Source organism: Pongo pygmaeus, chromosome X, assembly GCF_028885625.2.
Source record: "Pongo pygmaeus isolate AG05252 chromosome X, NHGRI_mPonPyg2-v2.0_pri, whole genome shotgun sequence".
NCBI classification, from domain to species: Eukaryota; Metazoa; Chordata; class Mammalia; order Primates; family Hominidae; genus Pongo; species Pongo pygmaeus.
This window is the reverse complement of record NC_072396.2, coordinates 140565036-140807731: the sequence shown is the minus strand read 5'-3', so window position 1 is coordinate 140807731 and position 242696 is coordinate 140565036. Positions and strand designations below refer to the sequence as shown.

At 42.3% G+C, this 242696-nt stretch overlaps 2 protein-coding genes, 1 non-coding gene and 1 pseudogene across 15 annotated transcripts; 2 read left to right on the top strand and 2 right to left on the bottom strand.

Annotated features, from left to right (window-relative positions):
• Positions 1–45261: 45261 nt before the first annotated feature.
• MAP7D3 (MAP7 domain containing 3) lies at positions 45262–80213 on the top strand. 2 transcript variants are annotated; one of them, XM_054471942.2, is made up of 19 exons: positions 45262–45581; positions 50521–50619; positions 50711–50794; positions 52064–52227; positions 55575–55692; positions 56365–56469; positions 60531–60626; positions 64628–65376; positions 65944–66071; positions 66317–66525; positions 68249–68384; positions 69582–69729; positions 70998–71102; positions 72127–72180; positions 74549–74642; positions 76070–76268; positions 77353–77431; positions 77527–77624; positions 78534–80213. In XM_054471942.2, exons 1-18 carry the CDS (start codon positions 45512–45514, stop codon positions 77590–77592), a joined length of 2703 nt encoding a protein of 900 aa, XP_054327917.1. In that variant the 5' UTR covers positions 45262–45511; the 3' UTR covers positions 77593–77624; positions 78534–80213. The 2 variants fall into 2 exon arrangements, with proteins under 2 accessions (XP_054327917.1, XP_054327918.1); XM_054471943.2 differs by having other exon boundaries at positions 45306–45581; positions 66320–66525.
• Positions 80214–85660: 5447 nt separating this feature from the next.
• On the bottom strand, positions 85661–152248 carry FHL1 (four and a half LIM domains 1). Of its 12 annotated transcripts, none has more exons than XM_054471293.2 (8): positions 152086–152248; positions 127365–127438; positions 90436–90617; positions 89834–90008; positions 89062–89231; positions 88382–88568; positions 87573–87772; positions 85661–87143 (listed from the first exon to the last, which is right to left on the bottom strand). In XM_054471293.2, the coding sequence occupies exons 3-8, from the start codon at positions 90589–90591 to the stop codon at positions 87060–87062; spliced, it is 972 nt and encodes a 323-aa protein (XP_054327268.1). In that variant the 5' UTR covers positions 90592–90617; positions 127365–127438; positions 152086–152248; the 3' UTR covers positions 85661–87059. The 12 variants fall into 12 exon arrangements, with proteins under 12 accessions (XP_054327268.1, XP_054327273.1, XP_054327269.1 ...); XM_054471298.2 differs by lacking the exon at positions 152086–152248 and adding an exon at positions 151841–151859; XM_054471294.2 differs by lacking the exon at positions 152086–152248 and adding an exon at positions 132643–132733.
• A 13543-nt stretch (positions 152249–165791) lies between these two features.
• Positions 165792–165895, top strand: LOC129025574 (small nucleolar RNA U13). Its single transcript, XR_008497319.1, has one exon. It is a non-coding gene; the product is annotated as a small nucleolar RNA U13 (small nucleolar RNA).
• Positions 165896–221650: 55755 nt separating this feature from the next.
• LOC129024221 (glyceraldehyde-3-phosphate dehydrogenase-like) lies at positions 221651–222201 on the bottom strand (annotated as a pseudogene).
• Positions 222202–242696: the final 20495 nt, after the last annotated feature.

Here is a 242696-nt window from a genome sequence, read left to right as displayed (position 1 = left end):
CTCAGGCTCTGGCCTGCCTGGCCGCCCGAGGGCTGCGCGTGGCCCGCGAGCCTCCCGGCTCCCGCGGATCCCTGACCCGGCCGTCCTGTCCCAGGAAGTGGACGTCCTGAGCGTCACGGCTCACTCCCTGTGCAGTCGGGCCTGCCCGGCATGCAGAACCTAAAGGCAGATCCAGAAAGGTTTTTTTTTGTTTTTGTTTTTTTTCCCTCTCCCTTCAGGTGCACTAAGATAGGGAAGCTAAAAGCAGACTTGGGGTGTATGCTTGCAGCTGCAAAAAAATATGTATGGGAACAAACACACAACTCTCCCTCCCAAATAAACACAACAAAGAAACACAGAAGCAGTCCAAGCCTCTAATAAACTCTCCTACCCTGAATCCTTAAAAACTCTTAGTCTGTAAAAAAGTGTGCCTCTAACCTAACTCAGCCAAAAGGCTCCTCTCGGGTTTGTTTTCTTTAAAATAAACCTGTCTTAACTGGCAAGCCACCTTTCATATTTCTTTCCTCTTTCTTTAATTCTTGCAGTAATGACCAAAATACATGAATTTTTCTTTCATGTATTCTTGTTATTACCTAGAGGAATATATATTCAATAAATGAAATTTAAAACTCTCTTCAAAAGGTTGTATCAATACTTTCTTAATTATTTCAAGGAAGAGCCCTAAAATATATATATATAACCATAGTTATATTATGAATTCTGCTTTGTGGTGTTTTTTCTTTTTTGTTTTTTATTATTATACTTTAAGTTTTAGGGTACATGTGCACAATGTGCAGGTTTGTTACATATGTATACATGTGCCATGTTGGTGTGCTGCACCCATTAACTTGTTATTTACATTAGGTATATCTCCTAATGCTATCCCTCCCCCCTCCCACCACCCCACAACAGACCCCGGTGTGTGATGTTCCCCTTCCTGTGTCCAAGCGTTCTCCTTGTTCAATTCCCACCTATGAGTGAGAACATGCAGTGTTTGGTTTTACATCCCTGCGATAGTTTGCTGAGAGTGATGGTTTCCAGCTTCATCCATGTCCCTGCAAAGGACATGAACTCATCATTTTTTATGGCTGCATAGTATTCCATGGTGTATATGTGCCACATTTTCTTAATTCAGTCTATCATTGATGGACATTTGGGTTGGTTGCAAGTCTTTGCTATTGTGAATAGTGCCGCAATAAGGCACTCCCAAAGAGAATAAGGCCTCCCAAAGAGGCCTTTCTCTCAGTGTTTATCTACAATTTTTTCTCCTCTGTTTGCAGAGTTGAAGAAGAGCCAGGCGTGCGGAGGGAACTTGGGGTCCACTGAAGAGCTGCGAGGGGCCATCTACCCGGTGGAGGAGGTGTGCCCCGGCTTCTCCGACACCATGGTGACCCAGCTCGTGCAGCGGCTCCACAAATATTCTCTAAGTGGTGGAGAAACCACCCCACTGAAATTCCTTTGGCATTTGGGGTTTTGTTTTTCCTTTTTTTCTTCTTCATCCTCCTCCTTTTTAAAAGTCAGCAAGAGCCTTCGCTGACTCCACTGAAGAGGTGCGCCACCGGGGGCCACCCCAATGCCGGTCGCCTGTCCAGGTACACACACAGTCCTCGCTGTGCCGCAGCCAGATGAAGTCTTCCAGATGGGTGGGGAGGGTCAGTTCCTTCCAGCGATAGTTTTATTTTATTACTTTTGTTTTTAATTTTAACCATAGTGCACATATTCAAGGAAAGTGTCTTTAAAAACTAAAACAAACCCTGAAATGTATATTTGGGATCATGATAAGGCAACTAAAGACATGAAACCTCAGGTATCCTGCTTTAAGTTGATAACTCCCTCTGGGAGCTGGGGAGTTGCTCTGGAGGATGGGTGTACAGATTTGTATATAGTGTCATTTTTGCAGAGACCCTTTCAGTGTGCATAAGGAATCACTGTGTAAAAACTGGCCAAGTGCTTCTGTAGATAATGTCAGTGGAGTAAATATTTGACAGGCCAAAAAAAAAAAAAAATGTAAAGAAAAGTCTCTAACAGTTTTGGGGTTTTTCTGTTTCTATTTGGTTTTGGTTCATAAAATTAAAATTAATTAACTAACCAATTTTTAGAAATTATGTTCTACTGGATGTAGACAGACAATAAACAAACAAAAAAAAGATAAAGCATATAACATATTAGAAGGTGAAAAAAAGCCACAGAGGAAAGCAAAGTGGGAAAGGGATATAGAGATTTCTGGAAGGAGGGTGGGGAATGCAATTTTATATTTATTTTCGATCTGTGGCCCAGGCTGGAGTGCAGCAGCATGATCTCGGCTCGTTGCAACCTCTGCCTCCTGAGTTCAAGTGATTTTCCTGCCTCAGCCTCCCGAGTAGCTGGGATTACAGGCATGCACCACCACATCTGGCTAATTTTTGTATTTTTAATAGAGATGGGGTTTCACCATGTTGGCCTTGCTGGTCTTGAACTCCTGACCTCAGGTGATCCACCCATCTCATCCTCCCAAGGTGCTGGGATTACAGGCATGAGCCACTGCGTCCAGCCGGGAATGCAACTTTAAATAGGGTGATCCATGATGTCCTCACTGAAAAGTGACGTTTGAACAAAGACCTGAAGGAAATGAGGGAATCAGCCATGGGGATACTTGAAGAAAGAGTGTTCTGGGCAGGAGGATATAACCTGAGCACTTCAGGGTGCTTGGAGCCTTTCTAAGGGCAGTATTGAGGTCAATGTGCCAGAAGCAGAGCAAGCTAAGGGGAAAACGGTGAGCGAAGATGTGAGAGAGGTGATAAAAAGCCAAATCACACAGGGGCTTGCAGGCTGTTTTAAGAATTTTGGTTTTACTCTGGAGAACAGGGAGCCATTGCAGGGTTTTAAAAAACTTATTTTGAAATAGCATCAAACTTACAGAAGTGTTGTAAGAATAGTACAAAGAACTCTCATTTATCCTTCGTCCAGATTCTGCAAATTGTTAACATTTTGCCACATTTGCCTTATTTCTCCTTACATATATTTTTGAAGCATTTGAGTGTAACTTGGAGACATCCCGTCCCTTCATTCCAAACACTTTAGCAGGCATTTTCCTGAGAACAAGAGTAGTTTCTTAAATAACAACTATCAAAATAAGGAAATTTACATTAATGCATTACTACTTCATATACAGTCCACATTCATATTTAGACAGCTGTCTCACTAATGTCCTTTATTGAATGTTCCCTTCTGATCCAGGATCTAATGTAGATCCTGCTTTTAGTTGTCACGGTATTTCAGTCTCCTTTAATCTAGAAATGTTCCTCAGCCTTTCTTTGACTTAAATAACATTGACATTTTTGAAGCATACAGGCTGGCTATTTTATAGAATATCCCTCAATTTGGGTTTCTCTAAGGTTTCCTCGTCACTCAGGTTATACTTTTTTGGCAACACAGAAGTGATGCTGCATCATTCTCAGTGCATCACATCAGCACATGCACAATGTCACTTTGTCCCATCATTGAGGATATTAACTTTGATTACTTGGTTAAGGTAATGTTCACCACATTTCTCCACTCTAAAGTTATCATTTTCCCATTTGCAATTTATAAGTGACGTGTAAGTGATTTGTGGAGAAATGCTTTGAGCCTGTGTAAATATCCTGTTCCTCCTCAAAACTTCAACCTGCTGGGCACAGTGGCTCACACCTACAATCCCAGCACTTTGGGAGGCTAAGATGGGTGGATCGCTTGAGCTCGGGAGTTTGAAACCAGCCTAAGCAACATCATGAAACCCCATCTCTAGAAAAAATGAGCCAAGTGTGGTGGCACACGCCTGTGGCCCAGCTACTTGGGAGGTGAGGTGGGAGGATTGCTTGACCCAGGAGGTCAAGGCTGCAGTGAGCCAAGATCACGCCACTGCACTTCAGTGAGGCTCTGTCTCAAAAAAAAAAAAAAAAAAAAAAACTTCAACCAACTGTTTTACTATTCATTGTTAATTTTTACCTGATGGTTGTCAAATGGTGGTTTTCTACTTCCACCATTTTTCTACATGTATTCGTCAGCTTTCTACTGAAAGGGAGAGTTTTTCCTTCTCTCATATTTATTCATTCATTTATATCAGTATGGACTCATGTATTTCTATTTTAATTAGTGAGTTACAGTCTACTACTATTATTATGTTGATGTTGAATTTGTTCCAGATTTGTTTAATGGGAGCCCTTTCAAACTGGCTTCTGTGTCCTTTTGACATATATATACCTATGATTTTCTGAGCACTTTCTTACACTCTTGCACAAGATGTTCCATGTTGAATCTTGCATTTTTCTTTGCCTCATACCTAGAATCCACCATTTATCTAAGGACTCTGGTTCCTTTTAGAAGAAAATCGTGTCTAGAAACCAAGATTTGAGTAAAGCCAGAGTTTTGAGCAAAAGAATAACATGATAAGACATGTTTTAAAAAGATCACTTAGGCTGCTGTGCTAAAAACTGACTCTAAGGTGACAAAGGAAAAAGCAGGAAGATGTATCTGTGTCAAAATAGTAGATTTCTTTCTCTGCAATGCAAATCTGACCATGTGGCTTTTCCGCCAAAATTATTTGACAGATGAGACCACTTATAAAGTTAAAACCCTGTGGCATTGCAAGAAAAGCTCTTCTGTGATCTGGTCCCTTTTGGACTTCTCCACCTTATTTTTCTTTTTCTTTCTTTCTTTCTTTTTTTTTTTTTTTTTTTTGAGATTGAGTCTCACTCTGTCACCCAGGCTGGAGTGCAGTAGTACCATCTCGGCTCACTGCAACCTCCGCCTCCCAGGCTCAAGTGATTCTTTGCAAATGCTGCTCCTTTTGCCTGCCCCCCAACCCCTTGACCATCTCATCCTTCATGACAACACAATACTCTTTTTCCTTTGTAAAGCCTTCCTCGAGCAATTCCCTCCAGTTGCATCCCACCCCAGGTATAAATTATTATTCAGGTCATTGTGTTATCACACATTTCATCATGGAAACATACTGCCTCTCCTTCAGTCACCTTTCTGGAATACCAGGAGAGAAAAAATCACCTTCTGAGGTTCTTTTTATCCTGATATATCAAGGATGATTGGTTCTGTTGGCATGAGGCCAAAGGAAGTTCTGATTCACTACAGCCTCGCCCCATAACACAAGTGAAGCCCCAAGGCTGGAGGGCTGGAGTCCTTGACACAAAACAGGAGTAGTAGGGCTTCCAGGAGGGCAGAGGCCTGCTCAGATAACCCTGGAGACATGGGTAGGCCAGACTTCAAAGGCACCTGGGACAGAGGGAAGAGAGAGGCAGGCTTGTCTAACTAGAAGACATAACTCAGTTGAGTTTTGAGACTTCTATAAGAATATTCGCCTTCCCTGGCTGGGTGCAGTGGCTCACGTCTGTAATCCCATCACTTTGGGAGGCTGAGGCAGGCGGATCACCTGAGGTCGGGAGTTCGAGACCAGCCTGGCCAACACTCTGTCTCTACGAAAAATAGAAAAAAAATTAGCTGGGCATAGTAGCAGGCGCCTGTATTCCCAGCTGCTAGGGAGGCTGAGGCAGGAGAATCACTTTAACCCAGAAGGCAGAGGTTACAGTGAGCCAAGATCATGCCACTGCACTCCAGCCTGGGCTACAGAGCAAGACTCCGTCTCAACAAAACAAAACAAACAAACAAAAAAGAACATTATCCTTCCCTTAGTGAACTCCAAATCTTATCAAAACCCAACAGTAGACTTCTTCCTCTTGTTATCTGCCAGTGAGCTAAGGTCATCCAAGTAGGTCACACCCTTCAAGCCAGCTAGAAAACTGTAAGGTGTCTTAAGTTAGTCCTCTTGAAGAGGTCTGGCTTTCCGAAACATTTCCTTCAGTGTCTTGGAGATGAATCTGATTAGCAGCCCTTGGCACCCATCAGAGTTCTCTAGTGTCATTGCCCTCCAGCCAAAGACTACCAGGAACACACCTGTAGTTGAACAAGTTGAGCTTATTACTTGTTGCAACAGGGCAAAACACACACCATGGGGCACCTCAGTAAGAGGGAGTTAGAAAAGACATATTACAGGATTTGGGCTTTGGTTGAGTGATTCAGGAGGGTTTAAAGAAGCAAGGGTTCTGGCTAGGTGCAGTGGCTCATGCCTGTAATTCCAGCACTTTGGGAGTCCAAAGCCGGTGGATCACAAGGTCAAGAGTTCTAGACAAGCCTGGCCAACAAGGTGAAACCATGTTTCTACTAAAGATACAAAAATTAGCCAGGCATGGTGGTGCGTGCCTGTAGTCCCAGCTACTCGGGAGGCTGAGGCAGGAGAATCGCTTGAACCCAGGAGGCAGAGGTTGTGGTGAGCCGAGATGATGCCACTGCACTCCAGCCTGGGAAATAGAATGAGATTCTGCCTAAAAAAAAAAAAAAAAAGAAGAAGAAGAAGAAGCAAGGGTTCGCTGTAGATTTGTAGATTCAGTGCTATCAGAAAGTGAGGACAAGTTTATCATTGGGTATATCAGAAAATCCTATCTCTAGGGAGGACAAACTGAGCAAGACTGAAGCAGTAATTGGAAAGAAAGCAGCAGTCATTCATCTTATCCAGGAGAAGGAGATGTTTGGCATTTTGTGGGCTGCACAGTGATCTTGTTTTTGTCTGTGCTTAGACTTAATTATGAAATGGCCTTGTTTTGTCTTACTTTATCATGATCTTAGAGTCAACTTATCTGGCACTGATATTCTGTAAGATCCTTAATATCCAATAGGAGAATAACTTGGTCTAGCTGTAAGTGCCAGGCCAGCTGGTACCAATGCTGAGGCCTAGCTGTGAGCATCTCACTAGTTCCCAGATGTGAGGGACTGTTTCTTTCTGCTTCTTTTGGTCAAAGGCAGACAAAGTCAGGCTGCTGGATGTTACTCCATGATACCCAGATTTCCCCATTGCTGATCAGGAGCTGGCTTAGAGAATGTAGTCTGTACTTGGACTGAGGTTAGTCCCTCCAGCTTGCTGCATCTGATATGAAAATGGCTGTATGGTAAAAAATTCAATATAAAAGAACTCTGGGAAGATAGCATCAGCAATCTTAATTGTAATTAACAAAAGCAGTTATCAGAAATGGATATCATGGCCAGCCGTGGTGGTTCACACCTGTAACCCTGGAACTTTGGGAGGCCGAGGCAGGCCAATCACTTGAGGTCAGGAGTTTGAGACAAGCCTGGCCAACATGGCAAGACCCTGTCTCCACTAAAAATACAAAAAAAAAAAAAAATTAGCCAGGTGTGTTGGCAGGCTCCTATAATCCCAGCTATTAGAGAGACTGAAGTAGGAGAATTGCTTGAACCCGGGAAGTGGAGGTGGCAGTGAGCCGAGATGGCACCACTGCACTCCAGTCTGGGCAACAGAGGGGGAGTCCATCAAAAAAAAAAAAAAAGGAAAAAGAAACAAATATCAGTAAAAGGTCTCAAAGTCTCAAAGTTATGGACCTAGATTATGAAACCCAGGCAATGAAAATATATCCCAGAATGCAACCAGGTATATCTGAGACAACCAGGTGGCTTTTTCTTTTAGCATACTCACAAACGGTTCTGCTTTCCCTGTAGTACTTACATAGGTGAAACGAGTAATACTTGCTACAACACAAATTCCCTCTTGGCTGGAAGAGGAAATTAAGGGCTATGTGATTGCCCATGACAACTCTAGTTAATGAATTCTGAGTAGTTTCTTGGGCTTTCAGAGCAGGAGTGTGTCATTTATGACTTTTACTAGTGTCAGAGACAAGTTTCAGACCACTGTTCTAGTTGTATTACACCCACTATGGGATTTGCAGTTTCCAGCACAAGCATAAAGAGGGAATCCAGGCTAGGAGCAGTGGTTCATGCTTGTCATTCCAGCCCTTTGGGAGACTGAGGCGGGTGGACCACCTGAGGTCGGGAGGTCTAGATCAGCCTGGCCAACATGGCGAAACCCTGTCTCTACTAAAAATACAAAAATTAGCCAGGTGTGGTGGCTCACGCCTGTAATCCCAGCTACTCGGGAGGCTGAGGCAGGAGAATTGCTTGAACCGAGGAAGCAGAGGTTGCAGTGAGTTGAGATCACACCACTGCACTCCAGCCTGGGTGATAGAGTGAGACTCAGTCCCCCCGCCCCCCACCAAAAAAAAAAAAAGGGAATCCATTATCCCGCTTGCTTGGAAATTCTCTTGAATAACCTGTGTTTGCCTCAGTTTGGAGGCTTCTGCGTCTTCTCTGGGACACATAGTCACAGAAAGGATGGTAGTTTTAAATCTGTAACAATTACCCTAAAAACATAGGATAAGGTGGTGTGTGGCAGGAGGTATAAGGTCTTCTTATATTAAAAAGGTATATAAGGAGATATATAAGCAGTAAGACCTGAGTGGAGCACAGATTATATTTAGAGTATAACTATCATTTACTGCAAAAGGAGTGAGCCAATTTGTGGCTTCTGTGATAGACAAGTCCCTTTAGTATAATTTTAGTATAATTAAACAGCTCCTCCAATGAAGGTTGAAGAGAACAAACTGATCATTGCACCCAGATATTCCCAATGTTAGTGTCCTCTCCTGATTGACTACACCTTGCTGATAGGATTATAATGACTTCAGCAGAAGCATTTTGTTGATGTGAGGTCAGGTCCAATTTTTACAAAACTAAAGATTGGGATTAATGCTGTGAGGGAAACAAGTACCAGAAGAGACCTATAAAAGGGAATCTACCTCCTGAAGTGTTTAAAGGAAGAGCTATTATATTTTTGTCAGCAGGGTTAGGCAGGAGTAGGGGTGACATAGGTAGCAATCAGTTAACTTCAGAGCCATGGTTATGGGAAAAAATTAGGTGGTGGGAGACCATAAGGAGACAAAAATAATAGGATGCAGCCTGGGCAACAAAGTGAGACCCCATTTCTACAAATAATTTTTTAAAAATTAGCTGGGTGTGATGGCACACACCTGTGGTCCCATCTACTCAGGAGGCTGAGGTGGGAGGATTGCTTGAGCCCAGGAGGTCGAGGTGGCAATGAGCCATGACCGCACCACTGCACTTCAGCCTGGGTGACACAGCAAGATCCCATCTCAAAATAATAACAACAGTAATAATAATAAGATGAATAAGGGATCATTGCATTACTGTTCTAGAAGACATCTAAGTAGAATAATAAGCTAAGTTAGTAGAAGAGTAAAGGAACTGAAAAGGGGGATGAAGAATCATAAAATTAATCTTGTTCTGTCATATTGGGTGGGAGCTATTCACCCTCTGAAGCCAGCAATTTCTGGAGGATTTTAATTTTTTTTTATTTTATTTTTTGAGACGGAGTCTTGCTCTGTCACCCAGGCTGGAGTGCAGTGGTGAGATCTAGGCTCACTGCAACCTCTGCCTCCCGGGTTCAAGCAATTCCCTGCCTCAGCCTCCTGAGTAGCTGGGATTACAGGTGCCTGCCACAACACCCAGCTAATTTTTGTATTTTTAGTAGAGATGGCGTTTCATCATCTTGGCTAGGCTGGTCTTGAACTCCTGACCTGATGATCCACCCACCTCAGCCTCCAAGCATCATCAGCTGATGATCCCTCAGCCTCCAAGCATAAGCTGCCACACCCAGCCAATTTCTGGAAGATTTCTAAGAATCCAAAGTTTAAGGTCTCCAGATGGAAGGGATGTCCAGTAATCAGGATGAGACTATGCATATCCTTTTCACTGGGAAACATGAATTCAAGCACCAACATCTTGGAGTTTTACTGCTGTGTCAATTGTTAACAGTACCTTATAAGGTCCTCACCTTCAAGGTTCAAGAGCAGTTTTTCTCCAGTGTCTTCTCCAGAAGATTAAACCTCCAGGTTGCAGATCATGCAGAGGCTTGGTAATAGAGCCGGAGTTATGGTATGGCTCACTTACGTTAATTGATCATGTCTACTTACAATAAAACAGACTCTAAGACTGAGGGTGAAATTACCAAATACATAGGGTGGCCTATTATTAATTCATTAGATAACTTGTGTGTCCCAGACAGGGGTGATCTTGTAGACATTAAAGTTAATCTAATACTTTAGGCCAAGCTTGTCCAGCCTCTGGTCTGTGGGTTACATGTGGCCCAGGACAGCTTTGAATGCAGCTGATGTGGTTTGGCTGTGTCCCCACCCAGATCTCATCTTGAATTCCCACGTGTTGTGGGAGGGACCCAGTGGGAGGTAACTGAATCATGGGGGCAGGTCTTTCCCATGCTGTTCTCGTGATAGTGAATAAGTTTCATGAGATCTGATGGTTTTATAAGGGGGATTTCCCTGCACACATGCTCTCTCTTTGCCTGCTGCCATCCATGTAAGACGTGACTGCTCCTCCTTGCCTTCCCCATGATTGTGAGGCCACCCCAGTCACATGGAACTGTAAGTCCATTAAACCTCTTTCTTTTGCAAATTGCCCAGTCTTGGGTATGTTTTTATCAGCAGCATGAAAACGGACTAATACAGAGGTCTAACACAAATTCATAAACTTTCTTAAAATATTATGAGTTTTTTTGTGATTTTTTTTAACTTATCAGCTATCATTGGTGTTAGTGTATTTTATGTGTGGCCCTAGAGAGTTCTTCTTCCAATGTGGCCCAGGGAAGCCAAAAGGTTGGACACCCCTGCTTTAGGCCATGGAAGTTGTAGGATTTCTGAGAGCTTTGCTAGTTTTAGTTTTAGTTTTAGAATTGCATTAGCTCTATTCTTTTTATGAGGCCTGTAGACAATAAGAACAGTGCTGTTTCTGGGTAAAAGACAGAACTTTACAGAGTTCCTTAATCACAGTCCCAGTAAAAATTGAGTTTCCTGTCACTAAAGAGAGAAGATGGAATTCCCCAAGTTGGAAAAATGAGATCAAGATTTCATTTTTTGCTATGGCAATGGCCTGTTATGGGTTGAATTGCATCCCGTCAGAATTTATATGTTGAAACCTAATCCCAGTACCTGAGAATGTGACCTTATTTGGAGTTATGATCTTTGTAGAGGTAATTAGTTAAAATGAGGTCATTAGGGTGGCCCCTAATTCTTATAAAAAGAGGAAATTTGGGCACAAAGACAGGCACACATAAAGGGAAATTGATATGAAGAAACGCAGAGGACAGCCGTCTACAAGCCCAGGGTAGAGGGGCCTAGAACAGAAAGAACCAACCCTGCCAACACCTTGATTTCAGACTTCTATGCTCCAGAACCGTGAGGCAATCGATCTCTGTTGTTTAAACAAGTTCTCTTGAATAATCTGTGTTTGTGTCATTTTGGACACTTCTGAGCATCCTTCTCAAGGAGACATGAGCCACTTAAAGGATGGTAGTTTTATTTTATTTTATTTTATTTTATTTTATTTTTTGAGACGGAGTCTCACTCTGTCACCCAGGCTGGAGTGCAGTGGCATGATCTCGGGTCACTGCAACCTCCCATCCTTAGTTCAAGCAATTCTCCTGGCTCAGCCTTGGGAGTAGCTGGGATTACAGGCGTCCACCACCATGCCTGGCCAAGGATGGTAGTTTTAAATCTTCCCCCTCCCACCCTCCAGTTTTTGGTGCTAGATTCTGGCACCCCTAGCAAACAAATACAGGACCATGGCTCTCTGACAGAAAAAGTTTAAACCCATTCTGAAAATAAACAATAACCAGGCATATGTATCAGCCCATTGAGGAGGCATTTGTATGAAGTCCATCTGGAGGTGTTCAAAGGGCCCTCAAGTCTTTGGTTCCTCTCTGTGCCCCATCTTTACAGGTTAAGCAGGACCATGTTGTTAGCAGGTAGGACATGTTTTGGAAACACCTTTGACAATACCCCTGAAATTACCCCACCAATATCAGTTTAATATTGTGGCCAACTTATCAACTTACCTCTCCTATTCTGGATAATGCCATGAAGAATTTTTGCTGAATTCCATTTTTTTTTTTTTTTTTTTTTTTTTTTTTTGAGACGGAGTCTCACTCTGTCACCAGGTGATCTCGGGTCACTGCAACCTCCACCTCCAGGTTCAAGCGATTCTCCTGCCTCAGCCTCCTGAGTAGCTGGGACTACAGGTGTGTGCCACCACGCCCGGCTAATGAATTCCATTTTTAATAGATTTGGTGCTACCAGTTAGCCATCTTAAGATCTTCAATATTATTTTTGTACAATGAGTCTTTAAAGTTTTTTCCAAACTCTTTGTTTTCAAAAAGAGGCCAATCTCTGACAGTTAACAACAATCTCATTGAATTATTCTAAAGAGTCTTTTTTCTGAGTGGTTACAGGGCTAATTTTCTTGGTGAAAACTGCTTATTTAGCTTAGTAGTCAGCTAAGGTTTTATCACAAGCTTTTGGATCCTTGTGCTTTGAACGATGCCCCACTTTTACTACAGCAATTAAGTTAACAGCATCTGAAAACATCCAAGACTTCTTCAATTTGTCAATTTTTATAGGTGTTTCTGTCAAGGTCAGAAAACCTCTTGGCTTCAAGGCATTTTGAAGTCAGACTAACCTAAAACCATGTACTTAGTATCAGCATAAGTATTTATTCTTTTACTTTTTGCCAGTTAATAAGTCTATGTAATCAATTAAACCATCTAAACTGATTTAATTTCTGTGAGAAGTTTTCCTTTTAAGAGTAATTTTTTTTCTTTTGAGATGGAGTCTCGCTCTGTCACTTAGGCTAGAGTGCAGTGGCGCGATCTCAGCTCACTGCAACCTCCGCCTCCCAGGTTCAAGCAATTCTCCTGCCTCAGCCTCCCAAGTAGCTGGAACTACAGGCACAGGCCAGCACGCCCGGTTAATTTTTGTATTTTTAGTAGAGACGGGGTTTCACCATGTTGGCCAGGTTGGTGTGGAACTCCTGACCTCAAGTGATCCACCCGCCTCAGCCTCCCAAAGTCCTGGGATTACAGGCGTGGGCCACCACGCCCAACCTTAAGAGTAAATTTAGGAGCGTGATAGCATATCCTGTTTGACAATTTTTGGTCTTGCTCTTTATGTCTGAATAATTAACAAACAAAATAAAATTAGCATTACCCAAGGGAGTCTCTAGAAGGTCTGGATCCTTTTATTTTTTTAAGAGGTAAGCAATTAAAGGGTTTTCCTTTTGCAGGTAAAGGAAAAAAGGCTGGGTTTATAGTGTTGCAGCAATGGGCAGTGATGTGTGAAAGAGAAAGCAACAATGCTCTATAGGTTAGGTAAGGAGGTAAAAAGTGGTGGGTGTTGGCTAGGTGCAATGGCTCATGCCCGTAATCCCAGCGCTTTGACAGGCCAAGGTAGAAGGATCGCTTGAGGTCAGGAGTTTGAGACCAGCCTGGGCAATATAGTGAGATGCTGTCTCTACATAAAACTAAAAATAATAGCCATGAATGGTGGCGTGTGCCTAGAGTCCTAGCTACTCTGGAGGCTGAGGCAGGAGGATCGCTTGTGCCCAGGAGTTTGAGGTTGCAGTGAGCTATGCACCACTGCACTCCAGCCTGGGTGACAGAGAAAGACTCTGCCTCTAAAAAAGAAATAAAAAATAAAAGTTGTGAGTGTTTTTAAAAAAAAATACAAGAGTTTTCACAGCATGGAGAAACATCAACTTTAGTCAGAAATTAAACTAACTGAAGTCTTCACACGTTTTTCTATTGCTGTTACACCTCTTAAATAAGAGTGATATGTGTTGGCCACTGGGCCTAATGAAAGACCGAAATAAACAATAGGCCTCTAATGATTTCATGAAACAGAGGCAGTATTCCCTAGTGCCTGTTCAGACCTTTTATGAACAAAAGGGTAAGTGAGCTTGTGAATCTAAAATCCTGGAAAAATTTTGTGGTGAACAATTATTGTATCAGTTTTTGTGCTTATACATGAACATGCTTCTTCTACTTTGTAAAGTATTCAATGACTGAAATATATTCATATACAACCTAGCTGTGCTCCACTTAATGTCATAGTTCAGACCAGGTCATAGTAGGTCGAGTAGGACACAATATTGCAGTGCAGACGGGACCACGGAATAAATGCAAACTCACTCCCTGGGACAGCTCAGGTACTGAAGAAGAGTCTGATGAAAACATCAGAATCCCACATTTGTAGTGAGGCTCATTCCAGAAGATTACCACCCACTGACCAGGCAAGCAGCTACATCTCATGTCGATCAAGGCCCATAAGAAGCAGCAGGAAGAGAACAAGGTGATGGGAGATGCAGTCAATGGGGCACATAGGAAAAGCAGCTGGGTAGAGTCACCAAGCTAGGGCTTAGGGGTAGAACTCTCCAAGAAAGATGATTTCTTTACTATTGATTGTTTTTCCTCCAAAGAGAATTGGAGATGGCTTCCAAGGATTCGTCCAATCCAGACAAATTTTAAATAAAGTAAAAAAAAGAAAAAAGGCAAAAGATAAAGTTACTAAGCAAGTAACCTAGTCCAGCAGTAAGACAAAGATCCAGCTTTGCCTCAGGGTCTCAATTCAGATTAGCAGCAAAAGGGATCATTTAAACTAGGGCATCATTTAAACTAGCAGGATCCTGCCTGCTCCTGTCTGGCCAGGTCTACCACTCACCCCATCCCTCTTTTCCAGGTCCCTGACCCTCCAGATTGCCTGGTGATCTATTGTGTTTCCTTTTGTGTTTCTTTTTCTGTTTTGTTTTGTTTCTTTGAGACGGAGTCTCGCTCTGTCACCAAGGCTGGAGTGCAGTGGCTCCATCTCGGCTCACTGCAACTTCCACCTCCTGGATTTAAGCGATTCTCCTGCCTCAGCCTCCTGAGTAGCTGGGACTACAGATGCGTGCCACCATGCCCATCTAATTTTTGGTATTTTTTAGTAGAGACGGGGTTTCAGCAAGTTGGTCTGGCTGGTCTCGAACTCCTGACCTCAGGTGATTTGCCTACCTCGGCTTCCCAAAGTGCTGGGATTACAGGCGTGAGTCACTGCACCCAGGCTTCTTTTTCTGTTTTGAGTGTCTTTCTTTGCAGGTTTCTGTAGCCAGAAGATCTCCATTCCACTCCCAGGGACTCCAGTGTAAATTCCCCTTCCCCCTGGGGAAATGCACTAGGTTGTTTTGGTGGGCTTAGGTGTGGATTTTGTTTTTCAGTTTGTTGTTGTTGTTGTTTTGTTCCTTTGCCTTTTTTTCACTTTTATTTGGAGGGAATGGGAGAAAGTGGGAACAGGGAAGTGGGAGGTGGATTTTGTTCATTTTTTTAGCTCATTTCCAGGGGGTGGGAATTTCTTTTAATATGTGTCATGAATAAAGTTGTTTTTGAAAATAAAAAAAAAACTAGGGGGTGAAAAAAGGCTTCAAAAATGATAATGGACCCAAATTTGAAAGGTAAGTGGCATTTGTCTGGGTGGAGATGAAGGAATCAACACCTCCAGTAGAGGAAGAACTGTAGTTCCTCCACTGAGGCCTGAGTAAAGTGCCTGGAGCTGAAATGATGGGAAGGAGCCATGGTAGGTGAATGAGACTGGAGGGGAACAAGTGACAAATCTTACAAGGTCCTGAATGCCTGCTAAGGAGCTGGGCTGGGCTCCTTTGCAATCACTCAGCACTTCTCAAAAGTTCTGAAGAATGGAAAACTCAATCAGAGATATGCCTTAGAAAAATATGCAGGATAATAGGGTAAATGATGTGTCTCAAGGTGAATACTCATGAATGTCTAGGTCTGGGAACAGGGGCAAGGATGAGTGTTTAACAAAAGTTACCAGGTTAATGTGATGTGAGGAGTCTGTGACACCACAAGACTAGGTTGGGACAGTTGGGAATGAGAGAGAGAAAATGGGATCAAGAGAGACTTTAGGGAACTCATGGTGAAAACAGCCTTCTGTAGGGACACTTCTGCCCGAAGGGAAGCTGTTCAGAGAGAGGCACACATTTCCTGACATTACTACTCACATGTTATCACAAGATTCTCTCTAACTGGCTGAAGACACCCATGTGGCCCTAGAAGCTACTACTCCCCCAGTGACATCTCTCTCTCCACACAGTGCACCATGCCCTGCAGGAAGGTCCTGAGATGATTGCAGAAGCCATTACTTATATTACTACTACATTGCTATTCACATTTCAGCTCTCTAACTGGCTGAAGGGACCTATAGGAGGGAGAAGACATGGTGCCTCCACTGTGGGGCATCTAATTAAGGTTTCTCATTGGTGGAAGGTGGCCCAATGGCTGACTTCCTTCTTAATGACATCCTCTGTAACAGCAGTCAATGTGCTGGCTTATCACCCAGCACCTCATATGATAGGGTCAAGTCTTTTTTTTTTTTTTTTTAACGAGGTAGCCCTAAAAGTAATTCTTTTTCCGTGACACCTTGACCTATACACACAGCATTGTACCCAGGAAAAGGACATCAGAGGGTTTCAGAAGTCATCCCTGACATTACTAATTACTTGTCTGCACAATGTGCTCTCTGTGTGACTGAAGGGATCGTCTGTGAGCCATGATGCCCCCACTGTGAGGCATTGATGTCCTCTTTACTGAGGTTTCCCATTAGTGGAAGCTGGCCAATAGCCATCCTCCTGCTTAACCAAGGTTTTTTTCTGACTAGCCAATGTGCTTGATTTTCACCACAGAACTCTAGGTCACAGGGCAAGACCAGTAAAGGTAGAGGAGTGGCCTTACATGACATCTGCACCTCCACCCACTGCACCCACCTGAGAAAAGTACTTGAGAGAGTTGCAAAAGTGATCACTTCTATTACTAACACAATACTATTCACATTTCAGCACAATATTATCAATGAAAGGCTAAGGGGACCCACCAGAGGGAGGAGCCACAATGCCTCCATTGTGAGGCATTGATGTCCCCTTTATTACGATATTATATGGGGAGCACCATATTTTAAGGCCATCTCAATACTTTTTAGCGACCTGACCCTATGACTTGGGGTTCTGGGGTGGGAATTGAGCACATTGGCTGCTGACACAGATGCCTTGGTTAAGTGGAAGTGCAGATACTGGACAGCTCTCACTAATGGGGAAACCTTAGTAGAGAGGATACCAACGCCTCACAATGGAGGCAGCATAGTTCTTCCCTCCTAAGAGTGCCTTCAGCTACTCAGAGAGCACCTTGTGCAGATGTGTGAATTGTCATGTTAGGAATGAGTTCTGCAACCCTCTGATCTCCTTCCCCTAGGGTAGAGTGCAGGGTATGAATGTGGAGGTGTCATAGGGAAAGAATTGCATTCTAGGGTCACCTCTATTCCTCTTAATGGCTCTATCCTGATTTGGGGTCCTAGGGTGGTAACACAAGCACACTGGCTGCTGAAACAGAAGCTGTGATTAAGTAGGAGGGCTGCCATTGGCCAGCTTCCACCAATGGGAATCCTTAGTAGAGAGAACATCAATGCCTCACAATAGAGGCATCATGGCTCCTCCCTCCCAAGGGTGTCTTCAGCCACTCAAAAAGTACTTTGTGATGATATTTGAATAGTAATATATTGGTGCTGTAGTAGTGATAGTATTAGTAATAGAAATGATAAACTCTGCAACACTTTCAAGTCCTTCCCCTAGGAAGGACTTTGCAATGTTTTGCCATGCAGATATCATACAGAGAGTACTACTTTCTGGGGCCACCCCACACCCTTGAATGGTCCAACCCTATGATTTGGAGTTCTGGGAGGGAGAAGTCAAGCACATTGTCTGCTCATACAGTGGCCTTGGTAAAGTAGGAAAGCGACAATTGGCCAGCTTTCACCAATGGGAAATCTTAGTAGAGAGGACATCAATACCTCATAATGGAGACATCATGGTTCCCCCCTCCAGGCTCCCTTCAGCCACTCAGAGATCACCTTGTGCAGATATTCTAGTAATAATGCCAAGGATGAGTTCTGCAACCCTCTGATCTCCTCCTCCTGGGTAGAGTGCAGTGTATGAATGTAGAGGTGTCATGGGGGGAGCACTACTTTATAGGGCCAACCCTATTGTTTTTAATGACCTGACACTATGATTTGGGGTTCTGGGGTGTTAAAGAAGCACACTGGCTACTGGTACAGAGGATGTCATTAAGAAGGAGGGCAGCCATTAGCCCACCTTCCACCAATGGGAAGCTTTAGCTAGAGGGGACATTACACCTCACAATAGAGACATAATGGCTCCTCCCTTCTTTGGGTCCCCTCAGCCTCTGAGAGAAACTTCTGCTGAAATGTAAATAATAATGTATTAGTAATACTACTAGTAATAGAAGTGATGACTTCTAGAGCTCTCTCAAGTTCTTCTCCTAAGGACATTTCAGCACATGTTTCTCTCAGAGGCTGAGGGGACCCAAGGAAGGGAAAAGCCATGATGTCTCCATTGTGAGCCATAATATCCTGTCTAGATAAAGCTTCCCATTGGTGGAAGGTGGGCCGATGGCTGCCATCCTTCTTAATGACATCCTCTGTAACAGCACAAAGTGCTTAACACCTCAGATTCTGAAATAAAGGGTTGAACCATTAAAAGAAACATGGGTGGCCCTAGAAATTAGTGTTCTCTCCCTCCCATGATTTCTCCACATCCATACACTGCACCCTTCCTAGGGGAAGGAGGTCAAGGGGTTGCAAAACTCATCCCTGACATTACTATTGACACATCTGCAGAACCTGTTCTCTGAGTAGTTGAAGGGCCCCTTCAGAAGAAGGAGCCACGATACCTCCATCATGAGGTCCTGACGTCCTCTCTACTAAGGTTGCCCATTAATGGAAGCTGTCCAGTGGCTGCACTCCTATTTAATCAAAGCCACTGTATGACTAGCCAATGCGTTTGACTCCTAGAACCCCAAATCATATGGTTGGACCTTTCAAAAATATCAGGGGTAGCCCAGAAGTTAGTGCTCCCCCTATTATATCTGCACTTCCACACATAGTACCCTCCCTAAGGGAAGGACTTTAGAGGGTTGCAGAGGCCATCACTTCTATTACCAATACTATTATTAATACATTACTTATATATTACTATTCACATTTCAGTGCAAGATTCTCTCTAATCAGTTGAAGGGATTCATGAGAGGTTTCCTATTGGTAGAAGATAACCAATGGCAGCCCCCCTACTTAATCACAGTTTCTGTGTCAGCAATCAGTGTACTTGTTCACACCCCAGGACCCCAAATCATTACAGTAGAGCCATTAAGAGGAACAGGGTTGTTCCTAGAAAGTAAAGCTCCCCGCATGACACCTCCATATCCATACCCTGCCCTCTACCCAGGGGAAGGAGATCAGAGGGTTGCAGAACTAATTCCTAACATTACTATTCACATGTCTGCAGAAAGTGCTCTCTGAGTGGCTAAAGGGACCTTTGGGAGGGAGGAGCCATGATGCCTCCATTGCAAGGCATTGATGTCCTCGCTACTAAAGTTTCCCACTGGTGAAACCTGGTTAATGGCTGCCCTCCTACTTAATCAGAGCCTCTATGTCAGCAGCCAGCATGCTTGAATTTCATCAAAGTACCTCATGTCATAGATTAAGGGCATTAGAAGCAATAAGGGTCACCCTGGAAGATCTGTGCTTCCTCATACCACTTCCACTTTAACCCAATGCATCCTGCCCTAGGGAAGGAGTTCAGTGGGTTGCAGAAGTCACCCCTGACTGCACTATTCACATGTCTGACCAAAGTCCTCTCTAATGGCTGAATGGGCCCATGGGTGGGAAGAGCCATGGTGCTTGTATGGTGTTGACTGACCTCTCAATCTACAGATTCTCATTGGTGGCAGCTGGGCCAATGGCTAGCCTCCTACTTAATAGTAGTCTTCTCTCTCTGCCAACCACAGGTGGGGTCTGTGTCAGATCTAAAGGTAAAAAGGTCTCTCTCCCATTACCACTCTCCAGAGTATACAAAAAGCATATATGGGTTTTTATGAAGAGATTATTTAAAAGCTCATAGTCTTGAGACATTAAGTGATGAATGTCACTGAGAGTTTGTGGAATAGGATAGACTATTTTACACAAAGTGGGAAAGATATTTTAAAATCTCTCAATCTGATTATATGTAAATGTATATAATATCTGGTCTATATTATTTATATACTACATAAATATATAATATTGATCAATTAATTAATAATGATATTGTCAGTCAGCAAAAGTATGGGCCTTTTCCTGACCCCAGTTGAATCTTTTGAAACTGATTTTAATTTGCTTTTGGGATATATATATGAATTGGGCCATGGTTGCTATGGAGATCTCAAAGATCATCCAAACTTCTCTGTGGTTATGTCTGAAATGATGTCTTTGGGGAGATTCAAATTATGAGGATGAGGACTGTGGGTGTCTGCCTCTCAAGATGCCACTTGTTATCAGCTACCATCATCTACTAAACCAGAAAGACTCATAGATTCCCTATCTTAATAGATGATTACATTTCATAGTAGATCTTTTATCCTGTCAACCATCCTGAATAACATACCAAATTAATTTGGGGCATAAATGGATGTGCTTTTTAGGAGAATTTGGCTCTATTTTCAGCTGTGAATTATGCATTAGTAAGAATTATTTGGACAGCATTCATCATCGTTTCCGAAGTTAATGAAATTCCATTACACTTCAGTACATTTTCATTTTACCCAGTGGTAAATTAATTCTCCTTCCCTCTTTCTCTCTGTCTCTATCTCTCATTCCTCTTTTGCATCGTTTACAGTAGTTACAGAGGGGGAAACATGGAGAGGCTTCATAACTAGAACAGGTTAAATAAGGGCCAGGAAAGACAGATGTTACTGATTCTGTCTATAATAATGATGTGCTCTGTAACTCAATGTCAAGATGAGCAAGAAAGGCTGCTTGTTTTCATAACTGCCACTACTGTTTCCACTGCTCAAGAATTGAGGGCGGGATTGGCACTGGGGGGCTTAGCTGGGCTATAACTTAGAAGCCTGGTCCCTCATCTTCTTGACAGACTGCTCACACCTCTGAGGTTCTAGCAGGAGCAGCAGCACATACCACCCAGCCACGCTGCAGAATAGACTGCTTGACTTGGGGAGGCTCCTTCGGCAGATGAGAAAGCCAGCAGCTTTGCAAAGTTCAGCTTTGCCCCATTGAGGAGAAGCAAGCCTGGAGCTCTCCTCGGTGCTAGCTGTTTGTGTTCATTATTGGCCTGGTCCCACCCTGTGTGTCTAGCCCTAGTCACAGCCCAAGCTAATCCTGCTCCCACAGGTCTCCTGCCCAATAGGTAAACAAATCTTCTCTCCAGTTCCCTAGGAACAGACCAAAGTGCATCCTGGAAGCTACTTTGGCCCTGATCCCTCACAGGTGGCTGTGTATGTTTCTAGACTCTTCTTCCAGCTAATAGTGTAGTGGTTAAAAGGGAGTTCTCACTCTGAACACAGAGAAAGCAGGGTTTGAGTGCCTTGTACTACTGTGGGAACATTGTCAAGTTCTGTACCAACTTGAGCCCTGGTTTCCACAGCATAAAATGGAGATAACATCTCTCTCACAGGCATATTATGGGGAGGAAATCAGATAACGTATGGGAAAGTACTGAGCACATGGGCTGAAACTTAGTGAGTGGCAGTTATTACAAATGTTTCTAGTTCATTCTAATGCTATTTACTGACTATTTTCTGATTCCCTCCTCCTTTTCTCTTCTATTTGCAGTTATGTGCAGCCTCCTGCCCACCCTCTTCAAGGTTCAGAGGGGTCATGGTAGCCACGAAAGTGTGGCTAGCCTTAAACACTCATTCTAATACCCTGGACTTCACAGTCTCAGCCAGTCTAAGCATGCTGTTTGCTTCATTTCCCATTCTTCCAGTCACATAAGCATGCTCAGACATTTATGTTTACATTGATTATTTAGAAGTTGGCACTGTGCCTATAGAAAATTTGGGAAGGGTAGGACTTTTTTACTCTCTTTAACTGTTTCATTCACCCCAGCAATGAGTCCCATCAGGTACTGTGCTAGGCCAAAAAAAATGAGCACCTGCTCCATTTCAGGTAGATTTCAGGGTCCCTCATTTGAATAGGCCCCTGTAAGTGCTGGAAGTCACAGAATGTTCTAGGTGGAAAGGGATGTAGATATCAAAGTCACCCCCAAGATGATGCAGGACTTGAGAAGGAGAAGATAATTTTCAGAGTGTTTAGTGGTTTCATTATACAAGTAATATGTGACATATTATATTATAAACCTTCTGCCTTTAGGCAGATTTGTGGGTTTTTTCTTTTTTTTTCAGAAAATTGAACTTTTGAACCCTTTATAGAGGAAAAAGTCTTCCAAATTCCTAAATACCAAAACCATACAAAAACAACTCTATTTCTACGGCTGAAAAGTCCTCAATGAATCAATTCTGTCAGAGCAATTAGAAATGACCCCAGTCAGATGGATTGTTTTCTGGTTAATGGTATTTGGCCATACTAACCGGAATGAAATCAACCAGATGGCAGATGGCAATCCCATTGATTTTACAAACATGGGTCATTCTAGAGTCCAAAAAATGGCCTTCCAATGAGCACTTCAGTCATGTGGTAACACCACAGACTCTTGCTTATATTAATATATAGTAGCCATCACTTTAGATTACTTTTCAGGTTGATTTAATTGCCCCTTGTATACAATATATGTTTATTCAGACTATTCAATGCTCTTCATTTCAATTAACTCCAGACAAGTCCCTCTCAGAGCAAAAGGCAGAGAGCGTAGGTTTATTTGCCTATATTAACCAAATTGGCAGGTAGTCAGGCAAACACAACCATAGCAACATCTATGTAGTAAGCTGCCCAGAGCTCCCAAGGCTGGAGAGTGATGCAAGTCAGGTGGAGATAAGAGAGTCATTTATAATTGACTTGACTGTCATTTATAATTGTCAGGGAACTGACAGAACTGGGGAGGTGCCCTACTCTTGCTGAAAGCAGAAGTCATTAATGAGGGGGAGTAATCAGTATTGATTATGAAAGGTACAGTAAATCTTATGACCATATGTATCCCCTTATCAGGAGATATTCTCCAGGAGTCACCAACCCTGGGAAACTCAGATGGTTGTGACTAATTTGAAGCACAGAAAATTTGTACATAAACTTATTAGCTAAAAAGCAGCATGATATAGTCACTGAATTAATCTGGGCACCAGAAGGCCAGAGTGTTGGTCTTGACTCCACACTGTGTAACCTCAGGCAAGACCTTCCTTTCCTCTGCCCTCACTAGGTTCACCTGCAAAAGGAAATGAGTTACACTAAATGGCCACCAAGGTGTCCCTCTCTCTCTCTCTTTCTCTCTCCCTCTCTCTCTCTCTCACACACACACACAGTCTCTCTCTCTCTCTCCCTCTTATTCTACCAATTCCTCTCTACTAGGAGGGATCTAAAGAAGTCATTAATTTCTTCAAATTGGAGAAAATGGATATTCTCTTACCAGTAGAAATTGTTCCCAGAAGTATCTAATTTTAATATAAATACTTTATATTATTTGATAAATAATATCAAATAAACTTCTCTCTTTAGACCAGGCTTCAGGCTGAGATCATGAACTTGCCTTTCTCCAGGGTTCTTTATTTTACCCTGGAATGACTTAGTCACCACACAACACGTGGCCACTACTGTTTTTAGCTACTGGCCCTGTCAGGACCTGCTTCTATAACACTTTTTTTTCTTTCAGATGAAGTCTCACTCTGTTGCCCAGGCTGGAGTGCAGTGGCAGAATTTCAGCTCACTGCAACCTCCACCTCCCGGGTTCAAGCGATTCTCACTTCGAGATTCTCGTGCCTCAGCCTCCTGAGTAGCTGGGTTTACAGGCACCCGTTTCCAGACCTGGCTAATTTTTGTATTTTTAGTAGAGACAGGGTTTCGCCATGTTGGCCAGGCTGGTCTCGAACTCCTGACCTCAAGTGATCCACCCGCCTCAGCCTTCCAAAGTGCTGGGATTACAGACGTGAGCCACTGCGCCCAGCACATCACTTTTTTTTTTTAGCCCTTGATGATAAAAGCTCCATTCTAGACAAGAGACCAAATTATTACACATTTTCATCCTACTTTCCTTGAAGACTTCTCATCGGAAATATATGAGAGGTCCAAATACCCTGCAAATTTGCCAGTATTTCATATGAACAGTTTTGTCTTTGTTTTAGTTGTAGCCATCTTAATAGGTATGCAGTGGTATCTCACTGTGGCTTTAATTTGCATTTCCCGAATGACTAATGATGTTGAGCATCTTTTCATGTGCTTATTTGCCAGCACTATGCTTGGCACATAATAAATGCTCCCTTCCAAGATTTTGGGTGGTTTCTACCTACTGCTTCCCAAATGCATAATTTCAACAGGTGCCATCTAGAGACAAGGATTTTAAGTTGCAGTTGCTTGTTTGGGAAGAAAGGCATGGGGGAACTAGACAGAAGAGTAGTTCTCCTGAAACTTCTCACACAGCACACTGTGTAGTGACCACAGACTTCTGGTGGGAATAATTGTCCTAATTCTAGCTGGGTGTAGTGGCTCATGCCTTTAATCCCAGCTACTCAGGAGGCTGAGACAGGAGGATTGTTTGAGGCCAGGAGTTTGAGACCAGCCTGGACAACATAGAGAGACCCTGTCTCTGCAAAAAAACTTAAAAGACTACCTAGGTGTGGTGGCACACACTTGTAGTTCCAGCTACTCTAGAGGCTGAGGCGGGAGGATCACTTGTGCCCAGGAGTTTGAGGCTGCAGTGAGCTATTATTGCACCATTGCACCCCAGCCTGGGCAACAGAATGACACTCTGTCTCAAAATAAATAAACAAATAAATGGTTGTTTTAATTGCTCTAATTCTAAAAATTCTTTTTAGTACTAGTTTCTCTGAATTACATATACAAACATACACACACACGCATGCACACACACACGCATGATCAGAGGCAGTTGTTTAAACTAAATAATTGTTTTTGAGTGAATTGTACAGTAAAGGCAGATAGCTAGATTGTAGGGGAGCTGTAGCAAGTCGCTGAAAACCTGCCCACATGTCCTGCATTATTACAGTTATGATTCATATAAAATGAGATGAGAACATTTACTATCCTTGCAATCTTCCCTTCACACTCTAAAATGAAGTCTCTATCATTTCTCATTTCTTTTGCTGTTGTTTTGTTTTGTTTTGATTTTTAATCACCAACTTGATTCTCAAAGCCTGGAACTCAATTACAAAGTTCATTTTGACTTACCAAATATTTACTGGGTACCTAAAACATGCCAAGCACTAGGCTAGAAAACATGGGAGAATTTCATGTTAAGTAAGACATTCTCTCAACCCCTGGAGGGGAACTTGTGGTCTATGTGCCCCTCAGGCTTGTTTCCAGAAACAGCTGAAAATTCTGCTTGTACTCCAGACTTAGTAAATGGAGTCTAGGCATGAGGTGAGTCCTCTATTTTTTTTTTTTAAAGAGCCCTTTTGTCCTTTGATGACCCTCCAAACACAAAGCTTCCTTTAGTCTCCAACTCACTTCCTCTTTTTTAGCAACATTCTCAGCTTGTGTTCAACTATTTCCTGTTCACGTTTTCTAACTGCCCTGTTTATTATTCTCTGCCTTAAGAAAAATCATAGAGTAACAACATAAAATATTATACTTGATTTAGCATATATTATTTGCCTAAGGAACCAAAAAAATGTCAGAAAAAAAAGGGTCGTGAGAGGTCTAGGCATGGTGGCTCATGCCTGTAATCCCAGCACTTTGGGAGGCCACGGTGGGTGGATTACTTGACGCCAAGAGTTCGAGACCAGCCTGGCCAGCATGGTGAAACCCTGTGTCTTCTAAAAATACAAAAAAAAAACAAAAAACAAAAAAAAAAAAACAGCCGGGTATCGTGGTGCATGCCTGTAACCCCAGCTACTTGGGAGGCTGAGGCAGGAGAATTGCTTGAACCCAGGAGGTGGTGTTTGCAGTGAGCCGAGATGATGCCACTGCACTCCAGTCTGGGCAATAGAGCGAGACTGTCTCAAAAAAAAAAAAGGGGGGGGGTTAGAGCAAGAGTAAAATCATTGTAGTTCATATTCTGTTCATATTACATAGATATAGAACAGATGATAGATGAATAGATACATACATACATACATACATACATAGATTCTTGTTTAAGGAACCTCTTCATCTAAATTGGTAATTCAATGAGAGGAAGAGGGGATTGTATTTGACAAACACTAGAAAGAAGTCCATTTATTTCAGTGAATAATTCTGTGCATGCTTGTTTATTACTGAAGAGAATTTTGTGTGTGAGAGAGGAAGGTTTGAATTACTTAACTACACAGTCAATTCTTAATTATCCATGTTAATAGACAGAAGCGATTACTCTGATAATCTGAAACAACAGATAATCAAAAATTCTTCCCCTTAATTAGTCACCTATCCTCCTACAGTTTGTCTCCCGCTCTACCCCCACCCAGCAAACAATTTTCTGTACATTAGGGAAAATGTTTTCCAGAGGTAATCTCTCCCCCTACAGGCAACTAGCCTACCAAGCGATCCATCAGTTTCCTGAGGAGAGGCTGTAATCCTGGAATGCCTATGTGTTAATTTACAACAAAGTTGAGGGATGGCAAGGAGGGACTCTCTTCCTAGAGTTAAAAATATACATGTCCAATAGTTAGAGGATACACTCACCTCCTGCCTCCTGGTATTAGTGCATCTCAGAAGCCAAGCCTTCAGGGAGGAAGTGGTATAGGGCAGTGATTAAGAGCTGAGATGGTCAGGGAGAGCTATGTGACCTTGGGCAAACTGCTTTCTGAGCCTCAACTTACTCAGCTATAAAATAGGGGTCATAATAATTATGACTTCATTGGGCTATTGCCAGATATATGAGATAACGACTGGAAAGCCCCTAACACAATGAATGCCCTTGGTGATATCAGCTATTATTATCATCATTATTGTTATTACTTAGGTTGTTGACAGCGCAAAGAGCAATTCCAGGCTGGGCACAGTGGCTCAAGCCTGTAATCCCAGCACTTTGGGAGGCCAAGGCAGGCAGATCACTTGAGGCCAGGAGTTTGAGACCAACCAGCCTGGCCAACATGGTGAAAACCCATCTCTACTAGAAATATTTTTAAAAATTAGCTGGGTATGGTGTCATGCGCCTGTAATCCCAGCTACTTGGGAGGCTGAGGCATGAGCCTCTCGCTTGAACCCAGGAGGCAGAGGAGGTTGCAGTGAGCCATAATTGTGCCACTGCACTCAAGCCTGGGTGACAGAGCCAGAATCTGTCTCGAAAAAAAAAAAAAAAAAAGAATCATTGCAAGAATGTGGGCCATCCAAACTAGGAGCTGTGAGTTTGCTGCAAATGATTAATAATAATAAAATATTTTGATTTTTAAAAATACATTCTAGCAGATTCAAATTATCCTGCAATAAGCTTCGCTTCTCATCTCACTTCTGATATTCTTTCCTGATAGCAGAGGAAACCGTAAGATTAGATCTGGTGCACTGGAAGCCCTGGGCACTCCCTGATGGGTGGGAATGTATTTGATGAAGATTGAGATCTGTTGACTGGGGGGCCTTTATACTCAGCCTGACCTCTCTGAGTCCTGATGACAGATTCCTTCCCTCATCCCAGTAGAGAGCATCTTCTAGTGTCTGAAGCTCCAATCAGCTTCAGTTTCTCCAGGTTTCCAGTCAGACCACCCATTTCTCCCTACCAGAACAACTTGGTTTCCTTTATATATGTTCATATCATTGATGGTATCTCCTAATATTGCTCCAGACTGAAGTGATTTTGCAAATATCTAATCTCATCCATTCTGGGTGGATTTGATCAGACCAGGTTTCAGAGTTCTGAGACTAGTCTCCTGTCAGTCTTGCCTATGTTATCTATCTTTGTGACCTTGGTCAAATCCGTTTTCTTCTGTGCTATGACCCGGGCTGCCTTAGAAATTCTCTGATGATGGTTCCTTCCTGCTCAGACTTAGGGTTCTGGGATTCCAGCTGGGAGAGGGAGAGGATCAGTAGGAAAGGACACAGTGTAAGCAGATATTTGGAGGAAACCAAAGACTTCCTACTTAACACTTAAAGACCTCCTACTTAAAGACCTCCTCTTTAATAACTCCTACTTAACACTGCCCAGAGTAGCTCTTCTCCTGATCCCATTTTTCTCAACGGAAGAGATATTGGCTTGCATATACTGAAGCAAACGCTGCAATTTTAATGTATTAGTGAAATCTCATAAGTTATTAATATTTGGTAAACTGGATGATTTCTGGTCTTTTTCCCTGGGCCTCCACAGAAGGACCTGACTTTGCATGATAGCCATCTTCCTTTTACTCGCTAGGTGGCAGCAACACTCAGCTTTGCCAAATAGGAAAAAGGGTCCTTATTGTCATTTCTGTGATGATCTCTGCCATCTGTATGTTTGATTTGGGAGCACCTCGATACTTTGTATTTCTATTTTTATTTTTCTGGACAACTAAAGTTTAATTCCAGTTACAAGTAATCACAAATAACTGTACAGATTTCAGAAAAAGGAATTGAATGTAAAGCCAGGAAATAACCAGCACAGTAACTGATGAATGGATGATGAAATAGAGCTGGAAAGACTTGCCCAAAGTCATACAGGTAGTTAGTGGCAGAGTGAGAACTAGAAATCTGTCTCAACTCTCAACCCCAATCTCTTGCCCATTTTTTTCTTTTGGGAGGTGAATATACCCAATAGTTTCATGGAGTAACTATGGACCCTGGGGCAGATTCGTTAACCTCTCTAGGCCTCGAGTTCTTTGTCTGTAGTGTGGGGATAATGATAGTAGCTACCTCATAGGATTCTATCAGAATTAAATGAAACTGTGCCTGCAAGGGGCAGGGAGGCACGTCATACTCAGGCAGGTGTGTCACCCACAAGAATGGGCAGCATACACTGGGATGCCTGATGGCATTTTGGACCACAGCTTTCTTTGAGAGAGTCTCATACAACACCACTCCACACACAATTTGCCTTCTTTTTTCCACATACAGGACAGTGCATGCATTTTTAACAAACACATTTAAGCTATATCCCAAAAATAAGAAATGAGAAAGGGGGACTGATGTCCGATGAAAGGATGTCCAAGGCCTCTTTCAATGTTAACAGTCTCTGAATGCAATGTGTCTAACTACAGGTTTCTCTCTTAGCAGAGGAAGTGGGAGAGAAAGTGCCTCCATCAGTTGCTATCACATTGCCTCAATAACACACCTACAACAAAGACCTGAGGTAGAATAGTTGGCTTTCCCTGATTATTCTCTGTGTATTCTAGGACAGTCTCTGAGTACCACACGTGGTACTCTGGCTCCCTTAAAATATGCACAAGACCATCGTGAACAGAAACATCAGTACAAGTGAGTCTCATACAGGTAAGCATTGCATTTGCAAATATCACAGTGTAACCATAATCAGGACCCACTTCTCAGAAATATTTTTTTTTTTTTTGAGACACAGTCTCACTCTGGCACCCACGCTGGAATACAGTGGCGCCATCTCGGATTACTGCAAACTCCACCTCCCGGGTTGAAGTAATTCTCCTGCCTCAGCCTCCCAAGTAGCTGAGACTACAGGTGCGCACCACCAGGGCAAGCTAATTTTTGTATTTTTAGTAGAGATGGGGTTTCACCATGTTGGACAGGCTGTTCTCGAACTCCTGACCTCAAGTAATCTGCCCACCTCGGCCTCCCAAAGTGCTAGGATTACAGGTGTGAGCCACCATGCCCAGCCATCAGAAATTATTCTTAGGACCGAAGCTATTGAGTAGCTCCAGAAAGCCTAGGGCTGAGCTGGTTATGTGGCTGGTAGAGTCCTACAGAATCACTGTAGCTAAATTAAATCCAAGTGATCTCAATGCCTTGCAGTTACAAAGTGCCTATGTTATTTGTGTAATGTTTTGTTCATTTTTTACAAGGCACTTTGGGAGTATTTTTAATCTCATTTGATCCTTAAAATTACACTGGAGTTAGTGTGGCAGGTTGTAAGTCACCATCTCATAAATGAGGAGAATATGAGAGGCAGAACAAGATCAAGTACAAAGGCCTTCAAATCAGACAGACTTGAGTTCATATCATAGCTCTGCTACTTCCCAGCTGTGTGACTCCAAGCAAGTTAAATGATCTTTCTAAGCCTCAGTTTCCTCCTCTGCACAAAGGGGCCAATAGAGTTCACTCCAGGGGTTGTTCTGAGGATTAAATAAGATAGTGAATGGAGGCAAAGGGCCTTGATTACTTATTATTATTAAATCATTGACTATTTGTAACAGAAGTCAGGACAGGCACCCCAAATCCAGTGGGCTAAATGTTCAAATTCAAGGATATGGATTCACAGATCCAGAGTCAGACTTTTCTTGCTCAAAAAAAAAAAAAAAAAAAAAAGACAGTCTTTTCTTATTAGCTAATCTTTGATACCAAAATCACCTTTTTGTCCATGAATTTGTGCATCTCCAATGTTTGATTTGGCAAACAACTTTTCATGTTCCCACTTCTGTGTGGTTTTTTTTGTGAGATTTTGCCTAGTATTGATATGCAGAAACTGTTTGTCCTGTTGCATATCAGCATGGCCATTTCTGCTCCAAGATTCTGCGCAGAAAGAGTAAGTTAGAAAAAGGCCAGGAAGGCCAGGCACGGTGACTCATGCCTGTAATCCTAACACGTTGGGAGGCCGAGGCGGGCGGATCACCTGAGGTCAGGAGTTCGAGACCAGCCTGGCCAACATGGTGAAACCCCGTGTCTACTAAAAATACAAAAATTAGCCAGGTGTGGTGGTGTGTGCCTGTAATCCCAGCTACCTGGGAGGCTGAGGCATGATCCTCTCTGCTGAACCCAGGAGGCAGAGGCTGCAGTGACCTGAGATCCCACCAAGGCACTTCAGCCTAGGCAACAGAGCAAGACTTTGCAAAAAAAAAAAAAGACAGAAAGAAAAGGCCAGGAAAGCACTAACAGTGCAGAAGACAGGGTGGGATAAATAGGGGTGGGGAAGGAAGTTTCAGCCAAGAATTCTCAAGTTGCTTTTCTATGCCTGGAGAGAAGAGTTAAACCACATTTTTTTCCCAATAGTATAGTCTCAATGGGGTTCCTTGGCTCAGGCCTGTAATCCCAGCGCTTTAGGGGGCTGAATCAGGAGAATCGCTTGAGGCCAGGAGTTCAAGGCTGCAGTGAGCTATGATTGTGCCACTGCACCTCCAGCCTGGGCAACAGAGTGAGACCCCGTCTTTTAAAAATAAAAAATAATATTGTCTCCCCATCACTGATGACATGCAGACACACTGAACTGGTGGTATTTCTCTGGAGAGTAATTTGGTTTAAAAGCTCTTTATACCTCTGCCCCCACTGCTGAGACCACATTCCATAGAAACAATCCCCAAAGGAACAAGGGGATGGAAGGTGAAAAACTGTGTAAGGTCATTCCAAGCCCAGCTATTTATAATGGTGAAAAACTGAAAACAATCCAAATGTTCAATAATAGTAGAGTATCTTAAAAATGTAGTCTGTCGACCAGATGGAATGCTATTTAGCCATTAAAGTGGTAAGTATGTGGGCTGTGTTAAATGAAAAAGGCAGATCACAACGTGGTATGGACATAAACATTACAACTATGTAAACCTGATATGTGGACATTAATATAAAGGAGAGAGGCCGGGCGTGGTGGCTCACACCTGTAATCCCAGCACTTTGGGATGCCGAGGCCAGCAGATCACCTGAGGTCAGGAGTTCCAGACCAGCCTAGCCAACATGGTGAAACCTCATCTCTACTAAAAATACAAAAATTAGCCGGGCGTGGTGGCAGATGCCTGTAATCCCAGCTACTCGGGAGGCTGAGGCAGGAGAGTCACTTGAACCCAGGAGACAGAGCTTGCAGTGAGCTGAGATCACGCCACTACACTCCAGCCTGGGAGACAAGAACGAGACTCTGTCTCAAAAATATATATGTGTGTAAAGGAAAGAAAACATGTGTAGTGTAGGGAACGAGCTACTGTCCATGCCACTTTAAATATTATCTCATTTAATTCTCATAGCAACTAATCATTTTGTTCTTTTTTTTTTTTTTTGATACAAGTTCTTGCCCTGTCACCCAGGCTGGAGTTCAGTGGCACGATCTCGGCTCACTGCAACCTCTACCTCCCAGGCTCAAGTGATTCTCCTGCCTCAGCCTTTGAGTAGCTGGGACTACCAGGCATGTGCCACAGCGTCCGGCTAATTTTTGTGGTGTTTTTTTTAGAGACTAGGTTTCACCATGTTGCCCAGTCTGGTCTCGAACTCCTGAGCTCTGGTTATCCACCCACTTCGACCTCCCAAAGTGCTGGGATTACAGACGTGACCCACCGTGCCCAGCCACCATTTTGTTCATTTCTATACACACAAAAAAGCTGCTGGGGATGACCCCGGTGTCTCACACCTATAATCCCAGCACTTTGGGAGGCCGAGACAGGTGGATCACTTGATATCTGGAGTTTGAGACCAGCCTGGCCAATATGGCGAAACCCCATCCCTACTAAAAATACAAAATTTAGCCTGGCATGGTGGTGTGTGCCTGTACACTCCTACTGCACTCCAGCCAGGGCGACAAAGGGAGATGCCATCTTAAAAAAAAAAACAAAAAACACCCTGCTGGGATTATAATTTGCATTGTGAAAAATGGGACTTTAAAATGGGTGGCTCTCTGGCCAGGCATGGTAGCTCATGCCTGTAATCCCAGCACTTTGGGAGGCCGAGGCGGGTGGATCGCTTGACATCAGGAGTTCGAGACCAGTCTGGCCAACATGGCGAAACACCACCTCTACTAAAAATACAAAAAGTTAGCTGGGCGTGGTGGCGGGCGCCTGTAATCCCAGCTACTCAGGAGCCTGAGGCAGGAGAATCACTTGAATCTGGGACTCAGAGGTTTCAATGAGCCGAGATCTCACCATTGCATTCCAGCCTGGGCAACAGAGCGAGACTCCATCTCAACAAAATAAATACATAAAATAAAATAAAACAAAATAAAATAAAATGAGTGGCTCTGCCATTTACAAGAAATGTGACTTTGGACAAGTCACTTTCTAAATCGCTTCCTTCATAAAATGAGGAGGAAGCTAATTAAATATTAAATCTGAGTGTCTTTGAACTATCAAATGTGTCATAATTTTAGTTTTTATGTCTCTGGTGTTCCTGAGAATCACAGTTTAAAATGCCTACCATGAAGTGAGTGTCCATTAACATGTTTTGAAAAGTGTGGTGCAAGGCCCGGCGCAGTGGCTTATGGCTGTAATCCCAGTACTTTGGGAGGCTGAGGTGGGTGGATCACCTGAGGTCAGGAGTTCCAGACCAGCCTGACCAACATGGTGAAATCCCATCTCTACAAAAAATACAAAAAATTAGCCGGGCATGGTGGCAGGTGCCTGTAATCCCAGCTACTCAGGAGGCTGAGGTACGAGAATCACTTGAACCCAGGAGGTGGAGGTTGCAGTGAGCTGAGATCGGGCCATTGCACTCCAGCCTGGGCGACAAAAGTGAAACTCCGTCTCAAAAAGAAAGAAAGAAAGGAAGGAAGGAAGGAAGGAAAGAAGGAAGGGAGGGAAGGAAGGAAAGTATGGTGCAAAAAGGCCACCAGAGAAAAAGATAACTGACTTTCCTATCTTAAAGCAATACACGATTCAAAATATTCTATTAATGTCATTCATATTTTCATAAACTTTGGTGACTGGAATAAAAGTGCTTCCTTTCTACCATACCCAGAGAATTGGCAGAGATGGAGGTGGTGGTGGAATAACATACCCAGAAAGAATTGGAAACTATGCGCAGTTTAAGTGAAAAATGTGGAAATTCTGGCTTGAACCAGCATTGTTTTCAACTAGCATTCAAATAACTTTGTCATCTAGGAGGCACTATTTCCCCCAACCACAAGCTGTCCTTCTGAAGTGGGGGAAGGAGGAGTGTGTTAAGCCACCTGATCGGAGTTAACCCCTCCTGAACCTGATGCTCTTCAAGGCCCACGTGCCTCCCTCTTTGCCATAAACTGCCGTGACTATGGTCTTCTGGCTTAGATTCTCATGAGATGCTGCTTCAGTTTTTGCCTTACTCTTTGTTGTTTTTTCTGTTTGTTTGTTTTTGAGACACGGTCTCGCTCTATCACCCAGGCTGGAGTGCAGGGGCACCATCTCGGCTCACTGCAACCTCAGCCTCCCAGGTTCAAGCAACTCTCCTGCCTCAGCATCCTCAGTTACTGGGATTACAGGCATGTGCCACCACTCTTGGCTAATTTTTGTATTTTTAGTAGAGACGGGGTCTCACCATGTTGGCCAGGCTGGTCTCAAACTCCTAGCCTCAAGCAATCTGCCTGCCTCGACCTCCCAAAGTGCTGGGATTACTGGCATGAGCCACCGCGCCCGGCCTGCCTCACTCTTGATAGATGTTTTCTCTTCTTGCAAGATCACTCTTCCAGTAAGGCTGTTTCCACTTGTAAGAAATGAGGGGAGAGTTCAAGCACTGTAGTAGCTGCAGTCTGTTGAGACTATATTTGTTCCTGCCTTCTGGCTTCTTCCATCAGGAGACAAGCTTAGGGGAGGGGGAGGGGGGTCTGCAACTGGACAACATTTTATCGGCACCTCAAGGGAATAGACCCTACCTTGTCTTCTTCTGAAACAGGCCTTCTCCCCCACAACAGCTGAGGAAAGTAGGGGAAGGGGCAGGGCAGGAACACAAAGGGTATTGACATTCTGTGAAGCGCCAGCATTCTGGTCTTTAAAAAGACTTCGAGTATATGAATGAGTCCTGCGTTTATTTCTCCCCAAACAAGCATCCTTGTTGGACAGTTAAACACAATTATTATTCTTTGCCTAAAAAACTTGATCTCGTTTCTAACTGCAAATCCCTCTGCCAGCATTTGGGTTTCAAAATGCTTTGTTTTCTTGGCCTCCTGTCTTTAGTCTCTAAATCACCTGGTGAAACATCCCCAGCCCTCTGTTCACAAATGAGGACATTTAGGGTAAACGTGAAGGGAGAAGAGAAAGAAAAGGCTTTCAGGTAACTTTTGAGTTGGGACAGGATCAGGAAGCATGGAATTATCTATTGCAGTCTGAGCTACGTGGTATGTATATTATTATCATTATTAATAGTAACAGCATTTGAGGGGATAATTTTACTGACTTCATAGCATTTTTTTGTGTATGTGAGGCAGGGTGTCACTCCGTCCCCCAGGCTGGAGTGATGCAGTGGTGCAATCATGGCTCATTGCAGTCTCGACCTCCCGGGCTCAAGATATCCTCCTGCCTCATTTCTTGATTTTTTGTAGAGATGAGGTCTCACTATGTTGCCCAGGCTGGTCTCAAACTCCTAGGTTCAAGCCATCTGCCAGTCTTGGCCTCCCAAAATGCTGGGATTACAGGCGTGAGCCACCGCTCCCGGCCTCATAGCATTATTGTCAGGAATAAGTGAGGCTGCAATGTAAATAAAGTGTATGACTCGGTGCCTGGCACATGGTAAATTCCTTCAAACTATTAGCTATTATTACTACTAACAATCTTTTTTTTATTGAGCCTGTACTGTACATTGGGCACTGTATCTGATCTTTTATATCAACTGATTTGAATACCAATGGAGCAGTTATAAGAAATTGACATTATGCTCATTTTACAGATGAGAAAACTGAGGCTCAAGGTCACAAAGTCCTTAAGTGGCAGAACTGGGACCCAGGCCCAGATGTGTTCAGTTCCAAAGCCCCTCACCACACTGCAGTGGATAAAGGACACTTTCAGGGGGTTCGCAAGTTAGCCAGTCAGTTACTCTCTTCACCAGTCTGTTACTAAACTATGAATGCTTATATAATGACAGCATTTCTCCCTGAACCAATTTTCTTCAAATGTCATTTTTTCCTTCTATAAACAGACTGAACACATCCTTGACTCATATTTGAACAAAGTCATTTCACATTTCAGATTTTCTTTTCCCTGCAGTCAGCCCTATGGCAATTGCACAGGCCCAGGGCCAAATTCCAGCTCAGAGTGGAGGATGTGTGAATACCATAGGCTAAGAAAATAGCATGAGACCAACTAACAGAGGTCCCCCAAGTACTGTCTTACCCTGCTATTTCCCAGCAGGCTGTGGATTAAGATATAAATGAGACATATGGAGATGGTAAAAAGCATATGTCAGGCATGCTGTGGTCCATGTTCCTGTCAAGCACACACACTGGGTCATTTTTAATCATGAAAACACCACGAAGCAGGCTACTCAAATATTTCAACAGAACCAAAATTGAAGTCAGTACTTTATTTCTCACACCTCCCTTCTTACATCAGCCTTTTCTGCAGTATCCTGGAATTGGGTGCACATACCTCTCCCCCGCCCCCAGCAAAAGGAGAGAGAAAGAAAAGAACTGGTTAGTACCAAAAAATGAAACAGTTCCTCCTTAGTATGTTTCAGTTGAATTAATTATCCCCAGGCATAATAATAAATGTCATCATGATCAACAACAAAACTTACTGAACACAAACCTTCTACACAGTATTGAAGAAGGGCATTGTGGTAAAATGCCATCAGCATCCCTGTTGCACCTCCCTGGTGATGTGTCCCTCACCTCCCTGTATTGTGATGTGCTTCCCTGCCTTGTCCTAAGCTCTGAGGACAACACGTAAAAGAACTTGCCATTCAAGAAATAGCCATTTCTTCCACGAAGCCACTCAGGTACACTAGAGCTTGGCCATTTCCCCCATTCCTATCCTAACTCCCAGATTCAGATGGAAATTTGATGTGGCTGCTCGTTTGGCCTTTGGCATAGGCTCCCAGGCACCATTTTTAGTGGCCTTCTCTTTCTCTGACTCCTCCTACTGATGGAAAGCTTGCGAGCTCTGGAATCAGATTATCCTGAATTTGAATCATGCCTCGGTGAGGTGGGGGAAGAGCAAAGATCAAAGCAGGGGTCCTTGTAGGCTCAGGAGACGTCCTGGTTTCACTGATGCAGAAAAGAGTTCCTGGGAGAAAGTAGTGAGGAATGAGTCTGGAACAGCAGGTAAGGGCCAATTCACAGGAACCTTTGCAAAAAGAACAAGTTGTCAAACAGTACATCTTTCAAAACTTTGCAACATCTCCATTTAATTCCCTCCTATCCCCTTTTCAGTTTCATTGGGAGGATATAGGCCAAATTCCAGCTGGATTACATAATGGTTCCCAGCATTGGATCAGCAATTCTCACTTTTTTTTTTCCTCCCAAAAGATTGTTTAGGCAGCCTTTCATGTGTGCATAGAGGAAAGAACATTCATTAGATAGGGTGTCAGGAGACTTCAGTTCCAGCCACAGGAAGTTGAGTCAACACCTCTCTCTGAGCCTCGGACGAAAGTAAAAGGACTAAAGTAGGTGGCCTTGACAGTTGTTCCTAGTTCTGACATCCTCGATATGTTCTCAACAGTAACATCTGGAAACTAAAGAAAAGCAAAATCCAAGTGTATGTGTCTCTCATGAGAGCAGAGGAAAATGGTCTATTTACCCATTGGCCTCAGGGATAACCTGCACTTTTTCTCTTTTCCTCGTCTACCTCAAGTCTGTTCCTGAACACTCTCCTTGTGGGCCTTGAAGTGTTTGCTGTTGGGTTCACCTGAGCCTTAGAACTTTTGCTCTGTTTTTGCTGAGTCCTTCACCTGACCTGCATGCAAAGATGATGGGAATCCATTGGCAAAACTTGTTTTGACTCTTGGCTACCCATGCATGCATGCCAATAGACCCACATGCCCTGGAGATTGTGCACACAGGTCCCTTTATATTCTCAGGCCCTTTTTCTCCCAAAGTACACATTCTTTAAATAGGGCTGTGAACTGGCCATGAAAAAAACAATGAGGTTTACAGTGAAGGCTTTCAGCTACACAACTGTATCAGCCCATTGACAACTGAGTTTTGCAAAGGGACATTCTCTCAAGAAGAACTACAGCAAGAACAGATTTTTAACCAATGAAAATGCCTTCAGGTTGAGTCTCAAAGTGTTTATAATCTAAGACTTTAGAACACCATGTAGCCCCAGATAGGACTTGATGATTAATGAAGTACAATACATAAGTATGGATGAGATTCCTCCCATCCACAGAGCTTCCAGATGTCTAGATCAACACTCAAAGCAACAAACCATTCCCTCTGCCACAGAGACATCTGAGTTTGCAGCATGAAAAACTGGGGGCTGAGTGCAGTGGATGAGGGGACATGGTCTACTCTGAATCTGACCAATTTTCCCTGGGAAACATCTCTCTCAGTTTATAGGAGAAGAGTTTCTTCTGTATCTCACTTTCTGTGTGTGATCTGGATGTTTTTACTTCTCCCTCATTCATCTAGCTAGCTCATTTTAAAATGTAGTTGGCTTTGTGCGTGTACTGTCCTTTGTGGGGAAAAGAGATAGAAAATCGTGTATGCAGTGCGTTGTATCAGACTCTGGCACAGGGCATTGTGATATGAAATGCCATCAGGCATCTCTGCTGCATCTCCCTATAGGTGACGTACACCACCACCTCCACCTGTCTGTATTGTGATGCGCTTCCCTGCCTTGTCATGCTCGCTGGTAATGTCATGGTGATACCTTGGCTTTCAATGTACCCCAGGGCAAAGCATCTGCCTGCTCTGAGTTAAAAAAGAAATATATATATATATACACATATATACGTATATATATATACACATATATACGTATATATATATATACACATATATACATATATAGGTATATACATATATACATATATAGGTATATACATATATACATATATAGGTATCTACATATATAGGTATATACATATATACATATATAGGTATCTACATATATAGGTATATATACACATATATATGCATATATATGTATATATACGCATATATATACCTATATAGGTATATATACGCATATATATGCATATACATACATATATATTCCACAATGTACACAATACTAGATCTGTATTAGAATCTCTAATATTTTCCATTATCAAAGTGTAATGGTATTAAATACTCAGCAGTAATTGTCATCACACAAGACATTGTTCAGTATACTTAGGAATGGATGTCATATAAATAATAACACTTATAGAATCAGAAACTCTGGGAATGGGGCCCAGAAATCTATGTTAACTCCTATTTTCTTCTCATTTTTTCCTATCTGGATTTTACCAATTTTTAGCTCTATTAGAAATTCCAAAGTGTCTTTAAAGGGCATCCCTTGATACTTTCTGCTTTTTGGCATCCTCTGAAGCTTCCCTTATATTGCAGGCCTGTATTTGGAATGAGGAGGCACAGCCCATGTTTGTTGTACTTTATTTGAAGTCAAGAAAAAAAAATGAGGACATTTTCTTGCCCTTTAATAATTTTAAGTCTAGATCTTTTCAACACTGGGGTGGCCATCCAAAGTATTTTCATTTCTTCCTCCTTCAGTACCCAGGGGGCTTCTAGTACTCTCCTTCATTCATTCAATAAATATTCTTTACAGGACACACAGCATGATAAATGTGGCACATCTTCCTTTACACATGTATTTTGAAATCAGTCCCATGTACTCAGCATTTATTGACTCTTCTGAGCCTTTCTAGAAGGAAGCCTGTTTAAAAGGAGTCATATCTATCTCCCTTGCAAGATATACATTAAATACCCATTTTTTTAAATCTGTATAACTTTAAGGGGTACAAGTGCAGTTTTGTAGTGGTGAAGTGTCTGGGCTTTTATTGTAACCATCAACTAAACACCCATTTTCAATGCTTTCTTCTTCAATAGTTTGAGTTGATTTCATTAGAGGCTTAAGAGACAGCTGTACCAACACTCATGTTAGGAGATGTAGTTGTGGGAGACCTTACCAATTAGAAAGTGTAACTTTCAAAAGGCTCAGTAGCCAGAGGGTGAGGTTTGGATCAAGGAAGAAGTGGAAGACAAGGGTGAGGAATTAATAGTGTCCGAGGGCTTGTCAACTGGAAATTGGGAGGAACCAGGTGCAGTGACTCACACCTGTAATCCCAGCAACTTGGGAGGGCAAGGCGGGTGGATCATTTGAGGTAAGGAGTTTGAGACCAGCCTGGGCAACATGGTGAAACCCCATCTCTATGAAAAATACCAAAAAAAAAAAAAAAATTAACTGGGTGTGGTGGGGCACGCCTGTAGTCCTAGCTACTCAGGAGGCTGACGCAGGACAATTGCTTGAAGTCTGGAGGTGCAGGTTGCAGTGAGCCACGATTGCGCCACTGCACTCCAGACTGGGCGACAGAGTGAGACTCCATCTCAGAAAATAAAGGAAAAAGAAATTGGGAGGCCCAGTGGAAGGCGGACTAGCTCTGGAGTCAGATATATGTGGGCTTGAATCTCAACTCTGTGACTTCCTAGCTGCGCTAAATCTGGGCAGGTTAGTTAACCTCCCTGGGCCTGCTTCCTCATCTGTAAAATGAGGATGGGAATAGAAGTGAGCTCATAAAGTTGTGGTGAAGATTACATGAAATAATCCATGTCGACCCTTTTGCCCTGGGCCTCCCATTGAGTAGGCAACCGGCAAATGATGGCTCTTACTATCAACCAGGCAGTTTCCTCGGCTTATCTACTACTCCAAGCAAATTGCCCCCACTGCTACACCCTTCCTCTCTGAGGTTTGTCTACATTCCCACTTTGGAGGGAAATGGCAGTGGGAGCCTCTTTTTCCTCTCCTCAGAAGTTCACTGCCCCCTCACTGGTGAGCTCAGGCTATGAAAATCAGCCCCTCCACCCCAGGGAAGACCTAAAAGGAAATGGTACAGAGCAGCCTGTTGAAATTATACAGCAGGGTCACCCTGGTCCTCTGTGCCACAGGAAGGAGGGGTACTGAAGTGTCAGTTGTGGGGGGGCAGTGCTGCAGTGGGAATTCCAGAGCTGAGAAGGCTGCCATCAACCAAATGAGACATGACCAGGCCCTGAGGTAGTCTGTAACTTAGGAGGGAAGAAAGCACAGATGTGGGAAAAGGAAGGAAAATGTAAGTAGATTTGGCAAGAGATGAGTGCAGAAGGAAACATCACTCTTCCCGGGCATCACAGTCAAGCTACAACAGATGCAGGACAAGAGTGAGCAACAAGAGGAGAAAGAACACAAAACCAGAGCCTTGTCTCAAATGTGTATATGACAAGGAATCTAACAGGTCATTAAGAATGGAGAGAAAAAGCCATCGCATGGCTGGTAAGCTTAAAACTCATAGTACAAGACTGTGGTGGTGGCAGTTTGCATGCAAATTCGCTAGATTGGTAAGCTCAATAAATGTTTATTATATGTAAGTTCAATTTTTTAAAAACTTCATCTTTTAATAGAAACAAATGTGGCAATTTCTAGACCTATTATGACTGTGGTTTCTGAATGTTTTTCCCAAGGGTGTAAGGTTTAAGGGGAAAAAATAGCCTAGAAGGAAGAAAAAGCAAGCAGGATTCCAGCTCTTCTCTGCTCGCTGGGGAACACATGCTTTCCAAATACGGGGAGGAGAGGAGAGGAGAGGAGCCGCCTGGGTTCTTTCCCAGCTCTGAGTCTGTTTTGGCTCCAGAATACACTCCACTTTCCCCAAGCTGATAGCTTTCAGTTCCAATATTTTTTTCTCAGAAATGTACAGTCTCGTGGGACCTCCTTGGTGAGCTTCTGTAGCCCCAAGGAAACATCTAAAGGGACCCTGATGTAAGTCATTAGTTTAGAGTCAATGACATTGGGGGCCCTAGAGGGCAGGGCTTCCTTCCGTATGTATTTGTCCCCACACTGCTAGTCATAGAGTAGGTGGTTAATAAAAGATGAATTGAATAATTTACCTACTAAATGAATACTAAATCTCACAGTAATCTACCAATGATGTTAGAGAGAAAGAAGTTATAGCTACAGATTAAAAGGCATATCAAATAATGCAATGTATGGACCTTGTTTGAATTTTTATTCAAAGATTTTTTAAATGAGGCAATTTGGAAATTTGAACACTGCCCTGCACCATGTTTTTTCTTTTTTTCTTTTCTTTCTTTTTTTTTGTTTTTGAGACGGAGTTTTGCTCTTGTTACCCAGGCTGGAGTGCAATGGCACGATCTCAGCTCACCACAACCTCCGCCTCCCAGGTTCAAGTGATTCTCCTGCCTCCGCCTCCTGAGTACCTAGGATTACAGGCGCGTGCCACCACACCCAGCTAATTTTTGTATTTTTTAGTAGAGATGGAGTTTCACCGTGTTGGCCAGGCTGGTCTGGGAATCCTGACCTCAGGTGATCTGCTCGCATTGGCCTTCCAAAGTGCTGGGATTACAGGTGTGAGCCACCGCACCCAGCGGCTTTTTTTGTTTGTTTGTTTTTGTTTTTACTTTTAATGTCATCATTTAAAAATAGATTTACATTAAGATCCAGATTTCGAGTTTATTTTGAAAAATGGAAATATCTGGCCACAGATGGGCCCATCTCCCCACTCAGCAATCATGGGCTGGAATTAAGACGTGGTTACTCGCTTTTGGAGGTGGTTCCCACAGTCCCCATCTCAGGCCCAGAATAAGTGCTAATTCTTCCAAAAGACTTCTCTGATCACTCCAAACAGGACTGATTTCTCATCCCTTAGCCCTTGGAGCCCGTTTCAGTTACTCACCTAAATCCTACTCATGCCACCTGTATGTGGTTATTCCTAGATGTTTTATCTCCCCTCTTCCTCCTACACCCTGGCTGGACTGAGGCCTTTAGAGGCTCTAAACACTGAAAAGACTAGTAGGGTGCCTCCCCATGTGTAATTCCCAATCAAATTTTATTTTTCAAAGTGACAGTGTTTACAAATAAGTTGAAGACAAACTTCTAGATTGAAAAAAACTCGGCTGGGCGCAGTGGTTCACATCTGTAATCCCAGCACTCTGGGATGCCAAGGAGGGTGAATCATTTGACCTCAGGAGTTGGAGACTAGACTGGGCAACATGGCAAAACCCTGTCTCTACTAAAAATACAAAAATTAGCTGGGCATGGGGGTGCAGGTCTGTAATTCCTGCTACTCGGGAGGCTGAGGCAGGAGAATTGCTTGAACCCAGGAGGCGGAGGTTGCAGTGAGCCAGGACTGTACCACAGCACACCAGCCTGGGTGACAGAGTGAGACTCCATTTCAAAAAATAAAGAAAAAATTATCTAACTTCTTATTTGGAAAAATCTCAAATCTTTACCCCTACATTCTTCAATATTTATGTCTTTTTTGTGTGTGTGTGTGAGACAAAGTCTCATTCTGTCTCCCAGGCTGGAGTGCAGCAGGCAATCTCAGCTCACTGCAACCTCCGCCTCCTGGGTTCAAGCGATTCTCTTGCCTTAGCCTCCCGAGTAGCTGGAATTACAGGCATGCGCCACTACACCCAGGTAATTTTTGGGTTTTTGTCTTGTGTTTTTATTTTTTTCTAGAGATGGTGTTTTGCCATGTTGGGCCAGGCTGGTCTGAACTCCTGAGCTCAAGCAATGTGCCGGCCTCGGCCTCCCAAAATGCTGGGATTACAGGTGTGACTATTTATTTCTTAAGAAGAAGTGCATTTTCCTAGGTGACTACAACATCATTCCCACACCCAAGAAATTTGACCTTGATACAATATCATGTACCATACAGTTCATATTCAAATTTTCTAATTGTGCCAGTAACGTATGCCCTTTAAAGCTTCTTTTAAAAATTAGGGTTGTAATCAAGGATCATACATTGCATGTGGTCTCTTTAGCCTTCTGTGATCTGGAACACTTCTCTGATTTTTGTTGTTAGTCTTTCATGACACTAATATTTTGAAGCATCGGGGCCAGTTATTTTGTAGACTATATCACAGTCTCTATCCTGTCTGAATGTTTCTTCATTATTAGATTTGGGTTCAACATTTTTGCAAGAAACTACAAAGCTGATGTGTTTTGCTAAATTTTCTATTTGTGGAGTTCCAGATAAGATCATGAAAGCTGAACTTGTGTTTGTGTATGTGTGTGTGTTTTGTGGGCACCCTAATCATATGTGTGTCGTATTAATAATCACGGATGGCTACCGTCCTGGATATCATGCAAAGCATTGGTCTCTGTATTTACTTAGAAGCAGAGCTTCGGGAGTTATAATGCCAAACTGTTTATTTTCGCCACTAGTTTTTTTTTTTTCTTCGAGACAGAGTCTCGCTCTGTTGCCCAGGCTGGAGTGCAGTGGCAGCTCTCGGCTCACTGCAACTCCACCTCCCGGGTTTAAGCGATTCTCCTGCCTCAGCCTCCCGAGTAGCTGGGATTACAGGGGCCCGCCACGACGCCCAGCTAATTTTTGTATTTTTACTAGAGACGGGGTTTCCCCATGCTGGCCAGGCTGATCTTGAACTCCTGACTTCAGGTTATCTACCCACCTGGGCCTCCCAAAGTGCTGGGGCTGGGATTACAGGTGTGAGCCACCGTGCCCGGCACCCCACTTGTATTAATCTACATCATCGCAAACACTTATTGACCACGTTTTAATTTTTGTTAAAATTTTAGGTGCAACATGTCTTTTTTTTTTTCTTTTTCTTTTCTTTCTTTCTTTTTTTTTTTTTTTTTTTTTGAGACAGAGTCTCGCTCTGTCACCCAGGCTAGAGTACAGTGGCGCTATCACGGCTCACTGCAAACTCCACCTCCCAGGTTCAAGCGATTCTCTTGCCTCAGCCTCCCGAGTAGCTGGGATTACAGGCGCCCACCACCATGCCCGGCTAATTTTTGTATTTTTAGTAGAGTCAGAGTTTCACCATGTTGGCCAGGCTAGTCTCGAACTCCTGACCTCAAATGATCCACCCACCTCAGCCTCCCAAAATGCTAGGATTACAGGCATGAGCCACTGTGCCTGCTCCTATATTACATATTATATTACATATATTATATATTAATATATGTAACATATGCTATCATTGCTAACATATGTAATATTTTCTATTATTAGCTTCTTCCATTTTACAGCTCCCATGTCATTTGGAGACTCAGTGGTCTCGCCAAAGTGCCCATCTCACAAGTGGTCCAGCCCCATTTTGGGATCTCCTGCACCACACTTAATGGCCCCAACCATAAACTGCGTCCCTACAACTGTGTCACTACACACACACACTCACAACAGTGGTGACTCCACCTCATAAGGGCAAGCGCCCATGAAGTGAGGTCTGCCCCTTAAAGGAGCCTCAGGCCAATGACGGTTTTCCTTCATGGGAAAAACATTCTGCAACCTGGTAGAGTCTCTCCCAAAATCTGGAGAGATTGATGCCAATAAGTCCTCTGCCTCTCTTTAAAGACTCACAAACATCTTAAAGATATTTCACCCAACTTTGAGACCTATGTGTCATCATTTACTGTGCAACAGTTTAGGGAAGTCTACTCATGATGGGGCCCCTAGCACCTCAAAGCAAGCCTGCCACTCCCAACCTCTCCCTAGGCCTCTTCCCCCAACTTGGGTCTTTCTTTGTGTAATGTTTCAAGGACTAGTAAACTCATGATACAAACGCACCCAGGAGGCACGCCGTAAATGTTCTTTAAATGAATGAATGAATGAGGAAGGAATGTTACTGTGTTGCTAGGTAAAGGTGAAGAAAGCAATGTTGGGGGGCCAAGCTGGGCGCTGATTGGTTAGTCCTCACAATGCAGTAGGAGCAGAGCACGGAACGTAGGAGAGGGTTGCTTTAGACCAGGTAGTCGCTGCCCAGCCGGTCAGGACGTGGGACGCAAAGGGCAATCCTGCCCGGTTCGCAGGTCCGAGCGGGGCGCGGTGGCCCTTCGGGCCCCGCCCCGCCCCGCCTACCGGCAGCCCAGCCACGACCCAAGCGGAGGCCGCGCCGACGCCTGCGCAATGTATCCGGAGAGCCACCACCGCCTCCGGTCCCGACTCCGATGATGGCGGACGGCGCTGCAGCTGGCGCTGTCGGCAGCCCATCGTTGAGAGAGCTGCGGGCACGGATGGGTGAGCGGGCGGGTGGCTCCCGGGGGTGGTTCGGGCCCGTGTGGGAGGCAGGGTTCCCACAGTCCCTGGGCCGTCGGAGCGGCGCAGCGGGCGCCACAAAACTTTCCCCTGGAGTCGCCTCGTGCTATCTGGTCCTCCCCTCACCCCCGCCGGAGTGCCCTGGGATGGGACAGGGGCGGGGGCGGGGGGTTGAAATTGTCGGCCGACGCCGCGAGCCGCCTGAGTCCCACCGCCAACTTCCACTGCCAACGGTCTGAGCCCCGCGGACGCGGCGCGAGGCAACTCACGGGCTCTGCTTCGACGGGTGGGGCGGGGGCGGCCGGAACCCTGACCCCGCGGACCGCCTCGAGCCCCGTCTGCCCTTGGGGGGCGGTGGCCGCCCGCGCAACCGCCCCAACGAACGCACAGCTGCCTGGGATGTGCAGGCGCCCGCAGGGACTCCGCGCGCCGGCGCCGCCTCCGCCGCCAGGCAGCCTTTCCAGGCACGGAAAGTTTGAGTTTTCCCCCAGCCCGGGTCGTGGGCGAGTTTAGGCGCTTTTACTGTCGCAGTCCTTGTCTCTCCCAACGGCTTACCTCCTGCACCCTCCCGGTCAGGGTCCAGGAAGGAAGCTGGGTGAGGGTGGGGATGCTTAAAAGTTGCTTTAAAAGTTGGGATGAAACTTGGCTCATTTGCATCTCCTGATTTGCCTGCTGTAGCACATGACTTCAACAAGATGTCATCTTCTGTGGGACATCTTGCAGTCTCTAGGCTAAACTGAACGGGAATCAGCACTTCAGAGTGCTTTTTCCTCAACTAGTCCCATCGCCAAAAAGTTTTTCCCTCCTCGAAAACCGTTAATCTTATACAATTTGGCAGCGCATTGCTTGGTCCAGGAGACTGCTCCACTACCTGAGATAGGATTTCTTCCTTGCAGGAGGTTGTTTTTAGCCTGTTAGACTAGTTCCCTCTGCTATGAGCGCGAATAAAAGGATTTTATTAATGTTAATTGAATTTCTTAGGGTTTTTTTGCATTTGCAATTAAAAAGTTAGATTGTTTACGATTGGGAAGCTATATGTTACTTGAGAAGACTTTGAATCAGCTCTCCAAAGACTGTGTCAGAAGCATATACTACATACACTTTCACCATTCATTAGGGAGAAAAGAATCTTCCTTCCGTGTCTAAACTTATGGTTCACCTAGAAAGACAGTCTCCAATAAATTGTGTTGCTTATTGGTACCTGTGGCTCTCAGGCACTGGTTTATTTCAGTGATTTAGATTAACTAGCATTACTCCAATATGGTGAAGAAGCTGTGAACCGGATAAACCCCTAAAAGCATTTGTATATCAGATGTTGGAAAGTGTTTTAAAATTATATATGGGACAGATACTGGAATTCACAGCATTTCCAACCAAAAACTTAAGAGCCATGTAAAAGTCTTAACCTAGGACCCTGGTTTAAAACCTTGCTGCCCACTTCATGTTAGGAATTGTAAATATCGCGTGTTAGACTTTTTTTCACAGAGCACCAACTTGACCAGAACTGCCCTTTAGATCTCAGCGTTTTCCTGAAGGGGTCAAGGATACAGATGTTTTTGCTAAAATGTTGTTTTCATCTTCTGCTGGCAGCCTGGCAGCAAGAGTTAAAACTGTCTTGAATCCATAACGTATAAATGCACAGCACAGTCAAAATACATTTATTTTATACATTTATGTATGCATGCAATAGATACATGTATATGTATGTGTTACATATAAAGTGTAAATATATATTTGTTGAGTGATGTTTTCTGTGCATAGCACTGTGCTGAGGTTGTAGCATACCAAATATTTAACAAAACACGTGTTTATATTTTTATGCAGAATTGTTTTAAAATAAAAATTTATTTGAATATTTCAACCAGATGAGCATAAGAAACTTGCCACTGACGTATCATCTTTCCCTTCTTGTTTTTCTAAATTCACCAGTGTTTCTCAGTTTAGAATAACTTTTTCAAAGAATAATTTCTACCAATGCAGAAAAAGCTACGGAGATTGACAGCCAGATTATCATAGAATTTTAGAGTTGGAGAAACCTTAAGATGATCTTGTCAGGCATCCAGAGTCCCAGCTGTAAAATCCTGGGGCACTTCTGCCACTTGAATGGGCACTCTCATGAGGAGCTTAATATTTTTCCAAGTAGCCATTCCATTGTAGACAGCTCTAAATGGTAGAAAATTGTCTCCAGTTTTGTCTTCAAGACATGCTATCTTTGGTTTGAACTTGGAGGTCTTCTAAAAGTCTCAGCCCTATGAGTTTGGCTTTTGCTATTTGAGGCAAAATTCTGTGAATCTGCCTGATTTTTATGGTTCTCTGATGGCAGATTTCTTTTCCTGTTATTTTTTCTTAATATTTCAAAATAAAGTTGCTTTGAAATTTACAGTTAAATCAAGTTCTGGCTTCGCCACTTATTACCTGTGTGAATTGGGAAAGTTATGTTTAGCTTCAGTTTTTTCAACTATAAAAAAAAAATTGGGGAAAATAATTATGTCCACTTTATAGGATTGTTGTAAGAATTACATGAAGTAATACGAATGAACTTTGTAAATGGTGAAATGATATATAATATGTGTTATGGAAGTTTTTAGAAAAGTTCCATAAATACAGATTAAGATTCATAATTCAGTTTTAGTAATAAACTACACATTTTCTTATTTAATCTCCGGGCAAAATATAACTTTTACTTTAATTTTGGATTTAGAATTAGTATAAGGACTACAGAAATACCTTGCCGTTACTTTTAACTGAATATTAAGTAAATTCCCTCATTCATTTAAATGCATGTTAAGTAAATTCTTTCATTCAATGAAGTTGAATAAAATGTTGACTTTATTATATCCAGACATAAAGGTGTTATCCCATTTTCTGGACATTTTAAATAATTTTTAAACCCTGTCCTTTCTGTTAATGTATTTCTTACCAGTAGGAATTTGGATACAAAGGTCTAAAAATCAGATTTGATACTACTACCACATTAACCTTTATATGATTTGGTTCATTATTCTCACCACAGCTACTTCTAAGGTTACTTCTGTTTAATAAGATTTTTAATTAGCCTGGTAAAAATATACTTTTTTTGAGACAGGGTTGCCCAGGCTGGAGTGCAGTGGGATGCTAAAGGCTCACTGCAGCCTCAAACTCTTGGGCTCAGCCTCCTGAGTAGCTGAGACTACAGGCGTGCACCACCACACCCAGCTAATTTTTGTATTTTTAGAGATGGGAGTTTGCCATGTTGCCCAGGCTGGTTCCAAACTCCTGACCTCAAGTGATCCACTTGCCTTGGCCTCCCAAAGTGCTGGGATTACAGGCATGAGCCACCACTCTGGGCCAAAAATGTAGATTTTGAGAGAAATTATCAGCTAAATAGTGTCAAATATGGACTATCCTTGGGACTTCTAAGCAGGAGAACTGAATGTGTAAAAACAATACTACAAGTACTTTATTGTTTTCTCTGCACTCACATAAAAATGTTGCAAGTGGGTATATAGGAGTGTCTACAGACCAAGAATTTTTGTTAATATACTAGTGCTCAAATTCAGAAAATAATTGTGGTCCGTGGAATTGCCACTACTTAAATTATTAAGGAAGCTGAGAAGAGTCTAATCTTCAAATTAAGCTAGGTCATATATTATCTGGGCTGTTCGGCCTCTGGGGTAAAAAAAAAAAAAAAAAAGGTGGTGATCCTTATGGCAGCAATTGTGATGTCATTTTCAAGGTTATGCTGTAAAATAACTCCCTCAGTAGCAATTAACACCTCAGAGTTCATTCATTTTATAAGTCCAAGGACAGCCCCTCTATTCCCTCAGTTACTTTAACTGCCCATCTTCAACTGTTACATTTTTCTCAATACATAGAAACCAGACTTGTAAGCAGCATCACAGGGGCTTACTTCCTGTGGTTTTCTACAAAAGAAGAACAGAGTTAGTTTTCAGTGTTATTTTCAATACTCTTTCTGAAGATGCTCAATATTGTGGGACATTTTAGATATAGCCATATGTGGAATTAAAGGGTTCAGGGATTCCCCTATAATAACTCATGTGTGTCATCCTGGAATTTTAGTTTTCTTACTTTTCCTCAAACTGTGCTTTCCTATTCTTACACTTCACCCTTATTGAAGTTTATCACTTTTCTGCCTGTTTACACGTTTGTTTGCACCTTGTATAATTTATATTTGTTTGCTTGACATCTACCTAGAATGATACCATCTCATTGGAGATTACTTCTTCTAAAAGAATATTTATTTCTCCACCTTCAATATGCATCAGAATAGAGCTTTCAACAATTGTAGATGCCTGGGCCCCACAGCCAGAGACTGGTGGTGGGGAGCGAGCAGGCAGGCATTGCTGATTTTCTAAAAGTGAGTTAGGTGATTCCAGTGTGCAACCAGGATAGAAAGCCCCTAATTTAGGTAATTTATAAATGTACTCTTTAACATTGGTTGGGCCTGATCTTTCACTATTTCACTGTTAACACTTTGCTTCCCAATTCAGATCCATAAATTCTTAACCTGTTATCTTCTGAATTTCCAATTTATGGTGAAACTTAATTTTTCCAATTCCTTGCCAGCTCAGTTTTTCTAACACTTGGTGTAATGTTTTGTTTGAGACATTTTTGAAATCTATTAATCATTGGCTCCTACTCATCCACAAGCTTATGCTGCCACCGCCGCTAACAACTCAGTTATCTTTATGTCTACAAATACCCTGGCCCATCATAGTAAACACGTTAAATTCTTTGTTAAAGTGTTGTTGAAGATCATAGGTGTTCAATATATCTTTGTTGTTGACCCAGATGAAATCATCATGATTTATAGAAGTGATCCTATCCTTTATCATCAAATACAATTGGCTGTGGTTTGCTGACTCCTGTGTTAGCTATCCATATTCTTAACATCTAATCCCTTTATCTCCCTGTATTTTAGTTGCTGCAGCAAACGAGATTGCTAAGGAAAGGAGGAAGCAAGATGTGGTTAATCGTGTTGCAACCCATTCCTCAAATATAAGATCGACATTTAAACCAGGTATAGTTTCTCTGATGCTTTGATAGATGTCAGTGTCATATCTTTAAAATTTGATATCCTATTAATATCTAACTATATTCTTTTTTTTTAGTAATCGATGGATCCATGCTTAAAAATGACATAAAACAAAGATTAGCAAGAGAGCGCAGAGAGGAGAAAAGGAGACAGCAAGACGGTATATTTTAGACCTTTTTTCAAAAATCAAAATGAATTGTGTTATATATTGCAAAGTGTTTTTAACTTACTCCTCCTAATTTGTTTATATGATAGAGTATAATTTTATATTATGTATTATTTTGGATTAAATCCTTTTACTAAATCAGGTAAAGAAGGCCCATGAAAATTCTTTGATTAAATTGTTTAATTTTTGAAGGAGTAGTTTATCTTAGCTTTGATTTTCTGAAAACTAAGGTCTGGAAATTTCTTCAATATTTGTAAAAACAATCAGAATGGGATTTCAGTAAAAGTGATTCTTTTTTTTTTGTTTTGTTTTGAGGCGGAGTCTCACTCTGTCACCCAGGCTGGAGTTCAGTTGCGCGATCTCGGCTCACTGCAACCTCCACCTCCCAGGTTCATGCCATTCTCCCGCCTCAGCCTCCCGAGTAGCTGGGACTACAGGCACCCACCACCACACCCGGCTAATTTTTTGTATTTTTGGTAGAGACGGGGTTTCATCGTGTTAGCCCGGGTGGTCTCGATCTCCTGACCTCGTGATCCACCCGCCTCGGCCTTCCAAAGTGCTGGGATTACAGGTGTGAGCCACCGCGCCTGGCCAGTAAAAGTTATTCTAAAAATGAAAATAAATTGCCAATAATCCTAACATAGATAAGATGAAAAGCATGTTACCAAGTTGTAAAAAGATTATCTTTTTAGATCCTAATTTATACAGAGTCACACTTCAGAAGCATTTAGTGAGGGAAAATTTGAATATAGGAAAAATTTTGCTCTCCTGTAATGTGGTATATGGTTAAGTCCATTAATGTAAAACTGGCATGTTTAATATGGTCTGTATAGATGAGGACTTTGAAAGAAGTTTCCTAGTAGAAGGGAACAAAACATATATCCTGGCCACGCGGTTTTTAAAAATTAGTATTTTAATGTACAGCATATTAATATGGTAGGGTTTGACTTTAGCTCAAATCAGCAGAAATATCACATGAAAGAAAATATTTTTTCTTAATTTGGAATTGTAGTTTGGACAGGATGAGAGTCATTTGGCATAGACAACCCAGTTCTCCAGAGTTAAATGAATACTCAGTGAAAATGGTTCTGCAGTGGCTACCTCTGTTCACTTTTATAATAAATCTTTAGTTACTAGCACAGGTTGTATTATTTTAAGAAAGTGAATGAGATATGTTAACTTTTTCCTTCTGTGTGTGTAATGTGGAAAACCTAAATATTTTCTTGGCTCTTATACCTTGAAAATGTATTTGGAATATTTCAGCCAATAAAGAAACACAACTACTTGAAAAAGAAAGAAAGACCAAGCTCCAATATGAAAAACAGATGGAGGAAAGACAGAGAAAGCTGAAGGAACGAAAAGAGAAAGAAGAACAACGGAGAATAGCCGCAGAAGAAAAAAGACACCAGAAGGATGAAGCACAAAAGGTACATAATTTTACAGCCTGTGCATGAGAGGATAAACTGTGTTGCCTGAGTCTGGAATATTATTTTCTCAGGCCTTCTCTGCCTTACTAGCCCTGTAGAAAGGGAACCAATCCCAGCTCTTTCTTCTTTGCTTCCTCTTCCCCTCAGCATTATATAGGCTCTTACCCATGTCCTGATAAGATCCCAGGAGCTTAGACCCACTAGCCTAGGGAATGGGGAGCCTTCCAAATCCAGGAACAAAGCCCCATCCACCTTCAGGACTTGGCACATGAGGTACCTGTGGCCTGGGGTTTGTTCTGAGTGGCTCTGTTTACTACCAAAAAGTATTCACTGTTGTCTCATTGCCTACAGAATAGGGGCAGACCCCACTGTCTGACCCTCCCTGACGTGCCCTCATCTGACCAGTTTCTCACAACTCCTTTAAAAGTGTGACTCCCCAGCCAAATCAGGGCCCTCCTTTCCAGCTTCCCTGGCTCCCTCTGGTGTACACTCACACTCTCTCCCTCTCCACCCTCTGTCTCCGTGTTCCTCACATTCCCTTTCCTGACAGGGCCCCTCTGGATGTGTGGTTCAGAGTCAGCATTCTTGCTCTCGTTTTGTGGCACTGCCCCTCTCTTTTCCTTTGTGGATTCTCCTTTGGTGTCTTTGGCACTCTGTTGGGATGAGTCTGTGGCTTTGTTATGCCCTCTCTTTTTCACTTCTGTCTTTCTTCAGTTTGTCTTTTGTGGTACTGGGCATCTGGCTACCTGTCTCATTCCGTATGATTCTCTCTGACACCGAATTTTTCTCTTGTAGGTCATTTCACTACTTGACTTGGAGTATGCTTGACTCCTTTTGAATCTAGCGTGGTCACTGTGACACTGTCCTCTATCTTCCTGGCATTCTCTCTTTCTCTTTATTCCAGGGATTTTTTTTTTTTCTTTGAGACAGAGTCTCACTCTGTCGCCCAGGCTGGAGTGCAGTGGCGTGATCTTGGCTCACTGCAACCTCTGCCCCCCGGGTTCAAGCAATTCTCCTGCCTCAGCCTCTCAAGTAGCTGGGATTGCAGGCGCCCACCACCACGCCTGGCTAATTTTTGTATTTTTAGTAGAGATGGGGTTTCACTATCTTGGCCAGGCTGGTCTTGAACTCCTGACCTCGTGATCCACCCTCCTTGGCCTCCCAAAGTGCTGGGATTACAGGCGTGAGCCCCTGTGCCCAGCGCATTACAGGGATTCTTAAGTGTCCCTAAATAAGCCTTAGTCTGTCTTTTGGTCTCTGACTGTGGCCTTTTTCTGCCGGAGGCAGCTTGGTTTTCTTTCTTCTGTCTGTCTTAGCTTCTATCTGTTTTTCCCCATCTTTGTATCCTCTGCCTGCCATTCTCTCTGTGTGTTGTATTTTTATTTCCCTCTCTTATTTTCTGTCACTCTAATATTTGCATTTCTTTTTCTCTCCTTTTCTCTTCGATTCCATTTCTCCCATGAAGCTTCCTCTTGTCTTTCTCTGCGGTGCTCAGTTTCCTCCCTCCTCATCCATACCTTTGCTCTTGTACGTGCTTCCTCTCCAGCCCTGCACCCTATCTGGAGAGCTTCCTGATTCTAGGACACTTCTTGTGCCACTTTTTCCCCATCCATGGTGTACTATCTCTCTATCTCTCTCTTTCTGAACCCTTTTCTGTGGTTGTTTATGCTCTGTTTCATGCTCTAGTATTTGGTAGACTCTCATTCAGAATTTCTGTCACTTTCCATCATCTTCTGTGAAACATCTCTCTTATTTTACTTATCTGTGGTGAAGAGATGAAGGCCAGAGAAAGAGAGAGAATGAACTAAATAAAGATAAACCAAGAAAGAACCAAGAACTAAGTAAAGAACCAAAGAAAGTGAAATATAAACTGTGTAGAGTGAGTGGGAGTCCATGGAGGAGAGAGACAAGTCACAGGGACTGAGACCAAAAAATAAAGACTATCTTAGAGAAAGAGGGAGCTGCCAGAGAGAACACAGAGAAGAGAATGCAGCAAAATGACACTGCAGACAGAAAGGGAGCCACAGACATGGCAGGAGAAGGGGCAAAAGAAAACCCCAGATAGCTAGTGTGGGGGAGTCCCAGACAGAACAGGGGACATGGAACACTGTAAGCAGGCTACATATAGCAAAAGAGAGGAATTCTGGAGAGCAGAAAAAAAAAAAACCCAGACTCAGTGGTGTGAGGAGGGATGAGTGTGGACAGGAGGTGTATATGAAATGGGATAGGAACTTCCATGTGAGCCCTGGGTGGCCACGATGTGAGAAGGGACCTGGAAGAGAGCACAGTAGGTAATGCATTTGGAAACAGTGGAATAGAATCAAAAATAGTTTAATAATACAAAGTTAATCTTTGTTTTTAGTCTATTATAGTTTCAGGGTTTCTAAGTAATTCAGAACAACTGCCTTTCTGTTAGAAAATATAATTTTCAAATGTTGCCCATTATATCAACTTTATTTTAAGAATTGCAGTTGCTTTCTTCTCAGAAGATATGGCTCCTCTCCATTTTCCTAGTACGTTTATCTTTGCCCTTGGTAGAAACAGTAGAGGCTTTGTAAGGATGGTGTTTGCTATGAAATGGTTGTCGTTAGGGAAAAATAGAAGACCTCTGGTCCTAAAAGTTGATTTGCTTGCCTGAGTTCATGGTAGGGCACAGTACAAGGATGAGAAATATTTGAGAGAAGAGCTCATTTCTGGAAGTGGAGTTGTTTTGCTGCAGCATGGTATTTACTTTGTATAGCTGTTGTCTTGACCAGTTAAAGTTGAGGTCAAGACAAATATATTGATTATCTTTTTTGAAACTTTATTTTTATTAGTTAACACCAGAATTTTAGCTGTTACAGATGTGAGTATAATAGATGATTCTGGTATAAATTTAACTTATATGTGTGCTGATTTTTCCCCTGCCTCATTCCACAAAGAATTTAAGGTGACTTAAAAATACATACCACACCAGATGATAAAATAAATGGTTGGGGGAATCAAGCAGAGGGGAAAATTAACTTAGGCAAATAAAACATAAGGTATGATTAGCATACACAAAAGTATACCAATCAGTCTTTGTACAGTTGCTAGAAAGAGGCTACACATTTGGCTCTACATTTCCTGATGATACAAACAAAGAGGAAAGCATGGTCATTTTCTTAATGCAAGGTCCGTAAGATAAAAAAAAAAATGAGTTATTTAGGAGAAGCACTGGTATTGATTGATAGCTGAGACATATCTCCAATTATTTTAAACTTTCACCTGAGATAGAAATTTGGTTATGGTTTATTTTATAAACCACAGATCAAAATTATACTAATATAATGAATATGTAAAAATATGTTGGCGTTTATTTTAAATAGGAAAAATTTACAGCCATTCTTTATCGTACTTTGGAACGGAGGAGACTTGCTGATGATTATCAGCAAAAAAGATGGTCATGGGGAGGCTCTGCAATGGCGAATTCTGAGAGCAAAACTGGTAATTAATATACCTGTTAAATTTTAAGTTTGTTTATGTTCTTGTTTAAATATTGGCTATGAGTAGAAGCTTGCATTTACAGCAAGATTTTAGTGTTTGTATCCTAAACAAAAATACTGTACATAGTAAATTTAAATTTGTATCATATGCCATTGCAAAAGAAACAGGTGAAATGTTATAGTAGATTTTATTTAGCTCAATATACCTAAAATCTTATTTAAACTTACAATCAGCAGAAAAATGCTGAATAATGACTAAGCTTTACACAGCTTATCGAATGCATATTTTTAAAAATAAGTCTGCCTTGTCTACTATTGATTCAGTGTAAATTTTCTTATATGCACATAATTCTACACAATTTCAGAAAACAAAAGTAAAATTTATATAGTTTAAAAGGATTGGCCAGTTGCCGTGGCTCACACCTGTAGTCCCAGCACTTTGAGAGGCCAAGGCGGGCAGATCACTTGAGGTCAAGAGTTCAAGATCCGCCTGGCCAACATGGTGAAGCCCCGTCTCTACTAAAAAAAAAGGATTGACGGGCAGTGATATTGTGAACTTGAGTAATGTAAGTCTGTGCTCCATAGAACTACATCATGAAAACTCATTTTGTTTCAGTTAATGATGCTTTCCTCCTTGAAATATGATTACAGTAAGTATTATGTCTTTTCTCAGCCAATAAACGATCTGCATCTACTGAAAAACTTGAACAGGGTACTTCTGCTTTAATCAGACAAATGCCTTTGTCATCTGCAGGCCTTCAAAATTCCGTTGCCAAAAGTAAGTAGTTATTTCATGTATTTTACTGAATTTCTATTAAATGAAATGAGTTCTTTATATTTTTACGGTACCACCTATTTAGATTGTGGAACATTTATGTTTATTTCAGAAGAGTCCATGTTATTTTACAGCAGAGGGAGAGAGATAGTCATACTTTTTTTTTTTTTTTTTTTTGAGACAGAGTCTCACTCTGTTGCCCAGACTGGAGTGCAGTGGCATGATCTTGGCTCACTGCAACCTCTGCCTCGTGGGCTCAAGCGATTCTTGTGCCTCAGCCTCCCAAGTAGCTGGGATTACAGACATGCATCACCACGCCCAGCTAACTTTTGTACTTTTGGTAGAGACAGGGTTTCATCATGTTGGCCAGGCTGGTCTCGAACTCCTGACCTCAAGGGATCCACCCGCCTCGGCCTCCCAAAGTGCTGGGATTACAGGCGTGAGCCACCATGCCTGGCCTTGTATTTTCATCAATATACTTGTTTCATGGTGTTTGTGTTAATCATATCAGATGGGATTATTGGACCTCAGTAGCTGAAACTGAAACAAATTTTGTTCAAAAGACACTGCCATTAAGTGGCATAATTATTTATTTGAAAATTAGTTCATATTCTACCAACATATAAATGAAATTGTGTTTTCTACGGACTGGTTAGACTAGTTATTCAATTTCCATTAAGTATTGTGAATATTACCTCATTTTAGAAAAATAATAGCATATATATAGCAGTGGACAGGTTGATCTGCATTACATATATCATATTTGTTATTCACAATTATCTTAGAAACTTGACAGACAAGTATAATTGCCTTACTTGTTTTATAGTTAAGACTCCAAGAAATTCAGTGATTTCTACTCTAACATCCTTTTCTGTGGTTTATATTTTGGTCATTTGATAGATGGATCATGATATTTAAGTTGTACCTTTCATTTGTAAGTCAGTGTTTTCCCCCAAAAGCAAATAATGTGATAATGATGTTTAATGATAGACATATTGCCAAGCTCCACTTTACAACTCTTCCTAATGGCAATACAGAGTTGTTTCAAATACAGTGAAGTTATCTACTATGAATAATTCAAATGTCTTTTTGTTTCTGGTGTTTGCCCTTTTAATTAGTGTTCCTTATTAAAAGAAAAATCTATACCCAAGTGTATGTCAATAACCATGTCTGGCTTGTAGCACATGGTGCCTCTCACTGATAATTGAAATGGATTAGGCAACCATACCCATCAATCCAAAAAAAAGATCCCTTTTCTTTCCAGAGGAAAAAAAGGAGTGTTCTTGAGAGGAAAAAGAGAACAACTTCCACATCATTCCCTTAAACTTATCCATTAAAAATGATGAGGAAAGATGGCTTTCGTGCCTTGTGAATTGAATAAGGCATAATTATAGTTTGAATTTTAAAATGTTTGTTTTGCATTATTAGGTATCTCGACAATTTTTGAGCAGTGCTGATTGCTATAAAATTCCAGTACAGCAAAAGATTTTGGATACAATTTAAAGTATAATTAATTGTAGCAGTAGTTAACCTTATGGAAAAGATTTCCATTTTTGCCTAAAACAATATAGTTTTTAATATGTTAGAAAAGGATTTCTAGGGGGAAAGGATTTTTGTTCCAACTTACATTATGTTATTTGTACTTTTAGGACTCTTAAAATTTCAATGATGAGCTTGAGAGGTCTTTTATTTTATTGTCAGTCTGAGTATATCACATTTTCTCTTGTATTGGTCTGAGAAAAGTTCATCCACTTACCACCTCCACCCTCAATGTGCTTTCCCAAAGCACTTTTATATATAGTCTGGGTTCGTTCATAGATTAATATGGGAAGATTTTCTCTGGCACCTTACTTATAATATGGTAAAATTAATTTATTATTCACAACTAAATCCTTTAGAAAAATTAGATAACATTAATTGCAATGCCATGTTTATGTACTTTCATTTTAATATATCTTAATTGTTCCACAAGCATTGACTCTGTTTTACTATCTAATTGCTTTCAGGAATTAGCAAAAATTTATCTCATAGACATTTATTACATATTCAGTATAATGAGCAAAAGCCTTATTAATGAGACATGTAGTCAGTGTGGCGATTCCTCAGGAATCTAGAACTAGAAATACCATTTGACCCAGCCATCCCATTACTGGGTATATACCCAAAGGATTATAAATCATGCTCCTATAAAGACACATGCACATGTATGTTTATTGCGGCACTACTCACAGTAGCAAAGACTTGGAACCAACCCAAATGTCCATCAATGATAGACTGGATTAAGAAAATGTGGCACATATACACCATGGAATACTATGCAGCCATAAAAAATGATGAGTTCATGTCCTTTGTAGGGACATGGATGAAGCCGGAAACCATAATTCTCAGCAAACTATCGCAACACAAAAAACCAAACACTGCATGTTCTCACTCATAGGTGGGAATTGAACAATGAGAACACATGGACACAGGAAGGGGAACATCACACACCAGGGCCTGTTGTGGGGTGTGGGGAGGGGGGAGGGATAGCATTAGGAGATATACCTAATGTTAAATGATGAGTTAATGGGTGCAGCACACCAACATAACACATGTATACATATGTAACAAACCTGCACATTGTGCACATATACCCTAAAACTTAAAGTATAATAAAAAAAAAAGAGAGAAGGGACAGATTATGACTTCAGGATAATAATTAGTAAAATTGTACTGTGAAGGAGCAATTCTAAATAAAACTTTTAAAATGGTTTCTTTATTAGCTTTTAATACAAGAAGGTATGTGTGGAAGACACTTTGTGAAATAACTTGCTTAAAGGTACAGTATGTTGCACACTCTGAAATGATGAATGCTATAATTAATGATTTCTAGGAAATAAAATCCATATTGACAATGTCTTACCTTTAACTTGAAATGAAAGCTGGGCAATCCAGAGAGATCAACATTTTAAACTCAAATGAAGTTCATAATCTAACCTGTAATATTTTAAATAACTATTTTAAATCTGAGTTGATTCAAGTAGTCTTTTTTTTCTACTCATCGCTGATTCATAATAACTGCTCACACCATTTTGTCATTTTTTGCAGTATGCTAATGAAAGATACCGACTTAATCACATGATCGAACCACCTTTGTGGTTCATGCTGCTCAATCACATTATTAATTCAAGAAATTTTCAGATGATACTGTGTTGTCAACATGTACTTTAGTTTACAAATCCCCGAAAGAGAAATTATTTTTTAAAGAGACATTTCTCAGTATTCTGAGCGAGAGTATCTCAAGTGAAATGAAAGTGTCTACACGGAAGCAGATTATTTCTCCTTGGTTTGCTTAAATCATGGCATCTGTACCAATTGTTAATATTCGTTTTTATTTTTAAAATACTAGTTATAACTATTTAACTTGTAAGGTCCAGGACCTGAGCCTCTGAAAGCCATTTTTTTGGCCATGATGCAGAAATCAGATGCTATAGCTATCAATAACTTTACACCTGATATCAAAAGAATGGCTCTGTAGGGTAAAACACTGACAGTCTGTTAGAGCCTACAAGTTGATACATGTATAACTCAGATAATTCATTTTCTTTATGTTAAGAACAAATATCTTTTTATCTAAATGATTGATATTGGAGTTTCATGTTTTCTTCATTTTATACTGGTGTGTGCACATATGTGTGTGTGTGTACATGTGTGTATACGTATATATGTTTTTAAAATATATGCATATATAACAAAAATACTAGTTATAACTAAAGTGTAAATTACTTTTAAGTATTAGGCATCATGTCTAAAGGGTTGTATGTTTGTAATTTGGGAACTTTGATGTCAGATAGTATCAGATATTTTACCTCTTAATTTTTACCATTTTCTAAATAATTTTTTTTCATTTCAGGTAAAGAATAAACTCGTTTTAAGTTTGGGATATAGAATCTCTGCATAATATTTGAAGTAAAGTCTTATAAGCAAGGTAGAGAAGATAAAAAATGTTTGAAAAAGGAGTATCTCACTCCTGAGATAATTAGTAGTTTATGAAAACTAATATTCCTTTTGTACTTGCTCTCTAGGGAAAACAGACAAGGAGAGAAGCTCATCTTTAAATAGAAGAGAAAGTAACCTACATTCGTCTGCTGATAAAGAACAAGCAGAAAGGAAGCCACGTGGTTAGTTACTTCTAAATACAAATTTTAAATAGTGATTTAAAAGAGGTATTTTATGTCAGCATTGAATTGCTTGAAAAATCATTCCCAAAATTGGAAGCCAAAATATTCCTTCTTAAACTAAAAAGTGGGCTTTGGTGCCATGCTTATTTGGCTAAAGCCAGAAAAATCTGTCTTTAAATGAAGTATATAATTCCTGCCATCATCTGACAAGGGGGATAATGCAGCTGAGGAAATAAATCACAGAATATTGGTATAGATAGGAGTGTACTGGAGGATTTGATTCACTTCCAGTATTTTATTAATTTGGATTTGGAAGTTTAAATACCCGGCCACATTTCGAACTTCAAAGCTTTGCCCTTACTTCATAGCATTACCCACATATATCCTTTGTGCATATTTTCACTGCTGATTATTCACAGAATTTCACAGTGATTACTAAAGTACTTCTTTACATAAAGTAGTTTCTTTTCTTTCTTTCTTTCTTTTTTTTTTTTTTTGAAATACAGTCTCGCTCTGTTGCCCAGGCTGGAGGGCAGTGGCGCCATCTCAGCTCACTGCAACCTCCGCCTCCCGGGTTCAAGCAATTCTCCTGCCTCAGCTTCCTGAGTAGCTGGGATTATAGGCGCCTGCCACCACGCCTGGCTAATTTTTGTATTTTTAGTAGAAATGGAGTTTTGCCGTGTTGGTCAGGCTGGTCTTAAACTCCTGGCCTCAGATGATCCGCCCGTCTCGGCCTCCCAAAGTGCTGGGATTACAGGTGTGAGCCACCGTGTCTGGCCATAAAGTAGTTTCTTTTTAACACCTTTCCCTAGCATTTTCCTTTCACGTGTATTTGTTGCTTTTTGTTTCATACCAAACCATTCCTTTACAGAAGACCCTCCACTTAATTGATTCAGGTCAAATCCTATTAGAACAAATGTCATTGACACAGGGATCTTTATGAACATGAAGATTTATTGGAGCAAGATATTTACAACAAAATTTACTTTTAACAAAAGTGTTTATTCACTTCCTTGGAGCCTTTGGCAGTGTACTTGACCATTATGATTTTCAGTGCTGTCTGTCTGTAGGAATCTTTATAAAAGTTGTTTTGCCATGTGCAACTTTTTTCCTCAAGTGTGAGTTCCTCCATAAATTTCATACGGTGGGGAATGACTCTGTTTGAAATGTTACCTAGATTCTTTCCTTAGAGTTATTTTGGTGTGTATGCTGTGGCCTTTCTCCTTTTATTCTGAGGATCTCTTCTTTGACAGTGCAGTCCAGTCAGATGACAGTGTTCAGTGTTTTGTGTTGCTGGGAAAGCTGCTGTTGAGAGCAGTTTGCATTGCTCTTTCTTGCTTTGCATTTGTGAGACCTCCAATGGAATCCTTTGGATTTGTTCTCATCGTATATCTCATTGCTCATATATCAGTTCTCAAGAGAATAATTGAATCAGTTGTCTGTTCGGCCCAACAAAAGCGTCATTAGCCAGAAGCAGAAGTGCTGCTTCATTATCCAGCCCTGGAAAAGATGTTCCAGGTAACAGGCATATGGTGGAAAGCCAGGAGGTGTTAAGTGTTTGCATTTCAAAGCAGGCTTCATCACTGAGTTTGTTGCATTTAGGCATCAAAATAGTTTGAATCAGTAGTTACCATATTAGTGATTTTACCCAGCATTTGATGTTGCATATTTATTTATGACTTCTAACATGATAGGGCAGTTATATAGGAGACAGGTAATTTGTAGGATGAGATAGCTAACTTCGGAGGTGTTTGTTAAATTTTAAAGTTCTATGGGTTTTAAAAATATAGAAAACCTTCACTCATTTCAAGGGAGAAAGTTTCCTACTCTGCCTTCCTTTTTTCCCCTAAAATATGGAAGAATAGCATAGAGCCACCCTTCAGCTTTTAGTTAGAGACCTAAAGATTGTTCTTAACATGAAACATCTTCAGAGTTGTGTGGACTTTCTCATTTATAGTTTACATATGGTATTAGACTTGCCTTTGGATAGCAAGACCGCCCCCACTCCCAATAATGGAAAGGGCTAATGCATTGTTCCTATGATTTTTTTTCTCTTTTTTCCCCTTCACTTTTTCCTTTCCAGTATATGTCCCACTCCCTTTGCTTTTTCTCTGTTAGTATTCATATGATTAGTAAAACGCATCTAAATGCTATCACAGACTTTCTTGTACTGCAGCCTTATTTCTTTTGTTCTAATTCCTGACTTTTTTATGCCCAATTATATGTATGTCAGGTTATTTTCTGCTAGTCTCCCTTTCCCACCAGTCTGTGGTGAGATATTTCTATTACCACCATCCAAAAAATCTCAATATTTTGTCTTAAAAGTTTATAGCTAATAAAAATCCAGTCATACTATATTTTCTGTAGCACAAACTGTTGGTGTAATGTGACTGTTTAGGCACACGTAGATATGTAAATAAAATGCTTTCTTCACTAAAAATAAGGGACTAAAAGATAACATTTAATTTAGCTAAAAGTTTTATTCATAAGTAGTCAATCTTTGGTAATTTGGGGTAAGATTAGGTGAAAATTTGCCACCCATACTTAAAGATGAGGTGGCAGATAAATTTAACCAGGTCTTTTTTTTTTTTTTTAGTTTAATTTACCAGATCTTAAGGAAGCCACCTCCAAATACCTTTTGAAAAATGTTTAATTAGGCCAGGTGCGGTGTCTCACACCTGTAATGCCAGCACTTTGGGAGGCTGAGGCAGGTGGATCACCTGAGGTCAAGAGTTCAAGACCAGACTGGCCAACATGGTGAAACCCCCTCTCTACTAAAAATACAGAATTTTCCAGGTGTGGTGGCGCATGTCTGTAATCCCAGCTACTTGGGAGTCTGAGGCAGGAGAATCGCTTGAACCTGGGAGGTGGAGGTTGCAATGAGCCAAGATTGCGCCACTGCCTGGGTGATAGAGCGAGACTCCGTCTCAGAAAAAAAATATATATATATTTCTATAAGCAATAAATATTTCGTGTAGAAGATGTTTTTAATCTAATCCCCCATTATCCCAGTGCTCACTGGTAACTTCATATTTTTCTTTGCATTTATTTTTTTTCACAAAATGAAATAACCTGCTTTCTATCTTCTATGTCCAAAATACTGCGTATTATTACTCTTAGTGACTGCCTTAATATGGTCCACATTTCCTTTGGAACATTTGGATGGTATTTTCAATTGTTTCAATATTATAAACAGTGCAGTAATTAGCAACTTTATACATGCATTTTTATGTATTTATGTAATTTTTTTTTCCTAAGGGTAAACCTAGAAGTAGAATTGCTGGAACAAACAGTATGTACTTTTTATGCTCCCCAGAGAAAATATACAAATCTATACTCCCACCAGTGGTGATGAGGTTGCCTGGTTCCAAACATTGGTATTAATCACTTTCTTCCATCTTACCTGGCACCAAATATTCATTTTCGTCCGTTTCATAGGAAAAATAAAATTAGATTGTTAAAGGTGGAAAGGACCTTGGGGATCCAACCCACTCTAATTAATGTCTTATTACAGTTTTTAGTATGGGCTAGAAAATGCTCTTCCTTACATTCTATTCTAAAACATTAAAATATAGAGTGTCTTACATAATCACCTATAATGGTAAGATCTCTAGCCCTGGTGAAGATGTTTAGATTACTTTTAGAAAGGGTTGAAGATCTTGTAATTTTTTGTGAAAATTATTCTGAAATATAGTATAATTAAAATAGAAACAGCTTATTGCAAACATCAACTTTGGAGAAGCATCTTATTTTCATCTGTAATAGACTATTGCCTTTACAACGACTGTTGTTAATGTTGCTTCTGAAGTACTGACTTTGTGATAGTTCTGTCCTGTGTCTGTCATCCATTTCACTAAGCATTTCCTGTGTTGTGTGTAATCCCTGTGCTTTCCTAATAAACAATCTCTTTTCTCTGTTCCTGTTCTTATACTGTGTACCTGATGCATCCTTTTCTTGTCAGATTCCTAACTTAGGGAATTTCATTCTCTGTCCTCATTCAGTTACAGGCGTCACCAATTATGTAATGCGGTATGTCACTGTACCCTTGCGTAAATGTACTAGTGACGAATTGATGGCTGTTATGTTTCCCATGTCGACAATGAAAATACCTCTTCAAACAAAAGTAGAAGAGGCTCCCTTGGAGAAAGTAGAGACACCTCCCAAGGCAAGTGTGGATGCACCCCCCCAGGTGAATGTGGAAGTATTCTGCAACACAAGCATGGAAGCGTCCCCCAAGGCAAGTGCGGGCATGGCCCCTGAGGTGAGCACGGACTCATCCCCTATGGTGAGCGTGGACGTGTCGCCTGTGGTGAGCACATATGATTCTGAGATGAGCATGGACGCATCCCCTGAGTTGAGCATAGAAGCACTCCTGAAGGTACACCTGGAAACAGTTCCCAAGGTGAGCATAGAAGCATCCCCGGAGGTGAGCCTGGAAGCACCCTCAGAGGTGAGTGTGGAGGCAGCCCCAGAGGCAAGTGTGGAATCACCCCCAGAGGCGAGCCTGGAAGCACCCCCGGAAGTGAGTCTGGAAGCACTGCCAGAGGTGAGCGTGGAAGCAGCCCCAGAGGGGAGTCTGGAAGCACCTCCCAAGGGGAGCGCAGAAGTAGCCCCCAAGGAGAGTGTGAAAGGGTCACCCAAGGAGAGCATGGAGGCATCTCCTGAGGCGATGGTGAAAGCATCCCCCAAGACATCCCTTGAAGCAAGCATGGAAGCATCTCCCAAGGCAAAAGCGAGAGACGCTCCAAAGGTTTGTCGAGTGCCTGTTATTGACAAATTTTCTATTAAAATATGTATATTTTGTTGTATAGTTCACGATAGGTCAGATTTTACAACATAATCAGCATATTATTTACAATATTCTGCAATATAATTAATAAAATAGGTTAACTCACTTAAACTAGGAATTTAAAATTCTCTGATGTTCATTGTACCACTTTTCCTCCAAAGCTGAAATATTAGTGAGTTTTTATTAGAAGGGAGAAAATGTAAGTTTATATGAACTCTTTCTAAACTCTGAAGAAATGTTTTTTGAGAAATGTTTTAAACCCTGAATTAGGATTTGGAAATTGAGTTTGGTTTTGAAGGATAATATTTCTTTTAAACCTGTTATTTCTGTGATCTCCTGGAATTGTGTAATGTAAATTGTTAGTCCAGAAGCAAATATCAATGTCCTGATTCTCATGCTCTAAAAGAAAATTGCAGTTTAAAGAATTCTAATTATGTTTTATTCAGAATGTTTTTCTCTTAAAAAAAAAAAAGCCAGCTGTAGTAAAAGAATTGTTAGTAATTTACCATATTGTGTTTATCTGTTCAGAAATCAGAAATGGACAAACAGGCCTTAATCCCTATTGCCAAGAAGCGTCTATCATCATACACTGAGTGTTATAAATGGTCATCATCTCCTGCAAATGTTTGTGGTCTGCCGTCTCCCATCAGCACTAAGTAAGCAGCTTATTCGCAACTGTTCCTGATAGGCATTTTACTAGAACAAATTCCGTGTCAATGTTTCATGAGTGAAATAATATAGTATGCATGGTAACACAAATGTAAAGGGAAAAAAGCCTGTAAAAAGGGATTTACTTTTCAGAAAAATTCCCCGATTATAATGTCGTCTCATAATAGCATCTTATATTTTATGAAATTGTACACTGAAAATTAATTAGCAAATGTGTATTACTTTTTCTCAGCAGGCAAATCCAAAAGAACCGCCCTCCATCACCATTACCACTTATTTCAAAACAGTCACCACAGACTTCTTTTCCTTATAAAATAATGCCTATTCAACACACCCTGTCTGTGCAAAGTGCATCAAGTACTGTCAGAAAGAAAAAAGAAACAGTTTCTAAAACCACTAACAGATGTGAGGCTTTGAGCCAAAGGCATATGATCTGTGAAGGTAAGTTCCTTCACTAAGAAGTTTATCTTAGCAACACAGAGAATCTTACTGTATTCTGGGAAAGGTTCACTTCATTTTATTCCCCAATTGAGAGAACTTTAGGGAATTATTTTCCTTTTAGAAAGAGAGAATCTAACCAATCTCTGGTACATTGGAATGTATCTTCTGTGTTTGTCCTTGCCAAAGCTTTCTTTTCACCCCTTTGTTTTGAAAAATCCGTTTTTGGAACTGCTTTTAAAAGCATAGGTCTGGCCAAGCATGGTAGCTCACGCCTGTAATCTCAGCACTTTGGGAGGCTGAGGTGAGAGGATCGCTTGAGCCAAGGAGTTCGAGACCAGCCCAGGCAACATAGGAGAGAGACCCCTGTTTCTACAAAAAAAATACAAATACAAATACAAATACACACACACACACACACACACACACACACACACACACACACACACACACACACACACACACACACACACACACACACACACACACACACACACACACACACACACACACACACACACACACACACACACACACACGCCTGATGTGGAAAGGGTAGGCTATATATTCGGTTAGGGGGTTGAGGATAAGAGTAAGCCATATTATACCATAACCGCCTAGCTTAAGGTGGTACACATCTGTAGTCCCAGCTAGTAGGGAGGCTGAGGTAGGAGGATTGCCTGAGAACAGGAAGTGGAGGCTGCAGTGAGCCGTGATAGTGCCTTTACACTCTAGTCTGGATGAGAGAGTGAGACCCCGTATCAAAAAAAAAGCACAGGTCGGATGAGAGGTTTGGTCTAGGTGATTCCTAAGATCCCTTCTAGCTCTGATAGTGATGGTTCTTGGAGAGAGCACATCCACTCATGGATAAGCAGGTTTTTCCCAAGATTTAGGTTCATTTCTATATGTAGGCCATGATGTGGTGTCCCTTGATTTGTGTAGTATTCCTGAAAGTGCCATATTGCTATTTTGCCTGTCAGATGCATTCTTAATACCCATGGACATTACTTAATTTCAAAAACACACTGGGGAATTTTGCTTTTTTAGGGAATTCCACAGTGAATTTTTTGTAACAGAAACAGTCTTTTAATTACAGATTATTCATTCCTGATATGTCTTCTCATTTTCATATGTGATTTATTTAAAATAAATTAGTAGTTATATAGACCAAAATATTATAATATGCCTCTGTGTACTCACCTTATTTTACTGATAGTCTTGGTTTTGTTATCTACAGTTAGCTACTCTATGATCAACCAAATGTATACATTATTATCAAGGTTTAGCTAAATAGTAATCATATAGTAAAAATGATGCACAAATCTCAAAATGTATACCAGCTACATTTTTGTTTGAGTATTTAAGATATTTGTACCCTTCGTTCGGACCGAGCATAAGCTTGTCTTCCTCTATATTCAGTATTTCTTACTCTTTTCCCATGGGGTCAGTTGATTCAGTTATCTCAAAACCACTAAAACGAAAGTAGAAGTACATTATTTCATTTTGGAACAAGTAGGTGTTAAAAAGAAACAAAATGCTTCTGCTGTTGTTGGGGGTGCAGTTTGAACAAAATCTGTTATATAACCACCTATAGTTTGCTTGTGATTTATAAATTTTGGACTATGCACATATATATATATTTTAATGTTTTGGATTGTGTTGCACTTCTTTGTTGGAGTGAGAGTTGATTAGCTCTCTAACTGTTGCACATATTTATTTAAACTAGAGTCTGGTAATAAGAGTACTGCAGGTATTATGAATGCTGAGGCGGCAACAAAAATTTTGACAGAATTGCGCCGCCTTGCTCGTGAACAAAGAGAAAAAGAGGAAGAAGAAAGACAACGGGAAGAAATGCAGCGAAGGTCAGCACAAAATCTTCCTTCCTATACTATAAATCTTGAGTGGGGCCCAAATTTTTGAAAGTCAAAATTTTACCCTCAAGTTATAAATTCTCAAAGAACAATTGACTTTCTTCAGTGAGGATCAGAAGTGCCTCATTGCCTGTATAGGAAGCATGTCAAGCCCTTGTAAATGGCTAAGGACCCTGGTGTGTGGATAAATGGCACAGTCCTTTTTAGCCTCCATACATCATGTGCCATTAAGGTGTGCTAGGAGGATGCACAGAGACCAAACTCACATTCAGGATTTGATCTCTCAGCACCAGAGTGGTATATAAGAACAGATCTGTTTGTGTTCACTAGTGTCAGCCCTTTATTTTAAAAGACTTGTAACGTCAGGATTTTTAAACCTGAAAATTATACTTACTCATGTTTTACTTTTCCTGTGATCTTTGTGACACCTGTATCTCATCAGGCCAGTGAGTCATTGCTAGAAGGATTTCCTTTGTGGGCAGCAAATCTCATGTACAGTTGTGTGCATTCAAATTCTAACAAAGGTTTCTTGTTCCTCCATCTTGAGGCCTATTTTATGTCGGGCCTTATAATGTAAACCTCTGTCCACTGGCTGCAGGGAATAACAACAGTACTGACTTTGCTTTTAAGTATTTAGTGTTATTTGAAATAATCACACATTTTCCATATGCTTATATGGGCTTGGGAAAAAGAAGGGAATATTATGAATTACAAAAAAAACCCTCTAACTCGAAGAATATTATTCATCGCTTCATATAAACAGAGCCGATTTAGCATTTGAAAGTGCTGAATACTAGGGAACCACCAGACTCTCCTCTAAATTATCTCTGTTATCCCCACGAGAGATTGGGTGTGAGCACGTGTAAATAAGGCCTTTTAGGGGATGTCGTGTCTCAAAGACAGTTAAGGAATGATTTCCTGTCACGTATGTGTGTTTTTTAACAAGCAAAGTAATCTATTACTTGATTGAAATATTTTTCTGCTCCCGATGGCTAGTTTTTCTCTTTAAAAAGGGGTGGAATTGTGTAATTTCTATATAGTAACAACACAGAAGATGTAGTGACTCTGGTGTAGATATAAATTGTATTACTATACACAGGAAGTTTCACTATAAAAACTCACATACTAGTGCAAGCTGAGTAGGATAGCAATCAAGATAAATACTAACAATTATTTAAATACTCTCAGGGTGATTAAGAAATCAAAAGACGTGGCAAAGGAAGCAGTTGGAGGCCAAGCAGAAGACCTCTTGAAACTCAAAGATGGGCAGCGACAAAAGGAGACTAAAAAGAAGAAAGGATGGCTGGATCAGGAAGACCAGGAAGCACCACTGCAGGTTTGCTGGCTTGACACTTTATCAGGGGATGAGAACCAGATTATAAAGTTCAGATGGAACCCAGAGCAAAAATCTCTGTCTCTGAGAAAGAAGACATGAGCAGATTCTCTGGCTGCATTTTATTTTTTATTGTATTTATTTATTTATTTATTTTGAGACGGAGTTTCACTCTTCTCAGCCAGGCTGGAGTGCAATGGCACGATCTTGGCTCACTGCAACATCTGCCTCCCAGGTTCAAGCCATTCTCCTGCCTCAGCCTCCCAAGTAGCTGGGATTATAGGCATCTGACACCACGCTCAGCTCATTTTTGTATTTTTGGTAGAGATGGGGTTTTACCATGTTGGCCAGGCTGGTCTTGAACTCCTGACCTCAGGTGATCCGCCCGCCTCAGCTTCCCAAAGTGCTGGGATTACAGGTGTAAGCCACTGCGCCCAACCTCTGGCTGCATTTTTATTTTACAGTCTCTATTACCCAGTACCACTACAGGTCATTGTCAGCCACCCTCAGAAAACCATAGAATGTTTTCCTAGTGAAATAAGCAGAAAACAGCAAATTGTAGATTAGTAGTCTTTAATTTGAAATCCAAATTGCTTGAACAGATTCCACATCCTACATTGGTTTCCCCCATCTTGCATTGTGTGGTACCATATACAGCTCCATCAACTGGACCTTACACCCCTGTGACAGATAAGACAAACCATACATACTTCTACAAGTTTAAAATCATTAACTGAAGAATGTCTCATCTATCTAAAGTCAAGTCACTGGGTAAATAAATGCCCAAACTGAGCTCAGACTATACTCAGTTTGAATTATTACCATAGCCCAATTTATATTCCCAGTTTTTAGTGTATCATTCACCAGCATTGGTCATATGTTTTATATATGATTGTTTATGCTTGCATTTCTCAGGAGGGTGCCTTCAAGAATCCTCTCAGTGCTTTTGAGAAATGTCAGGCTGTTGGCTTCTGTTACTGTGTTAATGGATAGCTCCACAGTCACATACTTTGAATTAGGATGGTGTGATGTTCATAACAATGACCCTGTGGTCCTGAATCCTCAAGATAACATTTAGCCTAGCTTTGTGCATTCTAACTAGTGCTTTGAAAATTGACAATCCACAAATATCATAATATAGGAACCCTCATTCAAAAGGTTACACTCTTGTTATACTAGATAACATTTACCGTTGAAATTTTTAAACTAGAGTTCTCTGATGTCACTCAGGTATCTTGAGATTAAATGATATTTTTATGCAAATTTCCTAGAAAGGGGATGCCAAAATAAAAGCTCAAGAGGAAGCTGACAAACGCAAGAAAGAACACGAGAGAATTATGTTACAAAATTTACAAGAACGGTTAGAAAGGAAAAAGGTACTCGCTCTCTCTTTGGGGGGACTTGATTCTGTGTTTAAAACAATGTTGGGCACCTGATGTCAGCATGTTTTTAAAAATCACAAATCTGATATATGCTAGCTCCTGGTGGTTTTCCCACTCGATTCTCTTCCTTATCCAAGGATCTGACCTCTCCTACATAGAGGGCTGTCCTCTTACTGATCATGCCTCCCCATCATGGACCCTTGATGGCCATTACAGTGATGTCTCACTATATCAAACCTCTGGTAATAAAACTCCTCTGAGCAGAAGGACTCCAGTCATGGTAGGGGTTGGTAGAAGTTAAGACTTTCTTCTAAACTGGCTAGAAATTGCAGCAACTACATGGGGAGAAACAGAAACTGCAGGCCTCTTTGAGAGGCCAAGGTGCAGGCTATTTTTACGGTAGGGCCACATGTGAGCTCATCTGCGGCCCTGGTCCAGGCTGAGTTGCTGCAAGGCCTATCTGGTAGTAGATTGGTCACCTTGAGGGGGCCAGGGAGCTGCAGCTCTCCTCACCGCAGGGAAAGAAGTGTGCACAGGAGAGAGAATTCCTGTCCTTCCCTAGAAATATATTTCTCCTCCACCTCCTATCTTCTGTCTTCATTAACACAATAACAGTGTGGCATCATTGAGGTGTATTATTTTCATTAACATTGGCTTCAAGAATCAGCTGAAGACTAAAGACTAAAATTATGTTAAAAGCTCCAATTGGTTTGCAATAATATATGCTTAGTCTAAGTAATGAATTTCTGCATATGCAAAATTAGGAGTGAGGTTGTCATTTGGATGTTTGTGTTGTAACAAATACAGCGGTCATCATTCAGGGCATTTTATAGCTGAAACTGGGATTGGGATAGGGGACTCAACTGCCACCATAAGCCTTTTGTTGGTAATATTTGTGGTTTTGGAGCAATCACTGCCATTGTCCACCTCTGTGAAATGGGGATAATCAACTCCTTTAGGACAACTGTTTGGTTTCTAATCTGTTTTCATGTTTGAATTTTTATTTTCCTTTAAATAGAGAATAGAAGAAATTATGAAGCGGACAAGAAAGACAGATGTGAATGCCTCAAAGGTAGTCTCCATACTCCTACCAGCAGTGTATAAGAATGCCTCTTGTTTCACATTATTGCCGAGTTTTTCACTTTAGACAATCTGGTGGTGATGAAATAAAGTATTACATTTGCATTTCCCTGATTATTAACAAGGTTGACCATGTTTTCATACCTTTAGTTAGCTCTCATGTTTGTTTTGTGTGAAATGTTTTTTTTTTATCTTTTGCCCAAGACTTTTGGGTTGATTTGTCTCATTGTAGTTCTTTAAATGTTATAGATACTGCTTCTTTTTTGGTTATGTGTTGCAGATACCTTCTCCCAGTTTACAGCTTATCTTTTCTTTCTCTTTTTTTCTTTTTTTTTGTATACAATGTGTAATGATCAAATCAGGATAATTAGCAAATCCATCACCTCAAACGCTGATCATTTCTCTCTTTTTTTTTTTTTTTTTTTTGAGACAGAGTCCCGCTCTGTCACCCAGGCTAGAGTGTAGTGGTGTGATCTCGGCTCACTGCAACCTCCACCTCCTGGGTTCAAGTGATTCTCCTGCCTCAGCCTCCTGAGTAACTGGGATTACAGGCGTGCGCCACCATGCCTAGCTATTTTTGTATTACTATTAGAGACAGGGTTTCAACATGTTGGCCAGACTGGTCTCGAAATCCTGACCTCAGGTTATCCACCTACCTTAGCCTCCCAAAGTGCTGGGATTACAGGTGTGAGCCACCATGCCCGGCCAGTTTATCTTTTCTTAATGCTGTCCTCTTCTGGATAGAAGCTTTTTTCTTTTTCTTTTTTTTTCTTTTTCTTTTTTTTTTTTTTTTTTTGAGATAGAGTCTTGCTCTGTCACCCAGGCAGGAACACAGTGGTGCAATCTTGGCTCACTGCAGCCTCCACCTCCCAAGCTCAAGCAATCCACCCATCTCACCCTTCCAAGTAGCTGAGACTACAGGTGCATGCCACCACACCTGGCTAATTTTTTATTTTTTATTTATTTATTTTTTTGTAGAAACGGGATTTTGCCATTTTGTCTAGGCTGGCCTTGAACTCCTGGGCTCAAGAGATCCACCCGCTTCAGCCTCCCAAAGTGCTGGGATTGCAGGCTTGAGCCACCGCACCCTGCATTGTGATTTTAATGTTGTTGAATTTACCAGTATTTTCTGATGACTAATGAAGTTAGGCACCTTTTCATAAATGCTTACTGGCCTGTTGGAGATATGCTTTGGTGAAGTACCTTTTCAAGTCATTTGCCCATTTTCTTATTTTGTCACCTGCCTTTTTCTGATTGAATTGTAGGCATTTTTACCTACACTGGTCAGGAGTCCTTTGGATATATATATTGCAGGTATCTTCTTCCATGCCATAGTTTGCCTTACACTCTCCTAATGTCTATTGATGAACCAGACAGAAGTTCTTCATTTTAACAAGTTCAGATTTATCATTTTTTCCCTTATGGTGAGTGTCTTTGTGGTCTGTTTCATCATTATTTGCTTACCCCAATGTCATGTCTTTTGATGGAGCACATGTATTCAAGGCCTTTTTCCTCCAGATTCTGTGCTTTTTACATTCTATGCTACAAGACTGATATTTTGTCTCTTTGTAATTACCCAGTTGTGGTCATTTACATTAAATGACATGAGAATTTAGAGTAGAAATGCCATTTCCAAAAAGTGCTTGGAGTCATCATGTCAAAGTTCATTCAACTCATTGGGAGTTTTCCCTCAAGCAGCAACCAAAGGCTGGGTGCGGTGGCTCACGCCTGTAATCCCAGCACTTTGGGAGGCCAAGGCAGGAGGATCTCTTGAACCCAGGAGCTCAAGACCAGCCTGGACAACACAGTGAGACCTTGTCTCTATAAAACAGTTTAAAAATTAGCCAGGTGTGTTGGCACACGCCTGTAGTCCCAACTACTTGGGAGGCTGAGATGGGAGGATCACTTGAGTCCCAAAGTTTGAGGCTGCAGTGAGCTGTGATCGTGCCACTGCACTCCATCTTGGGCAACAGAGTGAGACTTTGTCCTCCCCCCTCCCCAAAAAAAAAAACAGCAGTCAAAAACTTTTTAGCTATTCACTGACTAGTCCCATCCCGCCTTAGTTAAAGTTCTGAGCAGGCAGAGAACAAATGTCAACCCAAAGTTATATTCCCTTGGCTCCTGCCCAGGGAAATCTTTCATTCTTGAGTGTCTTCCTAGCTAAAAGACGCAGCTACGGGTACCTGTCCCTATCCCCTGTAGATTCTTGGGGCCAGTTAAAAGAGGTTAGATTTTTTTACCTTTTCGTTGAAATGACAAAAATTAGCCATCAGTCCAGCTTTGAAGTCAGACTTTGTTGAAATTCTAAACCAGGCTGATTGAATATTAGGCATAATCAAGATTTCCTTTTTTAATCGTAGGTCGCAGAAACATCCAGCCATGACATATATGAAGAGGCTGAGGCTGACAACGAAGAAAGCGACAAGGACTCATTGAATGAAATGTTTCCATCAGGTTAGTCACCATTTAGGAGCTAGACTGCTCAGGTTCATATCCAGGGGCTCCTCTGCTTTTGAGCTGTGTGGCTTTGGGCAGGTCACTTAACCTTTCTGTACTGAGTTTTTCCCATCTGAAAAAGGGGAAGCTAATGTCCTGTACCTAGAGTGGATATGAGATTTCAGTGAGGTAAATCCATGTAATGCTAAAAACAGTGTCTCACACATAAACTCTCAATAAATATCTGCTGCTGCTGCTTATTATTTTAAAGATCATGCTAATAGACTGTAGACAGCAGCTCTTTCTCAGTTGAATGTGAGGATTGCCAGCATTTCATAGCTCAGCTCCTCAAGCCATCCATGATTGACCACAGGTGGAAATCTGCTTTCCACTTCATTAAGAAAAATTGAAACCATGTCATAATAAGAATCCTTTCTCAGATGTATCATTGACTCCCTTACAAGTAGGAACCACTTTGTAGTTGCAGTAATTGCCATTTGAGAAAACACTATTTGTCCATATTTTTCCCACCAGTGGATGTTGAACAGGAAAGTCAGGTCCTCTACTAGGTGCTGGGGATGAAGGGGTGAAAAGACATGGCCTCAGTTTGAAGGAGCCATAGCCAGTGGGAAGACAAACATATGAGCAAACCATAATACTGCCACAAGATGATTGGGTTGAAAGAAGTTTGGTGAAAATACAATGAGAACATAGCAGTAAGAGCCCCTCAGTCTGCCTTAGGGCATTGAGGAAAGCCGAAGGTAGAAGGTAACATTAGAGGTAAGACGAGGCAGGGTGGTGGCTCACGCCTGTAATCCCAGCACTTTGGGAGGCCGAGGCGGGCGGATCATGAGGTCGGGAAATTGAGACCATCCTGGCTAACACGGTGAAACCCCGTCTCTACTAAAAATACAAAACATTAGCCAGGCGTGGTGGTGGGCGCCTGTAGTCCCAGCTACTCGGGAAGCTGAGGCAGGAGAATGGTGTGAACCCTGGAGGCGGAGCTTGCAGTGAGTGGAGATCGTGCCACTGCACTCCAGCCTGGGCAACAGAGCGAGACTCCATCTCAAAAAAAAAAAAATTAGAGGTAAGACGAAATGCACAAACAGAATTGGCTAGGTGAGTGATCAGGGGAGGGGTGAGAATCTGAAGCAGTCTTATCTCTGGTCATTATTCTTTCCTAGCAAAGGAAAAAGGACAGATTCCTTAAACGTAGCCTCTTGGTGCCTCAAGGGCAGGGTGAGTGTGTGTGCTGAGCAGTGGCCTGGGACATGGCTCGGGAAACTCTGACTGCTGGGCCTGCCTCCCAGGAGTACAGCTGCTTGACTCTTCCTGCCTTCAGGCAGGCAATACCCACTCCCCATCCCATCAGGATCATAGCCTTCACTTTTTCTTGAATTCTTTATTGAAACTCCATATTTAATTGTGTTATTTTTTTTTCCTAGCCATTCTAAATGGCACAGGCTCACCTACCAAATTTAAAATGCCATTCAACAATGCCAAGAAAATGACACACAAGCTGGTATTTCTAGAAGATGATACCAGCCAGGTCCGTAAAGAGCCAAAAACATATTTTAATGGCGATTTGAAGAACTTCAGACAAAAAAGCATGAAAGACACTTCAATACAGGAAGTAGTTTCAAGGTGAGTCACTTAGCCAGCTTATCTAAATAAACTTGGCAGGATTATGATTGACATTCTTAGAATGCTAAATAATATGATCTCTTGTGCTCTTAGTTTGTACCAAACACCATGTCACATATTTGACTTAATAGAAATAAACTCATCCCCACAACAGCCTTGCTAGGTAAGGATCATCATCCTCATTTATAAAGACAAGGAGACTGAGGGTCAGAGAGGCTAGGTGCTTTATTTGCCCAATATCCTGCTATTAAAGGGCAGAGCCCAAATTCAATTCCAGATACATCTGGCTCCAAACTTTACTTTTGTTCACATTGGTTAATGTTATCTCATAAAGTTGGGCAAGAAGACATTTATTGAGTGATTGCTATATACCAGGCATTTTATATTACCTATTTCAATTATCACAACTCTGAGTGTGACAGTAATATCCTCATTTTATTTTATTTTTTTCATTTTTTTTTAAGAGATGAGGTTTCACCATGTTGGCCAGGCTGGTCTTGAACCTCCTTGGCTCAAGTGATCTGCCCACCTCGGCCTCCCAAAGTGCTGGGATTACAGGCGTAAGCCACCACACCCGGCCATAATATGCTCATTGTCAATGTAAGGAAACAAGGTCAAAAGTTAGGTCAGGAGAGCAGGAACTGATTAATGGAAAGGAATGCTGCATGGGCAATTGCCTGAGAAGACATTCACCTGCAAGGCCCACAGGACCAGGTGTCTGCTGAGAGGTGTGATGATGTGGAAGGAGCATTAGAGCTAGAGGACCTGTACCAGTTCTGTTACTACACCTCACTGGCCGCATCCTTGACCAATCTAAGGGAGGGGCATGGTTTCTGGAGTGCTGCATGCTTAGCTGCTCCTACTCCTGGTGCTTCCGTGGGACCTAGGGCTTTCTGGAATACAGTTTGAAAATCAGTGTGTCCTGTGATCTCTAGGGTTCCTTTCAGTCATCCTGTTCTATGATTCTGAAATGTTTTTTAATTCCAAGGCATTTCTTAGAAGTTAATCAAAGGACAAAGCTTCTTTTAGGCCAGAGCCTTGGTTTGGGAATAATTGGGATTCTAACCAAACTGTCTCTTTCCAGACCATCTTCCAAAAGAATGACCAGTCACACAACGAAAACCAGAAAGGCGGATGAAACCAACACCACCAGCAGATCCTCTGTTAGTATGAATTATGAGCAGCAGCGTATCTGTGACAAGATCACCAACATTGTAAGTCACACAGAACTATCTTTGTCACATTTTTCTCCTGACAGGCACAAACAAAATCTGAAGGATTCCATGACATCTTGCCAAAGTCCCCAGATACCTTTAGACGGTAAGAGAAGCAGCAAACCTGTTTCTCCTCATTTGGGTAAGTCCTCATCTCATCTACCTTTTTCTTGAAAGGCAATTGACCCTGAACCCGCTCCCCTCCTTCTAGCCATTCCAGGGCAGTCTTTGCACCATATAGCTTTGGAAGAGAAGTAGAAGACAGTTGTGGGTCTGCAGGAATGACGTGAGAGTCTTCCATTAAGTTGGTTTTGAGAGAGTAGACAGTAGATGACTTGATTCTAATTTTTATGTCCCACATTTCATGCCGGATATAAAAAATAAGTTCTGGCCAGGTGCAGTGGCTTATGCCTGTAATCCCAGCACTTTGAGAGGCCAAGGCAGGCAGATCACTTGAGGTCAGGAGTTTGAGACCAGCCTGGCCAACATGGTGAAACCCCGTCTCTACTAAAAATACAAAAATTAGCCGGGTGTGGTAATGCATGCCTGTAATCCCGGCTACTTTGGAGGCTGAGGCAGGAGAATCACTTGAACCCAGGAGGCGGAGGTTGCAGTGAGCCGAGATCCTGCCACCGCACTCTAGCCTGGGTGACAGAACAAGACTCTGTCTCAAAAAAAAAAAAAAATGTTCTTTTCAAGCTTGCATCTCAGACTCCTCTGAGCTCCTGGTCTGCTGGTTGCTTGGCAAGCACACAGACAGTTGCTTAGGGCAGAAGATTAGGGAGGTCTTCGGAATAAGCCTCAACCTGTTTCCAAAACCAGAAGCTTCTTGTTTTTCTTTCCTTGAGAAGTTTCTCTTTGAAATTGAGAAGCATCTTGGGCCTGGTTGGGGACTGGGGAAGTGGAGGACATTCATAGGACCAGTGTGTCAGCAACTCCAGAGGGGCTGCTGAGAGTCCTGGGCATGTGCCCTGAAGGGAGGCCAGGGACAAGTTGCTGTGAGACTAGCATCTTCTCTACTCATCTTTCTTTTATTTTTCCCTCTGGTCAGATATGTAAACCTTACTCAGCCTGGGAGATGAATACATCTTCCACTCTGGATAACTCAACTCCTGGGCCCATCAGTCCTCAAATTTTTCTGCTTCTGACTTGAACCTGGTAAAGGAAGTGACACTGAAAAATTGAAAGAAACTGTCAAAAGGCCACCTTGATGTATATCTCAGATGTTAAAATCATCTTGTTCTCTTGTGTCTAAGCAAGAGTTCTAAGTAAAGAGTGGTTTTTGTTTTCTTTGGAAAATCATCATTGTCTCTCATTCTTGTGTTGTCCCACCAATGTGTTTGCTGGAGTGAGTGCATCAAGGATGCTTTCCTGAAACTGTAACTGTGGAGTTTCTAGAAGAATCTGATTGCAGAACTAATTCTCTTTCAGTATATATTTGAAATCTTAAAGTAATGCTTTTTCTTTTTCTTTTTCTTTTTTTTTTTTTTTTTTGAGACGGAGTCTTGCCCTGTCGCCCAGGCTGCAGTGCAGTGGCGCAATCTTGGCTCACTGCAACCTCCGCCTCCTCGTCTCAAGCAATTCTCCTGTCTCAGCCTCCCCGGTAGCTGGGATTACAGGCGTGTGCCGCCACACCTGGCTATTTTTTTTTATTTTAGTAGAGATGGGGTTTTACCATGTTCACCAGGCTAGTCTCGAAATCCTGGCCTCAAGTGATCCACCCGTCTTGGCCTCCCAAAGTGTTGGGATTACAGGTGTGAGCCACTGCACCCAGCCAAGTAATGCTTTTTCTGTGTACCAGTGACAATTTTGACAGTTAAAAAGTCACAGTTGATCTTGTAGAGAACATAATAGATTATGCAAGGGCCGCAGGATCACTCACAAGAGCTGTCAGATTGTTTCTAATATAAAAATACCAAAGGTTGCAAAATCCAGTAAATTGTGTTTTACCATGATATATGTATATTTTTAACTCTACCCACCTGTGCCAGTGAGTACACAGGCACTAATAACCTCAAATGCTGGGAGTCCTGTAAAGCCCCATCTTGGAACAGTCAGCACCTTTCATGCTTTTGTCGGTGTTTCCTTTTGAAGGACATACTGGTGTTTATCTACAGAAACATATATTATTTTTATTGTGTACATAAAGGAGTACATGGCTGTTGTCCCGTGGGGTATGTTTAATTCCTCTAAATGTTTAAAGTACTTTTCTGCCTGTACTCTCCAGTTCTGTCGTTGAGTATACACTCAGGCATGAGATACAACCAAAATTTGCTTGCCTTTCTCTAGCCACTGGCTGCCAGTGAGTTCGCGTGATGGGCACACAGAAATGCACACAGATGTACATACACGTATGTATGCACACACAGTATATGATTCCATAAAATTCAAATGCAGATTAATTCTCCTAATGAGTTTTCAGTGTTGAATCGTAAATAGTCTGAAGCAGGCCAGTGTTCCTTTTGGCTGCCAGTCTTGGATTAGTAAAAGAGGTAATTCTTTCAGATTCCCTGGTTCTTTGCCACTCAGAGTATTGTACTTTTGATATAGAATAGAGAAGGTTACCTTTGGTTTAAAAACTATTTTTATATACTAGCTCTTTCATGTATAAAACAGAGACAATCATCCTAACAAAAGAGTTTGTTATTTTTCTGCACAAATGTCTTGTGTTGAAACACTGTTACAGTTCCATATAAATGTGTGCTATATAAAATAAACTTTGCAGATAAAACAAGGGTTTTTTCATTATAATACTAAAAAAAAGTGTACTGGTGGTGGTATAAAGGCAACACCAATTGTTGGCCGAGCTATGAACACAGGCAGCCAGCAAATTCAATGAACAGGGATCAAATCCCCTGATTTCCCTCTTCATCCAGTTGGTGATTTGGCAGAGTTCCACTTCTGGAATAGAAAGATGTGAGTTTTTTTTGTTTGTTTGTTTGTTTTAGAGACAAGGTCTCACTCTGTGGCCAAGGCTGGAGTACAGTGGCACGATCATAGCTCACTGCAGCCTCAAACTCTGAGGTTCATGCAATCCTCCCACCTTAGCCTCCTGAGTAGCTGGGACCACAGTCATGGCACCATACCTGGCTTTTTTTTTTTTTTCTCTTCGTCTTCTTTCTTCTTCTTCTTTTTTTTTTCTTTTCTTTTTTTTTTTTTTTTTTTAAGAGATAGGGTCTTGCTATGTTGCCCAGGCTGGTCTTGAACTCCTGGCCTCAAGTGATCTTCCTGCCTCAGCCTCCAAAAGGGCTGGGATTACAGGCATGAGCCACCACACCCAGCCTAGATGTGAGTTTTCAAGCTCTGGTTGTCTTCCTGCAGTGATTTCAGTGCTTGTTACTCTTCCCTGTGATGGTTCTGTTGTATAAGTTGAGGCTTATTACTACAGTATCTTTTGATTTAAAAAAAATATATATTTTGTTGTTTCTTTCTTGCCCTGTTTTATGGTGCTGATCTTGCTTTTTTTATCCTAATAAAAATCATATAACTAAAAGTAACCATTTTAAAGTGTGTATTCACAAGGCTGTGCAGTTATCCCCACTATCTAGTTCTGGAACATTTTCATCACCCTGAAAAGAAAATCTGTGTCCTTTAAGCGGTCACTCCCCTTTCCCTCCTCCCCTCGCCCCTTTAATTCTCACATTCGGTGCTCACCTTGGATGAGGAAAACCCTCTTGCTTTGAAAAGTCTGGGCGTGCATGCTCAGGCAGTTAATTGTGCTCTTTTATACTCATCTCTTAATGACATCACTGTTACTGTGAGTGGCAAAACAAATGTTCTGATCTGCCTGTGAGTGTTTAGTTTCCAATCTTAAGTCATGCTTTACTCCAGCAGTCCCCAACCTTTGTGGCACCAGGAACTGGTTTTGTGTAAGACAATTTTTCCATGAACCTTTGGTGGGGATGGTGTGGTGGTTTTAGGATGATTCAAGTGCATTACATTTATTGTGCACTTTATTTCGATTATTACATTGTGATAGATAATGAAGTAATTATACAACTCACCATAATGTATAATCAGTGGGAGCCCTGAGCTTGTTTTCCTGCAACTAGACGGTCCCATCTGGGGGTGATGGGAGACAGTGACAGACCGTCAGACATTAGACTCATGAGAAGCACACAACCTAGATCCCTCACATGCGTGGTTCACAATAGGGTTCTCACTTCTATGAGAATCTAATGCCACCACTGCTCTGACAGGAGGCCAAGCTCAGGCGGCAATGCAAGTGATGGGGAGCCACAGTAAGTACAGATGAAGATTTGCTCTCCTGCCACTCACCTCCTGCTCTGCGACCCAGTTCCTAACAGGTCACAGACCAGCATCAGTCTGTGGCCCAAGGGTTGGGGACCTCTGCTTTACTAGGTTTTGTTTTTGATAAGGCAAGGTCCTTGTTTATCCCAAGTCTTTGGGGTCTGGTGCTTATGAGAGTGGTGGTAGCCATTCCCCACTGAACATGCTAGAGCATTCTATATACTTTTAAATCAGCACGAACTAGACACATCCCATTCCTGTCAAACATATCACCTCCCTGTGTCTCATCTGAGCTGGAAACTCTTCACTGCCAAGTCTGGCGCCAGATCCTGTTGATCCATCCATTGAAACTGTCTACCAGGATGTTCCTGTTTACAAGGCCAAGGTGATGGACATTGACCTAGCTTTCCCCTCACGCATTGCTGCCTCACATTTCCCTTCCCGGTATCTTCTACCCGGAGGGACAGACCCCTGGCCTCTACCAGCAGATTCTGCAGGTCAGCGCATTTTCTACGCCTGTGTCATTGTGGACACTGCATGTGGAATGAAGTTTTTTAACAGCTCCAATCCCTAAAAACCACAAGAATGCGGTGTGAAATACCATAAAGAATGCCAGACAGGCCCCTGAAGACCTGAACCCAGCTGAGAGGGCTGCTAGCTCACGTGTGACATTGTGCACGTTGTTGCTCTTCTCTGATCCCTGTTCCTTGTCTGTCAAATGAGGGGGCTGTGCTACAATCTCTGCAGCCTTTTCAGTTTTGAGACTCCACTGTTCTCAAACACCTCTAACTCCTTGGAGCCAGAGCCAGAGGGATCAGGAGGCATAAAACAGCACTGACGGCCAAGGAGCCAGAGTGTGGAGGCGGACTGTGCATGACATTTTATCATGTCGGGGCAATTCCCTGTCATTTTCAGTGACCCCACCCCTCCAGTGCCTGGCCGGCCCGGTTGGTTGAAACAGGCCCCAAAACAGCCTCGTTGCCTTTGGTCTGCCTTACCAGTCCAGTTACAGTGTTTCCAGATGGGTCTTAGGCACCCATCTAATTTCCCCAACTGTGTTGTAATCATTGTAGTTAGGTTTACATGTGCAATATGCCAGGTACTTGATAGGCATTTTCTTTTTGTTTGTTTTTTGTTTTGTTTTGTTTTTTTGAGACGGAGTCTCGCTCTGTTGCCCAGGCTGGAATGCAGTGGCATGATCTCGACTCACTGCAACCTCCGCCTCCCAGATTTAAGTGATTCATCTGCCTCAGCCTCCTGAGTAGCTGGGACTACAGGCACACACCACAACACTTGGCTAATTTGTGTATCTTTAGGAGAGACAGGATTTCACCACGTTGGCCAGGCTGGTCTCGAACTCCTGACCTCAGGTCATCTGCCCGCCTCAGTCTCCCAAAGTGCTCGGATTACAGGCGTGAGCCACCGCGCCCAGCCAGGCATTTTCAATGCTCACAACAACTCTGTGAGGTGTGGGTATTCATTTATGCCTATGAGGACACTGAAATTTGTGGAGAGCAGCATTTGTTCCAGGTCACACAGCTGGAAAGAGGCAGAGCTGATATTCAAACCCAAGTTTGTCCCTCAAGCCAACACCCCACACTGCTTTGGGAGTGGACATAGTGTCTTGAGGCTTGCAGGGTAGGTCACAGACACCAGAGCAGTGTCTTTGGTGCTGGGAATGAAATGTTTGTTGGCATTTAGTGTGTTTACTGGGTGCCAGTCCCCTCACTAAGCACTTGTATTGTCTCCTACATGGGATTCTGCAAAGTAGAAATTTTAGGTCTCACAGGTGAAGGATCAAGCTCAGAGAGGTTAACTTGCCCACAGTCTCATGACTACAAAGTGGCAGAGCAGCCAGGATTTGAACCCTGGTAGCCTGGTGCCAGAGCCCACCCTGTTAACCACAAGCAGAGAGGTTCTTGATATTCTGATCCCATTAATTATGAGGGAGAAAATGTTTCTCTGCTGACAAATTGTTAAGGGGAAATTTACCCTCATTTCTCCTGAGCCTTAGGGGTGTCACTCTTAAAATCGCGTATTCAACAAACAAATGCCTTCTAAGTACTGAGCACTGTGCATGATGGTTTTATTGTGATGTGTCTATTTTTTACGACAATTTAGTGTCATGAGTGATATGCTAGAGGTGTGTCTAGGGTGTGGCTTGTCACTTATTAGCTGTGTGACCTTAGGCAAGCTTCTTAACCTCTCTGTTTTCTCATCTGGGAAACGGGAGCGATGGTGCGTGTTGGCTCTGATGCGTGTAGGTGCTTCACAAGATGCTGAAGTGTGAAGGGCAGGCAGGCATCACGAAGCAAGCAATAGTTAGAAGCTGACTCCGGATAGACCTCAGTCTCCCGGGTGAGGAAGGTGGTGGAGGCGGTCTTGGGACTTTGGGCCAAGTGGCAGAGTAGTGGGATGGGGAGTTTTAGGCCAGGGTGCTTTTCCTCAGCAGAGCTCGAGCCATCCACTCAGGTTTTGCAGGCTAGAAGGGCAAAGGGATAACAGGAGTGAGGAGGGAAACGAGTGAAGTGCAAACCATAGAATCTAGGGCAGATGCAGAGGGGCATTAGGGTGGGAAGGGGCTGAGAAGGAGGGTGGACCGAGGACTGGAGGGCAAGGAACTGTCGCAGTGAGGAAGAGTTCCGGAATGTGAAAGAGCACGTGGGTAGGAAGGAGAGCATGCATCTGGATGCTGAAGGCCCAGGGCTCAGCCGAAGTGGATCAAGAGCATAAGCCAGGGCCAAAGCCCTTAGTGAAGGCAGGTAGGGCCCCCTCTCCATCCCAGGCCTGTTTTCTCTCCCGTCTCCCCATGGGGCTCCTTTCTTTGCTGTAGCCTCAGGAACTCAGCCCACTCCCTTGGGAGCAGTGAGGGCAGTCACTCCCCATCCCCTGACCCAGCCTCATTGTCCCTGGGGCCCCACATGACTAGACAGACTTCATTGGTTTCAAGGTTTTCATGGCTAATTTCTGTAAGGAAATACACAGAAGAGGATGTGCCACATTCCTAAAAGTTCTCATGGTTTCTTGCTGACAGGTTCAGTTCCCTTCTCAGAAGGCAAACGTTAGCACCAAAGGGCTTCTGCCCTTTGCTTTTATTACCCTCAGCATGGGGCCCAGTTAAGACTAACACCCTCTCCTCCCACCCAGTTCTGCTTGTAGTTTGACGAGGGGCCCTTATGGTCTGAAGCCTCTTCCACCAGGAGAGTGCAGCAGACACCTGTCGCATGGAGCCTCTTGTGCTGTGCCGTAAGAGCCACATGGGTGTGGGCAGGTTGGATGACCCAAGAACATGAGCCTCAGAGGTGAAAAGACACTGGTGTGTGGTGCTAGCCTAGAAGCAGCGGCAACTGGGGAGCCTCAATGCCAGGCCAAGCCCCTGCCTCTGCCCACAGCATCCCTGCATGTTCCCCCTAACTGAAGTGCATGGGCCCAAATGGGCAGCTTCCTTAGTGAGCCACATCCACAAGAAGGAGCGAGGGTGTCATTCAGCTGGCAGGTGGAGGCAGCCGCAGTTGAGATGGTCACATTCAACCTGGACCCCAGGCTCCAGAGGGCACAAGGGGAAAGGCACAGCGAGGAAGCACCCAACAAAACAGGGACCAAGATGGCTTCTCAGGTGCCATGCTTCATCGGGGATTCCCTCCCTAATCCCCTGGCCAAATCAAACCAATTCATCTTTTTCTTTTTCAGGGATGTGAAAATCTGGGAAATACTATTTTAGGTCAGAGTGGTTTCTGTTTGTTTTTAATTATTTATTTATTCGTCAATCAAGTGTGGTTTTTACAGGTTTGTTTATAATTCCTATGTTCTGTGCACCTGCACTAAACTGAGTATATCCTGGAAGGAAAATAAGTCATTTAGGTTTCTGGATTAGGAGTATCACCTTATAGCGATTCCACCAGGCAGAATGAAAAGACAGGAGGCAGGTTATTCATATGCTGCTTTATTTCTGTAAGGATACACTGAAACGTTAGATGATAATAGCTAATGACAGAATGTAGAAATGAGGCATCAGCTTCTCTAACCACTCCTACAAGAATGTTAGTATGTATTGTCATTACATGTTTACTTTTGATATTGTCTCATTATACTATGTCATATAATAATGTAGAATACAGTAAGTAGGTGATCCTGCATTTCAGGTAAGCGGTAGGTGGAAATCCAGATTTCCTCTTGAGGAAAAGTCCTAGGAATCACAAGAGAAGGGACTTTGCAGTCCTCATTAACACATGGACAAAGAGCAGACAACTACTACGTTACAAGGGATTCAACTAGTCACTGTTGTGAAATGTCATATCCATGTTGATGACAGCCCTGGTGCCTGCTCAACTCCCCCTCTAGAGTTTTGCGGTTACTTCTGTAGGATGAATTTCAACACTGCAGGAACATCTGAGGGGGCTAAAATATTTTCATGCAAGTTTCCAAACCCATAAACTATTTTGCTATCAATTAAAACAAAAATATTAATTAAAAACAATAAAAAGGACAGCAGGGTTAGTTTTGTTAAGCTTCCAGAAGTATTCGTTGTGACGATGTTCCTCTGAAACAGGCTCGTTTTCTCAGGTCTGTCTACACTTCCCAAATCACCTGCATGTTCCATGCTTTAAAGTAGGAACGCTCAGAAAACATGCCACACGGGGGAACCAAACATTAGTACGGGGAAAGGTCAGTTTAGAATTACAGCTAAGTTCAAATGTTAATTTTCTGGAAATTCGTGTTAGTTATTTGAAAGCACAAAAGAACAGAAGGAAGGGCAGAGTTCTGATGAGGAAGTTAAACCATGCATGTCAGTAAGTTCTTTTCCTGCTCACAGAAGAGGGTGAGCAGTGAGTTGGAGCAGCCGCTGCAACTCTTGCATGTCGTGTGTCTACACGGTGGGTCCCAGCTGAGGCATGAGAGGCATCTCAGTGGGGGTTTTATCTCCTATGCTTCTTGCTTACATCACTAAGTGGCTAAATGATTAGCACTTTTCTGCTCTATGAGAAACATGCAGAAGAGTCAATCTACCTAAGTTTTCATTTTTAAATTGCAGCCGGACAGAAATTCACTTTGCTGCAGGGTTGCTTTTTGCTAAATGCTAATATGATCACTGTGTGCCCTTATTTGAGTAATACTGTAAAATGGGAGAAAAGACGGAAGGAGAACTTTAAAGAAGCGAAGGACCACTCTTCCCCTATTGATGGTATAGGGCAGAAAGTAAGGACACAAAGAACGAGATTCAAATGCCATTTTACAGGACAGGAGCCCCTGTCAGTTTACAGCTTTTTGGCACAGTCGGGGCAATACACTTGCTCCTGGTGGAAAACAAAGCGCTTGTTGGCCAGATTCACGGAGCATTTTTTGCAGTGGAAGCAGTAGTCGTGCCAGGATTGTCCTTCATAGGCCACCACACTGGAGCCTTTACCAAACCCTGGGGGGGAAAAAAAAAGAAAAGGAAAGAAAACAAGAGAAACAGCTGAATGAATACAGGTGAGGAAGCCACGATTCAGAGAGATAAAATGACGACCTGCCCCACTCACAGACCGACAAGCACGCAAGAGCCAGGTCTGCCTGGCTCCCAGACCCCCTCCTCCACTCCATCGTGCACAGTCCCCCACGCCGCCATTGTCCCCCATGCCGCCGCAACCCTGCTGTGGCTCTCAAGGACCTGAGAAGATGCCGGAGCCCGGCCAAGGGCTTCCCTGATGTAAAGACCCCACGTTCCCATGCCACCGCGCTATTGCCCTGTGACGCGCACCGACCTCCCAGCATAACCAGTTTCTTTGATTTAGGTCAGGGCCATGACATCAAAGTGGCCACCAGGAGGCAAACTTGGGCTGTTCGTGGGGTGTGCACTTACCGGGCCTCGAGGAGCTGCTAAGCTTCGATTTTTTCTATAAAGAACCACCACCCACGAGGGACAAGTCCTCTCTCCACCCGGATGCCTGCCCCGGAGGTTGGCGCTGGGAAACAGGGTGAGAGGCAAGCGTTTCCCGTGGCACACTGGGGGCTTCCTAGCTTTAGAGACTGGGTGGCTCACTCTTGACACAGTCCTTTTCCCTGAGGATGGCAAAAGTCTTCTCAAATGTACATTTCAAGGCTCCCCGGGAAGATGGGAAAATTGGAGGCAAGGGAAAGGGCCCAGGGCACGTGGATCGCGGCCGCGAGATGAGGAATGAAGTGATTAGCTTTGCTGATCGCAAAAACAAATAAACAGCAAACCAAAAAAAAAAAAAAACCCTGCCAACAGGCATCTCTGAACTAGCCTTCAGCTATGGGGTATTACAATCCCAGGTTATCACTCTTCGGCCTCCCTTCCCCCTTCCCCTTCCCCACCCTCCCCCACCCCCCTTCTTTCTACCCTCCTCCCACCCCTCCCCCCAGAATCCCCCTGCAAAGTGGCAGTGACTGCCGGTGTTGGCCGGCAGGTCTCAGGCTTGTGAACTCTCGGCATTGTTAGTCAACAGTCAGGAAGTGTTCTGTATTGCAAAGGCTAACCTGGCCTGGGGACGAATCCAAACTCTTGGGGGGCCTTTGGGACCACAATAGCAGGGGGAGAAGGGCATTCTCTGGGGGCCTTTGTGGATGAAACCGACGACAGGAAAATGAGAGATGGTTACCATGCGCAAAACCTAGCCTGGCAGACTTAGCAAGGACTCTTTAGCCTACCAGTGATGGGGTTCTTGCATCCAGCACACTTCTTGGCCACAAAGTTCTTGTAGCAATCCACGCAGTAATACTGGTCCTCCACAGCGGTGAAACGCTGCCCAGCCAGCTTCTTAGAGCAGGTAACACACACAAAGCAATCGGCATGCCAGGGCTGATCCTGGTAAGTGATTCCTCCAGATGTGATGGCCTAGACCAGGGAGTGTAGCACCGAATTCAGATTCAACAACCATTTTGTTGAATGCCTACTGCATGCCAGGCACTGTGCTGGGCGCTTTGGTATACAATATCTCATTTAATCTCCACAACAGCCATGGGAGGCAGGGGCTATTATTATCCCCACTTTACAGATGAAGACACCAAGGCTCGGAGAAGGTGAGCCCCTATGTGAGGTTACACAGCCCCTAAGTGGTGGAGGCAGGCTTCTAGAGCCAGGGCTGCCCAGCTCAGCATGCCATACGGGCCACCCGCACCACCGGGCTGAGGATGCGTACCGACAGCCTGACTTGGCTGTGGCACTGCTTCCTAATCCACGATCTCCTCATCTGTAAAACGGGAATAATAATTCCTACGTCACAGGGCTGTCGTGAGGATGGAATGGGATAGTGTGTGTGGAAGTGCTCTGCAAACTGTCAAACACTTCTAGAAACAACGGTCAATGCAGAACTCCCTTGAAAGCATACCTTGTTGCACTTCACGCAATGCTTGGCAAACTTGGTCTCATGGCAAGTCACGCAGTAGAAGTCCTCCCCTTTAGGGAAGAAGCTTCCAGTCCCGATGACTTGCTTGCAGTTACTACAGGTGAAGCAGTCTTTGTGCCAGACGGTCCCCTTGTACTCCACGTTTTGATCTCCTGCAGGGGGAAGCAATTGGATGGCCCCACTGACAGGCTCTGCAGGGGGCTGCATCCACTCAGCTCCCCTCCCCAGGCCCTCCAGAGGTGAGGGGATGCAGGCCCTGCAGTTACTGGCCTCACACCTCCAACTAACCTACCTGTGTTCTACTTGTGCTTGTGCAAACCCAGGATTTCTGTCATGGGCGGGGACCCCAGCATTATTATTTTAGGATCCAGTGCCTGAATCCCCCAACTCCCCCACCTTTATACCCTGCGTGCACTTAGACATTAAATCAGGGACTGCCTGGCCCAGAATGACACCCTGAGGAAGAAGCATGCTTTCATCACTTACTACGCCCAAATGAGAAAGCGCTACATACTGTTCACTTCATTCTCTTGCCACAGGCTGTTCTCGCCAGTGTTCTTTAGTCTCCGAGTGTGTGCGTGTGTGCGAGCATATATGTGTACGCATATATACGTGTATGTATATGTGTACATATATATGCTAAGATCTCAAAGCAGCTCAGAGCAACGTTAGCCCCACCGTGATAAGCAAGCCCACATCACGTCTGCCCTCAGGGCCTCCTCCCTGGGAACCCGGGGTAGGAAGGAGGCAGTACCTGCCACAATGGCCTTGAAGCACCCCTTGCACTTGGGGGAGTCCTCCCGAGTGGTGCACTTGTTGCACAGGATCTTGTTGTCCTTGGCCACAAAGGTCTCATTGGCCAAGGGGTGAAGGCACTTGGCACAGCGGAAGCAGGTGTCGTGCCAGAAGCGGTTCTTATAGTGCACCTCCTAGAAACCAAACAGACAGGGTGGGCCACCATGAGGGGTGCTGGGGATGGTGGCAGGAGCCCTCCCATAAGGCTGATTTCCCTGGGACTGACCACTGAGATGACACAGTCCCTTACACCTGGGACTGCCCCACAGTGACTGTTCTTATAGGAGAGACGCTGAGGTGAGGATAAAAATCTCACAATTCTTGAAATATTTAGAATGCAATCAAAAGAGCTGGCAAGGGCCTTGGCGCCCATCCAGTCAAGCCCCACATTAAACAGCTCGGGCCACTGTGGCCTGGGGAGTGGAGGAGGCTTCCTTGAGGCCTCAAGGTGGCTGCAGTGATGCTGGGAAATCCTAACAGCCAGCTGCTGCTGCCATGGTTGTGGGCAAAGGACATTCCAAAACCCGGCCCTTCCCATTGGCACATGGGGATGCCCGTTACCTTGGAGTCCGCACCGATGGGCTTGCGGCATTCCACACAGGTGTTGGCACAGAACTTGTCAAAGCATTTCAGGCAGCAGTGGTGGCCATCCTTTTGCACATACTTCTTCCCCTGCAAGGGATCCCTGCAGTAGTGGCAGTCAAACTTCTCCGCCATGGTGCCCACCTTGTAGCTGGAGGGACCTGCGGGGGCAAGCAGGCAGGACAAATGACCACAGGAAATGCCCCAGCACCCTGAGCAGTGGCTCCCAGAGGCACCTGCGCAATGCTGCCTTGGAGTCCATGGGGTCTGAGGACTAGGACCCCGCTTCCCCTTCAGCCCAGCTGACCACCAGGCACCAAGACGACAGATACTTCACTAAGATTCCAGGAACAAACGCACCCCGCGGGGCCAGGTGGCCGATGGCTAGTGATTCCCTGGGTAGATGGTAGAAGCCCCTGCTCAGATATACCAACTGTGCTGATTCACAAAAGATGCGGAGCGGGGCAAGTGGATCAGAGCCTGTATTGGCCAAGTCACCAGATAGGGGACAGGATGCTGGGAGGTGTGGCTGAGCAGTGCTATTGTGCTATTGAGCAGTGACCCGATGGAGTGGAGGGGTGTGATGGGGCAGGCAGGCAAGAAGCAGTTGTTTTATACAAAGGAAGAGTGTGGGGCAGAGGCTCAAAGGGGTGCAGGAAAGCAGGGGCCCCGCCTGCAGGCAGCAGCTTCTCTAAGCCCACCACGTTGTCATCAAGAAGCCTCTCTGCCCGCTTTCAGCTCTTCCTCCGTCACTTTTTAGGGAGGGTAGTATCCTCTGGAGGCCTCCCGTTCCTCCTATCTATAAAATTCTATTCATCAGAATAGAAACTGACAGCTCATTCTGTACCACACCAGGCACCTAAGCAATCCTTGTTAATTTGTTTAAAATGTTTAAATTTACTTGCAATTTAGCAGAAAAGTGTTAAATCCCTGAATAGATCCTAAAGAGTTTTGTCCAAGAGAGTTTACTGCCTTTTGAGGCCAGAGCAATATAGCAAGAGAGGACTTATGTAAATGGCCTTGTCAATTGGCATAGGCAAGTTTGGCAACCTTGAATTATCTGTCATAGTCACGGGTGGCTTTGTGACCAAAATCAAACCCTCCCTTGAGTCAAGCAAGTGAGAATCAATAGGCTCATAGAAGTGTAACCAGTATTACCATTTGGGATATTTGCTGTCTTAAAAATTATAATCTTAAAATAGAGTCTGGAAAAAATTATTCCAAGAATCCCTTCCACTCCCTCCGTATGAACAACCCCTCTTCCCTCCCTGGTCCCCTCCCCGGCTGTGGCCCTAGACAACACGCCTGCAATCCCAAGCATTACTAAGGCACTCTGCGGCTCCCTTTGCCAAGGCATTTCCTATAGAATCCTGCCACCCAAAAGGTAACAAATATGAGTTTCTATTAGCTTTCAACTTCTTTAAACATATGCTAATTTGTTCCTCTCCCCCGAAAAAGAAATTTACACGGGTAAATAGATAGCAATTATTTCATTTGTGCAGGAAATACAAGAATTGAGACTATTTTCTGAAACTATCCACAAACATGGTTATTGTGCTAGCAAACATCCAGCATAATTTAGAGAGAAAGAATGAGAGAAAATAAATGAGCAGTTGCCTGGTACTCACCACAGCTCTTCCACTAACTGAAAGCCCCAAAGTCTCACTTTGGGTTCCATTCCCAGGGTTTTTTTTATACAAACACATGTCCAAGTTATTTGGATCTTGTTGCCATGAGCAACCAAACAGCAGAGAGTGAGCTAAGGAAACCACACCCTGTGTTTGAGAAGCCGCCTGGGCAAAGGCTGTTGAACTCTCACTCAGAACCAAGCCTCCAAACAAAGGAAATCAGGCCACTGGATGAGCCACAGGGCCTTCTGCCTCCTGCTGACACACAGACCCCCCTCATCTCTAAGGAGCTGGCAGATGAAGCAGATGAGTGACATTCTTGTGCAAGGACAGTTGCTTAGGACAGTTGTGCCACAATTAAGAGACTTAGCAAGACCAGAGAATGCTTTTTAGAGAAAAGTTCAAGTTAGAACCAAACTGGGATGTTCCTTTATATAATGGGTTAGAAACAAAAACTAGAGACGCAATGGACACAGGGCCTATCTCCTTGAACTATGTACTGTTTAGGTAAGGAAGCTTTTAAACTGCTTTTAGCCTCTGTGTCTATAGAGAAAAGTACCTGTCCCAGTGACAGTATATGGAAAATCACTCTCCTTAATCCATTCTTGTTGGTCTTTCCAGTGTCACACAGAAGCTTCGTCTTAGCTTTGCCATACTGATAATATTGTGCCCTCAACAAAGACTTGCTTTCTTGTTAAGGGCTGAGTTGAGAAACCAAATAAATCTCCAGTAACAGCAAGTGGCAAGAAATAAATTATCAGTTGCTCCTAAATGCCATTTGGCAGGAAAACACAATTTGTAAGATTAGACAGCACTGGCTTCCTGCATGGCTAGTAACCATTGCTGGTTTAGCCTTTCAGAGACTATCTTCTGGACCATATTTGAAAATCCCTCATTCTCTCTTACCAAGGTCTCTATTTAGTATACAACTTTGAACCTACTCGTTTTAGTATCACTTGCTTTTGATACCTTTATAAGCAGAAATTGATTCCAAATATTTCTAAGTTAAAGTACTATATAAAGTTCCATCTAAGGTGAGTCAAACCTCTTAGTATTTGAGTCCTAGCTTTTTTTTTTTTTGGTTTCTTTTTATTTTTATTTTTATTTTTTTATTTTTATTTTTTTGGTTTCTTTTTTTTATTATTTATTATTTTTTTTTTATTAGGTTAACTAGTGTCATACCAAAGAAAAAACACTAGAAAACACAATGAATGCCATTTAGAAGTAGAGGTTTTGAAGAGAAGGAAAACTGCATTATGGTTCAAAGTACCTGAGAGATCTTAACTGCCATGTTTTTCACACTTTAAAACCACACACTTTCAGTACTTTTATATTACCAGTGCAAAGTTCTTCATTGTTTAGTCTCATAGTTCTAGAACATGACTTGCTCAGAGTTCTAAGCATCCAGATGATAAAATAATCCACAGCTCATCAGTGAAGATAGAAGTAACAAAGGGTGTTGAAAATGTCAGACAATGAAGTCACTGGCCACTGTATCATTCCTATAGTACATGGTCTTAAACCAAGCAAAAGGAAAATCAAATGAATCAACCCCAAGTTAATAGTACCTATAAGAAGAGTTTCATCTCTTGGTATTTTTGAATCCTAGCTTTAGGCAAGATTTTTTCACTCTGTAGTTTGAAAACTCTAGGGTCACCTTACACCTTAGATTCCCCACCACTGTATACTTAAACCTACAGTCTGTATCCAGAAGGAGAATCATTTCAAAGGGCATATTCTTTTAGAATACATTTCTACAATTCACTTGAGTCCTTTTAATGTGTGTGGAAACAATTAGTCAAGATAAAATAGGCACTTCTAGGAATGTTGGATTTGTTGCATAATAAGTAAACAGGCTAGAAATACTTAAAGTATGTTAACAATGTCTATGTCAAATTTATGAACTTTCGTACTTGTTTTGCAATAAATCAAATTAAGTGGAACTCTGGGCAACCTGAATTAGCTTACATCACATACTTCTAAATTTATGATTATTTGTTACAAAACGATTTCAAACCCTCATGCACGCAGTGTGCTCAGGATGAAGTTGGAGGAGATACTGATCACATCACAATTTTGTATAAAATATGAATGATGTGCTGATGTGCACAAGACCAAAACAACTCTAAAAAGCCAGCTTATAAATGACAACGCTGAGACACACATGCAAAGATCCTGAGTGTGGGCTCCCTGAGAGTCTGAGCTACTGTCAAGCTTTGACTTCATGAGGAGAGAAAAGCTTGCTCTTTCCTTCTCTCTCTCTCTCTCTCTCTCTCTCTCTCTCTCTCCTCTCTCTCTCTCTTATTTTAGACGGAGTCTCACTCTGTCACCAGGCTGGAGTGCAGTGGTGCAATCTTGGATCACTGTAACCTCTGCCTCCTGGGTTCAAGTGGTTCTCCTACCTCAGCCTCCCAAGTAGCTGGAACTACAGGCATGTGACACCACACCCAGCTAATTTTTGTATTTTTAGTAGAGACAGGGTTTCACCATGTTGACCAGGATGATCTCGATCTCCTGACCTCATGATCCACCTGCCTTGGCCTCCCAAAGTGCATTTTACAGGTGTGAGCCACCGCACCTGAGATTACAGGGGTTACAGGCATGAGCCACCGTGCCCAGCCCAGCCTGCACTTTCTTTTGTTTGAAATGAGAGAATAGGGAAAAATGAAGATAGCATTTTACCTCTTTGTTGTTGTTGAGACAGGGTCTCGCTCTGTCGCCCAGGCTGAAGTGCAGTGGTGCTATCCTGGCTCACTGCAACCTCCACCTCCTGGGTTCAAGCAATTCTCCTACCTTAGCCTCCTGAGTAGCTAGGACTATAGGTGAATGCCACCACGCCTGGCTAATTTTTGTATTTTTAGTAGAGATGGGGTTTCGCCATGTCGGGCAGGCTGGTCTTGAACTCCTGACCTCAAGTGATCTGCCCACCTCGGCCTCCCAACTTGTTGGGATTGCAGGCATGAGCCACCATGCCCAGCCAAGCATTTTACCTCTTCTTTTGGGCTCTCTTTAACCTTACAGAATTACATGTACTTAGGCATTTATTTCTTAGGGAATAATTTTTTATCCCCTTAGCTATTTCTAAGTACATGAAATGTGAAGGCCTTTAATCTTCCAGAACTTCTAGATATGTTTGCCTTGACCTATTGCTGTTATCTGGGAATGGGAGTGTCAGCCATCATTGAATGAAACATTTGCTACACATCATCACAATGCTTCTTCCCTTACCACTTGTCTTTGTGGAGGGCATGTTTGCCCTCGGGCAGCTCTTTGACTAATTTTAATGTCTCGGTGTAGCCCTCATCTGTGCATAGTAGGGATGCTAGAGTAGGTATTAGACATGAGCAGGGCAAGAGAGGGCCCCCCACCCAACCAGGAATGTCAGGCGGCTGTCAGGTGAAGGTCAGATGGTTGTTAAACTATCTCGCGCTAAAATAATAATTGGTTGCAGCTGGCACCAAGGAAACACGGTCACTAATAGACAGAAACACCTGAAACTGATGATCAGCCACGTCCCCATGAGATCTCAGGAGGTGGGTGAGTGGGCTCAAGCATGTGCACTAAGAGGCAAAATGGCGGTGTTTAACTGGTATAAGACCTACCTCTGGGAATGCTCTACTGCTAAGGGAAAAATTGCTTAAAGTAAGCATGCACACAACTTCAGTAAAAACCACGCATGCGGTGCTTCCCAAGTGCTGGCAGGCCACTGGGCATGCGGACAGCCCACCCCAAGGGAAGAATCAGGAGAGAAGTAATATAACACCCGAATCATGCCAACATATAAAAGCCCAGGTCAAAGGTCAAACCATGCACTTGAATCTCTCAAGTAGCCTGCTTGGTCATCTTCCAAAGTGTACTTTACTTTCATTCCTGCTCTGAAACTTTTATTTTATTTTATTTTATTTTGAGACGGAGTCTCACTTTGTCACCCAGGCTGCAGTGCAATAGTGCAATCTCTGTTCACTGTAACTTCCGCCTCCCAGGTTCAAGCAATTCTCCTGCCTCAGCCTCCCAAGTAGCTGAGATTACATGCGTGTACCACCACGCCTGGCTAATTTTTGTATTTTTAGTAGAGACAGAGTTTCACCATGTTGACCAGGCTGATCTCCAACTCCTGACCTCAAGTGATCCACCCGCCTCAACCTCCCAAAGTGCCCGCATTACAGGCATGAGCCACCGTGCCCGGCCTCCTGCTCTAAAAGTTTTTAATAAACTTTCACTCCTGCTCTAAAAGTTGCCTTGGCTTCTCCCTCTGCCTTGTTCTTCCTTGAGGAGGCAAGAACTGAGGTTGCTACAGACCCACAGATTCCCCGCTGCTAACATAGTTTGGTGCCAAGTGACTTGGATACATTCCCTGGTGCTAACAAGTGGGGTTTCTCTATCACAAAAAGTTCTGCTCATACACTAGGGGCCCCAGTACCTAATCCAGGGCTTTGTATACAGGAATCACTCAGTATATGCCTGTTGATTGACAGATGGAGATACGTTATCACAACTAAGTTTCTAAAACTTTGGTATGTGGATAGTCACTGAAAGTAGCTTCTGATCCAATTATCTGAGCCTCTATTTTGTCCATACCAACCCTATTTCAGGACCACACTGATTTCCTTTCTGTAAGGACTTCTTTCTTGGGCCTGTTCTCCTCTGCTTTCATGGACTTATGAACCTAATGCAATATAACATACTATTTCCTGATTTTTAAAATCATCTTATATGACGTGTAAGGTGCTAAAGTCTAACCTACACCTTAGGATCACATAAATGTCCCCTGATTTTCTAAGACAGAAAGCATCATTATTAAATAATTTAATTTAAAAATTAATTAAATTAAAGTTTTACAAGCTTAGAATACAGTTAGAAATGTGGCTGGGTGATAAAATTTTAGACATTTATTCCAAAAGGGTAGCCTGACTTTCTATGCCTGCTTCAAAAGACACATCATTTTCACTTAATAAACAAGCTTCCTTTTTCAGAAAATTCTTGAACTACATCCAACATGCTGAGAGGTGCCTAAATAAACCTCAGTATCTTAATTAAAAGTTTTGGCTTTCAATTTAATCATGTACACATACAAGTAATATAACATTACAACATTTGTTTTTTTCTTTTTTCTTTTTTACTATAAACCTCTCATTAAAGAAGATTCGATTTGTATTTAATAAATCTTGCTTGTGTTTTTACATGTATTTTCTCATGTATTTCTTCCTATTGTTCATTTTCTCCCTCATGCCTGAGTTGCTCAAACTATGAATATTTAAGGAGAATGTGAATATCATGAGTAGGTAGCATTTTTCTATGTGCTTTCCATGAAGGGTGTAATATACAGTGTAAACAATGAACAACAACCCAAATGGAAAAAAATCAGGTTATTTCAGATCTGTTCATCACTAAATCCAACCTACCAGTACATTAGTGACTCCACATATAAACACTGGCTTCTAAAGAAAGGGTATAATGCTTTCCTCAGAACATTCAACAAATGGAGCAAAGCCTTAGCCGATGAATAGGACACTTGTGTAGTAGACATGCTAATGCACCTGGAGGTGTCGTCAGACATTTGGGAATAAATACCTAAGTAGCTGCAATGAGACGGAGCTCATGAGTCACGGCTGAAAAGTAGTCTTTCATACAATTTCATACAAAAATCAGAAAGTGTTTTTTCCCTTCAAAACAGAACGTGTACAGAATGATTCATTGTTATTAGCAACTTCACTGGTATGCTGCATTTAGAAAAAAACAAATCTTTTTTGGGTCACTGATGTATAACTAATGCCATTTTAGCTTATATCAGGTGTCAGGAGGGTTCGACATAGATTATTAAAAGAAAAATTATGTGCCACTGAACTTCCTGCAGTCCAGATTCTATTCTAGTACCATTTTGTCTGTATATGAAGATTTTTCATAATGTTGCACAGATTACGTGCAACACAGCCCCTCTTTCATATGGGAAAAAAAGCATTTCTGACTCGGCAGCAAAAGAGCATGTGTTTTTAGTTTCTTCAGCTGTGGTGAAGTAGTAGGCAGTCATTTGCTGGTCATCAAAAGTACAAAATGTTCAGTTTCACCCTCACTCAAATCTTCTGAATTTTAAGAAGCCAATCCAGTTGGATTACTTTCCTCTCATCCTACCCTCTCATTTTCCATCCCTGCCCTGAGAAAAGACTGGCAGGCTTGTGCAGCCCACTGAGTAGCGGCTGGTGAAGGGAATCGATGGCTGTGTAATATGGCAAGTGACGTGATCCCCCTCCACACCCCAATCCTGGTTTTCGACTTGAAAGGCCAAAGGCTAAAGAAATTCAATCTACATAATTTTGCAGACTGAAAGTCTTCAATGTCAAGACTCTTCAATGTCAAGAGTATACATTTTTTGGTCTTGAAATGTCCTCTCAGTATATGGATAGTCACTAAAAATGGATTTGGATCCAATTATCCTAGCTTCTATTTTGCCCATACTGAGCCCGTTTCAGGGCAACACTGATTTTCTATGAGGACTTCTCTCTCTCATGGACTGATTCTTCTCTGCTTTCATGAACCTATTAACCTAATGCAATACAAAATGCAATTTCCTGAATTCAAAAATCATCTAAAAGGTATAAATAATTGGTCTCATTTAGCCACAGTTATTATAGCCTCCAGACTCACATACACAAGAACGACGTAAGATTTGGTGCAATTTAAAACCCAAGGTTGGGTATGCTATAAACTTTCTGTCACTATTTAAACTTTTAAACTTTCTGTCACTATTCTGTCACTTAATTAGTAAATAAAGTGAGAGTTATTCTACCAGGTAACATGCATTTAAGGTTCATCAGGACAACTAGCACAGCTGACTAGTTTGCCTACACCCAGAGAATGTGTATCTTGGCTGATAACCACAATCTCAAGCATTTGGTACCATGTTTGTGAAACAGCTCCTGAGGGTCGGAAAAAAAAAAAAAAAAAGACAACTTTTGAACACTTGGGAACAGGGAAGACATTACATATTAATTCATTAAGGTAGGGCATTCCATTGCAGCATATTTAAAACCCCAAAAAGAGAAATTTCCTAAAGTATTTCCATCGTTTAAATATTGACAGGCAATGAGTTTTAAAAAATGATTTTTCAAAAAAAAAAAAAAACATAGATAATGACGTCCCTTAATCTGAAAGCTGGGAGACAGGACGAAGTGCCTTCTTTATACCTAACTGTCTGACTTTACCAGCCCCAAGAAAGGGAACCGTTACTTAGGCAGAGGGCCACAGGGCCACAGCCACCCTCCTGGCTTCAAATAACTGGGCTTTTGGCCCCTCAGCCCCTAGTTCATAGATTTCTTGTCGATGGCCAAAGGGCTTCCTTAATTGTAAGGTTACAAAACCAGAAGAAAATGCTCATGGACCAGGGAGTCCAAAATGTGCCCCTTTTTCTGCTAAAAACAATTAATAACATACTTATCATATCAAAAGGAACACAGCTGTTACTTCGGGAAGATTTAAAACACTGTCAGCAAAAGGGAAGATGTGCTAGGTCATTATGGACTTTCTTAGTTACAAATGTTCCTCCTTCCAGCTCCACATTCGATTTACCTTCTCCAAACACCTTGGATGTAAAGCACTGTCAAGATGAAGAATTGTATCTTATAAAAAAGAAAGCCAAAAATTCCTAACCAAAAAAACCTTTCCTCACACAATCTCTTACAGTTTCATGAGACGTCCTGAAAAAGGTAAAAATATAGTGGTAACATGTTTATATACTTCTTTTTAAAATAAATCACTCAAACTGTTCATTGTACTTGAACAATATTTTGTCTTTGAAATAGCATGAAAGGCAAAGGCAAAACAGAGACAAGCTATAATTTATTTACTATTCAGACAAGACTAAAATCATTTCATCAAAAACCATCTTTCAGCCAAATGACGGATTCACTGCCCTAACAAAACTGTGCTCAATATAAGATAAAGAGCATGAAGTTTTTACCTGAGTGCCTATGGGAAGCCATGGCTCAGAGACCAAGTTCAGGAGCAGCACCTAGACCAGTCTTCCCTCAACCCCAGATGATAAGGCTGTGGCTCATTTGTGAACATACATTTAAGGGGAAGCGGCTAACACAAAAATAACCGAGAGCAGATGTCCCACCCCTCCCCAGAGATCACAACCTTAATCCCACTAGAAAATTCTTAACCATTTTAGGTGATCCGAGGGAGAAGAATAGGACCCAGTAAAAATACCAAACGCTACATATAAATACCTGCGGGGCTACTCAGCATCCAAATTAGCTCCAGAGCCAGAGAGGCCACATAGAAAGTCATCCCTGTACCGGAATAAAATTTGGACTCGGCTCTGGCATAGCTTAACGCTGAGCCAACCTTATTAATCCACTTTATATGCCTCAAGAGCTTGCATTTGGCCCTGTACATAATACATTTTTGTGCTGTTAATGATAAAAGTAACTCTAAGAGATAGACTTATGTTACCAGTGTAACCCAAGGAGATTAGACACTATGAATATAGAGATTAAGGGGATTATAGATGTTGTCACTCTATGTCCTCCTTAGTATGTTCCAGAGATCAGCAGATTACTGTACAGGAAAGGAGAGGGATCCTAATCTCCCCACCTCCTTAACGGCAGACAGCACAGAACAAGATGGGGAGACTATGCCTATCCTACCACACACACAATGAAGACATTTTGTCTCACAAACTCAACCTCTTGTTTTTCAGCATCAGGGACAATAAAAGGAAAAACATGAATGAAAATGAAGACATCAACCTAAAATGTTGTAATAGCTCAACAGGCCATCAGATGGCTGGGGGCTGGCTATTAGGAGCATGTTCTAGAAAAAGAAAGCCCCCAAGTCCCTCCAGGACCTTCTTCCACATTCCTTTTCTGGCCTTACCCTCAGCCCCCTTTCCCTCACTCCCACCTCACTGGCCTCCTCACTGTCCCCTGTTCCCAGAGTCATGGTTGTTCCTTTCCCTACTTCGAGTCTGCTGGTATTGCACTGATTTCTCTCCTTGCTGTCTGATCTCCTGCTTTGCTCCATGAAGGCAGGGATTTAGTACTGGAGCTCACTGCAGCGGCCCCAGAGCCTAGAATACTGCCCAGCTCCCAGGAGGCTCTCAATAACTATTCCTTGAAAGAATGAACTAAATAACTGAAATATCCATCAAGCCTCCAAAACATAGTCCCACCTGCAATCCTGAAAGTGGTTTTGGCCACTCAACTTCAAGGAAAGCAGCTGACCTTCTCGCTGGTACAGACACCTTTATAGCCACTGTCTTGTTTAACAGTGCATGTCACTGGTTTTGGCCCTATTCACACATCTCCCCTACCAGGTTGAGGGCCAGGGCAGTGCTTTGCTTGTCTTCATGTTCCTATAGCACAGAGTAGGTGAGCAGTAAATGCTCCATGAATAAATGAATGAATGAGTTCCCCAATTCTTATGATCTTCAAATGTTTAAGGAAAAGTTATTCTAAAAGACAACTGACATCAGTAACTCCCAGTTAGCTAGAAAATGACACAATAAAAGCCAGGTTGTTACGAGTAAATTTATTCCATGTTAGAGGAAAAAAATAAGCCTGGGAAAAGAAGAGAAGCTACACTGTGCTCTCGCTCCATGCCTTTCTAGTCTCTTTCTTATCCAGCCTGATTAAACTATGGTGCGGAGATCAGCCAGTTGTAACAACACCACACCCCTAAAATAAACTGAAACTTTTCACCTAGAGGAAATTCTCTTACTTTATTAGATAATTAACCTTAATGAACCCTGAATTTTTTATTTTAGCAAGGTATATTTTTAGGAAGAGCCCATGTATGTTGAAATGCCTCTCTTGCAGCGCTGTGAACAATAGGCTTGGTGTGCCAAATACTTTCCTTTAGGAAGTCAATTCCTGTTTCAAGCTACGCATCAGGAAGTGTCTTCTTTTAGGCAAGTATGGTAGTTCTTTAGGTTTCTGATCATTTTGAAAAGCGACAACAGAATATGGACGGACAGCTTTATGAAAGTATCAAAAAACAAATCTGCTTTGCCTAAAATACAAGAGAAAATTCAAAGACAAGAGAATCACTTTTTGACCACCATGAATTAGTCAACTATGACCAGCCAGGATGGGCTGGGAGCCTGGGCCTGCAACAATAGCATTTATTCCAGTTATTTCCATTTCCATCAACCAGGTAACTCTGCCCTCCTAAAAACTTCATGAAGCATGACCACTACCTGCTCTGACATCTGGCCCTACTGCAGATGTCCTCAAGCCACAGAATTAGACCTTCCACAAAACCAAGACAGAAACGGCCCCTTGCATGATGAGAAACAATTTCTTAGGAAGAATAGTTGGTAACTTTGTCCTGCCTTGGATCAGTGGCTCGGAACCCTTGCTGGTTATTTCAGAGGTACCTGGAGTCACGGGTTTCATTGGCATATTAGTCAATCTTGTCACACATTAACAGTATGATGTTTAATAATATCTTTAAGAATCACTGTACTATTTACAAAGCACCTTTATATACTATTGGTGGAGTTGGCTGGTGTTTGGGAGCAACTCTCTTTGGTGTATGATGGTTACATTTCAGGCCTTCTAGTCTCACACTCTAGCAGTATCAAGACGCTTTTTTCAGTGAGTGCTAGGTATCAAACTCCCTAAGTTTCCCTTCCATGTGATCCTCTGCAAATCATTTACTTCAGGGTTTATCTATACATCCTTATGGTCCTACTATCTGCAGATGCATTATGACCTATTGTTGGGTTAACCTGTAGATAATGCCGCCCCAGCCATTGCTTTATTGTATATGACACGCATTTATTGGACAGATGCCCTACTATGTGGTGCAAGGTATTTTACTGGCCACAAAGAATGAAATACAGTCCTTACTTTCAAGTGTAACAAGATAAATATACAAATGACTACCATGCAAGGCAGAGCCTTACAAGTATTACAAGAAAGGTATAAAGTGTTACTGAGATTTATCACAGGGAGAGATCACATCTGGTTTGGAGATCAGAAAAGACTTGATGGATGTCACAGCATTTGACCTGGTCCCTAAAGAATGATTAAGACTTTGGCATGCAGACAAGGGGGAGGGAGTGTTCCAAGAAAATGGTACCATGTCACCTAAGGTATGAGAAAAACACAGGACGTGTTCAAGAAGCAGGATGCAGCTGGGGGGTTTGGGGTGTGACAGAAGCACAAGATAAGGAGGTAGTGGGACCGAAAGCTAGAGAGGAGGGAAAGCCACACACGGAGGATATTTCTGCAACTGGTGCAAGGGGAGAATGAGATGCAGTCATGCAAGCAGTGATAAGAAGAGCAGATCTCAGAGAAGAGAGGAGGCAGGGAAGACAGCACAGGGTAATGCAATTGTCCACTGAGATGCAAGGAAAGACTGAAAGAATGAGAGGCAGGGGCAATGGGCATGGAAAGGAAAAACTAGATGTAAGGGACACTGTGACAGGGCTACAAGAACTGAAAGAAGGGGAAGGAGCCAAGGATCTCTCTGAGGTTGTGACTCTGGGTGACTGGGAAAATAATGGGGAATATGGGAGGCAGAGCTGGTGTAGGGAAGAATGGCACTTTATTTTAGACTTCACAGTGAGCTTCTTCTGAGATGTCAATAATGAACCCCCTTTAATGGGATCCCAGTTATCAAGGAGTGAGAGAGAACAGTAAGATTACAGTAGAATCACGTTTGTGGGATTTCTCACACTGCAATCTAATCCTAGCCTCTCTACCTCAGAAACACCACTGGGAGGATCAAACTTCAGAAGTTCAAAGTGGTGCAACCGAAGAATCAAACACGGCAAATTCAGTGACCCACTTAGCCCACATTTCAGGACTTCCTCATTCACAGCTTGACTTGTGGTCACCCTTCTCCCTTTACTAGATTTTTCTTTTCCTGAAGAAATTTCCAAATGGTTAAAAACTTATTCAGACTATTACTGGCCATTAGTCATGGCCAGGGGCAAGAGGCTGATAACAAACTATAATGGAGTCTTTGTGGATTTATCCGTGGTTTCATGTCCAGTTGTTTTTTTTTTTTGTTTTTTTTTTTTTACATGACTCTTCTTTCCCTCATATCTACTACTAATAAATTAATAGACTGCAAGTTTTTTTCTCAATATAATTTTGTCAGGCTACTTAATCCCTCTGCCAACAATTTCTCCTGAGTGAGTCCAACTGCAAGATTAAGGCAACTAGTCATGCACTATGATATGATGTGATTCAATGTTGAGCTCGCCGGAGTATTTCTTGTCCTATGTACTCTTGCCAGAAAAAGGCCCAGAACAGCTTCAGCCATCTCATGTTCCTGTCAATCTTTAAGGTGGGAAGAGTACTTTTTCCTACTGACAAGTCCAATTTTGCAAAGTCACTGCTTAAATGTCACAATTCATGGCATACCCATCAGAGAGTAAAATGAAAGAGAACCCCTGGAACCCCAAGAGGGGGGATTTGGTCATGTAAGGTCCTAATGAAAACAAACCTGAAATTCAGCCTCCCCAAAGGGTCTCTGAATCTCAGAGAAAAGGAAAAGGTGAGTATGAAAGAAGACCTGTAACAAATGAGATAAGATACATGAAATAAAGGACACTGTAAACAGCAAAGCACCTGGAAAATGCTAATTAACTCAACTGAAGACCTGTTCATTTCACAGTTGACCAGGGCTTAGAAGTTTCCTTATAATATTCACAGAGAGATTAAGAAGCATGAGCCATGGCCCCTGTCCTTTGATTATTGGTAACGTCATGATAAGTAACAGTTTTAAATGTCTCTTGTCCCCAAAGTCTGTGCCCTTCCTGTGTTACTACTAGAGGTTTACCAAGAGGCAGGAACTATCCTAACCACATCCTACAGATACTTTATGGGCCTATAACCAGAAATCACTACCAGGAAAGCACCGAACAAATGACTTTCAGAGCATGCCTAGGATGATATTTTTCAAAAAACAGAAGTGGCAAAAAAGTAAAAGAAGTAAAGAAAACAGAAACCAGAAAATGTTTTAGAAAGAAATATATAACATAAATACAGAATCTCAAATCAAAGGAAAATAAATGTTTCAGGAAACTGAGAAGCTGGTAAGGATAAATCTTTGTCACATTTTAGATGTTAAAATTATCTTTCAGTTTATTTCTACCACCTACTTGTGACATATCTGTTTTATTTCCATGTTGCCATGTACCATGACTCAAAACACCCTTTCAACCATGCTAAGTCCTGGCATTCACCAAGCCCACCTTTTATGAACATTTCAAGCCTCTGATAAATGCTTGAGGGCTAAACATTCCATGACCCTATTATATAATTTACCCAGCTGGTTAATATCCATAACAGGAAAGAAGAGCAAATCAAATAAGCTTCCATCCATACCTTTATTCTTAATGCTGATAACTGAGATCGACTGCCTTGTTCAGGGATGTTATCATAATAATTCATAAGCTCTGCTTCGTTGTGTGAAACATCAAGGCTAGTAACATACGATCTATCTTTATTTACCAAAAAACTATAATTAATACATTACTTTATTATGCATTGGTGTTTTCAAACCCCAAATAGAAGATAGCCCTAGAATTCAAGGTAAAGGTTGAAAAGACTCATGAGTGATTCTCTGGGGTTTGGTCAGTAGATCATCTGAACCTAACATGGTGCATGGAAGTGGACGCATGAACATAGCAGGAGGAAAGAGATCAAGCCGTGACCTGGATGTCACTCAGGAAGTCTATATTTTGTTAGGCAATAGCATTGTCTATTTTGATAGCAGGGGAAATCCAGATTTCCAGAGGACTGAAAGTACATAAAGTGAAAGCTCACTTGGCTCCCATCTGCCAAGTTTCCCCAAAGGCCAACATTTGACTGCCTGAGCAGTGTCTTGATTCAGATTCAATGCAGGAGTAATCACAGGTAGACAGAGGAGAGCGGTGGCCCACAGTGATTCGTATCTGAGAGAGCAAATAGGAATAACTTTCTGTGGAAGGAGCTCTTCTGTTGTGCCAGGACAGGCACTGTTTTGTGAAAACTCAGCTGCAGAACCAGAGTGATCTTGTTGGTGTGTGGTCTGCCATTAGATTACCACCCTCAATGGCAGCTTGTCTTCCCTGTTTGTCAACCTGTGCATGGTGAGGACAGAGCATAGGCTCCTCCACAAGTTGGAGAGGCTTGGCGGACCTGAAGATAAAGTGGGCCAGGTCTGAGGGTGTCTCCAGCTTCAATAAAGATCACATGATAGAGTTGGAAATGGCCTTAGATACCACCTAATCCAATCACCTCCTTTTATAGATGTAAAAGCTGAGGCCCAGAGATGGAGAGATGACCTGCTTCCCTGAGTTAACAGCTGCTCCAGGTCTAGAAGCTGAGTGTCTGGACTCCGAAGGCACTATTCCTTGTACCATATTAGCAAGGGATCTTTACTCATGACAATGTAAACCTTAGGAATGCTATATATGGTAAATGGGGTTTGTTATCCCTTGACTTTATATTCATCAACAGAGGTTAAGCTGGGTCACAGACCCTGAGACTAAGGGACAGTTGTGTGTGTAGATGACACATTTTGCAGATTCTCTCATGCAGCAGCAAGAGTCCAGTCAAGTTATCTCAGCCACAGTTATGCTGGAGTCTCTTAGCCTACTCTGGTTCGAGAGGCTGCCTGATTCGCGAATCGTTCTTTGCTCAATTAAACCCTATTAAACCTAAAAAGAAAAACAAAGCTTATGGATAAACTTTGGCTAACTTGGAAGCAGTAGTTGACGCAGAGCTGAGAGAGATATGGACTAGGTTGGATGTGGAAGCAGAGTCTCTACCTAAACAGCTGACACTTGTTAAGGAACAAGAGTGAGTGATTCCAAAGCCCTTGAAGTCAAACAACAAGTTCACCATGCCAGGCAGCAAGTACATGAAACAGAATGACAGGAACACGAAGTCCAGAAAGGAGAACACAAGGAGAGTCTGCAGCTAGAGGAGCAGAAGCCACCAAAGGACACGTACGTGGAAAGATCACACCCCATTCACCTCACATCCCCGCCCTTCTTGCTCATTTCCCATCAGTGTGATAATCAACAAGAACAAACATGGGAAGTATGTACCTAACTGGTATAAATAAGATCAGATTATCTAAGGTACAGAGAGTGAAACAAGGAGTGATTGTCCTATTGCATTCAATGAAATTCAGGTAAAATGGTTTAGACTGGACCATAACTATTTTTGAAGGCTTCCATGAAAGAAATTTAAGGCTTAACTTTATATGAGATTGGTTGAACAATTAACATGGTTAGTTCCAAGACAAATAGTAGGAAATTTGCCCTGAGATTAGTATCAGTGTATCTATTTTATAATGATTCAAGAGAATATAGTGCAGTGGCTAAGAGCACAGACTGAAGCCAGAATATCTAGATTCAAATCCTGCCTCTATCACTTACTGGTTGTATGACATTGGCAAGTTTCACTTAACTTCTCTGTGACTAAATTTGCCCATCTGTAAAATGGGGATGATAATAGTACCTATGCAAGAGGGTCATTGTGAGAAATAAAGCAGTAAATATTTGTAACATTTAGAACAGTGGCTGGCACACAGTAAGCACTATATATTATTATTAATTCAACTACACGCTAAAAATGTGGCTGACCCAAGCAGCAGATTCCTACAAATAGAATTTATCAAGTTTACTAATTCACAGGGGATATGTGGAAAAGAGATAAGAGCTCAGGATGTTGGCCAAGAGCCCAGCTGCAAGGACCATGGGCCTGAGAATGACTGGGGCAGCAGAGAGCAAAACTCAAAGTCCTAGGGACTCAGAGGAATTGGCCTCTAGCAGCTTGACAGCCCAGTGGAGACAGCTGTGGATTCAACATGAGTCAGGCGGGTTTATGAACAGATGATGGAGACCTGGGGAGAACAAATCTCTGCTCTATTGATCCTCTAATGAAATAAATACCCAATAGGTCTAGGTCATCTGCCCAGTCTTGAGCTGCAGAGGGTCTTCTCTACATCCTCCCTGCCAGGAAAGGGCCCAGTTAGCCCAGTGGATAATTAGACCTTTTCTGGCTAGAGTCAATAAACTTTCCAACACAACAAATAAGGGTTTACCTTATGAGCACTAATTCATCAGGCAAGCCACCCTTGATTCACATCTCTGAGCTTAAGTTGGCTATAAAGGCCAACAATGAAAAGAGGCTACCTATATGCAGCTCCAGCCAGAATGCAGATTAGCATTGTATTACGTGAGTTAATTCTGAATAAATGCCAAGGACATGGATCTGAAAGACCCTATCTCATCAAGCCACTTACAGAAAGGACTCTGCAGCTCAGGAGATGAGGCTGTTTGTGCTGAGACATAGCAATGCCCAAGGTCCCAGGGGTGGCAGAACCAAAATATGCACCATCTACCCAACTCTTGACCAAAAACACGTTGTGGTCAATCCCCCATACCCACCCCACGATGAACTCCGGCTAAAGCATCTAGAGTTGGGATGACTGTAAGAAGACTATTATCTGACCATTGTGTAGACAGACCATTGCTGTATGTCCATAATGACCGAGCACCTCACATCCCCACCCAAAAGAAACCCCAGACCTCTTAGCTGTCACTCTCCATGCATGAACAGTTAGTGACTAGGATCGGAGAGGCTATATTTTCAGGTCCACAGATCTCATCCCAGAACCCCAAAGTTAATCTCCTCCTATCATAATAGGCTCCCTAAACCCTGTGCCTCAGCCCACCGCAGGAGAACACAAGGAAGGGAACAGGGACATATCAGCCTAAGGAGGCAGGGACAGCTCTGGGATGAGCTGTGAGGAGAGAAAGGGCACACTGGTCCAAAAGATTCTCTGAGGCTCCATACCTCCTCTCCTACTGGCACAGCCTGGGCAAGGCCTGCAGCTACAACATCTCAATTCCAGATAATCATACATTCTTTCTTTAGTTATTTTACCCAAAATTTTATCAATCAGGGCTTCATTTGGGTTAATAATCTTCACTTATAAAATGAAATAATCCCAGGTAAGTGTGAGTGAAGGTAGCTAAAGAACATGAAGTCCTTTGTCATTATAGAGATAATATGTAAAATATTTTAGAATAAAAACATTTCTTAGGTGAAAACTTTAGTTGTTCATTGTTTTATAGGTTCACAGTGATTCTTTAAGTTTCCGTGTTCATGACTTCAAGTTGTTTTGCTATGTTACTTTATTTACTGAGATATAATTTACATGCCTGTGCTTTGGGAGGCCAAGGCAGAAGGATTGCTTGAGGCCAGGAGTTCAAGACTAGCCTGGGCAACACAGTGAGACCTCCATCTCTAAGTAAAATTTAAAATAATTTATATATCATAAAATTCACCTTTATAAAGTGTACAATTCAGCAGCTTTTAGTATATAACGTATATCAATCATTACCACCATCTGATTCTGCATTTTCATCACCCCCAAAGAAATCCTGGACCTCTTAGCCACCACTCTGCATACCCCACCCCCACCCCCTGGGAACCACTAACCTACTTTCTGTCTTTATGGATGTGTCACTTCTGGCAATGGAATCATACAATATATGGCCTTCTGTGGCTGATTTCTTTCACTTAGCATAATGCTTCCATAAAAATGGCATCACACAATATGCAGCTTTTTGTGGCGGATTTCTTTCCCTTAGTATAATGTTTTCAAGGTTTATCCATGCTACAGCATGCATCAGTACTTCAGTTCTCTTTATGGCTGAATAATAGTCCATTGTACAGATACACCACATATTGTTCAACCATTCATCAGGTAATGGACATTTGGGTTATTTCCACTTTTTAGCCACTATGAATAATACTGCCATGAACATTCTTTTTTTCTTTTGCATGGGTTTATTTACAGAGATGTATTTTCGAAGAAGTATGAAAGAATACATAGTGAAAAGTATTCTTCCCCCTATCTATCCCCAGACATCTACTTCCCCCTCTCCACTGATAACCAATGATACCAGTGTCTTCTTTATGCTTCTGGAGATACTGGGCTTATAAAAGATAGGCTGCTATATATTTTTTCTTTTTCCTCTTTTTTTTTTTTAAAAAAAAAACACAAATAGTGGTATACTATACATACTCCTCTGCACCTTGCTTTTTCTATTTATCCTATTGCTAGTTCTATTTATTTATATTCAGAGAATTTTCCTTGTCAGTACATAAAGAACTTCTACTTTTTGAACATGTACATAGTATCCAATTGTGAAGCTATACCACAATTAACTTAGTCTCTTATTGACAAATATTTGTTATCACAAACAATGCTGTAAGAAATCTATCTATCTATCTATATATTTTTTTTTCTTTTTTTTGAGATGGAGTCTCGCTCTGTCGCCCAGGCTGGAGTGCAATGGTGCGATCTCGGCTCACTGCAACCTCTGCCTCCCCGGCTCAAGCGATTCTCCTGCCTCAGCCTCCTGAGTAGCTGGAACTAAAGGTGCGTGCCACCATGCCCAGCTAATTTTTGTACTTTTAGTAGAGACAAGAGTTCCACCATGTTGGCCAGGCTGCTCTTGAACTCCTGACCCACCCGCCTCGGCCTCCCAAAGTGCTGGGTAGCACAGGTGTGAGCCACTGCACCCAGCCTTGAAATATATACATTTTTTAAAGATAGGATGAACCAACTAAAAACAGTAGTAAGTTAGTTTAATCAGACTGCTTTCTTCTAACCCCCAAAAGAGATCAGCAGCACTAAAGGAATGGGAGTTTTGATTTACAAGGAAAGGGAGAGAGTAAAAGGAAAGAGATGAAAAGATCTGGAGTGGATCAGGGAGCACCCACCAAAGTTTACTGAAATGGCACATTGTTTTTGTTCATGCAGAGAGGATGCCATCTGGAAATCCCATGCCAGCTATGTGAAGGTTACCCTCAGCTAATCAGGCACCCAGAGAGGAAGTGGCTTTTGATTCCAAATCCATGCTCTTTGCACCAAAACCCACGATGCCTTGCCAATGAACTAAAAAACAGTAAACTCAGCAAAACGCCGATACTGACAATGCACACAACATATCCTCATGCAGTGCCACACCATGATGGATTAGTGGCAATGGAGATTATACTTCTCAAAATTAAAGAGGCAACTTAGTGTGCATCAAGTCTTCAGGCTGAAAAGTTATAAAGTACGTATAGTATTTGAGTTTCAAATGTTCATGCTATCTTATCTATTTTAAAAAATGAAAGGTGGCGTCTCAGCTGGGGATTATAATGGAGCAAGCTGAGCTGGGCACAAGCCCTTCTGGACGATTAGACTGGCAACATGTCATTGATGCATACCACCAGGGAAGTGCACAGCTCTGAGTCATAGGTCTGACCTTAAAACTGCATTCTGGGAAAACAAAACACCATCCACGTTCGTTATATAAATCTGTCATGGATTTTTCAACTCTATCTGCATCAGAGTTTTAAATTAACCCTGTCATTGTTTCTTCCTTAAAGTAGAGGAGTAGCTTGATGTCTGCAGCCTCAAAGGTCAGTCTTTTCTGAAATGGGCACTTGTTTTCTTAAAGGTCACATAACTAATTGAAGCCAGGTGACCCATGTTCTATGACTATTTGTCACTGATTTCCTAACTTAGATTGCACCTCCCTGTCTTTACAGATAAACAAGAAAGAGAAATGTCACCAGCACCCCCACTCCATTATCAGTGAACATTTTAAAAAACTAACTTTGGACTTCAGAAAAGGGGTTGATGTTTATAAAGCAGCTTAATAGATGAGACTGTTTTAAAATTAAGTACACTGGCAGCTATCTTTGTTAGATGTTAAAACAGGGATCCCCAGCCATGTCATGGCAATTCAGTGTGGCAAACCAGGAGTATTATAAGAACTGCAAGACCTAATTAATTTTAATTCCCTTCAAATTGTGTACTTATTTAATACCATAAGTAAATGCTAAAGCCTATATAAATTATCATACTGGAACAGGAAATGTACAGAGAAGAGATTAATTCAGGAATTGTGAAACACGATACTGATTTTAAAACACTTTTAGCAAATTCAAAAATCAATTTAAAAATTAACGTCATAAAATTAAATTAACAATATTTTTATACTGTTAAATTTTATACTGTTAGAATTTTAAATTGATTTTAAGCTTTCAATTAATGAAAATAACAGTAAATGTTTTTGACTTTATTGTGTTGTAACCCAAGGAAAGCACACTAGACTTAGAATCAAAAATCTCAAATGCAATCTCTGACTCTGCTGAATCGCTTACAAGCCAAGTTATTTTTTCTTCCTCATCTATGAAATGGGAATATTAATATCTGTCTTGCTTTCCCTATTGAATTGTTTTAGGAATGAAATTAAATAATATATGTCCAAGTACTATACAAACTTTAATATAATATGGTCATTAAAGAAATATATATATAAATCAGGCTTTGTACCCAAGTAGGTAATGTCTTTTGATTTTTCAAGTAGACTTAATTTTTCATAAGACTCACACAATTTTCACAATAAACACACACACATTTATCATATATTATAAAATCTAGTGGCAGGTCATTGTGAAAAGACTGGCAATCCCCATGATAGGAATTCCCTCTCTTTCATATCAGCCTAAACTTTCAATGATACAGAATTTAGAAAATACTAGTATGGGTATTTTAGTTTTACTTAAAGTCTAGCTATTTAATCCTCTTGTATTTAGTTAATATTTAATTATTTGAAAAGGTACAAGTAGCTTGGAATAAATGTATAATAAGCAAGCTCCATAAAATCTTGCTTCTTTGCTTTGATCTAAAAATCAAAAGCATACTCCTCTGCATATTTGTACGGGGTATTTTTAGTTGCTTCAAGTAACTGACATGGTTTATCCTCCGTTCCTCACAAAGAAAATAACTTGGAAAGCCCTCAACAAAAGAAAAAATTAAGCCAAGGTTAGTTATAGGACTTTTATTTGGGAAAAATTAAAATAAGGAACACTTTTTATTTCTGTTGTTTAAAGGGCTGGAGATTTAGTAACAACTTGAAGAAGTGAGTTAATCCCTTTGTAACACAGCCAGGATAGGGTTTATTTTCCTACTGTTATGGTGGTAACTTAGAACACACAGGAAAACAATATCAAATATCAATTCCCTCCAGAGTTGTAACTTTCTAAATGTAGTAATCAGTAATTTGTCAAGATTATCATTCAGCATACAAATACTTTCTATATAATTTGAACTTCCACACCACCTCTATATCAAGTCTTTAAATGCTACCAAATATAAACCAGGTACCGTTTTCATGAAATAAGAATACAGGTGTTAAAGATGAATAAACTGAGACATTAAAGAGATTAAGTGTCTTGCTTTAAGGGGGTTGGGGGAGGCAAGGTCAAACTAAGAATAGAAGCTCAAGTACTATCACCTGTCCTAAGCATAAATCTAAAAAACTTTCCACTTTCCGACTAGCCATAAGTACATGGTCCCATCAATTTTTATGTACTTTAAACATACATTTTGCAGGAAGAAAATCTTCCAAACTGATTTGTGGAAATATCATTTAATTAAGGGTGGTACCACATGTATGAACTGCAGAATATAAAGTATTCATACACGAAATCTTTTTTCAAATTAAATTTAATCTGACTTGAAAGCTTAATGTTAACATCTAAACGCTAATAAAATAATACATAAATTTGAGCTGTAACGGAAACTAGATATAGTTTTAAACTTAACTATTCACTATATACAGTAAATCAGTTTTATTATGGGTGATTATGAAACAATCACAGGACAAGTCAGTCACTTTCCAAGATCAAAGAGCAAGTCATTGGTAGAGAAATAAAAAACATTGCAACCTAATAGTTTCTTCCAAGACCAAAGTGCATGTTATTCCATTGTGCCAAGGAGTTTTAATGGGTTTTAAAGGGTCATGTGTCTGTCTGAAGGGACTGGTAAATTTCTTACAACTCTCCATATATAATTTATTTTTAATTCACGCTCTACACTGACATGACACGTTTAAATATATCTAATCACCAGGTTTTCCACCCACATCCCCCAACTAATCCCTGCCCAAAATATATTTTCTGTCCTTTTTTTTTTTTTTTTTTTTTTTGAGACAGTCTCGCTCTGTCGCCCAGGCTGGAGTGCAGTGACGCAATCTTGGCTCACTGCAACCTCTGCCTCCCGAGTTCAAGCGATTCTCCTGCCTCAGCCTCCCAAGTAGCTGGGATTACAGGCACCCACCACCACGTTCAGCTAATTTTTGTATTTTTAGTAGAGACAGGGTTTCGCCATGTTGGCTAGGCTGCTCTCGAACTTCTGACCTCAGGTGATCCACCCACCTCAGCCTCCCAAAGTGCAGGTATTACAGGCATGAGCCACTGCGCCCAGCCTCTTTGTTCTTATACATTAAATTTTCATGGACCGTCTGGAGATTGAGAACACAGCAGAAATCTGTTTCTTCCCAAGCAACAGCAGCTGGAACTGAAGTGGAAAGTACAGGATTAGCCCCTATAGGGAAGTGAGAAAAACTGCTTGGAAATGGTTTTAAGGGATCTCCTGCCAGCTAACTCAAGAGTGCTAGTGAAGACTTCCAGAAGGAAACATACCCAGCCAAACCCCTGGGCCAAGAGAGAGTGTTTGCACACAATTCTGGGGACTGAGAATAAAGGGAACAACACAGCTTTGAAAGAATGTAGGGTGTGCTTTCCACATAAATAGGGGCAAAAGCCATACACGAGAACTTTTCATCTCCATACCATTCTCTCTGTCCAAATTGTAACAAGAGTGTTTTCTTTAAAAAATAATAATAATAATAATTTGCACTTAACACCTTGACACCAGGGTTTGGACTCAGACCCTGCATAGATCAACTTAGTCCTCAGTTAACTGTTCCTCTGCCTTCCAAATGCAATTGATTCTGTGGGCGTAACCAACATTCTATGTCTATAACACTTTTCAAGATGATCTTGCCTCTCTATTAATAACGGGAAGTTACTTAGCTCCTGCCTGGGATGAAAATAAAATTTACAAGTGTATCCCCTCTTTTTTAGGGGTCAGCAATGTCTGAGTTACAAAAAAGTTCCAATTTAAAAATTAGTATATTTTTTTCCAACTCCATGCCAGGATTCCAGAACACCTGTTACTTTTAAAATAAGACTCCTAAATTTTTTCCAAGCAAAACTGGGGCATTTATTTTATACCTTCTTTCACCGCATTCTATAGCAATTTAGTCACATTTGTGTACAGTTCAAATAGCTAGACTTCAAGTGTATAAAATATTATGAAGTTAACTGGTGAAATCTGCTATATTCACTTTGAAATGCATCCAAAAATAAGATATACTGATGGATGGAGGGATGGATAGACAGTGATAAAACAGGTAGAATAAAACGCTGTTAATGGCAGCCTCTTGATGATGGGGATAAAGATGGCCACTGCAAAGTCATTTCAACTTTGAAGATCTTAATAAAGGTTAGGGGAAAATAAAATATACATCAGCAAAACCTTTAAAAATTGACTGCAGCTACACACAAGCAGGTATTGGTTCCAAAATGTTTTTCAAACTATGGGCACAGAATGTGGTACAGTCTGGAATGAAAAACACCAAAGTTGAGTACCACAGACTCCAAATGAAAGAAATCTGCCAAGCCCATTTTAAGGTTTTTTTAGGCATTATTAAAGAAGCCCTGAATATCACATCTCATCACATCATGAAGTGCAATATTGCACACATACGTTTTCAGACTAGGTTGAGCAGTTTGGGCCAGAAGAGACCTTTTTGAAGGTTCCCTAATCCATTCACACAGGCCCATCTGAAGGATGACACTGTAGCCAGCCGCCAGCATCGTAACCATCTCTCTCCTTTTATGGTCGTTTCAAGTTTAAAGCAGATACTCGTCTGTTTGCAGATTCCTAAAGGTACTAGAAAAAAAAATCTAAATATAACAGATGGATAAGTGCTCATGGTAACTGGAAACCAAAACGTAACTTCAGCTTTTGCAGGCCAATGCCTTAACACCCATGGCTTTAGTGTAATGGTCCTGCTGTGGACCTTTTGTCTTTATTCCCACATAGAAATACTACCCTGACTTTGATGGATGACAGATAAGTGTTAGTCAAAACTTTATTTTAGGTTGACATTAATAACCTTTACTTATGTTAAAGTCAATCAGGGCCGGGCGCAGTGGCTCACGCCTGTAATCCCAGCACTTTGTGGGGCCAAGGCGAGTGGGGGTCACCTCAAGTCAGGAGTTCACGACCAGCCTGGCCAACATGGCAAAACCCCGTCTCTACTAAAAATACAAAAATTAGCCAGGCGTAGTGGTGAGCGCCTGTAATTCCAGCTACTCAGGAAGCTGAGGCAGGAGAATCGCTTCAACCTGGGAGACAGAGGTTGCAGCGAGCCGAGATCACACCATTGCACTCCAGCCTGGGCGAGAGAGCGAGACTCCGTCTCAAACAAATAATAAATAAAATAAAATAAAATAAAGTCAATCAGTATGTGTTCTCCAGGATGATAAAATTTTCTATAAAACACAGTCAAGTGTTTTTGTTGGGTTTTCTTATTAGTGTTTTTAAAAATAGTTCAATATGCTTGCGAAAGTATAATTCAAATGTTGGTAAAACCTCTGAGACATGTCTATGAATTCTAGGGTTCCATGGAATATAATATGAAAACCACTAGACTGGAAGGACTATTTGCACTCTTAGTGTTTATTCAATCCATGACCTTTAGGTCATATAAACAGCCACCAAACCCTCTCTAGACTTCATATATGAAAGTGGTATCATGCTGGTAACTTCCTGATCTGAATCTCTTCCCCACTCCTTATACCCAACTCTATCCCCCCTTTCTAGTAACTAACTCTAACCTTTTGCCCTACTATTCTCAACCCCAATTCTTTGATTTCATTCATATCCACAAGCCCCTCAACTGCATTTCCTAGGCTGGCTTTCCAAATTTCAACAATACAAATAATGTGACCATATAACGAAGGGGGGAAGGGACAGTGATATGTATGTGTCCATATACTTGCTGGTAGTTACAAACAAAGAGAAACTCCCAGGGTCTGAAAACTGAGCATATTGCACATTTGAGTCATTACCTCTTCTTAGCCATCACCAAAATAAATGTCAGGATCTCAACAAATCTGAAAGCAGCTCTAAGAAAGTCAAAATTGAAACCACATAATGATAAAGTTGAAGTGTTTAGGGGTAAAGCGTACAGACACCTTCAGCGTACTCTGAAATGCATCCAAAAATTAAGATGGATTAATGGTGGATATCTGATAAAGCAAATATAGTAAAATGTTTAATTGCTGATTCTAGGTGGTAGGAATAGGAGTGTTCACTGTATAATTTCAACTTTTCTGTTCGAAAAACTTACTGATAACATGCCGGGAAAAAATAATGTCATGCTACAATGAGGGAAGAGGGATTGTTCTATTCAAGGATATCCTCCAACAATTCAGGAATATGGATATTAGAGGAACAGGGATCCTAAGACAGTCCTGTGTAATACCACGGTAATACTATGGTTTATAATTTACACAATGCCTTTCATTCAATTAATTGTATCTCTAGCAAATGCCTACTAAGTCTCTGGCACTAAATAATAAATGATACAAAGGACATAAGAGGAAACATCAGGCTTCTTGCTCCTCAGAAGCTTCCAGTTTCCTGGAGAAAGCAGAGTACAATTTAAGACAGTAACTCTGACCAAATCCTTTACTCTTTGTGCCTTAGATTGCCCCAGTAAGGAAAATAGAAAACACCCATGAGAGGACCAAAAGTCAGGTCAAGATCCTATGTGAAGTCTATGAGAACTGACAGTTCAAAGGGCAGAGCTGGGAACATAAGGGATAGGCTAAAAATACTGGAGCATGTTGTACTGTTTTCCAGTTCAAACCTGTCCCATGAGCCCAATGCAAAGGGTGGAACTCAACCTCTCCAATTAGTTTCCATTTGAACCACTGTAGGGAGCAAAAGACCCTCTGGATTATAAATCCCTCTGCCTGTGCACGCTGACAATTATGTACACAAACTCTCACCACCACCCACAGGAAAAACTCTACCGGTCCTGGGAAAGAAACACAGAGAGTACTTTATGGAGATTATGAATTTGTAGCCCTAATGAATGTGTACAGAAATGGTCTTATCGGCTGGGCACAGTGGCTCATGCTTGTAATCCCAGCACTTTGGGAGGCCGAGGCAGGTGGATCACTTGAAGTCAGGAGTTCGAGGCCAGCCTAGCCAACATGGTGAAACCCCGTCTCTACTAAAAATACCAAAAAATTATCCAGGCCTGGTGGCACATGCCTATAGTCCCAGCTAATCGGGAGGCTGAGGCACAAGAACCATTTGAACCCAGGAGCAAGAGGTTGCAGTGAGGCAAGATCACGTCATTGCACTCCAGCCTGGGCAACAGAGTGAGACTATGTCTCAAAAAAAAAAAGAATAGAAAAAGAAATGATCCTATCACACATGGTTTAAGAGATGTCCACAGACTCATAAAGACCACAAACCATTGTTTTTCTGCTTTTCTACTTAGGTGAAGAACTGTTCTTTGGTTTGGGTTTTTGTTGTTGTTGTTGTTTTGTCTGTTTGTTTTTTTGACAGAGTCTCACTCTGTCACCCAGGTTGGAGGGTAGTGGTGTGATCTCTGCACCCTGCACCCTCTGCCTCCTGGGATTAAGCGATTCTCATGCCTCAGCCTCCTGAGTATCTGGGACTACAGGCGTGAGTCACTGCACCCAGCCTAAGAACTGTTAAAGAACTAATTGTTTATCCAATAATTAGGTATCCTTCAGTGAGAGATGCTCTACAAAGCACAAAGCTTATCTGGCTGATAAGATAGGACAATGAGGCTACTATTCTAAATACATTTTTATATATTTCCTCCTTTTTATTTTAAATTGATCCCTACAGTTGTTCAAACAAAATTGAAATATCAATAATGAAATACATAAATTATAACAATTATTAGCATAGTTTACCACACTGGGCTTTCAACATGTGATATAAGGTTGATATGATAATAATGATGATGACAATGATAATAATGATGATAAAAGTGCCATTCTTTCTCAAGCATTATTAAGGACTTCAGGCCTTAACATTGTGATTTCCATAAAAGTTTTGACCCCAGCTATGCTTATTGTACTGATCATAATAAAATTTTTACAATTTAGCTATGACCTTAATCTAACAAATATTCTACGCCCACGGTTATAAGACAAGTGAGTCAAGGTTTCAAACTCAGAAATTAAGGAGCATCCAACATTCATCTCCCAGGCATGGTTCCCTCTTACAAGTGAGCATCTGTTGTTGGCTTTTCAAATCTTTGCCTATTAATAGGACAGTTCATGATGGACAAAATCTTACAACAACTTCCATAGGCACTGAACTTTTATGATGTTCAAAAACCTTACTAAGTAATCACAAGTTCCTATTGGGCTTGAACTAAACTTGATGACAGATCTGAACTCTAATATTTTATACTTGGGGAGTAAGGACAGAAGAGGACTTTTGTCACTTCCCTTGCCTCAGTCTCTGTGCAATACTTGATAATTGATCATTTACTGACTCCTTTGTTTTGGGGTTTCAAAGAAAATTCACATGTGAGCTTATTCTTAGAGAAGCTGAAAAGACCTAAAAACAGATGAACAAATTAGTAAATTATTACAGCTGGAATGTTTTTATAAGTCTCAAAACACCATACAGGAGAAGAGAAAAAGTTTTAAAGGCTCATTTGAACCAATTGAAGTCCGAGATGGTTTGACTCTACCTACCTTAGAGATCAGATATCTATGTCCTCATTTCACATCAATTGTGAAGATGGAACACTAGATTTGAACTTAGCTGTCCAAATCTGACTTCTTCCATGAGAATCCTGGTCAAACCCAATCTTTATTGTGGACTTCCATGGCACAATTTAATACACTTGAACTCTGAAATATGATTCAAACATTTATATGTGTGCAAATTTATAATCCTCTAATGGGTAAAGGAGATACTTTTAAAAAATAAAAATATAATGTCCAATCAATGGTTCCATTGATTTGGTATTCTGACAAAAGGTTCTCTTTACAGACAGTTCATTCACATTAACTAAATAATACTTTATTTCACTAAAAAGAAAAGTATTTCCTTGAGACATTATGTGTGTGTATGTGTGTGTGTGTGTATTTCTACATGACTTCTTAGCTTTCTTTATAACCACAACGGGTACTCTGGTTGAAGACTGTGTAAGAATCAAAGACTAGAGATTCCACTTTTCGAGAGTCCAGTTAGGACTCCTTTTGTAAGTGAGACAGTTTCTCTCCTCAAGTGAAAATGAATTCTTTCTAAATCAGAGGCTGGGAAAAGTTAGGAGATGTTACAAGAGGTCAAAACTAAGTCCATTAAATCCCAGACCCAGATTTAGTCGCCATAGAGACAAGGGAGATAAATAAACCAGTAACCTTAACAAATGTGCTGCACCTTTGCCAGACATATCTCCGACTTGCCATTATTTTTACTTAAGTATCTTTCAGTCCAAACATAACTGACTCTGAAGACTACAAAACCAAACAGAACTAGGCCCAAAAGAAATACGAACACTCACTGAAGCAAAGGGCAGGCAAAAGAGGCAAAAGCCATCCCCCACCCTTAGCAATGTGCTCTCCGTTCCCCTTGAAAAACTATTGCAACATGAAGCTCCAGAGGCAATGACATATGGGGAAAATATGTGGTGCCAAAGCCAGAAGAAACCATGTCAAAAAAGAAAAACAGACATGAAGTAACTGACCTAATTAGAAGAGAAAAGTGTACTTACAGCAGAGAAACAAGTATATCTGAAACAGGGAATACAGCTGAAGGTGAGAGGGACTGCTGTAAGGAGGCTCATGACCTTAAAGCGAATTTTTGTTGCTTATCTAAAGGAAATCAGAAGATGAAATGGGCATTGCTCTTGAGCTGTAGCTCCATTAAGATGTTCCTTAAGTGGACACTGGACCTTTAAACATGAAGATTCATTCCCTGCCTGGCACTGCTAGACATTCATTAAAAGCTCTGAAACAAATATTTATACTTGGTGTCATGTGGTATATACCAAGATGCCTCTACCAACAACCAAATACGGAAGAAAGAGAAATGGGGGCTCTGGATGATGAAACACAACAAGCGAGAAGGAACTAGAGCATTGGAACCCCATGTTTAGGCTCTGGACAGGAGTCCTCATGTTTCTTGGTTACTTACTAAGCACCTACTCTGTGATAGATTAGACTATCCGGCTTGTGATATGGAGTTAAGTACATAAAAGTGGAAGATTCTCAACATCTAAGTAATAGCAAAATGTACAAACAACATCACAACATGAATATAACTTCAAATAAAGTGATACTTACATTTTTTCCTTGTGCCTTCTAGTTCTTGTCCACAGGTACATATCACTTTGCAAGTTACAATCACAGCATATATACAATTTTGCATCCTGCATTTTTTAGTAAGACTGTATTATACAAATTCTTTTATATTGCTAATGTAAGTGTGAAAATTATAATTTTTAACAGATTCATGAAATTCCACAGCATAGATGTATCATAATCTACTCAACCAAAACTATTTATTGAATAAATGAACTATTTTTTTCACATTAGACATTTAAATTCTTTTTGTCCTCACAAATAACACTGTGATGAATACTTATAGCTTTTTTTCTTTTTTTAGAATAATTTGTTTCTCAGAACACATTTCCCAAAGTATGATTACTAGATTAAAGGGTACCAATATTTGTGCCTTTAGGCATATATTGCCAAACAATGTTCCAAAAGGCTTTGTACCAACTTACTTTGCTACCAGCAGTGAATAAGTGCATATCCATTTCAAGTTAACCATATTAACACTGGGTTTTCTTTTTGTAATTCTGCTAACTTAGTAAAAGTGTGCCTTGTTGACTTTTTTTTTATTATACTTTAAGTTTTAGGGTACATGTGCACAATGTGCAGGTTAGTTACATATGTATACATGTGCCATGCTGGTGTGCTGCACCCATTAACTCGTCATTTAGCATTAGGTATATCTCCTAATGACGTTTAAATATGCTTATCTTTGCATACCAGTGAGGCTGAATGTTTTCCATGCATTTCTTTACATTGTGATATAACTTGAGTGTCTTTTACCCATCTATCAATTGGATAATTCATTCAGCCAACAGTTAGGAAGCACCTACCACGTGCTAGGCCTGTGCGCACCTTTCTTACAATCTGTATGAGCTCTGTGCATGATAATAGAAATTATGTATCTTGTCATCTGTGCCACAAATTTTTCCTGGTGTGCTTTTTCATTTTAATTATACTTTTCAATATAGGACTGTATATATTTGAAACTGTTGATTTCTTTCTTTCCAACTTTTTAAAATTTTATAGCTTACAAGGTTATCATATAACCAAGGATTTGATAATTATCCTATTTTCTGTGGTCTGATTTACAAGTTTGCTAACAGCCCCATATTTTCCTAAATTTTCCTAAAATTAAAAGCTCTAATCCCTACATTTCATGATTCCTGAGCATATCTAGCTTTTTTTTTTTTACCAGAAGCACTTAATTTAAAACAAATTTTAAAATCAGAGTTAGATTTATCTTTTCCATGTGCTATAACTGTATTGAAAATAATTGATTTTTCACCTCCTCTGCTCCAAATCAAAGTAGATCCAGATTTATCTGGGAAGATTCAACCCAAAACACCCTGGTTCGTATCTCTTTTTCTTTCTCAGGCTAGAGAAAAGTGAATGTTCTAAACATTAGCACCATCACTGCCTGACTGATTTTTCTTAGGATTGCTTTAAGGTAGAGTCCCCTTGCTACTCAGAGAGGGAGGTCCTCAGATCAGCAGTGGTATAACCTGGTGCTTGTTGGAAATGCAGGATCTCAGGCCCTACTCTAGACCTGCTGCATCAGAATCTGCACATTAAAGTGTGAGAAGCACCAAAGTAGACTACAGGAATCCTCCAGAATAAAATAAATCACCCGTATCTGTCAATGCTCCTTCTCTTAATCAGGTACCATCATCAGAAAGTATCCTTCCTCTGAAATGTTTGCCCTCAACCCTTTTAAAAGCACCTCCTTAATATGACTGTCACCCTATGTTGTGCCCCTGAAAATTAGCAAGCTGATATTTTGAGAAAAAGGATGACCTTAAGTTTGCAACCTCAATTTTATCTAGACCTGGGATTGAAAACTCACATGTCTATAGGGGTTAAACATTCAGATAATGGCAACCAACCCTTGTCCTTAGTGTCAAGGAGATTACAGATACTGCCGGAGACTGTGGCAAACTTCAGAGTTCATGCTCTAGCTAAAGAAACAGTAGCTGGCTAGGCGCGGTGGCTCACGTCTGTAATCCTAGCACTTTGGGAGGCTGGGGTGGGCAGATCACAAGGTCAGGAGATCCAGACTATTCTAGCTAACATGGTGAAACCCCATCTCCACTAAAAAATACAAAAAATTAGCCGGGCGTGGTGCGGGCGTCTGTAGTCCCAGCTACGGGGGAGGCTGAGGCAGGAAAATGGCGTGAACCTGGGAGGCAGAGCTTGTAATGAGCGGAGATCACGCCACTGCACTCCAGCCTGGGCGACAGAGCGAGACTCCATCTCAGGAAAAAAAAAAAAAAAAAAAAAGAAACAGCAGCCATTTGGCTCCAGCCTAAGTGTAGCCAAACAGGAGTGAGGGCTCAATATTGCCAGATCTTCTGATATTTCAAGAGAAGCTGAAAATTTTGGACTTCAAAAAATATGAAACCTTTCAATTTTTAAATGCTGGCAATTAAAATTTTAAAAGAACACCTCTGTGTGCCAGATCCAGCCCACCAGTTTGAGACCTTGGCTCTAAACTGATGATTTCCAAATTCTCTAAGTCTGTGTAACCCATCTGTGCTGATTTTCCTTCTTATTGCTAGTGCACCAAGAAGAGAGGTTACATCAATACAAATGGCACAGATCAAATCACTTTGACTACTGTATTTCAAAATTTCGTGTTTTGTGAATATTAAAAAACTGCCAAATCAATAATGAAAATGACCATATGTCAGTGATACAAATATCTCCTACATGTGAAACACATGTTTAATTAACAATATTGTCACTACTATGGTACAAATACTCAAATTTAGCCCAGTTCACGTATGTGTTAAGAATTATGTGTTCAAGCTTGTGTTCCAAATAATTCCGTAAACTAAAAGGCAGCCAAATGGAATAATTCTAAGTTTCTGAATAATAAAGTTTATCTATGATAAATACTGTATTAAAAGGGGACACACCATCATTTAAAAGAACAAAATAGGCCGGGCATGGTGGCTCACGCCTGTAATCCCAGCACTTTGGGAGGCCAAGGCAGGCGGATCACTTGAGTTAAGGAGTTCGAGACCAGCCTGGCCAACATGGTGAAACCCCCATCTCCACTAAAAATACAAAAATTAGCTAGGCATGGTGGCACGCATCTGTAATCCCAGCTACTTGGGAGGCTGAGGCAGGACAATCGCTTGAACCTGGGAGGTACAGATTGCAGTGAGCCGAGATCGCACCACTGCACTCCAGCCTAGGCGACAGAGTGAGACTCCGTCTCAAAAAAAATAAAAAATAAAAGAACAAGATATCCTCATGTGGAAACAGCAAAGCCCATTTTACTAAACTATTCAATTATTCCAAACGTTTTAAAAATAGAGTGTGAAACACACAGTTTACATTTATTTTCATTTTAGGGCCTTCGGGTCCCAGGGACAGCTGCATCCATGGCAATTACTGAATACTTTATTTGCACATGCTTATATGGAAGTGGCATAAATCATAGGCTCAAAGAGCAGAGTAGAGATGGGGACTTGGAACTGTACCCCTGCATCCAGACCTGTCTACTGAATACTGGGCAATGTAATTGAGAAAAGCAAAGCAATTTTCAGTTTCCTCGTCTGCAAAAGGGAAAATAATCTAGGCATGTCCCACCCTTGAAGAATATCAAACCCAAAATGTATTTTTTTGTTGTTTTTGTGCTCACCACTACATTCCTGCCCTGGCCCATAGTAGGGCTGAATGAATGAATAAAAGAAAGGAAGAAAGAACACCAGATGCAGTTGTGTAATCCTATATATTTCTGTTACAGGGAAACAGAATTTAACAGATTTGGCCGGGCGCAGTGGCTCACGCCTGTAATCCCAGCACTTTGGGAGGCCGAGGAGGGCGGACTGCTTGAGGCCAGGAGTTTGAGACCAGCCTAGCCAACATGATGAAACCCTGTCTCTACTAAAATTACAAAAATTAGCCAGGCATATTGGTGTAGAGACGCCTGTAATCCCAGTTATTTGGGAGGCTGAGGCAGGAGAATTGCTTGAACCTGGGAAATGGAGGTTGCACTGAGTTGGATCACACCACTGCACTTGCACCACTGCACTCCAGCCTGAGTGACAAAGCAAGACTCCATAAAAATAAATAAATAAATAAATAATTTTAAAAAATGAAAAAAAAACACAGAATTTAGCAGATTCTATTCAACTGACACACCTGAGAAACTCAGTGCTTTAAAAGAAAACCCAAGGACACCAAGTTTTGGTCAATGTAAAGATGTCATTGGGGTGTGCTTGGTATCATAAAACCACTTGAAATGTGTGCTTGAAAAACTTCGATTTAAATGTTCCACTTTAAGAACACAGCCCTTTTACACATGGTTTCTATCAAAGTTTTCTGCTGATGAAGCTGACCGAATTTGCAGATTGCTATAGAATTACTAAGGGCAAACAATGCATATGCATAGCCAGGTCTCACCTAGCTGGCATTTCCAGCTGATGAGAGGATGTCTTTGTATCTCCTTAAAGAATCTTTATATCTTTATATCTCCCTTCTTTATATCTCCTTAAAGAATCTAGCCTCTTCTGTGGGAAAATAAAAATAAGAGCTGGGAAAGGGCACAGAGCTAAAATCTCTGCTCTTTCAATAGGGTTCACCCTTAGAGGAGGGTGACAGAGAGTCACAGCCTCCTACTTGAGCCAAAGCAGTTCGGCTTTGGTTTTCTCTATTGGGGTTAGATCTAAAGATTTGTATTTTTTGAAGATAGGTTTCTATCATTTTTTTTTTAAGTTTGAAAACAACCATTATAGGTAAAGGCTATGAATGAGAGCTACGGCAGGATTTAGACCCAGAAATGAAGATTCCATCTCCAGCAGCAGAGGGAAGCTGCTGAAAGCTTGTATCACTGAGCCTGCTTCAAGCCCGAGGGCCTTGGAAGGACTTCCGACTACCACCATAATTGATGAAATGGATAAAATTCAGGTTTAGCATTTCTAAAAGTTTGTCCTATGCTTTTTACTTTAAGGTTTAATACATTTAGGTATTTGAAGATATATATTTTAAAACCTGGGGAGAATTCTGTAGCAAGTAGACATAACAAAGGCAATTCTTGTCACCTGCTGAGCATGTACCCTAACTGAAATCTAAGTACCTACACTGACCATGAGGCTGCGTGCAGGGGTGGGCAGGGTGAAGGTGAAGGCAAAAACGCAGCAACCTTTTGAGGGATGAAATGGCAAATCCTGACAGGTACGGTGCTGGCAAAGGTTACATTCCCTCTTGTGAGCACCCAGAAACCGGGGCACCAAAAAGGAGGGACCATTACTGTATCGTGCCTGGATGAGCCTTCTCTTAGATTCCTTCCTTTCATTATTTTCAAAGGTCAATGTCCTTCTCTCAAAGAGAAATTGAGGAACCCTGAGTCATCACAGAGTATAAACAAGCCACTGTGGCTAAATGAAGAGGACAGAGAATGCTTATCCAATATAAGCATTGGAAGGTCTTACTCAACCTGGCTTCCCACAGGTTGTTCTGAACTTGAGGGCAAATCAGAAGAAAATCTCCTGGACCCTAACAATGTCACCGAGCAGAAGCACCCTTTGGCCTTCTATCACCAGATTTTGCAGTGCCAGTCCTGCACCTTGGCTCCTTCCACCGATGGAGAAAGATTCCTAATAGCTGATCAGGTCAGCCTAACCTTCTCCTGGCTGGCAGCAGGAGTCTCCTCCGTCCCATCCCAGCATTTGCTCCATGCAGCTTTCCTGCTCCCTACTGTTCGTGCAACGACATGAGCAGATCTTTACTTTCAAGCAGACCTTCGAATAGTCCTGTTGTGCCTGGCAAATTCCCTTTTCATACGCCCAAGTTGAAAGCAAATGAGATTTTCCCTGGAAAAGACATTCCCCCCAAGAGCTAATATTTAGGGTAAGCAGTGACATTGGTTGGGTCAATTAAAATGAACCTTCTGAAACCTCCTGTACAAATAAAGCCCTTTGTACAATGCCGCCCCTAATACCACAACTTAGAAGGTTGGAGATCAGTGTAAGAATTTGTGGCAATTAGTAAAACTTACCTCACGCTGGATGTGTGGCAGATAGGATGTATTCGGCAAAGGCCGGATATGGTTGAAAACAACTTCCAAGGTGCCTAAGTTAGGGAAAAAAATGAGAATCAAGAGGCAAAGTTACCTTTTTAGAAGCAAAGTTCTGAATTCTAAAAAAATAAATAAAGTAAACTTCCTATGAAATGGCTCATGGTAACACATTCTACTTTGTATTTACAACCCTTAGAGTTAAAGGAAAACTGCCAAGATGTTCTGCATATTTCTCCAAATGTCTGTTTATCATATAACATGAGCACTGGCAGTAGATCTGGCTCCCTCATTATCAAGCTGTATTAGCTCAAACACTCAGCATTGTTAGGGGAGTGAGCTCATGGCCTATTTCAGTTTTAAATTAACATTTGGCAATCACCCGGGTAATCAAAACAAATGACTCAGTCGTTAAGAATAGATTTATTAGTTGAGCCTTTTTCTCTCTCTCTCTCTCTAACATCTTTAGAATATTTTGCCACAGGAGGGCTCTGATCCAGCCAGAATGTAGAGCACAAGTCACTAGAGGAATATTTAGAGGGGTTGCCATGGAGACGAGGTGCCCTGTGACCGCTGAAGTTATCTCCAATCAACAGCAGGATTAGGATGCAGACTAGCGGGCAGGCTCATCCCAGGACGAGGGTTTTGCAGCAGTAGGAAACAGGTGTGCCCTGTGCCGTTCCCAACCCTAACACAAATATGGCCCGCTACGACATGCTGCCCTCCTCAAGCCCGTGCAACCTCCCCACAGGCCCATTCGCATCACTGCCTTCCTCCCCCAAACCCCCGACATTTATTCAGAAAGGACTGGCTGGGGAAAAGGAGAAAGGGAGTGTGATCACTGTATTATCCTAAAAGTGTGAAATCCTAGAATTCACACCAAATGCCGCTTTTAGATCAACTATGAAAATGTACATGAGTGAATGAAATCTGAGGAAAAGACAGTGCCTTGGGCAGGGGACCCGGTCTGTTTTTTCACTGCTCTGTCCCAACACCCAGGTCAGTGCCTGGAACACAGGAAGCTCTCAAGAAGTATAGATGGAAACTGGGCAAAAATAAAACAAGGATTACAACCAGGTGTGTAACCACCCCTCCCACCCTATGCTCAAACCATTTCCAGGCTGATCTTCACACAGGCAGTGGATATAAATGGAAAAACTAGTAATGTGCTGGTAAATAAACAGCTGAGACAGTTGGTTCACTAGGCTAATGGGTTCATCTCTTTAGAGATCCTGACGACGATTGTCAGGATCGTTGTCAGGAAGAAAAGGCTGAAGACAATGCTTCCCAACTCAAAATGGACAAATCTGCTGACTATAGGGACAGGGTTCTTGTTTGCCAGGCCAAAAGCCTGGAGGAAGGCAAATTTTGTGCCCATGGTGAAGTGCTAACATTTGAAAGCAAATGTTTTAAAGTGACTTAATTCAAAGGAACATCTTCCAGTCTTCCTCCCACCTATACTTAAGTAGACACAATATCTTCATATTCTATCATATGAATCTGGATTGTTTCATGTTAGGTTTTCTTTGTCCGGTAAAATGTTAAGTATCTTGGTGGCAGGAACAAAAATTTCTTATTTCATTTCTATCTCCAAGTACTTAGCATGGTATGTTTACACATAAGGCTTTACTCCATCTCATCTCCCACCACCACACTCCACTCATATAGAACTCACTGCTTCTAGAAGATTCCACACCCTTTCGTACAGCTACAGGAGGAATGCAGCATGGCACAGCTCTTCACAGCAGGGGCACCAGAGTCAGACTGCCTGAGCTCAAATACCGGCTCCGCCTCATATTACCTGTCCAGCCTCTATGAGCATCATAATGGCCACCTACCTCATAGAGGTAAGGAGGTACGTCCATGTAAAGCATTTAGCAGTGCCTCCCCCACACAAGGTACCCACTGAATGTTAAATACATACTTACTATTATTATAGCAGGCAAAAAGTCAAACTGTTACCAAACGTGGATAATGATTTCACATGCTGCCACAAACGCTTGACACCAAATATACCTCTCTTTCGATTCAATCCAACTGAAGCTTCAAACCTGAATCTGTCACACACTAGCCTTATCATATTTCATCTTACTCATCCCTTCTGGAATTGATTTTTCCTAGAGATGGGTACAATTCATACTGATTCTACTTGATGGAATCCGGTTCTCTTTTTCAAGAACCGGAATCACTTCCTTCCTAAGAGTCCCACCTTGCCAATGGCTTCCCTGCCATCTCTCTCTCTGTTCCTCACCTCTGCACATTCCAGCTTGGAAGGGCTACAGGTGGGGAAGGGACAGGGAAAGTGTCTTCCAGTAACCAGACTGGGACTCTGGCTATTCTTTCCAGAAAACATTTTCATATTCTATGATATGAATCTGGATTGGTTCATGTTAGGTTTTGTTAGTCCTGCAAGATGTTAAATATCTCGGTGGCAGGGGCAAAAAAATGTCTTATTTTGACTGGGTGTGTTGGCTGGCACCTGTAATCCCAGCACTTTGGGAGGCTGCGGTGGGTGGATAACGAGATCAGGAGATCAATACCATGCTGGCCAACATGGTGAAACCCCGTCTCTACTGAAAAAATACAAAAATTAGCCGGGCGTGATGGCATGCGCCTGTAGTCCCAGGTACTCAGGAGGCTGAGGCAGGACAATTGCTTGAACCTGGGAGGTGGAGGTTGTGGTGAGCTGAGATCGCACCACTGCACTCCAGCCTGAGCAACAGAGCAAAACTCCATCTCAGAAAAAAAAAAAAAAAAAATCTCTTATTTCATTTCTATCTCCCAATACTTAGCACGGTAATGTTTACACAAAAGGCTTTACTCCATCTATTCTCCCACCACCACACTCCACTCATATAGAACTCACTGTTTCTAGAAGATCCCACACCGTTTTGTGCAGCTAGAGGAGGAATGAAGCATGGCACAGCTCTTCACAGCAGGGGCACCAGAGTCAGACTGCCTGAGCTCAAATACTGGCTCTGCCTCATATTAGCTGTCCAGCCTCTATGAGCATCATAATGGCCACCTACCTCATAGAGGTAAGGAGGTACGTCCATGTAAAGCATTTAGCAGTGCCTCCCCTACACAAGGTATCCACTGAATGTTAAATACATACTTACTATTATTATAGCAGGCAAAAAGTCAAACTGTTATCAAACGTGGATAATGATTTCACATGCCACCACAAATGCTTGACACCAAATATACCTCTCTTTCGATTCAATCCAACTGAAGCTTCAAACCTGAATCTGTCACACACTAGTCTTATCATAGTTCATCTTACTCACCCTTCTGGAATTGATTTTTCCTAGAGATAGGTACAATTCATACCGATTCTATTTGATGGAATCCAGTTCTCTTTTTCAAGAACCGGAATCACTTTCTTCCTAAGAGTCCCACCTTGCCAATGGCTTCCCTGCCATCTCTCTGTCTGTTCCTCACCTCTGCACATTCCAGCTTAGAAGGGCTACAGGTGGGGAAGGGACAGGGAAAGTGTCTTCTAGTAACCAGACTGGGACTCTCGCTATTCTTTCCAGAAAACATTTTCATATTCTGTCATATGAATCTGGATTGGTTCATGTTAGGTTTTCTTAGTCCTATAAGATGTTAAATTTCTCGTTGGCAGGACCAAAAAAAATCTCTCATTTTGGTTGGGTGTGTTGGCTGGCACCTGTAATCCCAGCACTTTGGGAGGCTGTAGTGGGTGGATCACGAGATCAGGAGATCAAGACCATGCTGGCCAACATGGTGAAACCCCGTCTCTACTGAAAAAACACAAAAATTAGCCGGCCGTGGTGGCATGCGCCTGTAGTCCCAGGTACTCAGGAGGCTGAGGCAGGACAATTGCTTGAACCTGGGAGGTGGAGGTTGCGGTGAGCCGAGATCGCGCCACTGTACTACAGCCTGAGCGACAGAACAAGACTCCATCTCAAAAAACAAAAACAAAAAATCTCTTATTTCATTTCTATCTCCCAGTACTTAGCATGGTATGTTTACACAAAAGGCTTTACTCCATCTATTCTCCCACCACCACACTCCACTCATATAGAACTCACTGTTTCTAGAAGATTCCACACCCTTTCGTGCAGCTACAGGAGGAATGCAGCATGGCACAGCTCTTCACAGCAGGGGCACCAGAGTCAGACTGCCTGAGCTCAAATACCGGCTCCGCCTCATATTACCTGTCCAGCCTCTATGAGCATCATAATGGCCACCTACCTCATAGAGGTAAGGAGGTACGTCCATGTAAAGCATTTAGCAGTGCCTCCCCTACACAAGGTATCCAATGGATGTTAAATACATACTTACTACTATTATTATAGCAGGCAAAAAGTCAAACTGTTATCAAACGTGGATAATGATTTCACATGCTGCCACAAACGCTTGACACCAAATATACCTCTCTTTCGATTCAATCCAACTGAAGCTTCAAACCTGAATCTGTCACACACTAGTCTTATCATATTTCATCTTACTCATCCCTTCTGGAATTGATTTTTCCTAGAGATGGGTACAATTCATACTGATTCTACTTGATGGAATCCTGTTCTCTTTTTCAAGAACCGGAATCACTTCCTTCCTAAGATTCCCACCTTGCCAATGGCTTCCCTGCCATCTCTCTCTCTCTGTTCCTCACCTCTGCACATTCCAGCTTGGAAGGGCTACAGGTGGGGAAGGGACAGGGAAAGTGTCTTCCAGTAACCAGACTGGGACTCTCGCTATTCTTTCCAGAAAATATTTTCATATTCTATGATATGAATCTGGATTGGTTCATGTTAGGTTTTGTTAGTCCTGCAAGATGTTAAATATCTCGGTGGCAGGGGCAAAAAAATGTCTTATTTTGGCTGGGTGTGGTGGCTGGCACCTGTAATCCCAGCACTTTGGGAGGCTGCGGTGGGTGGATAACGAGGTCAGGAGATGAAGACCATCCTGGCCAACATGATGAAACCTCGTCTCTACTGAAAAAATACAAAAATTAGCCGGGCGTGGTGGCGTGTGCCTGTAGTCCCAGGTACTCAGGAGGCTGAGGCAGGACAATTGCTTGAACCTGGGAGGTGGAGGCTGCAGTGAGCTGAGATCCCGCCACTGCACTCCAGCCTTAGCGACAGAGCAAGACTCCATCTCAAAAAAATAAAAATAAATAAATAAATAAAGTCTCTCATTTCATTTCTATCTCCCAGTACTTAGCATGGTATGTTTACACAAAAGGCTTTACTCCAACTATTCTCCCACCACCACACTCCATTCATATAGAACTCACTGTTTCTAGAAGATTCAACACCCTTTCGTGCAGCTACAGGAGGAATGCAGCATGGCACAGCTCTTCACAGCAGGGGCACCAGAGTCAGACTGCCTGAGCTCAAATACCGGCTCCGCCTCATATGAGCATCACAATGGCCACCTACCTCATAGAGGTAAGGAGGTACGTCCATGTAAAGCATTTAGCAGTGCCTCCCCCAAACAAGGTACCCATTGAATGTTAAATACATACTTACTATTATTATAGCAGGCAAAAAGTCAAACTGTTATCAAACGTGGATAATGATTTCACATGCCACCACAAACGCTTGACACCAAATATACCTCTCTTTCGATTCAATCCAACTGAAGCTTCAAACCTGAATCTGTCACACACTAGTCTTACCATATTTCATCTTACTCACCCTTCTGGAATTATTTTTCTAGAGATGGGTACAATTCATACCGATTCTACTTGATGGAATCCGGTTCTCTTTTTCAAGAACCGGAATCATTTCCTTCCTAAGAGTCCCACCTTGCCAATGGCTTCCCTGCCATCTCTCTGTCTGCTCCTCACCTCTACATGTTCTGGCTTGGAGGGGGTACAGGTGGCGAAGGGGCAGGGAAAGTGTCTTCTAGTTACCAGACCAAACCCTGGCTATCCTTTCCAGAAAGTCCTTGCATTTCATGTTCTCTGACACCCTCCAGAGGGCAGAAGAAAGAAAGGCCCAAAGGCTGAAGAGGCAAAGCTCTCACATGAGATTCAACTCGGACTCATGGTGGAGCAGTCTTCCTTCCATAGTTCATAGTTTCACCACCCAGAATTAGTCCACAAAGAAGGAGAAAAATTGACAGTCAGATCTGAACTGCCTTTGTATCTCCATTTCACTTTATCATCTGTACTAGCATGTCCCACTTAACATGAGCTGGGGTCGTGAGGCTGAAGACACTCGTGGTGGGTATATTTGTGTGTACTTTTCAATCTGCAGTGTGTAACTGTGTCTCTGACCAGAACATCATATAAATTACGTTGACAATATTGTGCAAGTTAAAGAATAAAAACAAAACAGCACACAAAACACTGGGTAAGATGACAGCAAAGTAATCTAAAATACAGCTCAAACACTTTAGAGTTAGTCATGCTTTCAAAGAGATCATGATAATCATATCCCGCCCTGACAAAATTAATAAGTGAAAATAGACAAACCACGTATATTATTCCAGAAGAAGCCAAGAGTTGCTTTTTAGTGACATTTAACACATACAATCACCCTCCAGGTTTGGCAAAAGTATTGTGGTCATGGACACTACTGACCCTTATCACTACTGACAACCAAGCTTCAATGATCCCCACATCACCAATCAATTGTGTGAATTACGAGGAAAAGAAAATCCAGTGACAACAGCTGTTTGAAACAACTTAAAAGAAGAGTCAAATCAATCAAAAGAGATGATCCCCCACAGACTCATTGTCTCCTCTCAGTTCTTTGAATGTGATAGTCATGGTAACGATTCCTTAATCACATCCTTCAGAATATTCTCTCCCACCCAAGAAATCAAAGAACAGTGAATTCCAAACATCTTCTTAATTAGGTACACTTGTGATGAGACTGGGCGGCAGAGACTTCTCATTTATCTCACTTTTATTCAAATACTTATGCTACTATAGAGGTCAGAAACATTGGCATGTGTACCATTAAAAACATTTTAAATGTTTACCATAAAAGGCAATGATAAATACAACTGAGGTAGCCACTGGCTCATTTTCTTTAACAAAAGAACTGGTAAACTGGCTCTCATTTGGCAAAATAATTTATTGGAAATAAGCAGTACAGATTAAAGATGCCTCATTTTTAATAATTCCAACATAATCAAGATCTACAACATAACCAAATCTTTAACAGCATATTCATTTAATAAACAAGCAAAAACTAGAAGGATATTACCAGTTATAGAAATATAATAAAGTCCAGTTTTGTGTCCTTATATTTAGTACAGAGTATTATCTGGTGATATCCTCTATATACTCTGTCTGGAAGATCATTTATTCTACACGTTTCTATACTTATTTTATATGATATAATCATAATATTCCTCACAATTTGCAAAGAGAGGAATTATCCTTATCCAGTTTGGGAAAAGATGGGTTACATTTTTAAAAGTTATCTACTAGATATACTAAAAATCTCAAGTTATGATTAGTCCAGATTTTTCTGCAGATTTTTGCACTTCTTTCAAAAACTAAAGTGCACACATTTACCAAAGTTGGAGTAGTGAGTCATTTTTAACTTTGCATAGGAATATATGCAACTTTGCATAGGAATATATGCAACCCTTTAAAATACTGAGTCTGCTTTCATAAATTTTCAAATTAGTAAATAAAAGGTGTCTTTCCTTCCAGATGTGGCATGACCTAGAAACTAACAAAAGGCCCCACCGTGCCCTAAATAAATACCAAGGAGCTCTTTCTGTGAGCCATTTCTGGATGCAAATTTAAATAATTTTTGGTCATAAAGGAAGAATAAGTATATTGGGGAAAAACATAAAGGGACAAATATATTTATTTTTTAACTGGAATATTAAAACCTTAAGAATACTTATGAATAAAAAAGCCATCAAAAATAGAATAGAGGCAAGGAGCAGTGATGCACGCCTGTAATCCCAGCACTTTGGGAGGTCGAGACCAGCCTGGCCAACATGGTGAAGCCCCATCTCTACTAAAAATACAAAAATGAGCCAGACATGGTGGTGCGCGCCTGTAATTCCAGCTACTTGGGAGGCCAAGACACGAGAATCACTTGAATCCAGGAGGCAGAGGTTGCAGTGAGCCGAGATTGCACCACTGTACTCCAACCTGGGCAAAAGAGCAAGACTGTGTCTCAAAAAAAAAAAAATAGAGTACACTACAGTTATCAAGCACAAAGAACAAACTGGAACAAAGCAAAAACACAAGTCAAATGGCAAAATCTAGCAAGAAAAATGGAGCAGCAAATATTTGTTAAAGTCAAAAGGTAAAAACCTTCAAATTCTTGTCCTTTGCCCTAATGTTCAATGGTATTTTTGTTTTGTTTTAAAAATATGAAGACTGATGTCCTCTCAATGACTATTACAGCAGCTCCCAAATAAAACAAATGATAAAATAAAAACTCACTTAATTGACTGATAGGCTTGAATTACTCATTGCCAAGTCTACAAGTTTCCCACAACTCCAAGCATTCTTTCCTTAAAAGAAAAACAGCATTTTTTCCCTCTGACATGATGACCATGAGTAGCTTTTGAGGTGACTATAATTCTGTATTTTTCTATAACTTGCTGTGGGTCACCTCCGCTAATAACTCCTAAATCAAAGCAACAAAAAACAAAGAATTGTACAGATCCATACATGACAATTTTGCCAGATGCATCTAGAGAGCACTGGCCCTCCCAGAAGTCTGAGAGGAACTCCTGAACCAAAGACATTCTAACATTGCTGTCACCCCAGCAACCATCGCCAAACCCTGCCCATTTTTCCTGAAAAAGAGCTTTCATACATTTTCTTCCTTATAATTTCATTTCTAAGGTCCTAATTGGGCCCATTATCACTTCACACCAGACTATTTCATCAGATTTCTTAACTATGGGTATGCCCTCTTCTTCACATAGCTAGCGTCAGAATCATCTCTCAAATGTTCCACCTCGAATGTATCACTCCCATTGCCAAAAACCTTTCTCCATTGTAATCTAAAGGCCAAGTTTCTTAGAGTGAAATTCAAGCCTCTGGCTTTGGCTGACTCCCTACATCTGAGGTTCATTGCCGCTAGAGAATGACGGAAGTCTTGGCTCATGCCACTTTCCCCTAAACCAGTGATTCTCAAAATTGGCTGCACCTGGAGAGTCAAAGCAACTAGTGATGCCTGGGTGCCTGCTACGGTTTTTATGTGTCCAAGATTCAGGTGTTGAATCTTAATGGCCAATGTGATGGTATTGAGAGGTGGGGCCTCTAAGAGGTGGGGTGATTAAACTGGGAGAGCTCCTCCCTGGTGAATGGGATTAAAGCTTCAAGAGAGCCTTTGGCTCTCTTGCCCTTCTGCCTTCCACCACATGAGGGCAGGGCGTTCCTCCCCTCTGGAGGCTGGAGCAGTAAAGTGTCATCTTGGAAGCAGAGAGCAGCCCTTAACAATCGAACCTGTTTGCACCTTGATCTTGGACTTCCCAGTCTCTAGAACCGTGAGAAATAGATTTCTATTCTTTATAAGGTACCCAGTCTCAGATATTCTGTTACAGCAGCACAAACAAAGTCAGTGCCCCACCCCCAACAAAGTTCCCCCAGATGAATCTATTGTATGACAGAGGCTGAAAACCACTGACCCAAATTCCTATAGCCTGTAATTGTCAGACTTTATTGTGCCTCAAAATCTCCTGAGAGAGGACCTTGTTAGGACACAGATGGCTGTGCCCCATCCCCAGCGTTTCTGATTCCCTAGGTCTGGAGTGGGGCCCATGAAAGTTGCATTTCTAACAAGCTCCCAGGTGATAGCTCACTGCAGCCTCCTGGGCCCATCTGATCCTCCCACCTCAGCCTCCTGAGTAACAGGGACTACAAACACACATCACCTCACCAGGCTAATGTTTTATATTTTTTGTAGAGACAGAGTCTCACCATGTTGCCCAGGCTGGTCTGGAACTCCTGGGCTCAAGCTTCCATTTTCCGGAATCTCTTCCACATTTATGAATCAATCTACAGAGTATCTTAGAGATGATCTCGTTCATTTGCCTTTTTATAAACTGAGACCCAGAGTGGGGAGATGATTTGCCCAGTTTCCAATGCTTAGTGGCAGAACTCAGACTAGGATTCAAAACTCCTGACTCCCTCCCCACACCCTATGCAGTTCAATACTCTTTCCACCACATCCTTCATGTGTCTTTAACAGCTTCTCCAATTAGAATGGGCATTCTTTGCTTGAAGAGATCACTAGTACTGGTTTTTTTTGTTGTTGTTTTTTTTTTTTTTTTTTGAGACAGGGTCTCTCTCTGTCGCCCAGGCTGGAGTGGAGTGGCACAATCTCATCTCACTGCCAACTCCATATCCCAGGTTCAAGTGATCCTCCTGCCTCAGCCTCCCGAGTAGCTGGGACCACAGGCAGACGCCACCACACCCAGCTAATTTTTGTATTTTTAGTAGAGACGGGGTTTCACCATATTGTCCATGCTGGTCTCAAACTCCTGACCTCAAGTGATCCGTCTGCCTCGGCCTCCCAAAGTGCTGGGATTACAGACGTGAGCCACCACGCCCGGCCTTGAAGAGATCACTGTTGTTTTAAGGCTCCCCACAGCATCTAGCAAACCTAGCCAAGTGCCTTCTCCTTAGAGTAAGCACTGGATAAATATTTTTTTATTTCATCTTACTAAGTACTCAGCCCCATACTTTTCCTAAATTGGCATTGGCACTCCATGAACTGTTTCCTTACACTTCAGCAACTGGGCAGCTCTGCTCCCATCAATTAGCCCTTGAGCAAATCCTTCATACCAGCACGCATGTGGCCATTATCTGCTATGGGGATAATCATAAACACATAAGGAAAATTTAAGGGGGTTTTAAAAGTTGCAGGAATAACTAAGTTTGTAAGGTGACAAAATTCAACTTTCAAACTGTATGTCAGAAAACGTTTACAAAATACCCTAAGTCTCATTTAATACCCAACAAACCACTGCAGCAGTAACAATCAGGCAGTCCAAGAATTATAAAGTATGTTGCTCTGGTACTTTGAATACTTAAGCCAATTATCCTCATGCTGAGGCCCTCCTGGTTCCTTAACAGAAAATTCAAAAGTAACTGAATTAAGGATAAAAAGGAGACAGAGGGAGGGGAAGACGAAGAGGAGCCAATAGGTGACAAGAAGCAGGTGGGTGAGCAGCAAGGGGGCAAAAGGATGCTGTCACATGCCTGTCCCACAAGCTGCTGCCACTACACCTCCCCAGTCCTTCCAGATACTCACAGTAGTTAGGGAGCATGACTACACTAGGCCTAATGACTAACCCAGCCTGTCTATACCTGGGAAACAAACATATTATGATTGGGTTAGATGGTGACTTTTGCCATTTTTCCAATCAACAGGAATTGCAGTAAAGTCACGTCAGCTGCAGGATTTGTTATCGATTGTGAAGCTGACTGAAAGAAATCCAGTGGCAGTGGCTCACTACTGGCATCAAGTGACCAGTTAGCCTGGCCACTGAACTGGAATCCTAGCTTCCATCATGAAATGGGACTTGAGGGAGAGGTTATTTTTATCCTCTTTCTCCCCTTCCTCATCAAAATCTGCTTTTAACAGGTGGTACCACATATATAGTCAATTCAGGCAACCAATGAAATTAAGAAAAATAAAATTTTGTCTAACAATAGATGTAACAATGAGTATACCTAACAGATCTGTACACAAAGAATTATTTCCAATATACAAAATAAAGTTTAATAAGCTAAACAAGCCAGGAGTTTGAGACCAGCCTGGACAATATAGTGAGACCCTGCCTCTACAAAACTAAAACATTACATGGGTGTGGTGATGCACACCTGCAGTCCCAGGTACTCAGGAGGCTGAGGCAGAGGGACTGCTTGCACCCAGGAGGTCAAGGCTGCAGTGAGCCACGATCGTCACTGTTTTCCAGCCTATGTGACAGAGCAAGACACAGTTTCAAAACAAAAACAAAAACAAAAAACTAAACAGGCGAACTCTATAATCAACTCTTCCCTTTATTGGTATTTTTCAGATAATCACATGAACTATGAGGTTTTTCACCCCAGGTCTTATCACAGACCTGACAGACAACCACTTCAAGACACACAGTGCTTGAGTGATGGCTCCCGTTTGCCTTCTAATCCTTGATGGCTTCTCAGTTTTTTTCTTTACCTTTGCAGTTGCAATGTCCCTCTTAGACCTCATCCTCCCCTCACCCCCACTACCACGTACCACAGAATGTTCTGTTCTCATAGCCAACTCAGGAAAGCAATGGGCAGTTGTAATTGCCCATCATAGTTACCCAGGTCCAATATAAAGACACTATTTACATTAATGCCTATAAAAACCGAATCTTTTCACACACGTTTACTGTAGAGCTGGCCATATTGAGTAAGTGCATGGAAGTCCTGGCACTGGGTCTATGCTTCTACAAGCCATACAATAATAGCCTTTGGCCCAAAGCAATCGAACTCTGACCTGGATATTGGCTCGGAGTTGGCATAAGCTCACCAACTGTCACTGTTGCTAATGATACCACAAATGCAAGGGTAAAAAGAGGGCCCACTGGGTTGTAGGGCAGGGAATTTGCCAAATCTGGGACTCCACTGCAAAGATGGCATGATGTTTCAAGGGTGGCATGCGAAGTCCCAACCCAGTGGTCCCACTGACCTATCTACTGACCTATCTATTGTGCAACTAGACATGGCATTGGAGGTACTGGGCAGCTCTCCTGGAACCTCATACTTCCCCTTTTCAGGGGCTCGTGCCACAAGTTACATCACTCAAGGAGAAACACATCTCTTATTTCACTCATTCTGAAAAACAAACACTGGAATTTATTTATTATTAATTAATTTATTTATTTAAGACAGGGTCTCACTCTGTCTCCCAGGTTGGAGTGCAGTGGCGTGATCTCGGTTCACCGCAACCTCTGCCTCCCGCATTTAAGCGATTCTCCCACCTCAACCACCCAAATAGCTGGGAATACAGGCACATGCCACCACATCCAGCTAATTTTTGTATTTTCAGTAGAGACGGGGTTTCATCATGTTGGCCAGGCTGGTCTCAAACTCCTGGCCTTAAGTGATCCACCCACCTCGGCCTCCCAGATTGCTGGGATTACAGGCATGAGCCACTGTACCTGGCCACAAACAGTAGACTTTAATTCACACGGTAATAATAAAAAGTTCCTGATCTAGTCTTTGTATTTCTGAAACCCATACATTTGAAGAGTTTTTTTTTTTTTAATTAGTAGACTTTTTTTTTTTTTTTAGCAGTTTTAGGTTTACAGAAAAACTAAGCAGGAAATACTGAGTTTCTGTATACCTCCTTAGCATCCATCTCCCAGTTTCCCCTATTATTAACATCTTGTATTGATGTGGTACATTTGTCCCAATTGATGGGCCAACGTTAGTTAATACATTATAATGAACTAAAGTCTAGGGTTTACATTAGGGTTCATTCATTGCATTGTGCATTTTATGGGTTTTGACAAATGTTGAAGGGGTTCTTTAATATCTTTATGGCCCATTCTGAAAAACAATAAATCACCTTATCTCAGGACAATTTTAATTGCTTTACAGTTATCAAAGGAAGTTTCCTAGGAATATTATAAACTATTCACTTATTTTTAATGATTCGTGGTTTCAAAGACGGTCATAACACAGCCCAGCAAGTATCTTCTACTTTGATTATCCAAAAACCATCCTTTCACAACTCTCCAATTTCCAGTACAGCTCGAAACTGGAAAGGAGTGTGAAAAAAGTGTTGGATCACAGGAGAAACAGCCTCCAAGATGCTATCTGAATTAGTCTGCCGCCCTCTCGGTCTGGAGATGTTTATAAAAATGGCTTTCTCATGAGAAAGCAGAGCAGTGCAAGAGAAGTGGCATCAGGATACAGGAAAGACATGGAGGAGGAAAATCAGGGAAGGAAGATAGGGCAGAAACAGCAGAAATTGAGAGTGGCAAGAGGAGACTAGACGCATGCTGAAGTAATAGCAACAGAACAGACAGCCAGCGAGATATTTTTTGACACTTGGATTTTTCTAGAAGGTGACAAACGAAGGGACAAACTCCATCTCAATGCGGCAGCCTTTAAATTGCCCAATAATTATTAGTTCAATTAAATACATCAATGAGAGTAATAACAGCATATGAAAAGCTTGCTTTGCACCTAAGTGTGTAAAGACAGTACACCTTTCATGCACAGAAAATTCCCTCTGAAGCCTTCAAATCTTTTGTAATCCTCAAGGGATAGGGTTATTAATACATAGTAATTTTATACAGAAACATATATACACACACTAGCTGGAGGGATGGATGGATGGATGAATGATTAGATAGATAGACAGATAGATACATATAAAACCTTTATTCTCAGTCTTCATTTTTACTTTACAAATAAGTACGAAGCAAAATTCAAATTTTACTTTTCTGGTTCTTGAGGGATTTGACATCTCACTGTAACTACTTGAGAAGAACATACACTGCTTTTCTGTCTATCAGAATTGTTTTTCTCTTGGCTGTAATTTCTCTTCAATTCAAGTACATAATGAAACTATTTACTAAGTAGCTTACTTGCAGAGGATCAGGAAAAGATTCTAGGAAATCAATACCTAGAATTTCTCTGTAGTATTATTTTAAACATAGAGAAGACAATTGCATTTTGGACGTAAATATAGTCTTTTTATAGAGAAAGATCCACAAACTTTCAAATCTGAGTTTTGAAAGTGGCTCTCACACAAAAGCATAACAGGGGATGTCTGGGGGAAAGGGGCTGGGGGAAGAATGTTACTGGAAAAGGGGCAAGGATAAACTTGTGGAGGTGATAAAAACATTCCACATCCTGATTGGGGCAGTGGTTTCATGGGTATATACATCTGTCTAAACTCATCAAATTGGAGGCTTTAATTGGATGCCGGTTTTTGTACCTAAATCATGCTCGGTGAAGTTGATATTTTAAAAGTGGCTCTAACAAAGGCCATCTGCTATAAGATGCAAGTATAAACTTTCACTTCCTCATATTAGTTTGGCTGCTTGGTTTCTTTCCTTAGTGTGATTAGCTGTGCTTAGTGCATTGGAAAATTTCTTCCTTAAAAGAGGCAGACCTTCTGTGGCCTAGAAGGGATTGGGTCTAGGGTTTGAAAACTTGTGTTGACCCTGGCATCTGAAGGTGTGGAGTCTTTGACAAGCAACTTAACGTGCCTCTTTAGCCTCTAGAAGCTATGTGGCTGAGGACTTTATCTTTTCATTGTTGTAGGTGAAATGACGATCATTTACAGGGTAGTTGCTAGAACGTGTTGAAAAACAAATTTTGTTAAGTCAAATGTCTAAATCCACTGCTCTGGCTTAGTGATATAAATATTTTTGGACCGATAATTTGCATGTCTGCGTGTGCGTGTGCGTGTGTGTGTGTGTGTTCTTAAGTCTCTGAGAAACCTGGGGGAAACCTGTTACTTCAGTCCACCTGGCCACCCGAAAGTGCAGGGGACTGATTATGTCTGTAGGCAGACTTGCAATCAGCTTCCCAAAAAAGAATGATGCATAAAACTAGACCCGGCAGAGTGCACTGAAAAACCAATCTTTAATGTCTCATAAATCATACATTTCAAATCTGACAAGAATCAAACAGCTTTATCCACACTCTAAAACTAAAAGTGAGTGACAAGACTTATAAATTAATCAAGTATAGAAATTTAGTTTTGTGCCATCCTTGTCAAAACAATCTTGCCAATAAAGCCTTTGCATTCCCAGCTATCATTTCCTTAGCACTGAAAAGGAAATTTAAAACCTTGTGAATATTACAAATTCTTGTTATTAGAAAGTCTACAGAACAGCTCACACCTGTAATCCCAGCACTTCGGGAGGCCGAGGAGGGTGGATCGCCTGACATCAGTTCGAGATCAGCCTGGCCAACACAGTGAAACCCCGTCACTACCAAAAATACAAAAATTAGCTGGGCATGGTGGTGGGTGCCTGTAGTCCCAGCTACTTGGGAGGCTGAGGCAGGAGAATCACTTGAACCCGGAGGCGGAGGTTGTAGTGAGCCATGATTGTACCACTGCACTCCAGCCTGGGCAACAAGAGCAAAACTCTGTCTCAAAAAAAAAAAAAAAAAAAAAAAGTCTATGGAACATTTAATATCTTGCAACAGGAATAACATCCAGAGAGTTTTTATGTGGGTAAAAAGAAACACTAAAATGCTTACAAGAGATATTTATTATTTTGATTGTTATTTTTTCTAGGTTTCAATGCATTTCCAAAACAGTCCACAGGTATTTCCTATCTGTGCCTTTTCTATCTATAGTAGTTCAAAAATGAGGCACAAATAAATCTCAGTGGTTTAAATACAGAGGAATCCATTTTCAGAAGAGAAATAGTGTACTACAGGAAGCTATGGAGAGTCAGTCACTTACTGACAATGTACATATCCATTAGCAGGCAATAATAAGGAACAGGAGGAAAAGCTACTATGCCTTGCAATAGGAATAACATCCAGAGAGATTTTATGTGGGCAAATAGAATATCAATTCTACAAGCAGTAAAATGCTGACAGGAGATACTTATTATTTCGATTTTTTTTTCTAGGTTTCACTGCATTTCAAAAACAGTCCACAGGTATTTCCTATCTGTGAGTTTTTTATCTATAGTAGTTCAAAAATGAGGCACAAATAAATCTCAGTGGTTTAAATACAGAGGAAAATCCATTTTCAGAAGAAAAATACAGTGCACTACAGGAAGCTAGGAGAGTTGGTCACTTACTGACAATATACGTATCCATTAGCAGGCAATAATAAGGAACAGGAGCAAAAACTACTTAAAAATACACCCCTAGGCAAGAGTACAATTCTCTCACTTGTTCAAATAGTAAGCCCTCGGCAATAGGTATACATACTCATTATTTCATGTAGCTTTAGCATTTGCTGGGACCCTGGCTGTAAAGAAGGAACGATTTTGTGTTCACAAGTTTACATGTATACATAGCCTATGTAATCTCTGTACATATTTTGTTTAATCCTATTCTGTCAATGACATTTCTGTATAGAGTGACAACAACTCTTCTCACTCCACATGTGCCCTGGAGATCAGCTTCCCTGCACGGCCTAAGCTGAAAAACAGCCCTGGCCCAGCCCAGGGTGGGGTAATTGTTAACACTGGCAAACGGGGACAAGGGCAAGATGCAGTGGCAGATGAATGTGATAGAAGGATATGGATCTACGGAGAACCTGGAAAAAGGAAAGTGGGTGCAGTCAGGTGGACTGAAAAAAGAGTCACCCTGAGAGGCAGACACAAAGAGAGAGTGACCCTCACAGCTACAGAAAGAAATGAAATGGGGCAGGAGAAAAGGGGGAAGAAAGCTAAATAACTGATTTTTTTAAGAATGCTAGATTAAGGCCGGGAGTGGTGGCTCACGCCTGTAATCCCAGCACTTTGGGAGCCCGAGGTGAGTGGATCACCTGAGGTCAGGAGTTTGAGACCAGCCTGGCCAACATGGTGAAACCCTGTCTCTACTAAAAATACAAACATTAGCCAGGTGTGGTGTCACGTGCCTGTAATCCCAGCTAGTAGGGAGGCTGAGGCAAGAGAATCGCTTGATGCTGGGAGGCGGAGGTTGCAGTGAGCTGAGAGAGCGCCACTGCACTCCAACCTGGGCGACACAGGGAGACTCCAACTCAAAAAAAAAAAAAAAAAAGATGCCAGATTAAAACAACAATTTCATGTATGTGTGCACAGTTTAATGATACCACACTGCACACATTTACTACAATTTAACTTTCGACCTTAGTTTGGAAGCAGATGCAATCTTTAAAATCTCTATCCCACAATTTCAACAGATATCTCCCTTTATAAAGGAAAAAAATACTTTCATGGAGCAAAAGCCCTAATTGTGATCTTCCAGGCTACCATGTCTAAAGACTCTTTTAATGTCATCTTTCATTTTTGTACCTATAGGCATACTTCATATGCCTTGGCACTTGCCTCATAGGCTAGGGGAAATTAAACCGAGAGCTAGACCCATCCAAGAGGTTCCCCATCACTAAATGTTCAATTACAATAAAGCAAATAATATGAAAAATTCCTGTACTGCCCACAGCTGTTCGGAACATATTCTGAAATTAGCAAGTATTATACTTGGCCTTTTAGTATCCTTTATAGTATACTCCCACCAGAAGAGCATGTTCTTTTGAGGGTCAGGCCATGAAAAAGTTCTTGACTGTGAAGAATCTTTAGGAAATAAAAAATTTACCTACCTATGAAGACAATCTAAAAATTCAAGCTGGAACTCTGACGTTTGCACATTAGGTGCTTGACCCCTTTGAGCCTCAGTTTCCTCATCTGTAAAATAATGGGGGGTGGGTACTGACAGCCTCTTTTAGCATTGAAACTTGATCATTCAAGTTGGAAGAGGAGAAATTTGAAGGAGCTATCCTTAAGCTTCTTTAGATAGCTGCCAGGAAGAGGCTATAGCATAGTTCTCCAACTACCTGTCAGCTTTCCCTTTTCATGGGTTATGACCATGACTTCCATCTAGAGATGTAGCAGTCATTCAGAAAATCTAGTCATTTAAAAAAAAATAACACATTATATATGTTGGAGGTTTTGCAATGGGCTTGAATCCACCATTTTTAGAAAGTACTGCATTTTTAAAGGACATACAAAATATTGTCATTAATTTTTGGGTGGTGGATTATGACTGATTTTGGTTTTCTTCTTGAAGCTTTTCTATATTTTCTGCATTTTCCTACAATAAAATGTACCATTCTTGTTGAAAAATTTGATTTTCAAAAGGATCATTCATTCTTGCAAGTTCTATCAGATCTCTCAAGTCTACTCTAGAATGAATCCATGGATGATGGGACAAATCAGATGGTATCACCATGCATGTCTATACACAGTGGTTGATTACCCAAGTGGCTGATTGCTGTAGTAGAATCAGGACATTATTATTATAATCAGAATCTATGGCTCACAGTTCTATGTGGATATCAAAACAGGCATTTTATCTAAATAATATTTTTTCCCAGCATCCTGGCCCTTGAGAATCGTGGTTGAAATCCCTTTCCAATTGAAGCAAATGAAATTAAACATGCGGTCCTTTTCCTGTCCTCCCCCCCCCCAAAAAAAAATGCTTTTTGGACAAAATGATTGTGATTGGGCTGTTTTTTAAATGTTTCCTCTTTTTGTGCTCCGAAACAAAACACATTAAAACTTAAAGTAAATATTTAGTTGTCAAAACAAAACAACCCCATATGAAAAACACAAGAATGAATTCAATGCCGCGTATTATAAAAACAATTTCCATAGCAAGTACAAATGTTTAAATTGTGTAAAAAGAAGACAAAACCCAAATGTTGTCACTCCTAAGTTCTACAGGACAGCCCTAAGAAAGGTGGAAGGTGAGCTACCGAAAGGTTAAGCACAGACTTCCATAACTTCCAGGTTCATGGTTATCAAAGCACAGCTTGGAAAATTCAGGTGAGATAGAAAATGAAGTTTGACAAAATGACAATCACTGTTTCAATTTGAGTAGATCTCTAGAACAAATTCCAGGTAGAATCCGATTCTCATCAGCTAAGGAAGGTACAGCAATTCATCTCTCCATTCTCTACCTGAATATAACCCAACGTCTACTACTTGTTACCTCTCAAATTACTTTTTTTTTTTTTTTTTGAGATGGAGTCTAGCTCTGTCGTCCAGGCTGGAGTGCAGTGGTGCTAATTCGGCTCACTGCAACCTCCGACTCCCGGATTCAAGCAATTCTTCCTGCCTCAGCCTCCCGAGTAGCTGGGATTACAGGCACCCACTACCACGCCTGGCTAATTTTTGTGTTTTAGCCATGACGGGGTTTCACCATGTTGGCCAGGCTGGTCTTGAACTCCTGACCTCAGGTGATCTGCCCGGCTTGGCCTCCCAAAGGGCTGGGATTACAGGCATAAGCCACTGCGCTGTGCCTGAAGTTACTTTTTACCCAGGGCCAGTTACCTTCCTTTCTCCAAGAGGCTCAACTTACTTCCAACCTTTAGAGTAAGCAGCAAAGAGTGGCTTGGTTGTGGGACATCATTTCAAATCCCAACCCTGCTGCTTATTAGTTGTGCAATCTTAGACAAGTTACTTAACAAATATCTCCCACTCTCATCTGTAAAATGTGCATCATAACTGCAGAGTTGCTGTGAGGATCAAATTAGACAATGAGTATATATTTAATTTGCGTGCTTCCTGAAATTTTAGTAGGTGTTCAATTAATGTTGGTTCCCTTTTCCCCTACTCCTTGTCATTTACTCCAAGTATGATCACATTTAGCATTCATGGTTTTAATTACTCTCAGGCAAGCCCAGTGGTATATAGGACATATAGTAATTTTCATTTTGTTAAGTAAGATTTTGAATGATGCATGCCGCAAGGGAGATAATGCATAGTTGTGCTTAAAACCATGAACTTAAAAGGAGTAATAATCTTAATCTTGATTTCTACTTCTAACCTTGACCAGCTGTGAGGCCCCAGGCAAGCTCTTTTACCTCTCTGAGTGTGGTTCCTCATTTACAAAATGAAGAGAATATATAATGTATACAAGTCCTCTGGCACAGAGTAAGTGCCATAAATGGTAGCTGTTATTTTCTTTAATTCTTCAGGTTGGTATGCAGGAACTAGTCACTTTTATTTATTAATTTTATGTTTTTGAGACAGGGTCTCACTCTGTCGCCCAGGCTGGAGTGCAGTGGTGCAATCTCAGCTCACAGCAACCTCCGCCTCCTGGGTTCAAGCGATTCTCATGCCTCAGCCTCCCAAGTAGCTGGGACTACAGGCGCACACCACCACACCTGGCTAATTTTTTGTATTTTTAGTAGAGACAGGATTTTGCCATGTTGGCCAGACTGGTCTCGAACTCCTGGGCTCAAGTGATCCGCTTGCCTCAGCCTCCCAAAGTACTGGGATTACAGGCATGAACCACAACACCTGGCTGAAACTAGTCATTTTTGAGACTAATAAAGTGAGCTCTGCCAACTACTCAGTCACCTCAAGATGCTGTTATTGTTCTCTACTCTCCTGGAATTATGTTCTGCTACATTATGTAGAGGAAATTACATCAACCTCAGCATTATCGACATTTCAGGCTGGATAATTTTATTTGCCGCCAGGCACTGCCCTATGCGCTGCTGGATATTTAAGCAGCGTCCCTGCCTCTACCAACTGGATGCCAGTGGAGTGCATCTAGCAAAAATTGTTGAGTGACCCCGGAGAGCAAAAGCGCCCTGGCTGAAAACCACCAGTGTGGCACTATCCACAAAGAGGGGATTTCTCCAGGCACTCAGGAAGCAGCCCTGTAGAAGGTCAAAGGTTTATTCGAGCTACTATTTAGGACTATCCACTCTTCTGGGCTCCATCATCCATTACTATCCATAATTCAAAGTTGACCCCAGAAAAATATTTTGAGGAGGCCCAATTTGCCATCAGAGATGCATTAAGTCACAGGAAGGGATGCTGGCCATCCACTTCTCCCTACGCTATACAGTAATACAAAGCTGAATGTAAACATCAAGAAATCTTTTTTGTCTGTCCAAAAAACTCCAGACAATTCTTGATTATTCACAACAGATTCACTGTCTATTTTTCATTTTCATAACTGCACCAGAAAGGCGGAAGCCATTTCTTATCAACCAAATATCTCCACACCTAACATGGAGCCTCCAACAGAGGAGGTAACTCGGCAAATGTTTGTTGAATAAACGAACAGTCATATATTCTGTTTAATTAAGTACACCACTGACCAAAAAAGAACCTTTCTCTGCTCCTGTCCCACAGGAGCTAAAAGAAAAGATCTTTTAAGAGAAAACAATTAGTCTACTCCCTTTTACCCCAAATCCAAACAACTAGATAGTTCAATTAACAAAAAAAAGTTCAGTAGGCAAAAGCTGGGGAAAGCAGCCAAATAGATAAGGCCTCAAGTTCGAGCAGGCAGGAACATTTGATTCAACTCCCATAAGGTTATAAAAGCCAATGTTGCTGGCACCAGAGTGGGGAAAAGGGAGAGGCATGGGAAAGAAGGGAACTAGGAGGTGGAGAGTGGGAAAACAGGGTTCAGTCACAGGAGATTACCTTCCATGCCTTCAACAAACTTTTTTAATGCTCAAACTTTAGAGGTGAGGGTTAATTTCTTCCATGAAAACTTGATTTACAAATTTTCAAATGCGTATCAGCAAAATCTTTAAGAACATCTAGCAAGAGAATTTGATCCGACTTCTGTTAATTCCTGAAATGTCCTTCATGTCCTAGAGGGCAACAGATTCTCAAAAAGCCAGGTAAAAGATACGCCATTTACACCTTTTGTCCAGAGAGAAACTTAAAGCCCACTTCCTATCAACCTGCTTCTCTCTGTAAAAGATTTTTACCACTTTCTGCATTCTACTCCTCAGAGAAAAAAACATTAGGCTTAAATTTTATTATAAAAATATGCTATTTTTTCAATTGCTATTTGGGCACAGAATGAATACCATATTAACATTATAATACAATCGTGTAAATAAATGCATTTTTGTTGGTCTTTGTGACTAAAAATCTATTTCCCCTTAAACATTTCCAGTTTAACACTTCCAGGAAAAAAAATAATTATTTTGTTTTAGCGGTCCATTCATTTAATATACATTAAATTACCTCCAATGCACTCGTATTATACAGGAGGAATTTTATCAATTTAAATCTTACACAATTTTTCTTAGTTTCACTCAAAAATCTAGACTTGGCTGAAAAAAATATTTTCCTTTTCTGAAAATTAAATATGGGAATGGTAGCCTAGAATTTCAAAAACCATATATGGTTACAGAATCCATATGATAGTCTTAGACTATGTACTTATTGTGAGGTGGTTTGCACAAATCATGGCCTATCTGACCAATTTCCTGTTGCATAAAGATTATATTTGCCCTTAAAAATGTTAAATAAGCATTTTTAAAGACTGAAGGTAAAGACTTGATTGGAACCTTATGTAACCAAAAATGGGAAAACACTATAGTCTCACCACATAAAAGGCAAATGCCTGCTTAATACGTATTCTTCTTAAGCAAATATGAACATGAGTTTGTAAAGGCAAAGCTACCATCCCATAAGCCCTTGCTTCTTCAGTGTAAGGATCGGGAGGGTCTGGTTCTTGGAGATGAGCTGGAGCAGGAAAGGCTTTACAAAATTCCAGGGGAGCCCATAATTTAAACTTGTGCTATTCTGCAAATGTTCACATTTGCAAGGAACACCATAACATTTACATTAAAACTGTCTTAACATGACGGAAAAAATTATTCCTGCTGTTCTATAAGCTTGCCATAGATTTGATAACCCAGAGAAGAATTACAAGCAATTACAAGATGATGGCTCCAATTAGGAAAACTGGATCTATTCCAAATCCAAATCAAAGGGGGCTCGGATAATCCCGAAAGGATAATTTAAATGAATACAAAGGGACTTCCAAATACATACGCTTATTTTACTACTTCTACTCTTCTGAAAACCAAGCGAAATGCTACAAGGATGTATCTCCTGCCCTTCAGGAAATTCAAAATCCATACCTGGCATCCCATTAATAAGCCTTGTCCTTTTCTTTTCCTAAGGGATCCCCCTAGTATGGGGTTTTTATCGTAAAGGGCAATCAAAACAAACCTGAGAAACTCGCACATTCCCAAATGCAGAAAATAATACAGCGCTCAACACGAACGACACAACAGTCGCTTAGCCTTGATGATTTTTTAACCTTTACCTAGTCCTGGACGACTAAGAGCAGAGAGGAAAAGAAGAGAAACTTCGAAAGCAGAATCCTCTCTCCCAGAGCCTAGAACAGACAGCACCTTGTAAGGATTTCACGCTTTTTGAGACGGGAGAGGTCACGCCCTGCAGTTTTGAAAACCCACCTTCTAAGGTTCAACCCCCGTGATAGAACCTTCCTCGTGCTTCTCTACATTCCACGCTGGAGCTGAAATACCCCCTCCCCACCCCCATTCGCCAAACCCGCGCCATCCCCCTTCGACAGAAGAACCACAGCCGGCCCTCCCCCTCCCTCCTTATTCTGCACCCCACCCCCATCCTCCAACCACCCCACAAGCATCCCCGTCAAGAAAACCGAGGCGGGCCCCCTCACGTCTACTCCTCGTCGCCACCCCCGCCATCCTCGTTGAGCGAAGGAAGGCAGGTCTCCCACCTCCTCCCTCCACGATCCCCGCCATCCTTGATGGGAAAAGCAAGGGAGTCGACCCACCGCTTCATCCTCACCCGCTCCCCACAGCCCCTGCTAGCTATCCTGGCTGAAAGAACCAAGAGGTGTCCCCACCTCGCCCCACCCCCCACTGCCCGCCATCCTTGGTGACAAAACCAGGGCCCCCCCTTCACTCCCTCCTCACTCCCCACCATCCCCCGCACAGGAAAACACGGAGAGCCCCCATTTCACTCCCGATCCCCCTCACCTCCACCCCACTGCCTCTTAGTCCCCATCGAGCCAAAAACCCAGGGAAGGCCGAGGCACGCACCAGGGGGGACCTCGCAGTCCCTCGTCCCGCACCCCGCAGCCCGGGACGCCCCCCGACCCCCGGCCTCAGCGAGGCCGCCGAAGCCGCAGGTACCCAGCCCTGGAAGGCCAGGCAGCCGGGACCGCAGGGACCAGCCCCGAGCGGCGGCGGCAGCGGGGCAGAAGGGTAGCCGCTCCCCCGGGACCCAGGACGCGGGCGGGCGGGAGGCACACACGCGCGCACAAGCGGAAAGAAAGCGGGCTTACTGCGTGGGGATGCTCGCCCGCGCAGCTGTCTCGGCGGCGGCGGCCGCTGCCTGCACCGAGGCCGAGGTGCGGCGGTGGCGGCGGCGGCTGCGGACTGAGCCCCCTCCGCCGGGCGGTGGATGTAGGGCGCGGGAGGGGCGCAAGGGGAGGGGTGCGCGCCGGGGAGGCGGGGAGGGAAAGAGGGGAGGGAGCAGGAGCGCGGGGGCGGGCGCGGCTGGCCCGGGGCGGGGCGGGGCGCGCGAGGGGCTGGGCTCTGCCCACTGCGCGGAGGCTGTGTGCGGGGCGCGTGCGCGCGCGCGCGGGAGGCGGTCGGACGGGCGCGGGGAGGGGGGCGGCTTGCCACGCACCCCGCGCGCCCACGTGCCCCCGCCACTGGAGAGGCCCGGGCGCGCGAAGAGGGTGGCTGCGGGGACGCGGTGGCGGGCTCTTTCCCGAGGACCGGCTCGGATCCGAAGACCGGGAGGAGGGCGGGCCAGGGGCGCCTCGGGCCCCCTCCCTCGCGCAGCGGGCCTTAGAGGCCTGCGGGAGTCACGAATCACTGCAGGCGGCCGGGGCTGGGGAGGTGGGAGCAACAAAGACAGCCAAGTGAGGGTGGCGTCTCGCCTCACCGGGGGCCTCGCTAACCTGCGCACTCCCTGAAAAGCGGCCCCGGTTCGGGGCACACGCCGTTTCGGCCTCCGACTTCGGAACCCGGTGGCTCGGAGCGGCGCCGAAAGGCCCACCGACGACCCCTCCCCTTAGTAGCAAGCCGGAGGGAGCTAAATAAGCCCCATCCATAATCCCAGTGCCACCATCCAGAGCGTTTTAACGTCACTCAGAAAGCACCGATGGCAAAGCGGCGCGTGGCGTCTCATTCACTCAGCATTCAGTTTACTGAGCCCTCGCCATGTGCCAAGCTCAGTGCCGGGCTCTGGTGATAACAGCGTCGTCTGCAGACAGTACCCACCCTGCCCTGGGAGCTTGTAATCTAGTGGGGGAGACAGACAATAAGGAAGTGAGAAAATAATCAAATTTGGATAAAGTCTGTGCAGGAAAAGTACAAATAGTGTGATTAGGAAAGGAGGAGGTGACATTTAAGCTGAACCCTGAAAGATATGAAAGAGCCAGAAAAAAAGCTTTCCAGAAAACAAGCCAGAAGGAGGGACCAAATCTTGATGCTTTGGAACTAAAAGGTGGTGATCATGATTGGCGCCAGGAAAGCTGGGGAGAGTACCAGAAAGTAAGGCTGGACAGGTTAGCAGGGACCAGATCGTGGATTGCATGCTAGTCCATGGGCAGGTGCAGTCCATGGGCAGGCCACTTCATTCCAGAATCAATGGGAGGGCATTGAATGAGTGGCTTAACCCCAAGGCGTGACATGGTCTGACTTATATTTCTTTTAACTAAACTTTTGTCTTTTGGGATGATTGTAGATTCACATGCATTTGTAGGAAATAATACAGAGAGATCTGGGGTCCCCCTTGCCCAATTTCCCCCAATGCAAAACTACACTATAAGATAACTAGAATATTGACATTAATAGAATCTACCAATCTTATTTTGATTTCTCCAGTTTTACTTCTACCGCGCGTGTGTGTACGCGCGTGCACGTCTGGTATGTATGTGTTTAGTTCTGTACAATTTTATCACGTGTGGCCTCTTTCCACTACCATGGTCAATGTATAAAACAGTTTCATCATTGCAAGGATCTTACCTGTTGTATTGTAATTATAAAATAGCAATAACTATCTCCTCAGTTCCCCAAGTCTTTCACAATTGGCAACCACTGATCCGTCCTCCATTTCTGTAAGTTTGATATTTTGAGAATGTTTTGTAAATGAATCATACAATATTCATTTTGAGATTGGCTTTTCTCACTCGGTTTTGAGTCCCTTGAGATTTATCCAAGTTGTTGGGTGTTTCCATAGCTTGCTCTTTTTTATTGCTGAGTAGTATTCCAGATCTGGTTTACATTTTTAAAAGACCACCTTGACTACTATATGGAGAATGGTTCAGAAGAGATTAAAAATTGAAATAGGGAGATTAGTTAGGAGGCTTTCTCAATAGTTCCTGTCAAAGCTGATGGTGGTTTAGATTAGGGTGGTGCTAGTGGAGGAACAGTGGAAGGATTTGATGGAACAGGGTTGCAGAGGGAATTGGAGTTGAAGTAGAGACAGCATAGGGTAGACAACTGTTTTGAGACTTTCCAATGTAAATGGGAAGAAAAATGGAGCAGAACTGGAGGAGCGAGTAGGGACAAGCAAAGGTTCTCTTCTCTCTTTGTGATTTGAGAGATGAGAGCCTGTTGGTCAACAGTTTAGGGATAACCAGTAGAGAGGGGTTGGTGAGGCATGACAGGAGGGTTTACTAAAGGAGTCAAGTCCCCTGCCTAGGTGAGATGGAATAAGGGCTGGATTCATGGGGAGAATTGGCCCCTCCATCTGCCAAAAGTCATTCTTCACTGTACAGAAGACCATGGAGGTAGATGATGACAGGGGCAGGTGTAGGGGTGGTGTGGTATACACAGATCCAGCAAATAGATCCTCGTGATTCCTATTTGCCCTATGTCGCACAAACTGGCTAGTGGTCTGCCTTACCAGAGAACCAGCAGCATAAGCCCTTACAAAGTACCCTTCTCTGCTCCTAGCACCAGGGGCCTGGGCTTTCTCTTTTCCCCTTCTAAGCCCTCAGAAGCACTGAAGTTTGGTCCTTCTAGATGGCAAGAGAAGTCCCGCTACACTGCCTAAGAGAAGAGGAAGCCAATCTGCCCCCACTCCATCATGGAAAGGCATTGAACAATTAGCTTGGCCACAGACAACTCCCCACCCCATACCAGCCCAAAGAAACAGCCCAGCCCAAAAGAAACAGCCAAGAGGCACCCATGATGGAAGGCTCTGGACAGAGCACCCTCTTTCAGGGAAACTTCTGGCTATTCTTTGGCATTCAATCAGTGTTAGTTGTGATTCATTCTTCTCAAGACTTCTTCCTTTCTCCCTCTTCCTTTATTCATTCTTCCTTCTTGCCTTTCCCCCTTGTCGCCCACCCATCTCTGTTCCATTCCTACCTTCTTGCTTCCTTCCTTCCTGACTCCTCCACTTCTTTCCTCCCTTCCTCCCTTGTTCAGACATTGGTGATGCTCTTACTAGGTACAAGGCATGCTGTCCTGCCTCCCACATTGCCCCAGCTTAGTCTGCGCCCAGGGCCAGCCCGGTCTGCCCCTTAACACTTCATCTCCTTGAGACAGACTCAAATTCTGTGGGTCATGGAAACACATTGTTCCAATGAAAGCATGTGAGGGACAGTAGTGTGTGTCGCAGAACAAGCAAAACGAAAAAAAGGAAAGGGGTTGCCCAAATTGTGAATGTGTGTGCTACATTTTGGTGATGTTTTCGGCGTTAAGAAGTAAAAATAAATTAAATAGACTAAAATCAGGTTAGTGTGATCTCAGATCTGATCTTTTGGATTTCTGTTTGAGTAAGGAACAGGGCACGAGGAAAACGGCCTTCAATTTCAATAGAATTTAAGCACCCTTGGAAGGAAATATGGAGCGTTTATCAGCACACAAAGTAATCAAGTCCTTTACATTCTCTTCAAAAAGTACCATTAGAACTAATAATTCTAAGTTATTGAAAATGTATTATGTAATGGACAGTTTGCATACATCATTTTATTTACTCTTATATGAGATACTTTACAGATGAGGAAACCGAGGCTTAAGCAACCTTGGAACCAGGATTTAAAACCAAGCAGCATAGTTCCAGAGCCCAGAATCCCAACCTATATACTCTACTTCCAAAACAATGAAAGAAGACTGTTCATCACTTTTATTACAGTCATCCAAAGTGGTTGCTTCTTTCAGGTAAGTTATTTTTCCCCCAAAGTGGTGCTAAGACCTTCATCTGACTTTGTCAATGGAATCCACAGGGAAGCAGTGGCTCCATTTCATGATCATCACGTGTCCTGTCAATGGTGGAGCCCAAAACAGCTCTCAGAGAACACATCTACTTCTCCAGCCAGCCTTACCTCCTGCCTCTCCCCAGCCTGTAGGCTGTTAGTCCGGGATCTAGAAGGATCTCCAAAAACATCCTGTGCATTCCCCTCTTGAAACCTTAGTTACTGCAGTAACTAAGTAACCTTCTGCCTAGAACAGTTTCAACAACTTCCTGTAGGTCCAAGGCTGAACTCTTCCCCTGCCTGCCCCCACCCTGATCTATTTCTTCCCGTCCCCCCTCCCCGCCATTTCCTGTCTCCATTAATGGCACACCACCCACCCACGTGGCCAAAGTAAAAGCTATTAATTTGTCTCCATCTTTTTCACATCCCATAGGTCATCAAGTCCTAGAAATTCTACTTCTGAAATAGTGAAACCTCACCGTCTCTTTCAAGCCGTTCCTGACCAACTCAGGCAGAATCCAGTTCTCCCGTGGCATTTGGTCATTTGGTTCATGCCAATAGCACAACAGGTAATCGTGACATACCTGGTCATTTCATGTGTCTATTTTCCCCAGCAGATCATAGGCTCCTTGAGGGCAGGCAATGTATTTTCCCTGTTTATACTTCCAGTTTCTTGGAACATGGTAGGCATTAAATTATAATATATAGTGTTAAATATAATATAATAATATAGTGGTGTTGTTGTTTTGTTGTTGTTGTTGTTGTTATGGAGTTTCACTCTTTTGCCCAGGCTGGAGTGAAATGGCGTGATCTCTGCTCACTGCAAGCTCCGCCCACCGGGTTTAAGCGATTCTTCTGCCTCAGCCTTCCGAGTAGCTGGGATTACAGGAGCCCACCACCACGCCTGGCTAATTTTTTGTATTTTTAGTAGAGATGGGGTTTCGCCATGTTGAAAACTCATTATGGTGAAATATAAACATATACATAATAGAGAAAATAATGTAATGAACTTCCATGCACCCAACACCCAACTTCAGAAATTATCAACACATGATCTATTTTGTTTTAATTGTAGTTCTCCTACCAATTCCCTCCAACACACATACACTGGATTATTTTAAATCAAATGCAAAACATCATATCATTCCATCCAGAAATACTTCAGTGCATATGGCTAAAAGATAAAGATGCTTTTTTCCTTTTTAGAACATAAGAACAATATCATCATCACACCTAGGAACAGTTAGCGAAAATTTCTTAATACCAAAAAATACCCAGTCAGGATTCTGAATTCTTCAGATGTCTCCCAAATGTTGTTTTTACAGTTCATTTATTTCAAGCAGAATATTTTTTGTGACATGTAAAATTCACATGAAATTCACATTTCAGTGTCGAGAAATAAAGTGTTATTGGAACACAAGTACATTCATTTGTTTACATATTATCTGTGGTTACTTCCTCAGTACAACAGCAGAACGGAGTAGTTGTGACAGAGATCATATGGCCCACGAAGCTGAAAATATTTACTGGTTCTTCACAGAAAAAGTTTGTTTTGACCCCTGATATAAACAATTTCTATTTTGGCGACCTGGTAATCTGTTTAATGATAAGCATCTTTCCATGTCAAGAAATAATCTTTTCTTTTACTATTATTTTTAATTGACACATAATCATTGTGCATCTTTATGGGGTACAGTGTGACATTTCAACACATGTATACAATGTGTAATGATCAAATCAGGATAATTAGCATACCCATCACTTCAAATGCTGATCTTTTTTTTGTTTTGTTTTGTTTTGTTTTGTTTTGTTTTTTTGAGATGGAGTGCCCAGGCTGGAGTGCAGTGGCACAATCTCAGCTCACTGCAACCTCTGCCTCCTGGGTTCAAGTGATTCTCTTGCCTCAGCCTCCCGACTAACTGGGATTACAGGCACACACCACCATGCCCAGCTAATTATTTTGTATTTTCAGTAGACTTGGGGTTTCTCCATGTTGGCCAGGTTGATCTCAAACTCCTGACCTCAGGTGATCCGCCCGCCTTGGCCTCCCAAAGTGCTGGGATTACAGGTGCGAACTACTGTGCCCGGCCTGATCATCTCTTTGTGTTGAGAACATTCAATTTGGCTCTTCTAGATTTTTGAAAATATACAATAATTGTTTACGATAGTCACCCTACAGTGCCATACAACACCAAAACTTATTCCTCCCATCTAGCTGTAACATTGTTTGCATTAACCATCTTATCACTACTACCTTTCCCCTTACCCTTCCCAGCCTCTAGTAACCACTATTCTACTCTGTACTTACATGAGATTAACGTTTTTAACTTCCACATATGAGTCAGAATATGCAGTATTTGTCTTTCTGTTCTTGGCTTATTTCACTTAACATAATGTCCTCCAAGCTCATAATGTTGCTGTGAATGACACGGTTTCATTCTTTTGTTTTATGGCTGAATAGTACTCCACTGTGTGTGTGTGTGTGTATCACATTTTCCTTATCCATTCATCTGTTGATGGACACAGGTTGACTCCATATTGTGGCTGTTGTGAATAGTGCTGCAATAAAATGGGAGTGCACATTTCTCTTTCACATATTGATTTTGTTTCCTTTGGATATATACCCAGTAGTGGGATTTCTGGATTATAGGCTAGTTCTATTTTTAGCTTTTTGAGGAACTTCTATACTGTTTTCCATAATAGTTGTACTAATTTACATTCCCACCAACCATCTATAATAGTTCAGTTTTCTCTACATCCTTCCCAGAATTTGTTATTTTTGTCCTTTTGATAATAGCCATTCTAATGGGGGTGAGGAGACATCTCATTGTGCCAGCCACGAATTTTAAAGGCCCATTTATTACATTTGGTTGCTATGTCTCTGATTAATGGTTCTTGTGTGAATGGATGGATGGGTGAATGAATTCTCTCTACCTTCTTTCACCCATTTCTACCACAGTCCAAATTTTACCTGTTTTACAAAGATCTGTCTATCTGATGTTGGAACCTGCTCAAACCCTTCTGTCTCTCTCTCTCTTTTTCTTTTCTTTTTTTTTTTTTTTTTTTTTTTTTTGAGACAGGGTCTCACTCACTCTGTCACCCAGTTGGAGTTCAGTGGCGCAATCTCGGCCCACTGCAACCTCAGCCTCCCAGGCTCAAGTGATCCTCCCACCTCAGCCTCCTGAATAGCTGGGACCAGAGGCATGCACCACCATGCCTCTCTTCTCTCTCTTTTTCTGTAGCACATATCATAAATGTCTCTTGCCGTTGTTACATTTAATCTTATATTAAAGATTTTATGAAGGCAGCTTATCTCTCATGTAAAGTTTTCAGCTTCTTGAGGGTAAGTAAAATGCTTACTCACTATTGTATATTAAAACCGCAATTACTTTTGCACCAACCTAATACCTAGTGGCACCAAGCACAGGGCCTTGCTCATATTAGACAACCAAATAAATTATTTCTAAGCAGAATAGAGTTAATAATTAAGACCAACATTCATAGCATCCTTTATCTCCCTCAGGTATAGTCTAAGCACCATGAGTCTTGGAGTCTTGGAATCTTGCAAACATGGGTTCAAGTCTAAGCTTGGCCTTGGTTGGTGGTGTGGCCCAGGGTAAGTTATAAACTCAGGTGTGTTCAAACATTTTTGCTCACGTGCTTCCTAAAATAATTTTGAAAACCTGTGTGCCCCCACACCGTTCAGTTTAGAAATAATTTATGTGGTTGTCTAATATAAGAAAGGCCCTGTGCTTGGTGCACTAGGTACACAATAGTGAGTGACACATTTTACTTACCTTACCATTCACGTTATAAGCTGGTATCTAAACTTTTTCATCCAATGTTTAAATAGTTACAAAACGAAGTTATTTGGGTCATATAGTATATACTGACATTCCAAAATGATTACATCACTTTTTTATTCTATCCAATTAAATTTAAATAGAGTAGTTGTTTTATACCCACCATTAGCCCTTTAAATATTATACATGATTAACTTCATTAACAGTTGGAAATTTTACATTGCTCCTTTTTTCTTCTTCAAGTCATATCTCCTTCACTTCTTTCACAGAATTTTGTACTAATGTAATATATTTTACACGTATAAGTCTGTTTTTCATCACTCTATATATATCTCTGCAATGCAAATATGTACATAAATTACATTTTTAAAATTCTTTTACCATAAAGTTCTACGTGTTAAAAGTTTTCTAGGCTGAGCGCGGTGGCTCACACCTGTAATCCCAGCACTTTGGGAGGCCGAGGCGGGGGGATCACCTGAGGTCAGGAGTTCGAGACCAGCCTGACCAACATGGAGAAACACCGTCTCTACTAAAAATACAAAATTAGCCGGGCGTGGTGGCACAGGCCTGTAATCCCAGCTACTAGGGAGGCTGAGGCAGGAGAATCACTTGAACCTGGGAGGCGGAGGTTGCGGTGAGCCGAGATCGTGCCACTGCACTCCAGCCTAGGCAACAAGAGTGAAACTCCGTCTCAAAAAAAAAAAAAAAGTTTTCTAGGGGGTGGAATATAAAAAAGTTTTCTGGATAGAGTTATCTTTAGTACACAATTAATCAAAATAACTTAAATATTTAACAAGATTTGAAAAATAATTTAAATGCACAGTGTAAACTTTTTTGGAAATGTAGTTATTAGACATGGATGAAGTCTTTTTCAATTAGTTCATGCCATTTGTGGATAAATATTGCTTATGGTTAGAATGAGACAGGGCTCTGTATCAATGTTATTTTGACTTTTTACATGTTTTAAAAATATTAAGGCTAAGAAGCTTTGTTTACATAAATAAGTAGAAGGACGTTTCTCACAGTGTTACCATACAAACCTTTGTATTTCTTCTGAGTTATATAACCGAAATCCCATCCCATCATGAATCTATTGTCAAAATTTAATTTTAATGATTTATTGGTTGACAATTCCATTAGATCCTTCAGAAATTTTTTTGAAGACAAAGAATTGGAAACCACCTGTGTTGCAAAAGGTCTTGTTATGCAGCATTGAGGGTCACTCATTCTTCCACAACACCACCCTTATTTTGGCTTCTCCCTTTGTTTGGCACGGGGAGGTTTATATCCCCTGTGGCAATACATCAAAGTCAGATTAGTGATGGAGAAAGGGGTTGTCTTTCTTTTGTAAAATGGGAGAAGGGCTGTTGAGGAAAAGGAGAATCCACCTGCCTCAGACACAGCTTTCTCAGGCAGATCATTTTTTAAAAGTTAAGGGTCTAGAAATTGATTTCTTCACAACTGACTGTGCCCACGGACTCCTGGAAATTCTTCATGTATCCCCAGTGTTATGTGTACCCCAGTATGACTTAATTTACCTCATCTCAGTTTCTACATCTGCAATTCAGGTCTAGTATTATCTAAGTCACAGGATTATTGTGAGAATGAAATTAAATTACATACCACATGTAATGAACCTAGCACAACATCAGACAGATAGTAGGTGTTCAGGAAATGTTAGATTCTTTCTCCACCTTTCCATCTTGACATTCCCATTTTTACACAAGTACGATGGATTATCTTTAGCTTTTTTTTTTTTTTTTTGAGACGGAGTCTCCTCTGTCGCCCAGGCTGGAATGCGGAGGCACGATCTTGGCTCACTGCAAGCTCCGCCTCCCGGGTTCACACCATTCTCTTGTCTCAGCCTCCCGAGTAGCTGATGCTACAGGAGCCCACCACCACGCCCAGCTAATTTTTTGTATTTTTAGTAGAGACAGGGTTTCACCGTGTTAGGCAGGATAGTCTTGATCTCCTGACCTCGTGATCCACCTGCCTCAGCCTTCCACAGTGCTGGGATTACAGGCGTGAGCCACCACGTCCGGCCTATCTTTAGCTTTTTTACAGTCTTTAGCAAAAGAAAAAAAAGGTTATATGATTAGGCCAAGATTACATATGAAATTAATAAATGTGGGCTGTAAATCTAATCAGCATACTTCCCCATCTATTTTTTAGGCTTTCAGACATTTCTTTTTTTTTTTAAATGAAATCTTGCTCTGTTGCCCAGGCTAGAGTGCAGTGGCGTGATCTCGGCTCACTGCAACCTCCGCCTCCTGGGTTCAAGTGATTCTCCTGCCTCAGCCTCCCGAGTAGGTGGGATTACAGGCGCCTGACACCACGCCCGGCTAATTTTTATATTTTTAGTAGAGACAGCGTTTCACCATGTTGGCCAGGCTGGTCACGAACTCCTGACCTCAGGCAATCCGCCCCCCTCAGCCTCCCAAAGTGCTGGGATTACAGACGTGAGCCACCGTGCCTGGCCCAGACATTTCTTAAAAAGCAAAGTACAAAAAATAATATAAAACTCATGCTCCCACTACCCAGAATTCACAACTATTAAGAGTTTATATTTACTTTGTCTCTCTGTTTTTTTTTTTTTTTCCAGACTTGGTCAATAAGAAGTTTTTTGTTGTTGTTTTGTTTTTGTTGTTGTTTTGTTGTTGTGTTGTTTTTACTTTGTTTCTCTTTTGGGAAATAAAAGAATTGAATATTGCAGATAAAATATTTAATATTGTCTACTGTCTCCAGTCCTATCCCCTTCTTTCTCCTGAGTCAACCACTATTCTGAGTTGGTTTTGTTTCATGATTTTATATTTAATGTACATTAGTGGTACCATTAGTCTATACCATTCTGCAACTTTTGTTTGTCTGTTTGACTCAATCTTCTGGCTTTATTCTTTTGGATTTTTTTTGGTTTTTTTTGGTTGTTGTTGTTTGTTTGTTTGTTTGAGACTAGGCTTTGTGCCGTTGCCCAGGCTAGAGTGCAGTGGCACGATTTTAGCTCACTGCAGCCTCCACCTCCCAGGCTCAAATGATCCTCCTGCCTCAGCCTTCCAAGTAGCTGAGATTACAGGTGTGCACCACCATGCCCAGCTAATTATTGTATTTTTGTAGAGATGGGGTTTTGCCCTGTTGGCCAGGCTGGTCTCAAACAACTGACCTCAAGTGATCCACCCCACTCACCTCCCAAAGTTCTGGGATTACAGGCGTGAGCCACTGTGCCCAGCTTTATTCTTTATTCATCTCTTCTCCCTGTCACCCCAGTCATTTTAGAAGTCATACATTCTATTTATATCATACACTCCAAATGTAATCACTATCTCCATCCTTCTCCCAAACAAGGCAATTTCTCCCACCCCACCCCCAACTCTAATGTTTTTGTTCTCTGCGATTTTAGTTCCAGTTTGGTTTTTTTGGCTTTCTTTTGTTTTAAGACAGTCTCTCTCAGTCACCCAGGCTGGAGTGTAGTGGCACCATCACGGCTCACTTTGCAGCCTTGACTTCCTGGGCCCAAGCGATCCTCCTGCCTCAACCTCCCAAATAGCTGGGACTACAGGCACTCAACACCACACTTGGCTAACTTTTTAATATTTTGTAGAGACAGGGTCTCGCTATGTTGCCCAGACTGGTCTCAAACTCCTGGCCTCAGGCGGTCTTCCTGCCTCAGCCTCCCAAAGTGCTGGGATTAAAGGTGTGAGGCACTGTGCCCGGCACATATAATTCTTTTAATTTCTGTAAGGTCAGTAATAATACACTTTCTTCTTTTATTTCTGATTTTAGTATATTTGAGTCCTCAATTTTTTTTTTTCTGGTCGTCGTAACTGAAGGATTGACAATTTTGTTATTTTCAAAGAAACAACTTTTGTTGATTTTGCTGTATTTTCTATCTTTATCCAACTTTTTTCTTTCTTTCTAATGGATTTCTTATTGCAGGCTCCTGTTTCATAATCATTATTATTGTTTTATGTATTCTATTTTCTGTTTTTTAATCTCTGGAAAATTGTTTTTGTTTGCACTTTTGTTTTTTGTCAACTTTTATTTTGAAATATTTCAAACCTTCAGAAACATTGCAAGAATAGCATAATAAAAACCTATATACCCTTTACCTACATTCATCAATTGTTGATATTTTTCACATTTGCTTTATTTGTGTGTATGTCAATATCTATCTATTGATGAGCTATTTCATAGTTGTAGTTCTGGATGATATGACACTTCATCCCTAAATACTTCATGTATCTCTTAAAAACAAAGACATATGCCTACATAACCATAGTATAATAATCATACTTGGAAAATTTAACATTGATATAATATCAAATTTACATCTGAAATCAAATTTTCGCAGTTGTTCCAATAATATACTTCATAGCATTTTAAAATCCAAAATGTAATCAAGGATTGGCCAGGCACGGTGGCTCATGCCTGTAATCGCAGCACTTTGGGAGGCTAAGACGTGAGGATCGCTCGAGCCCAAAAGTTTGAGACCAGCCTGGTCAACATGACAAAAACTCATCTCTACAAAAATTTTAGAAATTAGCTGTATGTGGTGGTGCACACCTGTGGTCCTAGCTACTCAGAAGGCTGAGGCAGGAGGTTCCCTTGAACTAGGAATTTGAGGCATCAGTGAAAAAAAAAAAAAAAAAAGAGCCAAACATCACACTGTTGTCAAGTCTCTTTAGCCTTCTTTGATCTAGAATATTTCCAAGCTGTTTTTTTGGGGTGAGGTGGTTCTTGTGATATTGACATTTTGAAGAGCTCAGGTTAGTTTTTTGTTTTTTGTTTTTTGTTTTTTTTCACCCAGAATGTCCCTCAATTTGGATTTGTGACCGTTCCCATTTTTGGCAGGAATACAACAGAAGTGATGTTGTGTATTTCTCAGTGCACCACATCAGAGGGCACATAATGCCACCTTGTCCCATTATTGTTAATGTGAGGTTTGATCACTGAGTTCAGGTGGTTTCTATCAGACTTCTCCATTGTAAGAGTCTCTTTTAGCCTTAGAATTAATAGGTAATCTGTGAAGTAATGATATGGAAGAGGGGCAGGGAAGTGCTGGGAAGGGAAGGGTGTGGTCCCTGGCTAGGGCTCCACCCCCAGGCCTGTGTCCACAGACCTAGGTGAGGACCGGCATATCTGTTTTCCTGCCTAAATATTGCATTTCCAAAGACCCCCCTGGCCTGCCACGCCCCCATCCTGTGCCTATAAAAACCCCGAGACCGTAACAGGCAGGCACACAAGTGGCTGGACTTCGAAAGGAACACGTCGGCAGAAGAAGACACAAGTGACTGGACGTTGAGAGGACGTCGAGGGGAGCACGCCAGTGGAAGAGCACAAGACAGATGCTGGCACGCCGGCAGGCCATCAACTGTCGGAATGACATGGAGTTTGGTCAGGGTGGTTGGAGGAGAACCCAGGCCACTGAGCAGCTTGACTCCAGGGGAAAACTTTCTCCCTTCTGGCTCCCCCATCTGCTGAGAGCTACTTCCACTCAATAAAACCTTGCACTCATTCTCCAAGCTCGCTTGTGATCCAATTCTTCTGGTACACCAAGGCAAGAAACCCCAGGATACAGAAATCCCTCTGTCCTTGTGATAAAGAAGGGGGTGTAATTGAGCTAGCCCAGGTCGCCTACAGATGGCAAACTAAAAGAGCATCCTGTAATACACGTCCACTGGGGCTTCAGGAGCTGTAAACATTCGCTCCTAGCCACTGCCGTGGGGTCGGAGCCCCACAACCTGCCCATCTGCATGCTCTCCTAGAAGTTTGAGCAGTGAGGCACCGAAGAAGCGAGCCACACCTCCATCGCACGCCCTGTGAGAGGGATAAGGGAACTTTTCCCATTTCAACAACATTTTGAGAGGTTGTAAATATTCTATTTCTCAGTATATTTTCACCTGATAGTTTCCGCATTCATTGATGATTTTTACTTGAATCAGTTAACTATGGTGGTTATAAAATAATGCTTTTCTATTTTTGTCATTTATCCTACATTTATTAGTTGGATTTCTCCTATAAAGAAGAGCTTTTTCAATCCTTTTGTAGTTCGTGAGCGTGAAGATTGGGTGTTCATGCACATGTGTGAGATGTGCCACCCTTGAACCTTGTTATGACATTGGCATTTTACCCATCTGGCCTGAAAAAAAAAAGAAGAAAAAGAAAAGATCTTTTTCTTCTCCCCTATCCTTTTTTGAACTTTTTTCTTCAGTATCAGTATGGACCCATGAATTCTTTTTTTTCTTTTTTCTTTTTTTTTTTTTGAGACAGAGTCTCGCTCTGCTACCCAGGCTGGAGTGCAGTGGCACGATCTTGGCTCACTGCAACCTCCGCCTCCTGGATTGAAGCGATTCTTCAGCCTCAGCCTCCCAAATAGCTGGGACTACAGGCGCATCCCACCACACCTGGCTAATTTTTGTATTTTTAGTAGAGACAGGGTTTCACCATATTGGCCAGGCTGGTCTCGAACTCCTGACCTTGTGATCTGCCCACCTCAGCCTCCCAAAGTGCTGGAATTACAGGTGTGAGCCACCACGCCTGGCCGAATTTTTTATTCAATATGTTACAATCCATTCCTGTCCTTATTCATTTTGATGCTCAAATTGTCCCAAATTTGGCTAGGCTAGTGGGGGCCCCTTCTAGCTGGCTCCTGTATCTCTATTTTTATTTATTTATTTATTTAATTTATTTTTTGAGACAGGGTCTCACTCTGTTGCCCAGCCTGGAGAGCAGTGGCACGATCTTGGCTCACTGCAACCTCTGCCTCCCTGGTTCAAGTAATTCTTGTGCCTCCAGAGTAGCTGGGATTACATGTGGGTGCCACCATGCCTGGCTAATTTTTGTATTTTTAGTAGAGACAGGGTTTTGCCATGTGGGCCAGGATGGTCTCGAACTCCTGGCCTCAAGTGATCCACCTGTCTTGGCCTCCCAAAGTGCTGGGATTATAGGCATGAGCCACCACACTCAGCCTCCTGTATCTTTTTAACATGAGTCTATCAATTTTCGAGTATTCCTTGCTTCCTCACATTACCAGATGTTCCAGACTCACTTTGTTCTTCCCTTGCCCTGGACATGGAATCAGCCACTTCTCCAAGGAGATCTGGTTCCTTTGAGTGGGAACAGTGTTTTAGACATGAACATGTGCCACCCAGATCATCCTTTAAGAAAGAATTTGAAGCTGAGCATGGTGGTACACGCCTATGGTCCCAACCACTTGGGAGACTGAGGTGGGAGGATCACTTGAGTCCTGGAGGTCATGCCTGCAGTGAAATATGATTGTGCCACTGCACTCCAGTCTGGATGACCTGGTGAGACTCCATCTCTAAACAACAACAACAAAATTAAATTAAATTAAATTTTAAGTAGAAAGGGCTTGCTGCCTATCTATCGGGAGTGTGGTCAGCGCGCAGCCTCCAGCTGTCTGCTCCTTCAGTGTCTGCCTCAGCTGCAAAACACTTTCACTTAGGTGCATGCCCTTCCGGGGCCACCTACATCTAGTGACTGAGACAGAAGTAAAAGGCCTGGCTTTTCAGCCCCATTTAGGACACTCTATTGGGACAAAATACTTGTACCAGAGCGCCCTGCTGGGTTGGTTGAGGTCCGCAACACAGTTCATCTTCTTTCTCTTCTCAGTCCTGCTTCCTTTGGTCCTTCCATAGGTATACATTGGTTGATCTCTAGTAAACATCTTGTACTTTATACTCCATCATAGCTTCTGTTTCCAGAGACCCCCACCTGAGGCACGTGGTATTCAGAATATAGTAGTCCTCCTGAAACCAACCCAATAGCCCCATAGATACTTTTTTTTTTCATAAACAGAGAAATTGACAGACACTTATGGTCTCAAAGCTTGAAACTTTTTTTTTTTTTGAGACAGAGTTTCACTCTTGTTGCCCAGGCTGGAATGCAGTGGCGTGATCTTGGCTCACTGCAACTTCTGCCTCCCGGGTTCGAGTGATTCTCCTGCCTCAGCATCCTGAGTAGGTGGGACTACAGACACCTGCCACCATGCCCAGCTAATTTTGTGTTTTTAGTAGAGACAGGATTTCACCATGTTGCCCAGGCTGGTCCCGAACTCCTGACCTTGGGTGATCCACCCACCTTGGCCTCCCAAAGTGCTGAGATTACAGGCATGAGCCACCACGCCCAGCCAAGCTTGAAATTTGTATTTGTTTTATCTGAGTTCTTTCCTCAGGAAAGGGCTGTCGGGCCTCTCAAAAAAAAAAAAAAAAATGTTCAACTTTGGGAGGCCCAGGTAGGCAGATCACTTGAGTCGAGGAATTTAACACAGCCTGGGCAACCTAGCAAAACCGTGTTTCTATTTAAAATACAATAAGCTAGGTGTGGTGATGCACGCCTGTAGTCCCAGCTTACCCATGGGGGCTGAGGTGGGAGGATAACTTGAGCCTGGGAGGTGGAGGCTGCAGTGAGCTATGATACTGCCATTGCACTCCAGCCTGGGTAGCAGAATGAGACTCTGTGTCAAAAAAAGTATCAAAAGAACTGAAACTCACCACATCACCACCTGGAGACAATGATATGTCGAACCCCTTATGCATCATGATTGCTTCCTTGCCCCACCCTAGTTTCTGTTTTCTTACTCATTGTTACATTTCTTGCCTGCTGTATAAACCCCTAGTTTTTGTTGGTCCAGGAGACAGATTTGAGACTGAGATCTTATTTCCTCAGCTGCAGCAACCAATTAAAGCCTTCTTCCTTGGCAATAATCATCGTCTCAGTGATTGGCTGTCTGTGTGGTGAGCAGCAGGACCTAGACCAAACCCCTGGTGTTTGGGTAACATTCCCTTATCTTCAGGGGCTACATTCCAAGACTTCCGTTGGATGCCTGAAACTGCAGATAGTACCAAACCATACACACACTATGTCATTCAATCTGATAACCCGCACAGGCAGGTAGTAACCACAGCATGAACATCCTGGACAAAGGGATGATTCATGTCCTGGGAGGGATAAAGCAGGACTGTGCAAGATTTCATCGTGCTACTCAGAACAATTTAAAGCTTATGATTTGTTTATTCCTGGAATTTTCCATTTAATATTTTTGGGCTGTGGTTGACTGTGGGTAACTGACACCACAAAAAATGAAACCACAGATAAGGGAGGACTACTGTACAAGAACTAGGTGCTGTGTGCTCACTGCCATTGGGATGTCATTGATTCTAGGCCCTTTTACTAGACAGACATTTTAAAATCATGAGGCCGGCCGGGCGCCTGTAATTCCAGCACTTTGGGAGGCCGAGTCAGGTGGATCACAAGGTCAGGAGTTCAAACCCAACATGACCAACGTGGTGAAACACCGTCTCTACTAAAGAATACAAAAATTAGCTGGGCTTGGTGGTGCGTGCCTGTAATCCCAGCTACTCAGGAGGCTGAGGCAGGAGAATCGCTTGAACCCAGGAGGCGGAGGTTGCAGTGAGCCGAGATCGTGCCATTGCACACCAGCCTGAGCGAAACAGCGAGACTCTGCCTCAAAAAAAATAAAAAAAAAATCATGAGGCCGGGCATGGTGGCTCATGGTTGTAATCCCAGCACTTCGGGAGGGTGAGCCAGGCAGATAACTTGAGGTCAGGAGTTCGAGACCAGCCTGCCCAACATGGCAAAATCCCGTCTCTACTAAAAATACAAAATTTAGTGAGGCGTGTGGCATGCACCTGTAATTCCAGCTACTCGGGAGGCTGAGGCAGGAGAATCACTTGAACCCAGGAAGCAGAGGTTGCAGTGAGCAGAGATCATGCCACTGCACTCCAGCCTGGGTGACACAGTGAGACTCAGTCTCAAAATAAATAAATAAATAAATAGAATTGAGTTCATACTAGTAGCTATATTCCAGTCCAACATCACATGGTTCTTCCATTCCCTCCCCCTAACATAATTTGTATTTCCGCTTTCCCACAGTGAGAATCCCAACTCCCAGTGTATTTATGCATTTTTCAGCCTATTTACTCATTTGCTGAGTCCAGTGATACACAAAATAGCTTCAAATTGCTACAGCAGCAGTGTTGATATCAATAATAAACCACTAACATGTTCAAGGTTGCTTTGCCATTATTTTTATCTATATAATATATCTTACTGAGTGTGCACAATGAGATTGCTGTGTCAAAAGTTAGTGGACTAATTCTTTTTATTCTACTGCATAGTTACATCTTCAGTGTGATATGCAGTTATGTTATTTGTTTATATTACATTTTCGTTTTTTCTCATATTCAGTTTTATTTTTGAATATGTAAAATATTAACGTAATTAAAAGACAAAATATACAAAAATATACTCAGAGAAGTGCCATTGCTTTCTTTCGCATCCCATTCCCACTCATTCCTTTTGGGTCATCAACTTCCTTAATATCTGGCTTATCCTTCCTGCAAAATATATTTTGCAGATATTAGCTACTTTCTTATACAAAAGGTAGAATACTATATATAGTATTTCACAACTTGCAAACACAAGATTTAAATTAAATTTTAATTTAAAATTTGGAGGGTTTTTTTTAATTTTTATTTTTATTGAGATTGAGTTTTGCTCTTGTCGCCTAGGCTGGAGTGCAATGGCGTGATCTCAGCTCACTGCAACCTCCGCCTCCTGGGTTCAAGCAATTCTCCTGCCTCAGCCTCCCGAGTAGCTGGGATTACAGGCACCCACCACCATGCCCAGCTAATGTTTGTATTTTTAGTAGAGACAGGGTTTCACCATGTTGTCCAGGCTGGTCTCGAACTCCTGACCTCAGGTGATCCACCGACCTCGGCCTCCCAAAGTGCTGGGATTATAGGCATGAGCCTCTGTGCCTGGCCAAATTTGGAGATTTTAAACATGCTTGCTTGAAAGTCCTTTTTAGGTTATTCCGTTATTTTCATATCCTCAGATATTGGGTCTCTGGCCACTTTTTGTGGTGCCCAACTTCCCCATAGATGTTATCATTTTGTTTGGGACCTAATTTTCTATGGGAATTTTCTTTTGCATGCCCATCCCCATGGAGGTGGTTTCTCATTTCTCCCAGTTCTGGCTCCTTGAGTTAGCAAAAGCTCAGATCAGGGCTTCTTCCTGTAAGATGTAGCAGTTCCAATGCCCACACTCAGATGGCACAAACCAGGCATAGGTCTTATGTTAGCTGAGTTTTCTGCCTCAGCTGCTGCTTCAGACAAGCAGGAGATTCTGGTCCAATCCTAGTGGGTAGGCAGACCGGTGGGAAGCACAGCTGTAAACCTTGCTTTCACACAGAGATCCTGGTGCCAGCCTCCTACCACATACTGGGCAAGTTTGGCCGAATTTCCCCATGGACTTGAAGCCCTATCCTAGACTGCTCCTAGCTCTCCACTCTAGTTTCTGTCTCTGTTCTGGACTGTGACAATTTTCAGTTTTCCTCTCACAGTTGACGGTTATGTACTTTTAAATATCTTCAAGATCTTCTAGATCATTCCTATGTGTTTGAAATAATGTGGGGAGAATTAGGCATATGCTCACTTCACCTTCTTGATGTGAAACTATTTGTTATTTATTCAACACATATTTATTGGGACTCACTATGTGGCAAGCACTGGCCCAGTTTCTTGGAATACCAAAATAAATTAAAGAAATTGTCATAGCTGATCAAAGCTCAAGCTTCTTTCTCTTTATGCTTTGTTTATTAAGAATGTGCAATTTACCTTCATAATACAACAAAACCTTTAAAATATATTAGGATTGAGGCCGGACGCAGTGGCTCCCACCTGTAATCCTAGCACCTTGGGAGGCTGAGGCAGGCAGATCATCTGAGGTCAGGAGTTCGAGACCAGCCTGGCCAACATGGTGAAACTCCATCTCTACTAAAAATGCAAAAAAAAAAAAAAAAAAAAAAAAAACGTTAGCCAGGCAGCCAGGTGTGGTGGCTCACACCTGTAATCCCAGCACTGTGGGAGGCCAAGGTGGGCGGATCATGAGGTCAGGAGATGGAGACCATCCTGGCCAACATGGTGAAACACCATCTCTACTAAAATACAAAAAAAAAAAAAAAAAAGCCGGGCGTAGTGGCACACGCCTGCAGTCCCAGCTACTCGGGAGGCTAAGGCAGAGGAATCACTTGAACCCGGGCAGTGGAGGTTGCAGTGAGCCGAGATCACGCCATTACACATCTGCCTGGCGACAGAGCAAGACTACATCTAAAAAAAAAAAAAAAAAATTAGCCAGGCATGGTGGCATGCACCTGTAGTCCCAGCTACTCGGGAGACTGAGGCATGAGAATGGCTTGAACCTGGGAGGCAGAGATTGCAGTGAGCCAAGCTCATGCCACAGCACTCCACCCTGGGCGACAGAGCAAGACTCATCTCAAAAAAAAAAAAAAAAAAAAAAATATATATATATATATATATATGGATTGCTAGGCTATCTTGAAGGGTGCCCATCTTGCCTACTTCTTCCTCCCTGCCACCTGTACCTGGATATACATTCTCAACGTAAAACAATCTTAAGAAAATAAAAGCTCAGTCTGAAGAGAAAGCTTTTCTTTCATTCTTCTAATCCTTCCCATCAATCGCACTGATGACACCCTCTCTGAGTCCTTAAATGCTAAAGTAGACCACATGAAACTGCTTCTGGAAAAAAAACCCGCCACCTACTCAATACTCTACTACTCCCTGGGACCTCTTTTAGCAGAGATGGGAGCCTTGGCTGTTTTAACGGTAAATTATTTTAAAGAATTCACTTGTGAGGATGAATTCTGGTTTCCGGGCAGACCTCTTACTTAGGCTGCCACCCTCCTGGCATTTTTCGTTTGACAAACGTGTACTTAGGCGGTGCGTGACATTTTTCCTGATTATCTTGTTTTATATCTTTTTTTCCTCTTCTGGAAATGCTAAAATTAAATGCATTTTCAGTCTCTGGTTCAATGCTGAGACAAAAGGCCTCCTCTGCTCTTTGATATTTAACAGGCTGATGTGCTGACTAACTGCAGCAGCCTTCTCTATTAGTTCGGTTGCTAAATATAGAAGTGGACATGGTGTCTGATAAAAGTAAGTTAATTAAACATTCTTTTTCATCCATTAATATTTCAGTTGTTCACTAAGCACAAACAATATTATAGAAAAAGCAACTCAAAATAAAAGTACATATACATATTCAGAATATTTAAATGTAATAACCATATTTTCTGTTAATTCAGAAGTGAAACTCACTGATAAGTATGAAACTTTTTTTTTTTTTTCAAAATGAGATCATACACATCATAGGCTAATGTTCCCTTTGTTAGAACTACGGGAGCTGAGGGAGGCCAGAGACCCACTGAGGAAGAGCCAGTTTAGGCTTTGGAAGTTTTTTCTCTTTGGGGTTAAATCATGATATTATAATTATTTTGATCTCTTTGGGGTTAAATCATGCTATGGTAATTATTTTCTTGGTCTAGATTATCACATTCAGACTTGTCCCCTATAGGCTTATGGTAAAAATATGCACAGCTCCTCTCAGCCTGGGATTAAGTTATGCTTAGAGTTGGCTGAATATTAACAGCAGTTGAATTCTGAAGAGTTAGATGATTTATGTTGTTCATTGATTAATGGGTTTGGCAAAATTGAACAAAAATGGAAGAAAATGAATTCGTGACTTGTTTTCTAGACTGGAATGATTTAGGAATGAGAGTCGTGCTTGGTCGAGATTAGGCCTATATTTGGGAATCACATAAGAAGTGCTTCTCTATAAAGCTTGTTAAGAAAACAGCATGAAGTAGAAAACAGCGACTGAAATTACTAACACTGTCTCTTTTCTGTCCCCCTGCAAAAATAATTTTCAGCTCAAATAGCACACTGTTAATTGCTACAAATGCAATGCAAGTGTAAATAGTCTTAATTCTGTGCTTTTTAAAACAAGACAGGAATAAAGAAATAAATAACAATAACTAGCATTTGTTGATGTGCCTGGCAGTGTTTTACCTGGTTTTCATGTATGATCTCATTTAATCATTACAGTAACCTTATGAATGAGGTACTATATTATCCTATTTTATACATGAGAAAACTGAAGTGGTCAGGGGGGTTAAGCAACTTACCAAAGGTCACCCAGTTCTTAAAAGGAGTTACCAGTATTTAAACCCAGGCACCCTTACTACATTATGCTAGGATAGACAGACTTATTTTCATGTATGTGTTCCTGACCTCACTGTGCATACCTTTTTGTTTTCTTTTTTTGAGACAGAATCTTGCTCTGTTGCCCAGGCTGGAGTACAATGGCACAATCTCGGCTCACTGCAATCTCCGCCCCCGGGTTCAAACAATTCTCCTGCTTCAGCCTCCCAAGTAGCTGGGATTACAGGCGCCCTTCACCATGCCTGGCTAATTTTTTGTGTTTTTAGTAGAAACGGGGTTTTGCCATGTTGGCTAGGCTGATCTCGAACTCCTCACCTCAGGTGATCCACCCACCTCGGCCTCCCAAAGTGCTGGTAATTACAGGCGTGAGCCACCGTGCCTGGCCCACTGTACGTACATGTTTTAGAGATGTTGGATTATAACTTGCCATTGAGGTACATAATAATTATTTGGGTGCAATTTTTTTTTCCCATAGATCAGCAAGATTCCCTTCTCCCTTCCACTTTGTATACGTCAGTGAATAGAAGGTTCAGAACTCAGAGAGATTGCAGCCTAGAGGAGTTCTCGGCAGAACCCCTTTAGCCTTCACTCAAGCTAATATTTAGTAATCATCAGATAATGATCCACACTGGTTTCTCTGACATCTCTTGGGAAGTTTCTGCCTTAACTGCTGAATTGTTTCAAAGGTCTGAGCAGATTCCAGAGGTGTGCACACACACACACATGCACGCACATGCACGTGTGCACACACACACACACGCCACCCAGAACCCACAGTTCTCTGAGGGCCAGGCAATAGGCTTGTCCACAGCCAAATGCTGGGGCCTCACCTGCTCACTGCTGCTCCTCTCAGAGGAGACCTGTTTATATCTCGTATACTCAAGAGGATGGACGCCGTTGACACTAGTGACATCCAATGACAACTTCTTCCTCATTTGAGTCACTGAGTCAAAGACTTGCTCTCTTCTGCACAGAGGTGTTACAGAGTTCTCAAGACATCATGTAAGATGGGAACACTAAAGAGCTCCTGGTGCTTGCTTCCGTTGCCCTTGTTTTATCCTAAGGAAACTGTCTCTTGCAAATGAAGCATTCCTAAGCTTTGACATTCCAGGTCCTCCTAGTGCCAGTCTGCTTCCAGAGGATTGCTTAGGGTCCCTGACCCAATTATCAACTAGTCAACGCATTAGTGTGTATTTACTTACTCCTATATGCCTAGCACTATGCAGTCTGCTGTGGAAGACTCAGAAGAAACACAGTTAGCCCTCCATATCTGTGGATTTTGCATCCGTGGATTCAACCAACCACGAATGGAAAATTTCTTTCTTTTTTTTTTTTCTTTTAAGACAGGGTCTTGCTCTATCGCCCAGGCTGGAGTGCAGTGGCGTGATCTTAGCTCACTGCAACCTCCAACCAGACTCAAGTGATCCTCCTGTTAGTGGTAGAGGGTCTTGACCACAAGTTGTCCAGGTTCTTGGCATTTTGAACAAAGAATTAGACAAAACACACAGCAAAGCAAGGGAAGAATGAAGCAACAAAAGAATGAAAGCAAGGATTTATTGAAAATGGAAGTACACTCCACAGTGTGGGAGCCAGCCAAGCAGTGGCTCAAGGGTCCGGATACAGAATCTTCTTGGGTTCCAATACCTCCCAGAGGTTTCCCATTGGCCACTTAGTGCTCACCTCATGTAAGCCTGTGATCAGGAGTGAAGTTACAAAGGTCACATTCCTGTACAAACGTCTGATTGGTTGCAAAAAGCAACCAATCGGAGATACTTTAAATTTCTCTTCTGCCCATGCAGAAAAGGTGAAGTTTTGCAAAGGGAGTCACTTCTGGTCCTTTTGTTACTTAGTCATGGAAAGTTAGGGTTTTCTTTTCAATTTAGTTCTAGGAAGTTGGCGTGAAACAGCCCTAGGTTTCCTGCCTCAAGACCCTATTCTCCTGCTGCACTCCCACCTCAGCTTCGTGAGTAACTGGGACCACAGGCAGATGCCACCACTCCTGGCTAATTTTTGTATTTTTTGTAGAGGTGGGGGTTCCCTGTGTTGCCTAGGCTGCTCTCGAAGTCCTGAGCTCAAGCAATCTGCCTGCCTCAGCCTCGCAAAGTGCTGGGATTACAGGTGTGAGCCAGCACACCCGGCAGAAAAATTCTTTAAAAGCCTCACAGTAAAAGATAATAATACAAAAAAAAAAAAAACAAAATTTAAAAATACAGTATAATAATCTTTTACATAACATTTGCATTGTAATAAGTGTGATAAGTAATCTAGAGATGATTTAAAGTATACGGCAGGATGTGCATAGGTGATATGTGAATACTGCAACATTTTATATCAGGGATTATACCTGTGGATTTTGGTGTTCACCAGTGAGTGGTCCTGGAACCAATCTCCCATGGATATCAAGAGCGAGACAACTGTATAAGGCATGGCCAATATAAAGGAAACCCCTCCAAGGGCTCCTAATGCAGAATAAAATCTAAACCTATGTCCATGGCCTGCAAGGCCCTGCCCCTTGCCCTCCTCCCCCATCTCACCTCCTACCAATTTGTTCCTCTTTCCCTTGTTCCAGCCACGTTAGCCTGTCCCTTCATTGAACACACGAAGCTTGTTTCCATTTCAGGGCCATTGTGCTTGTTTTTCTCTCAGCCTACATCACTCTTCCCCACGCTTTGATATGGCTGGCTTCATAGACCCCAACCCCAGCTGTCACATTGTCCTGTTTTTACACCTTTGGAGTGCCTATAAACTATCAGAAATGATCTTCTTTGTTTACTTATCATCTCATTCTCCCACTAGCATGTAAGTGACGCAAGGGATTTTTGTCCCTTTTGTTCACTGTGCTATCCCAAGTGCCCAGAACAGCACCTGGCAGCTAGTAAGTGTTCAAATAAATATTTAATGAATGAACAGATGATTAAGGACTAACTTACTTGTGACCCAGATACATAAATAAATCATAGGGGTTTGGAAGAAGAGGAGAGAAACAAAAGAAAGACAAGAAAGAAAATTTTAAAGAGGAGGTCAGATATAAACTGGGAGATAGATTAAAACGATCGTGATTCAGAACACCTTTTATTATTTTTAGGTATAATCACTCTGATTTGCTGTGGCTCTTCCCTGGATCCTCTGTCAGTTCATTATATTTTAAAAGCCTAACTACATCAATGGGGATGCCATTCAAGCAAGAAAGTCCTTTGAAAATGTAGAATAATTAGCCCTCCTCTAACTTTATCTGTTTTATAAATAATACTCTTGGCATTATTAAGAAATTGACAACTAGGCCGGGCAAGGTGGCTTATGCCTGTAATCCCAGCACTGAGAGGCTGAGGCAGGTGGATGGCTTGAGCCCAGGAGTTCGCGACCAGCCTGGGTAACAGGGAGAAACGAAACCCTTTCGCCACAAAAAAAAAAAAAAATTAGCCAGGCATAATGGCACATGCCTGTAGTCCCAGCTACTCAGGAGGCTGAAGTGGGAGGATCACCTGAGCCTGGGGAGGTCAAGGCTTCAGTGAGCTGTAACAGCACCACTGCACTCCAGCCTGGGCAACAGAGTGAGACTCTGTCTCAAAATAAATGAATAAATGAGTGAATGAATGAATAAATAAATAAATAAATATTAAAAAAAGAAAAGAAAAGAAAAAGAAATTGACAACTGATTAGCTGTTGACTAGCTTTGGGCAGTAATGATTTTTCCAAACCTCAGTCTCAAAACCTCAGAAGGGGATTACATTAGCTCAGGAGTCACAGATGCAAAGGGGCCCCCCAGGGTCAGCAGGTCATGCAACTGATGGAAGTGAGCCTACAGGAGGACCCTGAGAAACTGGATGGAGTGCATATGCACCCAGTATGTGCCATGCTGCAGTGTAGCCCTGAGATGGCCAGGTTTACCCACTTTTTCAAGAAAAGGCAGAAATCCAGATTTTTATGACTTGTAAATGTTGGCAACTAATTTAAATAGTTTTAAAATACCACCAGGGCCAAGTAAAACATGTCTACAGGCTGAACTTGGCTCACAGACCCCTGTCCTGGATTTGTAAGGTTCTTTCCAACTTCTCAAATGCCTCCCGTCTACGAAATTTCTTTTTAAAAGTTGACACAAAATCTGGGTAAACATTCTAAAACCCTGACTAGCATAAAAACCTTTTTTAAGATAAAAAATATTGTTTCAAGTAAAATAAATGTTCACTGTATACTTGATTTCTGGCCAATAACATACTAGATATTTTGATAAAGTTGTTTATTATTTAATTAGGCATAAAGCAAGGAGAACCAGCAATTCAAAGAGAGAGGACTATGCCAAGTGTGATGTCTTAAGGGAAAAATAGAGAAACGGAGGGACTGACTTCTCTAGGTGAGGAGTTGGTGTGAATTTATGTCTACTGCAAAAAACAAAACTCATCCAGAACATTAACTGCAGAGTCCAGATCTTGGTCCTTGAGAAAATTTTAATCTGATTGGATCTGATTTTCAGTTCATTAAAGAAAACAAGACGTTTAATGCCAACACCCAGGAATTTTCCATATTTTTTAGAGAAAGAACTATAATTATGGAAATACCCAGTCACCTAAGGAGCATATTAAATACTTTAACTATTAGCAGACAGGTTTCTGGAACAACCAAAGTAAACAGTTTCACATTAACTTTTCTCAGATATGATAGTATTGGCTTAGAATTTTTATGATAATCTTAAATCCATTAGTGAGGTCAATTGTTTCCACATTACCAAAACGTACTAATGGGATAATTTTTTAAAGCCTTGTTACTGTGCTGGACATTGTAAAACACAGGAAGCCCTGAAACAACAACCTAAAAATATATATTAACAACCTTTGATTTTAAACTTTGATTGATCATGGCGATTTTTTGTATCTTATTCAAAATGTTATAGTAACAATCTGAAAATAAAATTAAGAAAACACTTCAATTTACAATAGTATCAAAAAGAGTAAATTACTTAGAAATAAATTTAACAAAAGAGATGCAAAACTTCTATCCTGAAAAGTACAAAACATCATGCAAAGAAACTAAAGAAGACCTAAATAAATGGAAACATGTTCCATGTTCATGGTGCAAAAGATTTAATATTGTTAAGATGCCAATATTCCCCAAGCTGATTCATAATTTAATACAATCCCTATCAAAATTCCAATAGCAGTTTTTGCAGAAATGGCAAAGCCAATCCTCAAATTCATTTGGAATTAAGAGGGGCCCTGAATAGCCAAAACAATATTGAAAAAGAAAAATGAAGTTGGAGAACTCACGCTTCCAAATATCAAAACTTACCACAAAGCTACAGTAATCAAAACAGTGTGCTATTGGAATAAGGATAGACATATAAAACAATGGAATAGAATTGAGAGTCAAAAAATGAACCAATAAGTCTATGATCAACTGATTTCAACATGGATGCCAAGTCCATTCAATGGGGAAAGAAAGAATAGCCTCTTCAACAAATTCTGGGATACCTGGATCTCCAAGTGCAAAAGGAATGAAGTACTGATACAAGCTACAACATGGGTGAACCTTGAAAACATTATGCTAAGCGAAAGAAGCCAGTCATTAAAAACTTACATATTTATGGTTCCATTTATGTGAAATGACCAGGTAAGCTAATTTGTAGATACAGAAAATAGATTATTGTTTACCTAGGGCTAGAGAGTTGGTAGGAAATAGGGAATGCCTACTAATGGCTACAGAGTTTCTTTTGGGGTGATGAAAATGTTCAAAATTGATTTTGGTGATGGTTGCACAATTCTATGAATACTAAAAACCATTGAACTGTATGTTATTTATTTATTTATTTATTGAGGAGTTTCACTCTGTCACCCAGGCTGGAGTACAGTAGCATGATCATAATTCACTGCAGCTTCAAACTCCTGAGCTCAAGCAATCCTCCCACCTCAGCCTCCCTCATAGCTGGGGCCACCACAGGTGTGTACCATCATGCCTGGCTAATTTTGTTGATTTTTGTAGAGATGGAGTCTCACTATGTTGCCCAGAATAGTCTTGATCTCCCGGGCTCAAGTGATTTCCCCACCTTGGCCTCCCAAAGTTCAGGGTGTCAGGCATGAGCTGCCGCTCCTGGCCTAACTGTACCTTTTAAATGGGTGAATTGTCCGGTATTTGAATGATATCTCAATAAAGCTGTTAAAATATGATGATATTCTTCCACACTTACAGAAATGTAAGATGTATTTACTTCACAGGCATTGGTAAAGTACCTACTATATGCCATGCACTGTGCTAGGTGCCATTGGAGCCAAAACAAAATTTTATATCACTACTGTCTCAGAGTTTATAGTATGGTTGTGTGTATCAATAACTAGAACACATGAAAGAAAGCCAAGACTGAGCCCAAGAAGGCACCAAAAGTTATGATGAGAATAAAGTCAATTCTTAATGGAAGTACCTTTTGGGGCTTTGGAGGGTAGCGGGACTTTGACAGGTACAGGTCAATGAGAAAGGCAATTCCAGCTGTGTGAGGTGGTTAGGGCAGGATGGTGTGGCAATGCACAGGAAGAGCAATGGAAGTGAGATCCACCTATTGTGTTTAGGAAGTGTCAAGTACCCTAGTTGGCCCGGAGGTAATAACTGAAGTGTAGTAACCCCCTAAAGCAGTGCAGGTAGGTTAGGCCATATCCTAGAGGGCATTGAATGCCATGCTAAAAAGTTTGGACTTATCTCACTAGGCAAAAGATAAATAGGAAGGCTTCTGAGCAGAGGAGTTACATGAGCAGAGCTGTGCTTTAGACAACACCCTCATCCCCTACCCTACCTTCACTCCCACCCTCGCCCTGAATCACATGGTGCTCACTATACATCTCCTCAAACGAGATATCTGAGCACATGAATTTAAGGGCGCGTGACTTGAAGACACCAGACACAGAAGAGGCTGAAATGCCAACACAACAGGGATTGAGAGAAGATCTTAAAACCCTCCAAAGAATCAGTCACACAATATACAAAGGAGAATCCGAACAGTATCAAGCTTCTCAAGAGCAATGCTAGATGCTACAAGATAACTGAGCAATGCTATAAAAATGTGAGAGAAATCATCTTCAACCCAGAATTCCATTCCCAACTACAATACTCATCAAGTGTGAGGTTAAAGACCTTTTTCACAAATGCAAGAGATCAGAAACTTTCTCTCTTGTACATCCTACTTAGAGACTACTGGAGGATATGTTGTAGCAAAACAAGGGAATAAAACAAGTCTAGAGAACAATTGGGGTTCAGGAAACTGGACCCAACCTTGGAGAGTGGCATGGGACAGGATCAGGATGGCAAGTGTGCATGTGCAACAGACCTAGAGAGCAAGCAGTCGAGATTGGCATAGGAAGATGCTAGGCCCTAGAAAGGTCATGTCTGGGCCGGGCAAGGTGGCTCACACCTGTAATCCCAGCACTTTGGGAGGCCGAGGGGGGCTGATCACAAGGTCAGGAGTTTGAGACCAGCCTGACCAACATGGTGAAACCCCGTCTCTACTAAAAATACAAAAATTAGCCAGGCATGGTGGCATGCACACGTAATACCAGCTGCTTGGGAGGCTGAGGCAGGAGAATCGCTTGAACCTGGGAGGCAGAGGTTGCAGTGAGCCGAGATCGTGCCACTGCACTCCATCCTGAGCAACAGAGCGAGACTCCGTCTCAAAAAAAGAAAAGAAAAAAAGAAAAGTCATGTCTGAAGAAGCAAAGGGAGACTCGATAGAATATGGAGAAGTTATAAAGAATTTATGATAAGTGAATGATAGATAAACAAAACAAAACTAAAGGTAATTAGAGGTTCCAGGAAAAAATATATATGACAAGAAAAGAGGCCGAGGCAGGCAGATCACGAGGTCAGGAGTTCGAGACCAGCTTGGCCAACGTGGTGAAACCCCGTCTCTACTAAAAATACAAAAACAATTAGCCGGGCGTGGTGGCGTGTGCCTGTAACCCCAGCTACCTGGGAGGCTAAGGCAGGAGAATTGCTTGAACCCAGGAGGCAGAGGTTGCAGTGAGCCAAGATTGTGACACTGCACTCCAGCCTAGGCAACAGAAAAGAAAAGAAAAATAAGCATAGTATATTACTTGATGGCTCCACAATAAGTGTTGTTAACATAGTTGTAATAGTGTAAATACACTTGTTTTATTTTAAAACAGAGTACAACTATACAGGGTAAGATTGGTAGATCTTCATCTCTCTAGTGCTCTTCTAGCATAACAAGAAGTCAATAGATGGTGTCTGAAATGGATGAATCTAGAAACGGCAATAAAATCATACTGTAAAGGAATGTGGTCATAATTACGATTAAGAAACAGCTAGAAGTATTTAAGTGGCTGCTTTTGTGGAGCAGAACTAGGGTATGGTAAAGGGTGGGTGGGGGGACTGGGAACTGTTGTTTTTCTTTTTTCTTTTTTTGGAAACAGATTTTCACTCTTGTCACCCAGGCTGGGGTGCAATGGCTCGATCTCAGCTCACTGCAACCTCTGCCTCCCGGGTTCAAGAGATTCTCCTGCCTCAGCCTCCCAAGTAGCTGGGATTACAGGCACCTGCCACCATGCCTGGCTAATTTTGTATTTTTAGTAGAGACGGGGTTTCACCATGGTGTCCAGGCTGGTCTCGAACTCCTGACCTCAGGTGATCTGCCCATCTCGGCCTCCCAAAGTGCTGGGATTACAGGCATGAGCCATCATGCCCGGCCTGTGGTTTTTTATTATATGACTTTCGATTCTGAATTATTTGTTTTGTATTATATAAATGTATTCTATTAATACATATTTTAAATTATGCAATTATTAAAAAAACTAACTGAATGTGTTGCCAAGGTTGACCAGGGGAGGGTAGAAAAATAAGTAGAAGGATAGTGTTACAGTCCTGATGAGATAATAAGGGTCTGAACGATCCACGAAGACCCTTTTCTGTTAAGAGTCTCATTAGAATGTAATCTTTTAGAGTAGAGACCTTGTCTATTTTGTTCACTGCTATATCCCCAGCATCTAGCACAGTGCCTAGTACCTATAGAATTTGGACAAATATTTGTTGAGTGAATGAATGAATAAATCTTGACATGTTTCTACAAGGCTAAATTGCATTTTTTTCTGATTCCTGAAGTGATGCTTATTAATAAAAAGAATGCTTCCTTATATGGCAACAAAATGATAACCATGCCACTCTTGTCTCCACTTTCCCCAAACAAGACAGAATAGGGAGGGGGACCCGCTTCATCTCTTGGGAAGCATGGTGATAGTTTCCTGAGGAGCACAGATAAAATCTGTAATGCTGATGTGCAGATTCCCAAGTATGTGGTTAGAGGGGATAGTAGGGAGGGCTTGTTTTATTTGGACCTAAGTGTTTAGTGTTTCCAAGATTCCATTCTCATTATCTTTAGCAAACAGGCCCCAATCCGATTCATAATTGAAAAACCATGATCTGAATATTTTTCATGCAAGGTGTTTTAGCAGAATTTTGTACAAAATCACCACAGGCTTAGGTGGAATTAGATAAACGGATACTTCAAGAGGCTAAGTGCCTGAGAAGTAACATGTCAAGTTGTACAACTGTCTATAAGTAGTGTTAAGGGGGTTCTGCATTGAAATATTAGAAAATAAGAAAGAGAGGCCGGGTGAGTGGTTCACATCTGTAATTCCAGCACTTTGGGAGGATGAGGTGGGGGGGAACGTTTGAGCCTATGAGTTTGAGACCAGCCTGGGCAACATGGTGAGACTCCCTCTCAACAAAAAAATACAAAAATTAGCAGGTCATGGTGGCGTGCACCTGTGTAATGCCTGTAGACCCAGCTATGTGGGCAGATTGCTCAAGCTCCGGAGGTGGAGCTTGCAGTGAGCCATGATGGTGCCCCTGCACTCCAGCCTGAACGACAGAGTGAGACCTCGTCTCAAAATAAAAAAAGAAAGAAATAAAATAAGAAAGAGATGTTGGTTACCCTCTAGCTGAAAACAACTGAATGTGTATTTAGGCTGCAAGCCCACTTCCTGAATCCTCTCAGAACTCTGAAGTTTGAACTTCCAAGCAGATGTTCTGCTGGTAAAGGACATAAGCAAGTCAAGATTTTTACAATAAACCCCATCAGCTCAGCAATTGCTAGGCTGATAATAGACAAAATTAATTCATCCATGTGTAGTGGTTACACTCCCTAGACATTTAAGCTTAGGTCTTATTACATTAGTATGGCACAATATCGTATCCATAAAATAAAAACCTATCTGTTAACTGCATAAAGACAAGCTACCAAGGCAAGAAGCCAGGTGCAGGGGAGGAAGACATGAATCGTATTAGGAGAAATAGGATGCAAGGTGGAGACTCGATTTGGTTCCCATATCTCCCTCCTCTCTGGCCCACGTTGATTTCTCAATATCCCCAGCCAGATCACTCTGCCACAACTCTCAGCAGCTGCTCCACCTCCGACAATACTCCTTCAAAATTGTGGACTCTACTACTTTCCTCCAACTTGTAGCAGTTAACCCTGTCATTTCCTGATAACCACTGGAATTTCTAAGCTAGTCAATGTAGCCTGTGTTATATGGTTTGGTTTCATTGATACTTTTAAAATATGAAAAAGGTTTTTTAAATTAAGAGTTTGGAGAATGCTCAAAAATGAGAGGCCATTTGCCTTTTCACAGTGCACACAAGGCATAAAAAATGTTTCTCAATATTGCAGCTGCTAAGTAACACAGAAAGTTTTCCAGTCTCCTAAACATTTGCTTATGCACTTCTGCATTCCTACAATACCATTCAAAAGTTGTGCTGAAATCCTCCATGATGTAGATGCATAACAAGAATAGAAAGATCATTTCTCCTTCATTCTTCTTCCTTTGGAACCAGCAGCCAGTGCCACCGTAATTCTAGATTAAACTTAAAAGCAAGTGATTTCACTTAGGAGGAGGTGACCATGGTGCTTGCCCTAAATGTAAAAGCTAAGGCTCTGTCATCGATCCAGTGTCAGGGTCTGGGCTGGGTACTGGGGATATAGAAGTGAGCCAGGGAGATCTGGTTCGTGCCCTCGTGTAGCTCACAGTCTAGTAGGGAGAGCCAGGCCATAACCAAGAACTCAAAGAAAGCAGCTTTCAGGTTGTGATTAGAGCTATAGTGGAAATAAGCAGGAGGGGATGGTAAGAGTCCCTGTGGAGGCACCACTATGGAGATTCAATATTCTTCATATGAATAAGATAGCCTCGCCCTGAGAAGGTTTCAGTCTAGTGAAGGAGGCAGAGTAAAAACAAGTAGACAAATAATCTAATTGCGGGTTATGAGGAAAGAAACAAAGGGTGGTCAGAGGAGGCCTCTCCTGGGAGGTGCTGTGTCAGCTGAGGCCTCATGGAGAAAGGACTGCCTGAACCCAGAGCTGGAAAAAGAACATTCCAAGCAGAAGGAACAAAGGAATCTAAAGTCTCTACGATGGGGAAAAGCCAGACATTTCCAGAAAGGGGAAGATGGTGGCCTGTGGAACAAGAGAGAGAGAGTGGAAGGACAGGAGGTTGGAGAGACAGACAACAGTCAGCTTCTTTGGGATCTTCCAGCCCATGGTGAGCAGTGGAATTCTTATTCCAAGTACACTGAGAAAATGGAAATGTTGCCTACCATCACCTGTTGCTTGACCTTCTGTTCCAGAGTGTCTCTTTCTTGCTGGGCAGATGGGTATAGAGTGTCCATGAGAAATAAGTGTCTCAAAGCATAATAAATTAGCTTTGGCCTTACAAATTTCAAAGATATTTAATTGAATATTTACATACAGTCATTATCTGCACACCTATTCTTGGAGATTGTTATGGCCAAGTAACCTAGTAAGTCAAGTGGAGCCTGAGTCCATTCCCCCTTCACTCTCTCTAAAATGGTTAGCAGCAATGGTGTTTCCAACACGGAGTAGCATTTGTTATGTTCATACTGCCTTCCTGTTAATTAATAAGTAACCGAAGGTAGTGGTTTGGTCAGTTACATACTGCCTCCTTCCAAAGAGGGTGTGAAGTGGGTTACACCAACCTGTGTAATGTAACAGGATAAAAAATAATCAATAGATAAAATTCATGACCAAGGGAAAATATAGGAAGGAAAATTAAGTGAAACAAAAAGTGAAGTTAAAACAGTATGCTGGAATGCCATAAGTGAATTACAAACCTGCCTCTGGGCTTCCTGGTGGACAAAGGGAAGAAGGAAGCAAGATCAAGTTTGTCTTGTATATAAGATAAACCAGTCTGGGCGCGGTGGCTCACGCCTGTAATTCCAGCACTTTGGGAGGCCAAGGCAGGCGGATCACAAGGTTAGGAGACCAAGGCCAGCCTGGGTAACATGGTGAAACCTCCTCTCTACTAAAAATACAAAAAATTAGCCAGGCATGGTGGCACGCACCTGTAGTCCCAGCTACTCAGGAGGCTGAGGCAAGAGAATCGCTTGAACCCAGCAGCAGAGGTTGCAGTGAGCTGAGATTGTGCCGCTGCACTCCAGCCTGGACGACAGAGCAAGACTCCGTCTCAAAATAAATAAATTTAATAAATAAATAAATAATAAAATTAAAAAAAGATAAACCATAGTTTTGCTCAGGATGAGTGCAGCTTTTCCTGGCATAAGAACCTGAGAGAAGTTTCTTTAGTGGGTTCTATTAGATTGGAGACATTGTGCTCAAATGGACCTACGTCTTTTTTCAAAAGCAGCTTTTGTGAAGTATATTTATACACCATCAACACCCATTTTAAATGTACAAGTTCCTGTGTCTTCTTAAGGACTTCTACATGAGAACACCTCAGAAGGTTCTGTAACTGGAGGGCAGAATTATTATCTTTCCTTCAGATAAAGCGATTCATATGAGTAATCATACTTTCTCCTAGCAAAAGGCTCTACAATTATTAGTATATTCCTTCTCATTGCTAATCTTACAGACTATAGGATTTCCGTTTTATAAGATGGAGATCCTAAGACTCAGGAAAATTGAGCAAAACTGGAATGTTACACAAGCCATATTCCTATTTCAATTGCTAAATATGGGTTGATTTTCCCTGGTTACAGATTGCCACTGTTGCAATGTTTTCATCTCACTCAGTTGAAGTCCAGAAATGTGAAAGAGGTCCAGGAATTCAAACACTCTTAATGCCCTATTTCAGATTGCTAAACACAGATTAAGTGTAAGTAATACACTCCAATACTAAAAATGAAGAAATAAGATGTTTGCTTTTTTAACTTTTTGGATAAACATATGAAAAATTTATTTTGAGCCTTTAAAAAGTAGGTAGAACATTCCATTACATTGGTTCAAAGATCAGTTTCTCAGAACTTCGCTGGTTGTTGGTTGGTGACATATGGCCCAACAGGAATATTAATATATAGATAATAGCTCACAAGCAGAATGTGAAATATTAAGGTATTATTGCAAAAGACTTTGCTACTTTCCAGAAGCATATTAACAGGATAACATGAAGTCCAAAATATTTGTAAATTCATCCCCTTTGTTTATCCAGCATTTTCAAGCTCCTTGTGAGGTATCCTACAGAGCCAAGCAAGGATCTGACCGTCCTGGAACCAATTATCTTGGAGCAGAACATGTTTATGATTTCTTCAGACTCCAGTCAGCACAGACCAAGGGCTGGAGAGGGACAGGAAGGCCAAAGGTGCCTGCTTGGATCATCTAAGAACCTAGCACGGTGCTGGAAACATAGTAGGTACTCAGTAATTGGATTTTAACCTGCAATAAATGGGATAGGGAAAGAGTTTTTACATTACTTATTTTTTGTACATTAAAAAAAGACCTTTGTGTTGAATGTAAGTGTAGAGCTTGATGAATTTTTACAACCTGAACACACCTGTATTGCAAGTTACCCACTTCCAGTGGAGGATTTTTAACAAGGGAATGAACAAAAATGGGTAAAATCTGCCCATGGTCCTCGAGGAAGCCATAGTAGAGTAGGGGAGACACACAGCAAATAAAGCAATTACATTAAAATCAGTGTGCTGAGTGCTCTCATAGAAGTGTGTACATGATACCTAGAGGCATGATGGAGGAAGTGGTTCACTTTACCCTGACTGTTAGTGAAGTCTTCACAGAGGAAGGGGTACTTGAGATGGGTCTTAAAGGAAGAGTTTGCCAGATGGAGAAGGATGGAGATAGAACTTGGCATATGGACAGAAAAGTGTGGGCAAAGGCAAGTGTGGGAGAGCTGGACAAGGATAGTGTGGCCGGAACACTAGGGGCACGAACATTCCTTCCTTGACCCCACAGCCCTCTCCATCTGATACTTTTTTCCTGCTCCCTTCTTAGCCCAACTTCTCCAAAGAATTATCTACTCACACTGCCTCTTCCTCTTCACCTCCCATCCACTCTTCAACCCACTCCAACCCATCTTCCAGACTCTCCACTTTATTGAAGCTCTTGCTTCAATGTTGGCAAGTCCAAGGAACATTCTTCTGTCCTTATTTAGCTTCTCAGTGATATCCTAAAGTCAGTCATTCTCTCATTCTTAGGACAATCTTTTTTGTTGGTTTGTTTCTGTGATATCGCACATCCTCAAGCTTCTCCTGCAGTGTCTTTTACTTCCCCATTTCCTCTATTCATGCAAAGTGTAAATAAGATAATACATGAAAAGTGCTTAGAATAGGTCGTGGTAAATAGTAAACATTCAATAAATATTATGTTATTATTTCTGGTCTCCTGGCAGCATCTTTTTCATTTTTCCAGTCATGCTATCAGTTTATTTTTATTTTAAGTTATTTCCCAATCTTTAAATGTTGTTATTCATCAGGGCTCATGTTTTAAATACCATCTATATATTCATGAATCACAAATTTATATCTTTAGCTTTTACTTGTTCACTGACCATTTTTTTTTACACAGCAGCCAGAATATTCTTTTAGAAATTAGTAACAGAGCAAGGATGTCCATTCTCATCACTTTTATTCAACATCATACTGGAGATTCTAGCCAGTGCAATAAAGCAAGAAAAACAAATAAAAGATATAGAAATTGGTAAAAAAAAGAAGTAAAACTTTTTATTCAGATAACATAATTGTGTATAGAAAAAAAGCTAAGGAATCTACAAAAGAAATACTAGAATTAATAAGCAAATTAAGCAAGGTTATGAGATAAAAGATTGACATACAAAACGAATTGTATATTGGCAATGAAAAACTGGGAAAAGAAAATTTGAAACACATTATTATTTATAAAATTTAAAAAATTTCAAACACTCAGAAAAAGTATAATGAGAGCAGTTCAAGATCTCTAGGCTGAAAAATAGAATACATTGCTGAAAGAAATTAAAGAAGGCCTAAATAAATGGAGAGATATATCATGTTGATGGGTTGGAAGAATCAATACTGTTAGGATGTCAAACTCTTAAATTGATCTCTGGATTTCATGCAGTCCCATTTATAATCCCAGTCAATTTCTTTTATAGAAATAGACAAGCTGATTCTAAATTTATTTGAAAATGCAAAAGACCTAAACAAAATAAACTTGAAAAAGAAAAACTTTGGGTGATTCACACTGCCTGTATTCAACACTTATTCTAAAGCTACTGTGTGGTACTGACATAAAGAGAGGCAAATAGACCGATGGAACAGGATAGAGAGTCCAGTGATAACCCCATACAGGTACTGCCTGCTAATTTTCAACAAAGGTGCAAAGACAATTTAATGGGGGAAACGATAGTCTGTTCATCAAATGAAGCTGGGAACAACTAGATATTCTTTTTTTTTTTTTTTTTTTTGAGATAGAGTCTTGCTCTGTTGCCCAGACTGGAGTGCAGTGGTGTGATCTCAGCTCACTGCAAGCTCCGCCTCCAGGGTTCAAGGCCATTCTCCCGACTCAGCCTCCCGAGTAGCTGGGACTACAGGCGCCCACCACCATGCCCAGCTAATTGTTTGTGTTTTTAGTAGAGATGGGGTTTCACCATGTTAGCCAGGATGGTCTCTATCTTCTGACCTCATGATCAGCCCGCCTCAGCCTCCCAAAGTGCTGGGATTACAGGCGTGAGCCACCACGCCCAGGCAACAACTAGATATTCTTTTTCTTTTTCTTTTTTCTTTTCTTTTCCTTTCTTTCTTTCTTTTTTTTTTTTTTTGAGACACACTTTCACTCTTGTTGCCCAGGCTGGAGGGTGCAATGGTGTGATCTCAGCTCACTGCAACCTCTGCCTCTCAGGTTCAAGCTATTCCCCTGGCTCAGCCTCCCAAGTAGCTGAGATTACAGGCACCTGCCAGCATGCCTGGCTAATTTTTTTTTTGTATTTTTAGTACAGACGGGGTTTCACCGTGTTGTCCAAGCTGGTCTCGAACTCCTGACTTCAGGGGATCCACCTGCCTCAGCCTCCCAAAGTGCTAGGATTACAGGCGTGAGCCACCACACCTGGCCACAGCTAGATATTCTTATGTAAGAAAAAGGAACTTTGACCCCCTATCTCACTACTTAATTAAAAATTACTTTTAGATGCATCATATGCCTAAAGGCAAAAGCTGAAACTCTACAGCTTCTAAAATATGTAGGCAATTATCTTCATGACATGGGATAGGCAATGGTTTCTTAGATAAGACACAGAAAGCACTAACCTTAAAAGAAAAAATTGATAAATGAAACAATTAAAATTTAACATTTCTCCTCATCAAATGACACCATTAAGAAAATGAATAGTCCAATAATTGTGGAAAACAGTGTAGCAATTCTTCAAAGAGCTAAAAATAGAACCACCATTCCACTGAGCAATCCCGTTCCTAGGTATATACCCAAAGGAATATAAATCATCCTACCATAAAGACACATGCACATGAATGTTCATTGCAGCACTAGTCACAATAGCAAAGACATGGAATCAACCTGAGTGCCTGTCAGTGGTAGATTGGCTAAAGAAAATGTGGTACATATAAGTCATGGAATGTTATGCGGCCATAAAAAAGAATGAGATCACGTACTTTTCAGGAACATGTAAGGAGTGGGAGGCCATTATCCTTAGCAAACTAACGCAGGAACAGAAAATCAAATATTGCATATTCTTACTTTAAGTGGGAGCTAAATTATGAGAACACATGGACACATAGAGGGGAACAACACACACTGGGGTCTACTTGAGGGTGGAGGCTGGGAGGAGGGAGAGGATCAGAAAAAATAACTAATGGGTACTAGGCTTAGTACCTGGATGATGAAATAATCTATACAACAAACCCTTGTGACACAAGTTTATCTATATAACAAACCTGTACATATACACATGAACCTAAAACAAAAGTTAAAAAAAAAAAGAAAAAGAAAAAAGAAAATGAACAGTCAAGCCACAAACTGGGAAAAAAATATTCACAATACATGTAACTGACAAAGAACAAAATACAGAAACTTAATAGAAAAATAGACAAAATACTTGAATAGACACTTTAAAAATGAAGACCTATGAAGGGACAATAAACACATGAAAAGCTCATCAGCATTATTAATTATCAGGTAAATGCAAACTAAAACTGCAGTGAAATGCCATTTCATACCCTCTAGAATGGCTAAAATCAAAAAGACTGCCAGCACAAAATATTAGCAAGGATGTGAAGTAATGGGAAACCTCACACGTTGCTGATGGTAATGTAGGATGGTGAACCAGGCCGGAAGTGGTGGCTCACGCCTGTAATCCCAGCACTTTGGGAGGCTGAAGCAGGCGGATCACATGAGGCCAGGAGTTCAAGACCAGCCTGGCCAACATAGTGAAACCCGCTCTCTACTAAAAATACAAAAATTAGCCAGGCATGGTGGTGCACACCTGTAATCCCAGCTACTTGGGAGGTTGAGGAATGAGAATCGCTTGAGCCTGGCATGAGCCACCGTGCCTTGCCAGAAGACTTGTTTTATACAACACAGTCAGAGGCACTTTTAACAAGAATCTATATGAGTTGTCACGAAAAGAAGATTGAAGTTGTTAAGTAATAAAAAGTTAATTATAAAAGTATACATATATACATGTATAACTTTTTAAAGAAAAAATAATATATGCTTGGATTAGGTAAAACTACACATACATAATGTTGTTTGTTTATAGGAAGAAGAGAAGAAGACTGAACTACTGCTACACTCCAAACTGTTGGGAGTTGAAGTGGAACTGCCAAGGAATGGGGCCAGTTTTTCTGTTGTGGTGTTTTTATAATTGTGAAGGGTCAGTTTTAGTTTTTACTGTTTGACTCTGTTACAAAGACACTGTTTCACTCTGTCGCCCAGGCTGTAGTGCAGTGGCATGATCTCAGCTCACTGCAACCTCTGCCTCCCAGGTTCAAGCGATTCTCCTGCCTCAGCCTCCCGAGTAGCTGCGACTACAGGCTGGAGCCACCACACCCGGCTAATTTTTGTATTTTTTGGTAGAAACGGGGTTTGACCATGTTGACCAAGCTGGTCTCTAACTCCTGACCTCAAGTGATCCGCCCACCTCGGCCTCCCACAGTGCTGGGATTACAGGTGTGAGCCACCCTGCCTGGCCTAACTTGTGGGTTTTCAAATAGGATAAAACCTCAGACCCTCACAGTTCTTAACACATACTTTTGTTACCGGTGGAGGGTGTCCAGGTTCTTGGTGTTTTGAACAAATAATTGGACAAAACGCACAAACAAAGTAAGGAAAGAATGAAGCAACAAAAGCAGAGATTTACTGAAAACGAAAGTATACTCCACAGTGTGGGAGCAGGCTCGAGCAGTGGCTCAAGGGCCGGAATACAGAACCTTCTCGGGTGCAAATACCCCTTAGAAGTTTCCCATTGGCCACTTGGTGCTCACCTTATTTAAATAAAGTGGTGGCCTGCAATCAGAGACCAAAGTGAAATTATAAAGTTGTACTTCTATGCAAATGAAGACTTGGCTCACAATCAGAGGCTGAAGTACAGTTAGAAAGTTACACTCCTATGCAAACGCCTGATTGGTTGCAATCAGCGACCAATCAGAGATACATTCAATTTCCCATCTGCCGTGCAGAAAAGGTAGGGGTTTGCAAAGGGAGTAGTCTCTGGTACTTTTGTTACTTAGGTGTAGAAAGTTATACTTTTCCCTTCTTTTTTTAGGACCTCTTCAAGGAGAACTACAAACCACTGCTCAACGAAATAAAAGAGGACACAAATGGAAGAACATTCCATGCTCATGGATAGGAAGAATTAATATCGTGAAAATGGCCATACTGCCCAAGGTATACTTTTCCTTTCTATTTAGTACTAGGAAGTCAGCGTGAAATGGTCTTAGGTTCCTTGCCTCCAGACCCTATTCTCCTGGCTCACTTTCAAATGTTTGAGCCAAAAAATGTGTGTGCTTATGTGTGTATACTAAATTGTAAAATCAAGAGAACACAGATAAAAAAAAAAGTAGAATTATCCTACACGGTTTTATTTTACATTTTATTGATTTTGAGCTGCATAAGGAGCCATCTACTGGGGCTCCTAAAAAGAAACCAATTTTTTGTCTCCAGACAGCTCCAGACCCAAAGAGAAGGTCAGCTTCTCAGCTGTGGTGGGAACCCAACCCAGGAGAGTGTGCAGTCAGTTGGAACTCTAGTTCACCAAAAAACAGGGAAGTCAGCAAATGGAGAAATAAGGCAATTTTTAAAAGATCAGTACAGCTGAGGCTAAATCCTGTTGATCCCATCTTAATAACTCTCCCATATCTATAGCCTCCTCTCCATCCCCATTTAGTCTTGGCCAATGACTCTCAAACTTTAATATGGCCACCAGTCACCTGGGGATCTTGTTATAATGCAGATTCAGACTTGGCAGGTGTGCAGTGAGACCTGAAATTCTGCTTATTTAACATGATCCCAGGTGATGCACTTTGAGTAGCCACTGCTGTAGCATAGCTTATATAGATATTTGCAGAATATTTGCAGAATGTGGTCTGCAAATATGATCTCCTTGCCTCCAAGCTTGATCTTATTTTCAATTGATTCTTCACAGAGAAGATAGAAATGACTGATTTAAGGCCAGGCACGGTGGCTCAAGCCTGTAATCCCAACACTTTGGGAGGCCCAGGCAGGTGGATCACTTGAGGTCAGGAGTTCTAGACCAAGCTGGCCAACATGGTGAAACTCCGTCTCTGCTAAAAATGCAGAAAAAAAAAAAAAAGGAAACATTAGCCAGGTGTGGTCGCTTGCGCCTGTAGTCCAAGCTACTTGGGAGGATGAGGCAGGAGAATCACTCGAACCTGAGAAGTGGAGGTTGCAGTGAGCCGAGATCGCACCACTGCACTCCAGCCTGGGCGATGGAGTGAGACTTCATCTCAAAAAAAAAAAAAAAAAAAATTAAAATTAAATAAAGATTGATTTAGGAGCTAAACCCGAATCTGTAACATTTCCCTCACCCCTCTCCACTTAAAGTCCCTCAGTGGCTCCCACTGTTGCTGGAATACAATCCAGACCCCTTACTGTGGCCCCAAAGGCCTCTATGCCCAGGAACCTCCAAAGGCCACTCTGCTCTCACAGCCCTATGTCCTTGCAAGTCTTGTTCTCTCTCCTTCCACTGGGCCTTCTCCCCTCCGTCTGCCTGGTGAAGAGTCAGGCCTTCAATACTCTCTGGTAAGCCTTCTCTTTCCCTCCAGGGCTCCTCCTCCCTTCACAGAAGGAGGACCCCCTTCCCTGTGTGTTCCTACTCCACCCTGAATATAGCTCTACCACCAATTTAATCAAACAGATTTTCAGTTGTTTACATGGTTATCCCCTAGTACTAAATCATGAGCTCCTTGAGAGCACAGATTTCCTCCCCTCCTTTCTTCCTCCCTCCCTCCTCTTTCTTCCCTCCCTCTCTCCTTCCTTCCTCTTCCTCCTTCCCCCCTCCCTCCTTCTTTTTCCTTTCTTCCCTTCCCCCTTCCCTTCTCTTCCCTCCCTCTCTCCTTCCCTCTTCTTCCTCTTTCTCTCCCTCTCTCTTCTTCCTTCTCTTCCTTCCTCCCTTCCTTCCTTCCTTTCTTCCTTTCTCTCTCCCCTTCTTCCTCCCCTCCTTCCTCCCCTCCCTCCTCCTCTCTCTCCTCTTCCTTCCTCACTCCATCCCTCCCCTTCCTCCTTTTCCTTGCCTTTCCTCCTTCTCCTCCTCCTTTCCCTTCCTTCCTGCCTCCTTCTTTCCCTCCCTCCCTCCATCTTTCTTTTTTTCCTCTCTGTCACTCTGAACTATCTAAAATTTCTGAAGCTTCTGGCATATAGGACTTTGCAGCACTGTTTTAATCTCCCTGGAATACCCTTTCCCCACTTTCTAGGCCTGAAAACTCCCACTCATTCTGCAGGATTCAACTCAGATGTGACTTGCTCTAAGAAATTTTCATTAATAATTCTTGCCCCCACTCCTCCCCCAAGTCAGACTAGGGATTCCCACAACACCCGGTATAAAGCTCTCCTAGCACTGATCACACTGCTTTGCAAAGGAATGTTTACTTCTCTGCTCATCTGGACTGTCCATTTGTTTGTTCACTCAGGAAATACATCTTGAACACCTACAGTTCTAGGCATCAGGGATACAGCAGTTCACAAAAGAGATTAAAAAGCCCTGCTCTCTTGGAGCTTACATTCTAATGAAGGGGAGACATGTAATACACAGATACATATGTCAGGTGGCGACGATGCCTTTACATAAAAAATAAAGCAGATCAAGGCCATAGAGAGGGATGTGGAGTTATGCCATTTAGGGCAGTGAGGAAAGGCCTCTTGTCTAAGATGGAACATTTGGACAGAGACCTGAGTGAAGTAAGGAAGCAAGCCATGAAGATATCTGAGAATCTTCTAGACAGGGAACAGCAAGTGTGAAGGCCATGAAAATGGAGTGTGTGGGACATTTTTGAGGACCAGCATGGAAGCCAGAAAGGCTGGAACTGTGTGAGCCAGTGGGAAAGCGGTGAGAGGCATTGCTGAGCCTTGGAGGAGGACATAAAGGAGATAACAGGGCCAAGCACAGTGGCTCACACCTATCTACAATCCCAACACTTTGGGAGGCCCAGGCAGGTGGATCGCTTGAGCCCAGCAGTTCGAGACCTGCTTGGGCAAATGGCAAAACCCCATCTCTACCAAAAATACAAAAATTAGCCGGGTGCGGAGGCACACCCCTGTGGTCCCAGCTACTCAGGAGGTAGAAGTGGGAGAACCACCTGAGCCCGGGAGCTCACGGCTACAGTGAGCCAAGATTCCACCACTGTACTCCAGCCTGGGTGACAGAGTGAGACTGAAAAAAAAAAAATCAGCTGGTTTCACTTCTGTTCAACACCCACCCACCATATAATAAAGTGTAGTGAATATCAAGAGCTGTCTTTTATTGCACTCCTTCCATGGGCCCATTATCTCTAATGCTTACAATAACTCCATAAGTGAGCTGTTGCTAACCCAACTGTACACATGAAGCAACTGAGGCTAAATGATTTGCCAAAGGACATTCAGCCAGTAGGTGGTACAGGAGAGACTGGAACCTGGATGTGACTGCAAAGCCTGTGCCATTTCTGCTATATTTCATCAGGTATTCCTGTAATTAAAAACAGTATTGAAAAATTCCAGACTTTTAGGGAAGGAAGATAAAATGAGACATTCTCATAACTTGAATGGTAAAACACACACACACACACACACACACACACACACACACAAATAAAAAAAAAAGGTCAGCTCGGTGGCTCATGCCTGTAATTCCAGCGCTCTGAGAAGCCGAGGTGGGTGGATTGCTTGAGCCCTGGAATTGGAAACCAGCCTGGGCAACATGGCAAAACCCTGTTTCCACACACACACACACACACACACACACACACACACACACAAAATAATAATACAAAATTAGCTGGGCATGGTGGTGCACACCTGTAGTCCCAGCTACTTGGGAGGGTGAGGTGGGAGGATCACTTAAGCCTGGGAGTCAGAGGTTGCAGTGAGCAGAGATTGTGCCACTGCACTCCAGCCTGGGCGACAGAGTGAGAACTTGTCTAAAAAAAAAAATTACAAAAATGACCAGGGCGTGGTGGCGTGTGCCTGTACTCCCAGCCACTTGGGAGGCTGAGGCAGGAGAATCGCTTGAACCCAGAGTAGGAGGCTGCAATAAGCCAAGATTGGGGCACTGCACTCCAGCCTGGACGACAGAGTGAGACCCCATCTCAGTAAAAGAAAAAAAAATAAAGACGTCAGTTTAAAAGTTATAAGTACAAGAAATATCAAGGACTCCTGCAAACACACATTCTTTCTTGGTGTTTTTTGTTTGTTTGTTTGTTTTTTGGCAGGGTCTCACTCTGTCGCCCAGGCTGAAGTGCAATGGCACAATCTTGGCTCACCGCAACCTCCACCTCCCAGGCTCAAGTGATTCCTCTCGTGCCTCAGCCTCCCGGGGACCACAGGGATGTGCCACCACAACTGGTTATTTATTTTTTATTTTTTGGTAGCAACAGAGTTTCACCATGTTGCCCAGGCTGATCTTCAACTTCTGAACTCAAACAATCCACCTGCCTCTGCCTCCCAAAGTGCTGGGATTACAGGCATGAGCCACTGTGCCCGGCCAGAAATAAGAAAATTTGCCTTAAAGTCTGTTAAAGAAGCTTATTGATAGATATAGATATAGATATAGATATAGATATAGATATAGATATAGATATAGATATATAGATATAGATATAGATATATAGATATAGATATATAGATATAGATATAGATATAGATATAGATAGATATCTATCTCCTGTTGGTTCTGTTTCTCTGAAGAACTCTGACTAATACATTATTTATACTACAAGTTGAGTAGCCCTTATCTAAAATCCTTGGGACAAGAAGTGTTTCAGATTTTGGATTTTTTAGATTTCTGGATGTTTGCAGGTACTTTAACCAGCTGAGCATCCCTAATTTGAAAAGCCTACCTCCAAAATGCTCCAATGAGAATATCCTTTGAGCATCATGTTGGCACTCAAAAAGTTTTAGATTTTGGAGTATTTCAGATTTGCAATTTTCAGATTAGGGACACTCAACCTGTATTTGATTTCCACAACAACTGAGCATAGCAGAGCATGATATTGCATAGAGGAGCAAACAAAATCAGAAATCCAAGAAGTTAGCTGATTTACCTGAGATCACTCAGTTTTGTGTGTCAGATGCAGGCCTAGAACTCAGGCCTTTCTGATTCTTCATCCAGTACTCTCCCACTCTAGTAGGCTAGATCTCCTTGGGCAGATGTAGTTTCATTTGTAATGAATGTAATTAGGGCTGAACATCTCTTCAAGAAGCTGTGACCAGGGCAGTGGTCAAAACCTAAAATGACTGTAGGAGCTGGCAGTGAACTAAATGAGTGAGACCGCCTTGAGGTGAAGCAGAGAGAGAGAGATAGAGCCTGTGCTGATCTAGCGAGTACATATCTTGCCTAAAGGTGTTTAAAATAAAAAGTTGTTTTATACTGAGCTATCCAAACAAAACATGTCTACTGGCCTCACTCAGACCACAGATCACCTGTGTATGTCCTCTGATACTCTAACCATCTCAATGACAGATGATAAAATTGAAATTCAGAGAAGTCAAGTAATTCATTCAAGCTCAAACAGCTTGTTAATGACAGAGCTGAGACTAAAACTGATCTCTGCTGACTTGCTGCCCAGTCCTCTTCCCATCCTCATCCACAGGCTGCAATTGCCCCTATGGTGCCCCGATAGGACTGCCACCCAGGACTGTGGCCCATAATCCCAGCTTTTACTATGCCTATGGCTCCAAACTCCCTTGTTCCTCATAATAATTCCCCAGTCCTTCTCTCAGTTCCCTCTGGACATTGTTTCATGTTTGGCCTAATCTGAAGAAAGAATTCATATTAAGGTAGCAATGAGAGGTGATGGCTTAATGTAAATTAGTATAACCAGTTATATCAGTTATTTATGTGAACTCAAAGATTAAATCCCTTTATTGCAAAGTCATTAGGGAAGTCATTAGAGAACATTATGACTAAGAGTTTGGGATTTGTAGTTATAGAGACCTGATTTCAAATCCTGGTTGTGTGATTTGGGAAACTTACTTATCCTCTCTATGCCTTAGTTTCATTCTCTGAAAATGCGTATAATACCAGCTTCTACCTTATAGCAATGGTCTGAGGATTAGAGAGAATGTATGCAGTTATTAGCACAGTAACCAGCATATGGTAATTAATCATAAATGATGGATTTTGAAAAAATCTTAGACAATAAAAAAGATGCATCTCATTGTGAGCATTACTTGGCAGTCTGGACTGCTTCTGTGCTTTCGGTCTGGCTGGGGTTTAGAGAAGAGAAAGGTGAGGAGGGAGGAAAAAAATCCTCTAGGTCTTCAATATTTTCTCCCAATTCGTAGGTTGCCTCTTCACTCTGTTAATGTTTCCTTTGCTGCGCAGAAGCTTTTTGGTTTGATGCAATCTCTCTCTCTCTGTCTCGACAGGGTTTCACTCCTGTCACCCAGGCTGGAGTGTGGTGGCACACTCTAGGCTCACTACAACCTCTGCCTCCCAGGCTCAAGCAATCCTGCCTCAGCCTCCTGAGTAGCTGGGACTACAGGCGCACACCACCACACCCAGCAAATTTTTGTATTTTTAGTAGAGACAGGATTTCACCACATTGGCCAGGCTGGTCTGGAACTCCTGCCTCAAGTGATCCACCCCCCTCAGCCTCCCAAAGTTCTGGGATTACAGGTGTGAGCCACCCTGGCCTCATTATTATTATCATTATCATCATTATTATTATTATTATTATTATTATTATTATTATTATTAAGACAGAGTTTCACTTTGTTGCCCAGGCTGGAGTGCAGTGGCATGATCACAGCTCACTGCAGCTTCAACCTCCCAGGCTCAAGCGATCCTCCTACCTCAGCCTCCTGAGTAGCTGGGACTACAGGTGTGCGCCACCATGCCCAGTTAATTTTTGTATTTTTTGTAGAGACGGGGTTTCACTGTGTTGCCCAGGGTGGTCTGGAATTCCTGGGCTCAAGTTATCCTTCCACCTCTGCTTCATAAAGTATTGGGCTTACAGGAGTGATCCACCACAACTAGCCTCCATGCAATATCATTTATCTATTTTTGTTTTTGTTGCCTGAACTTTTGTGGTCAAATACAAAAAATCATTGCCCAGACCCATAAAATAAAAGTATTGAAAGTGTATAAAATTATGGCTGGGTGCGGTGGCTCATGCCTATAATCCCAGCACTTTGGGAGGCGAGGACAGGTGTATCACTTGAGGCCAGGAGTTTGAGACCAGCCTGGCCAACATGGTGAAACCTTGTCTCTAGGAGAAAAAAAAAAAAAAAGAGCCAGGCCCGGTGGCGCGCCGGTGCCTGTAATCCCAACTACTTGGGAGGCTGAGGCAGGAGAATAGCTTGAACCTGGGAGGCAAAGGTTGCAGTGACTTGAGATCGTGCCACTGCACTCCAGCCTGGGCGACAGAGCAAGACTCCGTCTCAAAACAAGAAAGAGAAGAAAGAGAGAAAGAGAGAGAGAAAGAAGAAAGAAAGAAAGAGAGAGAGAGAGACAGAAAGAGAAAGAAAGAAAGAAAGAGAGAGAGAGAGAGAGAGAGAGAAAGAAAGAAAGAAAGAAAGAAAGAAAGAAAGAAAGAAAGAAAGAAAGAAAGAAAGAAAGAAAGAAAAAGAAAGAAAGAAAGGGAAAGAAAGAAAGAAGGAAAGGAAGGAAGGAAGGAAGAAACTGAATGTGAAAGCTTGGAAGAGGTGGTTAAATATCTTGCATGACAGCATCAGTTTTCGAAAAGGCCCAGAAAGAAATCTGGCTTCCCTGTCCTATTAAGATGAAAGAGCTGGCCAGGCGCAGTGGCTCTCGACTGTAATCCCAGCACTTTGGGAGACCTAGGTGGGTAGATCACTTGAGGCCAGGAGTTCCAGACCAGCCTGGCCAACATGGTGAAACCCTGTCTCTACTAAAAATACAAAAATTAGCCAGGCGTGGTGGTGTGCACCTGTAATCACAGCTACTTGGGAGGTTGAAGCAGGAGAATTGCTTGAACTTGGGAGGAGGAGGTTGCATGGAGCCGAAATCACACCACTGCACTTCAGCCTGGGTGACAGAGGGAGACTCCATTAAAAAAAAAAACAACTAGCGGTGGCTCACACCTATAATCCCAGCACTTTGGGAGGCTGTGGCGGGTGGATCACGAGGTCAGGAGTTCAAGACCAGCCTGGCTAAGATGGTGAAACCTTGTCTCTACTAAAAAAAAAAAAAAAAAAAATCCAGGTATGGTGATGGATGCCTGTAATCCCAGCTACTCGGGAGGCTGAGGCAGGGAATTGCTTGAACCCGGGAGGCAGATGTTGCAGCGAGCCGAGATTGTGCCACTGTACTCCAGCCTGGGTGACAGAGCGAGACTCTGTCAATAAATAAATAAATAAATAAATAAAGTGTATAAAACTATAAACATACAGCCATGCATCGCATTAATGACCTTTCATTTAACCACGGACTTTCTATATGATGGTGGTCCCATAGACTATAACGGTGCAGAAAAATTCCTATCACCTAGTGTCGTGGTAGCACAATGCATTACGGACGTGTTTGTCGTGATGCTGCTGTAAACGAAGCTACTGCGTTGCTTGTGGTATAAAAGTGTAACAAATGCATTTCTGTGCAGTACATAATTGGTAACAATTGTCAGCACTCCACATGTAGGCAGACGGTTGGGCCAGACCACCCGAGAGCCGCTCGTGTCGCCCTGCCCACTTCCTGTCTGCACCCGGAGCTCCCGGGCTGGGCCGTGGCGCGTGCGGCTGTGGCGCGTTTGCTGGCGGACCAGAAGGCCTAGTCGAACTGCACCTCCGAGCAGGCCTTGGACCCACTTCGTGCTAAGTATTCAGAAGTTGGTGAGTTGGGAGCGGTGCTCGAGCTGCTCGGCGGGAGAGCTTGCGGGGTGTGGGGTGTGAGGGCCGCCGGCCGTCCTGCTGAGCAGCATGAGTCAGCAGCAGCCTGCAGGAAAGTTGACTGACCTGCCCATTAACCCGGCGGAGGAGACAGTTCGCCGCCGAGACGCCACCAATGCGGAGTGCCCATTGCCATCAACAATAAGGATTAATTCCAAAGATGATGTACAACCTGAGTCTAAAAGAGAAACTGTAAATATGAAACCTCATAATAAGACATCACTGGCTTGTACAACGCGAAAATTTATAGATATTCTCAAATCGGCTCCTGGAGGTGTTCTTAACTTAAGCCAGGTAGCAGCAAAACTGGCAGTACACAGACGAAGAATATATGACATCATCAGTGTCTTACAAGGAGTCAAACTAATTGAAAAAACATCTAATAACCATATTCAGTGGATTGGACCTGATTTTAATTCTGGAGCAACACCCGAAGAAAAGAAGCTAGAGGAGGAACTTTCCAAATTATCAGCAACAGAAGATGCCTTGGATAAGTTAATTGAAGATTGTTCTCAGCAACTGTGTGAGTTAACAAATGACCACGAATTGGGAAAGCGAGCATATGTGACGCATGAAGACATTCACAACTTGGAACACTTCCAGGAACAGACCATTTTTGTAGCTAAATCGCCAGTAGAAATCACACTGGAAATTCCAGTTTCTGAAGACTCTTTCTCATTACGTATAAATAACACCGACAGACCTGTTAACGCCTATTTGCGTCTATCGAGGAAGGATTACGAAGCTAACTACACGTCTGAGGGTGCCGGGACTTCATCTGAGGGTGCCGGGACTTCATCTGAGAGCACTGGGACTTCATCTGAGAGCAGACATCCAGAACGCCCTGAAAAAGAAGAAAATCCTCAGCAAAGTGAAGAATTGCTTGACATGAGCAACTGATAACATTTGAGAATTCAGGTATTGTTGAGGTTTTGGGGGAACATCCTCTGTGGAGAATTATACATCACATTTGATTCTTACAGCAATGGACATGGAGTGCTCTTGTTTTCGGTTAGTAGCGCCATTACCACCAGTACTATTTTTGAGTAGTTCACGACTTAGATTCCTGAATAATTCTGGTTTCCACATTTGAAAACAACTCCATGTATAATTATGCACTGCTTTTTGTCATCGGAATAGACATCTTGCCTCCTGAAATAGCTTCGTCACAAAGGGTGTCGTGAAAACGACAGTCAGGCCTGAAATGGACGGTTGTTTGCAGACTCTACCCTTTCCTTCAGGGGTTATGTCATATATCACAAAAGAAATTGCCTTACACTGGTTCGTGTTTGCAGTTACTGTTGTACATTGGATCCCAATGTGATGTCTTTATATATATCTGTATAAAGCTTAGATTACTTATCCACTATTTCCAAGTGACACTTTTTGCCCTTGTACAGCCAAAATAGTGTATATATTGGAAAGTGACAAATTATCTAATTTCTTTGGTATCTATCACTCATTAGAATACTCTGGATGAGGGTTAGAGGAGAGTTTTTCCAAACTGCTACATGTAGAAGTATCATAAATGTGCTGTACATTTACATTCATTGATTTAACTGAAGTGTTTTAATATGGTTCTTAATGCTGAAATTGGAGTCAGATGCTTCTTGATTTTAAGCTGTCTACTAAATTGCTGTGTCTCAACAGATTGATGGCATGCTCCAAGGCTTTGGGGCCAAGTATAGAAATGCTATCAAATGATAGATTAATTCATTGTGAGACATAAATTCAATTGTGGGGAAAACTGGAAACTGAAGGTTTTTGCAAGCAGATTTTGTAATGTGTTTCTGTATGCAGCCCAGCTCTTCAATCAAAGGGGTTTTACTTACAGTAAGTTGTACCGTGCCCTCTCTGCAGCTCTAGTCCCACGTTTCCACATACATAGCTATTTCCACCTCATTGGGTAAGTCATTTACCACTGTGTGCCTCTGTTAACTCTGTGGTTTACTATTAGACTATGAGCTCCTTGAGGGAGTTTGTTGTAATTACTCTTATGTCCCAGCACCCTGCACGGTGCTTGTCCCATAAAAAAATGCTCAATAATTTTTTTTTAAGAGATGAGGTCTTGCTCAGTTGCCCAGGCTGGAGTGCAGTGGCAGCCACTAACACCTGGGCTCAAGCAATTCTCCCACCTCAGCCTCCTGGATACCTGGGACTACAGGTGTGCCCCACCACACCCAGTTAATTTTTGTATTCTTTTTTTTTTTCTGTAGAGAAGAGGACTCGCTATGTTGCCCAGGCTGTTCTCAAACTCCTGGCTTCAAGCAGTCCTCCCACTTCAGCCTCCCAAAGTGCTGGGATTACAGGCACGAGCCACTGCGCCTAACTTAAATGTTTGAACAAAAACAAGATAGTAAATGACTATGTTACTGGTTTATATATTTACTATGCTATACTTTTTAGCATTACTTTAGAGTATACTCCTTCTACTTATATAGAAAAAAGTTAATTGTAAAACAACCTCAGGCAGTTCCTACAGGACATATTCCAGAAGAAAGCATTATTATCACAGGAGATGACAGCTTCGTGTTTATTGCACCTGAAGATCTTCCAGTGGGGAACAAGATGTAGTGGTGGAAGACTGTGATATAGATGATCCTGACTGTGTATGCCTGGTCTAATGTGTGTGTTTGTGTCTTAGTTTTAGCAAAAATGTTTAAAAGGTTAAAAAATATTGTTTTAATAGAGAAAAGCTTATAGAATAAGGATATAAAGAAAAATGTATTTTTGTACATCTGTACAACGTTTGTATTTTAAGATGTGTTATGAATAAAGTTTATAAAATGAAAATGTTACTGTATGCTAAGGTTAATTAATTAATTAATTTTTGAGACAGGGTCTTGTTCTGTCACCCAGACTGGAGTGCAGAGGTGCCATCATGCCTCACTGCCGCCTCGACCTTCTGGGCTCAAGTGATTCTTCCACCCCTGCCTCCCAAGTAGCTGGGACTACAGGCACATGCCTGTAGCTAATATTTGTATTTTTTGTATAGGTGGGGTTTTGCCATGTTGCCCAGGCCAGTCTTGAACTCCTGAGCTCAAGCAATCCACCTACCTCGGCCTCTCAAAGTGCTGGGATTACAGGCGTGAGCCACAATTTATTATTGAAGAAAGAACTTTTTTGTTTGTTTGTTTTTTACAAATTTAGCATAAACCAAGTATACAGTGTTTATAAAGTCTACAGTAGTGTACGGTAATGTCCTACACCTTCACATTCACTCACCACCCACTCACTGACTTACCTAGAGCAACTTCCAGTCCCGGATGTTCCGTTTATGGTAAATGCTCTATACAGGTGTATTAATACTTATATTTTATCTTTTGTACCATGTTTTTACTGTACATTTTCTATATTTAGATATGTTTAAATACACAAATATTTACCATATGTTCCAATTGCCTACAGTATTCAGTACAATAACATACTGTATGGGTTTTTAGCCTGGGAGGAATAGGCGATACCGAATAGCCTAGGTGTGTAGTACACTTACTTGTGTAAGTACACTCTATGATGTTCACACAATGACAATATTGCCCAGTGGTGCATTTCTCAGAGCATATCCCTGTAACCACACAATAAGTTCATTTTTCTCATTGCCCAGATAGCCAGTTTATCAAGACGGGGAATTGTAATAGAGAAAGAGTTTAAGTCACACAGAGCCAACTGAACAGGAGACCAGAGTTTTATTATTACTCAAATCAGCCTCCCACAAAATTCAAAGGCTAGAATTTTTTTAGGATAGTTTGGCAGGCTGAGGAATGGGTGGTGCTTATTGGTTGGGGATGCAATCATAGGAGTGTGGAAAATGGTCCTCGTATGTGCTGAGTCCACTTTTGGGTTGGGCCACAGGACCACTTGGTGGGTCTGGGTGGAGCCATCGGTTGTCAGAAACGCAAAAACCTGAGAAGACATCTCAAAAGGACAATCTTGGGTTCTAGGGTAGTGATGTTATCTGCAGGAGTAATTGGGAGGTTGTAAATCTTGTCATCTCAGGAAAAATGGGTGGTAATCATTTATGTCTACACTTTAGCAGAATTCAGGCTCCTCTCATCCTCCTCACCTGGTGGTCTTTCACTAGCTTTACAAAGGCAGTTTAGTTTTGGGGAAAGGGTTATTACCATTTAAAGTATATACTAAATTTTGGCTGGGCGCAGTGGCTCACGCCTGTGATCCCAGCACTTTGGGAGACCAAGGTGGGCAGATCACAAGGTCAAGAGATCGAGACCATCCTGGCCAACATGGTGAAACCCTGTCTCTACTAAAAGCACAAAAATTAGCTGGGCGTGGTGGCACATGCCTGTAGTCCCAGCTACTCAGGAAGCTGAGGCAGGAGAATCACTTGAACCCAGGAGGCGGAGGTTGCAGTGAGCCGAGATCGTGCCACTGCACTCCACCCTGGGCAACAAAGCAAGACTCTGTCTCTAAATAAATAAATAAATAAATAAATACTAAATTTCTCCCAAAGTTAACTTGGTCCAAGCCCAGGGATGACTAAGGGCAGTTTAGAGGTTAAAGGAAAATGGGGGTTGGTTAAATCAGATCTCTTTCACTGTCATAATCTTCTCACTGTTATAATTTTTGTAAAAGTGGTTTCATCCACATTTTTACATGGCACATGACTGCATATATGTGTGTGTGTGTAAATCCCCTAAGTCAAATGGTGTTCCCATACATTAATGTATGTAGACACCGTCACCAGATTATTTTTATGTAAACAAGAGCTTTTTTTATATACTTTAAGTGTAAATGGGGTTACTGGCAGTGCTATTCTGTGGTGGACCAGGAATAAAAATCACAGAAGCAGAATAATCACGGAATAGACAAATTAGAGCCAGTATGTAGAATTGGGAGTATTGGCCAGGAAACTGTGAAAGGCCAGACATAGACTAGGAATAAAGCACAAAAAGTGAAAGAAGGGTTAGTAAGCAGGGTAAACTACTTTGTTTGTTAAGCTCAACGTTTCTTATCAGTAACTGGAATAAAGACTGGAAATCAGGTCATGCACGGTGGCTCACGCCTGTAATCCCAGCACTTTGGGAGGCCGAGGTGGGCAGATCACTTAAGGCTAAGAGTTCGAGACCAGCCTGGCCAAAATGGCGAAGCCCATCTCTACTAAACACACACACACACACACAAAAGAACTGGGCTTGGTGGTGCACGCCTTTAATCGCAGCTACTCAGGAGGCTAAGGCACGAGAATTGCTTGAACCTGGGAGGCGGAGGTTGAAGTGAGTCCAGATTGTGCCACTGCACTCCAGCCTGGACAACAGAGTGAGACTCCATCTCAAAAAAAAAAAAATAAACGAAAAAGAAACTGAATGTGGAAGTGGCATAAAGCTTAGAAGAGATGGTTAAATACCTTACATGACAGCATCAGTTTTCAAAAAGGCCCAGAAAGAAATCTGACTTCCTGGTCCTATCAAGATGAAAGAGCCAGCCAAGCACAGTGGCTTACGCCTGTAATCGTAGCACTTTGGGAGGCCGAGGTGGGTGGATCACTTAAGGTCAGGAGTTCGAGACCAGCCTAGGCAACATGATGAAACCCCGTCTCTACTAAAAATACAAAAGAATAAATAAGCCAGGCATGGTGGCGCGTGCCTGTAGTCCCCCAGCTACTCAGGAGGCTGAGGCAGGAGAATCACTTGAACCTGGGAGATGGAAGTTGGAGTGAGCTGAGATCACACCACTGCACTCCAGCCTGGGTGACAGAGCAAGACCCTGTCTCTAAATAAATAAATAAATAAATAAATAAATAAATAAATAAATAATTTAAAATACTATTAGATTAAATGCACAACTATACTGTAAAATAAAATTCAAATGAGGCAACATGACTGTTGTTGTGAAGGACTGTTCACGGCCAGAAAATAAACATTCAATCATACAGCGAATTTCCTCATTTATACACTGAAATACCTCACACTTTTCAAAGGAAATGTATTCAAAAGACTTGGTGCAGAATTGAATAAATTGAACCTCAACATTTAATTGTTTCAGGACATGAAATCCAAAACAACCTTCTGTAATGGCCAGTGATTGGCACTTGTGAGCATTTCTTATTTTATTTTATTTTTATTTTTTGAGACACAGTCTTGCTCTGTCGCCCAGGCTGGAGTGCAGTGGCACAAGCTCGGCTCACTGCAACCTCCACCTCCCAGGTTCAAGCAATTCTCCTCCCTCAGTGTCCTGAGTAGCTGAGACTACAGGTGCGCACCACCACACCCAGCTAACTTTTTGTATTTTTAGTAGAGATGGGGTTTCACCATGTTGGGCAGGCTAGTCTTGAACTCCTGACCTCAGGTGATTCACCACCTGGGCCTCTCAAAAGTGCTCTGATTACAGGCATGAGCCACCACGCCAGGCCACTTGTGAGCATTTAGTGTCCTAAAACAAATTCTCAGACAGATTATAAATGTGTACATTTTTACACTGAAAATACCACAAAAGGGGCCAGGCACAGTGGCTCACACTTGGAATTCCAGCACTTTGGGAGGCCAAGGCACGTTGATCACCTGAGGCCAGAAGTTCCAGACCAGCCTGGCCAATAAGGTGAATGGTGAAACTCCATCTCTACTAAAAATACAAAAAGCAAACAAACAAACAGAACAGCTAGGCATGCACCTGTAATCCCAGCTACTCGGGAGGCTCAGGCACGAGAATCACTGGAACCCGGGGGGAGGTGGAAGTTGCAGTGAGCTGAGATCGTGTCACTGTCACTACACTCCAGCCTGGGAAACAGAGCGAGACTCCTGTCTCAAAAAAAAAAAAAAAAAAAAAAGGAAAAGAAAAAAAGAAAGAAAGAGCCCCTCTTACAACTAAAAAAGTCTGGGCATAGCAGAACAAACAAACATGAAGACTTTCAAAGATGATGCTGTGGTCTGAAGGTTTATGTCCTACTCAAATTCAAATGTTGAAATCCTAAACCCCCAAGATGATGACATTAAAAGGTGGGGCCTTTAGGAGGTGAATAGGTCATGAGGGTGGAGCCCTCATGAATAGAATTAGTGCCCTTACTAAAGTGGCCTGAAGAAACGTGTTCCCCCATTCTACCATGTGAGGACACAGTGAGAAGGCACTGTCTATGAGCCAGAAAATGGGCCCTCATCAGACTCTAAATCTTCTGGCACCTAGATCTTGGACTTCCTAGCCTCCAGAACCGGGAAAAATAAATTTCTATTGTTTATAAGACACTCTGTCTATGGTGTTTTGTTCTAACAGCTTGAACAAACTAAGACAGGTGGAAAGAAGAAGGTTAACTTGGCCAGGGAACTTGGGGCTTCAGGAATAACATGGTGCTATGTTTTCTGGGTTTCCCTTTGGCCTCTTATATTTTCCAAATAGGGTGCCAGAGAAGCCTGAAAGTTGGAACCACCAACAGGCACAGGCCAAAAAGAGCTCGAAGAAAAGCCTGCTCTCCCTTCCCAAGGGACTAGGAAAAGGATGGCCCTAATGGAACAGAAACTCTTTTAGATAATACTTGCCCTAGTCCAGCTAAACACCAGTCTATGTGACTATCTTTTTACCAACACCACACTGTATTGATTACCACAGCTATCAGAGAAGCCTTAATATTAGGTGGAATGATCCCTCCCACCTTATTCTTCTTCTTCAAAATTGTTTTAAGCTATTCAAGGTTCTTGCCCTTCCATTTCAATTTTAGAATACATCTCTCTATATCCACAAAAACCTTATTGGGATGTTGATAGGAATTATGTTAAATCTGTAGATCATTTGGGGGATAATTGACATCTTTACTATGCTGAGTCTTCTTATCCAAGACTCTTGTGTCTCCCCAGTCTTTTAAGTCATCTTTGATTTTTTCTTTCTTGGTTTTGTTGTTGTTGTTGTTGTTGTTGTTGTTTTGAGATGGAGTTTCACTCTTGTTGCCCAGGCTGGAGTGCAATGGTGCGATCTCGGCTCACTGCAACCTCCACCTCCTGGGTTCAAGCAATTCTCCTGCCTCAGCCTCCTAAGTAGCTGGGATTACAGGCATGTGCCACCACGCCCAGCTGGTTTTGTATTTTTAGTAGAGATGGGGTTTCACCATGTTGGTCAGGCTGGTCTCAAACTCCTGATCTCAGGTGATCTGCCCACCTTGACCTCCCAAAGTGCTCGGATTACAGGCGTGAGCCATCATGCCCGGCCATCTTTGATTTTTTTCATCAGAATTTTGAAATCTTCTGCACACAGATCTTATACATGTTTCATTAGATTTATACGTAAGGATTTTATTTTCGGGAGCAATTTTAAATGGTATTGTGGTTTGAAATTTTGTTTTCTACATGTGCATTGCTGATATATAGAAATGTGATTAATTTTTATTTTGTATTTTATTTTATTTATTGTTTGATTTTTGAGAGTGGGAAATGCACTGATGTGATCTCTGCTCACTGCAACCTCCGCCGCCTCCCGGGTTCAAGCGATTCTCCTGCTTCAGCCTCCTAGGTAGCTGGGATTACAGGCGTGCACTACCACACGTGGCTAATTTTTGTATTTTTAGTAGAGAAGGGGTCTCACTATGTTGGCCAGGCTGGTCTCAAATTCCTGACCTCGAGTGATCTGCCCGCCTCGGCCTCCCAAAGTGCTGGGATTACAGGCATGAGCCACTGTGCCTGGCCAGTTTTTGCCATTACTTTTAATGGTAAAAAAGCGATTACTTTTGCACCAACTTAATACATGCTTGCTATCAAGTTGAGGAATTTTCTTTTTATTCCCATTTTTCTGAGAGGTTTTAAACCATAAATGGGTGTTAAATTTTGTCAAATACATTTACAGTATCAATTGACATAATCATTATGATCATGTGATTTTTCTTTAGCCTGTTGATATGGTGAATTACATTGGTTGATTTTCAAATGTTGAACCAGTCTTGCAAAATGGGATTAAATTTCACTTGCTTATGGTATATAATTATTTTTGTACATTGTTGAATTTTATTTGCTAATATTTTGTGAAGGGTTTTTGTGTCTATCAGGAACAATATTGATGTGTAGTGGTGTGTGTGTGTGTGTCTGTGTGTGTGTGTGTACTATCTGTCTGTTTTGGTATCTGGCTAATATAAGCTTGCTAACATGATGGGAAGTGTATTACCAGGGTTTGTCAGAGAAACAGAACAGGCATATTTAGATCACTTACATTAATATAACTATTGATCTGTTATACTCTATTTGGCATTTTATTATTTATTTTCTCCTTGTTCCTTTTTTTCTCTCATTCCTCTGTTTCTCTTTTCCTGCTTACCTGTGGATTCCTTGAACATTTTTAAAAAGTAAATTTTGATTTGTCTATATTTGAAAAATGAAGCCGGGTGCGGCGGCTCACGCCTGTAATCCCAGCACTTTGGGAGGCGGAAGCGGGTGAATTACCTGAGGTCAGGAGTTCGAGACCAGCCTGGACAACATGTTGAAACATTATCTCTGCTAAAAATACAAAAATTAGCCAGGCATGGTGGCACACACCTGTAGTCTCAGCTACTTGGGAGGCTGAGTCACGAGAATCATTTGAACCCAGGGGGCAGAGGTTGCAGTGAGCTGAGATTGCACAACTGCACTCCAGCCTGGGTGACAGAGTGAGACCCTGTCTAAAAAAAAAAAAAAAGAAAGAAAGAAAAGAAAAATGGGGAAGGTATAGTGTCCTGTCAATATTTTCTTTGTAATGACATATGTATTCTCTAAGAAGATACAGGTTTTTCTACCACGCTCCTGACTTTCTTTTGAGCCCTTCCTGACAGAATCTTGAACATCTATATTTGTATCAACAGTCTATCCAAGGCAATGTAGGATTTTTCTATCAGGCTCTTCAAAATTCTTCTAGCCTCTACCCATTACCCAATTCCAAAGCCACTTCCACATACTTAGGTGCTTGTTGCAGCAGCACTCTATTTCTGATGCCAAAATTTGTATCAGTCAGGATTCAACCAGGGAAAAAGAACCAATAGGAGATATATTTTGAGACTTATTGCAAGAAATTGGCTTATGCAATTGTGGAGTCTGGCTAGACAAGACTGAAATCTATAGGGAAGGCTGACAAAAAGGGCAGTTTGGAACTCTCAGGCATAAGCTGAATCTGCTATCCACAGGCAAAATTTCTTCTTCTGAGAAGCCTCAGTTCTGCTCTTTTAAGGCTTTCCACCTGACGGAAGCAAGCCCACCTAGATTATCTAGGATAATCTCCCATGCTTAAAGTCAACTGATTGTGGACTTCCATCATATCTACAAAGTACTTTCACAGCAACACCTAGATTGATGTTTGATTGAATAACTGAAGACTATAGCCTAACCAAGGACATATAAAACAGCATCACAGAGTGTAAATTGCCACAATCACTTTTTTTTTTTTTTTTGAGACAATGCCTACCTCTGTCACCCAGGCTGGAGTGCAGTGGTGCAATCATGGTTCACTGCAACCTCTGCCTCTCAGGCTTTGAGCCATCCTCCCACCTCAGCCTCCCAAGTATTTGGGACTACAGGCACGTGGCATCACGCCTGGCTAATTTTTGTATTTTTTGTACAGATGGGGGTCTCACTTTGTTGCCCAGTCTGGTCCCGAAGTCCTGAGCTCAAGTGATTCGCCCTCTTTAGCCCCCCAGAGTGCTGGGATTACAGATGTGAGCCACTGTGTCTGGCCCACAATCACTTTTTTAAATGTTTGACAATATATACTAAAGCTAAACATACATATACTCTATGATCCAGCAAGCGTCATTTCAGGTTTATACCTAATATAAATCCATGTATTGCCAAAAGATGTGTACAAGCATGTTCATTATAGCATTATTTATATTAGCCGGCAGTTGGAAGCATCCACAATTTCCGTCAAGGAGAATGGATAAACAAATTTTATTAGATTCATTTGGCTAGGTGTGGTTGCTCACGCCTGTAATGCTTGCACTTTGGGAGGCCAAGGCAGGAAGATGGCTTGAGCCCAGGAGGTTAAGACCAGCCTGGGCAACATAGTGAGACCCTGTCTCTACAAAAAATAAAAATAAATAAATTAGTCAGGTTTGGTGGTACCTACCTGTGGTCCCAGTTACTCGGGAAGCTGAGGTGGGAGGATTGCCTGAGCCACAGAGGTGAAGGCTGCAGTGAGCCAAGATTGTGCCACTGCATTTCAGCCTGGGTGACATAGTGAGACTATGTCTCAAAATATTTAAAAAAATTAAAAAATAGATTCATTCAATGAATTACTACTTAGCAATGAAAAAGAGCAAACTATTGCTATCCGCAACAGTATGGATGAATCTCATAGACATAAAGACAAGCAACAAAAAAGCCATTCACAAACGAGTACATCCTGTACGATTCCATTTATACAAAGTTCAAAAACAGGCAAAACCCATCTTGGAAGGGGGCACAAGGGAGCCTTTTGGATGCTGGTAATGTTCTGTTTCTTGATCTGAGTGATGGTTTTATAAAAAATATGTGTGTGTGTGTGTGTGTTAAGCTGTATTACACTTAAAACCTATGCACTTTACATAAGTTATACTTTAATAATTTTTTTAAAAAATCCAGACATGCAAGAAAAATAAGTTGAAACCAATAAGATAATCTATAATGTCTAATACTTTTAAAGTAGAGCATGAGAAAGACCTGTTTGGCACCACAGAGAAAGACGTGGGGGCTTTAGTTGACCACAAGTTTTGTGTGAGTCAGCCATGTGACATGGCAATTTTAAAAGTTCATGTAATTTAAGCTGCTTTAGCAGACACAAAATCTCTTATATTTCATCTTGTTGGTTCCAGCCCAACATTTTCAAATCTCTTTGAATCCTAATTATTTCATGTAGGACAGAATGGTGTTGTTGAAAGAATTCTTAACTAGGAAAATAAAGTAAAGCCTTCTGACTATCTTTCTAATGAATATAACAATTTTAATGTTGAGCAAAAGTCCAATGAGTTATTTTCCTTTATTTAATTATTATTATTATTTTGTGACAGAGTCTCGCTCCATTGCCCAGGCCGGAGTGCAGTGGCGTGATCTCAGCTCACTGCAGCCTCTGCCTCCCAAGCTCAAGTGATTCTGGTGCCTCAGCCTCTCAAGTAGTTGGGACTACAGGCGCCCGCCACCACACCCAGCTAATTTTTGTATTTTTTGTAGAGACGGGGTTTCACCATGTTGGCCGGGCTGGTCTCAAACTCCTGGCCTCAAGTGGTCCACCCACCTCGGCCTCCCAAAGTGCTGGGAGCCACCTTGCCCAGCCCTTTTGTGGTATTTTCAATGTAAAAATGCACACATTGATAATCTATCCGAGAGCTTGTTTTAGGACACTAAACTCTCACAAGTGCCAATCACCAGCCACTACAGAAAGATTTTTGAGATTTCATATCCTGAAACAATTGAGTGTTGAGATTCAATTTATTCAATTCTGCCCCACGTTTTTTTGCATATATTTCCTTTGAAAAGCGTGAGGTATTTCAGTGTATAAATGAAGAAATTAAGTGTAAAACAAAATGTTTATTTTCTGGCAGTGAACAGCCCTCAGAAGTCATGTTGCCTCATTTGAATTTTATTTTACAATATAGTTGTGCATTCAATATAATGATATTTTATTTATTTATTTTGAGATAGGGTCTCACTCCATCACCCAGGCTGGAGTGCAATGGTGTGATCTCGGCTCACTGCAGCCTCTGCCTCCCAGGTTCAAGTGATTCTCCTGCCTCAGCCTCCCAAGTAGCTGAGACTACAGGCGTGTGCCACCACGCCTGGTTTATTTTTGTATTTTTAGTAAAGACGGAGTTTTATCATGTCAGCCATGCTTGTTTTGAACTCCCGACCTCAAGTGATCTGGCAGCCTCGGCCTTCCAAAATGCTGGGGTTACACATGTGAGCCACTGCGCCTGGCCAGTTATTTTCTTTATAACTGGACTTAAGTTTAGAGACCAGATGAAACACTACCCAAAAGTTTCTGACAAATTTAAGAGGATATATAGGCCAAAAATTAAGATGGTAATGAGAAAGTTTACCTTGCTATATACAGGGGATCTTGAGATGAAAGTGTAGGAAGGAACATGGGAGGTTTTTTAAATTTTGAATATTGGAAGGGCTGACATATGGAAGAGGGCATATCTGTTCACTCTGGAGGGCAGAGCTCAACCTACAGGTAGATGTGACGGTGATGCCAACTTGAATTCTGTAATAAGAAGAAAACTCCTTGCAATCTCAGCTACTTAGGAGACTGAGGCAAGATCACTAGAGCTCAGGAGATTGAAGCTGCAGTGAGCCATGATCACACCACTACACTCCAGCCTGGGCAACAGAGTAAGACCCTGTTGCTAAAATAAGTTTTAAAAAATAAAATAAGGCTGGGCACGGTGGTTCATGCCTGTAATACCAGCACTTTGGGAGGCCGAGGCAGGTGGATTGCTTGAACTCACAAGTTTGAAACCAGTCTGGGCAACATGGTGAAACCCCATCTCTACACAAAAATACAAAAATTTGGCCAGGCACAGTGGCTCATGCCTGTGATCCCAGCTACTTGGGAGGCTGAGGCAGGAGGATCACTTGAACCCAGAAGGCAGACATTGCAGTGAGCCGAGATTATACCACTGCACTCCAGCCAAGGCAACAGAGGGAGACCCTGTCTCAAAATAAATAAATCAATAAATAAAAACAAAAATACAAAAATTAGCTGGGTGTGGTGGCACATGCCTGTAGTCCCAGCTAATCAGGAAGCTGAAGTGGGAAGACTGCTTGAGCCTGGGAGGCAGAGGTGGTAGTGAGCTGAGATCACGTCACTGCACTCGACCCTGGGTGATAGAACCAGACCTTGTCTAAAAAATAATAATAAATAAATAGGCCAGGCGCAATGACTCACTCCTGTAATCCCAGCACTTTGGGAGGCCAAGGCGGGTGGATAACTTGAGGTCAGGAGTTCGAGACCAGCCAGGCCAACATGGTGAAACCCCGTCTCTACTAAAAATAGAAAAGTTAGCCCGCATGGTGGCAGGCGCCTGTAATCCCAGCTACTCGGGAGGCTGAGGCAGAAGAATCACTTGAACCCCAGAGGTGGAGGCTGCAGTGAGCCGAGATTGCATCCCTGCACGCCATCCTGAGAGGAGTGAGACTCTGCATACACCCACCCTCCAAAAATAATAAGATAAAATAAAAAAATCCTAATGCCTGGGCTCCTGCACAAGATAGCTGGAATTTCAAAGATATTGAGAAAAGAAACGTGCTAATACCTATGTTCAATCATTACTCATTACTTTTTCTTTACAATCTCTTAAAAGTGGTCAGTGGGGCTGCCTGTAAACATTTTTTAACTAGAAATGGATGAGAAATAGAAGGCAAGGGGCAAGGTTATTGCAATTTCCCCAAGATGCCTCCATAAAATTGAGCTAATACCGACTTCCAAGGTTATATTTTCGGAGGAAAGAGACCACTTCCAAATGTTGTGTAGATTCTCCAGTCCATTTATGGGGCCTCCCATTTCAAAATCTTATGTCCTTCAAGCAGCATTAAAACGGGCTTTATTATGACCCCTTTAAAAACATCCTCTTCAACTATACTGTCCTTGGCCCTCCAAAACTGAAGTCCAGCTGTGTGAAAAACCCACCAAGTCTTTATGCTCAAGTGTTTTTGCTTAAACTGTATCTAATTTAGTGCTGTTGACATCAAAGATAAAGGATTATGCTAGCAAATGATGGTCAATCTGACCCTGTCAAGAATGCAATGTTTGTTTTTATTATATGACTGCAAAAATATTGTTACAAATATCTATGACTATTAGATACATAAAAGTTATTAAAATGCATTCTCTTACTAAAGCAGCGCACAAAATATGTAAACAAGAAAAGCTAGAAGCAAACATAATTCATTTGCTTAAATAACACTAAGGAAACCACTGAAGCAAAGCTGGGCTGGCAGACAGCAGGGAGATAATTTCAGTGATGATACGACACGATAAATTGCCTCTGCTGTACACAATTTTCACTCCAGAAAAAAAATTAATCTCCTACTCCTGTCACATTGTTCTTTCCCACTGATGCATATGTGAGTTCTGTTATCTCTGAAGTCTGAGCAAGACCAAGTTCGTCTTTTGTGGCTGTACCTCCAAAGATGCACAGCCGCTAAAGCGAAATAAACCTACAAAGCCTTGCCTGCCTTTGGATAACTCCTAAAATGGAAATCTCATTATTTAGGTCCCGTGTACGTGTTTGCATTAAGAGTCTGGAATACCCATAGAATAATCATCTTTTGGCCAGGTGCAGTGGCTCACACCTGTAATCCCAGCACTTTGGGAGGCCAAGGCAGGCGGATCACCTGAAGTCAGGAGTTCGAGACCAGCCTGGCCAACATAGTGAAACCCCATCTCTACTAAAAATACAAAAAAAAAAATACTAGGCATGGTGGAGCATGCCTATAATCCCAGCTACTCAGGGGGCTGAGGCAGGAGAATCTCTTGAACCGGGGAGGCGGAGGTTGCAGTGAGGCGAGATCGCGTCACAACACTCCAGCCTGGGCGACAAGAGCGAAACTGTCTCAAAAAAAGAATAATCATCTTTTGGGGCAAGGCACTTTGAGGGGGGCAAGAACAGCTGTACTGTGACCCTGTGGAAGCTGGATTTGGCGTTCTGGCACTTACCAGAGGTGTGTATCTAGGAAATTCACTCAACTCTTCAGTTTCCTCATCTGTAAAATACGGACAATAATCCACCTTCCTGGGGTTGTTATGAAAACAAAGTGATATCATGAATGTGAGTTGTCTAACTACACAGTTTGTGTCTGTCAATTGGTTACTGGTGTTATTATTCAGTCATTTAACTAATATTTATTGGGCACCTTTTTGTGAAACACTGTTCTAGGTGCTGGGAATATAGCAGAGAATAAAGTCACCAAAATCCTTTCACAGGAGACCTTAAATCTCCTGTGAAAGTGCCGGGGTTGGCTGGGCACTTTGGGAGGCTGAGGTGGGAGGATCAGTTGAGCCCAGGAGTTCAAGACCAGCCTAGGCAACCTAGTGAGACTCCCATCTCTATTTTTGCATAATTCTTTTTAAATAAAAAAATTTTTTAAAAAATCTACGGAGGGGAAACAAACAATAAACAAAAATGTCAAATGCCTAGTTTGTCAGAAGATAATAATTGTTATGGAGAATAATGTAGCAGGGCAGGAGAATAGGGAATGCTGGGATTAGGGGTGGGTGGCAGTTTTCGATAGGATGGTCACCTAAGATGGTGACAAGGGAGCTAAGACCTGAAAGAAATGAATAAGTGAACCAGGAGCCATGATGATACCTGAGGGAAGTGTGTTTCAGGCAGAGACAATAGCAACTCAAGGGCCCTGAAATAGAAGCATGCTGGGGAGGTGGTTCAGAACAGCAGGGAGGCCAGTGTAGAGTGGTATGAATGAATGAATGAATGAATGAATGAATGAATGAATGACAGGGAGAGTAGCAGTGCCAGATCATGTAAGGCCTTGTAGGACTTGGCATGTAGCAGGTGGAAAAGGTATTATTATAACATGATCATCACCACCTAACTCATATATTTAAAGAATCACCCTTTGCTGGGTTGAAAATAAACTGTAGAAGGGACAAGGGTAGTAGCAGGGAGATCACTGAAATAACTAGATGAGAAGTGATGGTGGTTTGGATAAGAGTAATAGCAGGGGAGCCCTGTCTGTACTAAAAATACAAAAAAATTAGCTGGGCGTAGTGGCGGGTGCCTGTAGTCCCAGCTACTTAGGAGGCTGAGGCAGGAGAATGGTGTGAACTCGAGAGGTAGAGCTTGCAGTGAGCCGAGATCGCGCCACTGCACTCCAGCCTGGGCGACAGAGCGAGATGCCGTCTCAAAAAAAAAAAAAGAAGAAAAAAAAAGAGTAATAGCAGTGGAGGTTGTAAGACATAGTCAGATTCTGGCTGTATTTTGAAGTTGGAGCCAACAGGCTTTCCCGATTTAGTAGATGTGGGGTGTGAATGAGAGAGGACGGAGTCCAAGATGATTCTAAGGTTTTGGTGCCTGAGCAACTGGAGGGATAATATTGTCAAAATCTGTAATGAAGGCTATACAGGCGGAGCAGGTTCTAGGAGATCAGCAGCTAGTTTTGAAACATGTTAAGTTTGGGATGTCTATTAGATATCCATGGGGACAGATTAAATAGGCAGTTGGGTATCCAAATCTAGAGTTTAAGGGGAGAGGTCATGCTGGTGTTATCGCTGTGTGGATTGTATGTAAATCCATAGAGCTGAATGAGATCACCAAGGACTAAGGATAGATAAAAAGTAAAAGGGATTGAGCTCTGGAGCACTCCAATGTTAAGAAGTGAAGGAGAAGAATAGGCAAATCCATACAGATGCAAAGTAGATTCATAATTGTCAGGGGCACAGCTGTAGGGATGGAGAGTGATTGCTAATGCATAAAGGGTTACTTTTTGGGCTGATGACAATGTTTTAGAATTAGTGATAATGATTGCACAACTCTGTGAGCATACAAAAAAACACTTAATTGTACACTATGAAAGGTTATATTTTATGGTATGTGAACTATATCTCAGTTAGAAAAAATAAGTCAGGCAGAAGAGGAGAAATCAACAAAGGAGATAGAGAAGGAGATGGGAAGAAAACCAATAGTAGATTATCCTAGAAAGAAAGTGAAAAAACAAATGCTGCAAAAAGAATGTGTCAAATGCTGTTGACAATTCACCTATGTTGAGGACGGAAGGCTATATCATTGGATTGAACATCATGAGGATCATTGATGACCTTGACAAGAGCCATTTGGGTGGAATGGTGAAGGGTGAAAGCCTGCCGTAGTGAGATGGGAAAAAAATCTCACTATTGGAGGGTGCTAAGGAACAAACTTATTATTATTATTATTATTGTTGTTATTACTGAGACAGCGTCTCACTCTGTCACCTTGGCTGCAGTGCAATGGTGCAATCTCGGCTCACTGCAACCTCCCCCTCTCGGGCTCAAGTGAACCTCCTGCCTCAGCCTCCTAAGTAGCTGGGACTACAGGTGTGTACCACCATGCCCAGCTAATTTTTGTATTTTTAGTAGAGATAGGGTTTCACCATGTTGGCCAGGCTGCTCTCAAACTCCTAACCTCAAGAGATCTCCCTGCCTCAGCCTCCCAAAGTGCTGGGATTACAGGCATGAGCCACTGTGCCCAGCCCCAGCTCATTATTTTTAAAAACTGGTAAGTAAAGGGAAGAAATCACGCATCTTTCCTGCCTTTCTATGGAAACAGACAGTAGGTGAGGGGACATTTCTTTTTATAGAAGTATTCCAGCTAATAAATGAAGATGGGATGACAGAATTCTAATATCACCACTTTGCAACCCCCAGTGGAGCACCAACAGCTGCTAACATCACACAGAGACATTATAACAACTCTGTACCTCCTAATGGAAGGACACACCACCACCAATGAAGTGATCATGCCAAGAAAATAAACCCAAATCTGATTAAGCTTCTAGATCCAACCAGCAATGTACAGGAAATTCAAACGATGGAAGAGCATGTTAAATGACACCACAGGGATGCAGTAGTAAACTCCAGACTGTGGAACATTCTATAGGATAAACAGCCAGTTTTTCCAACAAATACATTTTAAGGGACAAAAAGAGACCAGGCGCAGTGGCTCATGCCTGTAATCCCAACACTTTGGGAGGCCAAGGTGGGTGGATCTCCTAAGGTCAGCAGTTCGAGGCCAGCCTGACCAACACAGTGAAACCCCGTCTCTACTAAAAATACAAGAATTAGCTGGGCATGGTGGTGGGCACCTGTAATCCCAGCTACTCTGGATGCTGAGACAGGAGAATCGCTTGAACCTAGGAGGCAGAGGTTGCAGTGAGCTGAGATCGTGCCGCTGCACTCCAGCCTGGGTGACAGAGTGAGACTCTGTGTCAAAAAAAAATAAAAATAAAAATAAAAAAAAAAGAGAGAGAGAGAAATGGCAGGAGAACTTATAGATTAAGAGACACATATCAAGTAATTGCAATGTGTGGGGCTTATTTGGAACCAAATTTAAACAAACTTAAAAAAATTGTGACATCATGAGGCTATTATAAATGTGAAGAGGATATCAAAGATACATTTTACAGATGTATACTGATTATATTGTAGTTAAGATTATACAATATATGGGGCTTCCTTCAAAACAATTTGTGAGGGAAATAGGTAAGGGAACAGATGAAAAAATGTTCACCATGGCAGGATCATTTTTGAAGTTGACTGATGGGTACCTGGAGATTGATCATACTATTCCTTCTACTCTCTTCTCCACTTTTATATGTGTTTGAAATTCTCCACAATAAAAATTTTAAATACGTGACTAATATGCCAGAATCTTCAGTCATTAGTCCTGGATAATGGGAACATAAGTATGATGTTACTTTCTGTAGTTTTCTCTATTTTTATAATTTTTCACAAAACCCCAACAACTATGCATTTTAAAATGCAATAGAAAAATCTTAATGTATGGCCTTATACTTTTCTGTACCTATGGTTCCAGACGTTTTTGCTGGTACAACTGGAATTCTCATTGTAGAACTTAGGAAGTCTTGTAAATCTCATGGAGTTACATTTCTTAAGAATTCTTGAGATCAGATTTTTGGGGGGTGCTGAGTACAGGAGACTTTATTGATGGTACATGACAAGGTGAGGATCTCTAGGCCCCTCCCATTCTTCAGGGGGTCTGGCATGAAAATGTGTTAAGGAGGGGAGAATCTCAGTGAGGTGGGGGACTGAGTGGGGCAGGAACTCCCCAACAGCTGAGAGTCCAGCCTCTCTCTTCCTCTCGTGCTCTTGCTGGGGCTCGCAGTCTGGGGGGGGTCTTACTCCTCGGAGGCTATGTGGACCATGAGGTCCACCACCCTGTTGCTGCAGCCAAATTCATTGTCATAGCAGGAAATGAGCTTGACAAAGTGGTCGTTCAAGGTGACGCCAACCCCAGCATCAAAAATGGAATATTGGGTGTCTCTGTTAAAGTCAAAAGATACAACCTGGTGCTCATTGTAGCCCAGGATGCCCTTGAGGGGGCCCTCCTGAAGGCAGGTGAAGATGTCTGCCTCACCACTTTCTTGATATCATCATATTTGCCAGGTCTTTCCAGAAGGCAGGTCAGGTGATGATCTTGGCCGGGGGGCTAAGCATCTTGTGGTGCAGGAGGCATTGCTGACGATCTTGAGGCTGTTTGGGTACTTCTCATGGTTTATGTCCATCACAAACTTGGAGCCATAAGCAGAGGGGGCAGAGATGATGAACCTTTTGGCTCCCCCCCACCCCCCGCAAATGAGTCCTAGCCTTCCTCATGGCAGTGAAGACACCAGTGGACTCCACAACATAATCAATGCCAGAATCACCCCATTTGATTTTGGTAGGATCTCGCTCCTGGAAGATGGCAATGGGATTTCCATTGATAACAAACTTCCCATTCTTAGCCTTGATGATGCCATGGAACTTGCCATAGGTGGAATGAGAAGGGAACATGTAGACCATGTAGTTGAGGTCAATGACGGGGGTCATTGGTGGTGACAATATATACTTTGCCAGAGTTAAAAGCAGCCCTGGTGACCAGGAACCCAATACAGCCAACTCGTTTACTCTGGCCTTCATTTTCACCATGGTGTCTCAGGGACATGGACAGCGCTGCACAAGAAGATGCAGTGGATCAATTCTAGTGTCCAAGAGGAATAGAAAAACATGAATCGGTGGGGGTAAGGAGCAGTGGATCAGTTCTAGTGTCCAAGAGGAATAGAAAAACATGAATCGGTGGGGGTAAGGAGGGAGAGAGGAGAGAGGAAGAATATGAGTAGGGGAGAGACTTTGGAGACAACACTTTCAAAGCTTTAGTGTAAAAGGAAAGAGAAAAAATGGGGCAGTTCTTAGAGAGGGAAGTGGGTCAAGAGATACGTTTGTTCACTGATGAAAATGATCTGGTAGAGCAGGAAAAATTAATGATTTAGAAGAGAGGAGAAATGTTATAGCCACGTTCTTGAGTAGGTGAGAGGGGTGGGAATCTAGTAGATAAGTGGAAGAGTTGCCCCTAGATGGGAGACACCTCTTCCATTGTAACATATTTGGTTGTAGGAGCTTTGAGAAGTCCTTTTAATCTTCCGATTGCTTCTATTCTCTCAATAAAATAGGAAATGAGATCATCTGCTGAGAGTGAGGATGGGAGAGGGAGTGTTGGCACTTCGAAGAGAGAGGAATAGATGTAACAGTCTTTGAGGAGAGCTGGAGGAGGAATATCTAGGGAACTAGTTTGGTTGCCAGGCACGCAGCTCTAAGGACTCACTTGTGGCTAGCAGTCATTAATTTAAAGTGAGACCAGTCATCAGCCATCGTGGTTTTGTATTTTCCCTCAGCCACATGTCAGCTGCAGGTGCAGAGCAGGCAGAGAGTTGAATCGAACCAGGTTTGGGATTTTGTCAAGTAAGTATGCAGATGCGAGGAGGGTGAGGAGCTGGAATGCATGCAAGAGAGTGATTACAGTGACTAAGCATCGAAGGAAAGCTCAGTAAGTTGGGGAGAGAGGACATCAAGTGGGTGGGGGACAGTGAAAACAAAGGAAGATCTATGGATTTGACGTCTCATGCAGGCAAAGATAGTTAGAGTCACTAGTGGGAGCGAGCTGGACAGGGAGAAGATGGTAGTCTCCTATCTAGCCTTGCAATGAGACATCGAAAGTTTTGGTAGAAAAATTGGTAATGGTCAGGTCTAGGGTATGATCATGGAAGTGAGTGGCTGAGGTGGGTCAGGGTGGAGAAGATCACTGAAAGAGAGGAAGTCAAGGAACGAAGAGGCCACAGGTGGAAGGGTCTTCCTCATGGATACTGAGGTGGCAGTGGTAATATTAGCAGAGATTGTATTTGTGGCAGTGGCAGCAGCAGATGTAGTTGTTATGGTTGTCATTGTGAGGAGGGAGACAAATAGAACTCTATTAAGAATGCAAACATTGGACAGGCATGGTGGCTCACACCTGTAGTCCCAGCACTTTGGGAGGCTGAGGAGAGGGAACACGAGGTCAGGAGTTCAAGACCAGCCTGGCCGACATAGTGAAACCCCATCTCTACTAAGAATACAAAAATTAGCTGGACGTGGTGGTGGGTGCCTGTAATCCCAGCTACTTGGGAGGCAGGAGAATTGCTTGAACCCAGGAGACAAAGGTTGTAGTGAGCAGAGATCACAGCACTGCATTCCAGCCTGGGCAACAAGAGTGAAACTCTATCTCAAAAAAAAAAGAAAAAAGAATGCAAACATCTTCCCTACAGAGAGGTCTTCTCTGCCATCCTGGTTAAAGGATCCCTTCTTACACTCTGTCTCTCCCCTGCCCTATCACTACTTATCCTATTACCCTGTTTTATTTTCTTGAATGCACTCATTGCTGTCAGAAAAATGGCATGTTTATTTATTGTTTTCCTTATCTGTCTGTTCCACTAGATTGTAAACTCCATGAATTTGCCTTTTTCAATGCTTCATTCTCAGGGCCTATATGGTGCACTTAATAGTAGCCAGTTGAAAACGATGAAAAAAAGAATGATGGAGTTTTATCATGCATGTGCTGGATTCCTAGCACATAGTAGGACTCCTTATGGGAACTGTGGAAAGTTGAGGGAATGGAATGCATTTAGGAAAGAGTGTGCCTGTGTCAAGTAGGAGCGTGTTAGGTGTTACATGTTGATTGAATATAAAATTCTCTGGAATGACTTCCCCTGCACAGCCCACTGAGGATCTGATCTTAGTTTCCAGGCAAAGAAACTGTAGCAGGCCTTTCTGTGTGTTACAGTGCCTGCTCCCCTTATCCTCTCCATACTTCTTGTTAAAATTTGTTTCTTAGAGATTCATCTTAGGTTAATAGCCACAAGAAGCTGTCACGCATTTATGTATCAATTTCTGGACCAGGTGTGGTGGCTCACGCCTGTAATCCTAGCACTTTGGGAGGCCAAGGCAGGTGGATCACTTGACGTCAGGAGTTCAAAACCAGCCTGGCCAACATGGTGAAACCCCGTCTCTACTAAAAATACAAAAAATTAGCCTGGCATGGTGGTGGGAGCCTGTAATCCCAGCTACTCGCGAGGTTGAGGCAGGAGAATCACTTGAACCCGGGAGGCGGAGGTTGCAGTGAGCCAAGATCGTGCCACTGCACTCCAGCCTGGGCAGCAAGGTGAGGCTGTCTAAAATAAAATAAAATAAAATAAAATAAAATAAAATAATTTCTGAACAGAAGGACTCCTGATTAAGAGGAAGAGCAAGTAGTTGATCTGAAGAAGAGTGCTATGGTGGGGGTTGTATAGAGTTACATGAGGTCACTAAGGGACCTGGGAACACAGGGTGTATTGATCTGTTTTCATGCTGCTGAAAAAGACATACCCAAGACTAGGCAATTTACAAAAGAAAGGTTTAATGGACTTACAGTTCCATGTGGTTGGGGAGGCCTCAATCATGGCAGAAGGTGAAAGGCATGTCTCACATTGCGGCAGACAAGAGAAGAGCTTGTGCAGGGAAACTCCTCTTTTTAAAACCATTGGATCTCATGAGACTTATTTGCTATCACGAGAACAGCACGGGAAAGACCTGCTACCATGATTCAATTACTTCCCACCAAGTCCCTCCCACAACACCTGGGAATTCAAGATGAGATTTGGGTGGGGACACAGCCAAACCATATCACAGGGTATTGGGAGAGCTGGGAAAGGAGGATAGGGATGAGATGTAGGAGCATACCAAAGACAAAATTACTTTGTTGTCAAATTTTGCCCAGAAAAAGAAGAGGGATTCCACCCCTTCTTCCCCGAGTCTTGCCCTGTCTCCTTTATTCAGCTACACTGCTGGATGCCTGCCTGGTTCCCAACCTTTAAGGTTTTTACTCTCTAAATTCAGTAGTGTTGGACAAGCGCTGAATTGCAGAGGCAGGACAAAGGTTGAAGGAGTCCTCTGCTAGGAGATGGAAGGGACAATCAAAGTTTAGTAGCCTGAGCGGGCCCTGGAAGAGCAAGTAGGAGCTCTTCAACCAGACTAAGTTAGAGAAGGGTGCCTTCTGGGCAGAAGGCAGAAGGAATGTTGTATATAAAGGATTAGAGTCAGAAAACAGTAGGGCTCTTTGAAGAACTACATATTGTGTTGTAAGTGAATGACACGTAAGGTTTGTAATGGGTGAATGATAATCATTGATGAATGGCAGATCACGTTGACAGCTAGGCAGGGCCAGAGTCTGTAGGATCTTACATGTCTTGCAATAAGTTTTGACTTTGTCCTTGGAACCCAATTGGGGCTCCCCTCCACCCCGATTCCTCATGACAGGGAAATATGTAGTATTGTGCATTGTAAGATTTCAAAACCTTGCTAGTGAGAGGCCTGCTTAACATTGTTTAATCCAGTTCATTTATGTAGGGGATGTTTTTGAAATTTTTTGTTTAATTTTGAAGGTACTCTTTTACCAGTTTGAGAAATGCCACTGCAGACAATAGGAAGCTACTGAACTTTTAGGAAGAGACAGAAATGATCATATCTGGTTGCATATAGACTTGAATGAGGGACACTAGGTCTCAGGACGTGAATCAAGGAAAAGCCAATGGAAATACGGCACGGTGAAGTGGATTTGAAAAGGGTAGTAATGATAAGCTTTAGTGGCCAGTTGGATATAGAAGGTGTGAGATAGGAAAAGGTCTAGGGTGACTTCTAAATTCCTGGAGTGGCTTTTTAGGCAAATCATACTCATTAAAGGAGTAGAGGGAATTGGTGGTGGCTAGGGGGCGGGGTAGATTTTTTGGAAGAAAGAAAAAATGAACCTTTTGAATTTTAGCTGTCCGCAAACATGTATAATAGATCATTGAATCTGTGGATCTGGAGCACATGAGAGATCAGTGCTGAAAATATGAATTCATAGTTGCCATGGTAGATGGTCCAGTAGTGCCACCCCTGATGAGACTTTTACAAAGAGAAGAGCCTGAGGAATATTAATCATTAAAAAGCAGCCAGAGGAAATGGAGGCCTGGTCACCTGGCTACCAACCTGCTAGTCCCCATGAATAATATATAGTACTATTAATGCTTGATTGTACATAGTACGTACATAAGCCTTATAGTACTAAACAGCTTACAGTACATGCATATAAGCAAGTATTAGCAATCTCCTAATCAAGTGTAATACATCAATATTACACCTACATACAAAACCAACTCCATACGAATATTCACCAGTACTCAAAATCTTTAACATTGCATAGTACATTTGTTCGTTCACTGGACATAGCACATTTTAGTCAAATCTATCCTTGCCAACATGGATATCCCCTTCCATATTTTGATCTCTTAACCTACCAACTTCCGAGAAATCATCATCCCGCTAAGGCATGTTACCCTCCTCACTCCATGTACTATGTACTATGTAGTTCATGTACTATGAGGGAGACTAGGTCTCAGGACGTGAATCAAGTAAAAGCCGATAGAAATACGGCATGGTGAGGTGGATTTGAGAAGGGTAGTGATGATAAGCTTTAGTGGCCAGTTGGATATAGAAGGTGTGAGATAGGAAGAGGTCTAGGGTGACTTCGGAATTCCTGGCATGGCTTTTTAGGCAAATCATACTCCTTAAAGGAGTAGAGGGAATTGGTGGAATTCCCCAATTCCAGAGGGAATTGCCCCAACACGTAGGCTAGTGTAATGTGTGTGAACTGCAGCTCAGCAGAATTGTGGGAGGTAAAATGGGCATTTGTGGGCCATCTTAGGAACCTAGACACTGTTTTCCTGATGAAAAAGAAGTGTATTTCAATTACTTTTGGAGCAAGAACTGGTTTTTATTTTATTTTATTTTATTTATTCGGATGTTGATAGGAATTATGTTAAATCCGTAGATTATTTGGGGATAACTGACATCATTACTATGCTGAGTCTTCGTATCCAAGACTCTTGTGTCTCTCCAGTCTTTTAAGTCATCTTTGATTTTGTTTGTTTGTTTGTTTGTTTGTTTGAGACGGAGTTTCACTCTTATTTCCCAGGATGTAGTGCAGTGGCACGATCTCGGCTCACTACAACCTCCACCTCCCGGGTTCAAGCAATTCTCCTGTCTCAGCCTCCCTAGTAGCTGGGACTACAGTCACACTCCACCACGCCCAGCTAATAATTTTTGTATTTTTAGTAGATACAGGGCCTCACCATATTGGTTAGGCTGGTCTCAAACTCCTGACCTCAGGTGATCCACATGCCTCGGCCAAGTGCTGGGATTACAGGCATGAGCCACTGTGCCCAGCCAAGAAATGTTTTTTAAATGAACTTTTGGAAAATAGCCCCTTAAAAGACTGTGCTGCCTACGTGTCATTCCTTAATTTGTTGGTAAGGCTTTACAATGTCAAGTCACTCCCATTCTGGACTTTCGGGGGAAAATGAAAAATGCTAATCTTGGTTAAGTGAAGATTATCTTTTCCTGTTTTTGAAAGGCAATATTGATTGAAAACTGTAAGTAAAAACTGCTAAGTAGAGTAGATAACCTGTAAAAGTGTTTAGTAACCTAAATATTCCTTTACAGAGGTCAGTTACTATTGTGGTTGTTATAGTACTTAAACACATTGATTTAAAAATATATACACATAGCACCTGCAGCAGGGCAGAAGGACGGCAACCATAGACTGCACCACAAACTGCAAATGTTGCTGCTCCACTTTTTCACATCCCATGCCCTTCTCCACTTGTTTATGTCAGGCTTCCTTGCCCCCTCATCTCTTCTGAAATAGATCTTGTCAAGGACACTAATGGCTTCCCTGTAGCCAATGCAACAGTCATTCTACTGTCCTCATCTGAAGGCTCAGCAGTAGCATTAGACACGTGAACAGCTTCTTCCTCCTTGAAACAGTTTTTCCTCTCATCTGCTTCAAATAAACAACTTCTGGGTTTTCCTCCATCTCACTGGCTACTCTTCCTTCTCCTCCACTTGACCTCAAAATGTGGTGACCTCTAAATGTGCCTGTTTCTCTTAGCATTCCTCTCCATTCCCGTGGCCTTGACTGTGACAACTCTCATCTCTGGACTAACAGCTCTTCCTAGGCCAGAACACTCCCCTGTATTTCCATCTGCCTGCTGGACATCTCCTCAAACTCAAAATGTCCCGAGCACAGCTCTCATCTTGGCTCCATCTCCTCACCGTATATCATACTCTGTCTCTGCCATCTCTTTATTATTATTATTATTATTAATTATTATTAAGATGGGGTCTTGCTCTGTCACCCAGGCTGGAGTGCAGTAGCACCATTATAGCTCACTGCAGCCTCGAACTCCTGGGCTTAGGCGATCCTCCTGCCTCAGCCTCCCCAGTAGCTGGGACCACAGGAATGCACCACAGTGCTCACCTTCTGCCATCTCTTTAAATAGTACCAGCCGATATCCACTTGCTCAGGCCAAAAGCCTCAGGGGCATCACTGACTCCTCTTTCACTTTCACTCACCTCTGTATACAACTCCCTCATCAAGCCCTGTCAGTCTTACCTTCTACATGTCTCATGAATCTGTTCACTTATCTTCATCTCCATCCACCACCCTGGTCAAACCAACACCCTCTCTTACCTGAGTGCCTGAACTTGTCTCCTAACTGATTTTACTGCCTCCAGCCTTCCTCCCCTACAACTCACTCTCCCCTTAGCAAGAGCCATGGTCTTTTCTTTTTCTTTTTTTTTTCGTGTGTGTGTGTGTGTGTGAGAGAGAGAGAGAGAGAGACAGAGTCTCGCTCTCTCACCCAGGCTGGAGTGCAGTGGCACAATCTCGGCTCACTGCAAACTCTGCCTCCCAGGTTCAAGTGATTCTCCTGCCTCAGCCTCCCAAGTAGCTGGGACTACAGGCATGTGCCACCAGGCCTGGCTAATTTTTGTATTTTATTTTTAGTAGAGACAGGGTTTCGCCATTTTGGCCAGGCTGGTCTCGAACTCCTGACCTCAGGTGATCCACCTGCCTTGGCCTCACAAAGTGCTGGGATTATAGGCATGAGCCACCGCGCCCGGCCGAGCCATGGTCTTTTCAAAACATAATTTGGATTATGTCTCTCCCCAGATTAACAGTTTAATGGCTTCTCCATTATTTTCAGAACCAGAATCCCAAATCCATAACATGCCTGTGTCTGCTCTCCGGTCTCATATCCCATAACCCCTCCCCTTTCCTGAACTTCTGTGAGCATTTCTTGGTTCCTCAGATACGTGCTGCACTGTGAGTAGTGGCCCTTCACACTTGTGGTCCCTTCTGCTTAGACAGGGGAGCATTTTTCCCTCCACACATCCTCTCCCAGTTGACCTGGCTAACTTCTACTCAGCTTAAATGCCTCTTCCTCCAGGAAGCCTTCTCCGATCCTTACACTCAGCCTTCAGAACCTTTACTCTATGTTTCCAGAGCTTTCTGTCTGCTTTTCCTGTCATAGCATTCATCTAACTGCACTGTAACTGCCTATCTATCCGTCTGTCTTCCTAACTAAATTATTAGCACTGGGGAGAAGGGATGTCTTCCCTCTTTCTGTAAAAATTTAATTTTATTATTATTAGTTTTAGAAAGGGGGTCTCACTCCATTGCCTAGGCTGGAGTGCAGTAGTATGATTATAGCTCACTGCAGCCTCCCAATTACTGGGCTCAAGTGATCCTCCCACCTTAGCCTCCTTAGTAGCTGGGGCTACAGTCATGAGCCATCACACCCAGCTAATTTTTAAATATTTTTTTGGAGATGGGGTCTCTCTATGTTGTCCAGGCTGATCTCAAACTCTTGGCCTCATGTGATCCTCCCACCTTACCCTCCCACGTAGCTGGAATTACCTCTTCTCTTTTGTTCCCCTCTGCATGTCGGGTCTAGCTCATAGCAGGCTCTTTCCATCAGCTCATCCTTATACCTGGAATACTCCTCACCCTCACCGTTGAAAGTCTGGCTACTTATCCTTCAGATTGCTGTTTGAGGTCTGCTCTGCTCATGGATGTTGTCCTGACCATGCTATCTGAGCTAGCCCCCCAGTCACTCTATCACATCACCCTACTTTCATTCTCTGCGTTGCATTTGCCACTCTTGGATCTTTTCCATGTTTGTATGTTTCTTTTTTGTTTATTGGCTGTTTTCACCAGCAGGAATATACATGCCATAGAAACAGGGCCTTTGTCTGGTTTTGCCCCACGTTGTAACACAGCATCTAGGCAAATGCTTGGAATGTGGTAAGATGAGTGTTGGATGAATACATGTTGGATAAGCTGAATGAATGAACTGATAGTGAATGATCAGTCAATCAAACAATCAAAGGTAACCCTCAGAGGAGAGCAGCAATCCTCAAGTGGAAATGGTAAACCAAGTGAGGAGCCTGTGCTGCCCCAGCTGGGATCTAAGATAAGTCATCAGATGTTCCCTAGGGGTGGCCTACATTCTCCCAGCATGCATCACCTTTGGCACCAATTAAAGGAGGACACTAGGGAAGGTTCTTTTTCTACGTTTCCAAATGGGGCAGACTCTTGATATAGGAAGAAAAAACAAATTGCCCCCTATGGCAGGCTGAAGGGAGAGGCTGGCAGATGGCAGCTTTTTAGAAATTTGGGTAGGTGCTGGAGACTGGTTAATCACTGACAGGTAAGACCTGGGACACAGATAACACATGGACACATGGACACTCATGAAAAACAGTAGACCATTGGCTAATGATAGAACCCAGGGCAAGGCTGAGCTATCTGGGGGTCTAATGGTCCTTTTGAACAATCTCAGCTTTTCTGGAAGGCAGTGAGGAGGAATGTGGGCTAAGAGCCCCTGCATTGCATCGCTGTCCGGCCTCGAGCTGTCTTCAAACAACCCCCCAACCTCCCCAAGTGAGAACAAAGAGCCATCATTTCCACCTCCAGAAGCTTTGCCCACCGGAACGTGTCCAACCTACTAAACAGGGCTCCTTACCCCTGTGAATACTAAGAAGTAAACCGAAACAGAGCCCTTGCCAAGACAACTTCTCCCTCTCTCAGCATCAAAATTGAGGTGCTGTGCCTTCCAGTAAACAGTTCTGAAGTTATCCGCTTTCCTTTTTTAAAATTGCAAGCCAAAAAGCTCTCTAGCAAAAAGTCCCTCCCCCACCCCTCTCTTTGGTGGCGAGCCATGCTAGTTTGGCCATCTCCCAAGGACCAGTGATGCCAGGCATTTTATGAACAAAGCACAAGTTCCTTCAGATGCTGGCTGATTGATGGAAGTCCTGTGGGATTCGACCCTTGGAGGATTCACAGAAGAATTACTTGATTATTAAGTACTACCAGAATAGACATTAAGCTCAAAATAAAAAAACAAACCCCTCAAAGTCCCACTTGCTTGCTATTTACATACTGTTGTAGACAATTAAGCAGACTATGTGTCCTCTGGTCCAAGACACTAGTCTATGTGTGATGTTGCACAAACAATAGAAGACATCATTTCTGTCCTTGGAAAGGTCCAGTGGGACCAGGTCACCATGTGTGCAAAAGGCATATATGTTCATGAAGAAATGTGTAGTACACACAAATATGGTGTGACCAGCTCCTCTCTCTGCACCATGAGTGGTCTAAGGGTCTCAGCTTTCTTTTGGGCACCAAGACACAAAGACTGGGCCCCATAATATCAGGACTGGGTCCCACTCCTCTCCCCAGGCAAGATAGAAGCTCAAGCTTAAATTCTGGTCTCTGCAGAAAACAACAACAACAACAACAAAAAACCTCAGAACAAAAGAGTCTCTCAACCCAAGCTACCTCTGATTGATCCAGAACTGGGTAGTGAGGTGGGGTGGTGCAAATCCAGGAGCACTGGGGAGGGATTTTCTCTTGTGGCTCCAGCCCTACTCTTCCTTGCTTCTGAGTAATGCACTTGATTATTCTCACTCATGCAAGCACATCGAGTTTAGTGCGAAGTATATACACAAACAGATCTGAGCAAGTACCCCCTGAGTCCTACATCTCAGATTCTGGCAGCACAGAAATCAGTGAAGCAACTGTGAGCTCATAAAAATTTAAGACGTTTCATGTGGGAGACAGTGGCTCTGGATGCAAAGGCGGGGAGGAAAAGAAGTAAGAAATGACCAAAAAAACTAAAAAGCAACTTGTTATCTTTTTGCTTCAGGAGTGACCACACCAATACCCCCATTGCGGAATGGGCTTAAGGAAAATGAGAAAGCAAAAATGTGGAGCAACAAGTAGGCATTTCATGGTTTTCTAAAACCACCAAACTCCACACCGCCTCCACCCCAGCAGTCCGGAGCACACTGTGGTCCATGATATGAGCAGGACCAGTGAATGTTGACATGCCCATCCACAGTATACCACATTCCAGCTCCTAGGGGACTGTTTCCTATCCAAACTTGGCTGTGATAAACGGAACTGAGCAGAGGGCTTCCTCAACCCTCAGCTCATGCCATTATTAGCCAAATGGGTACAATGCACCATGCCATAGCAAAATCCACTAACAGCAGCTGGGAAGAGATGGGGAAATACAAGACAGATGGTAAAGTCCTTTGAAGTATGGATACAGTTCCTAAATAGAGAGGAGAGAGCCACACACTGAACATTTCATTTTGTAAGACATAAAATGGCCCAAATGCTGAAAACATGCACTACAATTCCAAAAGTTGTTTCCAAATTCTAACTTTGACTCTCAAGTCATTGGGTGAAGATACCTTGCCTCTGAAGACATCATATGTTGAGCACTTTTTAAGGAACAAACCTCAGAACATGCAACCAATTCCTTGGAATATCCTTAGTGCTGAATTTGTTGTTGTCTGAAAAAATAAGCCAACATTGATCCATGGCAACTAGCAGATGTTCCAACAAGGCTGCACTACTTTGGGTCCAAAAAGAAGGTGAAGTGGATTTTCTCAGGTGTCACATAGCTTGGCTCTGAAGAGTACTCCCTGCAATGTCTGGCACACTGGCAGCCACATTGGAATAAGTGTGCAATTTCGTTTTTCTTTTCTTTTTTTTAATTTTTTTTTTTTTTTAGACAAGAGTCTTGCTCTATCGCCCAGGCTGGAGTGCAATAGCATGATCTCAGCTCACTGCAACCTCCGCCACCCGGATTCAAGTGATTCTCCTGCCTCAGCCTCCCAAGTAGCTGGGATTACAGGTGTGTGCCACTACTCCCAGCTAATTTTTGTATTTTTAGTAGAGACGGGGTTTCACCATGTTGGCCAGGATGGTCTCGAACTCCTGACCTCAGGTGATCTGCCCGCCTCAGCCTCCAAAAGTGCTGGGATTACAGGTATGAGCCACTGTGCCTAGCCTAAATGTGTGCAATTTCTTTAGGGAACTTCTTAGAAAGGCAACACATTTAATAAATGTGCAAGTTCTGATGATATTTAATACATACAAAAGCCCCAATATGCTAGTGGAAAATCAACCTTTACCTTTTTTGTTGTATCAGGTGTTTGGGGAGAAGGGGAAAGGAATGGGCAGGCACTCAGTCATGGGATGAGAGCACGCTAAATCCACGTGCCCTCTTCCTAGGGTGTAGGAGGAGAGAGCTTCAGCGCAGGGTTCAGCAAACTTTTTCTGTAAGGGCCAGATAGTAAAAATTTTCAGCTTTGCCGGCCATATGGGGTCTGTTACATAACTTAACTCTGCTATTGCAGTGCAAAAGCAGCCTTAGACAATACTCAAACAAATGAGCATGGCTGAATGCCAATAAAACTTTATTTGCAAAATCAGCTGGGAATGGATTTGCTCTGTGGGCCAGATTTGGTCTGCAGTTCCTAGTCTGCCAACCCCTGCTCTTGTGCAAAGCAGACACTCATTTGCAGACTTCTCGTTTGACATCTCCAAACAACTTGCTGAAAGGTAAAGGGGCAAGCAGAGGTCCCTGAGCTCCCATAATCACTTCTCTTCAACCATTCTCGGTTGAATCCCATGATGTCATTCTGAAATGCAGTGGGTCATTGACAGGGTTATATTACTCAGAGAAAAACAGGATGTTTGACACCTAAAATATTCAGAACAAGCCCAGACCTCATCTCTGCAAAAATGCTCTTATATAACAGGAAGCAAGAAGAAAGGGAAAGCGGCGACAGGAGGCTGGGAGGGGACAGCCGCTCTTGGAGAAGGCACACCGGGCTGGGCTCTGATGGCAGGCCTGCTGCCTAGAGAGTACATCTCTGCTTGCAGCTGTCACTTCAGTGGACAGATGACTTCATTTCAGCTCCCCCCCCCCCGCCCCAATAAAGGGGCAATAATCTCTCACTTGGGAGAAATACCATATGGCAGATGCTTTGGAAAGTTGTAAAAAAACAGTATAAAGTACTTAGGGGGAAAATGCCACTTCCAAAAGCATAAAATTTGTCTAGAAAGGGATCAGGCAGTGTCTTTGAAATACCATAGGTTCCCAGAAGATGAAGTCGAAACCAGTGGGGTTAGGTAACAAGAGGGGCATTATCAAGGCAAGTTAACAGAGACATCTCCTTTCTTGTGTTTACATACTTTTAGTGTGGCTCAAATCCGAAACACTTATTCCCAAAGCTCGCCCTGAACTGCCCTTGCTGAAATCTCAATGTCCACCACTCTCTACCTTGTACTTCAGGCTCGAAAATAACAGGTCTTCTCATTCCCCAAAGACCCAGTGGCATGAAGCCTCTGGCATGTGGTTTTGTGTCTCTGGGCATTTGGTCATGCAGGTTTCTTGTTCTGAAAGGGCCGTTCTGGCTCTTCAAAATTTAGCCTCCCTTGGCTATTTACTGGGCCTCCCAAGTGTGTTCAGCACCCCCTCTTCTGTGCTACCTTGCGATCTTATACATATTTCTTTTGTTGTACCTAGTACATCGTCGAGTCATTTATTTGATTATATGACTTATTTCCTCCACTAGACCCTGAGCTCCTTGCTCTCTGATTTGTCTCTGGATTCCCAAAACCTAGGTAGTGCTGGGCTTATGAGAACAGCCCCATAAACATTTGCAGAATTTGGTGTCCAATAGTGGGGGGAGCCTCACTTGCTCAGCTGATCTCCTTTGGACCAGAGCTATATTTTCCAGGGCAAGCCTAGGTTAGGGTTCCATTTTGAGGTCTCTAGAACAAAATCCCCAGTAGCCTTGGGTTCCTCAGCATGGGGCTCTGGTCAACTGAGTTGCAGGCGCAGTCTTTCATTAACTCTCTTAACTCAAATGTCTGCACCAAGATTTCCAATCCAATTACCAAGAGTCTCCCAGCCAGCACCTTCTTATCCTTCAGACCTCATCTTAAATGTCTTCTGAGAGACCGTTCCTGATTTCCCAGTCTGGAGTAGCTCTCCCCATTACTGTCTTGGCTTACCACATGACTTGGCATTTAGTAGGCATTCAATAAATACCTGTTGAAAGAGTGAGTGAAGGCATTTTGCAAGGTTTGAGTAAGCTAACGCCCATGGAATGCCTCAGACACATTCATTGCCTATAGACACACAGTAAATGTTTCCTTTATCAACATCTCTTCAGACACACTAATCCCAGGAAGCAACTAGGATAATGAAGCAACATCTCCCCGACTCCAGCACTTACAAAAATGCTTCCTTCCACCTACAGACAAATATAAAGGGAGAAGAATTCCAAAAGGAAGGCAGTTGTCATCTCTGACATACAAATAAAACATGCTCAGAGTGGACAGCATTTATGTTCCCTTAAAGTGTGGCAAAAGCCAAGTTCCCCACAGCTTGAGCAAACAGGAAGACAAGAAATGTTCACACATAACCTTAAAAGTGGATCCAACCATGCCGCAGAGTGAGGCAAGCCTGGCTTAGGAGATTATGCCCATATAAGGCCCCACAAGCAGCTCCCAGTGGAGCCTGAGATAATTTGGCACCTCTCAGCAAAGACCAACAAGATTTGCCTTCAGGGCTTTGTTCACAAATAACCCCAAGTCGGCTGTCTACATTTTCATCTAAACATTCGATGAAAAACCTAATACCACCCTAAACATTTCAGCCTCAAAGACTCTGAAGAAAGTGCTGGAAATAACTCAAAGGCAGCCATCATCTGAAATGCTCACTCAAGGCTCCCCGGTGGTCTTTCCGAGTTGCTGAGGAAGAGCTGGGATAGGGAGGCAGGGCTCTGGGGACCACTGAGCTCAGAGATGGGCTGAGATCTGTTTCCTTTTCTGTCAGTGACAGTAAAGGACTAGATAGTAAGCATTTTTCACTTTGCGGGCCATAGGTCTATCACCACTGCTCTACTCTACCACTGTAGTGAAAAAGCCTTAGGCAAGACGTGAATGAATGGGCATGGCTGTGTTCCAATAAAATTTTATTGATGGTCACTGAAATGTGAATTTCATATAATTTTCATGTGTCACAAAATATACTTTTGATTTGTTACAACCACTTAAAAATACAAAAACCAGTCTTAGCTCTCAGGCAGCACAAAAACAGTCAATGGGCTGGACTCGACCTGTGGGCTGCAGCTAGCTAATCCCTGCAGCAGGCAGTAATGTACAGTAATGTGTAGTAATCAGCAAAGAACACAGCCTCAGGCCCTTGGGCTCACTTGGATTTTGCAAGTTAACTTCTGCCACTTTCTGGCTATGTGACTTTGAGCAAGTCAGTAAAATCTCTGAGCCTCAGTAACCCCATCTGTCTGGACCTCCTTGCCACTGCTGGAATGAGCATTAAAAGAGAAAAGCCATCTCATGATGGTGCTTGGCACACATAAACACTCTGTAGATGTCAGCTACTGTTATCTGAAGTTCCCTTTGATTACAGCTGGCATTCTCCCTTCTGATATCCCTAGTGCCTAGCACACTATGTGGCACACAGTAGACACTCATGAATCTTGGTTGAATGAATGAATGAATGAATGAATACATGCATGAATAAAATCCCATTGAAATGCAGCAACTGACACTTTCACGCTCTAGCTGCCCAGGCTGTCAACTTGCAGCCTCCATCACTTCCAAACTTTTAGTTTTGGCCCAGTGTTGTTGTTGGGTCAGCACTGGGGCAAGTGGTTGGGGTTGCACTTGGTACAATTTCAGATGTGCACATAGTAGGTACTCAATAATTGCTTGAGGAATGAATTAATAGACATCTATTGCCCAAGTGAAGCAATAACTTCAAGTATTTTAAGTTCAAAAAGAGAGATCCCCCTCCTTTGCGCCCAGTCCTAGGGCTCATGATGTTGGGGAAGTGGTGATTAGGATGAGGGGACCTCCCTGAAAGTCTGCCCCGGGGAGGGAGAAGGTAATTGTCCAGCACTGCATGTTGGTCTTCTCCCGCTTTCTTCAGCTAGTCCCACAGAGGGACACTGGCCTGCCCACCACCTGCCTCTCTAGGAGACCAAGCTCTTGTATAAACAAACTGTTCAGGGCTTTTTAGAGCCAAATTTCTATCTGCGTACGCATTCTCATCCAGAAGGCCATTGCTCCAGCTGCTAAGGTAAAAAGGGGGTTAGCCAGTGATTTGGGCCCATGTGCTTCATGGGGAGAAGCCATTTATTTTTGTATAAACAGCATATGGTGCTCATCTACCCCTCACAAGGAGGCTGTGGGAATTCCTGGCACACGAGTAATTTTAAGTTTCAAAGTTTTTCTAGGGTCCTGAAAAAAAAAAAGCTGCAGAAAACATGGAAAAGGAAATCATCTTGAGTTGGACACAGCAGCTCCTGAGCCACGAAGAGCATTACGTGCAGATCAGAGGCCCCAGCGAAACTCTCCCTGGAGAAAAGACCCCGCAAGCCCAAGCCAGGCCGATAGGGGATTGATTTCCCACCCCCGGAAACAGCGCAGGAATCAATGAGTGTGCTGTGATCCAGAGCTGACAGCCGGGAAGCCTTGGCCTTGGGCAATGCTAGGCAGGAGGCTGTGGGCTACGTGAGCACTGACAAGACCCTTAAAGGCTTCCAACTTTCCTCTGGAGGAAGGCTTGACTTGGCTTCCACTACAAGTTCTGTCAACCACATCAGAGCAGTTTCACAAAAGCCACTCAGAAAATGGAAAATGTTAAGGACATTTGTGGGAACCAACAAGGAGCCAGACACAAGTATGGCATCATTTTCCCCACCACCCAAGAAGCCACCATCCCAAGTCTTGAAGAAGCACAAAGGGAAGTCGAGGTCCTCATGCCTGTTGAGCAGGCCCCAGGGAGTCTGCACGTCAGAGCCTGCTTTGGGCCTTGAGACTTCAGTCTGCTTTGAGCCGATGGTGGCACCAGCCATTTCTTATGATTAATCATAGTAATAATCGCCATGGCAGCTACCATTGACAGGGTGTTCACTGTAGGCCAGGCACTGTGCTAAGTAGCTGTGTGATCTTGGGCCTTCGCTGAACCCCTCTGAGCCCCAGTTCCTTCCTTATTGGCAAGAAAGGGGATAGCAATGGCACTCAGCTCAGAGAGTTGTTCTGTGGATTCAACGAGGCAATGCTTATAAAGGGCTTAACCCTGTGCCTGGCCCAGATTAGGTGCTTCAACAAGAGACAACTGCTATTATTATTACATGCGGAAATAGCCGACGATTCAGATCAAAGGGGAAAATGACAATAGCCTTAATTCTGTTGTTGTAATTCTCTTTCTCCCGCTCCTCACCTTCTTCTTTCTCAACTTATCCTGGTTTTTTTTTTTTTTTTTGAGACTGAGTTTCACTCTTGTTGCCCAAGATGGAGTGCAATGGCGGGATCTCGGCTCACTGCAACCTCCTCCTCCTGGGTTCAAGCAATTCTCCTGCCTCAGCTAGGATTACAGGTGCCCACCACCACACCTGGCTACTTTTTTTTTTTTTTTTTGTATTTTTAGTAGAGAGGAGGTTTCACCTGTTGGCCAGGCTGGTCTCGAACGCCTGACCTCAGGTGAGACACCCGCCTCGGCCTCCCAAAGTGCTAGGATTATAGGCGTGAGCTTACCCTGATCTTAAACACAGACTTTCCATTCTCTCCCAGCCCTATGAAGTACAGGGAGGGCAAAAGCTTGCATGGCCATGGAGAAGCACGCATGAGCCACTCACAGGTTTGTGTGCCCACCAATGGCAAGTCCAAGCAGATCGCCTCTTCTTTCTCCTTGCCAGGTCCGTTTTTGGCACTTTACATCTCCCAGCCAATATGGTTTTGGTCGGCTCCACGGAGCAGCGCATGAGGCATGCCACGGCAACGTGAGAAGTAGCTAGTTGGCTATCTTGTCAGGTTGTGTAGCTGTGAGTCAAAAAAATGCCAAAACATTTGAAAGCAGAATTCACCCCTTCTGTGACAGCCACCAGAGTAATGCTCAAAAAGGTATTTTTTCCTCTTCTGTGGGTAGAGCAGAAGAGAAAAAAGTGAGTGGCAGTCACTAGTCCAGTAAAGGGAATGTTTGATCTTGGTTTGTTCATTCATTCGCTACTTTGTTCATCCCTCACATTCTTGGTAGGTTCCTGTATCTACTTTTTGCTGAGTAGTATGCCTAACACTGGGGAAAATCAGACGATTGAGACAAGGGTGTCTGAGCCTATGGCTTACTGTCTAGTGGGGGAGATGGATAAAATAAATGAACAATTCTAATGTGGTGAGAGGAGTTCTCTGCATCTGAGGAGCACAGGGCACTGTCAGTCCCCAGAGGAACCAGCATTGAACTCAACCTGGGAATGTGTTTGTTTCAGTTCACGAAAAAGCCAGCATCCAAATCGAAAAGATGGCCAGGAGTGGTGGCTCTTGCCTGTAATCCCTGTAGTTTGAGAGACCAAGGCAGGAGGATTGCTTGAGCCCAAAAGTTTGAAACCAGCCTGGGCAATATAGCAAGACCCTTTGCCTACAAAACAATTTTTAAAAATAAAAGATGGTCTTTGCTTAAAACTAGTGAATGCAAGCAGCCTGGGAAACCAAACACAGAGGCCACGGAGCCTCCAAAGGCAGCCTGGAAAGTTACTCCTCTGCATCTTGTTCTGTGCCTGTTTTTTTTCTATCCCTCAGCCCATTGATTAGGCTCTTGCCTTTCACTCTCAAGAAAGAGTTAATCCTATATACAGTAAGATTTCAATTTTCCAAAGTTTCTGAATGTGTGGGTGCATATGCATATAGAGTAAAAATACTGGAAGAAGCCTCACTAAAATGTTAACAATGGTTATCTTTGGGCAGCATTTTCCTGTCTCATTTCTTAAATATTTTAATTTTTTCCACAATGAACATGTATTATCTTTATAATCTGAAAACAATGTCATTAATTTCAAAAGTGCAGGTCTGCAAAAAGCTATGTGCTGTATGCTTCTGTTTATATGACATGCTGGAAAAAGCAAAACTACAGGGACAGGAAATATGTCAGTGGTTGTCAGAAGCCCAGGGTGGGGAAAGGGGTTAACTACAAATGGGCACAGGGGAAGTTTTTGGAGAGATGAACCCGATCCGTCTGTTGATTGTGGTGATAGTTACATGTCTGTGTTTTTCATTTTTCTTTTTTTTTTTTTTTGAGACGGAGTTTCACTCTTGTTGCCCAGGCTGGAGTGCAATGTTGCAATCTCAGCTCACTTCTGCTCACTTCAGCTCACTCCAGCCTCCGCCTCCTGGGTTCAAGTCATTCTCCTGCCTCAGCCTCCTGAATTGTTGGGATTACAGGCTCCTGCCACCATGCCAGGCTAATGTTTTGTATTTTTAGTAGAGACGGGATTTCACCATTTTGGCCAGGCTGGTCTCGAACTCCTGGCCTCAGGGGATCCACCCGCAGTGCTGGGATTACAGGTTGAGCCACCACACCCAGCCGTCTGTGTTTTTCAAAGCTCACAGAGCTATATGCTAAAGGATAAATTTTATGGCATATAAATCATACTTCAATAAGCCAGAGGGTTTTGTTTGTTTGTTTTGAGACAGAGTCTCACTCTGTCGCCCAGGCTGGAGTGTGGTGGTGTGATGTCAGCTCACTGCAACCTCCACCTCCCAGGTTCAAGCGATTCTCCTACCTCAGCCTCCCGAGTAGCTGGGATTACAGGCATGCGCCACCAGGCCCGGCTAATTTTTGTATTTTTAGTAGAGACGGGGTCTCTCCATGTTGGCCAGGCTGGTTCCAAACTCCTGACCTCAGGTGACCTGCCCGCCTTTGCCTCCCAAAGTACTGGGATTACAGATGTGAGCCACCGTGCTTGGCCAATGAGCCAGAGTTTTTCTAAAAAGTGAGTTTAGATTATTTTTCCACTTCCATCATTTCTGGAGAATCTGATGGACCCAGGAAGATAATGAAATGTTTGAAGTGTATGATCTTAAAAAGATTACAAAAACAGACAAGGGAAATTTTCTTATTCCTGTCAGTTCTCTTAAAGTTCAGCCTTAGATGGCTGGGGCTTGAGTTTTGTTTTTTTTTGTTGTTGTTCTTTGCTCCTTTTTTTAAAGTCACTCAAGACCAGAATTTATGTGAAAGACATAGTTTTTCTTGGTATCTAATGAGGTGACTTTAGAATGATTTACAACTGGAGTGCTATCTTTATGAAACATTTATATCTGTGACAACACCTAATAAAACTTTTTATTGGAAACATTGTTTGTATGGTTAGAACAGACTGTCAAACTAATCCCCCTTGGACCAGATGCATCATAAACTGATCATTTACCCTGTTGTTCTTGCCGGTATCATATTTAAATTCAATCTGATGAGGACTAGAGAAAAGGGCAAGCCGATGACATCATTTTCTTTATAAAGATTGAGGTTTTCATTTACTACAAGGGACACGATATAAAGACTATCTTAGAGTAAGAAACTACAATGCCCACAAGCTGGAAATTTCTGTCCTGAACTACCCAACTAGACACTGTTATTTGAATTCAGTCATGTCATTAAAATATTTAAGACCTGGTTTGTGCTTTATTTGATATAGAATTGGATCATTGTCTGTAAGTACAGACTCTAGATGCTGTATAATTAGAGTGGTATCTGAAGCTATCTTTTTTTTTTTTTTTTTTTTTTTTGAGACGGAGTTTCGCTCTTGTTGCCCAGGCTGGAGTGCAATGGCACAATCTCGGCTCACTGCAACCAACCTCCACCTCCTAGGTTCAAGCGATTCTCCCCCCTCAGCCTCCGTAGTAAGCCTGGCTAATTTTTGTATTTTTACTAGAGATGGGGTTTTGCCATGTTGGCCAGGCTGGTCTCGAACTCCTGACCTCAGGTGATCAACCTACCTTGGCCTCCCAAAGTGCTGGGATTACGGGCGTGAGCCACTGGCCTGAAGCCACCCTTTCATTTCTTCCTTAGCCTAACAACAAGAAAAAGTTCTATAATATACCAGCGTTAT

Bases quoted from the DNA above. Each gene is read 5' to 3' on its own strand.
- FHL1 (XM_054471292.2), bottom strand. From the start codon at position 100,060: ATGGCTTCCCATAGGCACTCAG. The intron at 90,009-90,435 runs GTAACGGGCATC...TTTGGTTTCTAG, and splicing joins CCATCGGTGCGGACTCCAAG to GAGGTGCACTATAAGAACCG. The intron at 88,569-89,061 runs GTATGCTTTCAA...TCCCTGGTCTAG, and splicing joins ATTGCGTGAAGTGCAACAAG to GCCATCACATCTGGAGGAAT.
- MAP7D3 (XM_054471942.2), top strand. From the start codon at position 45,512: ATGATGGCGGACGGCGCTGCAGCTGGCGCTGTCGGCAGCCCATCGTTG. The intron at 55,693-56,364 runs GTAATTAATATA...GTCTTTTCTCAG, and splicing joins GAATTCTGAGAGCAAAACTG to CCAATAAACGATCTGCATCT. The intron at 77,432-77,526 runs GTTAGTATGAAT...TTCTCCTGACAG, and splicing joins ACACCACCAGCAGATCCTCT to GCACAAACAAAATCTGAAGG.